Below are 285,567 nucleotides of genomic sequence, written 5' to 3' on the forward strand. Positions count from 1 at the left end.
GTAAGGCAGTTTTCATTGTTATGCTACTTAAGTATCTTTTACTTTGGAGCCAAGTAGCATTTTATCATGACTCACTTACTTTCTTGAACAACTTTCAGTTTCTCCTGTAGTTAAAAACTGCCTTGGTTTTTGTTAGTTTGCTGCCTTTTATATATATCAATCACTAATTCTTCATTAATTTTCCATATAATTGTAATACTTTTTTGAATACTATTCTCCATGTGGTCAAACATATCAGGTAATCTATCAGTTAATCTAATTTTTTTTCTTTAGCTACACCCCTCCTGAGTACCTCCATCTTTCTACTTTCTTTGGGCCTGGTTGCTCTCTAGGTATGCCACACAACTATTTATCTTGATCTTTCTTTCATTATCATCTGGGGAATTCCCTTTACTTCTCTTTTATGTTTGTCTCCTGTTTTCTGGGTTTCATATCTTCCTCTTTCTTAGTTTATTCTCTTATATGATGCAATGCATATTCCAGTGACTTCCTAAGAAGGGAGGTTTGAATTTTATATCATTTACTAGTACTTAACATGGACCCATTGTGCCTGTAGGCAGATCCACTTATCATTTACTGGAATAATTTTACCTCCATATTTTTGCCATTTCTCTTGGTTAGAATGCTCTCCAACTTCCTGTGTGCATGTACAAATGCTATTTATGTTTTTGAACTAATTTTTATTTTTATGAAAATAATACATGTACATAGTTTAATAGTTATTTATAACTTGTAAAAGAGAAAAAAATTGAAGTTCCTTATCACATTCTTTTCCATTGTCAACTTGTGCTCCTAGAGGCTAGTACTTTTCATTGTTTTAGCTGTTTCTTCTGGTATTTACCTCCTCATTGCTCAATAATATAAGCATACTGATATATTTTCACTTAATGACTTCTTATTATGGAGGATAAAGATTTAGTCTTCTTATACCATAACATCTCTAACCTCTTCTCTGTCTATCTTCCCAATATAGTTTTGGAGAATGTGGAATTCTAAATTATAAATCATTTTCTCAGAATCTTGAAGGCCAAACTACTATATCTCAGTGAACTCCTTGTGGTTCCTAGTGATTGCCTCTTCACTCTCACTGTGATAAAATACGCCATCCTTTTTTTTCTTTTTGTTAATCCTCACCCAAGGATAGTTTTCCATTGATTTTTAGAGAGAGTGGAAAGGAGAGAGAGAGACTGAGAGAGAGAGAGAGAGAGAGAGAAACACCGATGTGAGAGAGACACATCCATTGGTTGCCCCCGAGGTGCCCTGACTGGGGGCGGGGGGGGGGGGGCGAGCCTGCAACCGAAGTATGCACCCTTGACCAGAATCAAACCCTGGGACCCTTTAGTCTGCTGCCTAACACTCTATCCACTGAGCAAACTGGCTAGGGCAATACGCTATCCTTTTAATAGTCTGCTCTAGAACCTTGTTTGCCTTTGATATCATGATTACTAGAATACATCAACTTTCCCTTTTTGCAAAGCAAAACAATATTAGATCATTCACAATCCCCTTGGACTTCTACTGTTCTCCATGATTACTAACCTCATTTGTCAGTACCCTCAATGTCATTAATATGAGCTATTTGGAGCACTATAACAAGGAGCCCTGATCACATCTGACAAAGTGACATTTAAGTTAAGATCTGAAAAATGAATAGCAAAGGCATGTGAAAGCTTTCCATGGTTACATGTGCAAAAGCTGTCAGGGGAGATGGATCTTTTGGAACTTATGGGAAGAAAGGTGTCCAGTGGGGTGGAGCTTGGTGAGTGAGGGGAAGAATAGGCCCATTGAGATTAGAGAGGAAGGCATGGGTCAGAGAATTCATAGCCATGTAGATGATGGCAAAGTAAGATTTGGGACTTATCCTAAAGCAATGAGAAGTTACTAAAAAAATCATAAATAGGGGAGTGATTTGACCTGATTTGTCTTCCAAAGATTGCTGTGGATGCAGTGTAAAAAATGAATTGAAGGGGGCCTATAGGGAGATATGGGTAAAATTGGTCTTAAATAAGCATTAAGGCCAGTCTTGGAAGGGAGAAAAAAATGTCAAATGGGCAAAAGACAGTCTTATGGGGTATGTTTGAAAGCTCAGCAGACAGTTGAATTTCTTCAACTTGCTGATGGCATTAATTTAGATGCTGATATAACAGCTTCAATTTTTTTTTCTTTTCTTTTTTTAGTATTAGATGGAGGAAGTGACACCTTCTTACCATTCCCTTCCTGCTGGATCCCTGAATTGCTGACCATCTGACTGAACTCAGAAGCAGTGTGCTTCCCTCCTTTGAAATTGTGTACTGCATCCTGTGCCCTAGAAGTGGTTCTGCCCATTTGCCATGGTGAGATTTCTGAGGGGTTGAGGTAGAAGGTGGGAAAGAACAAGGGGGTCAATAGATAAGAAGGGCTTATAAGGAGCATGCACAAAAATGGAGCAGCAGAATTAAAATAGTCAAGGGAGAACACTTTCCCTTACCTTTATCCTACAGTAAGCATTATACCTAGTCAAGATGTGAAAAGGACAAAAGACTGCTTCCTCACAATTCCTGCCTGCAGGATACTGGGACTTCTGCTGCAGTCAGCTGCTACACCACAAGAGTTGGTGTTACATATTCCAAGGCTTCTGACAGTTTAGGCTGGAGGAAGTTAGTTTTTGCAGTTGTGTTTATGGAGTTGGCCAAATGAAAATGCAGGCTGATGGGTCTGCTTTTTCATAGTCATTAACAACAGCCTTTTACAACACTTGGGTTTTCTTTAGAAACTGTGAAGAGGCATTGAAAAGAACAAAAATAATTTCTTCTTGTCATAAAAAAGCTCAAAGGAAAGTAACTCTAGAGGATGTGTGTGAGAGTAACTCTAACCAGGTTGAGCTTGTATATGGAAAAAATTACGTTGCATAATTTTCATGTTTTGCTGAGCATAGATTGATTTGTGTGCAATTGCATTTTTATAGTCAAGCAAACCCATGAGTATAGATGTTGTGATGAAATAAATTAGGAGAACATAGAGATAATGTAATTATAATAACAAATGAAAATATGACAAACATTACTGCTATATCTTGGGGGATGCTAAACGCTTTGTTTTTAAGCTGGGCTACATGACAATGGCATATGAGATAATATACAACGGTGTGAGAGAACACTGCAAAACAATTTTCAGTTCTCGAATTTTTTAGGTTGGTCTGTTTGAATTCATAAGCAAAGTACATTTTTCCATTTGTTTAACAAAATTGTATACAAAAAGATATTACTTATTACTTACTAGTAAGCACTTGCAACCCCAATGTCTAAATTCATTTTATATTACCTATTTTATTGATAAGGATGCATTTTGTTGATAATGATTCTAAACTTGTGCCTTGAACAAATGACAAGAACCTCTTCCACACCCAAGTTTCAGTATCTAGAATAGGGTCTGCTACATAGTAGATGTTGAACAAACAATTAGTGAGTTAAATTACATTAGTTGCTGTGTTCAACAAAAGTAAAGCCAGAAAATACACTCTATTTGAAAATAAATCTTTGAAAGAATAGATAGCAAAAGTTTAGATCCATTTTGCAAACAAAACAAAACACAAAAAGATCCTATTGTCTGATTAATATGCATTTTAGATAAACTTCAAAAATCATTAGATGAATCCTCAGTGTGAGCAAATCTGACGTAACCACAATAGGGAAAGATAAGATTTTACTTCTTGGAGATTAGGAGTTTGTGCACGTACCTTAAATTTCATGCATTTGCACTTTGGGGATTGGCTCCTCCTCAAAGAATCAAGGTCAAATTTCATAGGGTGTTTCTGAAGATCCTTTGGGGAGGGGTTTAGTTCATTCAGGCGACCGGCTCACACAGCCCACACATCCGGGGCATATGACAGGGCGGTGTGTTCTTTTTCTTAGGTCGTCCTGTACTTTCTCACAGACCTCTCCCTCCACCCTGGACTTTGCCCACTGGACTTTTTTTTTTTTTTGTCAGCTCCTGTAAAGCCTTCCCACTTTTCCAGGTCCAGTGTAATCTTCAGCGTTTTCAGAAAAGCTTTCCAGACCCCCCTTTTCAGATGCAATATTGCTCTTCCCCATTTTCTGAACATCTACTCCAGCAAACATCCCCTGACTAGACTGCAACCAGCTTATTGGGGAGGTCTTTCAAGAAGTCGCTGTGTCCAGCCCTTAGCACAGTGCATGGTACAAAGAAAATGCCCAATAAAAGTTTGTTGAAGTGAGTCTGAACCCCTGAGCAGAAAATGAGAAGAGCTCGTGGCCTGCAGTAAGGGCCCTTCACGATCTGAAGGGAGGCCCGTGTTGTCGCTGGACCCTGTACCCAACTCTAGACTGGTAGGAGAATATGGCACAGTAGAAAGCTCTGGTAAATGTACTTAATTCTTTACTTTTATAGAGGAATCCGAAAGTTCTTCAACAGCCTCGGGCAAGCCATAAAAAGGTAATGGTTGGGATGCCCAGTCTCGGGGCAATTCTAGACTCAGCTTTCATATCTCATTTTTAAAGTTTCGCAAATTCCAGTTCTAAACTAGGAGTCGAGAGGGTTTCACAATCTTCGTGCCCTAGGGACGGCTCCCAGCATTTGGGGGCTTTGCCTCATTTATCCCTCTGACGTTTTCCATAGCGGGGAATCTAGGAAGCACTCCTGGCCTCCACATTCAGTCGGCGCTGAGAACCACGGTTTGGCCCGGAGGTCTCAGCCGTTTCCTCCTTCAACGCTCTGGGCAAACCAGGCACAGGCGAGTGAGGGAGCTCCCGGCCCACAGTACGGGAATAGAGGCACATTTGGACTACAACTCCCAGGTTGCTCCGGAAGAAGTGCGGGGGCTAGGAGGCGAGGGGGCGGAGTTTGGGGTGGGGATGGGTGGCAGGGAAATCCCGCCCCCCTGCGCAGTAACGCACAAGCTTGACTTTACAACCTCTAGAGAAAGTGGAAGTAAGACGGTGGGAGGCAGGACCAGGGAACCAAAGGAGGGACAGCCAAGTAGGTGGGAGCGGAGCTAGGAAAGGGTAGTGGGAAGACCCGCGCTTTCCAGATGAGGAGAGGGCGGGTTTCGTAACTAGTTTCCCCGCCCCGCTCGCTCTGGGGTGTTCACAGTGAGCGTCCTGCACTCTTAGCTCAAAGCCTTGCAGTCCGGTGGGCTCGGGGCGGGCCGGTGGGCGGCACTGTAGCTCCCCTACCCGGGTGCGGGACCTAAGCGCTGGGGGGCGCGGACCGCAGAGGGGCTGCGAGTGAAGCGGAGCCGTGGAGGAGTTAGGGCCGGGTCAGGGGAGGCTGTGACTCCCGATCGAGCCAGTGGAGTAGTGCCAGGCTGAGGCAAGGTGAGGCGCGGGGTGCCTTGGAGAGTCCCCCTGTGCTCCGAGTGGGGCGGAAGCACGCGGGCTGGCTAGCGGGGAGGGCGGGCGGTGGCACTGCTTCAGGGAAGAGTGCAGACCAAGGGAGGCCGAGCCCAGCGCCGGCGGAGATAGGAGTGTCCCCTCCCCGCAGGAGGAGCCTAGGGCTCCTCCACCTTCCCTCCCCCGCTCTTCGGAGTCGTCTTCTCCGCGGGCTGCTGCAGGAGCGGAGGGGCGGCGGTGCTGGGGCCAGATAAGTGGGAGCGACCCGGCCACAGTCCCCAGGACGCGCGCGTGGGGGCGGGCCGTGAGTGAGGCGGGGCGGGGGCGCGAGAGGGTGGGGGGCTGGGGGAGGCGAGGGCAGCGCTCAGAGCCTAGGAGGGCGGCGGCGGTGCAGGCGGCGTGCTGGTGGCCTGGTAGCCTGCCTCCCGTGCGCTTCGCGCCAGCCGCCCACGCCGCAGTGTGTTCTGTGGACGGCACCTTCCCAGACAGCCCGGCAGAACGCAGCTCGGCGCTCCCAACCTTGGACGCGATGTTCCGCAGGAGCTTTAATCGCTTTGTAAGTACACGCGCTGCGGCTCCACGCGGGCCGGTTCACTGGCTCGTCAGTCCCTCCGTTGGGTCCCTCAGAACAGTTCTCTGCGGAGATAAGTGCATCTGTGGGAGACACCACCTTTTAATACTCACTGAAATATGCTGCCCCGGCAGCCAGGGTGGGAGGCAGGTAGGGCTCTCAGAGGACACCCCCATCACCCCGGACGATTTAAGCTGAGCTTCCTGGGGCCGTTACAAACTCAGTCTGAGACGGGGTGGGGGTGCCTAGGACCGGATGGTGGGGGACCAACCCAGCGGCCCCTCGGTTTGCCAATTAGTCGAAGATGGCGTTTTATGATCAGGGAGGTGGCTTTCTTTTGTTTCTTCTGCTACGAGCACATGGAGGTAAACGTAAACCTGTCTCCGTGGCAGAAAAGGTGGCCGATAAGGAGACTCAGGGGCTTAGGGGGCCTGAGGCGAGGGTAGGACTCAACCTTGCTTGGGGCTCAACCTGCCGGGCGGGTGGGTGTCTGGTGATCGGAGGCTGGATAAACTTTGGAGACCGAGCCTAAAAAGCTCACCTTCAGGGGCTGATAAAAGCTAGGGCGATTGTCAGTGTGGAGTGGATGGATGTGGAGACTCCTAGAGGCGGCACAGCCGCTACTGAGCATCGCGTCTAAAGCCCCGCGGAGCCCTTAATGCCCCTGGCACTGAACTCTTGGGAGAAGGCAGGCTGCTGCTAAACAACTCCGCCCACGTTTACCCCCTTTCCAATTCCCCAGAACAGGGAGTTGGGCATTGGGAAAAACAATTTCTGGCTACTATCTTTTGAGTAACCTGTTTTACTCCTAGAGGGTACATTAAGAATGGAGCAAAACAGGGACCATGACTTCCATGTTGCTATTTTGTAGTAACTTCCTTAATTTCAAGATGAGGTGGTGGGGTTAGGATTTTATTTCTGCCAATGATGTGAAAGAAGGCTTTGTCTTCAAGTTTAGATTTTTTTTATCCTTGTGCATTTGAAACTTTCACAAATGTACTGTGGCTAAAAGAGAATTATACATCCCCTTTTAGGATATTAGTATCACAAGAGTGCTGCGTTAATGTTTTTCTAAATGTTTACCTCATCCATAAACATGTTTTGTGAAATTGGAGCAGATTATCTGTGGCAGTCAGTACCAGTTGTACATATCAAGGATCTTGAAATCCATAGGAATTGGCTTGTATTTGATGCTTTGCTATAAAGTAAGTGACCAAAATTGGTTTCTCACGTTTAGCCCAAGAAGGTAAAAGAATATTCTATTTTATAGATTTTGGGGAAATATAACTGTGTTGTTTGGGGGTGACAAAAAGCTAATGGTAATATTTGGGAAAAGGATAGTCTTTTCACATGACACTCATAATGGAAAAGCAACTGGCCTCTGATTCATAATAAATTCATTAGCTTAAAATTAAGATGTTGACATTCTCACTTTTTTGAGGATTTGAAAGCAAGCAATGGAAATATTGGTCTAAAAGCCCCTTTTGCTTTTCTTTTGCTGAGAGTGATCTGCATTGTATCAGAGTAGTAATTAAGTAATGTTGGCCCAAGAAGCCAGGGCATGCAGTAGAATTTGCAGCAGTTCTTGAGGTGCCAACCTGCAGGTTTGAGGCTAGTACTTGGCATCCCCAATCAAGATCTTTCTGGAGAGAATCACTTAAACACACTGAAATGAGCTTTGACCTCATTGTTTCAGTTAGAATACCTGACTGCTCAGTTTTCTACACAGTCATGACTATGGTTAAGTCTCGGAATTTCTACCAGTGCAGTAAACTGGAAGGTTCTCAGGAGTTGTATCTGAGGCCTAGAGCAAACCATTGATTTAAATGTGAAATATGCTATCGAATACTTATTGCTAAAGAATTACTTCAAAAAAAATTTGGGGGGGGGGCAGGTTTTATCTCCTTTAAATCAGGAAGCCTCTTGTCCTATCTTTTGCCTAGTAGAGATTATTTGAGGGCCACTCCCATTTACATTACTGTAAGGCTACCATTAAAGATTTAGTGGACTTTGAGACTTACACAGCAGTATAGTCCAAGTTGTGTGCTGTCTTATGATTGCTTTTATATTTCAGAGATGGGGCTATGAATTCTTACCAAAATTAAGTGTTTTGTGTTGTTGTTGTTGTTGTTTTTGTATGCCCAAAGTCTGAAATTGACTTTGAATGTGAAATAAATTGCATGGGTGGTGTTTGTAGTTGCTGGTCACTGAAAACTAGATACTACATGTTACTACAGGGCTTTATATTTTAAATCTGACATGGGAAGTAAATATCTCTTGGGAGTAGCATTATCTATGGCTTAGTAGTGTTTGCTGAATTGTTTTTAAAAGGCTATTTATTTCCCCAGGATCTCCAATTTCAAACTGAAAGTAGTAGTATTCAGAGACTTTCCATCCTAAAACCATGGCCCAATTTATCCATAACCAGGACCACCACCCCCCAACACACACATGCACACTGATAAAGATGCTGTTACTTTTGATTGGCTTCATTTTAGCAGAATAGCGTGGTTGAGCTTGCTCCTTCAACCCTGCTGAGATCCCTATAGCTATTCAGAGCTTGGAAAAAAAAAAGTCACTAGTGCTCAAACTGGTTATCTTCAAACAGCTTACAGTTAAAGAAGCTCTGCTGAATGGTTTGGTGGCCACTGAGGTGTGGATGTGGTTTTATAGGCAAGTGTGGCATCATTGGCTATAATGTTTGAAAACCAGTCTTTAACATCTGTTTCTTTTTGGTTTATTATTTGAATGTTCTTGCACCATGAGTGATCAGAATAGTATTTCAATAACAAAGATATGTTAAAAATGATTCATTGTATTTTTTAAAGCTATGGCCTTGCCATCTTTGCAATTAATAATTGTTTTCTTTCCTTTCTGATAAATTATGACTTCCTTTTTTACAGTTTTGAGGTAGAAATTGGTGGATTTGGTGTAGGATTTTGGGACTTAGGCAGGTAAGGGGTGTCTTAAAAGATTTAAAAGATAGATGCCTCTGAGTATAACAAAAGCACTGCCTTTACCCAGTCAACCAAAATCTCCATTCTCCATACATTTATTAATTAAAATAAATAATAGTAGCTTTGTCTATAGAATTTATCTCCTCTAAAGGCACGTTTAATTGAAAGCCTGGACTAGTTGAGACTTAAGGGTCAGGGAGTTTTATGTTATCCTGTCTTTTACTCTTCATAAAATTCCTAGTGGTTGCAGGAGCATTTTCACATGGGTTTAAAGGTTTAATGAGAATCTAAGTAACAAAAATTACCCCCTTTTGACTTACTAAATTATTTCATACTAAATCCTGTGTAAGGTGGGAAACCTATTTAGGAATGGCTCTCTGTTACTTGAAATAAATATTTATTATTAAATTATTTATATGTTAAATACCTGAAAACAAGTTTTTTGTCTTTTTTCTCTAATTTGCCTTTTACTGATTAAGCAACACAAAACTCTGAATCTCTTCTAAATACCTTCTGTAAGGGTTTACTGTTTGCTCCTTCTGTTTATTATTATTGCTCATAATTCAATCTTTTAGTGGGTAATATTAAGTACCTATAAATCAGGTAGTTTTCAGTGCTCTTAATGAACTTTTAACAGAGGTGAAACTGGCTATTTTCATATTGATAGAACTGTCCAACTCAGCTCATTTTCTCACCTAGGCTGCCAATTGACCATCAGTTGGGCTATGAGTTCTGGGAGGTAAAGGCTGGTCAGTGGCCCCTGGGAGAGCCATTGCTAACCCCGCTGTGTCTGGATGATATTCAGAGAACTAGCCCATGAGGGATTTCAGGTGCTGGTTTGTTGAGTGATTGAAAAAATCATCAAGGCTGACTGCTTGCCTAACATGGTTGATTGGTTCTCCCAGAGAGGATGAAGAAGGCATGGGACACAAAATAAAAATTCTATATTTTTATCAAGGTAGTGGAATTTCTGTATATCTATAGCTTTATATGGGTTAATCTTTTGAATCTGGAATCCTTGAGATTAGGGGGGAATTTTCTGGTTTGCTGAAAGGACAATCTGGGTTTCCATACGTGAACTAGTTTTCAAGTTTATTTCCATTCACTTAACACTTACCTTCTTAGCTAGTATAAGGGTAGATCATCAGTGATTGTAAAACAAACATTAGCACGACTGCAGCATATGTTAACACTACTGCAGTTTAATGATGAATGAGTGGTTAGCACTGCAGAAAAAGGAGTGGGATGCCCTATGCCAGCATGTTGGCATATAGCCTCTCAATTACTGCGGTGTGTGGATGAATTGTTGGTTTGTCCAACTTCTTGATTATCTGTGGTTTATAGATAATATTGGACGATGGATACCAGATATGGTCCCATATTTATCTAATAGAATATGGGAAGATTGGTGAGGCCTATGCTGTTTAAGCTGGTATTTATTTTTTTTTAGGCTCCTCTGTTATATGTTTTCTTAAAGTATTATGGTGGCTGTATTTTCCTTGTCTCCTCCTCTTCACCTAGGTATTGAAAAAATGAGAGAACAGCTTTCTTGATAATAAATCTTTTAGCTAGCACAGCATCAAGTAAATAGTAGATGCTAAATAAGTTCTTGCTGAATTGCTTTGAACACAATTGATAACACAGTCTGAGTCAGTAATAACAGGTAAAAATGATCAGTTGGTTAAGCAGCTATCAAGAAGTTTATACATTTCAGATGGGGCTACTATTAAGTGCGTAGCACTGAAAATAACTTCTTTTCTGTGGAAAACTACTATACTATGCTTATTCTAAATGAGAAAAATATTATTATGTCCACTTAAAAAATTGAGCATTTAAGTCTGTTTTCTAGAGCACTAAAGAATTTTTTTGGCAAGTTGTTTTTATTTTTTAATTTGTTTTTTATTGCTGACAGTATTACAGATGTCCCCAATTCCCCACTCTCCTTTTGCCCCCCTCCACCCAGCCCCTGCTCAACTCCAAGCCTTCACTACTCTATTGTCTGTGTCCATGGGCTATGCATATATGCCTATAAGTTCTTTGGTTAATCTCTTCCCGTCCCACCCACTCCTCTCCCCTCTGAGATATGTCATTCTGTTTCATTTATCCATGTCTCTGGACCTATTTTGCTCGTCAATTATTTTTTTTCCATTAGATTCCACATATAATAGTGAGATCATGTACTATTTGTCTTTCTCTGACTGGCATATTTTGCTTAACATAATAGTCTCCAGGTCCCTCCATGCTTTTTCAAAGGGTAAGAGAACCTTTTTTACACTTGCATAGTATTCCATGGTGTAAGTGTACCACAGCTTTTTTATCCAATCATCTACTGATGGACACTCAGGCTGTTTCCAGATCTTAGCTGTTGTAAATAATGCTTCTATGAACATAGGGGTGCATATATTCTTTCTGATTGATATTTTGTGATTCTTAGGATATATTCATAAAAATGGGATCACTAGGTAAATGGCAGTTCTTTTTTAATTTTTTAAGAAATCTCTGTACTGTTTTTCACAGTGGCTGTACCAATCTGCATTCCCACCTGCAGTGTACTAGGGTTCCCTTTTATCAACATCCTCTCCAACATTTTTGCTTGTTGATTTAATGCTGATAGCCATTCTGGCAGGTGTGCGGTGATGCCTCATTGTCGTTTTAATTTGCATCTCTCTGATGATTAGTGACCTTGAGCATTTTTTTCACATTTCTATTGGCCATCTGTATGTCCTTTTTAGAGAAGTGTCTATTCAGATCCTTTGCCTATTTTTAAATATATATATATTTTTATTGATTTCAGAGAGGAAGGGAAAGGGAGAGAGTTAAAAACATCAATGATGAGAGAAAACCATTGATTGGTTGCCTCCTGCATGCTCCCTACTGGGGATCAAGCTAGCAATCTGGGCATGTGCACTTGCCTGGAATCGAACCCGGGACCCTTCAGTCCACAAGCCGATGCTCTCCAGGGGTCCTCAAACTACGGCCCGCGGGCCACATTCGGCCCTCTGAGGACATTTGTCCGGCCCGCCGGGTGTTTTTGCCCCCGCTGCCTTTCCTGCTTAGCAGCCGACTTAGCAGTGTGCATAGGAATTTGTTCATAGTTGTTTTTTTCAAACTATAGTCCGGCCCTCCAACGGTCTGAGGGACAGTGAACTGGCCCCCTGTTTAAAAAGTTTGAGGACCCCTGCTAGCCACTGAGCCAAACTGGCTAGGGTTCCTTTGTCTATTTTTTAATGGGATTGTTTGCCTTCATTTTGTTGTATGAGTTCTTTATATATTTTGGAAATTAGCCCCTTATCAGATATATCATTGGCAAATATGTTCTCCTATTTAGTGGGTTCCCTTTTCATTTTGAGGATGATTTTTTTTGCTGTAAAGAAGCTTTTTAGTTTGCTATAGTCCCATTTGTTTACTTTTTTTCTTGGTTTCTCTTTCCCTGGGAGATATATCAGTGAAAATTCTGTGAAGTGAGATGTTTGAGATTTTCCTGCTTCTGTTTTCTAGGAGTTTTATGGTTTTGTGACTTACAAATCTTTTATCCATTTGAGTTTATTCTTGTGCATGGTATAAGTTGGTGGTCTAGTTTCATCTTTTTGCATGTACCTGTCCAATTTTCCCAACACCATTTATTGAAAGACTATTATTACTTAATTATATGCTCTTGCCTCCTTTCTCAAATATAAATTAACCATAATGACATAGGTTGATGTTTGGGGTCTCACTTTTGATCCATTGGTCTATATACCTGTTTTTGTGCATGTAACAGGCTGTTTTTATGAAAATGGCTTTGTGGTATAGTTTGATATCCTGTACTGTGATCCCTCTAACTTTGTTCTTTTTTCTCGGGATTGCTGTGGTTATTCAGGGTTTTTTTTTAATACCATATAAAATTTTGGAATATTTGTTCTAAGTCTGTGAAATATACCATTGGTATTTTAATAAGGATTGTGTTGAATCTATAGATTGCTTTGGTTAGTATGGACATTTTAATGATGTTAATTCTTGCAATCCATGAACACTGTATATGCTTCCACTTGTTTGTATCTTTGTCTCTTTCTTTTTCCAATGACCTGTAGTTTTCCAGGTACAGGTCTTTGCCTCCTTGGTTAAGTTTATTCCTAGGTATCTTATTTTTTGTTGCATTGGTAAATGGGATTATTATTATTTTTTTTTTAGTTTCTCTTTCTGAGAGTTCATTATTGGTGTATAAAAATGCCATTGATTTCTGGATATTAATTTTGTATCCTACCACTTCGCCAAATTTATTCATTAAATCTAGTAGATTTTTGGTGGAGTCTTTAGGGTTTTCTATGTGCAATATCATGTCAGTTGCGAGTAATGACACTTTTACTTCCTCCTTTCCAATTTAGATGCCTTTTATTTATTCTTCTTGTCTGACTGCTGTGGCTACGACTTACAGTACTGTGTTGAATAAGAGTGGTGAAAGCGGACATCCCTGTCTTGATCCTGTTCTTAATGGAAATGCTTTTAGTTTTTTTCCCATTGACTATGATGTTGGCTGTAGGTTTGTCATATATAGACTTTATTATGTTGAGGTATGATTCCTCTATTCCCATATTGCTGAGAGTTTTTATCAAAAATGGGTGCTGGATTTTGTTTAATGCTTTTTCTGCATTTATTCCTATCATCATATGATTTTTAAAAAATAATATATTTTGCCCTTGCTGGTTTGGCTCAGTGGATAGAGTGTCGGCCTACATACCGAAGGGTCCCAGGTTCGATTCCGGTCAAGGGCACATGCCTGGGTTGCGGGCTTAGTCCAACGTGCAGAGGGCAGCCAGTCAATGATTCCCTGTCATCATTGATGTTTTTATCTCTCTCTTTCTCTCCCTTCCTCTCTGAAATCACTAAAATATATATTTTAAAGAAATAATATGTTTTTATTGATTTGAGAGAGAGGAGAATGGAGAGGGAGAGAGTGAGAGAGAAACCTTGATGTGAGAGAGAAACATAGATCTGTTTCCTTTGTAAGCACCCTGACCAGGGACAGAACCCGCAACCTGGGCACATGCCCTGACTGGGAATCCAACCAGCAGCATTTCTGTGCATGGGATGACACTCAACCAATTAAGCCACACTGGGGAAGGCTGGTCATGTGGTTTTTATCCTTCACTCTTTTAAAAAAAATGTTTATTGTTGAAAGTATTACAAATGTTGCCCCTTTTCCCCTCATTCCCTCCCTCCACCAGGTTTCCCGCACACCCCAGGTCTTCACCACCCTATTGTTTGGGTTCATAGGTAATGCATATAAGTTCTTTGATTAGTTTCTCCCATCCCTTTGCCCCTCTTCCTTCTGTGATTCATCAGTCAGTTCCATGTTTCCATGCCTCTGGTTCTATTTTATTCATCAGTTTATTTTGTTCATTAGATTTCTTATTCATTTCTTTGATTTTTAGATTCAATTGTTGATCGATATGTATTTATTTCCATTTTATTGTTCATATTTTTAATTTTTTCTTCTTCCTCTTCTTCTTATTAAAGAATACCCTTCAACATTTCATGTAATACTGGTTTGGAGGTGATTAACTCCTTTAGCTTTTTCTTATCTGTGAAGCTCTTTATCAGACCTTCAGTTCTAAACGATAGCTTTGCTGGGTAGAGTAATCTTGCTTGTAGGTCCTTGCTATTCATTTCTTTGAATATTCCATTCAGACCCTTCTGGACTTCAACATTTCTGTTGAGAAATCAGGTGACAGTCATATGTGTGCTCCCTTGTAGGTAATTAATTGCTTTTCTCTTGCTGTTTTTAAGATTCTCTCTTTATTTTTAAACTTTTGCATTTTAATTATGATATGTCTTGGTATGGGCCTCTTTGTGTTCCACTTGTTTGGGACTCTCTGAGCTTCCTGGACTTGTATGTCTATTTCTTTCACCAGGTACTAGAAGTTTTCTGTCATTATTTCTTCAAATAGGTTTTCAATATCTTGCGCTCTCTTCTCCTTCTGGTACCCCCATAATGCGAATATGTCCCAGAGGCTCCTTACACTATCTTCATATTTTTAGATTCATTTTTATTTTTGCTCTTTCAATTGGGTGTTTTTTGCTTCCTCATATTCCAAATTGCTGATTTGATTTTCGGCATCCTCTGTTCTACTGTTGAATCCCTGTAAATTATTATTTATTTCAGTTAGTGTATGCTCAATTTCTGACTGGTCCTTTTTCATGTCTTTGATGTTCTCATTAAGATTATGGAAATTGTCACTAAGCCCCTTGAAGCCCTCATTAAGATCCTTGAGCATCATTATAAGCATTGTTTTGAACTCTTTATCTAGTACTTTGTTTCAATTTCTTTTTCTGGAGATTTCTTCTGTTACTTCATTTTTGACATGTTTCTTTGTCTCCGCGTTTTGGCTGCTTCCCTGTGTTTGTTTCTATATATTAGGTTGAGCTGCTATGTCTCCTGGGATTGGTAGTGTGGTTTTGTGTAGTAGGTGTCCTGTAGGGCCCAATGGCTCAGCCTCCCCAGTCACCTGAGCTGGGCACTCTACATGTGCCCCTGTGTGGGCCCCTGTGCACAGCCTTGTTGTAGTTGAGCCTTGATTGCTGTTGGTGTCACTGGGAGGAATTGACCTCCAGGCCAATTGGTTGTGAGGACCAACTGCAACTATAATGGAATAGTTACTGTGCAGGAGACACCCCTAAAGAGCAGGACTTGCTTCAGTTGGGCTTTGGTGCTCACCAAGTCTTCCCCTTGAGTGTGTCACTCGTTGATATGTGGCGCCGTAGTCTGGTATGGTTTTCAAGGTGTCTACCGGGTGCACTGGCCCTGGGGCCTCCCGAGAGTTGCAAAGTCAGCCACTGCCTCGGGCCACCCGGCAGGAGCTACAGAATGATCTGCTAATGGCTGCTACTTCTTTTGGCTTGGAATTGCCCAGGAAATGCCAAGCTGTGAAGCAAGTCTGGTTGCTGCTAGTGTGGGGCCTTGGGCTTCTTGTTGATAGGTATGGGGCAAGCTGTTGCTTATTTGAGAGATTTTAGGAAAGTCTGAAGCCTAAACTAGGACAGGTCATTCATATGGAAAAGCCTCTGCAAACAGCTTGGGTTGGGCTGCAAATTGGGTGGGGCAGGGTCTTAGGGAATCAACAGGGCGGACCAAACAGTTTTTGGCCAGTTCGTGGAACTTCAAATATGGCTCCTGCCAGTCAGCTCTGTAACAGGGGAGGTCTTAGCATGGAAACAGTGAACCTTGTGAAGACCCCTGTCTGGCAGAAAGTCACCCCCGAGTTCTTACCCCAGTTCCAGGCAATCCAGTTCTTCTCCTTATATCCCTGCATCCCCCTATGCATCTGCCCCAGTGCGGGAGATCAGAGGGAGGATGTCCGTGTACTGGATCTTTACGGGGAACTGCTGCAAATCTGGCAGACTCCGTGTCACTTAGCCACAATCCCCACTGGTTTTTACAGCCTGAAGTTATGGGGACTTCTCTCCTCAGCCCCAGAAACCTGGGCTGAGGGGTCTGGTGTGGGGCTGGGACCTCTTGCTCCTCTAGGGAGACCTTCACAGCTGAGATATCCCTCCCAATTAAAAAAAAAAAGCCACATGTGGGTGTCGGACCAGCCCTGTTGTGAATCTGCCCCTCCTGCCAGTGTCATCGTGCTCTCTTCTTTACTTCTCTAGTTGTAGGGCTTCCATTCAACCAGATTTCAGGCCGTTCTGAATGATGGTTGTTCTGTATTTATTCCTTGATGTCATTGGTAACCCATTCATTGTTTAATAACTTGCTACTTAGCCTCCATGTCTTTGAATGTTTTTCAGTTTCTTTTATTATAGGTGATTTCTAGTTTCATGCATTGTGATCTGAAAAGATGCTTGATATGACTTCAGTCTTGAACTTGTAAAAAAATAGTTTGTGTGCTAACATGTGGTCTGTCTTTGAGAATGATCTGTGCACGCTTGAGAAGAAAGTATATTCTTCAAATTTGGGGGGAGGTGTTGTGTAAATGTCAACTAAATCCATCTGATGTAGTGTGTCATTTAAGATCACTGTTTCCTTTTTTATTTTTATTTTTTGACTGGAATATCTGTCCAGAGATGTAGTGGGGTGTTAAAAGTCCCCTACCATGATGGTATTGCTGTCGATCTCTCCCTTATAGTTCTCCAAGAGATTCCCCCCCCCCCATATATTTAGGTGTTCCTATATTGGGTGCATACATGTTTACTAGGGTTATATCCTCTTGTTGTATCGATTCCTTTAGTATTATATAGTGACCTTCTTTGTCTTTTTTTGGTCTTTGTTTTGAAGTCTATTTTGTCAGATAAAAGTATTGCTACTCCCGCTTTTTATCATTTCTATTTGCATGAATTTTTTTTCTTTTTAAAAAATATTAATTTATTAAATTGATTGGGCTGACATTGGTCAACATGAACATATAGGTTTCAGGTGTGGGTTTCTGTGTTAAAAAATCTGTATATTGCACCATGTGCCCACCACCTAAAGTCAAATCTTGTCACCTTATATTAAGACCCTCTACTCCCCACCCCCTCCCCTCTGGCAATCACCACACTGCTATTTGTGTTCATGAGTTTCATTTTTATATCCCACATATGTGTGAAGTCATATACTCCTTAGCTTTTTCTGACTGAGTTTTTTCACTTAGCATAATATTTTCAAGGTCCATCCATATTGTTAAAAATGGTGCTATTTTGTCCTTTCTTATGACTGAGTAGTATTCCATTGTGTATATGTACTACATCTTCTTTATCCAGTCCTCTATCACGGGGTAGTTTGGTTGTTTCCATGTCTTGGCCACCATGAATATTGCTGCAGTGAGCATAGCGGTGCATATATCTTGGCAAATACATGATTTTTCTGTTGAAAAATCAGCTGATAGCCTTATGGGAGGTCCGTTATAGGTAACTTTCTGTTTGTTTCTTGCTCCCCTTAGATTCTCGCTTTGTCTTTATTTTATGTTTTGATGTGTCTTGGTATGGGTCTTTTTAGGTTCATCTGATTGGGGCTCTCTGTGCTTCCTGAACTTGTATGACTTTTCCCTTCACCAGGTTATGGAATTTTTCTGTTATAATTTCTTCAAATAGGCGCTCTATCCCTTCCTTACTTTCTTCTCCCTCTCATACCCCTATGATACATATGCTGTTTTGTTTCATGTTGTTCCAAAGTTCTCTTAAACTGTCCTCATGCTTTCTAAGGTTTTATTTTGTTTTCTGCTCTGAGTGATTTTTTTTTCTGTCTTGTCTTCTAACTTGCTTATTGGATCCTTTGCTTCTTATAATCTACTATTAATTCCTTTCAGTGTATTGTTTCTTTCAGCTATGTCATTCTTCATTTCTGACTGGTTGTTTTTCGTGATTTCTATGTCCTTTTTCATGCTGTTGAGCATTCTTAAAAAATATTACTTTATACTCTTTTCCTGATAAATTGCTTGCCTCCATTTCATTTAGCTCTCTTTCTGGAGATTCCTCCTGTTCTTTATTTTGGACCCCATTTCTCCCCCCCCATTTTTGCTGTGTTTTTGGGTTTGTTTATTTGTATTGGATAAGACTGTTATGTTTCCCAGTCTTAGTGAAGTGGCTTTCTTGTGGTACCCAGTGGTGTATTCTCCTTGATCTTCTGAGCTGGGTCCTCTTGGAATGTCCCTTGTGTGGATTATGAGGGCCTTTTGTATTTGTGACTTGATTGCTTTTGTCCTGTTTGTGGTTGGGCTCAGCGTTCAGGCTTGTTGCCTGTGAGGCTCAGCCATTTGTTATACGGGTTGCTGACAGAACAAAACAAAACCGAACTGAAAACAACACGAAAAACAAAACAAAAGAACAATAAGAAAGACTATAAAAAATGAAAAAAAAGAATACTAAAAGACCTAAGACCAACAGAATTAGAGAAAAAATAAAGAACCAAAAAAGAGAATATGAAAGAAAAGAAGAGAAAAGAACTAGAATAGAAATAAAGAAGAAAAGTAAAAGAATAAATGAAAGGATAATAATAATTTTCAAAAGTAGTAGTAACAAATAAAATAGAGAATGGGAAAAGAAAAGAAAAAAGAAAATATAAAAATTAAAAAAAATAATAATAAAGAGCAAAAGAATAGAGTTAAAGGCAAGGGAGAAATAAGAGATGTGGTATGAAAGAAAATAGAAAAGAAAGAAAGAAACACACCTTTGGATCTTCTATTTGTGGAGCTGTCTGGATTTTGCTCTGATGTTGTTGAAGTTCACCCCTTGGCTTGTAGGTCTGGGCCTCCTGGGAGTATCTCTGGTGCAAGCCAATGTTTAGTCACTGTCTCTGCCTGGTCCTGGACAACCTGACTGAAGCACAGGTGGCCAGAGACCAAAGTAGTCTGGTGGGCGGCACCTCCCTTTCCCCCATGGTAGGTCTGCCTCGGATCTTGGACCTTGAATGTTCCTGTTATAAGCTGTCTCCCTTCCTCCATGGAACTGGGCTCTGCGACTCTTTGGGGGTACCTAGATTTTGGCCATTTTAACAGACTTGCATTGGGGGTGGTTCACGTAGCTAGTAGGAGGTGGGGGTAATACTTCCTTTTCTTCAAATGCGTGGCTTGCTGGCACCCCTCTCACTGCTACCTCAAGCAGGAGGGGATAATAAAAAATTTTAAAATCACCCCTGCTTAGGACTCCAATCTTTCAGTTTAGCACTCTGATCTTTGAGCACTGCCATACCCCCTGGTCAGGGCCTCCAACCAGGCCAGATGTTCAAGCCCCCCCCCCCCCCCCCACACACACACACTGCCAGGCACAGTCATAGGGGCATAGATTTCCAGCCCAGAGCCATCCCCCCTTGTCTCATTTGCTGCATTGTGGGGCAGAACCAGCTGTTCTGCAGGAGGGGGAAGGGGTGCCTTCTCTGTGATCTAGGTGGGAAGGATTGATCCCCCTTCCCAGATCCTACTGTCCAGCACCAATCCTGCTCTCTACCCAAGTTCCTTCAGAAAATAAAGGGTCCCTCTGATTTACTGCTCAGTGTGCCAATCAGACCCCTCAGCTGGCCCTGAGTACAGCCACATGGCCCCTCCTGTATGCATAGGTTGGGGCAAACTTCCCAGTCAGGATGACAGTGGTGGAGTGCTCATGCCACTCTCTCAGGTGAGTCTCAGCTTCTGGCTCCTGTCTCTACACCCCAGCTGCCTCTCTTAGCCCCAGGTACTCCAGGCTCCGTGGCTGAGCCACTACTTTTTCTATCTCTGTCTGGCTAGCAGTTCCAGTGGTGCCTGTGGTGGGGGAGGCAGTATCCCCCCTCCCTGGCAAATACCACAGTTTCCCAGAACCTGACTTCTGGCTGTGGGGATGCACAGCCTGTCCCAGTATTAAATAGTCTTGAGCACCCCCCCTTTCTTGATCCTTCATAGAAAACTATAATTAACTTACTCTCTTCAACTTCTAAAATTGTCAAGAAATCCATATTCTTTTTGTTAAATCCATGCATAAGCTTATATTTTCTGTTGCCAGCCGCACATCAAATTTTTTTTGAAAACCAAAACTGCAGTGTTACTCTCCAAGAGCTGTATATCTTTTGAATTTCCATGGTAAGTGTGCATTATTTGGATTCAGGATACCATTTAGTATTTGGTGCTGGCAATTTAAGATACTTTCCTCTGTACCCAGTTGCCATCATCTTGGTGGATACTGATAGGGAGAAGGCAGATTAAACCAAAGGAACTGAAGAATTTGAGATATTTGGAAGCAGTTGTGTTGTGAAAAGAGCCTCAACCTTGTTAAAAAAGAGTTTGCAAATCCTAGTTCTGCCATTTACTACCCAGCTTTGGAAATTGGGGGTTGTAGTTCATATACATCAAAGTGTGTCTCAAGATGTGGTTCTTGGACTACTTGCATAAGAATCATCTGGGATGTTTATTATAAATACAGGTTCTTAGGCCTCATGCCAACTGAATCCAAAGTTCATGTGATAGGTCCCAGGAAACTGCATTTTTTAGCAAGCACTCCAGATAGTTCTGTAGTTCACTAAAATTTGAGAATGCTCATATAGAATAAACACTGCATATATTTATTTTCTGTATATACTGTACACCTCTCTGAACTTTACTTTCTCTATCTGTAGAATTAACATAATAATACCTACTTCACAAGGTTGTTGGAAAGATGTTTGGCAGGCTATTCAACACTGCCAAGTGTGTCAGGTCCCACAAACTACTCTCAGGTTTACTGGCAGAACTCACAGGACTCAGCATATAGTCGCACTCACCGCTATGATTTATTATAGCAAAAGGATAGAAAGCAAAGTCAGCAAAGGGAAAAAACAAGTTGGGAGGAAACCAGGTGCACGTCCAACATTCCTGTTCCACTGAAGTTGCACAGGTTGTGCCTAATTTCTCTACCAATGAGTTGTGACACCTTGTGTGACATGCTGTCTACTAAGGAAGCTCATTAGAAACTTGGTACCCAGGGTTTTTATTGGTAGTTAGTTACAAAGATACCCTATATGTGTCAAATTTCCAGACCTCAAGAAGGAAAACAGGTATTTAGCATAAACCGTATTGTTTGTACAATTGATGCACAGTGAGCTACTGTTATCAGTTAAGGTGTTGGGAACCTTCCAAAAATCCAAGTCCCAAGGCACCAGCTGGTTACCATCCTTGCAAGTAGGGCTTTTAAAGAATAGCTGTCTCAGACCTGCTATGTTAACTCTCTCCTACACACTAATCTTATGAAACACCGGTATTATTCCTTGAGGGGAAATGACTTGCCCATGGTCATTAAGCAGAGCTGAGATTGAGAATTTCAGCAATCACTACCTTCTTTTTATTGTTGCACACAGCCATGCTTGTGGGTTATGGGTCATTCCTTTTCAGGTTGTTGAACACTTTACCATTTGTCACTGAAGCATAAGAGCAGCCTGCCTGTGGTAAATAGATGCACCCAGTGGGGGAGCCAGGAAGTATTGATGTTTCTGCCAGTTTAGCGTCAACACTTGCTGGTTTCCTCTCTGGAGCATTACTAAGTTCGTGGATTTTCATTTGTTCTGACTTTTGGACTTTTTGATACTGGCTTCAGCACTCCTTGTTCCATGCATTTACCAATAGTTTATTTTTATCATTTCTTCATCTTATTCTATACAAGGCTAACTGATAGCTCATAGGCAGCTGATTTTAAAATCCTTTTGTGAAACACAATTCCAAAGAGAAGAGTATTTAGTCAAGGATGACTATATAGGAAAAACTGCCAAAAGAAAAAAAAATCTTGGACTAATAAATGAATTTCACAGCAATATTTATAGTGTTTTATTCCAGGATTTTTTTTTTTTTAGTTTTATCTTCATGGAAACCCCCAGGGATATCACTCTGGTTAAAATGTGCCAGCCTTTTCACTGTTGTTAAAAGAGGGAATTAAAATTATTTTATGATTTGGGTGAGAAATAAATGGGGAAATTATACTGAAGATGCAGTAATCCTACAGATCAACAGGGAGCGCAAGCCAGGAGGGAACTGTCAAAAATAAGTAACAACTGGGTAGAATAGAGTAGGTAAGCTACACCTGTTGTCTAAGCAGCGGGAGTGTTCTTTAAGCTTCACAATTAATGCAGTTTGCAGTAATATGAATTAAGGGATCTATATTATAGTGCACAATTTACTTTGGCTTCTTTTCTGAAAAAATTCATATGAATCACAAGCTTCCTTTGAACATTCATGCTTAACTTGTTGCTGTAGAGGTGTGTAAGGCGCAACCCTGCTTTCCAGTAGCTTTCAATCTATTATAGACAGAAGAGGACACACAGGAACAACCTCCTCACAAGGCAACAGGTTATCAGTGCTGTCCTTTTGAAGGCACTCACAGTAAGTACAGCAGACATTCAGAAGAGGGCATTCTCACTCTGGTCCAAGTGGCTGGGGGCGGGGTTTATAGAGGAGGCAGCTTGTGAACTGGGTGGTAGGGAAACCAAAGGACTGAAATTTATGGGATTTGAAGGAATGGGCAACCTCATTACAGATGGAGGCAATTACCTGAGCAGTTGGGTAGTTATTGCTTATGGCACTTACAGCAGGGGAACCAGTTGATTTAGAGGGCTTAGATTCCAGCAAGCAGAAAGACCGAAATCTTGATCTGCAATGCTTTATGTTTGCTGTGGTGAGATTTAGACTTTAAAAAAGTAGCCTTAAAAATGGACATCAGGAGGCTTTCTGTCTCCACAACAGTAGCTATAGGAATTTTCCCATAAATGCTCTTTTCTGAAATTCGTGACTCCAGTGACGGTGGTCTTCAGTCTTCTGGTTTGGTGCAGGAAAAATAAGACAGGAACTGGGATGGAATAAACATTGGGAGGCAATATTTCACGACACTTCTTTGTATAATATAATGACTATTTAGTTATTCTGCTTACATAATAAGTGTACACTTTCAGAAATCATTGCCAAATCCGGTGTCATGAAACTTTCCCCCTATGTTTTCTTTTAGTATTTTTTTTTTTTTATCGTTTTAGGCCTTACATTTTGGTCTTTAGTCCATTTTGCATTTATGTTTGTTTACCATGTAAGTTAAGGGTCCAACTTCATTCTTTTGCATGTGGGTATTCAATTTTCTCATATCTTGGAAAGACTTTCTTTTCCTCATTGAGTAGCCTTGGCACCCTTGTCAAAGATTATTTGACCATTATGTGAGAGTTTATTTCGGGGCTCTTTATTCCATTGATCTATATGACTATATTTATGGTAGTACTACCTTTGTAATATGTTATGAATTCAGAAAGTGTGAAGCCCAACTTTGTTCTTTTTCAGGATTATTTTGACTACTCAGGATCCCTAGAGATTCTATGTGGATTTTAGGATGGATTTTTCTATTTCTGAAAAAGTTTTCCTCACTTTTTGTGTTCCATCTGCCACAGGACCTTTGTATATACCATTTCTCTTATCTGGTAATCTTTCTTGTTGTAGTTAGTTGCCAGAACTCTTACCCATCTCTCACAGCTCAGCTTATTCATCACTTTCCCAAGGAAGCTGTCCCTTATCCTTCCCTCAGACAATGCCAGGTTCCCAGGTTCTCATAGCACTATGAACCTTTCCTTTACACTCTTATTACAATTGACTTTACATTTATATATTTGTTTGCTAATTTATTTAGTATCAAGCTTCCCTCTATATAGTAAGTTTCACGAAGATAAGAACTGTGGCCATTTTTGCTTATTGCTGTTGCTAATGCCTCAGTGCCTGACATATATTATATGCTCAATAATTATTTACTTAATGAGTGAAATCTGATTTCTACCAGTATCTCTAGACTTATTTCTCATTTATAATCACACACTTTTAGATCTTGAGTGATGGACCAAATTGTTCAGTCTTTAGACATCACTGTTGTGTTCAGTGAATAACTTATTCTTTAGAAATGAAGCCATTTACTCTAGGCTCACATGCTGTGTTTTGTAATATATACAACATTAAATCTCTTCATTGTTTTTAGGTATTTAATATTCTCTGATGTCATTATAAATTTATATTCATGAGCATCAATATTGTTGGACACACATTCATTTACATCATTGACTTTCTTTTGAGAAATTGCTATTATACTTTAAAAGAACTCACTTTATAAATAACATGAAGTATTTACTGGTTAAAACATTTTTATGTTGTCTCGATAACTTTTTATATGCATATTTTACAAATACTTGATTTTTTAATTAAAAATGTTTTGAGGTATAAGTACTTGTAATATTGTTATTTTTTGTGAGTTTATTGCAGTTTTGCTGGTTACCAGATATTCAGAAACAATACTGGTGTCTCATTTAAGCTCTTAATACATGAGGATGGAAATAATCTTTTTTTATATGGATCAAAGTTTGAAATGGGATTTCTTTTTTATCTCTTTATAAAAAATTTACCTTCAATGTAGGCATTTGTGTTCTTTTATTTCATTTTATTTTTGCATTTGTGTTCTTTTAGGCTGTTTGTGTGTAGAACTAATTATTCTAATCAGTATCTTGAATTACTGATCCATTGCTTCATTGACATATTGCAGGTTTATGGAATTGTTTTAGTTGTAAGTTGTCTTTGCATTCTTACCATTATAATAACAGCTAACAATAGAGTTGTAAGTTCCTGGCACTATTTTAAGTGTTCTACAAGTGTTAGTTTATTATACACATTTGCTTATTATATTAGTCAGTGTTCTCCAGAGAATCAGAACCAAGTGTGTGTTTATATGTGTGTTATATGTATATGTGAATACCTATATATTTTATGTACTTAATATTATTATTTATACGTATATGTAAATATAGAAATTAATTCAAATATATATGTAAAGAAACTTATGATAAGGAAATGGCTCACACAGTTAGGGAAGCTGGCAAGTCCCAAGACCTGGAGTCAGCAAAATAGAGACCCAGGAGAGCTGATGGGGGAAGTTCCCATCTGACGGTTAGCAGGCTCCATACCCAGGAGGACCAGTGTTTTAGTTTAAGCCTGAAGGCAGCTCAGAGGCAGGAGGAATTCCCCCTTTACTCAGAGTAGGGTCAGTCTTTTTGTTCTCTTTAGGCCTTCAACTGATTGGATGAGGTCTACTCACTTTAAGGAGGGCAATCTGTGTGCTCTCATTTACTCTGACTACTGATTCAAATGTTAATCTCATCCAGAAATACCCTCACAGACACACCCAGAATAATGTTTGATCAAATATCTGGGCACTGTGTGGCCCAGTCGAGATGACGCATAAAATTAACCATTATACTTATGTCCTAGGATATGTGAAGACAAGTGAGCAGATCTAAAGTGTGTATACACCAGGAACAGAAGACGTTACCATAAATAACTATAGTTTGCTAGCCTTCCCATCTATAAAATGAAAGGCCTGGACTGCTACATGATGTGTAAGGCTCAAGTCCTAGAACTGGTAAGGATCTTAGAGACCATTTAATAATACAGTCTCTTAATTTTACAGCTGAGGAAATGGACAGAGAGAGGGCAAGTGGCTTGTCTAAGATTATTCAGTGAATGGGAGTTTAGAAGTGTGGAATTCAAGGTCAGCTCTGTACTCTATGCCTTCAGTTTCTTCTTCTGTGAATCATGAGGGCTCCTAGATCATCTATATTTGTGTTCTCTAGTTTTATAATTTTTAAAAATATATTTTTATTGATTTTAGAGAGGAAGGGAAAGGGATAGAGAGATAGAAACATCAATGATGAGAGAGAATCATCGATCGGCTGCCTCCTGCACACCCCCTACTGGGGATCAAGCCCACAACCCAGGCATGTGCCCTTGGCCAGAATCGAACCTGGGACCCTTCAGTCTGCTAGCCAACGCTCTATCCACTGAGCCAAACCAGCCAGGGTTTATAAATTTTTACTCCATGTTTAGACTTCACAGTCTTGCAGTGGATTTTTTTTTTTTTTACTATTTTCTATTTTTTTTTTTTAACTTGGCATTACTCTTCAGGTCTCTTTATCCCTTGATTGGTCATTTGACTGTACTCTGCCCCAAACTTCAGTTTCCTCTTTAATAGTAATGTTTGTGAACTAAATTATCTATACTTTGAATGGAAACAATGACAAGTTTTAGGAAGTGCTGTTCGTGCTACTTATGGGCTTTTAATAGTGGTTGTGCTTTTTGGTTTTACTCTGACCTGAATGATGGGGGATCAAACGTAGACCCATGCCTTTGTTAGTATGCTCTAGAGTTAAATCCAACTCTGGTTATATTAACCTCTTAGCTAAAAGCTCCAATGGTAGAGAGCATTTTTTTGTGATGATACAATATGATGGTCAGGTTTCCTGGGGAGCACCACCACTGTCTTTGTCAGTGGCCACATGACATTATTTCTCAAAGACACTTATCTATATTTATGCACACAGCTGCACACTGGTAGACAAGAGAAGCAGCTCTTGGATTGTCTGAGTGACAGCTGCTAGGAGATAGTAGGAGGCAGTAAGTAGACAACTCATATGTATATATTTGAGGACCAATGGTATTCTGGAGCAGAATTGGGTGCTTGCTATGTTTTATTATAGGCAGTGACTCAACCAAAGGATAATGGCCATAGGAAACAAGTAGCTTCATGAAATGAAATTCTGTAAATCTATTTTAAGCAAAAAAGAAAAAAAGAGAGAAAGAACTCATTGACATGAACGGCAATGTGGTGATTGCTGGGCAGGGGAGGTGGAGGTAGAAGAGGGTATAGGGGGGATAAATGGTGATAGGAAAAAAGATTTAAAAAGAAAAGTTGCCCTGGCTGGGTGGCTCAGTTGTTTGGAGGATCATCCCGTAAACCCAAAAGTTTGTGGGTTGCTTTCCTGGTCAGGTCACCTACCTAGGTTGCAGGTTTGTGAATGGGTTCAATCCCTGGTAAGGACATGTACGGGAGGCAACCAATGGATGTTTCTCTCTCGCATCCATGTTTCCCTCTCTCTCTCTCTTCCCCTTCTTTTCTCTCTGAAGGTCAATAAACATATCCTCAGGTGAGAATGTAAAAAAAAAAAAAAAGTCATAATTTTTGTTAATTTAGGTTAGATCTTGATGAAAAGTATCAGTAGAATATATATTGCTATTTTGAAATGTAAAGCAGTGCTATTAAAATATTCTTACAACTGCATGCATACCTACAATGATCTTAATCCAAATTTCAATTTCAATTGTCTGAGTGACAGCTGCTAGGAGATAGTAGGAGGCAGTAAGTAGACATTAACTACATTAACTAAATTAATGTAGTTAATTTTTTAATTAACTAAAAAATGTGCCCTTGGCCAGAATCGAACCTGGGACCCTTCAGTCTGCTAGGGTCCCAAGAAAAAACCATAGTCTTTTTCTTTATGGTTCTTTTATGTGTCTTGTTTAGGTGCACCAGGCCTTTCAGAAGCCTTCGCCACGCCGGAGGCTTCTGAAAGGCCTGGTGCACCAGTGGACAGATACCCAGCTCCCCTGCGATCGAAAGCAAAAGCGTGGGAGCTGGGTGCCTGTCCACTCAGGCACCAGGCCTTTCAGAAGCCTTCGCCACGCAGGAGGCTTCTGAATGGCCTGGTGCACCAGCGCACAGGAACCCAGCTCCCCCGTGATCGAAAGCGAAAGCATGTAGGGGACCCTACACGTGCATGATTCAATCATGCACTGGGCCTCTAGTAATATTATAATGAATATAGTTTATTCATTGTCACTGCTGACTAATATTTCACTTTGGGAATATACCAGAGCTTATTCTGTTAGTGGATCTTTAAGTTGTTTGCAAGTTTGTTTGTTTTCTATTATGACCAGAAAATGTGTCTTTTGGTGTATATTTATAAAAGGGTGTTCCTCCCCCGCCGCCCCCTGCATGTGTGTGTGTGTGTGTGTGTGTGTGTGTGTGTGTGTGTAGGTACAAACATTTACACTCAGGAAGACAGACACATGTAATGATAGATATTGAAAAGTACAAGAGGAGGTGGAATTGTTCCCCAAAAGTGGTTTTTACCAATATATACTTACACTAGCATTGTATGAGTTCCCATTGCTTTGTATATTTTTTTAACACTTGGTATTGTCTGACTTTCTTATTGCCAATTCTGTGATTACTGATGAAGTTAAATACCTTTGCATGTTTTGGAACCACTTATGTTTCCTCTCTGAAGTACTAGTTCATGTCTTTATTTTCTATTCAGTATATTATATTAATCCTTTATTGGTTATATTTGTTGCAAATACCTTTTCAGTCTGTGGCTCGTCCTTTTACCTTTTTGGTGTCTTTTGATAAACAAGTTCTTAACTTTAATGTAGTTAATTTTTTAGTCTTTTTCTTTATGGTTAGTTCTTTTATGTGTCTTGTTTAAGCAATCCTTCCCTATGCCACAGTTGGAAAGCTAGTCTCCTTTGTTGTTTTTCTAAAAGTTTTAAAGTTTGGAAAATTATTTTTTGAGCTTCGTTTTTCAGGTCTATGAAATGCAGGGGTTAATAGGTGTTTTCTAACAATCATTTACTGTTTGACATTGTGACCTGAAAGTGCACTGAAAGTATGTGTGTATATTTTCAGAGATTACAGTGTTTAGTAATGTCCCCCACTATGAAGTTTCAGATTCACTCCTACTTTACTTCTCTTTCTCTCATTTCCCCAGCCTCTTCCTTCCTGTTTTTATTTATTTTATTTTATTATTTTATTTTTTTTAGAAAAGTAATCGGTTGAATTCTGCAACATATATTTTCTGTGTTGAAGCAGAATTTTAAAATTGAAATTTGGATTGAGATCATTGTAGGTATGCATGCAGTTGTAAGAAATAATAGAGATTCCCATGTACCCTTTACCCAGTTTCTCCCAATTGTAACATCTTGCAAAACTGTGGTATAATGTCACAACCAGGGTATAGATATTGATAACATCCACTGATCTTATTCATAGATCTTCTGTTATACTTGTACTCATTTGTGTCTGTGTGTATGTGTTTAGTTCTGTGCAGTTTTATTTCATGTGTAGGTTTGTATATCCACAAGATACAAAAAGAAACAGCAATTTTTAAAAGTCTGTGTCACTGAGTACCCTCAGTGTTCCAGAGTGTCCAGTTTGGCTGGTGCCCACACAGTTCAAGGGCTACCTAAGATTACATAATCCAGAAGTAAATTGATGAGCTGAAATCTTGACCTAAGAGATAATAGGAACTTTGGTCATTGGGTCTGAGGTTATGGGAGGTAAGTTGGCATGCACACAAACTATAATCATTTATTTGGAATTGTATATGCCCGTATGAACCTGCATTTGAGACATCTTGGTAAAAGCTGTTTTTGGTCCATAACACCAATAGGAATCATTCAAATTCCACCTGGTTATTAGCAACTAAAAACTAGTAGTGGAAAGGAGGAATGATAATCCTAAGAAAACAAGTAAAGACATGACAGAATGGGCATTGATGTATATAGCTCCATAAATAGAAACTTACATTATCCTCAGGTTGGTTGTCAAGGACATTTGAAGGCTGCATTTATGGAGAGCTATGTGTGTTTTAACTCATGTCTACCTCAAAATATTTAAAAACACTCAGCATCTTCATTGCAGTTTATTTATTCACTGCTTTATTGCCTTCTTATGACAGGCCAAGCACTATGCTAAGCAATGTGGACCGAGTGGTGAATTAAAATAGAAGTGGTTTGTGTCCTATAGAGCTTGTAATCTAATTTACAATGAAAAATAAGCAACAAATTTATAATTACTCATTTTAATAAGTTAAAAAGAAACAGATAATAGAAATAGGGTTTGTTTTTGATAGGGTGGCCAACAAGTTCCATGTGAGGAAATGACACTTAAGTAACTGAAGGAATGAGGGACTACTTCTGCAAAAGGGGTTGGGAGTAGATATTGGAACCAAATTGTTTAAAGGCCCTGAGTTTGACAAGAGCCAGGCACACTGGGAAACTGAAAGGAGGGCAATGTGTCTGAAGGGCACATTTATTGGAGGAAGGGGAGGGAAGTTGGCAGTGAAAGAGGTATTGGATTTTGGGGCACTGTCTTGCGAGCAATTTGGATCTCTTAATCTGAACTTCTTAAAGCCATGAGGGTGATTATGAGATGTGGAAGGGTGGTGATCATGAAGTTGCCCACTTAATCAATTCACAAGATTTTTTTGGATATCCTACCATGTTTCAGGCACTATTCTACTTGCTAGGGATGCACTGGTGAGCAAAACAGAGAAAAATCTCTGTCCCCATGGACCTTACATTTTATTTTTTATTTTATTATTATTTTTTTATTGAGTTTAGCGAGTAAGGGAGAGGGAGAGAGAGATAGAAACATCAGTGATAAGAGAGAATCATTGATTGGCTGCCTCCTGCACACCCCATACTTGGGATTGAGCCCGAAACCTGGGCGTATGCCCCAACTGGGAATCAACCCATGACCTCCTGGCTCAACCACTGAGCCACGCCAGCCGGGTGGATCTTATATTTTAATACGAGAGGATGTTGTTTGGGTAAATGGTAAACTGATGTTACAAAGAGTTCCAAAATACAGTGGCCAGTAAAAGGTAAATGTTTGTTTCTGTGGCATGTACTAACCTAGGGCAAGGAGCCAGTCTCCATTCCATGAGGTCATTCAGGATCTCAGGCTAGTGAGACAGTTCTGCCTTCCTCAGCATTTGGTTTTCAAGTTCCAGACAGCTAGAAGGAAAAAGTGTTCCAGGGCAAGCTTCTTTAGGAAAATGATCAGAAATTTTCACATATCAGTATTACACACATCAGTGTTACACACATACCTCTGGAGAAATGTTAGTCATGTGGTCCTCCTTAGCCACAAGGGAGACAGGGAAATGTAGTCTCTAGCTGAAAAGCCAGTTGCTCAGGAAGAAAGGAAGACCAGGTTTGGATAGACAACCAGTAGACAGACAGCAAAATAATTAATTGTAATATCGTGTATGCTAGTGATGAGTAATAAAGGGAAAATAAAGCAGGGAAGGAGGCTACGAAGTATCAGGTGGTGGAGGTTTCAGTTTTTCATAGGGTGAGAAAGGAAGGTATCTCTGGATAGGTGCCATATGAATAAAGACCTGAATGAAGTCTGTGAGCAATAAATGCCCTTCTGAGTTGTTATGAGGTCTGCCCTAGCACAGTGTTGGTTTTAACATGCTTGAATCTTGGACCTTACCTGAAAATATTTAGATCAGGAGTGGGGAATGTCTGGCCTGCAGGCCTAGTAAGGCCCACAAAATCATTTGGTCTGGCCCTGCCAAGGCATTAGGGGTGAGTTAATTAAATGTTTGACCAAATATAGCAGGCTAATTTTTAAGTTGACAATTTTGTATGGCCCGCAAATGATGTTATAAATATCCAAATGGCCCTTGTCAGAAAAAAGGTTCCTCGCCCCTGATTTAAATAGTGGAAACGCACCATTATGCTACTGCACACTCTGCTCCTACTTTATGGAATCTTCTCCCAAAGACTCCTTTTCTATTCCTTCTTCAGAACTAAGCTCAAGCATCACTTCCTTAGGAAGACTTCCCTGGACCCCTGCTGAGGTGAGATCACCCAGTCTCACAGGGTATCATAGCACCTTGTTCTTCTCTTACTTAGTTCTTTCTATAATTTTAATTAATAATGAATTTTGGAACTAAGTATTAGCTGCCTTCCCTTCTAGAGCAAGATTTAAGGGCATGTGTGCTTTTACTTATTCACTGCTGTCTATTCTCAGAGCCAGTGTCTAGTATGGTCCTGGGCATTGCTCAAAAATATATGTTGCTATTGCACAGTGAACACCCAAGTGTGCTTTATAGTTCCCTTGGCTTTGACTTTGTGCTAGAGCCATGTCTGTACTTTTCCTTCTCATTGAAAGGACTGTCTATCCTATAAATGTATTCAGAAAGTAAGCACATTATTTAAAAATATTTATTGTTAAAGAAAAAGAGCAGGAAATTCCCAAATCATGTAAATTTGGGTTTGGTAGGTTTTCTTTTGTTTGTTTGTTTATTTATTTATTTATTTATTTATTTATTGTTTAAAGTATTATATATAGTAGTACATATATCTCCTTTTTTTCCCCCGTTGAAGTTCCCCCAGCCTCCCCTACCTCCTGTCGCATGCTTAGAATGTTTAGAAAAGACAACATAAAGACAATTATCTGAAATACCTGGGAGCTATTAGAAATGCATTTTTCAGGCCTCTGATACAGACCTACTGCATCAGCAACTCTGGGGAGGGGCCTGGCAGTCTGTTTTGTAACAAACCCTCCAGGTAGCCTATCTAATAAAAGAGAAATATGTAAATTAACCACCACTCAGCTACACACAAGCCATGCCCACCAGCCAATCAGGAGTGAGTATGCAAATTAACCCAACCAAGATGGCTGCGAACAGGAAGCTTGGGTTTCTCCGGCGGTGGAGGAAGCCAAGCTTTCTGCACACCCTGGCTGGCCAAGGCCTGCACTCAAGGCTACAAAGTTTCAATTATAGAAGATAAATAAATCCCAGATACCAGGGCCTCCGCTTGGGTCGCCGGGGGGCGTGGCCAGCCTGAAAACCACCACAGGCCCCTCGCCCAGGTCGCCCCACACCCCAAGGGAACCCCCACCCTGATCTGGGACACCCTTCAGGGCAAACCAGCCGGCCCTCACTGGTGCACCAGACCTCTATCCTATCTAATAAAAGAGTAATATGCAAATTGACCATCACTCCAACACACAATATGGCTGCCCCCATGTGGACACAATATGGCCACCACAAGATGGCCAGTAGGGGAGGGCAGTTAGGGGTGACCAGGCTGGCAGAGGAGGGAAGTTGGGGGCATCCAGACCTACAGGGAAGGGCAATTGGGAGGGACCCAGGCCTGCAGGGGAGAGCAGTTGGGGGGGACTAGGCCTGCAGGGGAGGGCAGTTAGTGGTGACCAGGCCTGCAGGGGAGGGCAGTTAGGGGCAAACAGGCTGCCAGGGGAGCAGTTAGGCATCTATCAGGCTGGCAGGGGAGTGGTTAGGGAGTGATCAGGCTGGCAGGCAGAAGCGGTTAGGGGCAATCAAGAAGACAGGCAGGTGAGCAGTTGGGGGTCAGCAGTCCTGGATTGTGAGAGGGATGTCCGAACGCCCGTTTAGGCGTTCCGCACCACCGGGATCGGGCCTAAACGGGCAGTCAGACATCCCTCGAGGGGTCCTAGATTGGAGAGGGTACAGGCTGGGCTGAGGGACACACACCCCCGTGCACGAATTTCGTGCACCGGGCCTCTAGTGTTCTATAAAAATATTGACTGAAGGTTGACCCAGTTTAAACCTTTCGAAATCAAGTACATTGTTTCTGACCAACAGTTGGTAATAAACTACTTTTCAGTCTCCCACTCCACCCCCTTTTTATCATTTGACGTCATCAGATGTCAACTGAAATGTAAACAAGGTCTACTTGATTAGTCAACCCAGAACTGGACTTTAAAAATTACATAGTACTTTTTTAACCTTTACCCCTCTAAATCTAACTTTTATCTTCTGCCATCCAAATCCAGGAAATTATTGTAAAACTGATAATGCCCATGATTCCAGTGGTGCAGCATTTTGTTTTTAAATTTTTAAAATTATTTTTATACAGGGTCAAAACTATTTTTTGCTAAAGCTTAGGTTGTTATAGTTTCCAGATTTCTATCTAAAGCATTTTGAAGCATTACCAAGGTTTAGTTGCACATATTCTTCTCTATGTTTAGATTCCAGGGCTGTGCTACACCATCAGTATGTTTTTGCTGATGGATTGACTGCATTGTTAAAGGTCACTCATCCCCAATTTTGCCATTGCTTTTAAATTTGCTCCATGTTTGATTCAAGGAACTATTTTGACAAAACCATTCCCTCCCGGTGACTATTAGGTGATCCATAGGAAATTAATAGCAGGTTTCTTCCTCACAGAACAGGTGGCCAAGCCTCTTTGAGTCTCTTTCTGATACTTGGTTTGAATGGAGAAGGGAGATATCCAAAAAACAATTTCTAAAATCATTTTTAAAGTTGATTTTTAGAGAGAAAGGAAGGGGAGGGGAGAGAGAGAGAAAGAGGAGAGAGAGAGAGAGAGAGAGAGAGAGAGAGAGAGAGAGAGAGAGAAAGAGGAGAGAGAGAGAGAGAGAGAGAAAAAGAGAGAGAGAGAGAATCATCCATGTGAGAGCAAAACATACATTGGCTGCCTCCTGCACACCTCTTACATGCCCCCTACTGGGGATCGAGCCTGCAACCTGGGCATGTGCCTCAACTAGGAATGGAGCCAACAACCTTTCAGTGTATAAGACGATGCCTAAACAACTGAAACATATAGGCCAGGGGCTAAGAAAGAAATTTTAAATGTTTTAAAACTCTTTTTATTTCAGAGTACTCTTATTGTTGACAGTATTACAGATGTCCTCCATTTTCACCCTTTTGCCTTGCTCCATGCGCACCCGTCCTACCCCATGCCTTTCCCACAAAAATGTGCAAAGATAGCACAGAGAGTTTTCATATACCCCCCACACAGTTTCCCATATTATTAACATCTTGCACTCGTAATGTACATTTGTCGGAATCAGTGAATCAATATTGATATAGTATATGATTAAAGTCCACAGTTTATTCTGATTTCCTCAGTTTTCCAATTATGTAATTTCTGTGTTTCAGAATCCTATTCAAGATACCTTATTATCTCCTTAGACTCCTCTTGGCTGTGACAGTTCCTTTTTAAAAAAAAAATACATGTTTGTTGATTTCAGAGTGGAAGGGAGAGGGAGAGAGAGAAACATTAATGATGAGAGAGAATCATTGATCCTGCACGTCCCACACTTGGGGATAGAGCCTGTAACCTGGGCTTATTCTCTGACCAGGAATCAAACTGTGACCTTCTGGTTCGTAGGTTGATACTCAACCACTGAGCCACGCCGGCTGGGCAGTTACTCAGACTTTCCTTGGTTTAGATGATGTTGACAGCGTTGAGAAATATTGGTCAGGTATTTTGTAGAATGTCACTCAATTGGGACTTGTTTACTTTTCTCATGATTATTTAGATTGAGGCTATTGAGTTTTGGGAGGAAGACCAGAGAAGTGAATTACCATTTTTACCACACCGTATCAAGAGTGTGTATTGTCAATATGATTAAATCATCGTTGGTATTGATCTTAATCATCTGTCTATGCTAGTGTTTACCAGATTCCTCCACTGTAAAGTTACTGTTTTTCCTCCTTTCCATACTGTGCTCTTTGGAAACAAGTCATTAAGTGTAGCCCAAGAGATTGTTGTTGTTTTCAATATATTTTTATTGCTTTCAGAGAGGAAGGGAGAGGGATAGAGAGATAGAAACATCAATGATGAGAGTCATTGATTGGCTGCCTCCTGCACGCCCCCTACCAGGGACCTAGCCCACAACCCAACCATGTGCCCTTGACCAGAATCAAACCTGGGACCCTTCAGTCCACAGGCCAATGCTCTGTCCACTGAGCCAAACCAGCTAGGGCGAGATTGTTTTTTAAATATGAAATTCCATATAACATCTTTCTTGCTGAGTTGAGACCTCCATTATTATCTACCTAATAAGAGAGTAACATGCTAATTGACCATACCTTCGTGACACCCACCAGCCAATCAGGAGTGAGTATGCAAATCAACCCAACAAATATGGCGGGTTAATTTGCATATGCAGGCGCCGAGCGGCCGGGGGCAGGCGTTCCGCACCACCGCAGCCGCTCTGGGCCTCTGGGCAACATGGGAAGGCAGAAAGGCAGCTCCGGGCCAGAGCGGAAAGGTGGCTCCGGGCTGGAGCGGAAAGGCTATTCCAGCCGGAGCGAAGGCGGTGCCAGCAGCCAGGGGAAGGAAGGCCCATTCTTGTACGAATCTTCGTGCATCGGGCCTCTAGTTATTATTATTTTTGGTATCTCCTTTTAAGTTTTATTTTAATTAGGAGATAGGTATATGAAGGTGACATGCTTAAAATGGCAAGAATTCACTTGCTAAAATGGTTGTTAATAAGTTTGTGCCTCTCTGCTGTACTTCTTTTGCCAGAATAAATGCAGCCCTAAAGATTTGCTTGTCTTCTTAACTCCTTAATATCTCATAGCAGTGACTGAGCTATTGATCTGAAGGGATAATGACAACTCTGCATGTACATTTTGCAGGTTCTGATATTTTAAGAACTGAGAGCTTTGAAAAAGAACATTGCTTTACTTCACATAAACTCAAGGCTTCTTCAAACCGAATAATATACAGCATGTATCATAAAGAAGGTTTATTCGTAGAATTCACTGGATTCAAAGATAGCAAAGGATGAGGGAGTAAAAATTAAAGCAAATAATAGTGCTTGCTTCAAGACTGATGAGTAGGCTCAGCACCATGGGGCCATTGTCTCCAGCAGTTCCACTCTTTATCCACCCCATCCTTAATTCATGTCCTTGGTACCCAACAAAACTTAAAGCACTTCTCAGAAAGATTGTTCCAGAAGGAAAGGCTCACAGAATTTAAATAATTACCTATTTAACTACAGATGACTACTGTTAAATAATTTAAATCACACTCTTCAAATGTTATTGCAGCTCTCTTATAAATCATTTACCAGTTAGACTTTCTCACCTTCTGTTTTCACTTATTTTATATTTAGAAGTAATAGTGAAAAGTATTTTCCTGAATGAGACACTTTCTATCCTCCTATCTTTCATATAAGTACAAATGATTGCATAGATATTATGGATCAAACAACCTTCTGCTTATTTCCATTCCCTCAAATGCTAGTCACAGTAACAGATGAAGATCAGAAAGTACTAGCAAGGAAGTCAGTACATCTTGTATTAAAATTTGTTAGGGGGTTTCAATATCAAGACATGAATTTGTCATGCAGCAGATGAGCCTAGAGGATGAATTTTATTAATTCTCCACAGCAGCAAGATCTTATAATCAGATGGTGTTGCTTGAGGCTTTCTCTTGCTTTGGAGTTGGATAATGTAAATTGTGTAACTTCTAGTGGATTTCCATTCTGTCATGTATCAAGGAACACCTGTGCAGATAAGAGAGATTTTCTGTTGTGCTGTGTATGAACTCAAGTGGTAGGGTTTAAAATTAGGTGTGAATAGATTTAACTGAATTTTGCTTCCTAATGACAGGCATACCTACCAGATTTGGTGACACTGCAAACATGGAAGGAACAGAAACGTCTGGGTTTTATTGCTGGCTTTGCCACTAGTTGTGTACTTTTTTTCATGTAACTTTTCTCAGTGGTTCTCAGATTTTCATCTGTACAGTGAGAGTGGGTAGGTCAGAATATTGCTTAAACCCTTCAAGACCTTCTAAATCGGTAGTTCAGAATGAGAAAGGTTACACATTGTGATCATGGTATGTTACATTAGGAAATAACGTAATGGGAATGTGATCTAACACGTTTTATATATAGTTGTGGGCATGAGTCTTGACCGAGGAACTGATACCAAATTATTATTATTTTTCTAGATATAGCCACAAATATAAAAATAGATTTTTGGGTAATAACTATGGTCCATAGCACTTTTTAAAGATATGTATTCTGGCCCTGGCTGGTGTTCTCAGTGTTTAGAACGTCACCCAGGCAGTGAAGGGTTGCAGGTTTGATTCCTGGTCAAGGGCACGTACCTGGGTTGCGGGTTTGATCCCCGGCTGAAGTTGGAGCATCCAATCAGTGTGTCTCTCTCACATCAATGTTTCTGTCTCCTCTTTCTCTCCCCTCTCCCTCCCTTCCACTCTCTCTAAAAATAAATGGAAAAAATATCCTCAGGTGAGGATTGATTTTTTAAAAAGATATGTATTCTGGATTAGGGAAATGGTGGAGAAAGTGAACAGAGAAGAAATGTCTATATACTGAATACAATATTCCTCTTCCCTGGTTTTTCATGTGACAGACTCTCTCCCAACTCTTTTCTGCATATGGCCTGCCTCATACTGTCTGATGTTTGGAGGGCTATGGGGGCCTGCTGGCATTCATGTCTTCAGAGCAATCTAGTGGACAGATTTGGGGTCACCCCTGAATGAAGCTTTGGACTTTCACCTGTCCTGAGTTAGAGAGAATTTCAGGTACCTCAGGCAACTAACTCAACAGAACAGCAAGTCTACTAGTCTCATTCTGACTCTGTGCTTAGGTTTTTGTAAGGCTGCTTCTATGTAGTTCCTTGTGATTAAGAATGGCCTTGCCTTGTCCAGTGTGTCTCAGTTGTGGTTGGGAAGCAATAGGCAGAGGTCTAGGCAGGTGAGCAGTGAGTGAAAAGGTTGCCAGTTCAATTCCTGAGTCAGGGCACATGCCCAAATTGCTGTCTCAATCATTGGTAGGGGGTTTGCAGGAGGTAGACGATCTATGTTTCCCTCTCACACTGATGTTTCTCTCTCCCCCTCTCCTTTCCTCTTTCCCTAAAAATCAATAAAATTTCTTTAAAAAAACAAAAAAGAATGGCCCGGTATTTCCATGCCAGAAACGGGGCCCTCTTCTGTTTTGACCCTCTGAAGACCTTGTCTGCAATCAGTAGTTGGTGCCCTAGTTCCTCCAAGGATAGGAATATGGTTTCTTTTAGCCAGGCTTCTCAGGAACTTGAGCTCTGCCTAGATGCATGCCTGTGGTTGGGACTTTTCTGCCTGTTGTTGATATTCACTGACTAATTGCTTTTTATCTGATTTCCCTGCTGTTGTGTTTTGTCTGCTTTTTCCATGCTGAGTATCCTGATGCTCACTGTTCACCTGCCTAGACCTCTGCCTATTGCTGCCCACTCTCCTTTTTCAATTATGCACTCTTGCCTACATGGAATTCCTTCTAGACCTTGCCTCTGGGCCCACCTCCAAGCACCTGACATTCCCTCCCTCCAGTGTACAGGACCTGACTGCCCTCAGAAACTTAATTATGATAATCAGTGGTTTCCTTTCTCGGGTGCCTTTATAAAAAATGTACTATTAGCTTTTAGTTGACTTATTAGTTCATTATTTCCTGATATTATAAACTCACCTGTTAACATTTTTATTAGACCAATTTTTTTTCTTTAGAATAAATCTCACATATCTCATTTTCAGCCACTCCTTACTTTCTCAAGGACATGGCCTAGAATCAAAATCTTAACATTGGAAAAGCCTTCCAAAGGTATTCAGTTGAACTTTCAATGTGATGGGTAGCTTACCAACTTCCCAAATAACCCATCCATCACATTTTGCAACAGTTCTCAATTGGTTTCTGGGGCCCAAATTATCAGTTAATTTATTTATGTATTCGTTCACTCCGTCAACACAGTTACTGCTGTTAGCAAGGCACTAGGATATTAATGAAAGTTTATGTGTGAGACCATTCATGTCCTTAGTGAGCTGCTACTTTGGTGGAGGGAATGGAGAGAAAAATAATCACCATTGCTAGCTAGAGACATACAATGGGCAGAAAAATGGGCCATTTCTTTTTTCTTTCTTTGATTAATCCTCACCTGAGGATATTTTTTCTATGATTTTCAGAGAGAGTGGAAGGGAGGGGGAGAGACAGAGAAAGAAACATCAATGCAAGTGAAACACATCCATAGGTTGCCTCCCACACATGCCGTGACTGGGGGCCGTTGATCAATTGAGCCTGCAACTAAGGAATGTGCCCCTGACTGCAGTTGAACCCATGACCCTTCAGTCTGCGAGCCAATCACTGAGACAGACCGGCCAGGGGCTACAATGGGTCATTTCTGTGTGACTCAGGGTTGGTTCATGGAGGGGCTCTATAGTGAACCACAACTTTTCTGGTATTCTATCAGCTTTTCAACTACCCAAGGAGAGAGAGAGGGGAAACACCCCATATCTTTTGTACCCCTGTTTTTGACTTGCCCTTGGATTCATCTTTCTAAATGCAAATCTTGGTTTGTTACTCTCCTGTTATCATTGTTTATCACACAGACTGACATCTAATTCTTTGGCACAACTTACAAAGCCTTCATCCTTTCTGGTTCATACCTACCTCTTCAGTCTCATTACACACAATTTTTCCATCAGGTTGTCAGTGCCACAGAACTTCTGTAGTTTCCTGGCTATGTCCTGCTTATGCTGTTCCTGCCTGGAATGCCTGCCTCTCTTGTCTTCTGGGTAAACTCTGGGGTCCTGAGAGCCTAATGGGAAATAGCATACAAGGAGGAATAAATTACAGCTATAGCTTTCCTCTTCCATTAAGGTGCACTCCGGCCTGTTTCCAGTTATTGGACCTTATATATCCCCACCCCTGCCCACCAGATAATTGTAAGCTACTCTAGTCCAGGTAGTTATCTCTATGTCTTCAGTCTTAATACAGAGCCTGGCCCAAAATGGGAAGTCAATAAATATTTGTTGGATTAATGAATACAAGTCTTCTGTAGTCCGTTTTTCAGTTTAGGTCTCCCTTGAGGTTTTGAGAATGAATGCTACTTAATTGAGTCCTATCACTGTTTTAACCATAGCTCCCTACAAACCCAGGACCATGCACACTGGCTTATCCACTACTAGACACCTGCCTGTAACTATCACTGAATAGCTTGCCAAACATGGAGAAAGGCCCTCCAGGGGGGAGGGGGGGGTTAGACAACTCGTTACCTTCTCCCACCCTGCAGCCTTTGTTGCAAAAATAAACTTTTACTGTGTCTCTTCAAAACTCTAACCAAGAGAAATAAATTGCACACAATGAAAATACTTCTTATCTGCTCTTATAAATCAGAACACTTGTAATTTAAGGAGAATTAGTTCTTGAACAGGTTCCTGTTTCATTAGGCAGTCCTTTGAATTAGTCATCCACAAACTCAAGCAATTGGCAAGGACAGTTAGTGGCCATTTATCATTTTAGGTTAATTTGTGTCAAATACTAGTAAATAGCAAATGGAACATTTTGGTCTTAAATTACATATTTATCACCTTACTAGAGGCCTTTCTTACACCATTTTATCAAAGAGCAGTGAAAGACACACAAAACCCTCATGACCTTTGTCTTCCCTGTCTTCCTGTTCTTTTATCATGATTTATAGTCAACATTCAGCATATTTAGTTCTGATTAGTTGTAGATCTCTGCCTAAAATAGTTGGCCATTTCTGCAATGGTATACATTTTTGCTTTGTTTTTGTGTGTTTCGGGTTTATTGATATATAATTTATATACAGTAAAAATCACCCTTTTAGGTGTGTACAAGTCTATGAATTTTGACAAAATTACAGTATAGTTTGTAGTTATCACTGAAATCAAGATAATATAATTTTTTGTCTTGCAAAATGTTCCCTCATGCTCTGTAATCAATCCCTTCCCTATACTGCCAACCCCTGGCAACCACTGGTCTGATTTCTGTCACTATAGTTTTGTAATTTCCAGAACTTCATATAAATGGGATCAAAATGTATAGCCTTTTGAGTCTGGCTTATTTTACTTAGCATAATGCTTTTGAGAGTCATGCATGTTGTTGCATTTATTTAGTTTGCTTCCTTTTGTTGCTGGGTAAAATTCCATTATATGACTATACCATACTTTGTTTATCCATTAACAGTTGATGGACATTTGGAGAATTTAAGGTTTTTAGTGATTATTAATAAAGTTGCTATAAACATTTGTGTTCAGGTATTTGTGTAGACATACTGGTATATATTTATTTCTCACCAAGGAGTGGGATAACTTTGTTTTATAAGTGTGTGTTTAACTTTATAAAAAATTGTCAAATTGTTTTTCAAAGTGACTATACTTTTTTAAAAATTTCTATTACTAATATATAAGGCTCCAATCACTCCAATATCCTGCCAACATTGTTTTTGTCTGTTTTTTAAAATTTTAGCCATTCTAGTAGATGGCTAGTGATAATCTCATTATAATTTTATTCTGCATTTTTCCTAATAATAAAAGATTTTGACCAAGTGTCTGTATGTGTTTGTGTGTGTGCGCACACACACACACACACACACACACACACACACAGTTTTGAGAGTTATTTATATATTCTGGTTTTCAGCCCTCTGTCATATGTGTTTTGTAAATATTTTATTCAGTCTATATCTTGTTTTCTTTTAGTATTTCAAAGATTAAACATTTTAAATTTTGATGAAATTCAGTTTGTCACTTTTTTATGGTTCATGTTTCTTCTGCCCTAGGTAAGAAATAATTACCAGATCTAAAATCATGATGATTTATTTCTATTTTTTCTAGAAGTTTTGTAACGTTAAGGTTTGGTTCACATTTCAGTCTATGATCCATTTCAAGTTGTGTGTATATAGAGTGTCCATTCCAAGTGGTATGTATATAGAGTGAGGTCTGGGTTGAGGTTCATTTTAAAAATATAAGTATCTTCTATTGCTCCAGCAACATTTGTTGGAACACTGAAAGACTATCCTTTGTTTATTGAATTAACTTGGCATCTTTGTAAAAAATCAGTTGAACATATATATGTGTAGATCAATTTCTGTTCTGCTTTGTTCCATTGACGTATGTGTTGATCCTTTTGCCAATATCACACTGTTTTGAATAGTATAGCTTTATATTAAGCCTTGAAATCAGTTGGTTTGAGTTCTCCAACTTTTTCTTTTTACAAAGTGTTTTGCTTATTCTAGATTATTTGTTTTTCTATAAAACTTTTAGAATCACCTTGCAAATTTATAAAAGAGAAACATGCTTGGACTTTATTTGGAATTTAATTGAATCTATAGCTTAGTTTGGGAGAGAATTGCATTATTGATGATGTTGAGTCCTTTGATCCATGATTTATCTCTTCAGTTTATATCTTTGATTTCATCAATATTTTAAAAATAATTTCAACATAAGAATCTTACAATACTTTGTTAGATTGATCCCTGAGTATTATATATGTATTGGTGCTTGTAAAAATTTCAGTCTCCAGTTGTTCATTGCTGTATATAAAACTGTAATTTATTTCTGTATAGTGATCTTCTATTTTCCAAACTTGCTGAAGTCACTTATTAGATCTAGTAGTTTTTTTTGTAGATTCTTTTTGGACTTTCTGCTTAGATAATTATGTTTCCTGTGAGGAGAAAAGAGGCAGTTTCATTTCTCCTCTCCAATTTTATTTGTATTTCTTTTCTGTGCCTTATTGCTAGGACTTCCATCTGGTATGATGGTTAGAAGTGGTAAGTGTGGATTCCTTGTCTTGTTCCTGATCGTAGGGTAAAATCATTCAATCTTTCATTATTAAGTATGAGTTAGCTGTAGGTTTTTTTTTTTTTTCATAGACGTTCTTTATTAGGCTGAAGAAGTTCCCTTCTAGTTCTAGTTAACTATTAAAAAAATTTTTAGGAGATCAAAGATGGCTGCCGACGGGAAGGCAGGCTACAAGATAATGTGTGAGTGAGAGAACTAAAGGAGAATGTGTGGACGTTCAGGGAGTGTCTATTTGTGAGTGAGGGACAGCTATATTCCAAGGGACTGTGGGGGACTGCCAGACCGGGCTCCCCTGACCGGGCAGCCTCCATTGTTGCTTAAATCTCTCCCGGAGCGACCGGCTCTGCTGCAGAGACTGCGCCATCTTGAAGGGGAGAGTGGCTGTGATCAGAAGCCTAGCCTTACCTTCAATCAGAAAGAATTGGGTACCTCCCGGGACCCTAAAACCACAAGACCCGGGGACCAGCTGCGAACCCACAAACACTGGGTCTCAAGCAGTGTGAATACATGGACTCAGACGAGCTCTGCACCTTCTCACAGAAAGGTCAGATTTCACCCAGAGAAAGGTGAGGTCTGCGATCCAGGCTGGTGGGAGAAACGTGTGCAGTGGGAAGTCTGTGCCCCACAAAATCTGCGGCCGTTGGGGACAGCGTAGTCCACAAATGTGGAAGGGCTGCTTACAGAAGGGAACTTTAGAAATCAACCCATAGCTGGGCTGGACACAAAAAGGCAGCCTGAAGCTTTACCAGTAAACCGGCTGTGCTGTGCCAGGGGAAAAAGATGTGCAAAAAGACGTGCACAGGGACGTGAGCAGAGTTGCACGCAGTGCCGAGGCGAAAAAGTCTTGAGTTCACGCACTTACTCTGGCTCTTTTTTCTCTTTAAATCCTTGTTTTTGATTACTAAGCCCAGTACATAGGATTACCCAATTAAAAACACTCTCAGAGACTGCAGGGGAAAGTTGTTTTTGTGGAACCTGGGGATCAGAGCAGGGAGAAACGATCAGAAAACCAACTCTGGGGCAGTCCATACCCCCAAACCAGTATTAAGTGCAGCAGGGAAAACAAATTCTGGGTAGAGAGGACTTATAGCCCCGGATATCAATACAGAAACACTGGGTAGAGAGGACTTATAGCCCCGGATGTCAATACAGAAACACTGGCACCCAGGGGTTGAATCACAAATTGACTCTTGTGTAAATACAACCACAGGCAGGCTGAAAAACAAAGAAATATTGCTTGCTTGAAAACAAGATTGTGGCTTACGACACAGAGGAGCTGTGGAATGCAGGGAACTTCAATACTGTCCTGACTACCTGACAGGAAACAGGTGTGCCAAACAGAACAGTAGAGGAAATGAATGCCCTTCACTACTGCACATTTTTATTTTTTATCTTTTACTTAAGAAACTAAATTTTTTCTTCTTTTTTTCTCACTTGATTTTACCTTTTTAATTATTATATTTTTATTTTTAATCAATATTACTACTACTATTATCTTACTTTTTAAAAATTTCTTTATTGATTAACCTCTTGCACTCGGATGTCAAGTGTGACTCAACATGGTTAGCATTAGAATAAAGGAATTGAGAAAAAAGCAAGCGAGTGCAAAGGGTTAAGGTATCACATATTTGTCCTCATCCCCCATCCCAAACCCCTCCCCACGCATGCCCCCACCCCCCTGTTTGCCTTAACCACTGGTTAGGCTTATATGCATGCATACAAGTCCTTTGGTTGATCGCTCCCCCTTACCCCCACCCTCCCCTACATTCCCTCTGAGGTTTGACAGTCTGATCAATGCTTCCCTGTCGCGGGGTCTGTTTTTGTTCATCAGTTTATGTTGTTCATTATTTCCCCTAGATGAGTGAGATCATGTGATACTAGAAATACACTTATAAGAACTGAAAATGAGACAAGCAATAATGGTTATGCTGAGAGGCAAATGAATCAGTCTGTAGTGAGTTTCTTTCTGGGCCAACAGTTCTTTTGAGTCCCAATTTCAATGTCAAACAGTTCCTTATGTGTACATGTCAGCAATGCTATTTCAGTTCTGGATGGTGGGAAAATGGTGGTAATGCAGGTCTGACCCTCTCTGGTTTGGTCCTGGGCAACCTGCAGCGACGCACAACTGCTGACTGCTAGTATGGCAAGGCGTCGTCAGCGTCATCTTTTCTCTTTATTTTATTTTATTTTATTTTATTTTATTTTATTTTGGGATTAGTGTTCTACATTCTATTTTCATTTATTCTTTAACATCATTTTAGTCTATCTCACCTTTACCTTTATGCCAACACTCTCTTCCTCAATTTCCTCCCTTTTGTTGTCCTGTTTCTCTTACCCTATTCCTGCTTTAGATTTTCCTTATTCCTTCTTTTTACCCCCTGTTAAAAATTCATCCAACTTATATATCTAATTTCTGATCCCCTGCTCCAAATCCATACACACTTCTATCTTCTCTTTCTTCATTAACCAATTTTTTTCTCTCTTCCCTTTTTTTTGGATTGTTTTTTTGTTGTTGTTGTTTTTAACTCATATTTTTTGTTTCATTTTGTTTTGCCCTTCTTTCTCTCTGTCCTATTGTTGTTAGTTTGATTGTTGATTAGATTGGTTTTTTTTGTTTGTTTGTGTGATTGTTTCTTTTTTTTTTTTGCTTCTGTTTTTCTCTCCTTGCTTATCATTAGTTCTTTATAGTTTGCATTCATATCTGGGTATTAGTTGTTTGCATTTTTTTGGATTAGTTGTTGTTCTATTGGTGTTTTCACCCCATATAAATAGTTTTCCTCCTTTTTTATTCTCTGTCATTTCTCTCTTTTTTCCTTTTCTCAACATCATTTTTGCACTCTTTTTTTTAATCCCCTAATTCTCTTTTCTCTGGTGGTCACCTTTATTTGGGGTTATTAGTATCGTGAATACGTTTGTGTTAAGTGCCTTGTGCACTGTACCTTGTTGTGTTGTATTTTGTGCCTTTAACCCTTTTCACTCGCTTGCTTTTTTCTCGATTCCTTTATTCTAATGCTAACGGTGTCGAGTCACACTCAACATCTGAGTCCAAAAGGTTAAGTCAATGCAGGAGAGAGAGAGCTGCATAACCAGACACCCGGAGAGAAGAGATCATGGGGAGACAAAGAAACAGCCCTCATAAGAAAGACAAGGAGGAATCACCAGAAAAGGAGGTAAACAAAATGGAGGCAAGCAATATGTCAGAGAAAGAATTTAGAGAAATGGTCATAAGATCGCTGAAAAGGTTGGAAGACAAATTCAACAATATGTGTAAGAACCAAGAGGAAATGAAGAAGAACCAAGAAGAAATGAAAAATGACATTACTGCAATAAAGAACGCAATAGAAAGCATCAACACTAGACTAGAAGAAATGGAGGGCGACATCAGTGAGCTAGAAGACAAGGTAGGAAAAAATACCCAAGCAGAGCAGCATCTAGAAAAAAAGCTTAAAAAACAAGAGGTGAGCCTAAGGGAACTTTGGGACAACACGAAACGAAACAACATTTGCATAATGGGGGTGCCAGGAGGAGCAGAAACTGAACAAGGACTAGAAAACCTGTTTGAAGAAATGAAAGAAAACTTCCCTGATATAGGGAAGAAAAAACTCACACAAGTCCAGGAAGCTCACAGAGTCCCAAACAAAATGAACCGCAAAAGACCAATGCCAAGGCACATTATAATTAAACTAGAGGCCTGGTGCACAAAATTCGTGCACGGGGGGGAGGGTGTCCCTCAGCCCAGCCTGCACCCACTCCAATCTGGGATCCCTCTCACAATCCAGGACTGCTGGCTCCCAACAGCTCACTTGCCTGCCTACCTGCCTGATTGCCCCTAACCACTTCTGCCTGCCAACCTTATCATCCCCTAACCACTCCCCTGTGAGCCTGATCGACGCCTAACTGCTCCCCTGCCAGCCCGATTGCCCCAAACTGACCTCCCCTGCTGGCCTGATCACCCCTAACTGCCCTCCCCTGCGAGCCTGGTCGGCCCTAATGCCCTCCCCTGCAGGCCTGGTTGCCCCAAACTGCCCTCCCCTGCTGACCTGGTCACCCCTAACTGCCCTCCCCTGCCAGCCTGGTTGCAACTAACTGTCCTCCCCTACCAACCTGGTCACCCCCAACTGCCCTGCCCTGCAGGCCTGGTCCCCTCTAACTACCCCCCTGCAGGCCTCATCCCCAACAACTGCCCTCCCCTGCAGGCCTGGTCACCCCTAAATACCCTCCCCTGCAGGCCTGGTCCCCCACAACTGCCCTCCCATGCAGTCCTGGTCGCCCATAAATGTCCTCCCTTGCAGGCCTGGTTGCCTCCAACTGCCTTCCCCTGCTGGCCCGGTTACCCCAAACTTCCCTCCCCTGCCAACCTGGTCACCCCTAACTGTCCTCCCCTGCAGGCCTGGTTGCCCCCAACTGCCCTCCCCTGCTGGCCCAGTCACCCCTAACTGCCCTCCCTTGCCAGACTGGTTGCCCCCAACTGCTTTACCCTACAGGTCTGGTACCCCCCCAACTACCCTCCCCTGCAGGCCTGGTTCCCCCCAACTGCCCTCCTTTGCAGGCCTGGTCACCCACAACTGCCCTTCCTTGCAGGCCTGGTCCCTCCCAACTGCCCTCCCCTGCCGCGCTTGTCACCCCTAACTGCCGTCCCCTGCCAGCCTGGTTCCCCCTAACTGCCATCCCCTGCCAGCCTGGTCCCCCCTAACTCCTCCCCTGTCGACCTTGTCACCCCCAACTGCCCTGCCCTGCAGGCCTGTTCCCCTCTAACTACCCCTCTTGCAGGCCTGGTCCCCACCAACTGCCCTCCCCTGCAGGCCTGGTCCCCCCCAACTGCCCTCCCTTGCAGGTCTGGTCCCACACAACTGCCCTCTCTTGCTGTCCTGATCACCCACAACTGTCCTCCCCTGCCAGCCATCCTGTGGCGGCCATCTTGTGTCCACATGGGGGCGTCCAACTTTGACCACATGGGGGCAGCCATCTTGTGTGTTGTAGTGACAGTCAATTTGCATATTAGGCTTTTCTTATATAGGATTGGCAAACACCAAGGACAAAGTAAGAATCTTAAAAACGGCCAGAGAGAGAGAGAGAAAATTACCTACAAAGGAGTCCCCATCAGACTAGTGACTGATTTCTCAACAGAAACACATCAGGCCAGAAGGGAATGGAATGAAATATACAAAGTCATGTAAAGGAAGGGTCTGAATCCAAGAATACTGTACCCAGAAAGGCTATCAATCAAAATTGAGGGTGAAATCAGGAGCTTCACAGACAAAAAAGGACTAAGGGAGTTTTTTACCACCAAACCAGCAATGCAAGAAATGCTAAAGGGTCTGCTGTGTAAAGTAGAAATAGGAAGCTAAGAAGGAACACAAGGGTAAAGAATAAAAATGGTGACAAGTACATATCAATAATAACTTTAAATGTAAATGGATTAAATGCCCCAATCAAAAGACATAGGGTAGCTGAGTGGATAAGAAAACATGACCCATATATCTTCTGTCTACAGGAAAGCCACCTCAGAAAAAAGGACTCACAGAAACTGATGGTGAAGGGATGGAAAAAGGTATTTCAGGTGAATTGAAATGAAAAAAAAAAATGGGGTAACAATACTTATATCTGACAAATTAGATCTCAAAGTAAAGGACATAAAAAGAGATAAGGAAGGCCACTTCATAATACAAAAGGGAGCAATCCAACAAGAAGATATAACTCTGGTAAACTTATACGCACCCAACACAGGAGCACTCAAATACATAAAACAAACTTCTGGAGGATATCAAAAGAGAGATTGACAGCAATATAGTCATAGTAGGGGACTTTAATACCCCACTAACACCACTGGACAAATCCTCTAAACAAAAAAATCAGCAAATAAATATTAATCCTAAATGACACACTAGATCAGATGGAATTAATTGGCATCTTCAAAACATTTCACCCCAAAGCCACAGAATATACATTCTTCTCTGGAGCGAAACCAAGATGGCGGCATAGGTAAACACCTGAAGTTGCTGCCTCGCACAACCACTTCAATTGGACATCATCCAGAACCACAGGAAGGCTGGCTGAGTGGAAATTCTACAACTATAAGGAAAGAGAAAAGCACACTAAGACTCAGAGGAGCTGAGGAAGTAGAGTGCAGAGGTACGCTGGTGCGCACACGCGGAAAGGGCTGGCAACTGAGTATGCGGCTGTCTTTTTCAAGCGGGAGGTAGACACAATCCCCCGACTGCTCTGAACTCCAGTTCCGGGCAAGACTCTGGGGACCCAGACTCACATGGGAAGAAACTTGACTGTCTGGCAAGGGCGCAACTCGAGGGTGGCTTCATCTCAGAGGTGCTTGCAGCGATTACCAAGGGACACTGAGACCGCGGGCCTCTTAGGGCAGGGCTGACTGGAAGCCATTGCTGTTTGTTGCGCCCTGAGACCCTGCCCCATCTAAGCTGTGTGCAGAGGCTTCTGCATATGAATGGCCTGGTCCTTTGAAATCCAAAATTACCTAACAAACTGCAGCTGAGTCAGAGAGACCCAGAACATCCAAAAGAAGGCCCAAGGCCCCACAGCAGCCTTCATTGCTTCACAGCTGGGCCTCATCTGGGCACCTCCAAACCCCAAACAAAAAGAGGAGTCTGCAGATCTCTCCTTAGCTCCTGATGGGTGGCCTCAGACAGAGGCTAAATTAGCACCTACTTGGAGATCCAAGAGCCAGTGTACCCAGGGGTCATAGTAGGACCATCCAGATTACTACTCCTCAAATCCATAAGGGACACACTGAGGGGGCAGACTCTTGAGCACCAAAGCCCCACTGAAGCAAGTCTTGCATCATAAGGGTGTCTCCAGCACAGAAGTTATCCCATCATAGACACAGCTGATCCTCACAGCCAGTTGGCCTGGAGGTCAAGTCCTTCTACTGATACCAACAACAATCAAGGCTTAACTACAACAAGACTGTGCACACAGCCCATAAAGGCATGCACCAGGAGTGTCCACCTCAGGTAACTGGGGAGGCTGAGCCACTTGGCCCTATAAGACACCTAGCACACAAAGCCACTCTATCAACTGGAGACTTAGTGGCTACCCAATACATAGAAACAAATACAGGGAAGCAGCCAAAATGCGGAAACAAAGAAACAGATCACAAATGAAAGAAATGGAGGAAAGCAAACTACTGGATATAGAGTTCAAAACCACGGTTATAAGGTTTTTCAAGAATTTTCCAGAAAAGGCTGATAAATTTAGTGAGACCCTTGAGGATATGAAAAAAGACCAACTAGAAATTAAGCATACACTGACTGAAATAAAAAATAATGTACAGAGACCCAACAGCAGACTAGAGGATAGCAAGAATCAAGTCAATGATTTGAAATACGAAGAAGCAAAAAAACACCCAACTGGAAAAGCAAAAAGCGAAAAGAATCCAAAAATATGAAGATAGTGTAAGGAGCCTCTGGGACAACTTCAAGCATACCAACATCTGAATTATGGGGGTGCCAGAAGAAGGGAGAGCAAGATACTGAAAATCTATTTGAAGAAATAATGACAGAAAACTTCCCCCACCTGGTGAAGAAAAGAGACTTACAAGTCCAGGAAGCACAGAGAACCCCAAACAAAAGGAAACCAAATAGGACCACACCAAGACCTATCATAATTAAAATGCCAAGAGCAAAAGACAAAGAATATTAAAAGCAGCAAGAGAAAAACAGTTACCTACAAGTTAGTTACCCATACGACTGTCAGCTGATTTCTCAACAGAAACTATGAAGGCCAGAAGAGAATGGTGAGAAATATTCAAAGTGATGAATAGCAAGAACCTATAACCAAGATTACTCTACCCAGCAAAGCTATCATTCAGAATTGAAGGTCAGATAAAGAGCTTCACAGATAAGAAAAAGCTAAAGGAGTTCATCACTGCCAAACCTGTATTATATGAAATGCTAAAAGGTATCCTTTAAGAAGAGGAAGAAAAAGAAAAAGGTAAAGGTAAAAATTATGAACGACAAATACATATCTATCAACAAGTGAATCTAAAAATCAAGTGGATAAAAAATCTGATGAACAGAATAATCTGGTGAATATAATAGAATCAGGGGCATAGAAAGGGAGTGGACTGACAATCCTCGGGGAGAAAGAGGTGTGAGGGGTGTGAGAAGAGACTGGAAAAAAATCATGCACCTATGGATCAGGACAGTGTGGGGGCGTAAGGGCATGAGGTGGGGTGGGAACTGGGTGGAGGGGAGCTATGGGGGGGGAGAGGAACAGCTGTAATAATATGAACAATAAATATTTAAAATAAATAAATAAATAAAATAAATAAAACATATCTTGGGGTGAGGATTTTAAAATTCTCATTCAAAGGACTTGGGAAACATGTCCTGTTCATTGCCTCAATAAATTTCTCTAAGAAGTGGGGGCTGAAAGAGGATCTATGGCCAGGCTAACCCCCAGGTTTCTCCATGGTGGCTCTGTGCCCTGGGAGCCAGGACAACCATGTGAGAATTTCTGGTTTCAGTTTGCAACCAACTTGACCACTAAGTGCAATCTACCTATGTATCTGTCTGTCATCTATTATCAGATAAATTCTGGAGTCAGAAACCTCTTTATTGGAGTCTTGCCTCTGTGCTTATTATGAGGGCTGTGACTTGAGCAAGTTATCTCAACTTCTCTGAAATTCTCTTTTTACACCTGTAAAATGGAGATAATGACACTGCCCATCTATCACTTGCAAGATGAGGATTAAATGAATGAAGTATGAAAAATGTGAGAAGGGTGAAAAGCACAGTATCATATGTTAACCTTTTGCACTCGGATGTCTAGTGTGACTCGACACAGCATAGAGATTAAAATTACTCTTTGAATGTATCAATAATTTGAAATATAAAAAATCCAAATAAATAAATTTGTATGAAAAGAAACTCTAGTTTTTTATTCTACTGCTGCGCTTTGCAAAATCTGGGGTATTTAAAAAATTAAATCCCGAGTAGAATAAAGGAATCGAGAAAAAAGCTAGCGAGTGCAAAGGGTGCTCCCCACAGTTGGCCTTTATCATGAGCTGTGTGTTATCTACTCTACCACACCTAAACCTGGACATGCATAACAATTTTCCATTTTAAAACAGGAGTGGAATATATGCAACCAGGCCCGAGCCTGTCAGAAAAACAAGAGAAAACTGCATTAGCAGGTGGCTCAGATTCCCATGGTACCTACTTTTTACTGCTACTCTGCTTCTCATTCAGTTATGCCTATGGCCTCCTGCCCTCCCTCCCCTATGATTTTACCAGAGGAGGAAAAAGCCTGCTTCCCTAAGTGGTCTGCATGGTGTGCTGGCACCATCCCATTTAGCACTGCCCCTGAAAATGATGATGAAGAAAAATTCTCCAAGGAGGCAGAAAATGGGGTTGTTTACTTTGTTGGGACTGTGATGGCCAGACTGCTGGATCCACACTGCCTTGTAGGCAGTGACTAATGGGTTATTCAGTTGGTCAGGGACTTGGAAAACATATGTGGGTGGACCTCTGAGACTAAACCTAAAACATGAAAGTATTCATATCCATGTAAGTGTCCACCAGGGGGCATCTACTGCAGAGGAGGCTCTCAATTTATTAGGTGGACTGAGCTACCCATCCCTGAATGTCAATCAGCCTCTTCCGCCAGATACCCTGGTGCTTCTTCAATGATCTGGTGAACTCAATGTCAAAGCATCCACAACACAGGCTTCCCTCACCAAGCCCACTGCTGGATGCCTGACCAGCCAACAGCAGAGGCCAACTCTGAGTGTTTGATATGTTACCACTCCCTGAGAGGTCCACTTTGTGGAATAAACATGAATGGGACTTGAAGTGTGGAGTCAGCCTGGCCTAGCTGAGCCCAATCTAAGTCAGCTGAACTGCAACCAACCCACAGAACTGTGAGCTAGAAATAAAATGTTTGCTCTATTAAAAAAATAAGAAGAGGAAGAAGAAGAAGGTAAAGATAAAAATTATGAACAACAAATACATATCTATCAACAAGTGAATCTAAAAATCAAGTGAATAAAAATTCTGATGAACAGAATAAACTGGTGAATATAATAGAATCAGGGGCATAGAAAGGAAGTGGACTGACAATCCTTGGGGGGAAAGGGGTATAGGGGGGGAAGAGACTGGAAAAAATCATACACCTGTGGATGAGGACAGTGGGGGGGGGGGGCGTTAAGGGCATGGGGTGGGGTGGGAACCGGGTGGACGGTAGCTATGGGGGGGATAAAGTGGAACAACTATAATAATCTGAACAATAAATATTTTTTTTAAAAAATATATATATATACATTCTTCTCAAGTGCACATGGGTCATTTTCAAAGATAAACTATATGTTGGGACACAGGCAAAGCCTCTTCAAATTCAAGAAGATAGAAATATCAAGCATCTTCTCAGATCACAATGGCATAAAACTAGAAATCAAATACAATAAAACAATAAAAAAATCAAACACCTGGAGGCTAAATAGCATGCTATTAAACAGTGACTGGGTTACCAGAGAAATCAAAGAAGAAATAAAAAGCATCATGGCAACAAACAACAATGAAAACACAACAATCCAAAACCTATGGGACACAGTGAAAGCTCTCTTGAGAGGGAAGTTCATAGCTCTACAGACCTACCTCAAAAAACAAGGAACAATGATAATAAATTGTCTAACCCTACAACTCAAAGAGTTAGAAAGAGAGCAACAAGAAAAGCCCAGTGTAAGCAGAAGGAAGGAAATAATAAAGATCAGAGTGGAGGTAAACGACATAGAGACCAAAAAAATAAAAAAAATAAAAAAGATCAACAAAACTAAGAGCTGGTTCTTTGAAAGGATATAAAAGATTGATGAACCTCTAGCCAGGCTCATCAAGAAGCAAAGAGATGGGACCCAAATAAACAAAATCAGAAATGAAAGAGGTGAAGTAACAACTGATCCCACAGAAATACAAAGGATTATGAAAAAATACTATGAACAACTCTATTCCAACAAAATTGACAACCTAGATGAAATGGACATATTCTTAGAAAAATACAAGCTCCCAAAAGTCAACCAAGAAGAATAAAAAAACCTGAATAGGCTGATAACTACTGAAGAAATTGAAACAGTGATCAAAAATCTTCCAGCAAACAAAAGCCCTGTTCCGGACAGCTTTACAGGGGAGTTCTACCAAGCGTTCAAAGAACTAAAAGCTATCCTTCTCAGACGCTTCCAAAAAATTCAAGAAGAAGGTACACTTCCAAGCTCTTTCTATGAAGCCAACATTACCCTAATCCCCAAACCAGATAATGACACCACAAATAAAGAGAACTACAGGCCAATATCCTAGATGAACATAGATGCTAAAATCCTCAACAAAATTCTAGCAAATCGGATTCAGCAATACATTAGAAAGATCATACATCATGACAAAGTGGGATTTATTCTGGGGATGCAAGAATGGTACAATATCCGCAAATCAATAAATGTGATACATCACATAAACAAATTGAGAAACAAAAATCACATAATCATATCAATTGATGCAGAAAAAGCATTTCACAAAATCCAACAACCTTTCTTGATAAAAACTCTCAGCAAAGTGGGAATAGAGGGATCATACCTCAACATAATAAAAGCCCTATACGACAAATCTACAGCCATCATCATACTCAATGGGCAAAAACGAAACTCATTTCCCCTAAGAACAGAAACAAGATAAAGATGCCCACTTTCACCACTCCTGTTCGACATAGTACTAGAAGTACTAGCCATGATGATCAGACAAGAAGAAGAAATAAAAGGCATCCAAATTGGAAAAGTAGAGGTTAAACTGTCCTTATTCGCAGATGACATGATACTATATATAGAAAACCCCAAAGACTCCATCGAAAAACTACTAGACCTAATAAATGAATTTGGCAATGTGGCAGGATACAAAATTAACACCCAGAAATATATGGCCTTTTTATTTTATTTATTTTTAATATATTTTATTGATTTTTTACAGAGAGGAAGGGAGAAGGATAGAGAGCTAGATCCACTGAGCCAAACCGGTTTCGGCTATATCATCAATAATTATTTATACATCAATAATGAGCTCACAGGAAGATAAATGGGAAAAAATCCCATTTACCATTGTACCAAAAAAATTAAGATACCTAGGAATAAACTTAATTAAGGACGTAAAAGACCTGTACTCGGAAAACTGTAGGACATTGAAAAAAAGAGATAAAGGAAGACATAAACCAATGGAAGAACATACCATGTTCATGGATTGGTAGAATCAACCTCATTAAAATGGCCACACTACCTAAAGCAATCTATAGATTCAATGCAATACCTATTAAAATACCAATGGCATATTGCAAAGATCTAGAACAAACTCTCCAAAAATTCATCTGGAATAAAAAAAGACCCCGAATAGCCACAGCTATCCTGAGAAAGAAGGAGAAAGTTGGAGGGATTATAATACCAGACATCAAGCTATATTACCAAGCCATGGTTCTTAAAACTGCCTGGTACTGGCATAAGAACAGACATATAGACCAATGGAACAGACTAGATAAACCAGAAATTGACCCAAGCCATTATGCTCAATTAATATTTGACTAAGGAGGCAAGAGCATACAATGGAGACAAAACAGTCTCTTTAATAAATGGTGCTGGGAAATTTGGTCAGATACATCCAAAAAAATGAAACTAGATCACCAACTCACACTATACACAAAAACAAAATCAAAATGGCTAAAGGACTTGAATGTAAGAAGGGAAATCATAAAAATCCTACAAGACTCCATAGACAGCAAAAATGTAGACATATGTCTTAGCAATATCTTTACAGACACAGATCCTAGGGCAAGAGAGACTAAGGAGAAAATAAACAAATGGGACTACATCAAAATAAAAAACTTCTGCATAGCAAAAGAAACTATCAACAAAACAAGAAAGCCCACTGTATGTGAGAACATATTTGCCAATGTTATCTCCGATAAGGGTTTACTCTCCAACATTTACAGGGAACTCATACAACTTAACAAAAGGAAGATAAACAATACAATAAAAAATTGGGCAAAGGATCTAAATAGACACTTTTTAGGCGACCCTGCTATCGGTTCTCAACCTGTGGGTCTCGACCCACAGGTTGAGAACCGCTGCTATAGAGCCTAAGACCATCAGAAAACAGATATTTACATTACAATTCATTAACAGTAGCAAAATTACAGTTATGTAGTAGCAATGAAAATAATTTTATGGTTGGGGGTCACCACAACATGTGGAACTATATTAAAGGGTCATGGCATTAGGAAGGTTGAGAACCACTGTCCTAAAGCATTTTCCTGTACTTATGTTTTTTTGTGCATCTGTATGGTAAGAACTCTTTATTTTATTTTCCCCCCAATCATCTTCTAGATCCTTTATTAGTTTTATAGTTTACACCTCAAATGTTGGTGTATTCTTTATTTTTTTCTTTTCTTTTTTTGGTTAATCCTCACCCAAGGATATTTTTCCATTGATTTAGAGATAGTGAAAGGACGGAGACAGAGAGAGAGAGAGAGAGAGAGAGAGAGAGAGAGAGAGAGAGGGAGAGAGAGACTGACTTCGGTATGAGAGAGACACATCGATTGGTTACCTTCCACACACACCCCAACCGGGGCCCAGGATAGAGCCTGCAACCGAAGTATGTGTTCTTGATCGGAGTCAAACCTGGGATCCTTCTGTCCGTGGACCAACACTCTATCCACTGAGCCAAACCGGCTCAGACTGTGTATTATTCTTGCTTTATTGAAATCATTCATTGTTTTATCATTCTAAATAGTTCATAGCTTTTGTTGCTCTTGCAAATGCTCTTTTTAAAATATATTTTTTATTGTTGACAGTATTACAGATATCCCCCATTCCCCTCCCCCCAATTTGCCCCCTCCACCCAGCCCCTGACCCACCCCAGGCCTTTGCCACACTATTGTCTGTGTCTATGGTCTATGCATATCTTCTATCTATAATAATAAAAGCAAAATATGCAAATCAACCGAACGGCCGAACAGTGTAACGGCTATCCTGATGACCTTCTGGATGAAGCTGGGTCTGCAAGGGCCGAGGCAGCCAGGGCTGCGAGGCCCGAGCCCCTTGTACAAATTTCGTGCATCGGGCCTCTAGTCCTCTCTAATAAAATGGTAACATGCAAATTAACCATCACTCCGCTACATAAGCCACGCCCACCAGCCAATCAGGGCGAGTATGCAAATTAACCCAATCCAAGATGGCTACAGCCACAGAGAGCAAGGTTTCCTAGGTAACAGAGTAAGCCAAGCTTTCCATAGCCGTTGCAGGCCTAAGCCTCCACTCAAGCTACAAAGTTTCAATTATAGAAGGTAAACAAATTCAAACAAATGGCAGCAGAATGGAGCTTGAGAGAGCAGGCCAGGGTTGCCAGCGGCAACAGGGGAAGCAAAGCTTTCCGCACACCCTGGCCGGGCTCACCAGCTTAAGGCAACAAAGTTTCAATTGTAGAAGGTGAATTAACTGCCACAGAAATGGCTGCCGCCCGGGAGGGAACAGCAGGCTTGGCTCTGCTCCAGGCTACAAAGTTTCAATTGTAGAAGGAAAATAAATTCCAGATACCAGGGCCTCCCCTTGGGTTGCCAGGGGGCATGGCCGGCCTGCAAACCACCACAGGCCCCTCGCTCAGGCCGCCCCACACCCCAAGGGAACCCCCACCCTTATCTGTGACACCCTTCAGGGCAAACCAGCTGGCCCCCACCCGTGCACCAGGCCTCTATCTTATCTAATAAAAGAGTAATATACAGACTGATCATCACTGCAACACACAATATAGCTGCCCCCATGTGGTCAAAGATCCTGCCCCCATGTGGACACAAGATGGCCAGCAGGAGAGGGCAGTTGGGAGGCACCCGGCCTGCAAGGGAGGACAGTTGAGAGGGACCAGGCTTGCAAGGGAGGGCAGTTGGAGGTGATCAACCCTGCAGGAGAAGGCAGTTAGGGGTGACCAGGCTGGCAGAGGAGGGAAGTTGGGGGCAAACAGGCTGGCAGGGGAGCAGTTAAGCATCAACCAGGCTGGCAGCAGAGTGGTTAGGGGCAATCAGGAAGGCAGGCAGGCAAGCAGTTGGGAGTCAGCAGTCCTGGATTGTGAGAAGGATGTCCGACTGCCCGTTTAGGCCCGATCCCACCAGGAGTCCCAGATTGGAGAGGGTACAGGCTGGGCTGAGGGACAACCCCCTGCCGTGCACGAATTTCGTGCACTGGGCTTCTAGTATATATATAAAAGCCTAAGCGACTGGCTGACCGGCCGTTAGCTGTGATGTATGCTGACCACCAGGGGGCAGATGCTCAACGCAGAAGTGGAAACCACAGGCATGGAAACATGGAACAGACCAATGAATCTCAGAGGGAAGAGGGGATGTGGGAGGGTGGGAAGAGATTAACCAAAGATCTTATATGTATACTAGAGGCCAGGTGTATGGATTCGGATTCATGCACCAGTGGGTCCCTCGGCCTGGCCTGCAGGGATCGGGCCGAAACCAGCTCTCTCACATCCCCCAAGGGGTCCCGGATTGCAAGAGGGCACAGGCAAGAACGAGGGACCCCACCGGTGCACAAATCTGGGCCTCTAGAATGTATATAAGTTCACTTCATCCCTCCCACCTCTCTCCCCTCTGAGATCTGTCATTCTATTCTATGCATCCATGCCTCTGGACCTATTTTGTTCATCAGTTTATTTTGTTCACTAGATTCTACATATAAGTAAGATCATGTGATATTTGTCTTTCTCTAACTGGCTTATTTCACTTAGCATAATACTCTCTAGGTCCCTCCATGCTTTTTAATAGGGTAAGAGATCCCTCTTTTTTACAGCTGCATAGTATTCCATTGTGTATATATACTACAGCTTTTTTATGCATTCACCTACTAATGAGTACTTGGGCTGTTTCCAGACCTTAGCTATTGTAAATAACACTGCTATGAACATAGGGGTTCATTTTTTCTTTCTGATAGGTGTTTCCGGATTCTTAGGATATATTTCTAGAAGTGGGATCACTGAGTCAAAAGGAAGTTCCATTTTTAATTTTTTGAGTAAATTCCATACTTTTTTCCTTGAGATCTACCCCCTTAACAAAATTTTAAGTGACAATACAGTATTTTACATTTTACTGTTTTCAGAGCACATGGATCACATCTTCTCATTTCATAAATTAGAGTAGGTTTTATTTCTACTTAATGATGGGACAAAAAATAGACCTTAGGGATATGTTTTCCCAAAGATGACCATCGGATATTACACCAATATCTAGAAGCCAATTCTAATTTCTGTCCCGTGTTCTTTGCATAAAACTTCTGGGACTTGAGCCTGATCTGGCTCTCTAAATTTTAGTGACCTTCTACACATTCAGAAACTAAATGTGTAATGACCACCTTTGTCCCCACAATTAGGATCAACAATTGTGATTAGATGTCCAACTTCAAAGAGAGTTTATGAAATAACTTGTTTTGGGAATAACTTCTATCCTTCATAACTGGAACTTAACTTTTCTAGATTGGCTATACAGGACCAGCATTTGAACCAGAAAGAATGTTCAAATGCTGGTCCTTAAATTTTTGGGTGGTTTTAATTAAAATGTTGGGCAGTGAGTTTGAGGCCCAGCCTGGTAGATATGGTAGGGCCACTTGAGTAGCTGGTTTGTATTAAACACTATTCTAAGCATTATAGGTACATAGAGATTAAAATGAAACAAAAAATATGATGCTACTCTTTGGGACCTCACAAGCTAACACACAAGATGGAAGCATACATATAGATGCTTCAATTTTCTACTTCCTCCAGTCCATGCTCCATTCTGCAAGCAGAACAATGTTTTGAAAAACACATGCCCTTTCCTGCTTAAATCTTTCTGGTAGTACTCTGTTTCTCAGAGGACCAAATCCAAGATCTTAATCAAGCATACAAGACTTCTCTGATTGGCCCAGCTCCCTCTCCCTCTGTATCCACATCTCCCCAGAAGCTCTGGGCATATACAACTCCTTGGAGTGCTCATATCACCTCATGATTTTTCATGTCTCTGGGTGTTTACTTATGCTGGGTCCTCTGTCTAGAATTCTGTATTAGTCTGGGTCTTCTGAGAAACAAATTTCGGATTAAACTGGCAAGGATTTTATTAAGGGAAACTGCTGTGTGAGTGACAGTGGGGAGGGAGATCAGAAGGGTAGGTGTATCATTTGTCCACGATGCAATTCTGACCCCTAGTGAAGAGGAGAGAGAGTAGAAGCTTAGGAAGAAAGTTTCTAGGCTGCCAAGCAGTTGAAGGAGGTTTTGAAAAGCCTTTGGGGAGTCCAAAGTCAGCAGCCCTGTCCTGTCATACTTAGGCATTGATCAGGTAGATACAGTCCATTGGAAGTGTGGCTTCAGTATAAACGTTTCTGAGGCAGCAGCTCAGTTGTGCTTATATTTGGCCTTCTTCTAAGCCTTCATACATGCCCTTTCTCTGTTGTTTAATACCTCCTACTTGTCCTTTAAATGCCAGCTTTAAATGTACCCTCTTCTGGAAAACTTTTCCTTGAAGGAAATTCTCAGTATTGTCCCACTGCCTACAATGATCATCCTCTAATCCCTGTCTGATTAATTTCTAATACACTTACTTGAACCCCTACCACCTATTGTGATCACAGGACTGAAAAACTAGTAGATGCTCAGGAAATATTTGTTGAGTGAGTGAATGAGTTGGTAGGACATGGACAAGCAGATAGCAGAGAGAAAATAGTTGAGGCAGAATGAACTGCTTAAGCAAAGCCATAGAGGAGGAAGAATGAAGAAAGTACTGTCTTTTTTTCAAGTAAGTATGTCTTGCCCAAAACCTGTCATTTTAGGGAAAGTACTATGATGGAAAACAGGGAGGGAAGGAGTGTCTTCCTGGCTGTTGAAAATGATTCAGATTTGAGAACTTTGTTGAGAAAAAATGTTTTGAGTATTTCCTGAGAGACTTCTTTCCTGAGAGGAAACAGAGTTCATGTAAATGGAATTTTACTGCTGCCAGGAAAAGTGATAAAGATAAAATCTCATACAACTACTACCAGAATAGAAATTTCCATACAGCAAAGAGATGTCAAAGTTCCAGCTAATGGCTCATATGTGTTCAGTATTAAGTGCAGCTGAATTGTAATTCTATAATGGAATTTGACCTATTTCGACAATCTAGTTTATAATGTATGAATTAGTGGAGACCCATTCATCTTGACATTTGCTGACTCTGCCAGAGGTTGGTCATTTTTTTTTTCTTAAATATATTTTATTGATTTTTTACAGAGAGGAAGAGAGAGGGATAGAGAGTTAGAAACATCGATGAGAGAGAAACATCTATCAGCTGCCTCCTGCACAACCCCCACTGGGGATGTGCCCGCAACCAAGGTACATGCCCTTGACCGGAATCGAACCTGGGACCCTTGAGTCCGCAGGCCGACACTCTATCCACTGAGCCAAACCGGTTTCGGCGGTTGGTCATATTTTTATGGAAATACACAGAGAGCTGGCCAGGATCCCAAATCACTGCCAACCGCCAACCACTGCCACATGTTTTCAGATGAGATAGACACACTGAGGATAAGACAGAATCACCCCTTACCAGCAACTGGAGATTTAGCCACTGATCTCTATGTAATGTTATACCCTGGTGATGGGTTGGGCCGTGTATAAGGCAGGCTCTTCTTTTTGCTCAGGCCCAAGTCTGTCCTATACAGTCTTCTTCATGTTTTGTTTCTCCAGTTACCACTTGAAGGGATGAAAGTTTCTTCATTTGTAATGTGGGACTGAAAAAATGTATCAGGGGTTTGCTGTGAGGATTCAACCAGGTAATGCATACTAAGGGCTTAGACTGTGCCTGGCATAAAGTATTTGTTCAATGAATGGTAACTAAGTTTTATTATTGTTATGCAGTAGAAACAAGGGTCTGAGGGTAAAATATTATTTCTAGGTAAGTATTATCAAAATTGGATCTTCATGATTTGGTGAGTATCTGTTCTGTGATAAACTAGAATGGGACTCTAGGGACATAGGCTGCTATGGCTCATTATGTAATTATTCTGACATACATAGTTGCTGATACCCATTTCCTCCTCGGACCTGCTGTGGAATACCTTTTCTTTCTCATTGATCCATCTCTCTCACCTTCAAATTTATATTATAATTCTTCTTTAGCTTGCAATACCTAACTTAAGAAAGACATGTGAAAATAAAAAGGGTGCATGATGCATTGCTCTCCCTTGATGTTTCGGTTTATCAGATTGGGAAACTCTTTGACAAAACTGTTCTTGCCTTCCATATCATTTCTTACATTTTAATGGAATCGTTCACTTGAGAGACTATCCATTTACTTCTGTCTTTCACTACTAACAGTCTTTAATTTCACCAAAGAGCTTCTCTTTTACATGTGTTTACATATGTCTTTTAACCATTTTCCTCTCCCCCCCCCACCCCCAAGTCTTGCCATTAAATCAAGAGCTACTTCTGTCTCACTTCTCTATTTGAAAGCCAAAAACATGAATTGAATTATGGCTGATAGGGAATAGAATATTACTATTGATAGATGTATACAAGGCAAATGAAAGCCATACATTAAAAGGGAAGGAGTAGTATTTGAAGTCCCAAAGGTATCTCATACTATATACTATGTTCATACTCAATAGTATGTTCAAATCTGAACTCACTCTCTGTGCCTTCTCCTCTATGCCTCTGACAGTCAACTCCCAAGATGTTTCTAAAATGTCTTTATTTCTTCTTCACTCCCACTGCCCTTGCCCTGGGGCTGGACCTCTTCAGCTTGCATCTAGAGGCAATAACTTTCTAGTTCCCTCTCTTCCCCCTTCTGACTACACAGTGTCACAAGAGGCTGCCATTTTTTATTTTTAAGCTTTTTAAAAAGTATAAAATGACACATGGATTTTAAAAAATGAACAATCAAATGTGTAGCTTAATACAGTATTACAAGGCAAACATACTTAAAATCTTCATCCAGATAAAGAAGGATAACATTGTCAACCACACCAGAAGTCCCTCCAGGTGCCCTGTCCAAATCATAAACCCTCCCTCCTTCCCAAATAAATTATCATTCTGTCTTTTAAAGTAGTTATTTCCTTGCATTTCTTTACCACAAGGGTGCTTTCCAAAAACATCAGTCTTGCCATATCTGATTACCTCTATGCTAAAGCCTAGGGCAGTGGTTGGCAAACCGAGGCTCGCGAGCTACGTGCGACTCTTTGGCCCCTTGAGTGTGGCTCTTCCACAAAAGACCACGTACAGTGCGATTGAAACTTCGTGGCCCATGTGCAGAAGTCGGTTTTCGGCCTGGGCGCGTCTATTTTGAAGAAGTGGCGTTAGAACCACTCAAGGGGCCAAAGAGCCGCATGTGGCTCGCGAGCCTCGGTTTGCCAACCACTGGGTTAGGGCACTGAAGCTTAGAGCAGTTAAACAAGGTAAGGTCATTAAGCCTAAAAGGAATAAAGCTAGAGTTCAAACTCACACAATCTAACTAGAAATGTCAAACTTGTGCTCTCCTTACCATTTGGTATTATTACTTATTAAGAAAGTTAATGTGTTCTCAGTTGCAAACCATGGATTTTTATAAAATATCTGCAGAGCATGGTTCATTTGTGGAAGTATGTTACCCATTGTCTCACTATGCTCTAATCAGTTCTTTAAGTTCTTTCCGCCTTCCCAAAACTGCTTCTGTTCAGGAGTCTGTCTAGCTCTATTGACTTTAGGTATGTATTTCTTGTGGCTAATGGATGGTGGCTTGGTTAATGGCTTTCACTAAGCCACAAGTAGGAGATTGCTCTTGTATTGGTATCTCTCTTTTCAGCCACATGAATTATTTAGCTTATGGCTGCTGCCTTAAGGGCTGTTTGCCTTGTGCCTGGCAAGGTGGTAAGTTGTGTCTTTTAAAATTATATTGGTCATTAACGTTAATTGCTATTTCTTAACTTCCCTTTGAGATGCTAAAAGGAAATCTAAGTATAAACAATTGAAGAAGCAATTAAGTGAAAGAACACCAGTACAGGAATTCTCCAATAGCTGGTCCCACATACAGACCATGGGGCTTTACAGAAACAGACCAGGGACACTGGAGAAATTAGATCGGAGACAGCAGCAATGGAGCCCCAGCCATTTAGGGAATCATTGCTGGTAAGTGGGCAGAAAGAAACACAAATGCACGATATCTGGTCTCACACATGTGCCTATGGCACTGTCAGTCTTTGCCTTTTCTCATTAGTATGACAGCTTTTCCAGGGCAGAAATTGTAGTTTTTCTTTGAGCTTCATGCCACTTACTACTGTTGAGTCCTGCATATGGCATAGATAGGGCATTGCTCACCTGCTAGTGTTTTTTGTCTGTTTTTAAGAACTCTTACTGCATTTTGGTTTTTAAACTCAACATTTCATTTCATCAAATTACCAAGGTTCATCAAGAATGTTTGCTTGTGTAAAACCTTATTGCATGTAACTATTTTTAAAACAGCAGCTAAGATTTTTAGTTCCCTTAGCAAATGCTAGGGTTTTTTTGTTTGTTTGTTTATTTTACTACAGGCATGTCTGATAAATCTGTTAATGGGTTTCAAAGGATTTTTTTATAAACTCATAGTCCAGCTACCCAGAGAAAATTATTAATATTTAAGTAGGTTTCTTATTTCAGACATGGTTTGCTTGGTAGCTTGACATGGTTCTGATAATATCATAAATATGTTTCAATTTTGAGAATTTTTGCTAAACGTTTTCAATGGTGGTAAAAACACCATAGTTTTATGTTGATAGAGTACATGCCACAGTTGAACTATTCCATTCCCCAATCAGACATTTACATGTCTTGTAAATTTTGTTGTTGTTGTTGATGCTATTATATCTGTTTTCTTTTTTTTATTTCAAGAAAAACTATTTTAAAAATAATAATGTTACATGCAATAAACATTAATATCTCAAGAAAAATGATTTTAAATATGATGTTACATGCAATACGCACCAATTATTCAAGAAAAATGATCTTACATATAATATTACATGCAATAAACATTAATATTTCAAGAATAAAAGGATTTACTTGTATGCATGCATATAAGCATAACCAATGAACATAGACACCAGGGGGGTGAGGGCATGAACGGGAGTGGGGTGGGGGCAAAGGGGAGATAAGGACACATATTTAATACCTTAATTAATAAAAAATTAAAAAAAGAATAAAAGGATTTTAAGTGTAATATTACCAAAACTGTATTAACATAGTAGGATATCACAAAAGTTGTAGGAAATATTAAAAATCTGCAAAATAACAGGATTGCTTCTATTATATTCTAGAATATCTTCCCCCCTTTGGCTCTATTTTTGTTCATCAGTTTATGTTGTTCATTATATTCCACAAATGAGTGAGATCATATCATTCTCTGACTGGCTTATTTCGCTTAGCATGATGCTCTCCAGGTCCATCCATGCTATTGCAAAGAGTTCCTTCTTTTTTTACTGCAGCATAGTATGCCATTGAGTAGATGTACCACAGTTTTTTAATCCACTCATCTGCTGATGGGCACTTAGGCTGTTTCCAAATCTTAGCTATTGTAAATTGTGCTGCTATGAACATTGGGGTGCGTATATCCTTTCTGATTGGTGTTTCTGTTTTCTTGGGATATATTCCTAGAAGTGGGATCACTGGGTCAAATGGGAGCTCTATTTTTAATTTTTTGAGGAAACTCCATACTGTTTTCCACAGTGGTTGCACCAGTCTGCATTCCCACCAGCAGTGCACAAGGGTTCCTTTTTCTCCGCATCCTTGCCAGCACTTGTCGTTTGTTGATGATAGCCATTCTGACAGGTGTGAGATGGTACCTCATTGTTGTTTTGATTTGCATCTCTCGGATGATTAGTGACTTTGAGCATGTTTTCATATGTTTCTCAGCCTTCTGTATGTCCACTTTCAAAAAGTGTCTATTTAGGCCCTTTGCCCATTTTTTGATTGGATTGTTTATCTTCCTTTCATTTAGTAGTATGAGTTCCCTGTAAATTTTGGAGATTAAACCCTTATCGGAGATAACATTGGCAAATATGTTCTCCCATGCAGTGGGCTTTCTTGCTTTGTTGATGTTTTCTTTTGCTGTGCAGAAGCTTTTTATTTTGATGTAGTCCCATTTGTTTATTTTCTCTTTAGGTTCCATTGTCCTAGGAGCTGTATTGGTAAAGATAATGCCACGACATATGTCTGCTATTTTGCTGCCTATGGATTCTTCTAAGGACACATGTGTAATACCTTATGGTTTCCCATCTTACGTTTAATTCCCTTATCGATTTTGAGTTTATTTTTGTGTATGGTGTAAGTTGGTGGTCTAGTTTCATTTTTTGCATGTATCTGTCCAATTTTCCCAACACCATTTATTGAAAAGACTATCTTGACTCCATTATATGCTCTTGCCTCCTTTGTCAAATATTAATTGAAATTGAGCATAATGGCTTGGGTCGATTTCTGGGTTCTCTGTTCTGTTCCATTGGTGTATATGTCTGTTCTTGTGCCAATAATAGGCGGTTTTGAGAACAGTGGCTTTGTAATACAGCTTGATATCTGGTATTGTGATCCCTCCAACTCTGTTCGTCTTTCTCAGGATTGCTGCAGCTATTTGTGTTTTTTTTTTTTTTTTTTTTATTCCAGATGAATTTTTGGAGAGTTTGTTCTAGATCTGAAATATTCTGTTGGTATCTTAATGGAAATTGCCTTGAATGTATAAATTGCTTTGGGTAGTATGGACATTTTAATTATGTTAATTCTAGCAATCCATGGACATGGTATATTCTTTCATTTGTTTATATCTTCCTCTATCTTTTTTCAATGTTCTGTAGTTTTACGCATATAGGTTTTTTACCTCCTTAGTTAAGTTTATTCTTAGATATCTTAATTTTTTTGGTACAACGTTTGTTCAGGATTGTTTTTTTAGTTTCTCTTTTCTTTTATTGGCTAAAGAGTATGGGAAAGCAGTACCAAGACTCAAGTGGCCAGATGAGAAACCAGGTAGATCCTAGAAATATTCATTGTCTACATTTGTGCAATTTTATTCTGAGAACATGACTGTTTGTGTCATCTTCTTTTCCCACAATGGGAGTAAATTAATTGGTAATGAATATGGTATGATGGCAAGAGTTTTGAGTCCTGAATTTTGTCTGGTATGCTTTTCCATCGAGGAATGATATTTGGATGAGGAGGGTGGTAAGAGAGGGAAGAAAAATTAAATTAGATAAAGCATTTGGCTAAACATGGAAATAGATGTCAAGATCCATGCACCACCTGCTAATAAAGTTTACCAAAGCAAAAAGAAATCAGAAGCCTTTCTCTAGAGCCAGATCCCTTTCAGTTTCCTTTCCTCTCCCTTCCTTGTCCTCAAATTCCCCTCATTTTTTTGCTCACAGTCAGTGTGGTTGTGATTCCCAAGCCTCCTCACCTCTAGAGATTGGGATTCACTAGATTTGGCTTGGAGCAGAGAACTCTGCTTTCTGAACAAGTTCCCTGGGGATTCTCTTGCAGACTTCTTCAGAAGCATCCGTTGAGAAACCTGGATTCTACCTGGGATCCACAAATCCCAATAATTGGTCAGCCATTGGGAGATCATCTGGAATCAACATTGAGTATTGGCATACAGCCACACACATCTACTTGTCCTCTTACACTTTTGCCAGAATGGGAACAAATGCATCTCTGTTTTGTTTGGGAAGATCAACTTTTTGTATTCATGTGGTTGCTATTACTAGTTAAGGATTATTGAGTCTGATGTATACTCTAGCAGGTATAATCTTAGTAAATCCTCAGAAAAATCTGGTGACGATAGTAAGTGTTTAATTTTTGTATTTTACAGCTAAGGAAACAGGTCCAAAGAGTTTAATGACTTATCCAAATCACAAAACTAGTTAGGAGCAGAGCAAGAAGTTTATCCAGGCAGCTACTCTTGTCCGCACTCTATTTCTGTTTTTAATGGACCTCAGGTTGAAGAAATTGGAACCAGTTATTCTTGGTCAAGACTCCTTGGGGGCACTCTAACCACTACTGCACTCACTGTCTTTGGAGCCAATCAACTTATAAAAATGTTTGATAAACAAGCCAATTTAGTTTTTATGTTAGTTATTTTTAATAATGCTAAAATACAAAATAAAAGTTTACCATCTTAACTACTTTTAAGTGTATGGTTCTGTGGGATTAAGTGCATCCACACTGTTGTGAACTATTGCTATCATCCATTTCCAGAAGTCTTTTTATCTTGCAAAACTGAAACTCTGTACCTATCCTATATAATCCTATATAATAAAAGCTTAATATGCTAAGTATCCAGTGGACCAGTCTGCCATTCAACCAATCAAAGTGTAATATGCTAATGGTATGCTAAGACCAGGGGGCAGACAGTCGACCAGTCTCTATGACGTGCACTGACCACCAGGGGGCAGACGCTCTGACCCGTAGGTTAGCTTGCTGCTGGGGTCAGGCTGTCGGGATTGAGCAAGATGGGCCAGACATGCCCTGGACCCTCCCGCGGTCCCTCCCCATCTGGCCAACCTCCCGCATCCCTTCCTGGCCCCAATCATGCACTGGTGGGTCCCTCGGCCTGCCTGCGCCCTCTCGCAATCTGGGACCCCTCAGGGGATGTTGGAGAGCTGGTTTCAGCCTGATCCCACAGTCCAGGCTGAGGGACCCCACTGGTGCATGAATTTGTGCACCGGGCCTTTAGTTAAATAATAGTTCGCCATTTTCCCCTTTCCCTAATCCCTATCATCTACCACTCTACTTTCTGTCTCTATCACAGTCAGTCAATATTTATATTAAGAGTATACCATTAATCTCCGTATCCACCAGCTTTGCTATTGGCTTTTTAGATAAAAATATTATAGATCAGCTGAAACTGGTTTGGCTCAGTGGATAGAGCGTCGGCCTGTGGACTGAAGGGTCCCGGGTTCGATTCCGGTCAAGAGCATGTGCGTTGGTTGTGGGCACATCCCCGGTGGGGGGTGTGCAGGAGGCAGCTGGTCGATGTTTCTCTCTCATCGATGTTTCTAGCTCTCTATCCCTCTCCCTTCCTCTCTGTAAAAATTCAATAAAAAATATTTAAAAATATTACAGATCAAACCAGGATTTACAAATATATACTCAGTGTTGAGATATGAAGTCAAAGACATTTTAAACAGAATTTAGACTGCCTTAAAGAATGAGAGATTGTATCTCTTAAAGCACTTGAGGCCCACACCACTATATAAAAGAACTAGATTTATATTCCACAACTTACAGATAAGAAAGCTTCACTGAAAGAGGAAAAAAGCCTTATAATTAGGTGTTTCCTTTACTCTGGGGAGGGCGGTTTCTTTGGAAAATAAACACAGTTTTGATCACATGAATTCATGCAAATTGCTGCATCAGACTAAAAATCCATTATACTCAGTAACTTTAAATAATGAGATTGTATATTCTGGGATGCTTTGTACAAAGCAAAGCATTCTATACTAAAAGTGCTGATTATGAAAACTGAAGCCCCACTTTTTCACTGAAGCCCCACTTCACTTTTTTCCTTCCCTCAGTTTTTAAGTGAATTGCCCACAGGTATGATACTTTCATTTCAAGCATTTGAAGATACAGTTCCCCCACCCATTCCCTTTTTATTGTCTTTTACAATTATTATAGAGCAGATTAGATGACAGTACAACAGAGCTGTAGGAAAATCACAGGGAAAGAAAGTATTCAGGAGCTCATAGGAACTATTATAAGGTTGGATTTTTACCTCGTGAATCTGGTCAAAGGTAAGGTTGATGTAAACTATTTCAAATGCTGTTGCTATTCTGAAAGTTATTGTGGTTAAAATAACTTTTTTAACTATTTAAAGATATCACTCCTGTGTTTTAATTCCTTGAGTTGTCTTAAAATACTAAAGTTGTGTCAGCCAAACAGGGACTTAAATGTACTTGATAATGATGTAAAATTTAGATTAGTTTTTATCTAATCCTAAAATCAACAAGAGTGATTTTTTAAAATTTTTGGGTCTGTCTCTCTTTAACTGGCATTTTATGTAACTTGTAATAGATATGATTGAAAAAATTTTGATTGATAATCAGTAACCAGTATTTTTTAATTGAAAAGTATTATATGTGGTTAAATTTTTTTAACTTTAGAAAGTATAAAAAAAAGTTGACATGCCTGCTTCATTCGCAGCCCTATTTTCCAAAGGTAACCACTGTTAAATTTTTGTCTGAATATTTAGATTGTTTTTATGTCTGTGTGAGGATGGACACACACACACACACACACACACACACACACACACACCCTCCTTTTTTATATCCAGTTAGGTCCTGGCCAGGTGGATCGGTTGGTTGGAGTGTCGTCCTATAAGTCATGGGTTCAATTCCTGGTCAAGGCACATGCCTAGGTTGTGGATTCAATCCCCAGTCAGGGTGCATACGTGAGGCAACCAATGGATGTTTCTCACATCAGTGTTTCTCTTTCTCTCTCTCTCTAAAATCAATAAAAACATATCATCAGGTGAGGATTAAAATATATACAGTTAGAATCAGAATGCATAATATTCTTCAAATTGCTTTTTCACTTAATGTATGTTAGATATGATTTCATATTGATACATTTTGAGCTACTAATGTGTTTTAATAGTTGCACAGTAGTTCATTGTTAATTTAAAACAGTCCCATCCTGATACACATTTGAATTAGTTGTTTGCTGTTATAAACAATGCTGTTAATAAACATCCTTTTAAATTTTATTACTTATTTGTAGAATCACACAGTTTTTAAAAATTAGAGTAATTATATAAAAAGTTTTTCAATTTATGGTTCTATTTGATAGTTCATAATTTTAAAATAAAGCCAGTGTAAACAGAACTTTTGGAACAGTAAGAATGAAAATCACCATCACACATTCTTAAATGTATACAGGGTGGGGTAAATGTATATAGGTTTACAGTTGTGACTATGTGAAACAGATTATTTTTGTATTATTATTAATTATTGTATTGTTTAATTATTGTTTTCTGTTAACTGTAAGCCTATTTTGCCCACCTCTGTATATCTAAAAATGTGTGTAAATATTATCTTGTCCAATAATAGTTACCATTTAATGATTACCAACATTATCTTATTTAATCCTCACAACACTATGGAATAAGTACTATTATTGTTCCCAATTTATAGATGAGGTAACTGGTTAGAGAAAGATTAAAGACTTGTCCAAGATCCCTTAGGTAGTGTCAGAGTGTGAAGACTCCAAAACAGTGTGTATTCACCAATAAAAAGACAACCCAATTGAAAAGTTGGCAAAGGATTTTAATAGATATTTCTCCAAAAATGTACACCTGGCCAATAAGCACATGATAAGATGCTCAACACAATTAATTGTTCGGGAAATGCCAATCAAAACTACAGTGAGATACCACTTCACATTCAGATAGACTATTTTTTAAAAAGAGAGAAAGTAGTAAGAGTGTTGGGGAGGATGTAGATAAATTGGAACCCTCATACTTCGTTAGTGGGAATGTAATGTGGTGCCACCATTGTGGAAAACAATTTGCTCATTCCTCAAAAAGTTAATCATGAATTTACCTTATTACCTAGCAATTCCACTCCTGGTTATATGCCCAAGAGAAATGAAAACATGTTTGCACAAAAAAGCTTATACACAAATGTTTATAGCTGCATTATTCATAATAGCAAAAGGTGTAAACAACTCAGATGTCCACCAACTGATGAATGCATACATAAACAAAATGTGGTATATCCATTCAGTGGAATATTTTGTATAACCATACAAAGGAATAAAGTACTGATGCATCCCACAATATGGATGGACATTGAAAACATTATGCAAAGTGATAGAAGTGAGACAGAAAAGATCACAGTGTATTTTTCTATTTACTAGTATTTAAAAAGTCAGAATAAGTAGAAAGTAAAGTAGTGACTATCAGGGATTAGGGGGAAGTGAGGGAATGGGGAGTGACTGCTAATAGTTACAGGGTTTCATTTAGGGAATAAAAGGGCTCTGTAACTGAATCGTGGCAATGGTTGCCCAACTCTGAACATATTGTAACCATTGAATTGTAACTTTAAACATGTGGGTTGTAGATATTATTCAGCATTATAAAAACATAGCCCTTAAAATATTGTTGTTCCTTAAAGGTCTGTCCTTGACTCTTTTTTGGTGGGATGATCTCCAATGTCATGCCCTCAATTGCTAAATTTATGTGGATGAATAACAAATCTATCTCTTCTCCAGCCAGTTCTCTCCCCTGAGCTATAGAGAGAGAAACATCGATGTGTGTCACATCAATTGGTTGCCTCTCACATGCAGCCCGACCAGGGCCGGGGATGGAACCTGAAACCTAGGTACATCCCCTTGACCAGAAGTCAAATCCGTGATGCTTCTGTGCATGGGTCGACGCATTAACAACTGAGCAAAATGGGCCAGGACTATACGTGTTATTTTGTTTAATCCTTTTAGGAATATAGTATGGCTCCAATTTACAAACACAGAAACTGAGGCACAGAGTGGTTAAGTAACTTGCCAAATATGACATACCTTGGTAGTAAATGGCAGGACCAGGGTTTTGATCCGAGGTCTTTTTGACCCCCACTATCTGTATCTGCCACACACTTGGATAAGAAATCATACCATTGTTCATCTTGAATGCTGCTAATTGGCAAGTTTTTGCTGCTTTTCAAATATTGGCACAAAGTAAAAGCAACTTTAGATTTCTTAAAGTTGAGAAATTTGTAGCTCCATTTGTAAGAAGTTAATGCTGAAAAATATACTGCAAAATATATTCAACAAGCAAATTAAAATTAATAGCTGTAAAACTATACTTCAATATTTATATCACACATACACTGTGATTCAGTTTATGTAATATAAACAAAATTATTTTAGATGTATGGAGAATTCTTAACATGATTACATGTTTCAGTTATACTTAAATACTAATACTTTTTCTTTAAAAATACTTTAGGGATTTTTTTTTCTTATGGCTTCAACATTTTTGGGGGGAAATGTTGCATTTTCCATTAATAAAATAGTTCTAGCTTCTCTTCTAACCCTGAAGCAGTATTTATATGCGGTTTCAGTTGTTTGCATTTGAATAAAGCTGCTTAGTAAGTGCCTACCACTGGGGCAGCTCTGTGGCCCTGATGAGTGCTATTTTATATGCTTCTCAGGAATGATGAAAACAAATGTCTTCTCCTAAGTGGTAGAATCTATCTATATAATAGAAGAATGTGCAAATTAGCTGGGATGCCATAATGTCAAGACCAAACAGCAGGGACCTGAGACTGCATGGCACCTGGCCGGGGCGAGGGACCTAAGGCCACATCCCCGCCCCGCGGGGCTTGACAGAGACCTCAGGCCGCACCCCTCACCCCAGTGCCAGGCCAGGGAACCTCAGGCCGTGCCCCCCGCCATGGCGCTGGCCAGGAGATCTCAGTCCACGCTCCCACCCCGGTACCAGGCCTAGAGACCTCAGGCTGTGCCCCCCACCCAGCGGGGCTTGACAGGGACCTCAGGCCATGCCCCTCACCTGGCGGGACTTGAAGGGGGACCTCAGGCCACGGACCCCGCCTGGCAGGGCTTGATGGGGGACCTCAGGCTGCACCTCCCACCCAGCAGGGCTTGACAGGGACCTCAGGCCATGCCCCCTGCCCCAGCGCCAAGCCGGGGGAACTTCAGGCCATCCCCCCAACCCCAGTGCCAGGCTAGGGGACCTCTGGCCGTGCTCCCTGCCCGGCGGGGCTTGACAGGGGACCTGAGACTGTGCCCCCCACCCAGCGCCGGGCTGGGGGACCTGAGGCTGCACCCCCGCCTGGAGGGGCTTGACGGGGGTGGGCCCGGCTGGGTCTGGGTCTCCTGTGTTTTCAAAGCGCATGTGGGTGGTGGTTGGGGACTTGAATCTAGGTCCCATGGTATACCCCAGACTCTGACAGGAGAGAGGTTTTCATATACATTTTACTAATTTTCTTTCATCTCTGACACTTCTATTATAGAGAAAGGGCAAATAGCAATATTAAAAAATTTCCGCTAATTAATCCCCTTTTAATGTGCACAAATTTCGTGCACTGGGCCACTAGTCCTATATAATAAAGAGGTAATATGCAAATTGACCATCACTCCAACACACAAGATGGCTGCCCCCATGTGGACACAAGATGGCCACCACAAGATGGCTGGCAGGGGAAGGCAGTTGTGGGCGATCAGACCAGCAGGGGAGGGCAGTTGGGAGGGACCAGGCCTGCAAGGGAGGGCAGTTGAGAGTGACCAGGCCTGCAGGGGAGGGCAGTTAGGGGTAACCGGGCTGGCAGAGGAGGGCAGTTGGGGGTGACCAGGCCTGCAGGGGAGGGCAGTTGGGAGGGACCAGGCCTGCAGGAAAGGGCAGTTGGGTTGACCAGGCCTGCAGGGGAGGGCAGTTGGGGGTGACCAGGCCTGTAAGAGAGGGCAGTTGGGGGGAGGACCAGGCCTGCAGGGGAGGGCAGTTGGGGGTGACTAGGCCTGCAGGGGAGGGCAGTTGGGGGTGACCAGGCCAGCAGGAGAGGGCAGTTAGGGGTGACCAGGCCAGCAGGAGAGGGCAGTTAGGGGCAATCAGGATGGCAGGAGAGGGCAGTTAGGGGCAATCAGGCTGGCAGGGGAGGGCAGTTGGCGATGACCAGGACTGCAGGGAGGACAGTTGGGGGTGACCAGGCTGGCAGGGGAGGGCAGTTAGGGGTGACCAGGCCAGCAGGGGAGGGGAGTTAGGGGCAATCGGGCTGGCAGGGGAGCAGTTAGGCATCGATCAGGCTGGTAGGGGAATGGTTAGGGGGTGATCAGGTTGGCAGGGGAGTGGTTAGGGGGTGATCAGGCTGGCAGTCAGAAGCAGTTAGGGGCAATCAGGCAGGCAGGCAGTCGAGTGGTTGGGAGCCAGCAGTCCTGGATTGTGAGAGGGATGTCCGACATTGGAGAGGGTGCAGACTGGGCTGAAGGACACCGCCTCCCGTGCACTAATTTCGTGCACTGAGCCTTAGTTAGTATATAAAATCACATTGAAATTGAAGTCCATAAGTAACAGAATTCTTCCTGAACAAGTTGCTATGCAGCGCATAGTGTAATAACAGTAGCTCCAACTATATTACCAACAAAACTGTCATGTCATCCAACCCTATGTCCTGTTTGTCTTCTCGGGGGGATTTCTGTTCTTATCAAAACAAATCAAAGTGCCATGTGTATGTGTGTATTGCTGGTTCTTGGGAATTATCAGTTTCTGTGGTAACTGTTTAATGCAGGCACAGATGCCATAGCAGTTACTCCCCAAGGTCCCATGTGCCTAAGGCATTTTAAAAACTTAGTATGTTTTCAGTATGATACTGCAGCTCTGGAAGAACTGTATACATGCTGGTTTACTTTTCCAGTGTGGTTAGAGCTGACATTTCTAATATATGAAGAGATTTATGGCTGATTTGATTTTATATTCTGGCTCTGCTACATAACTGGAAGACTTGGAATGATTTAGTTATCCTCTCTGTCCCTCAATTTCCTCCTCTCTAAATTGGAGTGATAAAACCTACTTTATAGCTTTGCTGTGGGGATTATTCAACAGGATTATATAATCTTTATGCATTTGCTTAAGACTGTAGTATTGGGGTTAAGAATGCAGACTTGAGAGTCTGTCACCATACAAACCTTGGCTCTGTTCCTTCCTAGCCACCTGACTTAGGATAAGTTAAATAATCTCTCTGTACTTCAGTTTCCTAATCCATAAAATGGGGAAACTAAGAGCTACCTACTTCATAGAGTTGTTTTAAGGAGTAAATGAGTTAATACATATGACATGCTTTGAACGATACCTGGCACATAGTAAATCTTCAATAGATGTTAACCATTATTACCATAATTATTATCTCCACTTCTCAGCATGCAATATTAATGTCTGTTTATTGTGCTTATTAAACTGAGACCTTCTTTATATCTTTTGAGCCTGGCATATAGTAGGTACTTAATTAATGAAGTAGTGAGTGAAGGAATACCTTCATATTCTCATATTTATCCTTTACCTTCTCCATTTCCTTATAAACTAATCTCTTTCTCCCATGACTCATTCATTGTTGTTGTTGTTGTTGTTGTTTGCAGCTGGACGCACCATGTTTTCTAGGACAAATATGTGGGATGCTTGGTCTAAAAAACAGCATTCTTGTTAAATCCAGGCTATCCTATTTATCATAGTCTCATATTCTGCCTCACTGAGATGTACATCTCCTCCGCTATTTAACTGTGAGGGAAAGGAATTTTGTCTTCTTTATCTCTGGTCCCCAGTACCCAACATAGAGACTATTTGCTCCATAAATGATTGTTGAGCAGAGTCAGAAGATGAGGTCTCCCTTCTCAAGATGGAAATAAAGAGCTGCTTTTTAAAACTAATTATGGTTTCAAGCAGCTGTGGCATCTGAATCTGACTTATTTTGAAGTAACATGTTTTGAACCTCAAATTAGGTGCAGTGTATCTGAGAGGAAGGAGCCAGAAACAAGACATTTGACAGAATTCAGTTTCATAAAATTGAATGCTGATGCTTTTCTTTAGTGGCTGTTACTTTCTCATATCACTTATATTCTACATATCTGTTTTATTTCTTTTTCTTTCTTGGTCTGTCCCAAGTCCTTAAAGAGTAAATTAGGTTGGAAATAACTCATTAGTACTTTGTAGTCACCGGGCAAGGAAAGCTGGCACCAATGGTGCAATTTTACTCTTCTATCTCTCCACCTGGAGCAGCATGGAAATACTTTCTCTAATTAGAGTCATTAAACATCTAATGAAATTCTGTTTTTAAAAAGCCTTTTACAGTTTCTTCTGTTAAGCAGTTTCTTTTCATTTGTGCCATATATGCTGTTGATAATTGCCATTTACATACTCTACTGGCTTTATACAGTTGGTTTGATGTTTTATGTAACTAGACACATATTGTGTAAAATTTTGTGTGTAAGAAGAGGTCATTCTTCATTAAGTCTGCTGAAGGTATTCTCCTTTTAACTATTCATGTGAGGATTGAGTGTGTCTGCCTTCTGGTAATACATTAAGGCTGCAATATTTGTCTAGATGTCGGAATATTTAGCTCTTTCTTATTTGAATGTGTTGTACCATATGGATAAATCCAATCCTGGCAGAAAACTCCCATTTTAAACACATAAAAAATCTTTTGTATTGAAAAAGCTAAAAAATAAAGGAAATCATTTTGTCTCAAATGGCTGAGCATATTGTGTTTGTTGTTTTTTAGAATCCTATCTAATAAAAGAACAATATGCAAATTGACCGTACCTCCACTACACCAACAAGCCACGCCCACCAGCCAATCAGGAGCGAATATGCAAACAAACCCAACCAAGATGGCTGAGGCCACTGAGAGCAGGAGGGAGGCTTGGATTTCTCCGGCGATGGAGGAAGCCAAGCTTTCCGCCTGCCCTTGCCGGCCCAGGCCTCTGCTTAAGGCTATAAAGTTTCAATTATAGAAGGTAAATAAATTCCAACAGAAATGGCTGAGGCCATGGAGCGAGCAGAAGGCTTGGCTCTGCTCCAGGCTACAAAGTTTCAATTGTAGAAGATAAATAAACCACAGATACCAGGGCCTCCACTTGGGTCGCTGTGGGGCATGGCCGGCCTGCAAACCACCACAGGCCCCTCGCCCAGGCCACCCCACGCCCCAAGGGAACCCCCACCCTGATCCAGGACACCCTTCAGGGCAAACCAGCTGGCCCCCACCCATGCACCAGACCTCTATCCTATCTAATAAAAGAGTAATATGCAGATTGACCATCACTCCAACACACAAGATGGCTGCCCCCTTGTGGTCAAAGATCCTGCTCCCATGTGGACACAAGATGGCCACCACAAGATGACCAGCAGGGGAGGGCAGTTGGGAGGGACCAGTCCTGCAAGGGAGGGCAGTTGTGGGTGATCAGGCCAGCAGGGGAGGGCAGTTGGGAGGGACCAGGCCTGCAAGGGAGGGAAGTTGGGGGTGACCAGGCCTGCAGGGAAGGGCAGTTGGGGGGGACCCAGGCCTGCAAGGGAGGGCAGTTAGGGGTGACCAGGCCTGCAGGGGAGGGCAGTTAGGGGCAAATCGGCTATCAGGGGAGCAGTTAGGCATCAATCAGGCTGGCAGGGGAGTGGTTAGGGGATGATCAGGCTGGCAGGCAGAAGCGGTTAGGGGCAATCAGGAAGGCAGGCAGGCGAGCAGTTGGCAGGTAGCAGTCCTGGATTGTGAGAGGGATCGGGCCTAAACGGGCAGTTGGACATCCCTCAAGGGGTCCCATATTGGAGAGGGTGCAGGCTGGGCTGAGGGACACCCCCCCCCATGCACGAATTTAGTGCACGAGGCCTCTAGTCTAATTATATTAACGTTTCAGTTTCTAAAATCAAACTTTAAAAGTACCCATATCAGTGACTGCTAATAGGTACTGGATTTCTTTTCGGGGTGATGAAAATGTTCTCAAATTAAATTGTGGTGATTGTTGTAGAACACTGAACATACTAAAAGCTATTGCATTGTTAAATAAGTGAATTCTATATATAGAATTATATATATAATATATAATTCTTGATATATAATTCACATACTATATATAGTATGTGATACATAATTCACATACTATATATAGTATGTGATACATAATTCACATACTATATATAGTATGTGAATTATATATCAAGAAAGCTTTTACTTTAAAAAGGTACTCATGTTTATCAACTCTACCACTTGTGTGGCCTTGAGCAAGTTGCTTTCCTTTTTGTGCCCTGGCTTTCACATCTGTACATAATAATAGTACCTTCCTAATTGAGCTGATTGTGGAGACTAAATGAGTATAAATGTAGAGTTTATAATTGTGCTTTGGAATGTAAGTCCTCAAAGGTCAATGGTTGTCATTGTTTTCCTATTGTTTGTAGAACTCAGAAGACAAGTGTGCTGCTAGAGTTATACACCTTTTTGGTGTCATCAGCATATAGATTTTAAAGCATGCATATGGATTAAGTTTTCTAGGGAGAGCATACATAATAGTAGACAGGCAGCTAAGGGCTGAATCTAGGGAAATAGCATTTAGTAAGTTAGTATGATGGCAGGATGAGCAGATTTGGCAAAGGTGTGTAAAATATTTTTAAAACCATTTTTTTGTGTCTTTCCTGCTATCAGGGAGGCTAAACTTTTTGACAAGTTGTAATTTTGTGATTGAAATATATAACTTGTGTGTTTGAGTTGTTTTTCTACAAAAGTTCCATTGTAGTCTCAGTACAGGAATAGCACAAGCTGAAGGGAGAAAATTCACTCACATGTTTTGAATATTGGTGAAAGGAGAGGTTTCCTTAGAGCTGTGCTGCTCTTAAATGTTGAATTTTAATCTCATTTGGAGCTTCATTTGAACAATTGGTTTTCTTTCCCAACTCATTGTACTGACAGCCATTTTAACCTGCAGTCCTCCTTCCCTACCACACACCTTACCTTTTAGGAAATTCTTTCATAGGAGAAGGTATTTGCTGTGATCATATAGAAACAAGTATTTTATCTTACCAGGGTTTAGACATAAGTCATGAACTGGCATTTTACATTTATAAACATTTAGGAGTGAGGGTGAAAACTAATGGGGAAAACACTAGTCTTGTTTTCTACTTGGAGTAGGGTATCTAGATTTTGTGTTTCAGGATTTTTATTTATTTATTTTTAAATATATCTTTTATTAATTTTAGAAAGAGGAAGGGAGATGGATAGAGAGATAGAAACATCAATGAGAGAAAAACATTGGTCAGCTGCCCCCTGCATGCACCCTACTGAGGATCAAGCCCGCAACTTGGGTATGTGCCCTGACCAGGAATCAAACTAGTGACCTCTTGGTTCATGGGCCCATACTCAACCACTGAGCCACGCAGGGAAGGCAGGATTTTTATTTTGAGAGAGAGAGAGAGAGAGAGAGGGAGAGAGAGAGAGAGAGAGAGAGAGAGAGAGAGAGAGAGAGAGAGAGAGGCAGAGAGATAGGAAAAGGCAGAGAGAGGAACATACATCAGTTGTTCCATGTATTGATGCATTCACTGGTTGATTCTTATATGTGTCCTGACGAGATCAAACCCACAACCTTCCCATATGGGGACAATGCTCTCACCAACTGAGCTACCCGGCCAAGGCTGTGTTTTAGGTTTTAAATTCCATACCCTCTTAACTGCACTCCAATAGTGTTCTTTAAGACTAGAAGCTATGATCTAAGAAATAGTGGTGCTGATTACACGCTATTGTTTACTAATTTATTAGTAAACCCTTTGTGCAAGCTTTATTACTAACTGCATTGTCAATATGTGTACAAATAAATAACACCTAGTAATCATTGATATGTTATTTTTAAAAATATGTTTTTATTGATTTCAGAGAGGGGGGACGATGGAGAGAGAGATAGAAACATCAATGATGAGAGAGAATCATTGATTGGCTGCCTCCTGCACAACCCCACTGGGGTATCCAGCTCACAACCTGGGCATGTGCCCTGACCAGGAATCGAACGGTGACCTCCTGGTTCGTAGGTCAATGCTCAACCACTGAGCCACATCAGCCAGGCCAATATGTTATTTTTTAATGCAATTTACTTTCATTTCCAAAATGCAGAGGAATCCTATATAATAAAAGGCTAATATGCAAATTGTTCCCTTGATCGGGAGTTTGATCAGGGGGCGTGGTCAGCCAGCCAACCACCCGTCCAGCCCCACCACTGATCAGCCCCTACCACCCTGAACAGGGTGGGCTGGCCGGACCCCACCCATGCACGAATTCGTGCACCGGCCTCTAGTAATGTTATAATGTATAAATGTCGTTTGACAGCTTTAACAGAGTCTTTTTGGTTTGGACTTTCTATAGTTCAGTGATATTTCTCTCTGCTCTGCTTAAAGAGCAATCAATGCCATGAAAAATACCATGCCCCAGTTTATGATTATTAAATGAGGTGGACTTGAAAAGAGAACAGTGCATGGCTGGCTGATTTGAATTATGTTGGTCTTTGTCCTAGCTTCTGTTCCATAGTGTACACTGGCTATGTGATAGGCCAGGGGTCCTCAAACTACGGCCCGCAGGCCACATGCGGCCCGCCAAGAACATTTATCCGGCCTGCCAGGTGTTTTTGCCACTGCTGCCTGTCCTGCTTAGCAGCCTACTTAGCAGTGTGCTTAGGAATTTGTTCATAGTGGGTTTTTTTAACTATAGTCCGGCCCTCCAACGGTCTGAGGGACAGTGAACTGGCCCCCTGTTTAAAAAGTTTGAGGACCCCTGTGATAGGCCCTCCTGAAAATCTTTTACAACTTGTCCTTGTGTATAATGGCAGGTTATGTTCATGGAAGTCAAAGAAATATAACTCTAATCTGATTTCCTTCACATAATAATATTACATTGAGGATTATATTCCTGGCCTAATGCCTGACTTTTTTTAAAAATAGAAATGACCATGACCACCCTTTTAAATAAAATCTTTAATCAACTGGAAATGATGAATCTGAATGCTGCTCAGGAAAAAAAAATTATCTGAAGTGTGTATAAATCAGTTAACAAGGCATCAAAATAGCTAGTCATATTAAATTATGTTTAATGAGCTAAAGTGTCAGTAGACTATGAAGAGTTATTGTCATAATCACTGCCTTGTTTTTACTGAAATAAATCAGAAGGTTAAAAAAACACTTTCTGCAAAGTCAAGGAATTCACAAAAGATTTCTCTGGGTAAATGTTGGCAAGAATGTTTGAGGAGAATTTTGGGAGACTTGGAGTTACGGCTTTTTGAAAAGCTGAATTCAGTTGGTTGTGAAACTACCAACTCTATCCCATTCCATAACATTTTCATCAACCCAAAAGAAAAGCTATACTTATTTCCCCTCCCCCATCTTCTGGCAATCACTAATCTGCTTTCAGTTTTTATGAAATTAGCTATTTTGAATATTTCATATAAATGGAGTCATACAATATGTGACCTTTTGTGTATGGCGTCTCTCTCTGTCTCTGTCTCTCTCTATGTTTTAATCTTCACCTGAGGATATGTTTTATTGATTTGAGATAAACGAAGAGAGAGAGAGAGAGAGAGAGAGAGAGAGAGAGAGAGAGAGAGAGAGAGAGACATCCATTGGTTGCCTCACGTATGCTCCCCAACCTGGGGTCAAACGTGCCACCTAGGTATGTGCCCCGATGGGGAATTGAACCACAACCTTTTTGGTGTATGGGGCAATGCTCCAAACAACTGATATATGTAGACAGGGCTGGCTTCTCTCTTAATGTTATGTTTTTGTGGTTTATTCATGTGGAAAACATTATCAGTACTTCATTTTTTTGTATGCCTCAATAATATTCCATTGTATGGATACACCATATTTTGTTTATTCATCTGTTGGTGGATATTAGGGTTGTCTCCACCTTTTGACTTCTCTAGTGTTGTTATGAACAATTAATGAACAAAGTTTTGTTTGAGCATCTGTTACAAGTTCTTTGAGGTATATATATGTAGGAGTAAAATTCCTAGTTCATATAGTAATTCCTTGTTTGGTTTTTGATGACCCACCAAACTGTTTTCCACAGAGGCTGAAATGTTTTATATTTCTACCATCAATGAACGAGTGTTCCAATTACTTCCCATGGTGTCCCCACCAACACTTTTTATATCTTATTTCTTTTAAAGATTCTAGCCATCCTAGAAGGCTGTTTCCTTTAAAATGCCAATCAGAAAGAATATATGCACCCTTATGTTCATAGCAACATTATTTACACAAGAGCCAAGATCTGGAAATCACCCAAGTGCCCATCATCATATGAGTGGATAAAAAAAAAGCTGTGGTACATTTATACAATGGAATACTATGCAGCAGTAAAAAAGGAGGATCTCTTATCCTTTGTAATAGTGTGGATGGACCTGGAGAGTATTATGCTTAGCGAAATAAACCAGTCAGAGAATGACAAATACCATATGATTTCACTAATATGTGGAATCTAATGAATAAAATAAACTGACAAACACAGTGGAACTAGAAACATGGATACATGGAACAAACTGATGGGTTGACTGGATAAAGAAGGTGAAGGGATTAGCTAAAGAACATATGTGCATACTCCATGGACACGGACAATACTGTGGTGAAGACCAAGGGAGAGGGAGGCACAGGTGGGTGGAGGTGGGCAAAGGTCGGGGGCGGCAGGTGGACACCTGCAATAATGTCAACATTAAAGAATTTTAATAAAAAAGAAATTAAGGGAAAATAAATAAATAAATAAATAAAATGCATGAATGAACCTCCCTTTATTTGCAGTGAATATTTCATTCTTTGATATCTTTGATATCGCATTTTTCAACATTATGAAAAGTTGTAGTGAAGCTGAAAGGCACACTGGGTTAAATTGGATTCTAAATCCACTTAGATCTATATTCACCATCTTTCTGATACATTGCCTTCTAAGAAAGGCTTGCATCTATTAGGATAACCCCACTATTTCCTCTTTGCTACCATTTTTAGGATCCAAGATGAGGTCTAAAGGACTAATCTAATACCTAAATTTCCAGCCTTTGAAGACCATCTGAATATGCTGGGTTCTGCCATTTTTCCACCCTTAACTAATGCTATCATTCATTATTTTCTGTTTCTCAATGTTAAGAAGGTTTTACATCATATCTGAGTTTACAAAGTAGAGTAATAATGGACTTAGAAATGTGTTAACACATTTTCAGACACACATGCCTTTTATAATAATGTGAAGTAGAATGAAATGCATTGCAGTCAGAAGAATTGAGTCTTTGCGAACATTTATCAAGTACTGATCATAACTAATCTGCCCGTGTTCCATGGAGCAACAGTTACTTAATGCTACAACCACTATGCTGTTTTGTGATTTAGCTGAAAAAAATTTTTCTGTTCAAAGCTTGCCAGGTATTTTTAATGTCAGCTGTAAATTCTTACAATTGTTCTAGATAACCCCTATCTGCGCTTTGGAAATAACCCATTGCTATTTTTAATTATATACTTGAACAGAACCTCAAACTTCTGTTCTATTTGGTTAAAAAAATTGTTTGGCTTGGGGCTGGTATGACCTTTAGTGTGAATAAGATTTATTTTTGAAAAGTCATACATTTTGGCCTAGCTGGTATGGCTCAGTGGATAGAGCATCGGCCTGCAGACTGAGGTTGCGGGCTCCATCCCCATTAGGGGACTGTTCAGGAGGAAACTCATCAATGATTCTCTCTCATCATTGATGTTTCTCTCTCTCTCCCTTCTCCCTTCCTCTCTGAAATCAATAAAAATACTTTGTTTTTTAAAGAAAAGTCATACATTTTGAATGTGTGTGCTGTAATAAAAATTCTTTCAGGTGTTGTTTTTTTTCCTGTGTTTCATTTTATAGCAAAAACATTTGTTCAAGCCGAAACCGGTTTGGCTCAGTGGATAGAGCGTCGGCCTGCAGACTGAAAGGTCCCAGGCTCGATTCCGGTCAAGGGCATGTACCTTGGTTGTGGGCACATCCCCAGTGGGGCGTGTGCAGGAGGCAGCTGACCAATGTTTCTCTCTCATCGATGTTTCTAACTCTCTATCCCTCTCCCTTCCTCTCTGTAAAAAATCAATAAAATATATTTAAAAACAAACAAACAAAAAAACCTTTGTTCAAGTAAAACTTGTAATTTTATGTGGTTCACTATTTTTTTAATCGCCCTTATGATAGTTAATCTTAACTTGTTTTAACTTGAAGTTGTTTGTATCTTGTGTGCCGGGACATAAATTTAATTCTGTTTTATCAGAGGAATAAACTATTGCCCTTGGATAATAGCCACATTTGAGAAGGCATTCTTTTTTTTTTTCACACCTAAAGGTTACCATTAAATAAATGTGACTATGCTGCTTTAAATGGGCATCTTTAAAGCCTGAAAGAGCCAATATACCTTCTAGTGTTTCCAGATTAGTACCCTGAAGTCATATGAGCTTTTCCCTGGTTTTTGTGACTTTGGTTTCCTTTATTGCTCATTCCTCTACTTTGAAGTCTATGAATAAAATTTATCCTGAATACACTATCTTCTCATTGTATACTGGTTTGTAAGTTATTCTTTATCCTTAAATATCTCTTCCCTGCCCTTGGAAAGTTTTTTGTTTGTTTTTTGGATCCAGGCAGAAAAAGGTGGCAAATGGCACATATCCAAAATCACATTTATAGTTTTATTGCTAGAAGATCTGGACCCAGTTCCTCTGCATCCTCTTGATCAGATTATTCAGTTAAGCTTTCCTTCAGTTACCTGCAAGGAAATTAATACGGACTTCTCCCAAGACACACACAGTCCTTTTAGTAATAGAAGGAATTAGAACCAAGATCCCCTGGTTTCTTGCCTCTCGTAATTAAACTTAGAAGCAAGAGCATACCCACATGGGATCATGGCCAGACACTTAATTTTTCTTATCTATTTTTGGCATACAGGGAGAGACATTGTCACAAATTTAACAGTTATCTCATCTCATACCCTTGAATGCTTTGCCAGTATAGCTGACGGTGAAAAAGTAAAAAAAATATATTAGAGTAGCAGTGCCCAAATTGTGTCATACAGAACATGATGTCATTGGATCTTCAGGGAGGGGGATTTCTAAGGCAAATACTGACAAATGATAAAGACTTTTTAGAGCTTTTATTATATGAATATGCATTGTGAATAACCAGGAGGGATTATAGAAGAGTCTTCTCACTTAGCTAAGGAATATCATTATCAACTTGTTCCATGTAATGCAGTTTAGGAAACATTGTTATATTCTTGCCAGTCCATCTTACTTTGGAATTCCAAGTTATCAGTACTCAAATACATTAATATTTCAAAAACCAAACAATTTTTATACACAAGCCATAATAATGCCATAAAGTCAAAATAAATATTTGAAGTTGCTCTTCCTTCTATGCTTCAATATACTGAAAGTTATACTTCAAACATACTGCTAATTTTTAATCTCTCTTTTAGACATGTTTTAGGAATAATTACAAATAGATAACCTGTTAAATTTATAGCAGTACCTAATCTTTATAATGCACAGAGCTTTGAATACAAAGTTTTGGGGATAGAGAAGGGAGATTTGGAGACAATGTCAGCAGTTCCTAAGTGACCATGTACTCTGTCACAAAGGGAAAAATGTATTTCTTATTTTACTTCCATGGTGTCAGATCAGAAGTTCCAATGAACTAATGGCTTATAATATGGCTTAAAGGCTCCAAGGGAGTCCTTGAATGGCCCTCACAGGAGGTCAAACATGCCCTCACGTGAGGTCAAACATGCCACCTCCCTGACCAGCTCTAGTCCTCTTCGTGCACACTAATGAATGGCGTTTTAAACATCAAGTACTCTGCCATTGGGCCATAACTCACCCTGCCCCTTTGTACAGGGGTGGGAGCAGAATTGCCTATTCTAGCTCTTCTGTAGGGTCAGAAACTTTATTGTTTTAAATAAAACATTTACATCTGAATTATGTTAAGGCTATTTTCTAGTTCTGTGCCAGCCTAGTTCCTGAAGTTGATTTTTTTTTTGCATTTTAATTTCTTTATTGGTTAAGGTATTACATATTTGTCCTCATCCCCCATTACCTTCCCACCGCCCCACTCCTACCCTCACCCCCCTGTTGTCTGTGTCCACCGGTTAGGCTTATATGCATGTATACAAGTCCTTTGGTTGATCTCTCCCCCTTACTCCCACCCACCCTTACCTTCCCTCTGAGGTTTGACAGTCTGATCGATGCTTCCCTGTCTCTGGATCTGTTTTTGATCATTAGTTTATGTTGTTCATTATTTCCCATAGATAAGTGAGATCATGTGATATTTATCTTTCTCTGACTGACTTATTTCACTTAGCATAAGGCTCTCCAGTTCCATCCATGTTGTTTCAAATGGTAGGAATTCCTTCTTTTTTAGCGCAGCGTAGTATTCCATTGTGTAGATGTACAACAGTTTTTTAATCCAGTCATCTGCTGATGGGCACTTAGGCTGTTTAAAAAACTTAGCTATGTTGAATTGTGCTGCTATGAACATAAGGATGCATATATCCTTTCTTCCCCCCCCCTTTTTAAATTTCTTTATTGATTAAGGTGTCACACATTTGTCCTCATCCCCCCATTCCCATCCCACATCCCTCCCCACGGATGCCCCCACCCCCCTGCCGTCCCCAACCATTGGTTAGGCTCGTATGCATGCACACAAGTCCTTTGGTTGATCTCTCCCCCCTACCCACACCCTCCCCTACCCTCCCTCTGAGGCCCGACAGTCCGATCGATGCCTCCTTGTTTCTGGGTCTGTTCTGTTCATCAGTCTATGTTGTTCATCATTTCCCCTAGATGAGTGAGATCATGTGTTACTAGAAATATACTTATAAGAAGCGAATGTGAGACGAGCAATAATAGTTATGCTGACAGGCAAATGAATCAGTCTGTAGTGAGTTTCTTTCTAGACCAACAGTTCTTTTGAGTCCCAATTTCAATGTCCACCAGTTTCTTATGTGTACATGTCAGCACTGACTTTTCAGTTCTGGAGGGTGGCCAAATGGTGGTAATGCAGGTCCGATTCCCTCTGGTTTGGTCTCGCCCGGACCCAGGGGCACGCGGCCTCACCCAGACCCAGGGGCGCGTGGCCTCACCCGGACCTGGGACCCAGCATCACCCGGGCTCCGGGGCACGTGGCCTCACCCGGACCAGGCATGCGTGGCCTCACCCGGACCCATATATCCTTTCTGATAGATGTTTCTAGCTTCTTGGGATATATTCCTAGAAGTGGTATTACTGGGTCAAATGGGAGTTCCATTTTTAGTTTTTTGAGGAAACTCCATACTGTTCTCCACAGTGGCTGCACCAATCTACATTCCCACCAGCAGTGCACGAGGGTTCCTTTTTCTCCACATCCTCGCCAACGTTTGTCATTTATTGATTTGTTGAGGATAGCCATTCTGACAGGTGTGAGATGGTACCGCATTGTTGTTTTGATTTGCATCTCTCAGATAATTAGTGACTTTGAGAATGTTTTCATATGTGTCTTGGCCTTCCTTCTGTCTTCTTTCAAAAAGTGTCTTATTAAGTCCATTGCCCATTTCTTTTTTAAAAAAATACATTTTATTGATTTTTTACAGAGAGGAAGGGAGAGGGATAGAGAGTTAGAAACATTGATGAGAGAGAAACATCGATCAGCTGCCTCTTGCACACCCCCTACTGGGGATGTGCCCGCAACCAAGGTACATACCCTTGACCGGAATCGAACCCGGGACCCTTCAGTCCACAGGCCGACGCTCTATCCACTGAGCCAAACCGGTTTCGGCCATTGCCCATTTCTTGATTGGATTGTTTATCTTCCTTTTGTTGAGTTGTATGAGTTCCCTGTAAATATTGGAGATTAAACCCTTATCAGTGATAACATTGGCAAATATGTTCTCCCATGTAGTGGGCTTTCTTGTTGTTTTGTTGATGGTTTCTTTTGCTGTAAAAAAGCTTTTTATTTTGATGTAGTCCCATTTGTTTATTTTCTCTTTAGTTTCCATTGACCTAGGGTCAGTATCAGTGAAGAAGTTCCTTCGGCATATGTCTGAGATTTTGCTGCCTTAATGGATTCCTCTAGTATTTTTATGGATTTTAAGTCCTTTATCCATTTTGAGTTTATTTTTGTGTATGGTGTAAGTTGGTGGTCTGGTTTCATTTTTTTGCATATATCTGTCCAATTTTCCCAACACCATTTATTGAAGAGACTGTCTTGATTCCATTGTATGTTCATGCCTCCTTTGTCGAATATTAATTGGGCATAGTGTTTTGGGTCAATTTCTGGGTTCTCTACTCTATTCCATTGATCTATATGTCTGTTCTTGTGCCAGTACCAGGCTGTTTTGAGAACAGTGGCTTTGTAATACAGCTTGATATCTGGTATTGAGATCCCACCTACTTTGTTCTTCTTTCTCAGGATTGCTATGGCTATTCGGGGTCATTTTTTATTCCAGATGAATTTTCGGAGAGTTCGTTGTAGGTCTGTGAAATATGCCCTTGGTATTTTAATGGGGATTGCATTGAATCTTTAGATTGCTTTGGGTAGTATGGACATTTTGATGATGTTGATTCTACCAATCCATGAATACGGTATAGTCTACAAACTGTTTATATCTTCCTCTATCTCTTTTTTCAGTGTCCTGTAGTTTTTTGCATATAGGACTTTTACCTGTTTAGTTAATTTTATTCCTAAGTATCTTAATTTTTTGGTACGATGGTAAATGGGATTGCTTTTTTAGTCTCTCTTTCTGTAAGTTCACTATTGGTGTATAGAAATGCCATAGATTTCTTGGCATTAATTTTGTATCCTGCTACCTTGCCGAATTCATTTATTAAGTCTAATAATTTTTTTATGAAGTCTTTAGGGTTTTCTATGTACAATATCATGTTGTCTGAGAATAAGGACAGTTTTACTTCTTCTTTTCCAATTTGGATGCCTTTTATTTCTTCGTCTTGTCTGATAGCAATGGCTAGTACTTCCAGTACTCTGTCGAACAGGAGTGGTGAGAGAGGGCATCCTTGTCTTGTTCCTGTTCTTAGGGGAAATGTCTTTGGTTTTTGTCCATTGAGTGTGATGCTGGCTGTGAGTTTGTCATATATGGCTTTTGTGATCTTGAAGTATGATCCTTCTATTCCCACCTTGCTAAGAGTTTTTATAAAGAAAGGGTATTGGATTTTGTCAAATGCTTTTTCTGCGTCAATTGATATGACTATGTGATTTTTCTCGCTCAATTTGTTTATGTGATGTATCACATTTATTGATTTGCGGATATTGTACCATCCTTGTATCTCTGGGATAAATCCTGCTTGGTAATGGTGTATGATCTTTCTGATGTAGTGCTGGATCCAATTTGCTAGAATTTTGTTGAGGATTTTGGCATCTATGTTCATGAGGGATATTTGCCTGTAATTCTCTTTCATTGTGTTGTCTTTATCTGGTTTTGTTATTAGGGTGATGCTGGCTTCATAGAATGAGTTTGGAAGTGTTCCTTCCTCTTGAATATTTTGGAATAGTCTGAGGAGGATAGGTTTTAGTTCTTTCTTGAATGTTTGGTATAACTCTCCTGTGAAGCCATCTGGCCCTGGACTTTTGTTTGCTGGAAGCTTTTTGATGACTGCTTCAATTTCTTCCATAGTTATTGGCCTATTCAGCTGTTTAGAATCTTCCTGATTGAGTTTTGGAAGGTTGTATTTTTCTAGGAATATGTCCATTTCCTCCAGGTTGTCTAGTTTGTTGGGAAGAGTTGTTCATAATATTTTTTCACAATACTTTGTATTTCTGTGGGGTCTGTTTTTATTTTGCCTCTATCATGATTTTGTTTGAGTCCTTTCTCTTTGCTTCTTCGTGAGTCTGGCTAGACGTTCATCAATCTTGTTTATCCTTTCAAAGAAGCAGCTCTTGGTTTCATTGATCTTTTGTATTGTTTTTTTGGTCTCTATGTCATTTATTTCTGATCTAATCTTTATTATCTCCTTCCTTCTGCTCACTCTGGGCTTTTCTTGTTGCTCTCTTTCTAATTCTTTGAGTTGTAGTATTAGATGATTTACTACCATTTTTTCTTGTTTTTTGAGGTAGGCCTGTAGAGCTATAAACTTCCCTCTCAGAACTGCTTTCATTGTGTACCATAGGTTTTGGATTGTTGTGTTTTTATTGTCATTAGTTTCCAGAATGTTTTTAATTTCTTCTTCGATCTCATTAGTAACACAATCAATATTTAATAACATGCTATTCAGCTTCCAAGTGTTTGAATGTTTTGGATTGTTTTTATTGTAGTTTATTTCTAATATTATGCCATTGTGGTCTGAAAAGATGCTTGGTATTTCAATCTTCTTGAATTTGGAGAGACTTTGCTTGTGACCCAGTATGTGGTCTGTTTTTGAAAATGTCCCATGTGCACTTGAGAAGAAAGTATATTTCGCAGCTTTGGGGTGAAATGTTCTGAAGATGTCAATTAAGTCGATCTGATCTAGTGAGTCATTTAAGATTATTGTTTCTTTGCTGATTTTTTGTCTAGAGGGTTTATTCAGTGATGCCAGTTGTGTATTAAAGTCCCCTACTATGATTGTATTGTTGGTAATCTCTCTCTTGATATCTTCCAGGAGATTTTTTTATCTATTTGGGTGCTTCTGCATTGGGTGCATATATGTTTATCAGGGTTATATCCTCTTGTTGTATTGATCCCTTTAGTATTATGAAGTGGCCTTCCTTATCTCTTGTTATGGCCTTCACTTTGAGGTCTATTTTGTCAGATATAAGTATTGCTACCCCAGCTTTTTTTTTTCATTTCCATTTGCCTGAAGGAAATTTTTCCATCCCTTCACTTTCAGTCTGTGTGAGTTTCTTGTTCTGAGGTGAGTCTCTTGTAGACAGCATATATATTCGTCATGTTTTCTTTAACCATTAAGCCACTCGATGTCTTTTGATTTGAGCATTTAGTCCGTTTACATTTAGAGTTATTATTGAAAGGTACTTGTTTGTAGCCATTTTTATTTTTTGAGGCTGTGTTCCTTCTTACCTTTTTGTTTCTTCTTTTTACAGCATTCCCTTTAGCATTTCTTAAACTCCCTTAGCCTTTTTTTGTCTTCGAAGCTCCTGATGTCCCCTTCAATTTTGATTGATAGTCTTGCTGGATAGAGTATTCTTGGATTCAGTCCCTTGCTTTGTATCACTTTGTATATCTCCTTTCATTCCCTTCTAGTTTGATGTGTGTCTGTTGAGAAATCATTTGATAATCTGATGGGGGATCCTTTGTACATAACTCTCTGTCTCTCTCTTGCAGCCTTTAAGAGTCTCTCTTTGTCGATAACATTTGCCATTGTAATTATGGTGTGTCTTGGGGTGGGTCTTTTGGGATTCATCTTGCTTGGGACTCTCTGTACTTGAGTAACTTTTTTCTTCCCCATATCAGGGAAGTTTTCTGTCATTATTTATTCAAATAAATTTTCTAATCCTTGCTGCTCTTCTTGTCCTTCTGGCAGCCCTATTATACGTATGTTATTTCGTTTTGCATTGTTCCAAAGCTCCCTTAGGCTCTCCTCCTGCTTTTTAATTTTTTTCTCTAGTTGCTATTCAGATTGGGATTGTTTCTGTACCTGAACTTCTAACTCACTGATTCAGTCCTCTGCTTCTTCTAGTCTATTTTTGAAGCCTTCCATGCTGTTTTTGATGGTAGCTATATAATTTTTCATTTCTTCCTGATTTTTGAATAGGTTGTTGATTTTCTCCTCCATCTGGTTTATGAACTGTATGACCATTACTCTGAATTCTTTTTCTGTCATGTTGCATGCTTCCGTTTCACTTATTTCCTTTCTTGGCGATTTCTTCTTTTCTTTCCTCTGGGGACTGCTTCATTTCTCCCCATTCTGACTGTCACCCGAAGGTTCAAATATCGAGTTGCGGGGGCCGGGCCGTGTGCAGTGGAGTTTTGCACCCCCCAAGTGTCACTGAAAAGCTCTGACACCAAAACGTGCGGTTGCAGTGGGTTGGTGGGAGCCATGCTCGCCCTGTGTCAGAGTCACAGGTGCTTAGTGTGGCCTCTTGTGTGCACCTAGAATCAGGGATTTAGTGTGTCCTGTGCTACGTTGAAACAGAGAACCCACTGGCGTGTGCCAAAAATCAAAGTCCCCTATTGTGGGTCAGGAGTCAGAGGCTCCCTGTGTCCATGCCGAGAATCGAGTATCAGAGTCTCTGTTGCTTGGTGCTACCTCGCACTGAGAATCAGGGTCCCTGTGTGCACGTGCGCCAGGAATTGGAGTCACTGGCTCTTTGTGTGTATGTACTGGGAATCAGGGATCCCAGGCACATGCAATGAGGAACAGAGTCTAGTCACTGGTGCTCATTGCTGCCTCTTGCGTGGAGATTCAGGGTCCCCGATCTGCTTGGGAGACCAGGTTGCTCAGTCGCACTGTGTTGGCAGGAGGTCTGGTCATGCAGGTATGCACTGTGGAAAACAAACTCCTCGTGTCCATGCACCCAGGCTCAAATTCAGCACTGCCTCCCTATGTGGGCATAGGGTCTGGTTGTGGGGAACAAACTCTCCGAGTCTGCACATCTAGGTTCCAATTTAGCGCAGCCACTCTGCTGAGGTGCAGGGTCTGGTCATGGGAAACAAACTCCGGGTTTGCACCCCCAGGCTCAAAGTCTGCGCTGTCTCCCTTCCTGGGTGCAGGATCTGGTTGCAGAAAACAATCTCCCCAAGGTTGTGCGCCTATGCTCAAATTCAGGACTGCCTCCCTGCCTGGGCATGGAGACTAGTCGCAGGAAACAAATTCCCAGAGTTCGCAAGTCAGTGCTCAAGTTCAGCGCTGTCTCCCTGCCCTGCATGGGCGTGGGATCTGGTCACAGAAAACTACCTCCCTAAGGATGAGCAGCTAGGCTCAAATTCAGCTCAGTCTCCCTGCCTGGGCATGGAGACTAGTCGTGGGAAACAAACTTTCCGTGTCCGACACCAATGCTCAAAATCAGGCAGAGTCGCCACTGCTTTGTGTGTGCAGAAAGCCCTATTGTGCGGCTGGGGTCTGGTAGTTTCTCTGTCGCTGCTGCGGGGCCGGCGGGGAGGGGGATTGGCTTTGTGGCTCACAGAAATATGCGGCTATGGTGCCTGGAGTCTTGGTGTCCCTGGGTCTGAAGCTGTGGTCGCTGGTCTTTTACCAGGGTGGTTGTAGGGTCCTGGTTTGCTTCTGAGACCAGACTGGGTGTTGGCGAAGCTTGGATTCTAGTCTCAGGCAGTTCTGTTCTTCAAGATGGCGTGTTCTCTGTGCCGCCGGTGTCCTCCCCGGAGTGTTTGCGTTTTGCCGTCTTAAGACTGCCTGGATTGGCAGCCCCCTGGAAGACTGCAGGGTCTAACTGTCCATATTTCACTCACACACACACCCACACACGTCCACACACACCTCTATCGCTCCCTCACTCATACACTCTCCCTCCCTACCATCCTGCCGGTTGCCATCTTGCCTCCCTGTCCTGAAGTTGATTTTTTAAAAATATGTTTTTATTGATTTCAGAGAATAAGGGAGAGATAGAAACATCAATGATGAGAGACTCATTGATTGGCAGCTGCCTTCTGCATGTCCCCCACTGGGGATTGAGCCCGGTACCTGGGCATGTGCCCTGACTGGGAATCGAACTGTGACCTCCTGGTTCATAGGTTTACACTAAATCGCTAAGCCACGCCAGTTGGGCGTTTCTGAAGTTTTAATAATCATATAGTCCGTTAAAACCTCATCTTCTCACATGAATAGCCTTTAGAGCCCTTTAAAGTGATCTCTAGGTGTTGTTAATCTTACTGTAAGTAGTTTTCTGGTAAGTTACATCACTTTATTTTACTGTTAAGGAAATAGAGGTTTAACTAAGCCATGTGTGACAATGATTCCCAATAATACCGCTTTTCCTGTTCTCTCCAAACCTTGCCCTCAAAAGCCTAAAAAGGATACCTTTTTTTCAGGAACAGACATTTCTTTAAGACATTGTTATTTGAGAGCCAGGAAGTTTGCCATAATATTGTTGTTGACTTGAAAGCTAGAAATGCTTCACTGAAGTGACTTGATTTATGAGGCTAGAGTCACAGCTCAGAGCCCCTCCCCTTTGTTTTCTTTGCTTATTCAACTCAGCCATGCTTCACAGTGGAAACTTTCTTTTTTTACCTACCTTTTCCATTGGGGTGGAGGTGTTAAAATATATGTATATATATATATCCTGGATTTACTATTTAAATTAATTACATTTACAGCTTTGACATTTTTTTTCTACGAAGTTTCTATATGATATTTAACAGTACCAGTAAAAATGCATTCATTGGTTTCACCAACATGCTGCAGCATGTATTTGAACTGTTAGACCTTTCTAGGAAACTTACTGTCATTTTTATAATAATGATGCTATCACTGAAATGGCAGATAAAACCCTGCTCAGGACATCAGACACCTGTTTTGCAATATACGTACATATTTTTAGCTCTAGCCAGGGTTTATCTCTGTAATAAAAATTATCTGATCACCTAGAAAGGGATTTTTGGATGAGAATTTGATTCTTCAAGGTAATGATATTGGTAAAGGCATCTTTCGACCGTAATATTCATTGGTTCTTTTCCTTGCATTATTAGGTATTACGGTTGGCTGCTGAGATAAATCTTACCTATGAGATAGCTCAAAAGTGAGGAATATCTTCCAGCCCTAAGGGATGTCTCCACAAATAAATCTGCTTAGGCACTATATATAGGCACACATTTTTGAAGCTTCAATGTACAATATTATGGTTATTCTCTCACAGTGGGGGGTGGGGATGGGAGCACTGTGTGTCATAGTGAATACCTAGATTATATCTTTTCCTCTTCTACTATTTACCTGCCTAGAACCAAAAGTTCATTTGAACTTTCCTCAGAAGTTTGATTTTTTAGCCCTACTTCTTATCATGGTCTATTTATTGTAAGCATTGGTTAGAAAAAAACATGACAAAATGAGAAAATTCTGTGTGTGCAAGATACTAATATTTTAAAGTAATGATACTTCAAAATCAAAAGTTACCAAGGGTCGGCGTTGGTGGTATAGTGGTGAGCATAGCTGCCTTCCAAAAGTTACCAAGGCAAATCAGGTCTTTTAAGAAGAGTAACAAAAAAAAAGATGTAAAATGCTATAATGGAGGTCAGGCTACCAGAGTGCTGCTTTAAAGTCTTAAGGAATCTAGTCTTCTAGTGCATCCTTTGCCACCTCCCTACACAAACTTGCAAGCCACAATTGGCTATCTTCCCATATTCTGGCAAACTTTACATGGATCACAGGGGTTAGTACAAATTGCTTGTTAATCTGTAGCAATTTAGCTGCCATTGTGTTAGCAAATTTTCCAGTGTTGGTGTGCAGACTGTTTCATCTTTCCCTTGGGCCTCTGATGTTGGCAATCGGTATTTTATTTTGTTCTCTTTTCAGCCAGGTTGGGCTTTGAGTTCCTGGGGCCTTTTTATACTTGCTTTCTATTTGCATGTGTGTTTTGAACATTCGCATGATAAATGTTTAGCTAGATTGTGAGTCAGCCTCACCATCCATAAAAGTTATGTACCTCCTAATTTAGATTTTTAAACTTTGTTAAGTGTTTGGAATGCAAGGTGTGTGTAGATATGGGTAGTGAAAGTGAAAAGTAACTTCTGAGGCCTCGTAGACATGTGTGTTCAGTTCATCTCTAGTTAATTTTGTGTGCATATTGTCAGGCTCTCAGGAGAAATACTGTTAACAAAGAAAGTGGAGCCGAACTTCTCAGAGAACCAAGATGGTGGCATAGGTAAATGCCCGTACTTGCTGCCTCCCACAACCACATCAAAATTATAAGTAAAATACAGAACAACCATAATCCAGAACCACCAGAAAGCTGGCTGAGTGGAAGTACTACAACGAGAGAAGTAAAGAAGAAAGCACACCGAGACTGGTAGGAGGTGCGGAGACCTGGAAAGGGCTGGTCCGGCATCCCACCTGTGCCGCTTTTTTAATTGGGAGGGAGATCATCTCTGTAGATGCCACCTGGAAGAGCAAGGGGTCCCGGCCCCACACCAGATGCCCAGCCCAGGATCCCAGAGCTGGGAGAAGAAGTCTCTATGGGCAGTAAGAACTACGGACTGTAAAAACCAGTGTGGATTGGGGCTCAGTTACACAGAGGCTGCTGGAGATACAGCTGCTCCTCTTAAAAGGCTGGCACCATGAAATTAATTTACAAGCTCCCAATTCCTCTGAGTTCCAGTGCCAGGGCAAGGCTCTGTGGGACCCAGACACATACGGGGAGAAACTGGACTGTCTGGCATTGGGGCAGGAACTCGGGGTGGCTTTCTTCCAGACAAAGGTGCTCACAGCAGTCATTGTTCCCATGCTGGGATCTGCCCAGCGCAGGGCTGACTGGCAGCCATTTCTGTTTGCTCTGATCTGGTTATTCCCTGAGACCCCGACCCACCCAATTTACAACCCCACCCAAGCTGTGTGCAGTGGCGTTTGCATACGAATGGCCTGTCCTTGCTCAAGCTAAAACTCTGTCAAACAAGCTGCAGCTGGGTCAGGGAGCATGAAACCTATCAATAAAAGGCCCAAGGCCAGGCACCAGCACCAGCCTGCCTTGCTTCACAGCTGGGCTTCATCTGGGCACTTCCAAACCTGATACAAAGAGTAGGAATCTGCAGATCTCTCTGTAGCTCCTCCTGGGTGAACCCAGGCAGGGGCTGCCTTTACTCTCTGGAGACCTAAGAGCCAGTATACCCAGTGGTCAGTATGAGATCATACCAGATTACAAATCTACATATCCATAAGTGCCACACTCCAGGGACAGACTCAGTGAGCACCAAAGCAAGTCCTGCCCCATAAGGGTGTCTCCTGTACAGCAGCTCTCCCATTGTAGTCTCAGCTGGTCCTCACATCCAATTGGCCTGGAGGTCAATTCCTCCCAGTGACACCAACAGCAATCAAGGCTCACCTACAACAAGACTTCTCACAGCACACAAAGGGGTATACCTAGAGCTCCCAGCTCAGGTGACTGGGGAGGCTGAGCCACTGGACCCTACAGAACTCCTACTATACAAGGCCACTCTACCAACTCAAGGAGACATAGCAGCTCTACCCAATACATAGAAACAAGCACAGGGAAACAGCCAAAATGTTAAAACAAACGTATCACAAACGAAAGACATGGAAGAAAGCAAACTACTGGATATAGAGTTCAAAAGCACAGTTATAAGGTTACTCAAGAATCTTCTAGGAAACTCCGAGGAACTTAGTGAGACTTTCAAGGATCTTAGAATACCAAAAAAGAAAAAGGAAAAGAAAAAAAGAAAAAGGACCCAGTCAGAAATTAAGCATACACTGATTGAAATAAAGAATAATATACAGGGATTCAACAGTAGACTAGAGGATCCAGAGAATCACATCAATGATTTGAAATACAAGGAAGCAAAAAAGACCCAACCAGAAGAACAAAAAGGAAAAAAAATCCAAAAATATGAAGATAGTGTAAGGAGCCTCTGGGACAACTTCAAGTGTACCAACATCCAAATTATGGGGGTGCCGGAAGAAGAGAGAGAGCAAGATATTGAAAACCTATTTGAAGAAATAATGACAGAAAACTTCGCCCACCTGGTGAAAGAAATAGACTTACAAGTCCAGGAAATGCAGAGAACCCCAAACAAAAGGAATCCAAATAGGATCACACCAAGACACATCATAATTAAAATGCCAAGGACAAAAGACAAAGATAGAATATTAAAAGCAGCAAGAGAAAAACAGTTACCTACAAGGGAGTACCCATACGATTGTCAGCTGATTTCTCAACAGAAACTATGCAGGGAGTGGCAAGAAATATTCAAAGTGATTAATAGCAAGAACCTACAACCAAGATTACTCTACCCAGCAAAGCTATCATTCAGAATTGAAGGGCAGATAAAGAGCTTCACAGATAAGAAAAAGCTAAAGGAGTTCATTACCACCAAACCAGTATTATGTGAAATGCTGAAGGGTATTCTTTAAGAAGAGGAAGAAGAACAAAAGGGTAAATATAATATATATGAAAAACAAAGTGACAATAAATACACATCTATCAACAATTGAACCAAAAATCAAATGAATAAAAAAATTTGATGAACAGAATAAACTGGTGAATGGAATAGAATCAGGGGCATGGAAATGGAACAGACTGACAATTCTCAGAGGGAAGGGGGTATGGGGGGTGTGGGAAGAGATTAGACAAAGATCTTATATGGGTGTATGCATTACCTATGGACACAGACAATAGGGTGTGGAGGTCCTGGGGTGGGGTGGGAACCCAGTGGTTGGAAGCTATGGGGGGAAAAGATGGACATCTGCAATAATCTCAACAATAAAGATTAATTTTTAAAAAGAGTCTCAGGTTACTTTCTATAAATGGAAGAATCTCTGAATCATTCAAAAATATTCCTGTAAGAATCTTGAATTATTAAATGTTTACAGCATTTTGATCTATGGACTTGACTCTCTATTAGCCATCTTGTAAGAGAATTGTATTTCATCTTTACAGCCATATTTCTATAGCCCCGAGTTCCCTGGGTTGAGAGCATAGTGGGGAGCGGGATCCGATTGGAAACACTCAGAATCCATTGTTCTTGGTGAAATTAAACTGCTGAGGGGAACACATGTAGATAATCAAAGTCTAACTCTGAGCTTCCAAACAAGGTGTTCTTGTCCAAGTACTTAGGGTCACTGTTATTTCCTAAGCATTGTGCTTGCTGGTGTAGGTGTTTTTGTGGGACTTAATTATTTCCTGTAGCAATTTCTATTCAATGAAATATGCTGCCATTGGATAATGCCTAATTAGAGACAATCTTTGTGTCTCTGGATGTATTTTGAATATTCAGTTGTCTTTTGATCAGTTGTTTGAGAGTTATGGTTAATATGACCATAACTAAACTTTAAAGGCACGAAGTTACAAAATGTCTTAGTCTTGCTTCACTGCCTCTGGCAAAGGAGGGCGAGACAGCTTAATCACTTAAAAAGGTGCAGTAAAAGCAAAATTTGAAAAGTATGATTTTAAGGCTCATTGTAAAGTTATGACTAAATTATGCATCAAGATTACTCTTTCTGGCTTGTTATAATGGAGTGGGTTCAGAAACCTCAGCAATTTTACCACTGAATAAATAAAATTGTAGCAGTTTTAACCAAGAAGTTTAACACACAGTGGAAATGTTCCGTGGCACTGTAGTGCGCACCTCCCACACCCACCTCTCCAACTCTAGTACAAAAATGATGACTTTTGGGAGCATTTAATGCTGAAAGTTTGATTGAATGCTCTCTCTCTTTTGAATTCATTTGGACTTTTTAAGACTGATGATGCTGTTAGAATATACTAGTGCTTCAGAGAAGAAACTAGTTTTGGGGCTGGAGTGCAGAGAACAGTTTTAAATTATTGCCATTTTTTATTTTTAATAAGGATTCTTTGTTCATTTTTAAAGCAAATACTTATATTTGCTTTTAAAAATTCACTAAGAACAGTCTGGTGAAAAATAAAAATAATGCAGTGATTGCCTAGGATAACATCAGTGATGCTTTATTGCTAAAGCAAGTATCATGGCCTATAATTTTTATCAGTGGTCTGAATAATTGATGGTAGATTAACCACATGCAAATTAACTATAGGAGAATCTTATCTAGTGAACAACTTAAAATGATTGGAGGGGGGCACTATGTGAGGGCTATTTGTATTTTATCCTTTGAAAAGCAAATTGTTTAAATTATTTTAACTACTTAAAGAAAAGTATAGGATTAAGGCTAAAAACTTTTAAGATATTAGGTAAGGACAGTGGTCGGCAAACTCATTAGTCAACAGAGCCAAATATCAACAGTACAACGATTGAAATTTCTTTTGAGAGCCAAATTTTTTAAACTTAAACTTCTTCTAACGCCACTTCTTCAAAATAGACTCACCCAGGCCGTGGTATTTTGTGGAAGAGCCACACTCAAGGGGCCAAAGAGCCGTATGTGGCTCGCGAGCCGCAGTTTGCCAACCACGGGTTAAGGACAATCACTAATTCAGTGAGAGAGATTCTGTAGCAGTTTTCTCAGTCCTGGCTTCAGATTAGAATTGTCACCTGGGGAGCTTCCAAAAAAAAATAAATCAAGTATTAAATAAAAGACACAGGCATTTGTATTATGGTCAGAATTAAGAACCACTGATCTATGACTAAGTGATAAATATAAGTTGGCCAACACCTGGAAAGGATGGAGAGGGTGAGCTCTGTTTCAGATCCTGTGTCAGCTTTTATAGTGATAGTTTTGTATTGAGATTTTTATTCTCCCTTAGTTCTTATTGAGTTATTGGTGTAGAGCAGGGGTGGGGAACATCCGGCCCGCAGACTGTATGAGGCCTGTGCAATCATTTGGTTTGGCCTTGCCAAGGCATTAGGGGTGAGTTAATTAAATATTTGACCAAAGTATAGCAGACTAATTTTTAAGTTGATAATTTTATATGGCTCAAGAATGATGTTATAGATATTCAAATGGCCCTTGGCAGAAAAAAGTTTCCCCACCCCTGGTCTAGAGGAAGTCAAGAAACAAATTATACTTCCAACAACTTTCTGTGTTTTATGATTACTAATGGCACAGGATTTTAAGATGGTGCTAGCTGAATTACAGTATCACTTTACTCTGATTTTTATTGAGAGACTATGTTCTGGAGAAAGTTATTTGCTTTACTAAAACAATATTCAGTTTATACTGTGGAGGTATGAAATAAGAGTACAAAAGGATGGTTTTTATTTTGAAGAAAATTAAATTGCTTTCTCTGTTAATTCATATCCTATAAATATACTGTTTAATACTCTTTATATTTTTCATTATAGTGTATGATGTGTCATTAAAATAGAATTGGTGCCATCATATTTCAATTCTTAAAAATGTTATTTCTGAGGACATTTGAATGGGAAGTAGTTTAACACAGGAGGGACTCTTAATAGATTAGAATCCTATCTAATAAACGAGTACTATGCAAATTGACCGTCACTCCAACACACAAGATGGCTGCCCCCTTGTGGACACAAGATGGCCACCACAGATGGCTGGCAAGGGAGGGCAGTTGTGGGTGATCAGGCCAGCAGGGGAGGGCAGTTGGGAGGGACCAGGCCTGCAGGGGAGGACAGTTGGGAGGGACCAGGCCTGCAAGGGAGGGAAGTTGGGGGCAACCAGGCCGGCAGGGGAGGGCAATTGGGGGTGACCAGGCCAGCAGGGAGGGCAGTTAGGGGTGACCGGGCCAGCAGGGGAGGACAGTTGGGGGCAACCAGGCCTGCAGGGAAGGACACTTAGGGGCGACTAGGTCAGCAGGAGAGGGCAGTTAGGGGCAATCGGGCCGGCAGGGGAGCAATTAGGCGTCGACCAGGCTGGCAGGGAAGTGGTTAGGGGGTGATCAGGCTGGCAGGCAGAAGCAGTTAGGGGCAATCAGGCAGGTGAGTGGTTGGGAGCCAGCAGTCCTAGATTGTGAGAGGGATGTCCGACATTGGAGAGGGTGCAGGCTGGGCTGAGGGACACACACACACACACACACACACCCAATGCACGAATTTCGTGCACCAGGCCTCTAGTTCATTATAAGATGGCAGGACTCATACATTTCCACTCCAGACTACATTGTATGCCATCCAAATGGAAAATTATTTTATGATTCCTACTTGGAGTTTCTCTGCTGTGGCTAAGGCACCTACATTATTCAAAATCACAAAAACTAAAACCACTGTTTTAATGCTACATTTACAGCAAGTGGAAAATTACAGTGAACTTACACAAGTTCAGCATTGCCATTTATATGCAGGCCAAATAACATTAAAAAGAGCAGATTCCACCAGAAATTGCAGGTCCATCAGATTTGAGAATAAAAACAAGCGTGAAACAGTTATCGCCTTCATCCCACCTCACCCCCAGTTCTCAGGAAGCTCCAAACCCCACCCTGCTGGGGCTGAGGAGATTTTGCCCTTTTGGAAAATCCTCTGGAGTGGACATGATGCAGTTCTCAGGCCCTTATTTCATCATCTATTAATGCTCTATCCCTGCTACCTACCCATCAATTTTTATTCATATTCTCCAATTAAATGGAGATATAGAGGTCACTTAGGTGTATTTGAAAGAGATCCTAGAGATAATGTATGGGGAAAGCACTTAGGGAAACTGTAAATGCCATTCAGATATAGGGAATTTATAAAAATATCATGCCTGAACATTTGGATTATGCTCATTCCTTCCTTTTGTTCTCTGGAATGCTGTGACCTGCCAGAGAAGAAAGTTGAAGACAATTCAAAATTAAGGAAGCACTAGTTCATTTTTGTTTTTAAGTTAATCAGTGACCATTGTTAATTGAGGGGAACAGTTTATATTGGCAGTGCATGAAACATCCTGCAGAAAACTCACTGACCCTCTACCTCTTTTCCTTTTACTCTTCCCCCTTTCCATATGCGGAATGATCTGAGAACTGGCATAAAAAGTAGCTCTTTTTTATTTACTCTATGCTATTTCTTGCTTATATGAAAAATGAACCAACTTTATGAATATTAAAATAAAGGTTGTACATTGCAGTGTGTATATGAATTTGACAATTTCTGTAATTCAAATTGGTACATTATAAGGTTCAAGTATTGTAAAGACTACAATGAGCCTATAATTACCACAGAAGGTGAGCATAAGTGTGAAGCGGAATAAACTATACTTTTAGAAGGTGTATTCAATTTCAGTTTACATTTTGCAAAATTGATATGGGAAATTTAGTGCTCTTATCAGTAAGCTGTGTCAGACCCTATATATTACAGTTACAAACAAACTCAGTTCCTGAGGCACAATGCATATAGCTACTATTCTAGTAAAAGCCATTTTTATTGATTTCCAGGAACCATTTGAAAATTTATCTGCTATAATCACTGACTCTTGGCATGTGAAGGACCTGTACAATCAATTGTTCTAATGCCCTTTCTTTGGGCATATGGGTAAAAAGCTAAGCTATTCAGCACTGATACTTAGTGTCTTTTTCCAGCTTGCCATGGATAGAGATTCCCACAACCTCTGTTAGCCCCATGCCAGGGTAGATTTCTAGAAGTTACCCTTTATATATAGCCTCAGTCTCTCCTACTTTAGTTAATCCCAGTTACTCTTCAGTTGATTCCCTATAGATTTCAAAGGAAATACTCCACTAAATAATCCTATGTAATAAAACCCTAATATGCAAATCGACCGAACAGTGGAACGACTGGTTGCTATGATGTGCACTGAACACCAGGGGGCAGACGCTCAATGCTGGAGCTGCCCTCTGGTGGTCATTGCACTCCCATTGCTGGAGTGCCACTCAGCCAGAAGCCGGCTCACGGCTGAAGAGCACAGCAGCAGTGGTAGGAACTTCTCCCTCCTCCACAGCAGCGCTAATGAGTGGCAAGCCAATTGATAAGGAGCGAGCAGGCAGGCAGTTAGGAGTGAGAGGTCTCAGATTTCAAGAGAGCACAGGCCGGGCTGAGGGACACCCCCCCCTCCTGCACGAATTTCGTGCATTGGGCCTCTAGTTATTTAATAAGCTTAAATAAAAATGGTAAGGCAAGAGGTCTTATCTATCTATATTTTGGAGGTGATTCTTATTTTTTCAAACTAAAGTATGTTCCCTGTATTATCCATATAAGGTGCAAAAATTATAACTAGAATACATCTAAACATAGACATTTGGAAATGTAAAATGATTGTTTATTGGTAGAGATGACCTTTAAATGGATTATTGAAAGGGAGGAAAGTCTTTGTGGCTGTATACTTTTAAAACATTTTAGGTTGAGGGATTATCATTTTAAAAAAATATTGGAAACATATAAGTGGATGTTGGTTTCTGTCATACTTCCTGTGACTTAAATACACTGAGTGCCCAGATTATTATGATCTCTTAATGCATAATAATCTGGCCACTCAGTGTATATCCTATATAATAAAAGGCTAATATACAAATTGTCCCCTCGACCAGGAGTTTGACCAGCAGGCAGGCCAGCCAACTGCCCATGTCCCCTCCCCCTGGCCAGGCTGTCCGAACCCCACCCATGCATGAATTCATGCACTGGTCCTCTAATCTATCTATCTATCTATCTATCTATCTATCTATCTATCTATCTACCTACCTACCTACCTACCTACCTATCTATCTAGATCAGTGATGGGCAACCTTTTGAGCTTGGTGTGTCTAACTTCGCCAAAAAACTGACCATAACTCGGGTAGTGTGTCACTTTGAGGAAAAAACATTATTTCGCAAATGTTTCATCCTTGGCATGCGGCCGCCTCAGCGGCCGCGTGTCATCAGAAATGGCTACGCGTGTCAGTGCTGACACGCGTGTCATAGGTTCGCCATCACTGATCTAGATATATATATATATTGAGTGGCCAGATTATTATGTGTTCAGAGATCATAATAATCTGGCCACTCAGTGTATATCGTTGTCTCAAACATGATAAAATAAGTATCATCGAAGGAGACTGTCTCAAATTTATATAAGAAAATGTATTATCCCAAATTAAGAAAACAGTGAAGCCTCAGTGAAATACAAGGTTGAGGTAAAATGAAGTTCAACCTTAGAACTTATAGTTTCGGCAGATCTGATTTTTAAAAATGTAAAAGGGACATTAAAGATATAATTTGTGAAATGTGACTTTTTGACAGTAGGCCCTGAGAGATGACAAAGGAATGTCTTTGCTGGAAAGCCAAAGAACTTACCAAATTTCTTTGTAGAAAGAGTTGAACATTCCATTAGTATTTCTGTATTCTTATAAGTAATTATTTTGTGTTTAGAAGTAATTTGTATTCTGTTTTCTGCTGTCTGGTAAGGGTAATGTCAAGGTTGTCATCAGTAGTTGTGTAAAAATTATATATTTCAGTCTGACCTTTCCTAAGTTAGTGTGTTGCTCTGATGGTGATGGTTGAGATTCTGTGGATGAAAGAAAAATGACTGGCAATAAAAATTATTGTTTCCCTAGGATACTTTATTTAATTTAAACATTTTAGAATTACAGTGTTGGCCTGAGAACAGTTGGCTCAAGCAACATTTTTACTAAATCAGCAACTAAGAGCTTAGTGGAGTTTGACGTTCCTAGCAAGGGTTTCTCCTCTCTCTATTACTGTTTCTTTCTCTCTAGATCATAGTCAGACATGCTTAGATGAGTATTTTGAGCTCTGTAGAAGCATGGAGAAATGTGATAAAGAAAACTCATTTTCCCCCCTCTTTCTCTTGGTCAGTGTGCTGGAGAAGAGAAACGAGTTGGTACACGCACGGTGTTTGTTGGCAATCATCCAATTTCAGTAGCAGAAGATTACATTGCACAAAGGTTTTGTGATAATAGAATAGTCTCATCTAAGGTAAGTTTTTTAATTCTCTACATATTCATATAGTGAGCCAGATAATGCACTTATTTTTATTCATGCTTCTATATATACACATTGGTGTGCACTTATACCAATCATATATCAACTGTGATAATTATTTCACAAAAAGGCAGTTTTTTAAAAGTGTCACTTTGTCTTGTTATAGCTGAAACATCATTCACTTGCCTTATGATTCTTAGTGCCTGTTGATTATACATATTACTTTAAGCCTTAAAGTATTCTAAAAGTAGTAATTATTTACTTGCCCAAAGCTTCCTGAATTGCCCTTAATTGTATGGATTAGTTTGTAAATAATTTACATTCTTTTGGAGGGGGCTATCCTAGAATGGCATCCTTATTTCTTTCTATTTCACTGAGGAGTTTCCCCTGCTCAGTACAATGCTTGAACAGTTAAGAGTTTGATCACTGTAGTTGTGTCACCATTTAAATAATCATCTTACTTCAGCATAGTTTAATGCTAAGGGCAGGGGCCTGGAAGTCTGAAGACCTGAGTTTAAATCCTGGCCTGGCTATTTTCTAGCTGTGTGACCTTGGCCAATTTAATCTCTTATGTCTGAATGTTCTCATCAGTGAAATAGACCTGATATTCAATATGTGAAAGCACTCTTTATAGTTCCTTGTACTCATAGTCATCTTTCTACAAGTATTAGTTTACTAATCTTTACCTTTGGCTGGCCAGATTAGATGCTAGGTGCTAGATGGTCAGCCCATGGCCGTCTCTTATGGCACAGATTTTGATAATTTTCTTCTCTTCCTCATGCAACCTGACAAGACATATCTAAAATGTTGGTGACAATTGGTTCACTGCATATTTGCAAACACCTAGGACCTGAAACACAAAATTATGCCCTTGAAAAATTTAACATTTTAGTTTTCAAATGTACATGTGATTTATCCTTGGGTAGCTAGGAGATTAACATGTAGAATATAGACAGAATGAGTGAAACTGTGTTGTCTTATGATCTACTGGCCTTAGAACACTGAGTATACTAGTATTTGCATAAAAGGTCTTTCTTATTAATTTTTATCTTTAGCCAGTAACTTCCGTATGTGCAACTAAAATAGCGAAAAGTCCTTTCACTGAAAATTGTCACTTACCCTGTAGTAGCCAAGAAAACAATCAATAATAGTCCTTTGAGTCACAATCATAGACTTGTAGAACTAACTGAAAGAGCCTAAGAGGTCATCTTGTTCAACTCACTGACTTTACAGATGGAGAAATCAAACCCAGAGAAACTGAGCTAATGACATGGTCACCAAGCAGAGTTAGTGATAAAGCCCTTCTCATATCATTGTGCTATTTGGGTTCTTTTCTCAGTTTTATCTCTCCTTTTGCATCAAGTGAAATATAAAATATTTTCTAGGGAATTATTGTTTTCCATAGTGTTTTATGTGGAAGATGGTTAAGTGACTTTTCATTGAACTAGTGATAATCATTTTGATGCTATATACTTGGCATTTTTGTATTTTAAAAGAACTTACAAAACTCAGCATAATTCTCAACTCTTATTGTATTTAATAGGATATTTTTCATATTTTATCTAGCCTCAGTTTTGCCAGCAGGTAAAATATTCAATAGGATGTTTTAAAAAATATTCAGGGGCTCACAGGGCAAATAAAGATTGAGTCTAAACAGATTTGCTTCTATATCTATGTATATATTTTAGAAACTAGAATAAAAATTGAACACTGATAGACTAACAGATCTTTTTATTCTGTAAATATTTTGTTTACAGTTTTTCTAGTTAACTGCATATTAACTGATCTTCTTTTTCATGAAAGCTCTAGAGCAGAAAAAGAGGAAATGACAGTATACTAACCTCAGAAAAAGAATGAAATCTTAATACAATTAATAATTATAAGAGGATACTATATAGTGTATAGTGGTAAAGTGCTGCATTCTTGTAGATGAAGACCTGGGTTTAAAATTAAAATAAGTCATTTAACCTTTCTATGTCTAAATTTTCTTATCTTAAAAATGGGGATATTAACAGGACTTACCTCATAGGATTGTGCTGAGGAATAAATAAAGTAATCCATATAAAGTATTTAAGCACTGTGCTTGGCTTGTATTAATAACTCAGTAAATGGTAGCTGCTATTGTTACTTATATTTCTGTGATTATTGTTATTACTAGAGGCCCGGTGCATGAAATTTGTGCACAGGAGGGTGTCCTCTCAGCTCAGCCTGCACCCTCTCCAATCCAGGACCCCTTGGGGGATGTCCAACTGCCAGTTTAGGCCCAATCCTAGGGATCCAGCCTAAACCAGCAGTTGGACACATCACTCTCACAATCCTGGACCACTGGCTCCTAATCACTCAACTGTCTGCCTGCCTGGTCACCCCTAACTACACCCCTCTGCCTGCCTGGTCGCCCCTAACTACACCCCTCTGCCGTCCTGGTTGCCCCTCACTGCCTCTGCGTGCGAGCCTGATCGCCCCTTACTGCCCCCCCTGCCAGCCTGGTTACCCCCAAACTGCCCCCCTCTGCCGGCCTGGTTGCCTCTAACTGCCCCCCTGCCAGCCTGTTCATCCCAACTGCCCCCTTCGCCAGCCTAGTCACCCCCACTGCCCCTCTGCCAGCCTAATCACCCCCAACTGCCCCCCTGCCAGCCTGGTTGCCTCTTACTACCCCACTTCTGGCCTGGTTGCCCCCAGCTGCCCCCCTCTGCCAGCCTGATTGCCCTTCACTGTCCCCCCTGCCAGCCTGGTTGCCCCCAACTGCCCCCCCCTGCTGGCCTAGTCACCCCCAACTGCCCCCCCACCCGCCAGCCTGGTCACCCCCAACTGCCCCCCCCCCCCCATCGGCCTGGTCATACCACACAGCCTGCTGTTCAGTTGTTTGGTCGTCCCTCAATAACCCCCCTGCCAGCCTGATTGCCTCACGCAGCCTGCTTGTTCAGTCGTTTGGTCTTCCCTCACTAACCTCCTTGCCGGCCTGGTTGCCCCACACAGCCTGCTTGTTCACTCGTTTGGTCATCCCTCATTAACCCCCCTGCCGGCCTGTTCGTAGGCAGCCATCTTGTGAGGACATGATGGTAAATTTTCTTATTACCTCTTTATTGTATAGGATGGTCCTGAACAGTACTATTGATTTCCTCAGTCTCATGTGTTTGTTTGTTTTTGTTTTGTGTTTTTTTTTTTAACTTTTACTATTTTTATTTATTTTTAAATAAATCTTTATTGTTCAGATTATTACAGTTGTTCCTTTTTTCCTCTCCATAGCTACCCTCCATGCTGTTCCCACCCCACCCTCTGCCCTTACCACCCCCCCACTGTCCTCATCCATAGGTGTACGATTTTTGTCCAGTCTCTTCCGTCACCCCCCACACCCCCTTACCCCCAAGAATTGTAAGTCCACTCCCTTTCTATGCCCCTGATTCTATTATATTCACCAGTTAATTCTATTCATCAGATTTTTTATTCACTTGATTTTTAGATTCACTTGTTGATCGATATGTATTTGTTGTCACTTTGTTGTTCATAATTTTTATCTTTACCTTTTTCTCCTTTTCCTCTTCTTAAAGAATACCCTTCAGCATTTCATATAATACTAGTTTGGCAGTGATGAACTCCTTTAGCTTTTTCTTATCTGTGAAGCTCTTTATCTGCCCTTCAATTCTGAATGATAGCTTTGCTGGGTAGAGTAATCTTGGTTGTAGGTTCTTGCTATTAATCACTTTGAATATTTCTTGCCACTCCCTGCATAGTTTCTGTTGAGAAATCAGCTGACAATCGTATGGGTACTCCCTTGTAGGTAACTGTTTTTCTCTTGCTGCTTTTAATATTCTATCTTTGTCTTTTGTCCTTGGAATTTTAATTATGATGTGTCTTGGTGTGGTCCTATTTGGATTCCTTTTGTTTGGGGTTCTCTGCATTTCCTGGACTTGTAAGTCTATTTCTTTCACCAGGTGGGGGGAAGTTTTCTGTCATTATTTCTTCAAATGGGTTTTCAATATCTTGCTCTCTCTCTTCTTCTGGCACCCCCATAATTTGGATGTTGGTATGCTTGAAGTTGTCCCAGAGGCTCCTTACACTATCTTCATATTTTTGGATTCTTGTTTCATTTTGCTTTTGCGGTTGGGTGTTTTTTGCTTCTTCATATTTCAATTCTTTGACTTGATTCTTGGGATCCTCTAGTCTGCTGTTGGATCTCTGTATATTATTCTTTATTTCAATCAGTGTATGCGTAATTTCTACTTGGTCTTTTTTCATATCCTTGAGGGTCTCACTAAATTTCTCGGAGGTTTCTAGAAGATTCTTGAGTAACCTTATAACCGTGGTTTTGAACTCTATATCTAGTAGTTTGCTTTCCTCCATTTCTTTCATTTGTGACCTGTTTCTTTGTGTCCGCATTTTGGCTGCTTCCCTGAGTTGATGGAGTGGCTTTGTGTGCTAGGTGTCCTATAGGGCCCAGTGGCTCAGCCTCTCCAGTTACCTGAGGTGGACACTCTTGGTGCACACCTTTGTGGGCTGTGTGCACAGTCTTGTTGTAGTTAACCCTTGATTGTTGTTGGTATTGCTGGGAGGAATTGAACTCCAGGCCTATTGGCTGTGAGGATCAGTTGTGTCTATGATGGGAGAACTTCTGTGCTGGAGACACCCTTTTGGGACAAGACTTGCTTCAGTGGGGCTTTGGCGCTCACTGAGTCTGCCCTCTGAGTTTGTCTGTTATGGATCTGAAGAGTTGTAATCTGGATGGTCTCACTCTGACCACTGGGTGCACTGGCTCTTGGATCTCCAAGGAGGTGCAAAGTCAGCCACTGCCTGAGGCCACCCATCAGGAGCTACAAAGACATCTGCAGATTCCTTCTCTTTGTATGGGGTTTGGAAATGCCCAGATGAGGCCCAGCTGTGAAGCAATGCAAGCTGCTGTGGAGTTTTGAGCCTTCTTTTGGAAGTTCTGGGGCTCTCTGACCCAGCTGCAGTTTGTTAGGTAATTTTAGATTGCAAAAGACCAGGCCTTTCATATGCAAAAGCCTCTGCGCACAGCTTGGGTGCGATTGTAAATTGGGAGGGGCGTGTTCCCAGGGAATCACCAGGGCAAAGCAAACTGCAATGGCTGACTGTAAGCCCCTCCTCAAAGAGGCCCCCGGGTCTCTGTGTCCCACAGCACTGTGCAGGAACAATGATCGCTGCAAGCACCTCTGAGAGCCATCCTTGTGATCCGGCCCGATGCCAGACAGTCCAGTTTCTCCCCGTATGAGTCTGGGTCTCCAGAGTCTCTCCAGGAACTGGAGTTCAGAGCAGTCTGGAGCTTGCGTCTCCCTCTCGATTGAAAAAGACAACAGCATACTCAGTTGCCAGCCCCTTTCCGCGCGCGTGCACCTCCGTACCTCTGCACCTCCGCACTTCACTTCCGCACCTCCACACCTCCTCTGAGTCTCAGTGTGCTTTTCTCTTTCATTCTAGTTGTAGAATTTCCACTCAGCCAGCCTTCCCATGGTTCTGGATATCTGTTTTGTCTTTTAGTTGTAGTTTTTTTTAAATTTTATTTTATTGTTTAATGTATTACACATAGTAGTACATATATCTCCTTTTTATTCCCCATGACCTTCCCCAGCCTCCCCTACCCTCTGTCACATGCCCTCATACCCGCCCCCCCCAGTGTCTTGTGTCCATTGGTTGTGCTTATATGCATGCATACAAGTCCTTTGGTTGATCTCTTTCCACTCCCTCCCCAACACTCCCCAGCCTTCCCACTGTAATTTGACAGTCTGTTCGATGCTTTATTGCCTCTGTATCTATCTTTTTGTTCATCAGCTTATAATGTTCTTTATTTTCCATAAATGAGTGAGATCATGTTGTATTTTTCTTTCATCGCCTGGCTTATTTCACTTAGCACAATGCTCTCCAGTTCCATCCATGCTGCTGCAAATGGTAATAGTTCCTTCTTTTTTATAGCAGTGTAGTATTCCATTGTGTAGATGTACCATAATTTTGTAATCCACTCATATGCTGAGAAAATAAACAAGTGGGATTACATAAAAATAAAAAGCTTTTGCACAGCAAAAGAAACCATCAACAAAACAATAAGAAAGATCACTACATGGGAGAACATATTTGCAAATGTTATCACTGATAAAGGTTTAATCTCCAACATTTACAGGGAACTCATACAACTTAACAAAAGGAAGATAAATGATCCAATCAAAAAGTGGGCAAGGACCTAAATAGATACTTTTTGAAAGAAGACAGAAGGCCAAGAGACATGAAAACATGCTCTAAGTCACTAATCATACGAGAGATGCAAATCAAAACGACAATGCGGTCCCATCTCACAAATGTCAGAATGGCTATCATCAACAAATCAACAAATGACAAGTGCTGGCGAGGATGTGGAGAAAAAGGAACCCTCGTGCACTGCTGATGGGAATGCAGACTGGTGCAGCCACTGTGGAAAACAGTATGGAGTTTCCTCAAAAAACTAAAAATGGAACTCCCATTTGACCCAGTGATCCCACTTCTGGGAATATATCCCAAGAAACTAGAAACACCAGTCAGAAAGGATATATGCACCCCTATGTTCATAGCAGTACAATTCACCATAGCTAAGATTGGGAAACAGCCTAAAGGCCCATCAGCAGATGAGTGGATCAGTTGTAGTTTTGAAGTGTTTGTGGGAGGCAGCAAGTTCAGGTGTTTACCTATGCGGCCATCTTGGTTTTCTCTCATGTGTTTTGAATGTATGGAGTTATATCTATGAAAAGGAGGCCTTTGGATCCATTTTGGAGAGAACAATAGCCTCATAATTTTTCTCATATTGTTTTCTAATATATTTCTTTATTGATTTCAATGAGGAAGGGAGATGAGAAGGAGAGAGAGATAGAAACATCAATGATAAGAGAGAATCATTAATTGGCTGCCTCCTGCATGCCCGCTACTGGGGATCGAGCCACAACCTGGGCATGTGCCCTTGGCCGGAATTGAACATGGGACCCTTCAGTTCACAGGCCAATGCTCAATCCACTGAGCCAAACCAGCTAGGGCGTCTCATATTGTGTTTTGGCTGTTTGTATTTACACCAGAATCTTCTAATTGATGAAATGTACAATTTATAGAATGTGTTAGCTGCTTTAAAACTTTGTAGCAAGTGTTGATTTTCTTTCTCAACCCTTTAGTAATAAAAATAATTTTCTCTTAATTGGGTGCTTTTTGTTTGTTTACAAATGCCATCAGTAATGTCAGTATAACACTGAAGTGTTGTTCATGTAAGGAGCACTAAAGATAAAAACTTTGACCTACTTAAAATGTTATTTATAAAATTAGTGTTCTTCTCTTCTTTTGGGAACACTGACATTTTCTTTAGAGAAACTTGTCCTCTGCAGCCTGCCTCCTTTAATGTTCTCTGCAGGGACCTTTGGGAACAACAGAAATTTGTGATTGGTATGAAACTTGGAAATCACCACCTCTATTAAAAGAAGAATTGGTTGCTTCTGCTAGGATCATTACATTTCATCATATTTCTCTGTTCCACATTTTTTCCTTTAAAAATCCTGAGCCTCATCTTAAATGCCCTTCAGTGGGATAAGAATCTGTGAACTCCACCTATCTCTTTGAAGGTAGGCCCAACTAGGATTAAAGTTTCAAGCCTAAAATTACACTAGTGTTTACCTTCAGTTTAAAAATCAGAAATTGCCATAGAATTTATTAAACATCATTTTGTCTGAGTCCCTTTTTAATTGAATATATTGGAGTGACATTGGTTAATAAAATTATACAGGTTTTAGGTATATGATTCTATAATACATCATCTGTATATTACTAGGTGTTTAGTACCCCAAGCCAAGTCTCCTTCTGTCACCATTTATCCCCAATTTACCTTCCCCCACCCCTTTCCTTCTGGCAATAACCATACTGTTTCCAGTGTCCATGAGACTTTGTTTGTTTGTTTGTTTTCCTTTGCTTAAGCCTTTCACCTTTCTCACTCTGCCCTCAAACCCCTCCCCTCTGGCAGCTGTCAGTCTGTTCTCTGTATCTGTGAGTCTATTTTGTTAGATTATTTTGTTCATTAGATTCCATATATAAATTAAATCATATGGTACTTATCGACTGGCTTATTTCACTTAGCATAATACTCTCCAGGTCCATCCATGCTGTTGCAAAAGGTAATATTTCCTTTTTTATGGCTGAGTAGTATTCCATTGTGTAAATGCACCACAGCTTTTTTATCCATTCATCTACTGATGGGCAATTGGGCTGTTTCCGAATCTTGGCTCTTGTAAATCAACACTGCAATGAGCATAGGTGTTCATAAATTCTTTTGAATTAGTGTTTCAGGTTTCTTCAGACATATTCCCAGAAGTGGAATCACTGGGTCATAAGGCAGTTCCATTTTTAGTTTTTTGAGGAAACGCCATACTGTTTTCCACAGTGGCTGCACCAGTCTGCATTCCCACCAGCAGTGCAGGAGGATTTCCTTTTCTCCACATCCTCGCCAGCACTTGTTTGTTTATTTATTGATGATAGCAGTTCTGGCAGGTGTGAGGTAATACCTCATTATGGTTTTAATTTGCATTTCTCTGATAAGTAGTGCTGATCTTTGTCTGAGTCTTATTCCCTGAAGCTGCCATTTTACCTGAAGTTACTAAATCCTAATGCAGTAATCCTATCTAATAATAGACAAATATGCAAATTGACCATACCTCCGTCACACCCACAGGCCACGCCCACAAGCCACGCCCACCATCCAATCAGAGTGCGCATGCAAATTAACCCAAACCAAGATGGCTATAGCCACAGAGAGCAAGGTTTCCTAGGTAACAGAGGAAGCCAAGCTTTCTGCCAGCCGTTGCAGGCCTAAGCCTCCACTCAAGCTACAAAGTTTCAATTATAGAAGGTAAACAAATGGCGGCAGAATGGAGCTTGAGAGAGCAGGCCAGGGTTGCCGCCGGCAACAGGGGAAGCAAAGCTTTCCACACACCCTGGCCGGGCCCACCCGCTTAAGGCAACAAAGTTTCAATTATAACCCCAACACAAATGGCTGCGGGCCTCGGAGGGAGCCCCAGGCTTGGCTCTGCTCCAGGCTACAAAGTTTCAATTGTAGAAGGAAAATAAATTCCAGATACCAGGGCCTCTGCTTGCGTTGCCAGGGGGCGTGGCCCGCCTGCAAACCACCACAGGCCCCTCGCTCAGGCCGCCCCACGCCGCAAGGAATCCCCACCTGATCCAGGACGCCCTTCAGGGCAAACCAGCTGGCCCCCACCCCTGTACCAGGCCTCTATCCTATCTAATAAAAGAGCACTATGCAGATTGATCATCACTGCAACACACAATATAGCTGCCCCCATGTGGTCAAAGATCCTGCCCCCATGTGGACACAAGATGGCCACCACAAGATGGCCAGCAGGAGAGGGCAGTTGGAAGGCACCCGGCCTGCAAGGGAGGGCAGTTGAGAAGGACCAGGCCTGCAAGGGAGGGCAGTTGGAGGTGATCAACCCTGCAGGAGAGGGCAGTTAGGAGTGACCAGGCTGGCAGAGGAGGGAAATTGGGGGCAAAGAGGCTGGCAGAAGAGTGGTTAGGGGCAATCAGGAAGGCAGGCAGGCAAGCAGTTGGGAGCCAGCAGTCCTGGATTGTGAGAGGGATCCCAGGGATTGGGCCTAAACGGGCAGTCGAACATCCCTTGAGGGGTCCCAGATTGGAGAGGGTACAGGCTGGGCTGAGGGACAACCCCCCCTCCGTGCACGAATTTTGTGCACCGGGCCTCTGGTATCTTATTAATTCCTTTTGCTCTCCTGAATTTATGGTGGAAAGAGCGATACTTTAAAAGAAAGTTCTACTTGACATTGTTAATGGTAATGTAAATAGACTGCTCCAATGCTCAGAATTGTATTTAATGCCTATAATGTGGAGAGTTGATAATAACATGGATACAGTAATTTTAAAAAGTGAAGTTACTCAAGGTAGAGCTCTGCTTATTTGCAACTGGGATCTTATTTACAATAATGTTAAAGCATAGTTATTTTGTTCTACCATATCCAAATCCTAGTACTTAGAAAAGTCAATACTCCTTCTGATAGTTCATTCACAATTGGCTGCTAACTTTAGTAGTTACTTTAAATAGTTACTGCTTCCTTTTTAACTGTGATATACTGACACAATAGAACAAGTTATTTTTAATGTTAAATCAGAAAAAATTTTTGGACTTTAAGTAAAAACAAGTAATGGTCTAGAGCCTCCCTTTTATGAAATCGAAATAATAGGTTCTCAAACTGTGATTTAATTCACTTCAACCGCCCCTCTTGAATTAGGAACATTTATAAGATTTTTGGTTTCAAATTAAATTAACTGGTAAATCTTTGAGGGGCTGACGCACAATTTTTCACATAATTGTATCATTTTTAAAATTTATTTTTATTGTTGACAGAAGTCCCCCATTTCCTCCCCATGCCCCTTAACCTGGCCCCGACCCACTCCAGGTCTTCATCGCACTATTGTCTTGTGTCTATGGGCTATGCAGATATGCATATAAGTTCTTTGGTTGATCTCTTCCCACCCCACTTCCCCATTGCCCTCTGAGATCTGTCAGTCTGTCCATGCTTCTATGTCTGTGGACCTATTTTGTTCATCAGTTTATTTTGTTCATTAGATTCCACATATCAATGAGGTTATGTGATATTTGCCTTTCTCTGACAGGCTTATTTTGCTTAGCATAATAATGTCCATCCATGTTGTCTCAAAGGGTATGAGTTCCTTCTACTTTATAGCCCTATAGTATTCACTTATGTAAATGTACCACAGCTTTTTTATCCACTCATCTACTGATGGATACTTAGGGTTGTTTCCAGATCTTAGCTCTTGTAAATAATGCTGCTATGATCATAGGGGTGCATATATTCCTTTTGATTGGTATTTTGGGATTCCCAGAAGTGAAATCTCTGGGTCAAATGGCAAATCCATTTTAATTTTTTTTAGGAAACTCCATACTGCTTTCACAGTGGCTGCACCAGTCTGCATTCCTACCAGCAGTGTACTAGTGTTCCCTTTTTCCCACATCCTCACCAACACTTATTGTTTGGATTTATTGATGATAGCCATTCTGAGAGGTGTGAGGTGATACCTCATTGTAGTTTTAATTTGTTGGTGACTAGTAACATTGAGCATTTTTTCGTATGTCTCTTGGCCGTCTGTTTGTCGTATTTACAGAAGTGTCTATTCAGGTCCTTTGCCCATTTTTAAAATGGATTGTTTATCTTCCTTTTGTTGAGTTGTATGAGTGTTATATATTTTGGAAATTAACTCCTTAAAAGATGTATCATTGGTGAATAGGTTCTCCCATAAAGTGGGTTCCCTTTGCATTTTGAGGATGGTTTCTTTTGCTGTGACAAACTTTATATGTTTATGTAGTCCCACTTGTTCATTTTTTAATTTTGTTTCTCTTGCCCTAGCAGATGTATCAGCGAAAATTCTCCTTACGTGAGATGTCTGAGATCTTACTGCCTATGTTGTCTTCCAGGACTTTTATGGTTTCTCATCTTACATTTAAGTCATTTATTCATTTTGAGTTTATTATTGTGTATGGTGTAAATTTTTTGTCTAATTTCATTTTTTAATGTACCTGTCCAATTTTCCAACACCATTTATTGAAGAGACTATTTTTACTCCATTGTATGCTTTTGACTGGTTTGTCAAATATTTATTGACCATAATGATGTAGGTTGATTTCTGGGGTTTCAATTCTGTTCCATTGATCTATATATCTGTTCTTGTGCCAGTACCAGGCTGTGTGATTACAATGGCTTTGTAGTATAGTTTGATATCCATTGTGGTGATCCCTCCAACTTTATTCTTCTTTCTCAAGTTTGCTGCAGCTATTTGAGGTCTTTTGCATTCATATAAATTTTTGGAATATAATTTCAAGATCTGTGAAATATGCTGATGGTATTTTAATAGGAATTGCATTGAATTTATACATATCTTGGGGTAGTATAGACATTTAAATGATGTTAATTCTTCCAAACCATGAATACTGTATATGCTTCTAATTGTTTGTATCTTTCTCTTTTTACTTCCTCAATGTCCTATAGTTTTCTGAGTACAGGTCTTTTACCTCCTTAGTTGAGTTTGTTCCTAGGTATGTTATTTTTGGTTGTTGTTGTTGCAATGGTAAGTGGTATGGTTATTTTAGTTTCTCCTTTTGATAGTTTGTTATTGGTGTATACAAACACCATCGATTTTCTGATGTTAATTTTGCATCCTACTTCTTGGCCATATTCATTTATTAAATAGTTGTTTTTTGGTGGAATCTTTAGGGTTTTCTATATACAATATCATGTCATCTGCGAATGAGTTTTACTTCCTCCGTTCCAATTTGGATGCCTTTGATTTTTTTCTTCCTGTCTAATTGCTGTGGCTAGGACTTCCAGTACTATCTATCTATATATAAACAGGGAATATGCTAATTAGCTGGACGTCATGACCGCTCAGGAGGAGGTTGCATTACGACCACTCAGGAGGAGCTGCACACACAGATGGGCAGGAGGGGACTGAGCCTCAGCGGCCACGGGGAGGCTGCGGCTGGGGGCGGGCCAGATTGGAGACACAACACATGGAGAGGCTGGGGCTGGGGGTGGGCCGAAGCAGAGACACAACACACAGGAGGGCCTGCCCCCACCTCGGCGGACACAATGTGTTGGCTGGCGCTACCTGGGTCAGGCAAGGGTCCTGGCCCCCCACGGGGTGCCTCCTCACACAGCAGGAGGCGGGGTGCCTCCTCGCGCACTGGGCCTCTAGTATTGAATAAGAGTGGTGAAAGCCGATATCCCTGTCATGCTCTCTTCTTAAGGGAAACACTTTTAGTGTTTGCCCATTGAGTATGATGTTGGCTGTAGTTTTGTCATGTGTGGCCTTTGTTATGTTGAGTTTTGATCCCTCTAGTCCAACTTTGCTGAGAATTTTTATCAAAAACGGGTATTGGATTTTTTCAAATGCTTTTCTGCATCTATTGATATGATTATGTGATTTTTATCCTTCATTTTGTTTATGTCATGTATCACATTTATTGATTAGCAAATACTGTACCAGCCTTGTATCCCTGGAATAAATCCCACTTGGTCATAGTGTATGATCTTTTTAATGTATTGCTGGATTTGATTTGTTGATATTTTGTAGAGGATTTTAGTATCTATGTTCATCAGGGATATTGGCCTGCAATTTTCTTTCTTTGTAGTGTCTTTCTTTATCTTTTTTGGAATTAGGATAATGTTGGCCTCCTAAAAAGAGTTTCAAAGAAGGATAGGTGTTAATTCTTTGAATGTTTGGTAAAACTCACCTGTGAAGCCATCTAGTCCAGGGCTTTTGTCTGCTGGGAGTTTCTTGATTGCTGCTTCACTTTTTAAACTGTTATCAGCCTATTCATGTTTTCTGATTCCTCCCGATTGAATTTTAGAAGATTGTATATTTCCATGAATTTGTCCATTTCATCTAGGTTGTGCAATTTAGATGTTCATAGTATTTTCTTACAATCCTTTTTATTTCTGTGCTGTCCATTGTTCTTTGACCTCCTTCATTTCTGGTTTTATTTATTTGGATCCTCTGTTTTTTGATGAGTCAGGTTAAAGGTTTATCATTTTTTTTATCTTCTCAAAGAACTAGCTTTTGGTTTCATTGATCTTTTGTAGTTTTTTTAAGGCTGTATGTCATTTATTTCCACTCTGATTTTTATTATTCCCTTGTAGTCCTTTGGCTTTTTCTTGTTCTTTTTCTAATTCTTTTAGTTGTAGTGTTAGACCATTTATTTGAGCTTTTTCTTGTTTCTTGAGGTAGGTCTGTAAACCTATGGTTTTCTCTCACAGGACTGCTTTCACTGTGTCCCATATGTTTGAGGTTACTTTGTGTTCATTTTCATTTGTTTCCAGGAAGTTGTGTGTTTTTTTTATTTCTTCCTTGATCTCATTGGTAACCCATGCATTGTTTAATAACATGCTTTTTAGACTCCATGTGTTTGAATGTTTTTGAGGTGTTTTTTATTTTATTTTTATTTTAGTTCATTTCTAGTTTCTTGCCATTGTGATCCAAGAAGATACCTGATATGATTTCAGTCTTCCTGAACTTGTAAAGGCTTATTTTGTGTCCTAGCATGTGGCCTACCTTTAGATTCAATTAAATCCATCTGATCCTAGTGTGTCATTTAAGGTCACTGTTTCCTTGTTGATTTTTTTTTCGGGGGGGGGGGGGTCTGGAAAATCGATCCAGTGATGTTATTGAAGTGCTAAAGTGCCCTACTATGACTCTATTGCTGTCTGTATCTCCCTAAAGTCCTCCAGGAGCTTCTGAATATATTTAGGGGCTCATATATTCAATGCATATATTTTTACCAGAGTTATAGTATATCCTCTTAGTGGGTCCATCCCTTTAGTATTATGTAGTGATCATCTCTGTCTCTTGTTATGGCCTTTGTTTTGAAGTCTATTTTGTCAGTTATAAGTATTACTATACCCACTTTGTTTTTGTTTTAATTTGCATGGAAATTTTGTTCACCCCTTTTCTTTCATCCTGTGTGACTCTTTCATTCTGAGGTGGGTCTCTTTTAAACAGCATATATATGGGTCATGTTTTCTTATCTATTCACCTACACTGTGTCTTTTGATTGCAGCATTTAATCCATTTATATTTAAGGTTATTATTAATAGGTACTTATTCATTGTTATTTTTATTCTTTTTTTGCCTATGTTCCTATCTCTCTCTCTCCCACTTCTACTTCTTACAACAGACCCTTTAGCATTTCTTGCAATGCCAGCTTTGTGATACTAAATTCCTTTAGTTTAGTTGTGTGTGTGTGTGTGTGTGTGTTTTATATTGTTTTGATTTGTTTTTGTCTTAGAAGCTCTTTCTTTAATCTTCAGTTTTGAATAATAGTCTTGCTGTATAGAGTACTCTGATTTCAGATCCTTGCTTTTCATTACTTGGAATATTTCATGCCATTTCTTCCTGGCATTTAGTGTTTCTGTTGAGAAATCAGCTGACAGCCTTATGGGAGCTCCCTTGTAGGTAACTGGCCATCTCTCTCTTTCTGCCCTTAAGATTCTCTCTTTGTCTTTAACATTTGCCTTTTGTTATAATACTCCTGTAGGACCCAGTGGTGCAGTCTCCTTGAACTCCTGAGCTGTCTGCCCTAGGAATGACCATTTTGTGTGTTGTTTGGGCTTTCCTGTTATAATTTGGTCTTGATTATTGTTGTACCATTCATGGGTGTGTTCTCCTCTCAAGCTGGCTGACTGTGAGGCTCAACCCCAACCACGTCATGTGAGCTGTTGTACAGGTGCTGATGGAACAAAACAAGCAAAAGAGGAAATGAAAGAAAAACATACAAAAGGATCCAACAATAACAGCAAAAACAACCACAAGAGAAAAGAGCGTTAGGAAAGAGAAAAGATAAGAATAATAAAAGAGCCCTAGCCGGTTTGGCTCAGTGGATAGAGTGTCAGCCTGCGGACTGAAGGGTCCCAGGTTCGATTCTGGTCAAGGGCATATGCCCGGGTTGTGGGCTTGATCCCCAGTGAGGGGCATGCAGGAGGCAGCCAATCAATGATTCTCTCTCATCATTGATGTTTCTATCTCTCTCTCCCTCTTCCTTCCTCTCTGAAATCAATAAAAATATATTTCAAATAAAAGAATAGTAAAAGGTGAAAGAACAACAACAATAATAAAATAAAAAGAATAGTAGAAGAGAAAAGATTCTGAAAGGAAAGATCAGAAAGAAAAAATAACAATAAAGAATGGACAAAGGAAAATGCTAAAAAATAAAAATAAAAGAATTATGAAAAGAAGGAAAGATCTAGCGCAAGAAAATAACAGTAAGAAAAGGAGACAAATAAGAGATATGAAAGAAATAAAAGAGAACAGAGAATAATAGTAACAATAATAATACCAAAGCAATAAAAATGAAAAAGAGAATAACCATGGGAGTAAAGTTCGCCTCAGCAGATTTTAGTGACTGCTAGGTTTTCCTTTTGGATCCTGCTTTTATGTTGTGAGGCTGTTTTGCATGCTGATTTCCAGCCTCCCAGGAGATACTTTTGTGTTAACCAATGTCAGAAGCTGGCCACGTTTGGCTCTCGGGTACCTGTTCAAAGCTTCATGCGATCCACATCTTGTGGCTGCCTGCACTGGGCTTTGCTGCCCACGGGAGGGGCCCAGCTGAGCTTGTAGACTGTTTTTTTTTTTAGCACCATGGGGCCCTGAGGCCGGTCAGCAAACATTCAGAATTAAGGGACGATAGTGGGTGTGTTGCCTGTCCCAGAGCCAGTCCACTAAGTCTCTCCTGGAATATTTCCCTGACCTCGGCAGGGTGGAACCCCTCTTAGGCAGTCTGTTGGGTCTGCCAGAAGCCACGAGTTTCTACCAGCTCACCAGTGACAGGAAGTGCCAACCAGGTTCCTGGTAATGGGGGAGGGATGAACCCACTCCAAAGCACTTACTGAGACCACTGCCTCCTCTTGAGATGCAGGATGGAGTGTGCTGGATTTTAGAGGGTGGAGTGAGTGGGATTGCTTAGGGTGGGGCAAACTGTATCCCAGGGTGGCAGAGTACTTGCCTTTCCACAGACTTCTGCCTCTCTGGAAAAATGGTTGCTCTGATATGGTGGGGGGGATGACCTAGCACAGGTATCTCGACAGCAACTCCCCAGAGACTCTCCCCAACTCCTTCCACACCTGTCTCTCCTCAGGCTACTCCAGTCTGTATCACTTTCCCTCTGTGAAAACTAGGGTGAGTAAGTGGGAAAGAAAATCCTGTGTGGCAGCCCTTAAAAAAAAAGTTGCTTTGTCTCTGGGAGTCTCTGCTCCCTGATAGATGTGGGTGGCTACTGCTGGCTCTGGGATGCCCAGCCTGGGGACCTGACCTCTCTTCTTTCTGGGGGAACCCTCCTTACCCTTGGGCCTACCTTCCTAGGAGCTGGGCCATCCCCTTTCATGACCCTGCCCTTTCTGCCAGTCTCCAGGTTGTTTCTGCCCTTCCTTGTTTAAAGGCCTCCTCTACAGCCAGTCTTCAGGTGGTAATTCAGGGTGAATATTCCCCAGTTTAGTTTTAATTCCAGTTTGGTTCTGGAATTAGGTGCTAGAAAGATCCATCTACTCTGCCACCATCTTAACACCTCCCCCCATAATTGCATCTTTAGAGGCCACATTTATGTACCAATTATATTCACTACAGAGTATTTGTTAAGTACATTGTATATATTTGGAAAGCTGGCAGTTTTCTGTAGAATCCATTTTAAACATATTCTATATGTCAGTGTTGCTATTCAATTTTATAATTGCATCTTAAGATCCACTTACTTCTTTGAGTAAGTACTTATGGCCCCCCAAGAAACTCCATTCTCATTGTTAATGAAAGAAATGCTACAAACATTTTCTTCCTGTGAATTAACATTGTAATTGGTTTGTAGCAACTAAGTCTGAGACTACTATTTAGGTAAACAAATCAATTTGAATAACTTGTTATATATGGCTTTAATTCAATTTAAATTTAGATCAGATTTTTCTTGGTCTTCCTTAAAATAAGGTATGCTATATGACATTTTTTGAGTTAGAGCAAAAGAGTAAATGACCAACACACAAATTTTAATCAAGATTTCTTGTTAGGCACCTGTGGTAAAGGGGCTATGATATGCTCTCTGACCTTTTTTGTTTTTTTTTGTTTGTTTGGAATTTTGAGGTTTTTTCAATATTTTTATTTTTTCAAGTACAGTTGGCATACAATATTATATTAGTTTCAGGTGTACATCATAGTGATTAGACATTCATATAGCTTACTAAGTGATCACCCCAATAAGTTTAGTACCCATCTGTCACCATACATAGTTATTATAATACTAGGGGCCTAGTGCACGAATTCATGCACCTTGAAAGGAACTGTGGGCCATGAGGCTGCAGTAGGCACAGGGGCGGGTCTCGGCCTATTCTCTGCATCCACATCTGGCCCCTCCCGCTCCTGCCACCGCAGCTCCCATGTGCTGATGGTGCCGGCCCCGCTTGCACCCACTGATGGCACAGAGTGATTGGGGCTGGTGCCAGCAGTGGATGCAAGCAGGGCTGGTGCCAGCAGGGGATGCAAATGGTGGATGCTGCCCTGATCGCCCCTCAGGAGCAGGGCGAGGTGGAGAAGCCCTCAGGAGTGATCGGGGCCAGCAGCCACCACTCACACCCGCTGACAGCACTGAGTGATTGGGGCTGGCAGTGGGTGGGAACGGTGGCTCTGGCGCCAGCAGCAGGTGCCAGCGCTAGGCAGGACCATGGCGCATGGGAGCAAAGAATTTTCAGTAACCACCAGAGGCAGCGACCAGTGCCCCGCCTTAGTCTGGCTCCCCCGCTCACCTGCTCTACCATCCCACCATGGCCAACGCCCACCATGTTCTGCGTGTGCCCCTGGTGGTCAGCGCACATCATAGCGCTGTTTGGTTGTTTGGTTGTTCCGCTGTTTGGTCTATTTGCATATTGGGGATATATATATTGATTATTGACTGTTTACCTCTGCTGTACTTTTTACATTTTTTAAAATTCTAGTTTATATTCAATATTATTTTGTATTAGTTTCAGGTATACAGCATAGTGGTTAGACAAGTGTTTCCTCTGATATTTCCAGTATCCACCTAGCACCATACCTAATTAGCATAATACCCTCTAAGTCCATCTGTGTAGTTATAGCTCATGAACTGAAATAGGAAAGAAGAGGGCATATAGTAGTAGTTTCCAGTAAAGGGAATAACCTGAGTTCCTCAAGGAACCTGTTCTTTAGGAAGGTAGAAAAATGGTAAAAGAACCAAGTCACCCTAGTAAAAAAAAAATGTTTCCTTTTATGTGTTAGGAGCCATCAGAGGACTCTCACAGTTCTTGATGTTTACCTTTAGTTAGGGAACAAAATGTCAGCAAGCCAAAAGTTCAGCTGTTAGTCTGCTGTTGAAACAGTTAAGTGCTGATTCAGACTACATCAGCTTCAAAGTGACTGGATCAGTGTTTTGTTTGTTTGTTTTGTTTTTTAAAGTTTTTAAAATTAAATTTATTGGGGTGACATGGGTTAAAAGGGTCACCTAGGTTTCAGGTGTAGATTTCCATGTTAAAAGATCTGTATATTGCACTGTGTACCCACCACCCAAAGTCAAATCATCTTTTGTCACCATATATTAGGCCCCTTTCACACCCATCCCTTCTCTGTGGCAACTCCCACACTGTTGTTTGTGTCCATGATTTTCAGTTTTATATCCTACATATGAGTGAAATCATGTGATTTTTAGCCTCAGTGGATACCTGCAATAGAGATATCCATGGAGATGGTGGGCTTCCTCAAGGTATAGCCTAATTGCCTGGCCCACTCAAAATCTTCCCAGATCTTCATCCAGATGCCTTCTTCATCTCCCTGAAGAAAACCTAATGAAAGAGAGACACTTTGGTGAAGTGGCTCTAGCCACTCATGTATATATTCACAGAACTATGCTGGCTATAGTTGTCCGGAAAGATCTGATTCCCTAGGCCAGGAAACAAATTTTATAGACAGAGAAAGTATTTTGTGCTCAAATAAACTTTAATTACACACAAAAAGTTGATCAGTGGTTTTGATCCCTTTTATTTTTGGTCATAAGCTGCCTTGGGTATCTGATGAAAATGTGGACTCTTCTCCCAACTGATGTTCATGCACACACAATTCTGCACTTAATTTTGAATGGGCTTCCTTGAGGCACTTCTGAAACTTGGGGGAAGAACCTTGTAGGTTGTCTGTTAGTTTTAATGGAGCTGCATCAATGAACATGTTTCCCTCCATTCATCTTCATTTTCTTGGTATTCCCTTGGGGAATCGAACCCATATGCCTTTTAAAGAGGGGTTAGCAGTAAATTCCCATGTTCTGTGACTTTGGCTTTTCATTCACTTCACTTAATTTAATAGATACTTTCTCACATTAGTATAAATTTAGATATTTAGCTTAAGAAAAATTTCTTTCTTACTGGTTTCTGGTCTTTTTTTATTCAAGTATCTAGAAAATTCAACTTCCTCTGGTGATTTTTAACTGACTCAGTCCTTGTGCTTACGGTATCAGTAAAAAAGTCTATGTGATTTGACAGTTGGCCCAAGAGGTCTCTCCTCCTGCCCATGTGCAGTTTAGCATTAAAACCTTTATCTATTACCAATTACAAAATCCCAGGGTGATATGTTGTTGATTATAATGAAAGTCCTCTGTGGCCCAGGGTTATGTGTACACCTCAGCTGTCATGGATCTGGGAGGTACTGGTTGGGACAGAGTTATATCTGTGATTGTGATCAAGACTCCAGAGGAATTAATTTGTTCATTCATTCATCCAACTAATTTATTGAGTGTCCACTTAGTGTCATTGCCTATTAAGGGAGAAATTTTAATAAAAGTGCATGCATATATTATTCACTGCAACAAGTGTTATCAAGGAAGTGTTGGATGATATGAGAGCACATAACAAGGAACCTAATTTAAATCAGGTCAGAGAAGGCAGAGGTCTGGGACTAGATGACCCAATTGTAATGGTCAATGTGAAACTTTATTACTCAAAAGTGTTTATTTACTATATCTCTAAGTATATGCTTATTTGTATGTATGAGGTTTGGGTATGTTTTTTAAAAATGTTTTTATTGATTTTAGAGAGAGGAAGGGAGAGGGATAGATAGAAAAGTTAATTGACTGCCTCCTGCACGCCCCCTACTAGGGTTCAAGCCCATAGCCTGGGCATGTGCCCTGACCAGCAGTCGAATTGGTGCCCTTGGATCATAGGCCGATGCTCAATCAGTGAGCCACACTGGCTGTGCATTGGGTTTTAACATGTTTTCAAAGTGTAGTGATAACCTGGCCCATATGAGTCATTGCTAAGATTTTTAAAGTTTGCTTTCTGATCATATATTTTTTTCTTTCTTCTTTACAGTATACACTTTGGAATTTTCTCCCAAAGAATCTGTTTGAACAGTTTAGAAGAATTGCAAATTTTTATTTTCTCATAATTTTCCTTGTACAGGTAAGAACTCCATAAACTGCCACTCCACTTTTAGAAACTTAATTACTTCAAACAAATTTTCACTCTACTTCTAATCTTAAAATGACCTGTGATTAAAAAGATGTTTCAGGGCTTATTATAATAATACTTTTGAAAGTACCGATATTATATTTTAAGGTTTATATTATTTTATATATTTCTAAAGGAGCACTTTTACTAGAAAATTTGTTGCAGCTGTTATTTTTTTTAAAACTTTTATGGATTTCATATTTTTGTTCACACTTGAAGCACATGTATTATATACCATTAAACGCATTGGTATATATCAAACTTGAAAATAGTTTAGGTTAATAGTTTACTTTATTAAACACTAGTTTCAGCTTAATTGAAAGTATATCACTTATCTTCCTGATTATTAGTTATGCTCTTCATTCATTTACTTTAAGGGTGAAAGCCTAGTATTTAGACATTGTAAATTGCATCTTCCATTTTAAGTCTATTAACTATTAAAATATTTCCCTTGCCAAAATCAACCACTGAAAATTTTACTATATTAAAGGTACTTTCCCCCCTCATTTCATTTTTTAAAACAAAGCAGAAACATTCCAATGAAATTGCTGAAATGCCTTATTGGTATTAAGTGCTTCTGTTTATCCAGTTTAAGTTTTTGAGTAAATGGTACTGTAATTTAATTTGGCCCTGCTACTTAAAACCAATCTGGTTTGTGATATGGGAAAGAGCCAATTTCAATTTTGAATGATGGGGCACTTTAAAAGGGGCTCCCCTACATTCATGGTAAGATGTCTTACAGAAGAGCATAAAATAAACTACATAGAGGATTGTGAACATGAATCTTTCCACTTGGCTTATAGCGCATCTCAGTTCAATTTAGTGAACATATAGCAAGCACCTCTTATGTGCCAGACAACAAAGATTTTAACAGGTACAATGAAGATATGGCTTTTCTATCCTTAAAGGAATTTATGTATAGCCAAAATTAGTCATCTATTCACTTAATTTAATTTAGTAAAAGTCATAAAAGAAGCATTAGCAAAATATTGTAGGGATATGGTAGAAGTTATGATTTTTTTTTTCTACCCAAGAGGAGCTTGAAAAGGCTTCAAAGAGTAGGTGATATCTGAACTGAGCCTTGAAGGATTAGAAACTGGTATCAGTCTGTGTGAAGGCACAGAGCCATGTAAAAGCCAGCTTCTGCAACACAGTATTTGTGGCAGGGGCAGGTCTGTGTGGGGGTTAGAGATGAGAGTCAATGAATTGTGAGGGCAGATGCAACTCATGGTTCTCTGTCACTCAAATCTAATTCTTATTCTCTTTCAATGTTGCCTATTTCAGTGAATGACAATATCCACCAGCTATGTTAACCTGATACTTGGAAGACATCTTTAATTACCCCTTATAAGAAATCCCTTATCAGTCCTGCCATTTTTGCCTCCTAAATATCTCTGGAACATCTTTCTATGTCTGCTGCTACTCCCCTCATCCAATCCATGATCTTTTATCTGGATTAGAACAGTAGCCTCCTAAAAGGAATCCCTGCCTCTGTTCTTGTTCCCTTCCATTTTATTTTCCACAGTGCAATGAAAATCTTTTCAAAATGTAGTTCTCTTTATGTGAACTCTCCCTGGTTAAAAGCTTCAATTATTTCCCACTGTTTGTGGGATAAAGAATGAATTCTAGCATAGAGGGCCCTGCTTGGTCTGGCACGGTGGTCGGCAAACTGCAGCTCGCGAGCCACATTGCGGCTCTTTGGCCCCATGAGTGTGGCTCTTCCACAAAATACCATGGCCTGGGCGAGTCTATTTTGAAGAAGTGGCGTTAGAAGAAGTTTTAGTTTAAAAAATTTGGCTCTCAAAAGAAATTTCAATCGTTGTACTGTTGATATTTGGCTCTGTTGACTAATGAGTTTGCCGACCACTGGTCTGGCCTGTCTCCCTCTCCAGCCCTGTCTCACACCACATGCTTTGGTTACTGGCTTCCTTTATTTCTTTACCTGTATAACACTCCCTCCTGCTATAGAGGCTTTGTATACACTGTTTACTGTTCCTGGAAAGCACCCCTCTTTCATCTAGTTAACTTCTGTTTACTCTTCAGGTCTCAAGATATTTGTTTAATGCCTGGTTTTCCCTGTAAGCTGCCAGCTGTATGTGGTCAGGGACTTTTCTCCATATGTTTAAAGCAGCATCTCTAGAGCCTGGCTGATAATAGTGCAGGGGGCTGACAGAATGGTGCTCAACAAATAGATGGTAAATGAATGGATATATTTCAGTAAAGAGATTAGTTAATTCAACCTGTGATGAAAACTAAACCGGATTTAAAAGTATTTTCTTAAACTAACTGCTGTGTGGATTGCTTTTGTTTTAATGAAAGTTAACATCCACCCTGCTACCAGAATAAGTTTTGTCTGCATTCTGTCTGAAAATTTTGCATGTACAGACTGCATATAAGTTATTGACTATTTTTATTTTACTTTCAATTTAATTTCTTTACCTAGGTCACAGTAGATACACCAACTAGCCCAGTTACCAGTGGACTTCCACTTTTCTTTGTTATAACTGTTACAGCCATCAAGCAGGTAAATTTCTTATTTACAATTATGTCTGCATTTTATTTCTGTCTAGTTTGAATTTCATTATCAAAGTTTTTCTTTCATATTTATACTAGCGGCCCGGTGCACGAAGATTCGTGCACTCGGGGGGGGGGGGGTCCCTCAGCCCGGCCTGTACCCTCTCACAACCCGGGACCCCTCAGGTAGGGTCCCTAGGCCTGGCCTGAGATCAGGGCCTATCAGGGCTTTCCTTCCGTGGGCTACAGGCAGCTGGCCCCACCCCCGCCGCTGCCACTGCTTGCCATCTGTGCAGTGCTGCCCCCCTCCCCTGCCACCGGTGGCCTCCCTCTGCAGGTGACAGGCTGGGGTGCAATGGATTGGCTGGCCTGGGCCTCTCTCTTTCTTTTCTGGGGGGCGGGGCCAGCCCTGCAATACCTGATCACCCCTAACCGCTCGCCTACCTACCTGATCACCCCTAACTGCTGGTCTGCCTACCTGATCACCCCTAACCGCTCGCCTACCTACCTGATCACCCCTAACTGCTGGTCTGCCTACCTGATCACCCTTAACTGCTGGTCTGCCTACCTGATCATCCCTAACCCCTCTGTCTGCCTGCCTCATTGCCCCTAACCACTTGCTTGGGAGCGGGGCCAGCCCAGCAAGGGGCTGTCTGCCTACCTGATCTCCCGTAACTGCTGGTCTGCCTACCTGATCACCCCTAACCACTCTGCCTGCCTGCCTGATTGCCCCTAACTGCTTGCTTGGGGGCGGGGCCAGCCCAGCGAGGGGCTTTCTGCCTACCTGATCTCCCCTAACCGCTTGCCTGCCTACTAGATCACCCCTAACTGCTGGCCTGCCTACCTGATCTCCTCTAACCGCTGGCCTGCCTACCTGATCGCCCCTAACCACTTACCTGCCTACCTGATCACCCCTAACCGCTGGTCTGCCTGCCTGATCACTCCTAACCCCTCTGCCTGCCTGATCACCCCTAACCCCTCTGCCTGCCTGCCTGATTACCCCTTACTGCTTGCTTGCGGGCAGGGCCAGCACTGACTTCCAGTTGGTCAGCCTGATTCGTTACTGGTCATTACAACCCAGGGTTTTTATATATTAGGATAGAGTGGACACTATATCTGATGGGTTTAATTTATATTTGCTTCTTATTGAAAATCTCTTAAAATGATCATAAAGTACATCCTTAATATTCATGCTCCTTTCTTCCTCAATATCTTTGTGTGGGAATATAACCCAAGTCAGGAATTGGGAGGCAAAATTTTAATGTGCATTAAATTTTTTCATTGTGGTATGTCTATTTGAAACATTTCTAATCTAGTGGACTTTTGTGTTTGTTTGCCTATAGTAGATAACACAAGAGCATAAATACTTTAATTTTGTTGTCTTTCCTGATGGTGCTGAAGACGGTGGTAGGTGGAGGATATTTTTGTGTCTTGTCAAATCTGACAACTGCTATGGTTTTTAATGCTAATGTTGATACTGGACTAAAGGAGTTCATTTGCCTGTATGTGTCAAAACCCAATAAAACAGGAACAGGAGCTTGCAGCAAAAAAAGCAAGGGTTTATTTTTAGTAAGTGGCCTGCCAGGGGAAGTCATAGGTGAGCTGATGCTCAAAGACTTGGCTCCCCAATGGCTTCCAGAGGATGGGTTTTATAGGGCCAAAATCATCAATCGTGGTGATGAAGGAAGTTAGTGTTGTGGTATACTAAACAAACACAGTCTCTGTAGTCATAGAGTTGACATTATAGTAGGGAACACAAACAATAACAACAAAACCACAAATACATAATTTAAAAATGTCAAGAAATGCAATGAAAGAAACAAAAAAATATTTGAACTGAGAACTTAATATGTATCAGAAAAGTCATTCACCTCCAATAACAGAAACTTCTCAAAAACAATATCTTAAATATATTTCTGTCACATGAAAGTAATCTGGAGGTGGTCATTCCAGGGTAGATATAGTGTTTTTATGATGTTGTCACTGGACTAAAGAGGTCCGTTTGCCTGTGTGCATCAAAGCCCAGTAAGACATGAATAGGAGTTTTCAGCAAAGAAAGTAAGGTTTTATTTTTAGATAGTGGCTCAGGCCTGAAGTCATAGGTGAGGTAATACTCAGAGACCTAGATTCCCCAATAGCTTCCAGGGAATGGGTTGTATAGGGGGGAAATCATTAATTATGGTGACTAAGGGAGTTAGGGTCGTGGTCTCTACTGATTGGTCAGCACTAGAGTAGGGGGTGGTTGATCAGTGCATCTGGTTTTGCTGCTTTACTGGGCCTGGAGCTAAAACATAACTGAAGATTAGATGTTATCTCTACTTTGACCTGATCAAAACTCTATCTCTGTGGTCAACAGACCAGAGGCTTTGTTCCTAAGATTATTTGAACCTCATTGTCCTGAGGGCTTAATTATTCAGGAAGTGGATATGAAAGGGAGAAGGAGGCAGGTGAGTCAGGGTTCTGGGAAAGGCCAGTTTGAATCAAAAGGAAAGAAAGGAGAAAAGGTTATACTAAAGAAATGAAGTTTGGCCGAAACCGGTTTGGCTCAGTGGATAGAGCGTCGGCCTTCGGACTCAAGGGTCCCAGGTTCAATTCCGGTCAAGGGCATGTACCTTGGTTGCGGGCACATCCCCAGTAGGGGGTGTGCAAGAGGCAGCTCATCGATGTTTCTCTCTCATCGATGTTTCTAACTCTCTATCCCTCTCTCTTCCTCTCTGTAAAAAATCAATAAAATATATTTAAAAAAAAAAGAAATGAAGTTTGTGCACAGTTACAATGTCTTTGAAGTATTTTGAGCATTCCAGATGAAATTGAAAATGGAAACAGAAAAGTGGAGGAAAAGGGATAGGAAGCAATTTTTATCACATAATTAGCCAAAAACCAGGCTAATTACAAACATACTTTTACATAGTACTAATCAAGTGCTCTTACAGTGTCTCAAAAGAACTTCCAAATTAAAAGTCTGCTTAACAGTATTGAGAACAAGATTACTTTTCCTCCTGGGGTTATCTGGTCTTCTATCTGGCCTAACAGGAACTACAAGAATATTTAATCAAGTTCTTGGTTACTAAATCAAGACTTTTGAAATGTTCTTTCCCTTAAGCTGTTAGGATTATTTTCTTTAACATTGTATAATTGCTGCTTCCCAAAATATCCTGTATGGTTTCAAAAGATCTTACTGATTCATTTTATTCCCAATACTAGTTCATATTAGGGCCTTTCTCTCCTCACTGAAATGATAGCCTAGCATAGTCATAAAGAGAGACAGAATTGGAATGAATATAGCAACTGAGAAAAAAAGGGAGGAAGCAATCAAGGTATTTTTCAAACAGTTATATTTGAAAGAGTACAGACACAATTATAAAGAAAAAAGGAAAGTGTTGTAAAAAACAGGAGAGGAAGTTGTACTCAAACAAATGAATTTCCTCTTGCCTTGTTTCTTTTGCCTTAAATATATTCCAGACAAAAAGCCCAAAGAAAAATGAGCCATTAGACCTTTCCCGGATTACTTCTAATTCTAAAAAATGAACACCAATTTATATTTTCTTTTACCACCAAATCAGTGTAGAAGTTAAAATATTGATCTCTAAAACTTATAGATTCTCTGCCAAAATAACCCTAGCTTGCCTTTTCTATTCTGTCCCTGGGAGGATTTCAGTTTCCTCAGAGATGATCACTCCAATGGTTTACTACAGAATAATATATTTAAGTGGTTAAGTCTGTAAGAAAATAACACCCAGAAAATTTTTTTCAAATTCTAAAGTAGAAAGATCAACATTAACTTGATTAAGAGAAGAATTAAAAGAACAGATCATAGTCCTTCACAGTTGAAGAATATTAAGGCTCCAATGCTTGTGTTTTCATTAAATTTAAATGTAGAATGGTGGACTTTTTAATACAATAAAGCTATTTACCTAAGGGGTATTTTGAAAGCATATCTTAGTTTTTCTATAAAAATGTAGTGTTATCATTTATGGATAATAAATAACATTATAACCTGATGAATAAAAAGATAAATACAGAGCAAAAGAAACCATGAACAAAACAACAAGAAAGCCCACTGCGTGGGAGAATTTATTTGCCCATGTTATCACTGATAAGGGCTTAATCTCCAACATTTACAGGGAACTCATACAACTTAACAATAGGAAGATAAAACAACCCAATCAAAAAATGGGCAACGGACCTAAATATATACTTTTTGAAAGAAGACAGAAGGAAGGCCAAGAGACACATGAAAACATGCTCAAAGTCACTAATCATCCGAGATATGCAAAACAAAATGACAATGAGGTACCATCTCATACCTGTCAGAATGGCTATCATCAACAAATCAACAAACGACAAGTGCTGGAGAGGATGCGGAGTAAAAGGAACCATCATGCACTGCTGGTGGGAATGCAGACTGGTGCAGCCACTGTGGAGAACAGTATGGAGTTTCCTCAAAAAACTAAAAATGTAACTCCCATTTGACCCATTGATCCCACTTCTAGGAATATATCCCAAGAAACTAGAAACACCAATTAGAAAGGATATATGCACCCCTATGTTCATAGCAGCACAATTCACCATAGCTAAGATTTGGAAACAGCCTAAATGCTCATCAACAGAAGAGTGGATTAAAAAACGGTGGTACATCTACACAAGGGAATACTATGCTGCGGTAAAAAATAAGGACTTCTTACAATTTACAACAGCATGGATGGAACTGGAGAGCATTATGTTAAGTGAAATAAGCCAGTCAGAGAAAGATAAACATCACATGATCTCACTCATTTATGGAATATAATGAACAACATAAACTGATGAACAAAAATACATCCAGAGTCTGAGAAACATGGATCAGACCATCAAACCTCGGAGGGAAGATAGGGGAGGGTGGGGATAAGGGGGAGAGATCAACCAAAGGACTTGCATGCATGCATATAAGCCTAACCAATGGACACAGACAACAGGGGGGTGAGAGCATGAGGAGGGGTTGGGGGGGTAATGGGGGAATAAGGACACATATGTAACATCTTAATCAATAAAGAAATTTAAGGCTCCCCTTTCCTGACTCTGACTCCAGACTTCCCTGGTGTTTTTCCACGTGACTTGGGTAGTGTGCTATGTCGCCTGCCTCTTGGACTTCTCCATCTGGTGAGAAGTCTATCCTTTCCAAAATAAATTAACCTTGGCACTTTGTCAAAAATCAGATGACCAGGCTTGAAGGGGAAAGTGGATGTTATCGGATGCCTGAAATGCCCAGGGAATCTAAAACTATGGCACCCACCGAACAGCTGCAAACCCGAGAACACCGGTCCCCAATTGGCACAAGCACTCAGATTAAGAGGAGCTGTACACTCCCTCACAGAAAGGAGAGAGAGAACTATATAACCAGACACCCAGAGAAGAGAGATCATGGGGAGAAAAAGAAATAGCCCGAATATGAAAGAAAAGCAGGCATCACCAAAAAAGGAAGTAAACGAAATGGAGGCAAGCAACCTGTCAGAGAAAGAATTCAGAGAAATGGTCGTAAGGTGGATGAAAAGAATGAAAGACAAATTCGACAATATGTGTAAGAACCAAGAGGAAATTAAGAAGAACCAGGAAGAAATGAAATATGACATTGCTGCTGTAAAGAACTCAATAGAAAGCATCAAGAGTAGACTAGAAGAAGCAGAGGAACACATCAGTGAGCTAGAAGACAAGGTAGGAAAAAATACCCAAATAGAGCAGCTTCTAGAAAAAAAAATTAGAAAGCATGAGGAGAGCCTAAGGGAACTTTGAGACAACACGAAACAAAACAACATCTGCATAATAGGGGTTCCAGAAGGAGAGGAAACTGAGCAAGGAATAGAAAAGCTGTTTGAAGAAATAAGGACAGAAAATTTCCCTGATATAGGGAAGAAAAAACCCACACAAATCCAAGAAGCTCACAGAGTTGCAAGAAAAATGAACCCCAAAAGACTGACGCCAAGGTACATTGTAATTAAATTGGCAAATACCAGTGACAAAGTAAGAATCTTAACGGTGGCCAGAGAGAGACAGAAAGTTACCTAAAAAGGATCCCCTATCAGACTAGCGACTGATTTCTCAACAGAAACACATCAGGCCAGAAGGGAATGAAATGAAATATACAACGTCATGCAAAGGAAGGGTCTGAATCCAAGAATACTGTACCCAGCAAGGCTATCAATCAAAATTGAAGGTGAAATCAGGAGCTTCACAGACAAAAAAGGACTAAGGGAGTTTATCACCACCAAACCAGCAATGCAAGAAATGGTAAAGGGTCTGCTGTTAAAAAAAAGAAATAGGAAGCGAAGAAGGAACACAGGGGTAAAGAATAACAATGGCGACAAACAAGTACCTATCAATAATAACTTTAAATGTAAATGGATTAAATGCCCCAATCAAAAGACATATGTTAACAGATTGGTAAAGAAAACAAGACCCATATATCTGCTATCTACAAGAAACCCACCTCAGAAAAAAAGACGCACTCAGACTGAGGGTGAAGGGATGGAAAAAGATTTTTTCAGGCGAATGGAAATGAAAAATAAGCTGGGGTAGCAATAATTATATCTGACAAATTAGATCTCAAAATGAAGGACATAACAAGAGATAAGGAAGGCCACTTCATAATACTAAAGGGAGCAACTCAAGAAGAAGAAATAACTGTGGTAAACATATACACACCCAATACAGGAGCACCCAAGTACATAAAAAAAAAAAAACTCCTGGAGGATATCAAGGGACAGATTGACAGCAATACAATCATAGTAGGAGACGTTAATACCCAACTATCACCATTGGACAAATCCTCTAAACAAAAAATCAGCAAAGAAACATCAATTCTAAATGACTCACTATACCAGATGGAATTAATTGACATCTTCAGAACATTTCACCCCAAAACCACAGAATATACATTCTTCTCAAGTGCACATGGGTCATTTTCAAAGATAGACCATATAGTGGGTCACAGGCAAAGTCTCTTCAAATTCAAGAAGATAGAAATCATATCAAGCATCTTCTCAGATCACAGTGGCATAAAACTGGAAATCAACTACAATAAAAACAATCCAAAAAAATCAAACACATAGAGACTAAACAGCACGCTATTAAACAATGACTGAGTTAGCAGAGACATCAAATAAGAAATAAAACATATCATAGTAACAAACAACAATGAAAACACAACAATCCAAAATCTATGGGACACAGCAAAAGCAGACTTGAGAGGGAAGTTCATAGCTCTACAAGCCTACTGCAAGAAAACAAGAAACAATGGTAATAAATTACCTAACCCTACAACTCAAAGAGTTAGAAAGAGAGCAACAAGAAAAGCCAGTGTAAGCAGAAGGAAGGAAATAATAAAGATCAGAGTGGAGATAAATGACATAGAGACTAAAAACAAACAAACAAAAAAAAACACACAAAAAAACATTACAAAAGATCAACAAAACCAAGAGCTCGTTCTTTGAAAGGATAAACAAGATTGATGAACCTCTAACCAGGATCACCAAGAAGCAAAGAGAGAGGACCCAAATAAACAAAATCAGAAATGAAAGAGGAGCCGAAACCAGTTTGGCTCAGTGGATAGAGCGTCAGTCTGTGAACTGAAAGGTCCCAGGTTCGATTCTGGTCAAGTGCATGTACATTGGTTGTGGGCACATCCCTGGTAGGGGGAGTGCAGGAGGCAGCTGGTCGATGTTTCTCTTTCATCGATGTTTCTAGCTCTCTGTCCCTCTTCCTTCCTCTCTGTAAAAAATCAATAAAATATATTAAATAACAAAAGAAATGAAATAGGAGAAATAACAATAGACCCACTGAAATATGAAGGATTCTTAAAAAATACTATGAACAACTCTATTCCAACAAACTGGACAACCTGGAGGAAATGGACATATTCCTAGAAAAATAAAACCTTCCAAAACTCAATCAGGAAGAATCTAAACATCTAAATAGGCCAATAACTATGGAAAAAATTGAAGCAGTAATCAAAAGGCTTCCAGCAAACAAAAGCCCAGGGCCAGACGGCTACACAGGGGAGTTTGACCAAACATTCAAGGAAGAACCAAAACCTATCCCCCTCAGACTATTTAGAAAAATTCACGAGGAAGGAACCCTCCCAAGCTAATTCTATGAAGCCAGCATCACCCTAATACCAAAACCAGATAAAGACAACATAATGAAAGAGAATTACAGGCAAATATCACTCATGAACATAGATGCCAAAATCCTCAACAAAATTCTAGCAAATGAGATCCAGCAGTACATCAGAAAGATCATACATCATGACCAAGTAGGATTTACTCCAGGGATGTAAGGATGGTACAATATCCACAAATCAATAAATGTGATACATCACATAAACAAATTGAGGGAGAAAAACCACATAGTCATATCAATTGATGCAGAAAAAGCATTTGACAAAATCTAACACCCTTTCCTGATGAAAACTCTCTGCAAGGTGGGAATAGAAGGATCATGCCTCAACTTAATAAAAGCCATATATGACAAACCACAGCCAACATCATACTCAATGGACAAAAACTAAAACCATTTCCCCTAAGAACAGGAACAAGACAGGGATGCCCGCTTTTACCACTCCTGTTCAACATAGTACTGGAAGTATTAGCTATTGAGATTAGACAAGAAGAAGAAATAAAAGGCATCGAAATTGGAAAAGAAGAAGTAAAACTGTCCCTATTCGCAGATGACATGATACTGTACATAGAAAACCCTAAAGACTCCATCAAAAAATTATTAGAATTAATAAATGAATTTGGTAATGTAGCAGGTTACAAAATTAACGCCAGGAAATCTATGACATTTCTATGCACCAACAGTGAACTTACAGAAAGAGAGACTAAGAAAACAATCCCATTTACCATCGCACCAAAAAAATTAAGATACCTAGGAATAAACTTAACTAAGGAGGTAAAAGACCTATATGCAGAAAACTACAGGACACTGAAAAAAGAGATAGAGGAAGACATAAACAGATGGAAGAACATACCATGTTCATGGATTGGTAGAATCAACATCATTAAAATGTCCATACTACCCACAGCAATCTATAGATTCAATGCACTCCCCATTAAAATACCAACGGCATATTTCACAGACCTAGAAAGAACTCTCCAAAAATTCATCTGGATTAAAAAACGACTGAATAGCCTCAGCAATCCTGAGAAAGAACAAAGTAGGTGGGATCTCAATACCAGATTTCAAGCTGTATTACAAAGCCACTGTTCTCAAAACAGCGTGGTACTAGCACAGGAACGGACATATAGACCAATGGAATAGAATAGAGAACCCAGATATGAACCCAAACCACTATGCTCAATTAATATTTGACAAAGGAGGCATGAACATACAATGGAGTCAAGACAGTCTCTTCAATAAATGGTTTTGGGAAAATTGGACAGATACATGCAAAAAAATGAAACTAGATCACCAACTTACACCATACACAAAAATAAACTCAAAATGGATACAGGACTTAAACATAAGACGGGAAACCATAAAAATACTAGAGGAATCCACAGGCAGCAAAATCTCAGACACATGCTGAAAGAACTTCTTCACTGATACTGCCCCTAGGGCAATGGAAGCTAAAGAGAAAATAAACAAATGGGACTACATCAAAATAAAAAGTTTTTTTACAGCAAAAGAAACCATCAACAAAACAACAAGAAAGCCCACTGTATGGGAGAGCATATTTGAAAATGTTATCACTGATAAAGGTTTAATCTCCAACATCTACAGGGAGTCATATACCTTAATAACAGGAAGATAAATGATCCAATAAAAAAATGGGCAATGGACCTAAATAGAATCTTTTCAAAAGAAGACAGAAGGAAGGCCAAGTGACATATGAAAACATGCTCAAAGTCACTAATTATCCGAGAGATGCAAATCAAAATGACAATGTGGTACCATCTAGCACCTGTCAGAATGGCAATCATAAACAAATGAACAAACGACAAGTGTTGGGGAGGATGTAGAGAAAAAGGAACCCTCGTGCACTGCTGGTGGGAATGCAGACTGGTGCAGCCACTGAGGAGAACAGTATGGAGTTTCCTCAAAAAACTAAAAATGGAACTCCCATTTGACCCAGTGATCCCACTTTTAGGAATATATCCCAAGAAACTAGAAATACTAATCAGAAAGGATATATGCACCCCTATGTTCATAGCAGAACAATTCACCATAGCTAAGATTTGGAAACAGCCCAAATGCCCATCAGCAGATGAGTGGATTAGAAAACTATGGTACATGTACACAATGGAATACTTCGCTGCTATAAAAAAGAAGGAATTATTACCATTTGCATCAGCGTTGATGGACCGGAGTGCATTATGTTAAGTGAAATAAGCCAAGCAATGAAAGAAAAATACCACATGATCTCACTCATTTATGGAAAATAAAGAACATTATAACCTGATGATCCAAACGATAGATACAGAGGCAGTAAAGCACCGAACCGACTGTCACATTACAGCGGGGAGGCAGGGGAGTGTTGGGGAGAGGGGGGAAGAGATCAACCAAAGCACTTGTATGCATGCATATAAGCACACCAATGGACACAAGACACTGGTGTGGCGGGATGAGGGCATGCGATGGGGAGAGGGGAGGCTTGGGGAAGGTCAATGGGGAAAAAAAAGGAGACATATGTACTACTACATGTAATACTTTAAACAATAAAACATTCAAAAAAGAAATTAAAAAAAAGATAAATATAGAGGCAGAGAAGCATTGAACAGACTGTCAAAATATAGCTGGAAGGCTGGGGAGTGTGTGGGGGGGAGGTAAGAGATCAACGAAGGACTTGTATATAAGCATAACCAATGGATGCAAGACATGGGTGGGGTTGGGTGAGGTCATGTGCCGAGCGGTAGGGGAGGCCGAGGGAAGGTCAATAGGAAAAAAAGGAGACATATGTACTACTATTTGTAATACTTTAAACAATAAAATAAAATTTTAAAAAATGTAGTGTTGTCTCTTTAACAATATATATTGAAACTAGAGGCCCGGTGTATGGATTCATGCACCAGTGGGGTCCCTTGGCCTGGTCTGAGCCCTCTTGCAATCTGGGACCCACGGGGGATGTCATAGAGCCGGTTTTGGCCTGATCCCCGCAGGCCAGGCCAAGGGACCCCAACGGTGCATGAATCCATGCACTGGGCCTCTAGTAAATAAAAAGTATATAAAAAGCTATTCAACCTTCCTCAAATCATGTAAGATCTTTGGTTATTCTCTTCCCATCCTGCCCTCTCCCCCCTTTCCTCTGAGATTCATCAGTCTGTTCTATGTTTCCATGCCTATGCATTGAGCGTCTGTCCCCTGGTGGTCAGTGTGCATCATAGCTAACAGTCACTTAGGCTTTTATATATGTAGATTAATACTGTAAATATGAATGTATGCTGGCAACTCATGGAGGGGGTTATAGAAATTTACTTCATTATATGAGCTTGATTTTATAGTTTTGTTGTTTTTTGTCCTTCTAGGGATATGAGGATTGGCTGAGACACAGAGCTGACAATGAAGTCAACAAGAGAAATGTTTACATTATTGAAAATGCAAAGCGAGTTAGAAAAGAGAGTGAAAAGATCAAGGTATTAATTTTTATTTATTCTATATTATAAAAAAATACACCTTTTTTCTTTATGCTTCATTATGATAAAAAATACACTTCTAAAAAATTCTTACCCAAGGACAAGTTTTCATTGATTTTAGAGAGAGAGAGAGAAACATCCACTGGTTTCCTCCCACACACATCCCAACTGGAGTCTGATCCCACAACCTAGGTATGTGCTCTGACCAGAAACTGAACCACGGCCCTTCAGTTCATGGGACAACACTCCAGCCAGCTCAGCCACACCAGCCAAGGCTGCACATCATTTTTAAATGGACAATTGATTCATTGGCATTTAGTGCATTCACAATTTTGTGCAACCATTGACGCTGTCTAATTTCAGAACATTTTCATCACCCCAAAAGGAAACCCGCGTCGTAAGCCATTAAGCAGTCATGATTCATTCCTCCCTCCCCCAGTCCCTGGCAACCACTAATCTTTCTGTTTCTATGGATTTACCTATTCTAGATATTTCATATGAAAGGAATCATACACTGGGTGGCCTTTTGTGTCTGGCATGTCACTTAATGTAATATTCCTGAAGTTCATTCATATTGTAATATGTATTAATACTTTATAATACTTTAAATTTTTCAGGAATTACAAACTGTTTTCCATAGCAGTTTTTACCATTTTACATTCTACCAGCAATGTATAAGATATTTTTGTTGCCAACAGATTTTATTGTAATTAATTATTAACTTTACTTTTTAGAGCAGTCTTAGGTTCACAGCAAAACTGAGCAGAAACTACAGAGTTCACATATACCCCATTTCCCAGGTAGAACCTCCCTTGTTAACAATATCCCCCACCAGATTGGTACATTTGTTATGATCAATGAACCTACATTGACATATAATTATTATCCAAAATTTATAGTTTACATTATTAGGGTTCACTCTTGGTGTTGTACATTCTATGTACCTGAACAAATGTATAAATGACATGTATCCACCATTATATTATCATACTGAATTGTTAAACTCTCCTTAACATCCTCTGTGCTCTACATATTCATCTCTCCCTCCCTCCCTTCAACCTGGAACCACCACTAATCTTTTTACTGTCTCCATAGTTTTGCCTTTACCATAATTTCATATAATTAGAATCATACAGTATATAGCCTTTTCTTTTTTTTTCAGTTTCTTTAATTCTTTTTTTTAATAAATCTTTATTGTTAAGATTATTACAATTGTTTCTCCTTTTTTCCCCCCATATCTCCCCACCACCCGGTCCCCACTCCCCTCTGCCCTTACCTCCCCCCCCCCCGTTGTCCTTATCCATAGGTGTATGATTTTTGTCCAGTCTCTTCCCGTACCCCCCACACAGACACCCCTTTCCCCCTGAGAATTATCAATCCACTCCCATTCTATGCCTCTGATTCTATTATGTTCACCAGTTTATTCTGTTCCTCGGATTTTTAATTCACTTGATTTTTAGGATCACTTGTTGATAGATATGTATTTGTTGTTCATAATTTTTATCTTTACTTTTTTCTTCTTTTTCCTCTTTTTAAAGAATATCTTTCAGGGTTTTATATAATACTGGTTTGGTGGTGATGAACTCCTTTAGCTTATTCTTATCTGTGAAGCTCTTTATCTGCCCTTCAATTCTGAATGATAACTTTGCTGGGTAGAGTAGTCTTGGTTGTAGGTTCTTGCTATTCATCACTTTGAATATTTCTTGCCATTCCCGTCTGGCCTGCATAGTTTCTGTTGAAAAATCAGCTGACAGTTGTATGGGTGCTCCCTTGTAGGTAACTAACTGTTTTTCTTTTGCTGCTTGTAAGATTCTCTCTTTGTCTTTTGCCCTTGGCATTTTAATTATGATGTGTCTTGGTGTGGTCCTCTTTGGATTCCTTTTGTTTGGGGTTCTGTGCGCTTCCTGAACTTGTAAGTCTATTTCTTTCACCAGGTGGGGGAAGTTTTCTGTCATTATTTCTTCAAATAGGTTTTCAGTATCTCTCTTCTTCTGGCACCCCAAAAATTCGGATATTGGTACACTTAAAGCCATCCCAGAGGCTCCTTACGCTATCCTCACACTTTTGGATTCTTCTTTCTTTCCGCCTCTCTGGTTGGGTGTTTTTTTCTACCTCATATTCCAGATCTTTGGTTTGACTCTTCAGGTATGGTGGTCTACAGTTGAGTGTCTGTATATTCTTTATTTCAGACAGTGTATGCATAATTTCTGACTGGTCCTTTTCCATTTTTTTTGTATTCTCATTAAGGTCCTTGAAGGTCTCTTCAAGTTTCTCAGCGGTTTTTAGAAGATTCTTGAGTAACCTTATAAATGTGGTTCTGAACACTGTGTCGTCCATTAGTTTGCTTTCCTCTATCTCCCCTACTCGTGACATACTTCGGTGTCTCCGCATTTTGGCTGCCTCCCTGTGTTGATGGAGTGGCTTTGTGTGGACAGTGACCTATAGGGGCCGGTAGCTCAGCTTCCCCAATCACTCTAGGTGGTCGCTCTTGGTACACCCCTTTGTGGGCTGAATGGAAAGTCTTGGTATAGTTAAAAGCCTTGATTGCTGTTGGTACACTGGGAGGAATTGACCTCCAGACCAATTGGCTGTGAGGACCTGCTGTGTCTATAATGAAGAATTGCTGTGCTGGAGACACAGTAGGGCTTTGGTGCTCACTGAGTCTTCCTCTTGAATGTGTCCCTTATGAGAGTGGTTGAAATCTGGTGTCGTCCACACCAACCACTAGATACCCTAGTGTCTGGATCTCCAATGGGGTGCAGGTCTGAGGCCTCCCAGCAGGAGCTACAGCAAGAGCTACAGTTTTCTCCTCTTTGCTTGGGTGGTTTTGGAGCAGTCTGACTGGAGCTGCAGTTAATTTGGTTGAGCTGCCACAGAACAGGTCATTTATATGTAAAGGCCGCTGTGTGGAGCCTGGGTGGGTTTGTAGAATGTGCGGGGCGGGGTCTCAGGGCGTCACTAGGCTGGGGCGTGGCCAACGGCCATGGCTGCCTTCAGCCGTCTCTGCCTTTCCGCGTTTCCAAGTCCCCGTGTCCCGCGCTCCAGCACAGCAAACCCTGATTGCTGGGCGCACCTCTGTAGAAAAGTCACTCTCACTCTCCGACCGATGGCCAAGAGTCCAGCTTCTCCCCGTAGGTATCTGGGTCCCCCGCGTGTCCCCAGAAACTGGAGTTCAGAGTGATCGGGAGTTTGTCTTCCTTCGGTTTGAAGAAAAGCTGCGCGCCCAGTCGCCCTCCGCCAGCCCGCTTCGCACACGCCTCCGTACCTCAGCTCTCCAGCATTTGCGCTCTCTTCTCTTCTTAGTTGTAAATCTGCCACTCAGCCAGCTTTCCCGTGGTTCTGGGTGGTAGATGTTTTGTTTTTTAGTTGTATTTTTTAAATTGTTGTGCGAGGCGGCAGTTTAGTTGTTTAACTTTGCTGCCATCTTGGTTCCTCTATATAGCCTTTTCATATTGGCTTCTTTCACTTAGTAATATGCATTTATGTTTCCTTCATGTCTTTTCATGGCTTGAGAGTTCATTTTTCTTTAGTGCTAAATAATACTTCATTGTCTATATGTAGTAGTTTATTTATTGATTCACTTACTGAAGGACATCTTGTTTGCTTCCACGTTTTGATAATTATGAATAAAGCTGCTATAAACATCTATGTGCAGGTTTTTGTGTGTACATAAGATTTTAGTTCATTTGGATAAATACCAAGTGTGACTACTGGAGTTTGTTTAATCTTATAAGAAACTACCAAACTATCTTCAAAGTGGCTATTCCATTTTGCATTCTCATCAGCGTTGAATGAGAGTTCCTGTTGCTCCACATCAGCATTTGTCGGTCTTATGGATTTTGACAATTTAATAGGTGTGTAGTGGAATCTCACTTTTGTTTTAATTTGCAATTCTCTAATTACATATGTTGTTGAACATCTTTTTATATACTTACTTGTCATCTTAATATCTTCTTTGTGAGGTGAATGTTTAGGCGTTTTGCCCATTTTTAAATCAGATTGTTCATGTTCTTATTGGTGAGTTTTAACAATTTTTGTATATTTTGGGTAGCAGTCCTTTATCAGATGTGCTTTTTACAAATATTTTATCATAATATCAAGGTGTTATTTTTTAAATTTAAATTTAGTTATTATAATAACACATCAAATTTACCATTGTAACCATTTTTAAGTGTACAGTTCAGTAGTGTTAAGTGCGTTCATATTGTTGAGAAACAAATCCTAAAATCTTTTCATCCTATAACACTGAAACTCTGTAACCACTAAACACTAATTCCTCCTTCCTCCATACTTTGACAAACACCTTTATATTTTCTGTTTTTATGATTGACTACTTTAGAGAGATACTTCCTATAAGTGGGATCATACAATATTTGTCCTTTTGTGACTGGCTTATTTCACTTAAGTATGATGTCTTCAAGCAACATCCATGTGGTAGCATATGACACAATTTTCTCCTTTTTAGGCTACATAATATCTGATTGTATGCATATAGCACAGTTTCTTTATTAGTTCATCTGTTGATGGACATTTGTGTTGCTTCTACCTCTTGGTTATGTGAATAATGCTATGATGAACACACATGTACAAATAACTCTTCAAGATCCTGTTTTGACAAGATATGAATGCAACCCATATGCCCATTGATGAGTGTATAAAAAAGTTGTGGTACACTATGAGATATCACCTCACACCTGTCAGAATGGCCATCATCAATAAATCAACAAACAAGTGTTAGTGAAAATGTGGAGAAAATGGAACTCTTGTGCACTGTTGATAGGAATGCAGGTTGGTGCACCCAGTGTAGAAAACAGTATGGAGGTTACTAAAAAAATTAAAAATGGAATTGCCTTATGACCCAGCAATTCCACTTCTGGGTACATATCTGAAGAAACCCAAAACACTAATTCAGAAGAATATATGGACCCCTATGTTGATTATAGTGTTATTTACATTAGTAAAGATATGGAACCAACCCAAGTGTCCATTAATAAGTAAGTAGATAAAGAAGTGGTGGTGCATATATACAATGGAATATTCCTCAGCTATAAAGAGAACAAAACCTTAACATTTGCGACAGCATGGATAGACCTAGAGGGTATTATCCTAAGTGAATTAAGTCAGTAAAAGACAAATACCATATGATTTCACTTGTACGTGGAACCTAAAGAACTAACCATATGAATAAAACAGACTCATAGACATAGAGAATAGACTGGTGGATACCATAGGGAAGGATGATTGAGGGACTGAGTAAAAGAAGTGAAGGGATTAAGAAATACAAATTTTTAGTTACAAAATAGTCATGGGGATGAAAAGTACAGCATAGGGAATCCTATCTAATAAAGAGGGAATATGCTAATTGACCATCACTCCATCACAAAGATGGCTGCACCAACAGCTGAGGCCAAGTTCCCTAAAGGAGCCTTAATGAGCAATCAGCAGGGACCCGAGGCTACGCCCTCCCCCGCCCCCGTGGGGCTTGACAGGGGACCTCAGGCCACGCCCCCCACCCCAGCACCAGGCCGGGGGACCTCAGGCCGCACCCCCTGCCTCCACACCGGGCCAGGGGACCTGAGGCTACGCCCATTGCCCGGCTGGGCTTGACAAGGGTGGGACTGGCTGGGTCTGGACCTAGCTCAATGGCAGGGGGACGGCCGGGTCTGGGTCTCACATGATTTTGAGGCACATGTGGGTGGGCAGGGACTTGACTCTGGGTCCCCCTTTTAATGTGCACGAATTTCATGCACTTGGCCACTAGTATAGTCAATAAAATTATGACAAATGTATGGTGCCAGGTGGGTACTGGAAATTTAGGGGAGGGGGGCTTTGTAAAGTATATGATTGTCTAACCACTATGTTATATCCCTGAAACCAATACAAAATAATATTGAAAGTAAACTGAAATAGAAAAATAAAAATGTTTTTAACAAAAGATTCTGCTTTGAATGGTTTAGGACTATCAAGTGTTATCACTGATTAATCATTTATTAAATACCTAGAATGTCTGTACATAGGTTCTCCATATCCCTAGTGATAGGTAAATTGTCTTGCATCTTATAGTAATGATGGGACAAAGGTTACCACATAGGAGGATTACCTGAGTTTGACATAAAATGTCTTTCTTTTACTCTTTTTCCCCCTCCATTTTCTGCATCCCAGAGGGGATGACCCTGTGATGAACTAGAGTAGTTAGGATCTGAATTTTCTAAACCAGTTGTAGAAACTTGGCATTACTGTTCAGCATAAGAACCAAAGCATCCTAAATGATTCATAAAATTAAATCTGTGGCTCACGGGACATGTAGAAAAGTCTCCCATTCATCTTTCTTTCTCCTATTTCCACTTTCTGATTTTGCTATTACCCCCATTCCCTTAGAAAGACCCCCATATTCCATCTTTCCTTCACTAGACTTTATTGCCTTAAGGCTTACCTCATCCAGGTATAATCTTAATTAAATAATTTGATGCTGTTGTGTGAAGTGCTATTTGATTATTTGATGGAGCTTTTTTGGAGCATTTGTATGTGTAAATAGATATTTATAAACCAAACATGTGTAAATGCTTAATTGTTGAGCAGGAGAGTGACTTGGTCTATATCTGCAGTACAATGGGGATTCTTTGAAGCGTTTTTAAATAAGGGAGTATCTTTAAAAAAAATAAAGACAACTCTGGAGATTGACAAAAGTGGAAGAATCAGGGAAATCCATTAGATGGCTACTGCAAAACATGGTAAGAGTTGATATTAGCGTGATAGTAGTAAGGATAATGATAATAAAAATAGTAGTTAACATTTATATATTACATAAATATGCCAGGCATTGCCTTTTACTTTATATTAACTTATTTAATCCTTAATTTACAACAGTCCTATGAGGTAGGAGATGCCTCTTTTTTTGTATTATTATCTCCTCTTTATAAGTGATGAGGCTGAGGCAAAGGGATGTTAAGAAACTTGTCCACAACTAGTGGACATCAGGATCTAGTGATATATTGGATGTCGGGAGTGCGACAGAGAGCAAAAAAAAAGAATAAAGATAGCCTTCTTGGTTTTGGCCTGAGCAACTGGATGAATTAAATAATGCTATTAAACAAAATTCTGTGCTATTAAATAAAAGGAGAAGAGCAGGTTTAGGGACAGATGGGAGTGAAGGGAAATTAAAAATTCAGTTTTGGCCATGTTAATGTTGAGATACCTATTAGACATTTAGATGGAATTGTCAAGACTAGAGCTCAGAGATGTTTTAAGTGGAAATAGAAATTTGGACTTTATCTGCATGTAGATGACATATGAAGTCATGAGACTGGATGGAATCACATAGCACATAGCCTAGAAACAGAACTTATAGAATTCAAATGTAAAAAAAATTGTAAGGGAAAGAATATGGATTTTGGCATTAGAAATATTGGAAGAGTTTCTTTAGATTTACTGATTATTTCCTTTGTTGTATCTAGTCTGCTGAGAAGCCCATTAAAGGACATCTTTATGATATCATGTTTTTCATTTCTAATTTCCCCATTTGCTATATTTTTTTGTAGTTTCCATCTCTCTATCCAAATTCTTCATCTGCACATGTATGTTGTCTACCTTTTCCACTAGGTACTTTAAAATCTTAATCATAGCTATTTTTACATCCCTGATTCATAATTTTAAAATATGAACATTTCTGGGGCTAGCCCTGTTGACTCTTTTACCTCTTCATGATAGGTTATTTTTGTCTTGTATTTTGTGTCTCATTTTTTTTAAATTGAATTTTGTACATTGTATATAAAAAATGCTGAAGTCCTAAGTAGACAGTATTTATGTTCTGAACAGAGCAGGCCTCTTTTGTCAGCCCATTAAGTTGGGAGTTGCATCAATCTAGTCAGGAGTTGGGCTGGCTTTGATTTTTGTTTGTAGCTATTGATATTTCAGTACACCATTGGACTTCAAATTCCTGGAGTGCTGAATTGCCATTGCCTCGTGCTTTGTGGGGGGCCTGGGGCTCCAAAGTGTTTTTCTCACTGCTCCTGTTCCACCCTCTGCAGGTGCTACATCCCTCAGATACAGTGGATGCTTCTCTCTCTCTGTCCTTTCTCTTCCCCCAGTGGTAGATTGCTATTACTTGTTATTCATTGCAAAGTTTCTGTTTGGAACAGAGTGGTTTCTTGGATCTCATGCTCTACTCTCAGTGATAGGCAGGCCTTATGTACCTTTACCTCAGGGTGGAACTTTCTCAGTACTCCCACCCCACCTCCCATGGCAGCTGAACTTAGCCTTTTATCAATGCTAAGTCCTAAGTATAGTAAGTTTTCTGTCCCCTCCCCGCAGCAGATGGCTTTTGCTTCTACATCCTCTAGCAGAGGTAACATTTTTCTGATATATGCCAAGGAGTGTTTCTTTCCTTTCTCCTAGACACAGATGGCTTTTGCCTCAAATGAGAAAAGGGTCCATGATTCTGACATACAGTTAATCACAACCTGTATGCCTGTACCAGTGAGGAAAGCTCTTTTAGGTCTCCTACCCTCTTGCTTTCTCATGAGTACCCAACAGATGCCTGTAGATCTCTTCTATCAGGCTTGCAGAGATTCTAATGTCGTGTTAGCTCCTACCAAGCTTTTTAGAATTGGTTTAAAATCTAGTTGTTTTCTTCTTATGCAAGTTTTGTTGGCCATCTCTTCATCCTGTGCTTTGACAAATGTGAAGCAGTTGTCTCTCCTCAGAGGGACTTTTCATACTTTGAAATTCAGATCACTTGGTTGCTTTGCAACCTCAGCTCTCTGATGAACTAAAAAAATTATGATTTTGTAGGTTTTCTAATATTTATGGTTGAGAAATAGTGCTGCCCTCTTCGGGCTTTGAACTTGCTAAATGTTACCAGAACTCCAGAGTTGATTGTCTAACTGGTCCATGTTGTTCTCTTTCTTTAAATGTCTTTTCCCAGTTCCCCTTTGCCTTAAGGGTGAGGCCTAACCCGCTAGCCTGGCCTGCCAGGACCTTTGAGATCTGGCCCATATCCATATCGCCAAGCCTCAACTTGCACTCCAGATACAGGGACCTTGATAGTTAATATCTAAGCAAATCCTAAATGTTGTAGAAGAAATTCTCTATTTGTGGTTTTTATTTTTCAGTGACTGAGAATCACCTTCAACCCTTTGAATGTTTCCTCCTTCTAACATGCTTTAGGGTTTCATTATTTTTTCTTTTGTTTATTTAAGCATCAACTGTGGTTTTATGTAAGCTGCATAAGTTTATGTAATTGAAGAAGAATAGATCTAACAAAATAAAATGCTATTTACAAATTAGTTCAATTATTGATGCTGTTGCTCTTGGCAACTGATGAAGATTGGCAAAGAAAATAAAATTGTTCCCAAATAGGTCTTAACATCCTCATCTTTATCTGCCAAATTGTGTAGGAAATAGGAGGCAGGTGTGCTATTTATTAGTTCATTGTTTCACAACCACTGTGTCTTGGTTGGTGTGCCAGATATTGACTATCTCATAAGTGGGTCATCTTCTGCCATTAGCAGCCTCCACCCTCAATCTGAGGGTGCTGTATAAAAATGTTTTCTGTATGTGCCACGGTATGAAAAATTTTGGGAAGTGCTGGACTGATGATTTCCTACATCTTTCCAAAAAAACATTGGCAAGAAAGTAGTTACAGAGTATTAGTAATAATTATAATTAATGCCTAACAGATGGTGACTGTATGATGGGGGTTTGCAAAACACTACCTTTGTCCTCATTTCATGCTCAGACCAGTCCTACAAGGTAGTTGCAATCATCTAGGGCACTTACCCAAGGAAATATAGTTATAAAGTGGCAAAGCTGGGGCATAAAGTCAGGTTAGAAAGTCCTACCTATTTAACCATTATGATTTATTCCTTACATTATTAAATTAACTGCAGTAGAAATGTTTCATTATTTCTTCTCTCTTCTTTTTTCTCTATTTGAGCTTGGGGTACTTGCACATAGGAAATTGTTTTTCATTGCCATATTAATTGATTCTTCTAATAGCATATTAATTGATTGAAAATTACCTATTTGAATTTTTTTTCAAATGTTATGAGGAAAAAATAGGTGCCTATAATTAACTGAGGTTTTCTGAGCACTGAAGAAGGAATTAACACCCAACAATAATAGCTATTATCACACTGAAGGCAAAACATATTAAAATACGGATATGCATAGTGGAAGTGTGGTTGCCCAGGTTTCATGAAGTTCTCAAGTTGAGACATGTAGATTTTCTTGATTCATTCATGAAGTGATAATGTTCATTGTCTTATCAAACATCAACGTCAGAAATATCAGAGAGCAAACAGGTCCTTGGGTGTTGAAGTCATTCATTAGAGATTAAATTTCACTACTAGGGTAATCTGAAAGCATCACAAGTCCTCATGACCTTAAAGAGAATTCTGAATGTTCAGTAATATTCTTTTATCACCTTTCACATGGTGTAGGATGCTGAGATACTCTCTAAGCCCCAGAACAGGAGAGGTCTCTTGCTACTGTTTTGACTTTAGTTTGTAATATAATGAATGCTTTGTTTGGAATTAAGAATATTTATATTTGTTGTTGTTTTTTCTCCATTCTAGGTTGGTGATGTAGTAGAAGTACAAGCAGATGAGACTTTTCCCTGTGATCTTATTCTTCTATCATCCTGCACTAGTGATGGAACCTGTTATGTTACTACAGCCAGTCTTGATGGGGAATCCAATTGCAAGGTAATGAAGAGTAAACCTCACTTATACATTTTAAGCTCAGAATAGTTCATCAATAAATACTCCTTCCCACTGTCCCCTAATCTTTTATCTTATTTTATCTTATTTGTGTACATTTTGTATTTGAAGACAGCTTTTATATAGTTATCCTTGAACTTCTAAGCAAATTCTCAAATTCGGGGAAGGGGATGGTATTGGGTGAAGAAAATCCATGTGCCAAGTAAAAGCCACCACATTTTAAAAAAAATTATACACACACACACACACACACACACACACACACACACACACACACACACTGAGTGGCCAGATTATTATGCATTCAGAGCTCATAATAATCTGGCCACTCAGTGTGTGTGTGTGTGTGTGTGTGTGTGTGTGTGTGTGTGTGTGTGTGTGTGTGTGTGTGTTATTGATTTCAGAAGGAAGGAAGAGAGAGATAGAAACATCAATGATGAGAGAGAATCATTGATGGGCTGCCTTCTACACACCCCGCTCCCCCACACTGGGGATCAAGCCCACAACCCAGGCATGTGCCCTGACTGCGAATTGAACCATGACCTCCTGAATCATAGGTCGATGCTCAACTACTAGGCCACGCCAGCTGGGCACACCACATTTTTTATATAACTGCTTTCATTTCATATTGACATAACCCACTTAATATTTTGTTGAGGCTTTTTAAAATGAGAGTAATCATAGGCTGAAAGTATATAACTATAAAAATAATATCAAGTATCTCACCTTACAGTTTGATCTCTTTACTTAAAAAGTGATGAATATTTTCTTTAAAAATGTTTATTCCTGGCATATAGGAAATGTAATCTGGAATAATTTGATTGTTTCTAAAACAATGCCTTAGGGTGTAGTTTGGCAAATAATGTTTGCTTTATTGCAACTAGGAAGAATTACAAATCTGTTAAAGTAAATTTGCTCAAACTGGAGATAAATTACTTCCCTGGTACTCTCTGACACTGTCAGTTCTTGGCCATTGTCCAGAATTCTATAAGGCATGAAGATGTATCTTTTATATGTTGCCTTTAAGGAAGGATATTAATGTGCTCACCTCTGTGTGTATCCTTGAGGGCTTTTCTCTGCTTGTTTATTCCATCTGGAATTGAGGACCAGGACTCAGTATGTGAAAAAAGGAACTTAAATGCCTTAGATGACTATATTTTGTGCTTTAGGGCAGCGGTCGCCAACCTTTCAAACCTCACAGACAGCCAGTGGTCCACGTATCACCAGTTGGTGACCGCTGCTTTAGGGTATGGTGATAAACTAGTCCAATTTAAATTGTTCAAAAGCAAAGTTATATTTGACGGAATGTCGAGGTAAAAATCAAGACATCTACCTAAAGATTACCTAATAGGGGAAAAAGTTGTTAAGTTGATACAATCACAACATGGGTTTTCACCCTGGCCATTGTGGCTCAGTAATATCCTATGCACCAAAAGGTCACTGGTTCAATTCCTGGCCCAGGTTGCAGGCTCAATTCCCAGTAGGGGGTGGCAGGAGACAGCCAATCAATATTTCTCTCTCTCTCTCTCTCTCTCTCTCTCTCTCTCTCTCTCTCTCCCTCCCTCCCTCTTTCTCTCTCTCTCTCTCCCCCCCTCTCCCCTCCCTCCCTCTCTTCCTTTCTCTCTAAAAGTAAACAATAAAAATATATTTAAAAATAAATTAATTAAATAAAAATACATAGGTTTTTCAAAGCCAGGAGGTAGTTTTAAATCTAGCTCAGGTACTTCCATATTATTTCCCAAAGACCATGCAACAGCTTTCCTTCTGGATAAGTAGTACAGTCCTTGAGTCTCTGTCAGCCTTTCTTTGATGATTTATAAATGGGCCCTAGCTGGTTCCATCTGTATATGTCTTCCTCTATCTCTTTTTTCAGTGTCTTGTAGTTTTCCAAGTACAGGTCTTTTACCTCCTTAGTTAAGTTTATTCCTAGGTATCTGAATTTTTTTGGTGCAATGGTAAATGGGATTTCTTTTTTAGTCTCTCTTTCTGTAAGTTCACTATTGGTGTATAGAAATGCCATAGATTTCTTGGCATTAATTTTGTATCCTGCAAAATGCCGAATTAATTTATTAAGTATATTAGTTTTTTGATGGAGTCTTTCGGGTTTTTTTGTATAATATCATGTCATCTACAAATAAGGACAGCTTTACTTCTTCTTTTCCAATTTGGATGCCTTTTATTTCTTCTTCTTGTCTAATTGCAATGGCTAATACTTCCAGTACTATGTCGAACAGGAGTGGTGAGAGTGGGCATCCCTGACTTCTTCCTGAACTTAGGGGAAATGGTTTTAGTTTTTGTCCATTGAGTATGATGTTTGCTGTGGGATTATCATATACAGCTTTTGTTATGTTGAGGTATGATCCTTCTATTCCCACCTTGTTGAGAGTTTTTATCAGGAAAAGGGTGTTGGATTTTGTCAAATGCTTTTTCTGCATCAATTGATATGACTATGTGGTTTTTGTCTCTGAATTTGTTTATGTGATGTATCACATTTATTGATTTGCAGATATTGTACCATCCTTGCATTCCTGGGATAAATCCTACTTGATCATGGTGTATGATCTTTCTGATGTACGGCCTGAGCTGATTTGCTAGAATTTTGTTGATGATTTTGGCATCTGTGTTCATGAGTGATATTTGCCTGTAATTCTCTTTCATTCTGTTGTCTTTATCTGGTTTTGGTATTAGGGTGACGCTGGCTTCATAGAATTAGCTTGGGAGGGTTCCTTCCACATGAATTTTTTGGAATAGTCTGAGGAAGATAGGTTTTAATTCTTCCTTGAATGTTTGGTAAAACTCTCCTGTGAAGTCGTCTGGCCCTGGGCTTTTGTTTGCTGGAAGATTTTTGATGACTGCTTCAATTTCTTCCATAGTTACTGGCCTATTGAGCTGTTTAGATTCTTCCTGATTGATTTTTGGAAGGTGTGCCCTTGGTTCCGGGTGAGGCTGGGAACTGGGTCAGGGTGAGGCTGGGTCCCGGGTCCGGGCGATGCCACATGCCCCTGGATCCAGGTAAGGCCGCACGCCCCTGGGTACGGGTGAGGCTGGGTCCCGGTCAGGGTGGGGCCGCCCCCCTGGGTCCGGGTGAGGCTATGTGCCCCTAGGTCCGGGTGAGGCTGGATCCTGGGTCCAGGTGGGGCCATGCACCCCTGGATCCGGGTGAGGCCACGCGACCCTGGGTCTGGGAGATGCCACGCGCCCCTGGGTCCGGGTGAGGCCACGCGCCCCTGGGTCCAGGTGAAGCCGGATCCCGGGTCTGGGTGAGGCCGTGTGCCCCTGGATCTGGGTGAGGCTGGGTCCCGGGCCCGGGTGAGGCCGCGCGCACCTGGTTCTGGGAGAGGCCACGCGCCCCTGGGTCCGGGTGAGGCCACGCGCCCCTGGGTCCGGGTGAAGCTGTATCCCGGGTCCGGGGGAGGCCGTGTGCCCCTGGATCCGGGTGAGGCTGGGTCCCGGGCCCGGGTGAGGCCACGCGCCCCTGGGTCTGGGAGAGGCCGCGCACCCCTGGGTCCAGGTGAAGCTGGATTCCGGGTCCGGGTGAGGCCGTGTGCCCTTGGTTCCGGGTGAGGCCGCGCGCCCCTGAGTCCGGGTGAGGCCGCGCGCCCTTAGGTCCAAGTGAAGCTGGATCCTGGGTCCAAGTGAGGCCGTGCGCCCCTGGATCCGGGTGAGGCCAGTCTGGCGCTTTTGTCTCCTTCCCACCAGGGCGACTCAGCGGCACAGTCAACAGCTCATCCTCCGCGCACAATCCCGTGCGCGCCTCCGGTGCTCTGCTCTTTGCCGCCTCTCTGCACCTCTGCCCCACAGCCCAGCTTTCCCCAGCATGAGCCTGGCTTCCCCGGGTCTCTCCCAGAACTGGGGTTCAGTGCAGTTGGAACTGGGGTTCAGCACGGTCAGGAGCTTTTGTCTCCCTCCCGCTAGGGCAATCCAGCGGCACAGGCAACAGTCCCTCCTCTGCTCACATTCCCGTGCGCGGCTCCGGCGCAACTCCTCTGTGTCTCCGCCCCACAGCCCAGACTCCCCCAGCCTGAGCCCGGCTTCCCAGGGTTTCGCCCAGACCTGGGGTTCAGTGCAGTCGGAGCTGGGGTTCAGCACAATCTGGCGCTTTTATCTCCTTCCCGCCAGAGAACGCCAGCCAGGCCGTCAGCCGCCCCTTCCTCTCCGGCTCCGTCCTCCCCGCACGCGCGCGGGCTCGTGTCTCCGCCCGTGTCTCCATACCTCAAGCTTTTACGGCTTCTCTGATTTTCCTTGTGGTTTTCTCTTTCCTTCTAGTTGTGGGCATTTCAGTCAGCCAGCTTTCCTGTGGTTCTGGATGATGTCCGTTTTGACTTTTAGTTGTGTTTTTGAAATTGTTGTGCCAGGCTGTAGGTTAGGTGTTTAACCTATGCCGCCATCTTGGTTTCTCCTTTGTTCAATGCATTATATTTTTATGGAGTTTTCAGTTAATTATATGCATGCTGCAAATGAAATTCTCTGTGCTGTCAATATCAAGAAAAGCCTTTTTTTTTCTATTAACTTTGAAATCCCCTTGCAGTAGGGATAGCTTAGTAATTATTTGTAATATACTTGAAGAATTTTATTTAGTTGTAAATGTGCATCAGTATTTGTATTATTCTGCCAAAGCCTCTTGCTAAAACATATTCCTTTTCTGGAATCAGGTGGGTGTATGATTACAGAAAGAAACACTTTTATTTTTGCCTTTTCTTCTGCTTTCATCTAGACACATTATGCAGTACGTGATACTATTGCACTATGTACAGCTGAATCAATTGATACCCTCCGAGCAGCGATTGAATGTGAACAGCCTCAACCTGACCTCTACAAGTAAGTATCAGCTGGTTTCATTTTACTGCTGTCTGTTGGCTCTGCCTATCTTTACCCACCAGTATTGCAAAAAAACACCCAGCACTTACCAGTCTCCTTTCATTTGTGTTTTTATGAGCTGTTCCTTCTGACATGGAAATGAATCATATCAGCCTTGTTCACTACCAGCCCAAGATAAAATATATGGGCCCAGGCATCTTACTTGTGATTTTTCTTTTATTTTTGTTATTTGTAAACATGACCGTCCATCAAATTTTAAGATGATGTTATCCTGTAAAGCCGATCTACCAAACTTACTCATTAACCAGAGTTAACTAAAACAAAAATAAACCACTTCATTTGTTTTCCAATATCAAAGAGAGAAGAGGGTATGGAGCCATGCATTTAGTAGGCATTCTATCCTTAGAACTGCATATTGTGAATAGGCTGTTTTTTGTCCACAGTAAACAGATAAGTGGAGGAAGTAGTAAAATGGTGTAATGTCCTATATTTTACTATGCTTAGGCTTTCTGGAGTACTTTTTTCTGATTAACAGTGGGATGTCAGAAATTTGGAATTTGATTTTTAAGATTGGTCAGTTTGGCCCTGGCTGGTTTGGCTCAGTGGATGGAGCCAGGTTCGTGTCCCAGGATAGTGTCCAGGTTCGATCCCGGTCAGGGACATGTACTAGTACCTTGGTTGCAGGCACATCCTCAGTGGGGGGTGTGCAGGAGGCAGCTGATCGATGTTTCTCTCTCATCGATGTTTCTAACTCTCTATCCCTCTCCCTTCCTCTCTGTAAAAAAATCAATAAAATATATATATTTTTAAAAAGATTCCTCAGTTTGGCTTATTAGAGCATGGTGACAATGAGAGTAGAGTAACAGGTGTTATCCCCAAGCTGGCCAATTAATTTCATTCTATTACAGATGGCATCCATTACCTATTCCAGCCATCTTGTTAATGAGTTCTGTTGGTCATAATGGGTCAGATGATTGGTGGTGGTGGAACAAAGTAGCCATCCTACTATAAGAACAATGCCTCTCCCTCCTTCCCACCAGTCCTTCTTTCCTCTTTCCCTTCTGTATCCATGCTGATATTAAGAAATAGGACCACAAAGCAAAATAGCTGTTTCCTGCCTTAGCTCACAGTTTGCAAATGAGATAAAACAGTAATTCTAGGCTTTTAGTACAGTGAAATAATAGAGATGAATAAAAGGCCCATGGAATCAGAGAAAAGGAAGTGACTGATTCTGCTTGAGTTAGAGAATAATATACATCCTTGCATATTTATAGGGCAACTCCTACAATTTTCAGTTGCCTTAAATATGAAGGAAAATTTTAGATCAGGGAAGTTTATTGCTAATTCTCTAGACTAGATTGAGTGCCCTTGATATGTGACTCCAGAATACCTTGTACTTTCACTACCCTAGTGATAATTACTTATAATTGCCTGTTTATTTGTCTTAGGGTAAGTAATGTCTTTCTTACTTATTAGTGTATCTCCAGCACCTTGCATAGTACTTGTACAATTAATATATGATGAATGAATTACCAGAGATTCATATTTTGGAACACAGTAATAATACGTTCCATTTTTCTGAAAAAATATGCAAATTATAAAATATTCACACTTGTTAAGAAGGTGTTAGGCCTTTTTGCCCTTTTTTTTTTTTTTTTTTTCAGAAATACCGATTACCATATACCTAGCTATATTAAGTGATTGGATCAAGCTCAGTAATGAAATCAGCTTCAAGACAGTTTGGAAATTTCAAAGATGGTAATCAAGTGTTTACTGTCTAAAACTAATGCTGTGGTTCTCAAAGAGTTACCAAACCAGCAATATCAGCATCACCTGAGAACTAGTTGAAAATGCAAATTATCACCTGAATCATAAACTTGGGGATGGGACCCAGAAATTTGTAGTTTAATAAGCCCTCCAATGATTCTAATGCATGCTAAAGTGAAAGAACTACTGAAATAAATAATGGTTTTGAAAGTTGTATTAACACCAGAAATCTTTCTTCACATGAATGTATAATAGAAGCCAATTATTTTTATAATGTATAAATAAGACTGGTGTTATGTGTATGTACAATGCTAAGAAGATCTTGAAAAACAATTTAGTATATTTGTTTACATTCTTATAATAATATTATTTTAAGAATTAGATTAAAATGTTACCTTATTGTTATTTCATAATTTTTTTCAGAAATATAGTAGACATTCATAGTTCAAAGTCTCTTCTCTTTTGCATTATTTGTATTTTGATCCATTTCCAATTTTTGTGGTATATAGATTTTACCTATATGTAGAAAACTCATTTGCTATTATCTTCTTTTGCAGGTTTGTTGGGCGAATCAGTATCTATAGTAATACTCTTGAAGCTGTTGCGAGGTTAGTTTGCTATTCCTTTAAACTGTCCTTTGAGGGGGGTGTTAAAATAGCCAAATATTTTTTTTTTATAAAGAGAGGTTGAAGGTGAATAAATCTGGAGTAACTAGCCAGTATCCCACTAATGGGTCTTAAGTAACCAACCTTGTAATTGGTAGTAGCTCTTGTGTTGTAGGGTCTTTGAGTTGTGTGTGTCCTGGGCAGAGGGATAGGATTGGAAATGATGCTGAAGGTTTCCAGAATTGAAGAGCTCCAGACACTTGGATATTCCGAAATCTCTTCCAGACACTATATTTATTGTAATAGGTTGTTCAGTGGCAGACAGTATTGGAAATATACCTGGAGAACAGTGAGTGGTTTAAAGGAGAGTCATTGAGGGTATAGGCAGTGGATAAAATGCTGGGAAAATTACATCGAATGCTAATTATTTTTAATGCAGCAATTCATATACAAAAGGGTTTTTTCCCCTCTTTCATTTAGCACCTCAACTTTTTTATTTGGCCTTTTTACCATACTCAAAAGGAAGTAAAAGAAATGCCCAGTTGCCCAATGATCTCCCCCAAAGGCGGGTTTACTCTCCTCTCTATAAATATGTGACTGTGTCTTTCCCACCTTGGTGTTTTATCTGTTACCTTCTCTTTCTGTCTGCTGCTTTGTCCTGTTCTTGTCTTGCTGTCAATGACTAATAATCCTTTTATCTCTCTGTGCATCTCTTTACCTCTGTGTTGCTGGCTACTCCTGTCCTGTGCTGTTAACTGTGTTGTGCCCTGCAGTAACTTTTAGAGGAAGGGTCTTTCAGCTTGTCCTGGGGAGTAAGCATGTGATATAATTAGACAGATATATTCTGAACCCAGGACATAGACGTATGGGCAAAATATGTCCCCAAAGTTGATGGTGCTATTTGTTGGACTGTTTGGATAAGTGGTATTCATCTTTTATTTAGGTCTTTAGGACCTGAAAATCTCTTGTTGAAAGGAGCTACACTGAAAAATACCAAGAAGATATATGGTGAGCAATTTTTAAGACATACCTACCAGAAATATGCTTTATAAGCTTGTGCATAAATAGTGCTTGTTAAATTTTAACAGCAGATAACTGCCATTTAATCTAAGCCTGTTTTTAAGTGTTGGGAATTTATGAGATGGTAAACTAACTTGAAATATGATAAATAAATTATATAGAATTAAAATTAAGGATATATAAACTGGTGAATAGAAGAGGGTTTAAAATTCCTGCTTTTATAGGATGAAAAAAACACACACAATAGATCCAGTTGGATTAGGAGTTAGTTGTAACTTAGTCTTCATTTTATCCTGTTATTCCTTAGGAGTTGCTGTTTACACTGGGATGGAAACCAAAATGGCTTTGAACTACCAAGGGAAATCTCAGAAACGTTCTGCTGTTGAAAAGTTAGTATGCACTGCAGTTTCTTTAGTTGTTACTGAACTGAAATAGTTACTTCTCAGTATTCCAATAAGAACCATAATGAAAAAATAACATTGCAGCTACCATTTTGAGTACTTTTTATGTCCCAGAAACTGTGCTTAATGATTTGTATTTCTAACTAGAGGCCCAATGCACAAAGATTCATGCAAGAATGGGCCTTCCTTCCCCTGGCTGCTGGCAGCCTTCGCTCTGGCTGGAGCTGCCTTTCCGCTCTGAACTAGAGCTGCCTTTCTGCCTTCCCATGCTGCCCAGAGGCCCAGAGTGGCTTGGGTGATGCGGGACACAAGCGTTCTGCCCCCAGCCGCTCGGCGCCTGCATATGCAAATTAACCTGTCATCTTTGTTGGGTTAATTTGCATACTCCTGATTGGGTGGTGGGTGTTGCAAAGGTATGGTCAATTAGCATGTTACTCTTATTTTTTTTAATTTATTTTTTATTGCTTTTTAAATTTTTTTTTACGTATGTGTCCTTATTCCCCCATTACCCCCCACCCCCCACTCATGCCCGACCCCCCTGTTGTTTGTGTCCATTGATTAGGCTCATATGCATGCACACAAGTCCCTTGGTTGATCTCTCCCCCTTACTCCCACCGACCCCCACCTTCCCTGAGGTTTGACGTTCTGATCAATGTTTCTCAGTCTCTGGATCTGTTCTTGTTCATCAGTCTATGCCATTCATTATATTCCACAAATGAGTGAGATCAAGTGATATTTATCTTTCTCTGCCTGGCTTATTTCACTTAGCATAATGCTCTCCATCTCCATCCATGTTGTTGCAAATGGTAGGAACTCCTTTTTACCACAGCGTAGTATTCCATTGTGTAGATGTACCACAGTTTTTTAATCCACTCATCTGCTGATGGGTACTTAAGCTGTTTCCAAATCTTAGCTATGGTGAATTGTACTGCTATGAACATAGGGGTGCATATATCCTTTCTGATCCATGTTTCTATTTTCTTGGGATATATTCCTAGAAGTGGGATCACTGCGTCAAATGGGAGTTCCATTTTTAGTTTTTTGAGGAAACTCCATACTGTTCTCCACAGTGGCTACACCAGTCTGCATTCCCACCAACAGTGCACGAGGGTTCCTTTTTCTCCACATTCTCGCCAACACTTGTCATTTGTTGATTTGTTGATGATAGCCATTCTGACAGGTGTGAGATGGTACCGCATTGTTGTTTTGATTTGCATCTCTCTGATGATTAGTGACTTTGAGCATGTTTTCATATGTCTCTTGGCCTTCCTTCTGTCTTCTTTCAAAAAGTGTCTATTTAGATCAGTTGCCCATTTTTTGATTGGGTTGTTTATGTTCTTTTTGTTAAGTTGTATGAGTTCTCTGTAACTGTTGGAGATTAAACCCTTATCGTTGATGTCATTGGCAAATATGTTCTCCCATGCAGTGGGCTTTCTTGTTGTTTTATTGATGGTTTCCTTTGCTGTGCAAAAGCTTTTTATTTTGATTTAGTCCCATTTGTTTATTTTCTCTTTAGTTTCCATTGCCCTAGAAGTATCAGTGAAGAAGTTCCTTCGGCATATGTCTGAGATTTTGCTGCCTGTGGATTCTCTAGTATTTTTATGGTTTTGCGTTTTATGTTTAAGTCCTTTATCCATTTTGAGTTTATTTTTGTGTATGGTATAAGTTGGTGATCTAGTTTCATTTTTTTGCATGTATCTGTCCAATTTTCCCAACACCATTTATTGAAGAGACTGTCTTGACTCCATTGTATGTTCATGCCTTCTTTCTCAAATATTAGTTGGGCATAGTGGTTTGGATCGATTTCTGAGTTCTCTGTTCTATTCCATTGATCTATATGTCTGTTCTTGTGCCAGTACCAGGCTGTTTTAAGAACAGTGGCTTTGTAATACAGCTTGATATCTGGTATTGAGATCCCACCTACTTTGTTCTTCTTTCTTAGGATTGCTGCGGCTATTTGGGGTCTTTTTTTAATCCAGATGAATTTTTGGAGAGTTCTTTCTAGGTCTGTGAAATATGCCGTTGGTATTTTAATGGGAAGTGCATTGAATTTATAGATTGCTTTGGGTAGTATGGACATTTTGATGATGTTGATTCTACCAATCCATGAACATGGTATGTTCTTCCATCTGTTTATGTCTTCCTTTATCTCTTTTTTCAGTGTCGTATAGTTTTCCACGAATAAGTCTTTTACCTCCTTAGTTAAGTTTATTCCTTGGTATCTTAATTTTTTTGTTGTGATGTTAAATGGGATTGCTTTTTTTAGTCTCTCTTTCTGTAAGTTCACTATTGGTGTATAGAAATGCCATAGATTTCTTGGCATTAATTTTGTATCCTGCAACATTGCCAAATTCATTTATTAAGTCTAATAATTTTTTGATGGGGTCTTTAGGGTTTTCTATGTACAATATCATGTCATCTGCCAATAAGGACAGTTTTACTTCTTTTTTTCCAATTTGGATGCCTTTTATTTCTTCTTGTTGTTTGATAGCAATGGCTAGTACTTTTAGATTTTGGTTGAAGTATAAATTTATTTCCTTTGCTTCTAGATAATGGTTTGGGGTCCTATAGTTGCTATATGTAAGGAGGTTCTACAACATAGATCATAGTTTCCAGGCAAATGTTGAAGTGGTACCTGGTAGACCTTCAAGCCATTTGCCACTGACATGGACCTAGCTATTGTTGGCATGGATATCCAGTACATCAGTGACACCCTCTTCATAGCTCTACTTTCAGACTAAAAGAGTCTGCATTAAGCTTGAGGATTTCACATTTGCTTTCCCACCCTCTACTCCAGATCTTCAGGATTAAGGGAAACAGAGACAACCTACTCCTTCTGTAAGGTAATGGTGTGTTTGCACCATTACCAATGAATAGGTAATATTGTGTTTGCGTTTGTGTGTCCTGTCACTTACTTTATAGATCCTTATTAAAGGTTTGTTAAGCTAGTCAGCCATTGCACTTTGGGGAGCATTGGTGACAAACAAGTTAGGACTGGCTCTTCCATTTTACCACTTGAGAGTAACACTTCGCAGTGATAATCAAGGTTCATTCATACATACAGGCCTGTGCTGTGGTAACACATCATACGCAGGAGAAGCTTTAGAAGATTGGATGATTTAAGTTATACCTGGTTGATATCTTAAGTAATTAGATGGTCTTTTAATCCATGTCTTATTTTTCAGGTCCATTAATCTCTTCTTGATTGTGTATTTATTTATCTTACTGACCAAAGCTGCAACATGCACTATTCTAAAGTATATTTGGCAAAATACCCCATATAATGATGAACCTTGGTATAACCAAAAGACCCAGAAGGAGCGGGATACTTTGAAGGTAATTTGTTTTATGCTAAAAATTTTAACTAGCACCTTGTTATCACACCACCCTTGATTCAAATGCTGCTCAAATTAATGATGCCTTTTGTTGGTTTCTGGGTTCCCTCTTGGTTGTATGGTAACCCTAAGCCATTACATGGTTTAAAAGTTTTAGAGTTTTGTTTTATTTTAATTTGGGCTTCTATGCTTGTTTTTAGCTCTTTACTTAAGAGTTTTAAACAATTGGGCAAGAAGCTGGCATATAAATATAGTAGGAGCTTGTGATATATCATGCAAGGAGCATAATAAATGCCTACATAGAAACTTTGATTCTATATTCCTAGCTTGGGGTAGGAGGTGCACACAACATAAGGAAGTGAAGAAGTATGGAGTCAAAAGATACATTCACTGAAGAATAATGACAAAATTGAGGGTGTTTTCACATACTGTGATAATAAGTTTGACCAATGATATAGTGTCTTTGGCAAGTTTTTTTCAGTGTAGCAAGAGAGTGCTTTCAGCATCGAAATAAAAAGATAGAAACTGAACTAGTTCTTTATATTACACTTGTTTAATGGGAGTACATTTAATTAGCATGAACTTTTTTTTGTTGTTTTAGGTTTTGAAAATGTTCACCGACTTCCTATCATTTATGGTTCTGTTCAACTTTATCATTCCTGTCTCCATGTATGTCACAGTAGAAATGCAGAAATTCTTGGGCTCCTTCTTTATTTCATGGGATAAGGACTTTTATGATGAAGAAATTAATGAAGGAGCCCTGGTTAACACATCAGACCTTAATGAAGAACTTGGTCAGGTTAGAACTTATTTTTACTTAAAATAAATTAATATAGTTAAAATATATTTTCTTGTAGTCTGGATTACCAATGTATATGACCATATCATGTTTGGAAATGTGAATCAAGACAAAAAATATATACAGATATACCTTGAAGGCAAGCAATGTTTCCATAGCTATCGCATCAGTTATTTTGCTGGCATTTTGGAGCAAGATCCCAATATGTATTGAATTTGAATGTTACAGAAATTCTCTTTAAAAGTTGATGTTGTTAGATTATGGATTATTGCTTTGGAACAGGAAACATGTGGTCTTCATCACCAACTATAACTATTTGGGGATATAATATGGGGTAGCAAATAAAACTATTTTGTAAATGCATTTTGTTCCATAAACTAGATTGAGCAGAGTTGTCCTGTTGATATTTTCTTAGAATATTTCTGGTCAGATGGATATAGACCTAGAAAGCAGTTGTTTATTCCAGTTCAAAATTTTGAATGAAGGGAAAATGTGAAGGCATGCACTCCTCAAAATGTTTCTTGCTCTATATACCAATGTAGCTCAAGTTTTTATCTTGTTTCTAATTCAAGTGCATCTGTTTTCCAATGCAGTGAAATCTAGTTGTAATTCTTCAAGTGATGACTTCCTAGGTGCTTTTCTTATCAATATTGAGAGAGTTTTTCCCTTTGTCTGAATTTATTGTGCGTTGTGTAATTTTCGCAAACTGAGGAAATTTTTTGGCTTCATTTAATTCTCATATTTAGAATGTCAGGGATGTGGAAATGTCATTTCTGTGACTGAGGGATGCAAATTCAGTTAATGAAACTGTGTGGGTGAAACAGGTCCTCAGACTTGTTTTGAATGGTGCTAATTTGCATCTACATCTCTAAACTCTTACTGAATTTAGTACTCCTCCACCCGTCCCCCATCTCTTATTTCTATTGTTTACACAACCTTTACCTAAATCAAAGTACCCTGTTGACATCTATAAACACAAGGTTGAAAGAACTCTCCAGATTTCGTTGAAACCTGACTTTGGGACTCCAGGATCCCAAACCATGGAATCTGCATCCCACAGTGATACTTAGTCACCAAGGATACAACAAGAAATAAATGAATGAATACTTTTCCCTTAGATATTGTTCCCAGAAGATTCTTTTGTGAGTTCAGCTGGGAAGTTTTCATTCAGGGACAGAACTATATGAGTAGAACTACTCTAGTCCCTATAAAAGGCATAAATTTGCAGCATTTTTTCATGAAAAACAAAAATTAAGTTATAAAAATTAAGTCACCTCTGCTGAATTTTTCCCTGACAGGTGATTTAGTTGAGTAGTTCCAGTGCCTGGCTGTGTAGATTAACGTACCCAAAGATGAACTTGGCTAGCTAGCCCTAGGCTTTACAAATAAAGCAGACAACCTTCCACATGTGATACTTAATGCTCACCAGAGACAGGCAAGATATCCAGACCATGTTCCACTTGATGATACTCTTATGTCTTTCATATCTGCACCTCAGCAGATTCTATGTTACCTATGGGAATGTAATCCCTATCATTTAGACTGAATTCACACTGCAGAAAGTAAAGTGAGGATTTGGGGAATGATCTGATAAATTTGATAAGTGAAAAGAAACTACAGTCATCCACATTTCATCCACTACTTCTTTCTCCAACCAAAACCTGCTTTTCTGGGTGTGATTGTCATTTAGTTAATATAGCCAGACCATCACCTCAATTTATACAGAGAAAAACCAACTTGCCATCATTGTCAGGTTATATATGTAGAAACTACCCAAATGAAAATGCAAATAAGTCTTGAAATAGCTTCTTAGGTCATTTAGCTTTCAATGGAATGGTACACACAAAATGAAATATAACCAGTTTCCTCTTTGATGAGTCATAATTTAAGATATATAGGGCTTTTATGTTACTAAAAGCAGTGTCAATTAGTTCTCATCAATGTCATTGCAAACACTTGCTTAACAACTCTTTTAAAATGACCTACATGGTATTTTTAAAAGTGGGAAGATATGTTTAGGGCAGTGTTTGACTTGAGAAACAAAAAGAAGTAGACTGCTCACTCAGTTTAGTTGGAAATGGATGGGGTCTTTTGATTAGACATCAATCTTTTAGACAACCAAATGGTTTCTACCTATCTTGAAGAAACAAAACCAAACCATGGGGATAGCCTCCTTCTTTCTAACCCCTCCCAGTCTTTTAGCTATGCTTAATGTTGTGTCTGAGTATATACTCTGATTCCAGCAATTTAGTCCAGTGGTATGTATTGAACTTCTGTGTATGTAGTATATATTCTTGGTACTGAGGTTACTATTATAAAGTAAACAAGAAACCCTCAAGTTTTTCACCATTTAGTTGGGGAAATACACATATCAATGTGATCATGATAATTCAGAAAAATTAGGGAATGTGGGATGATGGAAAGAGTCCAGTACTGTGTAATTATGCTCAAGTCAACAGCAATGGCAATCAACATCTATATAACACATCATAGTTTACAAACATAGTTGTTGCTGAGCTTTATTTTGTAATTTTTACAGCCTTGTGCAACAGATTTAGTTATTTAAGGTTCATATATAAAGTTCAGAGAGATTAAGAGATTTTCCCCCAAGGTCACAAAGCTAGTAGGTGCTGGAGCCAAGACTCCATTCCAAGTGTTCCATTATGTTGAATGATGTGAATATTGTTGACCAATTTTGAACTATGCAATAGGTAATTTTGTATGTTCAACCTTAAGTTCAGGGTTCTTTCTACTTTAGAACACCTATCTCACTTTAGGTCTTTTATCCATAATGTGGTTGGTTTGAGCCTGTTGATAGAGAGGGGCCTTTTTTTATCTGTTTTAAACCCACCATTAAAGAGGAAGAGGCTGTTGTGAGTCAGGCAAGCAGCAGGCTCTTACTCTTTAGCCCTCTCTCACTTAAATATGAGAATACATACTTTTAAATAACAGCCAAGCCTCTCCTCCCCCTTTTCTGAGTATATGGCATGTATTAGATCAGTGATTCTCAAAGTAGGATCCAGGAACCAGCAGCATTAACATCACCTGATAAATTACTAGAAATTCACATTAACTGACCCTGCCCCAGAGCTACTAAATTAGAAACTTTGGGGATAGAGCCCACCGATCTGAGTTTCAGTGAGTCCTCCAAGTAAGTGTGATGCACACTACAGTTTGATAATTACTATATTAGAGTATAGTTTGTTTGTCTATACCTGTAAGAATAATTTTATGCAGAGCCATACTACACAACCTATTATATATCGGCAAACAATTGCACTTTATATTTTTAAAACTACCACCTTTGACACTCATAAAAGATTCTTAATGGGTTAATTAATTCCCACCCTAGTCCAGGAGGTGCTACAACATCTCCCCTTTATAAAGTAAACAATAAACCCTCAAGTTTTTCACCATTTAGTTGGACAACCTTTAGGGGAAAATGAAGGTTAATAATTTTGATCAGAAAATAAAGCCCCATAGATTTTCATTTAACTAGAAAAACTCTAACAACACAGGAATAATACCATTTGGATTAATTCAAAGAGATAATTCAAACTTGGCCAGCTAAGAGGACAAAAAGGAAAATTGGAAGGCCATATTTGTACCATGCTGCTACTGTGAAAAGCTTTGAAAAATAGAGAGCAACTGTTGCTGGAGTTCATCTCTTTCTGCCTTACATAATAGAAACCTTAATCTTGTGCTTATTGATTGTTCCTGTCAGCCCATAATTTTAACTATTTAAGGATAAATTGCCAAAAGGAGATAAAATTGTGGGTTTCAAAAGGCCAGATGGTATAAATAGAAGATAAAAACTGAGATAAAATGGAAATGCTCAATATGGCTTATTTAACATGGAAATTTTACATCGTAGATTATTTTTTCCGTAATTTATGAAATTATGGGAGAAACCAAGATGGCGGCATAAGGTATATACCTGTACATGCTGCCTCTCGCAACACAAAACTACAACTAAAAGACAAAATGGCTATCATCCAGAATCACGGGAAAGATGACTGAGTAGTTCTACAACTAGAAGGAAAGAAAAAAGCGCATTGAGACTGGGTAGGAGGTGCAGAGGCACGGAAAAGCAGAGGTACGGAGGAGCTCGAACCGGGCTGGCAACTGGGTGTGCTGTTTTTTTCAATCGGGAGGGAGATACAAGCTCCAGACTGCTCTGAACTCCAGTTTCCGGTGAGACTGTGGGGACCCAGACGACTATGGGAAGAAACTGGACTGTCTGGCATTGGGTCGGAAAGTGAGGTGGCTTTCTCACAGAGGTGCTTTCAGGAATCATTGTTACTGCGTGGGGGTGCGGGATGCTGAGATGCGGAGACTGGCAGCCATCGCTGTTTGCTCCGCCCTGGTGACTCCCTGAGACCCTGCCCCACCCAATTTACAACCCCACCCAAGCTGTGCGCAGCGGCTTTTGCATATGAATGGCCTGTCCTATCGCACCCTAACTTAACAAACTGCAGCTGGGTCAGAGAGCTCCAAAATTTCCAAACCCCAAACAAAGAGAAGAAATCTGCAGATTTCGCTGTAGCTCCTGCTGGATGGCCTCAGACAGTGGTTGATTTTGCACCTCCTTGGAGATTCAGGAGCCAGTGTACCTAGTGTTCAGTGTGAGACAATACCAGATTGCAACTCCTCACATCCATAAGTGGCAGACTCAGTGAGCACCAAAGCCCCACTGAAGTAAGTCCTGCCCCATAAGGGTGTCTCCAGCACAGCAGTTCTTCCATTATAGACACAGCAGGTCCTCACAGCCAATTGGCCTGGAAGTCAATTCCTCCCAGTGATACCAACAACAATCAAGGGTTAACTACAACAAGACTGTGCACCCAGCCCACAAAGGGGTGCACCAAGGGTGTCCACCTTAGGTGATTGGGGAGGCTGAGCCACTGGGCCCTATAGGACACCTACCACACAAGGCCATTCTATCAACACCGGGAAGCAGCCAAAATGCGGAGACAAAGAAACATGTCATGAATGAAAGAAATGGAGGAAAGCAAACTACTGGATATAGAGCTCAAAACCACAGTTATAAGGTTACTCAAGAATCTTCTAGAAACCTTCGAGGAACTTAGTGAGACTTTCAAGGATCTTAATGAGAATGCCAAAAAAATGGAAAAGCACCAGTCAGAAATTAAGCATACACTGTCTGAAATAAAGAATAATATACAGAAATTCAACAATAGACCAGAGGATCCCAAGAATCAAGTCAAAGATTTGAAATATGAGGAAGCAAAAAATACCCAATCAGAATAGCAAAAAGAAAAAATAATCCAAAAATATTAAGATAGTGTAAGGAGCCTCTTGGACAACTTCAAACGTACCAACATTGGATTTATGGGGGTGCCAGAAGAAGAGAGAGAGCAAGATATCAAAAACCTATTAGAAGAAATAATGACAGAAAACGTCCCCTACCTGGTGAAAGAAATAGACTTACAAGTCCAGACAGCGTAGAGAACCCCAAACAAGAGGAATCCAAAGAGGACCACACCAAGACACATAATTAAAATGCCAAGGGCAAAAGACAAAGAGAGAATCTTAAAAGCAGCAAGAGAAAAACAGTTAGTTACATACAAGGGAGTACCCATATGACTATCAGCTGATTTCTCAACAGAAACTATGCAGGCCAGAAGGGAGTGGCAAGAAATATTCAAAGTGATGAACAGCAAGAACCTACAACCAAGATTACCCAGCAATGCTATCTTTTGGAATTGAAGGTCAGATAAAGAGCTTCACAGACAAGAAAAAGCTAAAGGAGTTTAGCACCACCAAACCTTTATTATATGGAATGCTGAAGGATATTCTTTAAGAAGAGAAAGAAGAAGAAAAAGGTAAAGATAAAAATGATGAACAACAAAGTGACAACAAATACATATCTATCAACAAGTGAATCTAAAAATCAAGTGAATAAAAAATCTGATGAACAGAATAAACTGGTGAATATAATAGAATCAGGGGCATAGAAAGGGAGTGAAGTGACAATTCTCAGGGGGAAAGGGGCGTGAGGGGTGCGGGAAGAGATTGGAGAAAAATCTTACACCTATGGATGAGGACAGTGGCGGAGGGTAAGGGCATGGGGTGGGTGGGGGACCGGGTGGAGGGGAGCTATGGGGGAACAAAGAGGAACATCTGTAATAATCTGAACAATAAAGATATATTTAAAAAGAAAAAAAAAAGTATGCTTATATTATCCCTTAGCCTATCATAAAACTGCTTTTTTTAGTTTGGAACCTTTTTTCAGACATATCTGAAAATATTTAAAATTGGTTTTGATCATTATTGACTTACTGTGTACTATCTATATTCTGTAATTCTTTATATGAAACTGCATTTCACTTCAATCCAATATATTTATAGAATATTTTACTTTTTAAGGAAAAGTTTTATATCCCAGTTTAAGTTCCTATCGTGTGTGTGTGTGTGTGTGTGTGTGGGGGGGGGGGGGGGGGGGTTGCGCCTGCATTCACATAAAATAAGTGGCCAGTATATTCTTGTTTCCCTCTTGGAAAATTGATCTTCTTATGTAACTTTTTTTCTTTTTAATTCTTACTGGGGAATATTTTTTCCATTGCTTTTTAGAGAGAGTGGAAGGAAGGGATAGAGGGGGAAGGAGAGAGAAATATCGATGTGAGAGACACATTGATTGGAGCCGGGGATCAAACCTGCAACTGAAGTATTTGCCCTTGACCAGGAATTTAACCCGCAGCCCTGAGCTGCATGGGTCAATGCTCTAACCACTGAGCCAACTGCCAGGGCTTTTCAGTAACTTCTTTGCATAAAAAAGATTAGGTGTAAAATTGAAGGGTTCTTACTTTGATAAAATAGCCCCATTCTTCCTTCCTATTAATCTTCTATATTTTAATAGGTCTACTTTAGAAATATGATACTTTTTCAGTGTCTTAAAATACTCTTTTGTTTCTCATTCATTTTATAATGCTGCTTCTGTAATTACCTTACATCTGACAAGAAGTCTTAGAAAAGATATTTTATAAGGGTGACAAAATTGCTCTGCCTTACACCCACTAAAAATTAATCACACTGAACAAAGTTAAAATGTATGTTTGTGTCCTTGTTTTTAGGTGGATTATGTATTTACAGATAAAACTGGAACACTCACTGAAAACAGCATGGAATTCATTGAATGCTGCATAGATGGGCACAAGTATAAAGGTGTAACTCAGGAAACTAATGGACTCTCTCAAACTGATGGACCCTTAACATATTTTGATAAAGCAGATAAGGTGGCATTTTCTGCATTGTCATTTTACTTTGAGAAATCATTCTATGTATGCATGTGTTAACCCTGCATAGTAGAAATGAATTTTAGCTTATGACAGACTTTTGAATAACCATTTGTTTCTTCTCTCATTTCACCTTTCTTGTTTTACTAACAACTCTGGAATTTGTAAACAAGTAGAAAGAATTATGGGAAATTGCATTGGATAAAATTTCACTTCCCTGTCTGTGTGATCATAAATATTTTGTGCTTTGTCTTTAAGATATGAGCTCTTCCGAGAATGATATCTATTCAAATCATTCTAGTCCCTGGAGTGTCTAGGCATTAAATGAAACAGAGTCTCCCTGCGCCTGAGCTATTGTCAGATTGTGAATTAGATACTGAATGAATTCTTTTAGGCAAGAAAAAGTCACCGCTTGGGTATTAGGTAGTACTACACTAACCTGAATGAGTTAACACAGCCCCTACGGTATGTTAGCTGAGAACCAGGAATGCTGTTAGGAACTAGGAAGATAGCTCAGTCGAGTATTAAGAATTTATAAATTTCTGCTACCTCAGTTTGCTGGAGGTAATAACTTTCTCTCACATTAATATTTTTTTTCTGTTCATGGACTAGTTACCAAGTGATCAATGTGAAAATCATATAGTCATTTTTTATTGTTACTGTTTAACAGAATCGAGAAGAGCTCTTTCTGCGTGCCTTGTGTTTATGCCATACTGTAGAAATTAAAGTAAATGATGCTGTTGATGGACCTACAGAATCAGCTGAATTAACCTATGTGGCCTCTTCACCAGATGAAATAGCTTTGGTGAAAGGAGCTAAAAAGTAAGCACATGAATGCATTCTACAGGTCTGCTCTAGAGTGTCATACCTATGGTTAACAATACAGTATTTTAGTATCACAGGTGTTTGCTTGCATGTGTCCAAACTCATCAAATTGCATACATTAAATATGTGGAGTTCTGCATATATCAGTTATACCTCAATAAAGCTGTTTTAAAACCCTGAGATAAGTTGTTGAGAAATACATTAGCATTTTTGAAGAGTGGAAAAAAAATGAAGCACTTCCTAGTCTTGAGAAAGTGAAATCACAGGACAGGAGTTATTTCTTTTTCTCTGTTTGCTTCAGTAACCTTATCTTGTAAAAATACATATTCTTTAGTAAAAAGTCAGACTCCTTAATCTGAAAGTTTAGGAAAAAATTCCCTAACCAATTAAGAGCAGAAAGAAAATAGTAATACATAGGTGTAACTTGTATTAGTATTTATGCATACCATCCAGAAGTCTAAATGTTCATGTTATATTTTGTATATAACAATGGCCACTTTTTGTACAACATGTTATTTCTGAAAGTGCTCCCAGCAATTTTTACATCATTTGGTAAAGATAGTCCAGTTTGACCCATGAGGGCCAAGATAATTAAGTGACTAAAAGGTCACGCAGTGTGTTACATAATTGGATTTACAAATTGCCTCTTTTTTGGTTACAATTTGTGACTGTTCATTGACTTGCTGTGTATTATCATTTCAGCCAGTAAAGGGAAGATTATAGATTGATATCATATAAAAGAGAAGAAAACAATAAAAGATTACAAGTAACCCCAGTGGAAAGGAAAGAAATCATTCTTTAGAGATATACAAATGTCTTTTTTATTGTTTTTGACAGGTATGGGTTCACATTTTTAGGAACTCAGAATGGCCATATGAAAATAGAGAACCAAAGACAAGAAATAGAAGAGTAAGTAGCACTGTATATTTGTTTGTCACGTCTTAATCCCACAGTCCACCTTAACTGAATCTAGTAAGGGCAGCAAAGGAAACTGATTGCATCTACAAGTGTAGGACTCTGCTCTCCCAGTTCAGAGTTTTATGTAAATGTAGTTGGAGGAGGAGAAAGTAATTTTTTCATAGAATGGCAGAAACTGAGATTTGATGTGGAAATGATTCCAGTTTGGTTCACATATGGATCCAGTAGCCTGAATGAGAGTCTGCCTGGACTTTCTTTCAGAAATTAAAATACCATTTCTGGTCTCCAACACATGATACAAGAAAAAATCAGTGAACATGCATGAAACTTTATTTCCAGAACCCAACCAATAACTCTGGGATTTCAAGCCTAGCCAATCCTGGCAGTTTTGGTATTAGAAGCTTTGTCTTGTTCTAGATGATCAGGGTTGAGCCTCGGGGCAAATACTCTAATGCATCAGTGTTTTTCCCTACAGAGACCTCAAGGAACAAAGCCATTTTAGCGTAACAGCAGATTTGAATTAGGATCTATGATTAATTTGAATTCCTTCATCTGAAGTTGAAATTTAATTATCTGACTTAAATTCTGGCCCCTAGCATCTCATGAGACTCATCTCACACCCTGTAATACATGTAGATGCACCTTTAGGGAGGGATGCTCAGAAACCAGAGGAAGCCTCTTTGGCCTGACTGCCAAGAACCAGGGTCATCATCTGTCCAGATTCTAACCAGTTTGCAACCAGTGTCCCCCATCTTGGCCAACACCAAGTGAAATACTACATGTTTATGTTTTACACACACATATCCCCAAATAATGATCTCCTCCCTCCCATCAAAATCAAGCTTTGTAATATTTTTAGGCCAAATGCTTGTATCCAAATTGTTTATTTTCAAAAAAATATTTTCTCATATTTTTAAAATAATTAACTCATATTTTTACCCTTTTGCATCCTTTCATTTGATTAATATAGCTCAGCCATTCACACACAGATCTGGTCATATCGTTCCATTGTTTAAACCTTTCAGTGGATTTCTATTGATGTTAGGATAAAATCCCAAATCTCTGGCCCACAATGTTCTCATTTCCCAGCCCCTGCTTATCGTCCTTACTATTTTCCTATCAATTAGATGTCAAGCCTTAGTGAACTACTTTATATTCCCACCGTGGTCCATATGTAATCATACTCCTGTGCCTTTGCACATGCTCTTCCCTCTACTCAGAATGCCATGCTACCCTTTCTTCATCATATCACTTCTAGAGAACACACCTCAGGTACAACTATTTCCAAGAAGCCTTCCTTTGGATGTCTTCATTCTGCATACTCACATCTCCCCTGTGAGATCCTTTATTACAGTTTTTGGCAGACTGGAAGGTAGTCATCTTCTTACCTTACCCTCTGTTTGCCTTATCATATGAGGAGCCCTTTGAAGGAAGGGTCTGAGGAGATTCCTATCTATTTTCTAGCACCTAGCACTGTGCCTGACACATATTAGACATTGATGATTGAAATAATTGTAAGGGTGAGACTATTTCTAGATCCCTTCAGATATGGCTTGGTGGGACATCTTTTTGTCCCCTATTTCTATGTAGTCACTCACTCTTTATATTTTAAGTAATATAATGAGAAGATACAGATACCTCTTACCAACAATGGTGTCCTCTGACAGCATGCTCTAAATGCAGAGACATTTCAAAAACACAGTAGAAATCCCCAGTTGTATACATAACTAGTACCCTTTACCCAAAGAGAAGAGCTTGGTTCATTAAAGATGTTTAAATATCTTAAGATATTTCTCTTGTGTTTTATTTTTCCCAGTGTGGTGTAGGTATTTTACTTTTCTCATTTTTCTTCTCATAAAGGTATGAACTTCTTCACACCTTAAACTTTGATTCTGTCCGCCGTCGTATGAGTGTTATTGTGCAGACTCAAGAAGGTATGCATTTTTTTAAAAATGACTTTTTCTCTTTTTCCATTTTAGATTTATATTTAATCAACAATTTCAAGAAAGAAAATATTAAATGGAGTAGTATATGATTACCTAACATCACATAATGCAGTAGCTTCATATAGGCCTTAATGTATTTATATAAGTAAGAACATGCATTCAGCTTGTCAAATTGTCATTGGTAGAACCCCTGGTATGACAGTGTATGCCTTTTCTTAGAAACTGAGCTCTTACTCAGTTATGGTTGTCCAAATAGGAACTGAAAGGGTGACTTTTTTGTTCCGGGTACTGACCAATCACCAATAATGTCTACATGCAGTAGCTCAGTACGATTGTGGGGTTTGCAATTACTAGCTGTAAAGTCCTTGAGTGTAGAGTTGCTGGTTATCCCTCCCTGACCTTCCTCATTTCCCATTGGTTTACACTCCCTGGAGGCCGGTGAGCTAGAGATAACTAATGGCCAGCCTAATATGAAAGAGCATTGTAATTTTACTTCAGCACTCTGGCCTCTTTGACAGTCAAGAAGCTTGCCCTTTGCTTGCAAGGGAACCAGTACCATCATCCCAGAGTTCCCCCGTATCTTTGGGAGGAGCCATGGTGGTTGGGATACCTTCTGCTCAAATTCAGCAAGACTCATGAGAATGCTTCATTTTGGGGGCTCTCAGAAACCTCTGTATCTATTTGTGTTTGTGTATGTGTATATGTCTGTCTCCGGGTGTTTTTTTTTTTCAAAATATCCTTGATTAATTTTCTAGTAATTTACTTTTTAGTATTAAATCTGTTGCAAATTCCTGAATGTGAGAATAGGAAGATACAGACAGACTCTTGAGGGAATGCATCCCACTTTATTCATACTTTTTGGTGTGATTGCAAATAAAACTGATTTCAGTATGTTGATGTACAATTTGCTTTGTGAATTTTACACAAATTGGATGTGTGAGAGAAAGTGGGAAAAAACAAAAAACAAAATTTGAAATACTTGCTGTTTTTACCTGTGCCCATGTACATATGCATTCTACTGCAAATGGTGAGATATCTGGGGAAGTGGTATGCCAAGGGCCTTAACCTCAGAGTAACACTGTTATTTTTTAACTTGTTGGACTTAGCATTTTGCCTTATAAGGATGAAGGGTCTTTCTTCATGCTCAACTGTTACTACTTTCCTGGGTGCATGGACTGATATAAAGCTGTACTTGTGCTACTAACTACAATGTATTCTCCACTGTCTTCTACAAAGCTAATCTCAAGTTTCTGGTAAAAACCGTCAAGCCACTGTTTTAAAAGCTAATTTATATAGTTTATTTAAAATGATTTTACCTTGTTTGAGATTAAGTTTGGTCCTTGACATCAGTAGATGCCACAGGTGCTCTTTAGACCATGGCTGACAACATTTTCAAAGATAATTCAAGTACACTTGACACAAGCATAGTCTTTTGTGATTCACTAGAAGGAAGTATATTTTAACAGAAGTGCATGTTGTGAACTCTGAGTTATTACTTGTGTCCATACCAGTCTTAAGAGGTGATGAATGTTGTCCTGACCATGCAAAGGTCAAGATGTCTCATTCCATTTTGGTGAGCATTTTAAGGCAGGTTCAGGATACATAATAGCTGAGTGGAAATATCCACCCTAATCATTCAATGTTATTAATCCCAGTACAAGGCTTAAAATTCTAAGTCAACTACTTTGGTTTTTTATTTTAGGAGGCATATTTCTCTTTTGTAAAGGCGCCGACTCAGCGATTTTCCCCAGGGTGCATAATCATGACATTGAGTCAACCAAAGCCCATGTGGAACGAACTTCAATGGTGAGCCTTCACTCTAACCCCCCAAAAATAGAGAAATTCTGAAAATGACTTATTTAAATATCTGTTTAAGTGAATTTTAGCTTCTCTTTATGGTCTATTTTTAGATTTGGAACAAGTTTCTCTTCAGAATTTGGAGCCTTAAAGACTTTTCAAGAATGCATTATGTTCTGTGGGTTTTTTTGCCCCCAGAGATATTTTGTTATTTTGAACTTAATTGTATGTTACCTTTTTAGTTGTAATTTTTCCTTGTTTTAAAACTAAAAATATATCAGAATTTCTCTTTGTTTGGTAAAATAAGAGTACTTAAAGAAAATGTGTTTTTCCCCCTTGTTATTATTTGGATAACTAGAGATCTCCTACTTTGCTTCTAGGATGGGTATCGGACACTTTGTGTAGCCTTCAAAGAAATTCCTCCAGATGATTATGAAAGAATTGACAGACAGCTTGTAGAGGCAAAAATGGCCTTACAAGAGAGAGAAGAAAAATTGGAAATGATTTTTGATGATATTGAGACAAACATGAATTTACTTGGAGCCACTGCAGTGGAAGACAAGTAACCAGAAAATAATATTCTTGTTATTTTAATGACCAGTCATTTGGGGTGGTATCTGTTCATATTAGTAATTTAATCTCAAATTTTGAAATCTTTGATTTTGCTTTGTCTACATACCAGATTTTGAACTATTTATGAGAATGATTATTAAGTTAATTATTTGTGATTTAGAAGAATTAATCTGTCATCTTTAAGGTCTTTTGAATACTTACTAAGCCATTCATTTACTTATGCAGATATTTATGAAATAGTCTTACTAGGCATAGGGAGCTTTGTGCTGAAGATATCATTTAAGCTGAACTAGTGCCTGGTAGAATGGGTAAAATTTTTAAAAATATTTTTGTATTAATTTCAGAGAGGAAGGGAGAGGAAGAGAGAGATGGAAACATCAATGATGAGAGAGAAACATTGATTGGCTGCCTCCTGCATCTCCCTCACTGGGGATCAAGCCCGTAACCTGGGCATATGCCCTGACCAGGAATTGAACTGTGACCTCTTGGTTCATAGGTAGATGCTCAACCACTGAACCATACCAGCCGGACAAGAATAGGTAAAATTTTGACAGAGATAAGCAAAAAGGAAATTTCAAGGTAGAACAAATAACATGAGAGCTCATTCTAACCTGGTTTAACTGACCAGAGCTTGTTTTTGCATACTTTAAAATGATTTACTTTAATTATATAGGCTGAGCTGTGACAGACATGATTGTAGGACTCCAAGAAGTTTTAGACACTTAATATTGGAGGAGATTTTTAGGAATTATAAATGCCAATTGTTGAGACTTAACCAAACAAAAAGTTACAAACATATATTTAGCCATATTGGAAGTTATTGCAATTCTAATGAAATTCATTTAGTTTAATTTCATTTTTATTCTCTTGACAAAAGTAATCAAAGAAAGTATCATTCTCCTTTATTCCTGCCTTTAAGAATTATGCTTAAATTCTCTTTCAGGATGGTTGGCTTTTCTGTTCTTAAAGCTCCTCGGGGATGGGATTCACTAACTTCCCTCAATATCTTTTTTTTTTAATATTTTTAAATTTTTTCTAATTTTACAATTACAGTTGACATTACCTGTTCGTTTCAGGTATATAGCATAGTAGTTAGACATTTCTATAACTTATGAAGTATTTCCCCCATAAGTCTAGTACCCACCTGGCACCATGCATAGTTATTACAATATTATTATCTATATTCCCTGTGCTACACTTTACATCCCTGTGACTATTTTGTTCCCTCAATATCTTATTAGAATGTCTTTGGCCCTTTCTGTTTTAAACCATGTTAAGTATCTCTGTGGTGAGACATAAAATAAAATTTAATATGCTAAAGTGACAATGAATAAGAATGCTTGGTGAGTTTCTGAACATTTTAACTAAGAATGCTGATTCTCAACTCTGCCATAGGATACTGGTTATACCTAGAGGTGTCATGAATTTGTCCAGACCTCATTCTTTGAAATTCACTTTAATAAGCAAAACTGTGTCAGAGAGAACACTCTCAGAGTAGAGGATACATAAGAAAACCAACTGTGATAACATGGCAGGACTCCAGAAATGCTGTGATTTGTAAAAATATTCTCTTTAACAAACCTTCTTGCAGAATCTCTGTTGGGAATTTTTGAGGATAACGAGTTTTCCTTTGTGTTCCCAGGCTACAAGATCAAGCAGCTGAGACCATTGAAGCTCTGCATGCAGCAGGTCTGAAAGTCTGGGTGCTTACTGGGGATAAGATGGAGACCGCCAAATCCACCTGCTACGCCTGCCGCCTTTTCCAAACCAGCACTGAGCTCTTGGAACTGACTACAAAAACCATCGATGAAAGTGAAAGGAAAGAAGATCGATTACATGAATTGTTGATAGAATACCGTAAGAAGTTGCTGCATGAATTTCCTAAAAGTACTAGAAGCCTTAAAAAGTAAGAAAGTGCATCAGTTTCTTATATTTAGGCATTGGTACAGATATAAATCACAGCTGTTTATGCAGAAGGTTCTGTTTTTTACTTATCACTCTTTGCAGGTATTTTATCCTTATAAGTTAAAAACATTCCCTGAGGATGTGGCTAATGGCCCAGTTTTAATTATTTGGTACTTCCCACCTCTAGTTTAAAAGAAAACCATGCACTTCTCAAGGTTTATGAAACTAGTTCAGTTTCTCAATATTTAGGACCTGGGTATTTAGAATTGATATTCTGGCCTGGTCCATGTTAATAAAAAATACATCTTTTCACAGTCTATTAAACTGAATGTAATAAAACTGATCTCCATAATTGTTAACATATATTTTGAGACCCTGGAGCCATTTTCTGTGTTGATTTTAATGCCACAGAATTCCAAAGGTAACCAAATTCTTGTTAACATGGACACTTGGATTCTGCTTTCAACTAGCTGCTTAGGAAGAACTGTGGAACCCATGATCTCAAGGAAAGCCACTGATCCACAATAATTCAATGATATATTTTTCTAGAATTATCATTGACTAGGGCTTAGCCTCTTCTGAACCAATTATTAGAATTTACCTTGGCTATAAGGAAATTTTTTTCCTCTTTAGGATGTGCTTGCACTAAATTCAAGACCCCTAGATAATACTGTTTTTCATTTCTTGAGCACCCCCTTTGTTCCAGAAACAGTGTTAAGCACTTTATATAATTATTCTCATTTAATCTTCACTACAACCCAGTAAGGCAATCTTATTTTCTTAAACTTACAGATAGGGAAACTAAGGCTTTGAGGTAGAATAAGTCTATCCAATTCTAGAGCCCATGCTATATCTTTAACAACTATACTATATTGGCATCTTTGTCTCCATTGTTTAAACAAACTTTAAAAATGAATAGCCAACATTCATGAGGCTATGGCCAATTCTGAAACAGCAGTTTTTCTTCTGGTATTTGGGCAGCAATGAAAATAAACAGGTTTTTATGACTAAAGTTTCCTTCCTTTAACCAAATGATACTTATTAAAGGCAGTACAAATTACAAGCATTTTACTTGTCCATTTATCTTAGTCTGCTTGAGCTACCATATCAAAATACCATAGACTAGGTGGCTTATCCAGTGGAAACTGATTTCTCATATCTGGTGTGGTCCCTCTTTCTAGCTTGCAGAAGGCTGACTTTTCACTGTCTCCTTACATTGCAGAGAGGGGGGAAGCTCTGGTGTCTCTTCTTATAAGGGCCCTACCCTTATGAATTTATTTAAACCTAAGTATCTCCCAAAGACTCCATCTCCAAATACCACCACACTGAGGATTAGGGCTTCAAAATAGGACGTGGTAGGGGACACAATTCAGTTCATAGCACCATTCAGCAGCTCTGGAGCACTTTTATAAAAGCCAGGGCTTATGGAACCCTTCACTTCTCAGCTCAGAACATTTCCTCTTCCTGCCTCATCTGTTTGGAGTTGTGTGGGTACAGTCTTTTCCCCAGGTTATATAGATGTCAGACCTAGAATCACTTCTGCCAGCTTCTGCTTCTTTGTCCCTTCCACTTTAGATCAGCCACCAAGCTTTATTCATGTTCTCATTTTCACCACTGGTGCTCCACATCAAATTTTGTAGCAACCCATGCCTCAAGTCCCTTAAGCCCCTCTTCCAGACAAGTGGTCCTTAAATGTGTAGAACTGCCTATATCACATCCCTGCTCAGAAACCTTAAGTGGTTCTCCATTACCCACAGAATCAGTTTGCACCAAAGGCCTCAAGTAACATTTTCATTTTGCTTTCCTAGTGCAACACAGGATGCATTCTCTCCACACACCACTTTCTGCCCTGTCTTTCAAGTTCCATTTCATATATCACACCTCACAAAGAACCCACTATTCTTCCTGTGTATTTATTGTCCCAATCACTGGATAGTGACTATTTAACATCTTGTTTGGTTGGTTATACTCTATCATGTATGCTTTTGTCACCCCAATGAGATTTTTCTGTTCTCCAAGGAAAGAGTAATTAATAAATCTTTTCATTGTATATAATTGATGTTTACAAATATTGCTTGATTGATTATTGAGTCACTGCTTTCTGTACATTAAGTCTGCTCTGTGGGTAGGAGAGCAAAGAAGGTGAACACGTGGATGATATCTCTTTAGTTAGTGAAAAAGTGGTCATAATATTATGAAGCAAAACATGGATATGTACAAAATATTATGGTGCTAGCAATATACAACAAAGAAATATGGCATAAAGGATAGATGAGGCATATTAGGCTCTCACTACTCAAAGTTTGGTCCATAGAACAGCATCTCCATTACCACCAGAAGCTTGTGAGAAATATAAAATCTCATGTCCCACCCCAAACTTATTCAATCAGAATCTACAAGATTCCCAAAAATTTTGACAAGATTCTTTTAACATTAAACTTTGAGAGGCGTCAAGTTAGACAAGTGAATTTATAATGATGAGATCAAGCTGTGTCTAATACTTTCACTGCAGTGGTTCTCAAATAGCACCCAAAATTTCCCGAGCTAACATTGACTAGTCATTGTTTTTTTTTCTTCATTGTAAAAAATAATAAAGACATGTTAATTGGTAGAATTTTCTCAGTTGTAAGTTTTCCCCTCATATGTTTTTCTTAAATACTTTGCACTGGTTACATTTTTCTTTCCTGGCTATGCATGAGAATCACCTGAAGAGCTTTTTAAAGCATTAATATATGTAACTGAGCCCTACCCAAGATACTCTGATTTAATTAATCTGGGGATAGTCCTCACGCATGGGCAATTTTTTATTTTATTTTTATTAAATATATTTTTATTGATTTCAGAGAGAAAGGGAGAGGGAGAGAGAGAAATAAACATCAATGATGAGAGAAAATCATTCATCAGCTGCCTCCTGCATGCCCCCTACTGGGGATTGAGCCAGATACCCGGGCATAAGCCCTTGACTGGAAAAGAACCTGGGACCCTTCAGTCTGCTGGCCAGCGCTCTATCCACTGAGCCAAACCAGCTAGGGTGCATGGGCAATTTTTAAAACTGCTCAGATGATTCTAATGGGAAGGCTATGGCTGAGAACACTAATCAAGTATAAAATGATACTTATTTAATTAACATATATTATTGTATGGTATTCTTTAATGAACACCATATATTTTAGGTACTCCATCACATTTGAGAAGCCTGGTCTACTGATAGTTTATGTCATTCAGGCAAAAATATTAGGAAAAGGTCTTCTGTGACTGTATATCCAAAAGTCATTTTGTCTTTTACTTATATTTTTAAGGAGTTTTTAGATTGACTAATGATTTGTCTTTATATCAGAGTTTGACTGATCTGTAATTTCCCAAATTCACCTTCAGTTTCTTATAGAGACTGACTACTAAATGTCCACTATTTTTTTATAATTTTTTTCTTTATTGATTAAGGTATTATTTATGTGTCCTTATTACCCCATTGCCCCCTTGTTCATCATTTTTATACCATTTAGAACTTAATGTTATTTATATATGCAGCTTGAGTCTCAAACATGTGATGAAAAGTCTCTGATGTGCCTTTATTAGAGACAGTTGCTTCTTTAGAATGTATAGGTTTAGAAATCAGATTGATGATGACTTATGGGAGATCCTCTTCCTTATAGTTTAAAATAAATAAGGTTCCTAAATAGAATTATATAATAGATTCAAATACAGCATTATTTTTTTCATTTTCAGAGCATGGACAGAACAACAGGAATATGGATTAATCATCGATGGCTCTACATTATCACTCATATTAAATTCTAATCATGACTCCAGTTTTAACAATTACAAAAGCATTTTCGTACAAATTTGTATGAAGTGCACTGCAGTGCTCTGCTGCCGGATGGCACCATTGCAGAAAGCACAGGTAACTGGATATTAGTTAATGTTCTGTTCTGGGGACTTCTACATACATGTGCAAATGTTCACTTTACTTTTAATTTGTTTCTTCTTTTACGGGCCGTTATTACCTTATTACATCTTCCCTGGCATCATCCTCTTTGTGATCAAAGTCAGGAGTCTTCCCACCAATTTGAATCAAACCAGCCTTGTTGTTCCCTCAAGCTGGCAGTCCAGTTCCTCACCTTCCAAACTTCTCTAATGAATGTTTGGTGCCTGCTGCCTACCCCAGTCCCATGTGTTCTTTCTTCTCATCTTACTCTGTTGGATCGCCTGAAGGAGAGCAATGACTTCCTGGCCAAATCCATCATACTATCTTCCATTCTCCTCCTCAGTTCTTTGCTGCAGTTGACACTATCAATTATATCCTCCTTAAAATTCCTCCCTTGCTTTCTATGATGGTTTACAGTCCTGACATTTCCCCCCCTACTTGGGAATCTAGTGTCTTTTATTTTGTTTCATATTCTATCTTTTCCCGAATTATCAGTTTTCTCTGGTCTTGATTTTTTTTTCCCGTTAAGTCTTATATTTCTGGCTGCCTGCTCAACAGCTCCATATGGATTCCCCACTGTCACATTAAATTCTAGTGTTCAAAACAGATCTTACAATTTTCTCCTTCAGGCCAGTTTGTTTTATATCTTTATTATTCCTGTTACCAATGCCATTTTTTTTCTTTTGCTTTCTAAGTCTCCAAAGTACCTCTAACCCTACTCTTCTTCACTCCATATATAGGCACCATGTCCTGTTGATTCTACCTTTTGTCATAGCTCTCATTTTGGTGCCATCTTTTTAAACCTTTCACCTCCAGCCCAGTCTAAGCCCTAAGGACTTTACACAGAGACTATTTGATTTGGTCTCCTTACTTTCACAATTCCCCCTTTAATCTCTTTCCCCACACTCCCAAATTAATCTTGTTAAATCACTACTTCTCTCATCATATATTCTTGCTCCGACACTTTCAGTAATTTCCTAGTCTCTTAGGAGGGAGGACAGATGACTCAATGTGGGACTCGGGGCTTACCCTGTGACCCTGGGGTCCACCATAATTCCTATATCCAGTGTGAATTGTTCCCCCTTTGTGTGCTTCCAACATGCTGTGTACTTGCCAACTTCCAAGCTTTTCTCATATCATTTCCTCATCTGGGATTCTCTCAAAATTGTTCTTGGTCTAACAAAAATTATACTCAATAAAACCCAGCTCAAGCCCACTCCCATATGCTGTTTTTTGTCAGCTCTTCCAGCCCACATTGATCTGCTTCACCTTACTTTCTTGTACTCACTGGGTCCAAGGAACTTTAGAGTCTCAGTGACATACTTTTTCACTGCTATACACACTGTATTCTATGATATGTGTTAGGCTTGTTCTTCAGATTCTTCAACTACTTGCTCTACATGCAGAGGAGGACTATGTCTATGGCTTCTCCTTTACAGATAACCTGCCCCTGCCTCACACATGCATGCACACGCATGCCCATCTTAATTTAAGGCATTGTCTCTGTCTACTTTCTTCTCACTCTCAATTCCCACCACAGTCAGGTGCTTGTCTTTTTTGCTCAACTCTCAGAGCCCTGGTTAGCCCCAGCTGGGGAAGCACATCCTGCCAGAAGAGGATCCAAAAAAATCTGTCCCTTTAGTAAGAAGCAATATCCCTTTCCCCACCCCTTACAATCATTGTTGCTCAAGTTGCTTACCTGGGTTTTGACTCCATTGCCCAGGGCTGGTGTCTGAATTCCTGACTACATGCTAATTCTCCCACCCAGAATATGGAGCTCCCTGTAGTACAGTCCTCACTCTGTTTTATTTCTCTTTATCTATAGTCATTTCTGGGCTATCACCTACTCTTCTGTCATGGCCATATGGGTGATTTTCAAGTCACTTCTCCAATCTTTGGGTTTAACTTTATTTCTGTAGCTTCTTATTGAACATATCTTGGGTGTGTCATTATCACTTCAACTCAGCCGTCTCTAGAGCCCAACTGTCATTTTCCTTGTCTTTTTCTATATCTACTAGAGGCCCAGTGCATGAATTTATGCATGGGTGGGGTCTGGCCGGCCCAGCCCCAATCGGCGGATCGGGGCCAAGCCTATCAGGAGGAGGAGACAGTGGGAGGTTGGCCGACCCGGGGTCAATCAGGGCCGGGCCAGCTGGGGGGAGGGGCTGTGGGAAATTGGCTGCCCCCAATTGGGGTGAGGGTGGCAGATTGGAGGCAGGGCAAACCATGGGAAGGGGCTGTGGGTGGTGGGCTGGCTGGCCCTGCCCCAAAATGGGGCCAGGGGAGGGGCCAATCAGGGGTGGAGCTGGCTAGGGGGAGGGGACATGGGCTGATGGGGATGCTGGGGGCTGATCGGGGGTGGGGCCAGCTGTGGGGAGGGGCTGTGGGTGGTGGGATGGCCGGCCCCACCCCCAAGTGGGGTCGGGGAGCTGATGGGGGGCCAGTGGCCTGCGGGAGGGGCCATGGGTCATTGGCTGGCCGGCCCTGCTCCTGATCAGAGTGGGGGATCGATTGGGGGCAGAACTGGCTGGGGGGTGGGACCGTGGGCCAATCGGGGTGGTGGGGGCCCATCGGGGTGAGGCCAGCCATGGGGAGGGGCCGCAGGAGGTTGGTCAGCCGTCCCTGCCCCTGATTGGGGTGGTGGGGGCCCATCTGGGATGGGGCTGGCCAGGAGGAGGGTATGCAGGAAGTTGGCCGGCCAACCTCGCCCCCTATTGCGGTAGAGGGGGCAATCAGGGGTGAGGCTGGCCAGGGGGAGGGGCTGCAGGAGGTGGGACAGCTAGGGGGAGGGGCTTCAGAAGGTTGGCCAGCTGCCCCACCCTCAATCGGGGTGGGAGAGGCTGATCAGGGGCGGGGTGGCTGGGGGCAGGGGCCATGGGAGGTTGGCCGGCTGGCCCCACACCCTGATTGGGCTGGTTTGCTGGCCGTAGTGGGCATCATAGTGACTGGTCGTTCCTGTTGTTATGGTGTTCCAGTTGTTACAGCATTCCGGTCGCTGGCTTTTTATATATGTAGATTACTGAGCTCACTATACTTCCAGTTTCTAGATTTAAAATGTTGAAATCTCTGTTGACTTCCCCCATGCTTTACCATATGGTTTCAGTCACTGAATTCCGTTTTCTAGTACATCATTGTCTTTTCCATCTATTCCTTTCTTTCCATTACTTTTCAGGTCTAGGCTTTTAACAACTAATTGAATGGCAGCTATAACTAACCACCTAACTTCTCTTTGCCTGCAGTTTTGCTTTTTCTTTCTGTTCTTCTTGCACCCTGCTGCCACTCAGAATATCACTCCCTGTTGATCTGGCCCCAGGGGTACCTGGCATCCCCCTTATATGGAAACGCATTGATTTGCTCAAGCCAGATCTGTTTTCTAAGCATATGCTATAGGTACATGTCTGTATGTCTTAGAAGATGACATTTTATTTCTCTGTCTTAGAACATGACATTTTCTTTCTCTGGAATACTCCAACCCCCTTTTTCCCATCAATGCAAAACTTACCAATCTTTTATGATTGATATCAAATCACTCTTATGTAAAATTATTCCTGATCACTGTGGCATATAGTGTTATCTTCCTTCTCTGAGGTCATAGGTCTTCTTATGTGGATGACTTAGATGACAATGTGTTATATACTCCCTTGTACAGATTATTGCACAGTGTTGTTTTGTTAATGTGATTATCTAATATTCTTGATTCATTCCCTATCTCTGCTACTTTATCATATACTTTTTTTCATCATATTCTTTCTAAGGTGTGTGACCAAGCCTTGTATCTTTTTTTGGTATTTGTATTTTGCTTTACACTTTGAATTATATGAAGTGATAGTTGAGAAATGGCTTTTCATAAATTGATTTCTTTTTCATGAAGCTATCCTAGAGATTAAAGAGAAATTATTTTTACATTTTTTAAATTTTATTGATTTCAGAGAGGAAGGGAGAGGGAGAGAGAGATAGAAACATCAATGATGAGAGAGAATCATTCATCGGCTGCCTCCTGAACGCCCCCTACTGGGGATCGAGTTTGCAACCCGGGACTGTGCCCTTGACCGGAATTGAACCTGGGACCCTTCAGCCTGCAGGCCAATGCTTTATCCACTGAGCCAAACCAGCTAGGGCTGAAGAGAAATTCTTAATCCAGGAGACCTGGGTCTCAGAAAAAAAAATCATGTTAATCTATAAATCTTTCATTATTTCATAGTGTGTGACCATATATCCTTTACTTCTCACAAGGACAAGCTTTATTGTTTTGAATCTATTTTTGTATGTGGAAGCTGTCACCTTTGATAATTTCATTACCTTTCCTGACTGCACTTTCTCTTCCTTGAGGTGCAAATCATTACTGCACTTAGTATAACAAGTGCAATTAGTTTAATGAGTATTGTAGCCGATAAAAAATCAATTTAGTTTGGGTTCTTTAATTTTGTCTTTGACTCACCAATAATTTCTGACAGTCTTATAAAGTTTTTTAAATGAATCCAAATGAGAAGAAGGATTTGCAGATAGCTCGCATTTCACAGTACCACCATTTATTAAATTGAATTGGATGTGGATTTGGGGGTATACTATTTAATACTGAATAAAACCTGACTGAATTTTGTTTAAAGAAAATACTGTGGGTTGGTTTATATCAATTATTTTTAATTACTTCAGTTATGTTTAAAATGAATTGGCCCAAGAGAGAAAAAGATGGTGACCGGCAAGAAGGTAGGGAGGGAGAGTGTGTGAGTGAGGGAGCGATAGAGGAGTATGTGGATGTGTGTGTATGTGTTTGTGTGTGTGTGTGTGTGTGTGTGAGAGAGAGAGAGAGAGAGAGAGAGAGAGAGAGAGAGAGAGAGAGATAGGGACAGTCAGATCCTGCAGGTCTTCCAGGGGGCTGCCAAACTGGGCACTCTTAGACGGCAAAACCCCGCTGCCACTGCAAACACTCCGGGGAGGACACCGCTGGCACAGAAACCATGCCATCTTGAAGAACAGAACTGATTGAGACTAGGATCCTAGCCTCGCCACCACCCAGTCTGGTCTCAGACACCAACTGGGACCCTACAGCCACTCGGGTAAAAGACCTGTGACCACAGCTGCAGACCCAGGGACACCAAGACTCCAGGCACCCCGGCCATGGATTTCTGTGAGTCACAGAGCCCAGCCCCCTCCCCGCCGACCCACTGCAGCTGCACAGGAACTGTTAGACCCTCTCCGAGTAATCAGGCCTCCTGCCCACAAAGAGAGGCTGCACTGAATTTGAGCCTGGGCACGCAGACACAGGACGTTTGTTTCCCGCAGCTCGCATTCCTGTGACCAGACCCCAGGCTCACTCAGGGCAGCTGTACCACCTGACTTTGATTCTGGGTGAGAGCACATGTAAGTCTGTCTCCTGCAGCACAGGAATGGACCACCCGCCGACTCAGGGCGGCTGTGCAACCCGGTCCCCCAAGCAGACCGGGGACCGTCATTCTCCATGCAAGAGGCAGCACTGAGCACCAGTGACTTGACTCTGTTTCTCATCGCCCGTGCACGGGATCCCTGATTCAGAGTACACGCAAACTAAGAGCCAGTGACTCCAATACTCGGCGCATGCACAAACAGGGACCTGATTCTCCAAATTCTGTATCCAAGAATACTTTATCCACCAAGTGACAGAGACTCCATACTCGATTCTTGGTGTGGGCACAGGGGGACACTGACTCCTGGCGCGCACTAGGGGACTCAGATTTTTGGCACACAACAGTGGGGTCTCTTTTTTCAGAACGGTGCAGGCGAGTCCCTGATTCTACGTATATGCATGAGGCCTCACTAAGCGCCAGTGACTCTGATTCTTGGTGAGAGGGGCTCCCACAGACCCACAGCAGCCACACGTCTTGGTGTCAGAGCTCTTCAGTGACACAGGTGGCATGAAGTTCCCACAGCACACAGCCCAGGCCCCCACAACTTGATGATTGGACCTTCTGGTGATAGTTAGAATGGGGAGACAATGAAACAATCCCCAGAGGAAAGAAAGTGATATAGCTATAATCAGAAACACCATGGAATGTTTCAACAGTAGACTAGAAGAAGCAGAGGACCGAATTAGTCAGTTAGAAGATAAGGTAGAGAAACAAGCCCATACTGAACAGCAACTGGAGAAAAAAATTAAAAAGCAGGAGGAAAGGGAAACCAAGATAGCGGCATGAGGTATACACCTGTACGTGCTGCCTTTCACAACCACACCAAAACTACAATTAAAAGACAAAACGACTACCACCCAGAACCACAGGAAAGCTGGCGGAGTAGAAGTTCTACAACTAGAAGGAAAGAAAGAAAACTCATTGAGACTGTGTAGGAGGTGCAGAGGCTCGGAAAAGCAGAGTTATGTTGGCGCGCGAGTGCGAATCAGGCTGGCGACTAGGTGCACTGTTTTTTCCAATTGGAAGGGAGATACAAGCTCCTGAATCCTCTGAACTCCAGTTTCTGGTGAGACTGTGGGAACCCAGACTCCTATGGGGAGAAACTGGACTGTCTGGCATCGGGTCGGAAAGTGAGGGTGGCTTTCTCGCAGAGGTGCGCGCAGGAATCATTGTTTACTGAGCTGGGGCGTGGGACATGGAACGCAGAAACACGGAGACGCAGAGACAGCTGACTGGCAGCCATCGCTGTTTGCCACGCCCTAGTGATTCCCTGAGACCCCGCCCCACCCAATTTACAAACCCGCCTGAGCTGTGCCCAGCGGCTTTTGCATATGAATGACCTGCCCTTTCGCAGCTTAACCTAACAAATTGCAAGTGGATCAGACAGCTCCAAAACTTCCAAACCCCAAGCAAAGAGGAGAAATCTGCAGATCTCCCTGTAGCTCCTGCTGGGTGGCCTCAGACAGTAGCTGACATGTACCTCCTTGGAGATCCAGGAACCAATGTACCTAAAGGTCAGTGTGAGATGACACCAGATTTCAACTCCTCACATACATAAGTGACACACACAAGAGGCAGACTCAGTGAGCACCAAAGACCCACTGAAGCAAGTCCTGCCGCATAAGTGTGTCTCCAGGACAGCAGTTCTTCCATTATAGACACAGTGGGTCCTCACAGCCAATTAGTCTGGAGTTCAATTCCTCCCAGTGTACCAACAGCAATCAAGGCTTAACAACAACAAGACTGTACACACAGCCCACAAAGGGGTGCACCAAGAGTGTCCACCTTAGGTGATTGGGGAGGCTGAGCCACTGGGGCCAATAGGTCACCTACCACACAAAGCCACTCCTTCTACACAGGGAAGCAACCAGAATGCGGAGACAAAGAAACATGTCACGAATGAAAGAAATGGAGGAAAGCAAACTACTGGATATAGAGTTCAAAACCACAGTTATAAGGTTACTCAAGAATCTTCTAGAAACCGCCGAGAAACTTAGTGAGACCTCTGAGGAACTTAGTGAGACTTTCAAGGATCTTAATGACAATGCCAAAAAAATGGAAAAGGACCAGTCAGAAATTAAGCATACACTGTCTGAAATAAAGAATAATATACAGAAATTCAACAGTAGACCAGAGGATCCCAAGAATCAAGTCAAAGATTTGAAATATGAGGGAGCAAAAAACACCCAACCAGAAAAACAAAAAGAAAAAATAATCCAAAAATATGAAGATAGTGTAAGGAGCCTCTGGGACAACTTCAAGCGTACCAACATCCGAATTATGGGGGTGCCAGAAGAAGAGAGAGAGCAAAATATTGAAAACCTATTAGAAGAAATAATGACAGAAAACCTTCCCTACCTGATGAAAGAAATAGACTTACAAGTCCAGGAAGCACAGAAAACCACAAACAAAAGGAATCCAAAGAGGCCCACACCAAGACACATCATAATTAAAATGCCAAGGGCAAAAGACAAAGAGAGAATTTTGAAAGCAGCAAGAGAAAAATAGTTAGTTAACTACAAGGGTGTACACATATGACTGTCAGCTGATTTCTCAACAGAAACTATGCAGGCCAGAAGGGAGTGGCAAGAAATATTCAAACTGATGAACAGCAAGAACCTACAACCAAGATAACTCTACCCAGCAAAGCTATCATTCAGAATTGAAGGTCAGATAAGGAGTTTCACAGACAAGAAAAAGCTAAAGGAGTTCATCACCACCAAACCAGGATTATATGAAATGCTGAAGGGTATTCTTTAACAAAGAAAAGGAAGAAGAAAAAGGTAAAGATAAAAATTATGAACAACAAAGTGACAACAAATACATATCTATCAACAAGTGAATCTAAAAATCAAGTGAATAAAAAATCTGATGAACAGAATAAACTGGTGAATATAATAGAATCAGGGGCATAGAAAGGGAGTGGAGTGACAATTCTCGGGGGGAAAGGGGCGTAAGGGGTGCGGGAAGAAATTGGACAAAAATCTTACACCTTTGGATGAGAACATTGGCGGGGGTTAAGGGCATGGTGTGGGGGGAATCAGGTGGAGGGGAGCTATGGGGGGAAAAAGGGGGAACATCTGTAATAATCTGAACAATAAAGATTTATTTTTAAAAAACAGGAGGAAAGCTTAAGGGAACTTTGGGACAACATGAAATGAAGTAACATACATATAATAGGGCTTCCAGAAGGATAAGAAGAGCAGCAAGGTTAGAGAATTTGAAGAAATAATGACAGAAAACATACCTGATATGGGGAAGAAAAAAGGTACGCAAGTACAGAGAGTTCCAAGTAAGATGAATCCCAAAAGACCCACACCAAGACACATCCTAATTACAGTGGTAAATGTTAATGACAAAGAGAGAATCTTAAAGGCTGCAAGAGAGACACTAGGAGTTACTTTCAAAGGATCCCCCATCAGACTATCAAATGATCTCTCAAAAGAAACACATCAAGGTAGAAGAGAATGGAATGAAGTTTACAAAGTGATGCAAAGCAAAGGTCTGCATCCAAGAATACTTTATCCAGCAAGACTATCAATCAAAATTGAAGGGGGAATCAGGAGTTTCACAGACAAAAAAAGGGCTAAGGGCGTTTATCACTACCAAGCCAGCAATGCAAGAAATGCTAAAGGGAATGCTGTAAAAATAAGAAATAGAAAGAGAGGACGGAACACAGGCATAAAGTACAGAAATGGCTACCAACAGGTACCTATCAATAATAATATTAAATGTAAATGGATTAAACACTCCTATCAAAAGACATTGAGTGAATGAATGGATAAGAAAACATAACCCATATATATGCTGTCTACAGGAGACTCACCTCAGAACAAGGGACTCACACAGACTGAAAGTGAAAGGATGGAAAAATATCAGGCAGATGGAAATGAAAAAAAAAAAGCGGGGGTAGCAATACTTATATCTGACAAAATAGACCTCAAAGTGAAGACCATAACAAGAGACAAAGAAGGCCACTTCATAATTCTAAAGGGATCAATACAACAAGAGGATATAACTCTGATAAGCATTTATGTGCCCAATGCAAGTGCACCCAAATACATAAAAACAAACTTCTAGAAGATATCAGGGAAGAGATTGACAGCAACACAATCATAGTAGGAGACTTTAATACCCCCATTAACATCACTAGATAAATCCGCTAGACAAAACATCATCAAAGAAACTTCAATCCTAAACGACTCACTAGATCAGATTGACTTAATTGACATCTTCAGAACATTGCACCCCAAAACTACAGAATATACATTCTTCTCAAGTGCACATGGGACATTGTCAAAAATAAACCACATATTGGGACAGAGGCAAAGTCTCTCCAAATTCGAGAGGATTGAAATCATATCAAGCACCTTCTCAGATCACAATGGCATAAAATTAGAAATCAACTATAGTAACAACAATCAGAAAAATTCAAACACCTGGAGGCTGAATAGCATACTATGAAACAATGAGTGGGTTACCAAAGAGATCAAAGAAGACATAAAAAACATCCTGGAAACAAACGACAATGAAAACACAACAATCCTAAATCTTTGGGACACAGTGAAAGCAATCCTGAGAGGAAGTTCATAGCATTACAATCCTACCTCAAAAAACAAAACAAAACAAAAAACAAACAAACAAGAAAAACTGGTAATAAACCATCTAACTCTGCAACTTGAAGAATTAGAAAGAGAGCAACAAGAAAAGCCCAGTGTGATCAGAAGGAAGGAAATAATAAAGGTCAGAGCGGAAATAGATGACATAGAGACCAAAAAAAAACAAAAAACAAAAAAAACAACAGTACAAAAGCAAACCAAGAGCTGGTTCTTTGAAAGGATAAAGAAGATTGATGAACCTCCAGCCAGGTTCACCAAGAAGCAAAGAGAGAGGACCTAAATTACCAAATCAGAAATGAAAGAGGGGAAATCACAACAGACCCCACAGAAATACAAGGCATCATTAATAAATACCGTATTTTCCAGCATAGAAGACGACTGGGCGTATAAGACGACCCCCAACTTTTCCAGTTAAAATATAGAGTTTGGGATATACCCGGCCTATAAGATGACACCCGGCGTATAAGACGACCCCCGACTTTTCAGAAGATATTCCTGGGTTAAAAGGTCGTCTTATACACCGGAAAATACAGTACTATGAACAACTCTATTCCAACAAACTGGTCAACCTAGAAGAAATGGACATATTCCCCAAAAAAATACGACCTTCCAAAACTCAACCAGGAGGAATAAAAAAATCTGAATAGGCCAATAACTATGGAGGAAATTGAAGCAGTAATCAACAAACTTCCAGCAAACAAAAGCTTGGTGCCAGACAGCTTCACAGGGGATTTTTATCAAACATTCAAAGAAGAAATAAAACCTATCTTCCTCAGACTATTCCAAAAAATTCAAGAGGAAGGAGCACTTCCAAGCTCTTTCTACGAAGCCAGCATTACCCTAATCCCGAAACCAGATAAAGACAACCCAATGAAAGAGAATTACAGGCCAATATCCCTCATGAAAATAGACACCAAAATTCTCAACAAAATTCTAGCAAATTGAATCCAGCATTACATTAAAAAAAATAATACACCATGACCATGTGGGATTTATTCCAGAGAAGCAAGGATGGTACAATATCTGCAAATCATATAAACAAACTGAGAGATAAAACCATATAATCATATCCATTGATGCAGAAAAGCATTTGACAAAATCCAACACCCTTTCTTGATAAAAACTATCAGCAAGTTTGGAATAGAAGGATCATACCTCAACATAATAAAAGCCATATATGACAAACCCATAGCCAACATCATACTTAATGGGCAAAAACTAAAACCATTTCACCTAAAAACAGGATCAAGACATGGATGCCCACTTTCACCACTCCTGTTGGACATAGTACTGGAAGTATTAGCCATTGCGATCAGATAAGACGAAGAAATAAAAGGCACCCAAATGGGAAAAGGAGAAGTAAAGCTGCCCTTATTCGCAGATGACATGATATTGCACATAGAAAACCCCAAAGACTCCATGAAAAAAACTACTAGACTTAATAAATGTTTTCGGCAATGTAGCAGGATACAAAACACCCAGAACTCTGTGGCTTTTCTATACACCAATAATGAACTCACTGAAAGAGAAATTTAAAAAGCAATCCCATTTACCATTGCAACAAAAACATTAAGATACCTAGGAATAAATTTAACCAAGGAGATAAAGGACCTGTACTCAGAAAATTTCAGGATGCTGAAAAAAAGAGGTAGAGGAAGACATGAACAAATGGAAGAATATGCCATGTTCATGGGTTGGTAGAATCAACATCATTAAAATGTCCATACTACCCAAAGCAATCTATAAATTCAATGCAATCCCCATTAAAATACCAACGGCATACTTCAAAGACCTAGAACAAATTCTCCAAAAATTCATCTGGAATAAAAAAAAAAGACCTCAAATAGCTACAGCAATCATGAGAAAGAAGAACAATGTTGGAGGGATCACAATACCAGATATCAAGCTACACTGCAAAGCCACTATTCTCAAAACTGCCTGGTACTGGCACAAGAACAGACATATAGACCAGTGGAACAGAACAGAGAACCCAGAAATCGACCCAAGCCCTTATGCTCAACTAATATTTGACAAAGGAGGCACGACCATACAATGGAGTCAAGACAGTCTCTTCAATAAATGGTGTTGGGAAAACAACAGATACTTGCAAAAAAAATGACACTAGATCACCAACTTACACCATACACAAAAATAAACTCAAAATGGATAAAGGACTTAAACGTAAGACGGGAAACCATACAATTTTTAGAAGAAGCCATAGGCAGCAAATTAGTAGACATTTGTCATAGCAACATATTTCATGATACAGCTCCTAGGGCAATGGAAACTAAGGAGAAAATAAACACATGGGACTACATCAAAATAAAAAGCTTCTGCACAGCAAAAGAAACCATCAACAAAACAACAAGAAAGACCACTGCATGGGAGAACATATTTGCCAATGTTATCTCCAATAAGGGTTTAATCTCCAACATTTACAGGGAACTTATACAACTTAACAAAAGGAAGATAAATAATCCAATAAAAAAATTGGCAAAGGACCTAAATAGACACTTTTCAAAAGAGGATATTCAGAAAGCCAAGAGACATGAAAACATGCTCAAAGTCACTAATCATCCAAGAAATGCAAATCAAATCAACAATGAGATACCACCTCACACCTGTCAGAATGGCTATCATCAACAAATCAACAAACAACAAGTGCTGGAGAGGATGCAGAGAAAAAGGAACCCTCATGCACTGCTGGTGGGAATGCAGACTGGTGCAGCCACTGTGGGAAAAAGTATGGAGTTTCCTCAAAAAATTAAAAATGGAACTGCCATTTGACCCAGTAATTCCACTTCTAGGAATATGTCCCAAGAAAACAGAAACACCAATCAGAAAGGATATATGCACCCCTATGTTCATAGCGCAATTTACAATAGCTAAGATTTGTAAACAGCCTAAATGCCCATCAGCAGATGAGTGGATTAGATAACTATGGTACATCTACACAATGGAATATTATGCTGCTATAAAAAAGAAGGAATTCTTACCATTTGCAACAGCATGGATGGAACTGGAGAGCATTATGCTAATTGAAATAAGCCAGTCAGTGAAAGAAAAATACCACATGGATAATAAAGAACATTATAAACTGATTAACAAAAATAGATACAGAGGCTGAGAATCATTGAACAGACTATCAAACTGCAGCAGGAAGGCTGAGGAGGAATCGGGGAAGAGGTAAGAGATCAACCGAAGGACTTTGTGCATGCATATAAGTATAATCAATGGGCGCAAGACACTGGGGGGTGATGGGGGAGGACATGTGCTGGGGGGTGGGGGAGGCTGGGGGAAAGTCAATGGAGAAAAAAAGGAGACTTATATACTACTATTTGTAATACTTTAAACAATAAAATAAAATATTAAACAACAAAATAAAATAAATAAAATTAAAATTAAATAAAAGAAATTAATTGCCCCGCCAATGTCTCTCAGTGGTTGTGTGTCGACCCAGGAACCAAGAAGGTACCAGAGGTTCGATTCCCAGTCAGGGCACATACCCAGGTTGCTGGCTCAATCCCCAGTAGGGGGCATGCAGAATGCAGCCAGTCGATGTTGCTGTTTCTCTCTCCCATTGATGTTTCTACCGCTCTATCCCTCTCCCTTTCTAAAAATCAATAAAAACATAGTTTAAAAATGGGTTTTATTTATGTTAACTATTGAAAGCAATTGTGAGGACAGAATTATTGCAAGGCATTTTTTAACTGCTGGATTATATAAACTTTTAAAAGCTACTAGATTCCCATGGGTTTTGAGGGTTGACACACAAAGCAGTTATTATCTAAAACATAGGGTGGGAGGACAACTGTTTACCGAATACACTTCTCACAAGTAACTCCACCAGATTTATTTTATTCAGTACCTACCATGAATACAGCATTGCGCTATACTCTGTCATCGACACCTTGAAGAGACACTCAAGGAATAGTGACAGTCTTTTTACATGTATCTCAGATACTTTATACAAATTTCACCACCTTTAAGATGTCCCCCTTTAAAATGCAGCTACCGCCCTAGCTGGTTTGGCTCAGTGGATAGAGCGTCCGCCTGCAGGCTGAAGGGTCCCAGGTTCGATTCTAGCCAAGGGCATATGCCTGGGAAGTGGCTCGAACCCCAGTAAGGGGAGTGCAGGATGCAGCTGATCAATGAGTCTCTCTCATCATTCATGTTTCTATCTCTCTTTCCCTCTCCCTTCCTCTCTGAAATCAATAAAGATATTTTAAAAATAAAATAAAATGCAGCTACCTATAGGAAAGATGAAATCATATTGGTCAGTGGAACAAATTTAGTTGGAAGCTAGATGAGTGCAATAATTTAATCTTAGAAAAGTCCCTTGGGATAAGGGTTGGGGTGCAACCAGGGAGAGTGTCAGCAGGGAGGAGAGAGGGAGAGGTTCTCCAAAACATTGTCCTCTCACTTCCCACTTTTGTTTTGGTAGCCCTATGCATGATACCACAAATCAGCTTTCTGGTCTCTACTGTCACACATTCAGCACTGATCTGAAAAGACACATGAAGCTGTAACAAAAGAGGGAAACAATTTGCCCTCTAATATAGGTAAGAGGCAGGGATTTTGACATTCATACATTCACAGAACTAGAAACAAGTACACACTGGTATTATATTTTTTCTTTTTTTATTGAATTTATTGGGGTAAAATGGCTAATGAAATTATATAGCATTCAGGTATACAATTGTATAATACATCATCTGTATTTTGTATTGTGTGTTCACCACCCAAAGTCAAGTCTCCTTAGTATTACATTTTGAAAAGCTGTGTTCTTCTGCCTCTGAGATTCGAGACTATTGCACATATATGCACAAACTCCCTTTCTATTTGCAAGGCCAAAATTTACATGTGTGAATGAGGCATCTTCCCCTAATGTAGTACAATCTCACTTTTGGCTTTGACCTTTCCTATTCCTCTTTTGTATTTAATGTTTAGATTGTCAGAATGGTGAAGAATTTAAAAGGGAGCCCAATAACACTGTCGATAGGTGATGGTGCCAATGATGTCAGTATGATCTTGGAATCCCATGTGGGAATAGGTAAGAAACATCTAATGAGATGGCAGCTGTAAGGTATCAGTATTGCTTTTAGGTAGAGTGGTCCTATATTCTAGAGATTGTTTTGGTTGCTCATCCTGAATTCGAATTTTAGTATAATAATTGTTAATTGAATGAAGGTTGTCATTTGACCATGCAACATGTCCATCCCAAAGTCCTATTCCTGGGGGGAATGTAGAAATACAAAGTTGAGGATTTTTTTTATATGATTCAAGTAAAATGAATTTCCCAAACTTTCTGGTAGCACAATTGATCTCACTTTGACAGCATGAAGGAAATTTTATTGATTTTCCGCTCCTGGCCAGATTGCCTCCTTATGTTGCTGCACTGTCTTTTGAGATACTTAACTGTTTGGTACTAAGAAATGATAATTGCTTGGCTGGTTTTCCATATGGAGTTATTTATGGGTGGTTTGGGCTGTAATGTTGAATTTATATGTTGGCATGTAAAAACGGCTTCTCTATAGCCTGTACCTTTTTTCCCCTTGTCAGGCTCTTGGTAGGCAACAATCCCAACACCCCAGTAAGTTGTGTTTTTGTTTTGTTTTGTTTTTGAAGGGGGAGAAACAATGGAATTAGCATCTTGGGAATTATTGTACTGCAGTTTGGATTCCCAAATTTTTTTCATTTGAAAGTAGCTATATGTTGTGTGAAACTCTTAGTTCTACTCATTGGTTATCCAGCGTGAAAATAGCCTAAAGCAGCTTGAACTCAGAGAAACTTGGGCTACTACAGAGAGTTTCATTCAGTGAAAGAACTTCACTGTCTCATTGTAACTTTTCAGTTTTGAGTTCTTAGACCATAAACCCCAGGTCTCTGATTTGCTTTAATATTGTACCCAGTCTAGTGCCATGCACAATTAAGCACTAAGTGGCTTTAAAGTAACTTCCAGATTTAATTTTTTCTCAGGATAATTTTGCCTTATAATGATTAAATAATTATTCTATTTAATTGTTGTATATTGTGTTATAAATAGGTAATTATCAATTACACTTAGTTTTACTATTTATTGGTAATTCTCATTGAGATTGTTAAAGAAAGCACTTTTTGGTTAAATAAAACTAAGCTAAACTATACAATTGAGCTATAACACATAAGGAAGTTGAAAATATGAAAATAATAAATCCAGGGCTTGTTTATTCTATAAAATACTTACCCTATAGAGATTTTCTTTTTTTAGGTATTAAAGGCAAAGAAGGCCGCCAAGCATCCAGAAATAGTGATTATTCTGTTCCAAAGTTTAAACATTTAAAGAAACTGCTATTGGGTCATGGACATCTATATTATGTGAGAATAGCACACCTTGTACAGTATTTCTTCTATAAGGTATGTGATCAAGTATTTGCAATTTAACTTAAGACTACTTAATCCAGCATGGGCTCAATTTAGTCATAGTGTTTTTCCTCCTCTTTCCATGTTTCTTTTGCTGTCTTCATAGTGAAATTTGTAGTCAGCAAAACAGATCTATTTATGGTATTGGAAACCAGAAATTTCTTTTAATGCAAGAAATTTGAGATGAAATTTTAAGTCAACTTTTTTGAAGTGAAGTTTAAATACAATAAAATGTACCCATTCATAGTGCAGTAAACCCTCAAGTTTACAAACCTCAATTTAACCAACTTTTGATTTAACAGACAAAATTTCCAGTCTGTATGTCATATGTGAAAATTAACACCCTTTTAATTTTAAAATGCTTTTAACCAAGAGTTGCTTATATTAAATTAACAGGGTTTTTTTGTTGTTGTTGTTAGTTCACTGTTATTTTTAACAAATTTTAGCGAATAGGCCATATGCTGGAAAAAACACTGTAGTAATTTCGCTGACTTAAATATTACATATCTACAAATATAGTCTACATCAATGATGGCAAACCTATGACACATGTGTCAGCACTGATACACATAGCCATTTCTGATGACACGCGGCCGCTGAGGCGGCCGCATGCCGAGGATGAAACATTTGATGCTCCTGAGGATGAAACATTTGCGAAATAATGTTTTTTCCTCAAAGTGACACACTACCCGAGTTATGCTCAGTTTTTTGGTGCAGTTTGACACACCAAGTTCAAAAGGTTGCCCATCACTGCTCTACATATTTAAATCTAAGAGTCACTGCTCCTAAACAATGCTTGGTGAATGATTAGCACATGATCACACTGCATTGCAGGTGGTAATTGGTTGTGGTATGACTTTCTATAGCAGTTGTTTTTTTAATCCTCACCTAAGGATATTTTTTCCATTGTTTTTCAGAGAAAGTGGGAAGGAGGGAGGCAGGGAGGGAGGGAGGGAGGGAGGGAGGGAGGGAGAGAGGGAGGGAGGGAGGGAGGGAGGGAGGGAGGGAGGGAGGGAGGGAGGGAGGGAGGGAGGGAGGGAGGAGAGAGACATTGTGGACTGGTTGCCTCCTACAGACACCCTGACCTGGGGTGGGGAATGAACCTGTAACCCAGGTATGTGCCCTTGACCAGAAATCTAACCTATGACCCGGGCCAATGCTCTAAACACTTAACACACCGGCCAGGGCTCTGCAGCATTTTTAACATGTGCCAGTGATGTTCTGAAGTGTGCTAATCCACGCCCCAGCTGTGTGCTTTTGTTTACTTGTGGTGACTGGTGAATGCACACATTTACTAAACCTATTCAGTATAAATTTGAAATTACTGTAATACATACAGAAAACTTCTCTGTGAAATTAAACTTTTCATACATACTTACTTTTAACTACACTTGTCTACATAAGTAAAAACAGAAACTAACTAATTTGTCATCTTTTTAATATACTCATTCAGAAAACCTGCTTTATTATATAAGGGACTTGTAGCTTTAAGGGACACTCCCCTGCCTGAATTAATCCATTATATTGAGGTTTTACTGTATGCAGTTCTATTTTGACAAATGTTTACATTCATGTAACCAGCACTCTAATCAAAACTAGAACATTTGTCAGAGAAAGATAAGTATCACATGATCTCACTCATATGTGGAATCTAATGAACCAAATAAACTGATGATCAAAAATAGACCCAGAGACATAGAAGCGTGGACAGATTGTTAAACCTTAGAGGGAAGGTGGCGGGGGGGGGGGGGAGTGGAAAGAGATCAACCAATGAACTTGTATGCATATATGCATAACCCCATGGACACAGACAATAGGGTGGTTGAGGCCTGGGGACAGGGATACTAGAGCTGGTTGGAAGAGGTTAATGGAGGAAAAAGGAGGACCTGTGTAATACTTTCAACAATAAAGATTTTTTTAAAAACTAGAACATTTCCATCATCCCAGGAAGTTCCCCTATGTTCTTTCCCAGTTAGTCTCCTCCACCCTTGATCCAAACAATGACTAATCTGATTTATATTAACACTAGAGGCCCAATGCATGAAATTTGTGCAAGGGGCTTGGCCCTCGCAGCCGTGGCAGCTTGCCTTGGCCCTCGCAGCCCCAACTTTGACCAGAAGGTCGTTCGGCTGTCCAGTCTAATTAGCTTTTATTATTATAGATATACTAGAGGCCCGGTGCATGAAATTCGTGCACAGGGGGTGGGGGAGTCCCCTCAGCCCAGCCTGCACCCTCTCCAATCTGGAACCCCTCGGGGGATGTCCAACTGCCGGTTTAGGCCCAATCCCACAGGCAGAGTGGTTAGGTCCGATGTCCGGCAGTCGGACATCCCTTTCGCAGTCTGGGACTGCTGGCTCCTAACTGCTCACCTGCCTGCCTGCCTGATCACCCCTAACCACTCTGCCTGCCTGTCTGCCGGCCTGATCACCCCTAACTGCCCCCCCGCTGGCCTGGTCACCCCCAACTGCCCCCCTGCTGGATTGGTCACCCCTAACTGCCCCCCCACCAGCCTGGTTTCTCCTTACTGCCCCTCCTGCCAGCCTGGTTGCCCCCAACTGCCCCCCCCGCCAGCCAGGTCACCCCTAACTGCCCCCCCGCTGGCCTGGTCACCCCTCACTGCCCCCCCTGCTGGCCTGGTCGCCCCAACTGCCCCCCCCACCAGCCTGTTCACTCCTCACTGCCCTCCTATGCTGGCCTGGTCGCCCCTCACTGCCCCCCATGCTGGCCTGGTTGCCCCCAACTGCCCCCCCACTGGCCTGGTCACCTCTCACTGCCCCCTCTGCCAGCCTGGTGGCCCCTCGCTGCCCCCGCCCCCATGCAGGCTTGGTCGCCCCACGCAGCCTGTTCGGTGGTCTGTTCGGTTGCGATGGTCGCTTAGGCTTTTATATATATAGATGTGAATTAGACCGGACAGCCGAACGACCTTCTGGACATCCTTCCAGATGACCTTCAGGACGAAGCTGGGGCTGCAAGGACCAAGCCCCTTGCACGAATTTTGTGCCTCGGGCCTCTAGTAATATATAAATTTAGATATAATATGTAATATACAAATTATATATGACTGTTTTTTGAACTAAATAGAATCATTGGTACTCTTGTGTCTGGCCTAATTCACTTAGCATGTTTTTGGGCTTCATCCTTGTTATGTCATCTATCAATAGTTGGTTCCCTTTTTATCCTGAACAGTATGCTAAACTATTCTTTTTAGTAGAATTCTCTCTTCCAATGAAGTTATACAGATAAAAGCAGATAGAAGCAGGATTGCATTGACTAAAGGGTGATGGGGCCAGGGCTGTGTACTTGCTCAACCTCCCTGTCCTGCCCAGCGGTTCCTCAGAGCACAATTTTGAATCTATGAATATAAATTAAGCCACTCATTTTATGCATAATAAACCTGTCATACAAGAAGGTGAAGTAACTGGTCTAAAGTATGCAAATAGTTTTTAGCCAACATAGCCCAGAAGTTGATCTTGTTCAGTACCATTTTTTTAAATATATTTTATTGATTTTTTACAGAGAGGAAGGGAGAGGGATAGAGAGCTAGAAACATCGATGAGAGAGAAACATCAATCAGCTGCCTCCTGCACACCCCCAACTGGGGATGTGCCCGCAACCAATGTACGTGCCCTTGACCGGAATCGAACCCGGGACCCTTGAGTTCGCAGGCCGACGCTCTATCCACTGAGCCAAACCGGTTTTGGCTCAGTACCATTTTTTAAAGTTTTTTTTTTTCAGTTTTCATTTTAAAATAATTTCTGACTTTAAGGAAGTTGTAAAATTACTGAAATAATCTGCTTATACTCTTTGTCCAGCTTTTCCAACTGTTAACACCTTAGATAATCCATAACATAGTTATCAAGATTAGTAAATTGATATCAGTAGACACATTATTAACTAGTCTCCATGCAAGATTGGAATTTTGCCAGTGGTCCCACTGACACTTTTCTGTGGTTGGTTTCAGGTTCACACTTGCACTTAGCTGTCATTTTTCCTTAGTTATCTTTAACCAGGGATAGTTCCTGTCATTTGTCAACATTTTTTAATAATACTGGCCAGTTAGTTTGTAGAATGTCCCTCAATATGAGTTTGTCTAATGTTTGCTTATTATTGGATTCAGATTATACATTTTTGGCACAAATACCACAAAAGTGATGTTGTAACTTGCTCAGTGCATTGTGTCAGTAGGTTGTCAATGTGTCTCATTCCCGATAATGTTAACTTTGGTAACTTGATCAAAATGCTGTTTAGGGGTCTCAAGACCCTTCAACTTTGCTCTGTGTAAATTTATTTGCAAAGTACAATCTGGTGGTTGCCAGAGACTAGGGAAAGGGATAGGTAGATGTTATTAAAGGGGGGAGGGATAGGTAGATGTTATTAAAGAGTAAAAACTTGCAACTACAGATGAATAAGTTCTGGAGAGCTAATATATAATATGGTAATTATAGTTAATCATATTCTACTGTGTACTTCAAAGTTGCTAAGACTCAAGATCACAAATGTTATCACCACAAAAAAAGAAATGATAATTGTGTGATATGATAGGGGTGTTAACTAACATTATTTTAGTAATCAGTTGCAATATATAAATGTATCAAATCAACACATACACCTTAAACATACACAAAAAAGAAAAGCCAAGGTCACCTATGATCACCAAGTCTTGAAAAGAGGCTGTTAGTGACAGAAGGAAACTTAACTTGCCTTAGCCTTAGAAGTGGGTTCCATAAAACACACACATACACACACACACACACACACAACACACACACACACACACACACACACACACACACACACACACACTGCTAGTTAGTGGCTTCAATACCCTCTATGAAGTCCTCCCTGTCTTGTGTACATTAGACCACTCCCGTCATGTGTTTCCATTGTACCCCATAGAAACAATTGTTGAGACATATGTGACACCTTTCTTTGTATATTTGTGTGTTCCTTCTACTGGACCATAAAGCCTGTGATCCCCTGCCATAAAAAAAGAAGAAGAAAAGCATTCTGCTACTAAAATAGGTATTTTGTTTTGAGTTAAAATCCATTCCTATTATTTATTCTACTACTCAGATTGTCATAGATTTGGCTCCTCTGTTCTTTCAACATATCCCCATCATTTTTAAGTTTTTATTTTGTTGTGATAAGAACACTTAACCTGAGCTGTACCCACATAACAGCTTTAGAACTGTACAATACACTATTGTTAAACTATAGGCACAACATTGTACAGCAGATCTCTATAACTTACTCGTCTTTTATAATTAAAACTTTATACCCATTGAGTAGCAATTCCCCATTCCTCCCTATCCCCATCCCCAACCTTTTTGAAGACTTATTGGGGTGATGGAAATGTTCTTTATTTTTTAGTACCATATGATTTTCTAAGCTCTTCTTGTATTTTTACTGCTCCAGTCCTAGATTCAGACATTTCTTCAAGAAAAATTGGTTTCTTTTATTTGCAAATGATATTTAGAAATCAAGATCTGGGTGCTAGTTGAACTCAGTATGTGAACCGTTTATATGGATAACTTTGATGCCAGCCAGCACCGCAAAGTTTATTCTAACCTATCCCTTTTCCTTATTTATAACTCCTTTTTCCAGTGATGAAAAACCTAGTTCTCATTCTCAATATGTTTACTTATTTGCTCAATCCTAGAATACACTTACAGTAGTTTCATAATTGTTAACTTATACTCCTGGGAGAAACAAACTAACTTGAGTAATATATTTCTGTGCACTTCTTTTTGTCTTTGGCCTTGGAGTGTACCAGTATAGTCAATAGTCAAAATACTGTTTCCAAAGTTCGTTTTTGCCCCCCACCCTTTTTCAACCATTTCAATGTGGTTATGTTATTTATTTGTAATATATTTAGGTTAAATTTTTGTTTGCATTCCAATTGGGTCCTTCCTCTCTAATCTTGACTGATTTTGATTAATTTTTGGTTATGTGAAACTGACATGGCTCTCCTCAAGTTGAGGTTCTCTGATGATGTTGCATAGTGAGTTAATGCTCTAAATGAAAGGAAAATTATACAATTATACAAGATATTTTCTCAAATATCTCTTTTACTTATACATGGCTTCTTTTCTAAAATAAGATATTTGAAGTCATCTGTAAATGCATACCAATAGAAAGAACCAGTAACATTGTTATGTGACCTGTACTTTTGTCTATACAAATTCATATGTGTATATGTCGTTTTCATACACTATATATACTGTTTCCCCATTTTATTGAGTTATAATTCAAATAACAAAATTCACTGTAGTGTATAATACAGTGGCTTTTAATATATTCACTATGAAGTGCAACTATCACCACTATCTAATCCAGAACATTTCCATCACCCCAATAAGAAACCCCAAACCTATTAGCAGTCAGTCCCAAAACATACTGTTTTGCACTTTGCCCTTTTTTATTTAATATATTGTGAGCATTTTTTCACCCAGTTAAATATTCACCTAAAACACAATAATTTTGCAAAATACCCCCCATGATTGGATACTGAAGTAGTTTCCCCAACAACACCTTGATTTTCTTTTAGCATCAATCAGAGTACATTTTAAACCGATCCTGCATACTCATTTTTTATTTCTATAATAGAAATTTACTGAAGATCTTAATTAGATTCCAGTTTATAGGTATATTATCAAGTTAATGTACCAGTTCTAAATGATTCAAGCAGCTAGAGTATTTGATACCCTATATTTCACAGGAGGGAAAGCTTAGAAACTGCTTTTGTGTGTCAGTTTTCTTATAATCAAGCCCAGGTCCTATTAACTTCGTATTTTCAAAAATAATATAACCGTTACATCAGGTTTACAGATTTGCCAAGACCCTGTTAACCAGTATCAGCTGGTATCCAAGCCAAATATTGATGATGATTAATAATGATAATTAACCCAGTATGTGTAACGTACTTTGCTGTTTGGCCAAAAAAAACAAAACACTTTACTTTCTTATTTAATCCTCACAAACCTCCTATGAGGCAATTAGTATTATTTCCATTTAAAATATATGGAAAGGAGGGCTCAGAGAATTTACATAACTTGCTTTTGGAGCCAGCTAGGAGGTGATAGAACAAGATTTCCACAATAGCTTTACTGACTCTAATTCCAGGACTCTTGTACATCATAATTTGGGTTTACCGAGCCTTGGACTCAGTAACTTAACAGCCCCCATGGAGATGGGTTGTTATTCTCTCTTACCTCTCCCTAGTCGGAGAGCTCATGAAGATTTGCCTTAGAGATCTGCCTACCAGTCTAATCCCTAATTCCAGAGGCTTGGTTTGCCTACGATTGTGGCCTGAAATTCATTCAACTGCCACCAGATGGAAGGAATACTCTGTTAAGGAAAACAAAACAAGCATTAGAATGGCTAATGTTTACCAGTGATCTGTAATTAATGGTTCCCAGTTGAGGGGATAATTTATGTAGGTGGTACCCTCTGTGTTCATAGGATCTCTATGTCCATTATCTCTTAGTTACTTAGCAGTATTCCTTTTTCTAAAAATTTAAATTTATCTTTATTGTTAAAAGTATTATAGATGTCCCATTTCACCCCCCCATTGACCCCTTTCACCCTGCACCCACACCCACCCCAGGCCTACCACACTATTGTCTGTGTCCATGGGTTAGCATATATGCATATAAGTTTTTGGTTACTTTTCATCAGTCTATTCCATGCTTCCATGTCTCTGGATCTATTTTGTCACTTTATTTTGTTCATCCCAAGATGATTTATAATACTTTTGGCCCTCTTTGGCTGAGCTAAGAAGCCCTCCTGCATCTTCAATTTGCTATTGCCTCACCCCTAAAGTACTTCAGTGACCGATCTTCTTATTTCTGTTTCTCCATGCAGTCTACCTTGCATAATTCAGCCAGATTAATGTTTGAAAAATACCACTTTTCAACTGTACTCCAGAAACTTTACTCTCCATTGTCTAAGGATTAGTCTGGCTTTTAAGGCACCCCACAGTCTCACCCTGTTTTACCTGTTATCTCTTTAAAATACGGAAGGCCTTATCTTGGTTCCTGCTATCAACATATCCTATTCATCTTTAGCACGTAGTTCAGATGCTAATTCTTTATTTATTCAATCAACAAATGTTTGAATGTGTTACTCTAAGCCAAACACTGTTTTAGGCCCTGAGAATTCATAATGGAATAAAACAGACTAAGTCCCTGTTCTCATGGAAATTACATCCTAGTAGGAGAGTCACACCTCCTCTTCCCACAAACTATCCCATAATCCCCATCAATCACTGCCTCCTCAGACCTCACAATTTAGAGGGTATAGAGGGGATAAATGGTGAGGAAAGGAGACTTGACTAGGAGTGGTGAACACACAATACAGTGTACATTCATGTATTATAGAATTGTGCACCTGAAACCTATATAATTGTTTTAACCAATAGCACACCATTAATTTCAATAAAAAAAGAAAAAAGAAAGTATGACTCTAAAAACGCTATGTACATTTTGCATTCTACTAGAATTGATACATACAATTGAGTGTTGCCCTTCCAGGTGATGAGCCCTTTGGAGCTATGGCACTTACTCTGATGCTATAGGAGTTATTCAAAACATGTATAGCACTTTTCTTTAGGAACATCCTCCAGAGCCTGTCCTTCAGTTGTGGCAGATGCTCATCCTTTGAGGATGCATTGGATTTTTAAAAACAGCCTCAGGTCTCCCAGTCTAGAAAATTACCTAAGTGAGAATGTGTGACAGAAGGAAGTAGACTGGTTTTTTGACATGTCTCAAAAATGGGCTCTTGAAGTTGCTGCCCAAAGAGAAATCCAGAGACAACATGAGAAGATGACAAGCAGCACTCAGATAATGTCACAGCCTGCCTTATTTAAATTCTTTGCTTGAATTTTTTAAATCTGTGTTTCATATTCTCCCAATTAAATTACAAGTCCCTTAGGAATAAGAAGTTTCATTTGTTTTGTTTTGTTTGTGTGTGTGTATGTCACCCACAGTGCCCTATTTGCATATAGTAAATGATCAATATTAATATGTCAATTGTTTGATGAGGCAGTAAAGCATTAGCTGATACTGTTAGTGTCAACATATACTGTAATAATTTCCTGACTCTTATTGGCATTAAGTGATTTAAAATACAGGGTGGGCAAAAGTAGGTTTATAGTTGTGAGTACATGAAACAGTTAATAAAGCTATTGTAATAATCATAACCTTCATGTCTTTTCCCATACGAACAACTGTAAACCTTTTGTCCTGCCCTGCATAGACTTACAGCTTTATGTCATTCTACTTTATAATGATTTTGCAAATCTAATTGGCATTTAACATGCAGTACTATTAGGTAATTGTATTATGTGATTTAATTTCTTCACACAGAAGAAGACTAGCAACAGGTTTTCATAAAGTGAGATCTCTTCTGCCTTGGTAGGGCAAAAGTTGTTATTAATATGAATTAGTCATTTGTTTTCACTTACAAATCTAGAATACAGACTTATTGCCTTCTGATGTTAGGAGGGCTTAGGACTGACTGTAGACTATTTGTAATAGTTTCCTGTTTTAGTTTAGAAATTTGATTAAGGGAAACATTAACCCTTTTCTCCATTTCCCCCCCAGAACCTTTGTTTCATTTTGCCACAATTTTTGTACCAGTTCTTCTGCGGATTCTCACAACAGGTTTGTTTCCCTACTTATTTGTTGTAATGTACTTTACACTTGCTATTAATAATTTACCTTTATATGTATTGGATTATAGATATTGGAGAGGTATGTCCGAAGTAAAAGGAGGGTTGTTGTTGTTTTTTATTCAACTATTAATCTTGGCTTGCATTTTGACAATAGCAAATGTTTGTGTTTTTGCTTTAACAGTGTTCTTATTACTTTGTTTTGAAAGTTCTTTAGTATATCTGATTAGAATTGAGATAACCTTTAAAAGAGTATTTTGGTGGGTTTTTTTTCCTTTGTATCAGTGTATACAATGTTTCCATTAATCCTAAAATGTTATAGTTTAATATTTCATCAAATAATATCTCACACCTTTGCAGTTTCTCAGATTGGTTTTCTAGAGAAACATTAACCTTTAAGCTGGCCACAAAGCTGTGATTCCTGGGTAAAACCTTGGATTACTTGAGTAACTCTACATTTTTTACCCTCTATTGTCTTCTGAACATTTATTGCATAAAGAATATGGTCTATGTTAACTTGATATTTAAGTGACAAGATAAGCAGGCATATTTGTCAGTTTGTTTTAACAGCTGAAATGGATTTTGCATTGTTTCTAGTGGAAGTACAGCTAAATATAGGAGCTATAATGCTCAATGACTCAGAAATTTTCATAGGTAATCTGTGAGCAGTTCAGTGATTTTTGCCAAGCTGAACTACTGGTAACATCACCACAGGTTTTACAGATTGAGTTTCTAAATTTCAAGGTATATTTAATTCCTCATGGTAGGAAGTGATTTTTTTTTTTCTAATTTCTTGGCAGTATTTTTAAGCGAATGTATTCTCTCAAAGGAAAATGACTGCTCTCTTTGTCTTGAACTTACCTCTTTACCATTTGGTATGCTGTCTCTTACTTACATCAGTACTGCCATGTCATCAGCCACATAGGACCAGTTAAGCAGATTGCTTTATGAATTAATCATCTAGCTGTAGGAAGTGCTATCAGTTTTCTTGTATTCAAAACTTATAGTTTTAGCTACAGAGAGTTTTATGGATTCTGATGAGTCTGCTTTTCTTGAACATTGAAATTACTATTGATCCAAATGTTTCTAATTCCTCACTTAGATGAATGCAAGTATTAAAAAGACATTTCAAATTTTGTTGCGAAATCTAAAGGGAAATTGGCTTAATCTGGTTAAAACATTGTTTTTTATTTTGAAAGGAGCCTCTTGCTTTGTTATCTTTTAAAAACATGTTTACGAAGCACAAATTTTATGAAGAAAGGAAGGACTTACTCCTAATAAAGTCAGCTGAGATTCAGACCCTGGGCTGTCCGGGGTCTGTTTAGGTTACCTTAACTGCTTAGATTTTCATAAGAGTTGATTTTTGGCTTCGTTAGTTGCTCAACTAGTATGCTCATTCACTTAACAAATATATCTTGGGTGCCTAGTATGTGCCAGGCTAAGTGCTGGGGATATAACAGTGATCAAAAATCTTACCCCCATAATGCTGGGGGAAAGACAGACAACATTCAGATAAACATATTGTCAGTTGCTGATAAATGCTCTGAAGGGGGTGAAAAAGGATTAAAAAAAGTGATAGAGTGACTGGGGAAGAGGGCCACTATTTTAGAGAAGATGATTTTGAAAGTTCTCTCTGATGATGTGACCTTTAGGTGGAAATATGAAGGAGATAAGGGAAGGAGCTATATGGATGTCTTAGAGGAAAAATGTATCAAGTAAAAGGAAGGTTTCTGAGGTGGTGACCTGATATATAATATCTTTAGTTTTGAATTTGGCCTAGTGCTCTGCGCTGAATGTAGCAACCTTTGTTGCAAATATCTTTGGAGCCTTTTTCAACTTAGGTCCACATCAGGTGTTCTCTGCAAGCCTGGAATTTGGAGGGTTCTGATTCCTCCTGGAATTTGGAGGGTTCTTAAGCAATCCAGGATTCTGATTCTTTAAGCAAAAAGCAGGTCTTTCTTTAGCAAAGCTAGAGTAGTACTGGTCATAAAAATAAAATGTTTAACATTAAGTAACTAGGGGACAAGAGGAAACTCAGAACTTCTAAATCCAATTTTCAAGATTGGATCCAAGATTCAAGGTTTACACTGAGTAAAATTTTCAAAGCTCAAGTCCCTTCCTAAGATAATGCTTTTTATATCTTCTTTCTAAAACCTGGTTCTCACTAGAGATTTATATATTAAAGGGGATAAGACTTTTTTCTGCAAAATACATCAAACATGAGAGTAAAGCAGAAAAGTGTTAATAAAGGTATGTACTACTCTTCTTAAAAATAAATAAATAAATCATTTACAACAGGTTTAACAAATAATATTATCAAGTAAAGCTGTTGTTTGTTTTGAGGACATTCTGTCTTCTCTAATTATGCATCTAAGAATTACAATTCTCTTTCATGTAACCTCAAACTGCCATAGTGGAACAAAAGTAGATTTTATTTTCATTTATCTCTATTGAAAGTATTACAGATGTCCCCTCCCGCCCCCCCCCCCATTGACCCCCTCCATACCAGGCCTACCACACTATCGTGTGTGTCCTTGGGTTATGCATATGCATATAAATTCTTTGGTTAATCTCTTTCCACCCCACCATCCCCCCTGATGCTTCTTTTGTTTGAATGAAATAAAGATTAAATTATATACCAATCACTCTGAAGTGGGTTTTTTTTTTCCAATTTTCTCATTAGCAAAAATGGGTAATTGTATATCAACAGACTAATACTCTCCCTTGAGAATTCAGTAAAATATTTTTACTGAGTTTAAATCTTTGTATATGGGAAGTATCTCCATGTTCATTGAGAATTTTGCATGCATATTATCTTGCTTTTGTTTCTACTGTAGGTCTGAGTTGTCCCTTCCTCTGGGCTCCCCCAGCTCTTTGTACTCTCACCACCCTGCCTCCCATTCTGCAATTTGAGTGCCTAGGCTGACAGGGTACTAATATTTTTTTTTCAATTTTTTATTGAGGTATTATATGTGTACATATCTTACCATTACCCCCCCACCCCACACCCACCCTTGCCCTCACCCCCCAGAGTTTTGCGTCCATTGTTTATGCTTATATGCATGCGGTACTAATATTTGTTCCCAGTACTTGTCACTTAGTAAGCACTCAGTAAATGTTTTTGAAGTCAACTAATGAATGAACCAATGCTCTATTCAGGTTGTTCTCAACGTTTTTGAGGCAACTCCCATTATGATAGTAAGTGTATCTTTAGTAACTGTTGTTTGAAAATGCATAATTGTATTAATTTATGTCACATTTAAATGAATTTTATTAATTAAAATAACATTTATATATGTGAAAATACAGATAAATACGGGATATTATTTATTCAGGCCACACGTAATGGTTGTATGAAAACATCTAGCACTGTGTAGAAAAATACTGAACTCAATAAGTATATTCATTAATATGAGGTTCAGATAATACCTTAATTTTCCATGAAGGAAAATTTACAATATTAGATCAGTCTTTTACAAATGTGCTATAGCTTCCAATATCTATTCAATCATTCGTCCAATATTTATTGAATGCTTTTTATATGCCAAGTTCTGTCCTAAGAGCTGAAGGTTGTCAAAGCCCTCTAGCCAAACACCACCAGGAACACATTTGTAGTTGATCAAATTTTGTTTATTACCGGATGCAATGAGAAAGAATATACACCATGAGGAACAGTGGAGCCTCTCAGGAAGAGAGTGTTAGAAAAGTATTATAAGATTTGTATTGAGTTAGGTAATTTGGGAAGCATTTAAGAAGATTGGGTGCTGTTAGAAGCAGTGGTAATTTTATGACTGGGCATTTTAGTAAATCTTACCCAGAAGGAATGAAGATTAGAAGGAGGCTAACCCTGTTATCGGTCAAGAAGCAACAGTTACTCATATTAGCCAGAATGGGGGTGTTAGTCATTATTTATGATTTGAAAAATATTCATGCTCTGTCTGTGTTCAGATGTGATTGTGGAGTGGTCTTGTTTTTGTTTTGATCCATCATAGTCACAGAATGGCCTTGCTTGATGTTGCATTTCTGTGAAATTGTGCATGTTTGGCAGGAGAACACCTATGCCTAGCTATAAGTGACAGGCCAACTCTATGATGTTAGGTTCTGCTTTACTCTTTTTCAAGCTACAGCTATCTAATGTGAATTGAAACAAACAAATAAAAAGTTGGGATAGCAATAACTTATACCAGTCAAAATAGGCTTTAAAACAAAGGCTATAACAAGAGACAAAGAAGGACCCTGCAACTCCACTTCTGGGTATTTATCTGAAGAAACCTAAAACGCTAAATCAAAAAGACATATACAATAAATTAAAAAATAAAAGAAAAAAGAAATATACATCCACATGTTCATTGTAGCATTATTTGCAAGAGCCAAGATAGAGAAGCAACAATAACAAACACACACACACACACACACACACACACACACACACACACACACACAATGGAATATGATTCATCCATAAAAAAAAGCATGAAATCAGAGAACCAAGATGGCGGCATAGGTAAGCGCCTGTACTTGCTGCCTCTCACAACCACATTAAAACCACACCTAAACTGCAGAGCAACTACCACCCAGAACCGTGGGAAGGCTGGGTGAGTGGAAGTTCCACAACTAGAGAGGTGAAGAAGGTGCATTGAGACTGTAGGAGGTGTGGAGGCTCGGAAAGTGCTAGCACCTGGGTGGGCTGCTCTTTTAATCAGGAGGGAGATACAAGCTCCTGCTTGCTCTGAACTCCAATTCCAGGCGAGACTCTGGGGGACCCAGGCACATAGCGGGAGAAACTGGACTGTCTGGCATTGGGACAGGAACGCGAGGACGGCTTTCTCTTAGAGGGGCTCTCAGCGATCATTGTTTCTGCATGGGGTACAGGACGAAGAGAACCGGGGACTTCTCCCGTTCAGGGCTGACTGGCAGCCATTGCTGTTTGCTCCACCCTGGTGATTCCCAGAGACCCCCGCACCACCCAATTTACAACCCCACCCAAGCTGTGCACATCGGCTTTTGCATATGAATGGCCTGTCCTTTCACTTAAAACCTGTCAAACTACAGCTGGGTCAGAGAGCCCCAGAGCTTCCAAAAGAAGACCCAACAGCTGGGCCTCGTCTGGGCACTTCCAAACCCCATACAAAGAGGAGGAATCTGCAGATGTCTCTGTAGCTCCTGCTGGGCGGCCCCAGACAGTGGCTGACCTCGCACCTCCTTGGAGATCCAAGAGCCAGTGTACCCAGAGGTCATAGTGAGACCATACCGGATTACAACTCTTCACATCCATAAGAGACACACTCAAAGGGCAGACTCAGTGAGCACCAAAGCCCCACTGAAGCAAGTCCTGCCCCATAAGGGTGTCTCTTGTGCAATAGATCTTCCAGTGTAGACACAGCTGGTGATCACAGCCAATTGGCCTGGAGGTCAATTCCTCCTAGTGATACAAAGAGCAATCAAGGCTTAACTACAACAAGACTGTGCACCCAGCCCACAAAGGGGTGCACCAAGAGTGTCCACCTCAGGTGACTGGGGAAGCTGAGCCACTGGGCCCTATAGGACACCACCCACACAAGGCCACTCTATCAACTCAAGGAGACTTAGCAGCTACCCATTACATAGAAATAAACACAGGGAAGCAGCCAAAATGCAGAGACAAAGAAACAAGTCACAAATGAAAGAAATGGATGAAAGCAAAATACTGGATATAGAGTTCAAAACCACAGTTATAAGGTTACTCAAGAATCTTCTAGAAACCGCCGAGAAACTTAATGAGACCCTCAAGGATATGAAAAAGGACCAATCAGAAATTAAGCATACACTGACTGAAATAAAGAATAATATACAGAGATCCAACAGCAGACTAGAGGATCCCAAGAATCAAGTCAAAGAATTGAAATATGAAGAAGCAAAAAACACCCAATGAGATAAGCAAAAAGAAAAAAGAATCCAAAAATATGAAGATAGTGTAAGGAGCCTCTGGAACAACCTCAAGTGTACCAACATCTGAATTATGGGGGTGCCAGAAGAAGAGAGAGAGCAAGATATCGAAAACCTATTAGAAGAAATAATGACAGAAAACTTCCCCTACCTGGTGAAAGAAATAGACTTACAAGTCCAGGAAGCACAGAGAACCCCAAACAAAGGAATCCAAAGAGGACCACACCAAGACACATCATAATTAAAGTGCCAAGGGCAAAAGACAAAGAGAGAATCTTAAAAGCAGCAAGAGAAAAACAGTTAGTTACCTACAAGGGAGTGCCCATACAACTGTCAGCTGATTTCCCAACAAAAACTACGCAGGCCAGAAGGGAGTGGCAAGAAATATTCAAAGTGATGAAGAGCAAGGACCTACAACCAAGATTACTCTACCCAGCAAAGCTATCATGTAGAATTGAAGGTCAGATAAAGAGCTTCACAGACAAGAAAAAGCTAAAGGAGTTCATCACCACCAAACCAGGATTATATGAAATGCTGAAGGGTATTCTTTAAGAAGAGGAAGAAAAAGAAAAAGGTAAAGATAAAAATTATGAACAACAAAGTGACAAAAAATACATATCAACAAGTGAATCTAAAAATCAAGTGAATAAAAAATCTGATGAACAGAATAAACTGGTTAATATAATAGAATCAGGGGCATAGAAAGGGAGTGGACTGACAATTCTCAGGGGTAAGTGGGTGTGGGGGTGCGGGAAGAGATTGGACAAAAATCTTACACCTGTGGAGGAGGACAGTGGGGTGGGTAAGGGCTTGGGGTGAGGTGGGAATCGGGTGGAAGGGAGCTATGGGGCGGGGGAGGGGGGAGAGGAACAACTGTAATAATCTGAACAATAAAGATTTATTTTTTAAAAAAGCATGAAGTCTTGCCATCTACAACATGTGTAGACCTAGAGTGTATTATGCTCAGTGAAATAAGTCAGACAAAGACAAATGCCAGATGACTTCACTTATATGTGGCATCTGAAAAACAAAATAAACAAGCAGAATAGAAACAAATTCATAAATACAGAGAACATATGACAATTGCCAGATTTTGGGGGTGTTGGGACAGGATAGGTGAAGGGATTAAGAAGCACAAATTGAAAAAAAAAAAAAAGAAGCACAAATTGGTGGTTAAAGAATAGTCATGGGAGGTAAAGTACAGTTTAGGGAATATAGTCAATAATATTATAATTATGAATGGTGCCAGGTGGGTACTTGATTTATCAGGGGGATCACTTCATAAGTTATATGAATATCTAATCACAGGATTGTATACCTGAAACTAATATAATATTGTCAACTGTAATTTAAAAACATATTTAAAACATTTTTTAATCCCTTTGGTATTATAAAAAGTGTGAAAAAAACTGTCTTGTTTTAGCTTCTGATTTTTTCCAACACAACCTCTTGAAGATGATTGTTCAGTACATTTTTTTCTCTTCCATTGTTTGTCATTTCAGCCACTGTATGATGCTGCTTACCTTACAATGTACAATATCTGCTTCACATCCTTGCCCATCCTGGCCTACAGTCTACTGGAACAGCACGTCAACATTGACACTCTGACCTCAGATCCACGATTGTATATGTAAGTTAAACATTACAGTTAAATTTTCCTCAGACTTACAAAGTTGTGGGTTTCACTTTGTATGAAGGAGGGAAGGACACAGACTTCCCACCTGGTTTGATCACATGGTTCTCTGGAATTCAACAGGAAAACTGTATATATCCTAGGTGTAGGTCCTGTACTTGAATGTGTTTAAGCCATTTAGTTAAAAATCATTAATTCCTAAAATTTGCATCTACATTGTCATAGAGTTCTGGAGTCTTAGAGGAGGGCACGATATTTTAAGTACAAAAAAAAAAGCCTCACACAAAGATCTTTATTAGTTTAGAACATTGATTTCTACCTATAATAGATTGAACTGATGATATTGTTAGGACTTATCTTATAAACTGCCCCTGAGGCATAGCTTCTCTCTCCCTTTGTTAGGCCCATTGGAAAACTGTTTTGTTGAAGGAATTCATCAAGCCGTTATATCCATTTTGTGTCAGTTGGAAATGCATGTGTTTCTATATGGATGGGGACTTAGCACTAGCCCCAGTTGCTTAACCTATAACTTAATTGGATTTTTATAAGTTAAGCCTTAAAACTAAGGATAAATAAAGATGTTAATTTATAGCAGATTATAAGCATTGCTAAATAGTGGATGTCAAGTGCAGTACATAGACTTGTGTGGCTTATTTGTATGAAGTGAAGGTATACAAATTAAGGGATTTCTTTAACCAGTATGACTCATAAAACTCACCTTTAGTAATTATTAGACTTATCCAGATTTATAAAATATATCATCATCATTTTAAAGTTATTTCTTATGGGAATTTTCAAACATGCACAGAAGTAGCAAAAATACTATTAATACGGTGAACTTCCCTGTCCTTACCACTCAGCTTCACGAATTATCAATACAGAGCCAGTTCTCTTTCATTAATAACCATCTCTGCTCCATCACAGACTTATTTTGGAGCAAATATCAAGCATTGTCTAAAATAGTTATTTCAGTAAATTTGTCTTAATGATAAGGACTTAAAAATAACAGTACCCTATCATACCTTAAAATATTACAAGTCCATAATATCACATAATTCAGTGGTCGGCAAACCACGGCTCGTGAGCCACATGCGGCTCTTTGGCCCCTTGAGTGTGGCTCTTCCACAAAATAACACGTGCAGGCACGCACGTACCTGCAATTGAAACTTCGTGGCCCATGCGCAGAAGTCGATTTTCAGCCTGGGCGAGTCTATTTTGAAGAAGTGGTTCTAACGCCGAGCCACATTCAAGGGGCCAAAGAGCTGCATGTGGCTCACGAGCAGCGGTTTGCCGACCACTGACATATTCGGTCAATGTTCATATTTTTTCAACTGACTCATTTCTTTGAATTGCAGGCTTGTTTTAATCAGGATATAAGGTCCATATGTTGCAGTTGGTTAATATGCTTCTTGAGTCTCTCTCTTTTTTTTTTAATTTCTTTATTGATTAAGGTGTCACATATTTGTCCTCATCCCCCCACTCCCATCCCACACCCCTCCCCTTGGATGCCCCAACCCCCTGTTGAACTCAAGCATTGGTTAGGCTCATATGCATGCACACGAGTCCTTTGGTTGATCTCTCCCCCCTCCCCCCATCCTCCCCTATCCTCCCTCTGAGGCCCGATAGTCCGATCGATGCCTCCTTGTTTCTGGTTCTGTTCTTGTTCATCAGTCTATGTTGTTCATCATTTCCCCTAGATGAGCGAGATCATGTGTCACTAGAGATATACTTATATGAACTGAATGTGAGATGAGCAATAATAGTTATGCTGACAGGCAAATGAATCAGTCTGTAGTGAGTTTCTTTCTGGACCAACAGTTCTTTTGAGACCCAATATCAATGTCCACCAGTTCCTTATGAGTACATGTCGGCACTGACCCCTCAGCTCTGGATGGTGGACAAATGGTGGTAATGCAGGTTCGATTCCCTCTGGTTGGGTCTCGGCCGGACCCAGGGGCACAGCTTCATCTGGACCCAGGGGCACGTGGCCTCACCCGGACCCAGGGGGTGCGTGGCCTCACCTGGACCCAGGTGCGCGTGGCTTCCCCCGGACCCGGGACCCAGCCTCACCCGGATCCAGGGGCACATGGCCTCACCTGGACCCGGGATCCAGCTTCACCTGGACCCAGGGGCGCAAGGCCTCACCCAGACCCAGGGGCGCGTGGCCTCACCTGGACCCAGGGGCACGTGGCCTCTCCCAGACCCAGGGGTGCGTGGCCTCACCCGGATCCAGGGACACATGGCCTCACCCGGACCCGGGATCTAGCTTCACGCGGACCCAGGGGCGCGTGGCCTCACGCGGACCCAGGGGCGCGTGGCCTCACCCGGACCTAGGTGTGTGCGGCCTCACCCGGACCTGGGACCCAGCCTCACCCGGACCCAGGGGCATATGGCCTCACCCGGACCCAGGATCCAGCTTCACGCAGACCCAGGGGCGCGTGGCCTTACCCAAACCCAGGGGAGCGTGGCCTCTCCCGGGCCTGGGACCCAGCCTCATCCGGATCCAGGGGCACACGGCCTCACCCGGACCTGGGATCTAGCTTCACCCGGACCCAGGGGCACGTGGCCTCACCCGGACCCAGGGGCGCGTGGCCTCTCCCAGACCCAGGGTCGCGTGGCCTCACCCGGGTCCAGGGACCCACGGCCTCACCCGGACCCGGGACCCAGCCTCACCCGGATCCAGGGGCACACGGCCTCGCCCAGACCAAGGATTCAGCTTCCCCCGGACCCAGGGGCGTGTGGCCTCACCTGGGCCCAGGGGCGCGTGGCCTCTCCCAGACCCAGGGTCGCATGGCTTCACCCGGATCCAGGGGCGCACGGCCTCACCCGGACCCGGGACCCAGGCTCACCCGGATCCAGGGGCACACGGCCTCACATGGACCTGGGATCCAGCTTCACCCGGACCCAGGGGCGCGTGGCCTTACCCGGACCCAGGGGCGCATGGCCCCACCCGGGCCCGGGACCCAGCCTCACCCGGTTCCAGGGGCACACGGCCTCACCCGGACCTGGGATCTAGCTTCCTCCGGACCCAGGGGCGCGTGGCCTCACCCGGACTCAGGGGCGCGTGGCCTCTCCCAGACCCAGGGTCGCGTGGCCTCACCCGGATCCAGGGGCCCACAGCCTCTCCCAGACCCGGGACCCAGCCTCACCCGGATCCAGGGGCACACGGCCTCGCCCAGACCCAGAATTCAGCTTCCCCCGGACCCAGGGGCGCATGGCCTCACCCGGACCCAGGGGCGCGTGGCCTCTCCCGGGCCCTGGACCCAGCCTCACCCAGATCCAGGGGCACACGGCCTCACCCGGACCCAGGATCTAGCTTCCCCCGGACCCAGGGGCGCATGGCCTCACCCGGACCCAGGGCGCGTGGCCTCTCCCAGACTCAGGGTCACGTGGCCTCACCCGGATCCAGGGGCCCACGGCCTCACCCGGACCCGGGACCCAGCCTCACCCGGATCCAGGGTCACACGGCCTCGCCCAGACCCAGGATTCAGCTTCACCCGGACCCACTCTCTTTTTTTTTTCTTGAGTCTCTTTTCATCTGTAGGTTAACCTAGCAATTTATTTGTTGATGAAATGGGATCATTTATTTATAGATTTCCCCTGATCTAGAGTTTGCTGATTGCATTGATGGCATTGTTTAATGTTTTTCTTTTCCTGTATTTGTTGCAAAGGGATAGTTAGATCTAGAGGGAATCATAGAAACCTTGGTTGAAGTCTTACAGAGTATCATCTCCCATGCTCTCATTTAAAAAAAAAAAATGAGGAACCAGGACCCAGAAATGACTTGCCTAAGAACACAGGGTATAACTAGAGGCCAAACTAAGATTAGAATTCAGTCCTCCTGATAATCAGCCCTGTGCTCTTCCCAGCAGGATGATCATTCTCAAACACTGAGCCAACAGTGTATTCTGTCTTATGACAACGATGAAAGTGAAGCCCAATAGTGCTATTGCTCTGGTTGGAGTGGAGTTTGGGTGGCAGTGAGCAGAACCCCTCCCATGCAGCCCCAGCAAGTGTTCAAGCCAATTGTCTTGAGTTCCAGTTCTGGCTTTGCCACTCACTAACTGTGTGACCTGCACAGGTTACTTAATTGAGATGAGCCTCAATTTCATCTTCAGTAAAATATGGGCAACAAGAACACCTAATCCACAGTGGATAGATGAGTGACAACACATAAAAGAACTTAAAACAGTGCTTGGAACATAAGTGTTCGTCGATTGTAGCTATTGATCTTATTCTAACACTCTCTTCCACTTAACTTCTGGGCTGTGCTGAGCACTTTCATACATTAAGAATGTTGAAAACTTGAAGAAAACTGTTGAGCACAAATTATTGTAAGGGTTTTCCTGAAGTTTTACTTACTGAACAGCAGGTGTAGGTAAGGAACTATTAAACCATTTTGCATAGATGGTATACTTGCCACATCTGATGCAGAAATGAAAGCCATGACATACCTGTTGACCAGCCCAAAATTCAGTTTTCTTGTGTGCTCTGATGAGACACTGCTCTTGGTCTGTCACTGTAGATTACTCTACAGGGGAGGCACCTCCCTAAAGATCCTTGCAGGAATTGCCCATCAACTGCCAGCCAAGGAGGCTTTTGAGAGTCACTGTCATGGGCTGAGGCAGAAGGTAGTCCCTGTGTTTTCATACCTTCTCTGGAGTTACGTTACACACTGTGGGAAGATAGGTAGGGACATCATGGTATGTTAGTAATATTCTGACGTGTACTAAGAAGATTGTGCTATTTTTGACAGATTTTAAACTTTTGATCTGTCCACATTCCATTTATCAATTCATGACTGTACAACTTCAAACATGTTATTCGACTCAATTAAAAAAGTATAAAGGGCATCCCAAGACCAAAAAAGGTTAAGCTCCCAGGCAGAAATCTTGATTAAAAGAAACATTTTAACAATTGTAGTTGGGAAGCGGAGGTATGTTGGTTGAGAGCATATGATTTAAGTCAAGTAAATCTAGGATTGTATACTAGCTCTGTCCCTTACTAAATGAGTGAACTCTGATGTGCTGCTACACTGGTGGTTCCCAAACTTGACTGCATGGCAGAATCACCTGAGGAGCTTTAAAAATATCCTGATGCACAGCTTACCCTTATGCCAATTAAATCAGACTGAGGTTGGGAGCCAGGCATCAGTGTTTTCAAAGATCCCCAGGTGATTCCAATGTGCATCAAAGTTTGGTATATCTTTTGAGGCTCCTTATCATTTACAGATAGGATAAAAATACCTATCTCATGTGGTTTTTATGTGGATAAAAATGGAATATATATATATTCTACTTTTCGACATATAATAAGTACTCAATAAATGGGAGCTAATTATTATTGATTATATTATTGTTGTCAGGTGGCCAGAATTTTAACATAGAAGTGCTTGGACAGTTTACTTCATTACTTCAATCAGGAGGTGATTGCATAAAAATAAACCTGTGTTTCAGTCTGACCTTTTACTGAAAGCCTTTCAGTCCCTCGGAGCTAGCTCCTTTCATTATAACAGGGTCAAATCCCATGTGTACTTTTGGCAATTTACCATAACTTTAAATAAACAGACTATAGAGATTCATTAACCTGTGTTTTTCCCCCATTTCTCAATAGGAAAATTTCTGGCAATGCCATGCTACAGTGGGGCCCCTTCTTATATTGGACATTTCTGGCTGCATTTGAAGGGATAGTATTCTTCTTTGGGACTTATTTTCTTTTTCAGAATTCATCCCTAGAAGAAAATGCAAAGGTAAAAAAATGGCATTGTTCATTTGGTATTATAAGTATGGCTTATCTTTTTTCCATGAGCACTGGATCAAGCGTACACATATTCTAGCTGTAATCATTTTGCAAAATTTTTAAAGGTAGACTAGTTCTCACAACTTCTTTAGAACAGTAAAAGTATTGAAGTATAAAATCACTTCCTTATGTGCATGGCAAACTAGAGAGTTTATGTGCAAAAAGTTTGGAAGCTTAACTTAACTTGGCTGTAATTTTTATTGGATGAACAAAGTTCTTGGGACTTCAGACTTTGGGCCACTGCACTTTGATTTGAGCAATGCTTTTTCGTTTTAAAAGGAAAGTCTGGACCCACTCAGTTCTTATTCATAGTGGCCTTCCATGCTTAGAGTTCAAGGGGGTAACTGGCATATGGAATTCCCTTCTCTTCCTCCTTCCTTTCCACATGGTAGCATAGTATTTTCCTGAAAGGCTACTGATCCTGCCAGTGCCTTCCCAGCAAGCACTACATAGTTTAGCCCCTGCATTGGAATGATTTTGCCCAGTCTGCTGTGGAAGAGAATGGAATGAAGTCTTCCTACAGCCACACAGTGGAAAATCAAACCAACTTGTATGCTGCTTTCACTATGTTTGCTATTTCCGGGCTTCCTCTTTTATGGTAATTCATTCTTTATCATCATAATGTGAAGCAAAGCTAAGGTTCAAAAAGAATTTACTGAGTACAATGACTGTGTCTAGAACCTAGAATCAGTATCTGTTAGGGAAGTGATAGGCTCAGTGGATTTGAATGATACTTTAAATTAGGTATTATAGTCAAAACCTCTCCAATTTGGATTGACAGAAGTCAGTTTAATATGAATCCATTAAACTTATTAATCACCAATTAACTCTTGAGGAAATACAAATCTAGTACTTTAGAGTAGGTTCATGTAGCACTTACCAAAAAGTGTGCCCTACTTTATCTCTCTGTGTGTCCTTGGGCAAGTCACTTCAGCTTACCAAGTCAACTTTGCCCATCGGTAAGAAGAAGGAATTCAATTTTATGATTTCTCAAGTCTTTAGCTTTATGACTGATTCTGTGACTTTCACTTTTTATTTGGCACATAAATTATATAGAGCTGACTCTTTCTTTTTAAAAAGTTTGCTGCAAAGTAGGTGGATATTCTGTAGTTCTATTGACATGGTTCTTTTGCTCAGCAAATTCTTCAGGTGGTTCATGGGGAGCCTCAACACAGCCTGTATCCAATCCATCACCCATGTTCAGTCCATGATGTCCAGATTAATTAGATTTTACTGTATATGTCACCTTCCTAAATGTTTGCTAAAGTTACAGTAAGTGTAACAACTGCTATCAGCAGTTAAAACATAATGCCCATGTATGATTTGATCAAATTCTTTTTTTGCTTCTATTAACCTTAATTTTTTGTTTTTATTTTTGAAAACCTTTTACATTTCATTTTCTGTTTTAATGTTATGCATTCAGATCTTGACATCATTTGGTAAGCATATGTGCCATTCATTTGCCATCATTTGGATTTATACCTGGTATCTGCTTTTCTTTGATGTGCACATGCTAACGGCTCTAATGTTTACAGCCAAAAATTAGACTGTTTTTAAAGTGTGAGTCCATTTGTCTGCATATTAGTCCTTAGTTCAGAGCTTTTGTTTTATATTATAGAAAAAGCCCATATCAATCTCTTTAGAGATATGAGTCATGCAATGACTTGTTTTTATGAACATTGTTAGTGGAATAGGGTTTTTTTCTGCCTTTATCATAGCAGTGTTTTCCCTGTTTCATGCTGCTTGGAATAATGGAAATAAGTGCTACCAACCACAAATGTGGTATACCTGACCAAGAAAATTTACAGTCACAATTAAATCTAGCATTTTGGCCTGATCCTTTAACTTGATATTCCCCAAACAATTCATACAATACTTTTTTGCAGTTATACACAAGATTATACTTGACTTTTATTTTTTATGCAGGCTTGTGTATTCTTGGTAATTATTAATTAATTATTAATTTTTTTCAGGTGTATGGAAACTGGACTTTTGGAACCATTGTTTTTACAATCTTGGTATTCACTGTAACTCTGAAGGTTAGATTTTTATTTATTCAAGTATGTTTAACACCATTTTTATAATACTTTCTGGTCTTGTACTAATATTCTTTTTTGTCTTCTAATCTTTAATTTTATTACGGTTATCATCCAAGTCTGAATGCTTACTTAAGTATGTATGATATTAGAGATTTAGGCATTTGTATACTATTTGATTCATTTTTTACTGTATGTTGTCTATCCTCTATTTTTTTTATTTGTTTTTAATTATACACCATACTTATGTCGGAAATCTGTTCCTTCTTTCCAGCTATTTTCAAGATAAGTGGTATATAATCAGATTGTCTGTGAGTGTGTTTTTCCATGTTAAGTACTTGAATATTTTTTAAAGTTTTATATTTGTTTAAGAATGCCAGGCCTTAAATGAATTTGAGTACTTAAGACAGTTCAGCAAGATCTGTATGCAAAATAACTTGGTAGTGATGAAATTTTATATAATGTGTTTATCACTGAAATTTATATTAGTGATCAAATGCATAAAAATATATAGCAGATAACATACAAGAAGGTAGTTTAGGCAAAATTATTAGCAGCCATGCAATAATGGCTCTGAAACCTTAAGGCTCATGAATTGGGACTGTGTTATAGTTGAAAAAATAATCCAATTCTTTTGATGGCTCCAGTAATAAACACCTCACATGTGGTCCAAGAATGAGTGCCTTTAAATGAATTCCAGTGTACCCAATAGTCAGAACTAGAATTCAGAAGTGTAATAGACTTAATCATTTCCCCTCTAAAATTTAATTCCTGGTTAATTTCTTATACCAAAAAAACTAATATATGTTTCCATCTACTGTTTCAGTGATATTTTAGGACTACCAAAAATGTTACAATTCATCTCAGTTTAGCTACTTAATAGCAGGGTGTAACCTTGGACAAGTGATTTGGTTTCTCAGTACCTCTATTTCCTCTTTTATAAAATGGAGATAAAAGTAGCATCTACCTCTCAGGATATTTTTGTGAGAAGTAATGATACATAAAGCATTTGCAATGGACGCTGGCACATAGAATGTGCTCAGTACAATAAATGTTAGTTGTTATTTATTACTATGATTTACAGGGTCATGATTTGAAATAGAAGCCTCCCCACCCTTTTTCCCATCTGGCCTTGTGTGTGAACCCAGGGCTTCCAAGTGCCCTTCATAGTTAAAGTTGGCCTTACTGCAACATCTTTCACTAGTCCTTCAAAAGACATCCACTCCCTCTTCTTTTTATTGGATATTATTGTAACATTTTCTCTGACAGCCCAGAGGATGAGAATTCAAGACTGGGCTATATTAACAATGTTCTCAACATCCTGTTTATGAGTGTGAAACTAACAGAGAACTGAGGACCATGGTGTCACAACAAGTATCAAAACTGAGATACCACCTCCTCTTTAATAATTCAATGCCCTGGATATTAATTCATGTGACCCAGAAATTATAAGCAAGTGAAGTAGACTATACTTCCTTGTTTTTAGATTGCATTTGAAAATCCCAGTTCCACAGTCTATAGAAACAATCAGCCCTGGCAGAAGCATGGAGGATTTTAATCTAAGGCAACTGAAAATGTTATTAATTTAATTAAATAGGCTGGGGTTTTGCAATTGAAAGGCACACTACATAGTCAGACCCATGATCCATTGCTACATGATGCAGGCATATAGAGCTAGTTTCCTTTTTATTTAGTAAACCCCTTCACCCCCGTCTTGGTTGTGCTTGAGCTATCAAGACTCTTTGTGTAATTTGTTTACCCTTCCTAGATACCCCTTCCCTCTCCTGTTTTCAGTATACCTGCCTCCACCAGCTAGCCTTCTCCTTTTGCCATAATCTCCCTGGCCACCACTACCTGAGGTCTTGAGGCTCCAGACTCCTAGATGTTATCATTATCTCATTCTTTGCCCTTCTTTCACTAGTGAGACATCTGTAGCCCCATACTTGCTTGCTTGACCACATTGCTACACCTGTACTCTGGAGTCTAGAGGACTTAGGACAGAGTTGAGCACTCTCATACCCTAGCTCTTTGAAAATCCTAGATTCTGTTCTCATTTTAATTCCATTCTCTCCTGGAAGCCTGGTCCAAGCTAGGTGCTCCCGTACGTATCATATTGTATACAAGTTATCAGGTACCATAGTGTATTATAGCTTGGTACAGTCTGTACTCATGAAATCTCTTGTGTTGTATCTTTTCAGCTTGCCTTGGATACTCGTTTCTGGACATGGATAAATCACTTTGTGATTTGGGGTTCTTTAGCCTTTTATGTATTTTTCTCATTCTTCTGGGGAGGAATTATTTGGTAAGCAGCTGTATATATGTGAGTAATATGTAAATAGTAAAATAGGTATATGTATATATACATTGTATATGCTTCCCCCCCCCCAAAAAAAAAAACACACCCAATTAGATGGTGATTTTAAGATATAACCCTCTGAGTATTGAGTGGTATATATTCTATACCCTAAATACATCTGTAGTGACATGAATGATAGCTATACTAGTATACCATAAGGAGAGAATAGGGCCCAAATAGATAATAATGTAGCTACTTTGTGTAGAATCTTTACAGGATGAGTACTTCCACTAGAAATCACATGGGAGGTCATGCTAGAAATTAGTTTCACTTCACAGAAAGGTGTTTACACACTTTCAAGTTGAAAGATTTGGCCGGGGACTACCAGAAGGGAGGTCTTTTGAGTAACTCATGAAGTATCCATACTTGCATTGGAAATCTCCCTGAAATAAGCAGTGTTACTGGCTAGTATTTAATATTGAGGACATGCCATCTTATATAATCAAAACTTTTCAAAGTATAATTAATGTGGCTTCCCCTGATAATGATGTCAGCAGCAGAGAACATGGCTAGAGTAAGCCATAAAGATTCTAGAAATATATATTTTCACTGGTTTGAGCAAAATCATACATACAAAACATTCCATGTTATCACAGAGCTGTAAGGACCATGTTTTTGTCCCTTGAGACTTAATTGGAAGAAATTCTTACTGTTTTGAAAAACTTTTCAAAATAAAGGCTTTAAGAAGTAAAAATATGAAACAACCCAATCACTTAGGGAAGTACTGCTCCATGTAAACGTGTAATTACAGCATATATTTGGTGCCTATATAGGTAATTACTGAAGCGGTGAAGCTGAAGGAAGTCTCTATTTAAAAACAAAACAAATGAATCAAAGTTGATTAACCAAATATAATATGCAACTATAATTCTTACAGTACCATAATTCTATCTATGAATCTGTGTAATCAGCATCTGAACTAATTATGCAAAATTTTTATAAGAACAAAATGTCTCACAAACTACTTTCTAACTCTTATCCTTATTGATTTAAATAAATCCTTTATGTGATTAAGACATCACCATACCTGTTTCAATTCATTAGAGGTACTTACTAAATATGAAATATTAATCTTTTCTTTTCTTGTCTATAGTGTTGTCCTTAAGTAGAACTGTCTAAGCTACTACCTGAATATAAAATTTATACTATAAAGCAACCAGCAAATTGTGACTAGAAACCATGTGAAACTTCAGCTGAATGCTAGTTGCAGCTAATATCTCTGGACATGTTCAACCTTAAGGCATTGTAGTATACTCCTTTTGGGGGGAGTGGGCAGTAAGAATGATGATTTCTGAGCCCCAAACTCAATCCAGTAATATCTTCTGTTTTTTTTTTACTGCTCCCATGCAAAGCTCCATAGATGCTGAGGTAAAAAAGAAAAATCTAGAGATATTAATCACAGAGTATTGTAGGTACTATGCAAAGGAATGCTTTGTGGCTAGCTGTCAGTTGTCTGCTGGAACCTTGTGGCTCAGTTAACTGTCTAAAAATTAGTCAGGATGCTTTTCAAAACTAGAGTGGGGGTAGAGCTCTGAAGAAATTTATAGTAGTTTATAGTAGAGACCCTAGAAAGCCTGTTAACCCAAGCCTTATAAATTTCTCCACCTCACTATTCTCATTTTTTATTCCTCAGTCTGGTCCTCTTATATAGAGCCACAAGCTTGATTTTATTGTGTTTCATAAGAGAGCATAAATGTCAATTTTTAAAGGAGAATCCAGTGTATCTTCAGTGAGCACTATGTGTGACCTAATAAATGGGACTAATCCAAGAATAGTCTGGTGTGAATCCCAACCTTGATTAGTCATTCTGTGCTTTAGCTCAGGCAGTAGAATAAAACTTGGTTGTGTTTCTCAGTAGCTACCTAACAGTTCAGTGGATGACTGGAATGAAATCCAACATCAGAATGAGGGGTCCTCCTGGATTTTGGGGCTCCAACGCTTATGTCCTTTTAAGCAATATTCTGCTGTCTTGTCAACCTATTTGACTCACAGTAGTACTCAGTATATATTTGTGGATGAGAATTATAGAGTCCTCCCATTTGAGAGAGATAAGTTCTACAGTTCTTTTTGTATTTACATAGGGATTGGGGGGATTATAAGAATGTATTTTAAAATTTGAACATAGAGCACAAATCCACTCTCATATTAATAAAACAGCCGAGTAAATAAAATGCTATTTAGCACAAAAATTAACTAACATTTTTAAAAATTTCTTTATTGATTAAGGTATCACATATTTGTCCTCATCCCCCCATTCCCATCCCACACCCCTCCCCACACATGCCCCCACCCCCCTGTTGTCCTTAACCGCTGGTTAGGCTCATATGCTTGCACACAAGTCCTTTGGTTGATCTCTCCCCTTTACCCCCACCCTTCCCTACCCTACTAACATTTTTCTTGCATATCTTTGGAGCTCCAGTATTTTCTAATATAAATAAATATTTTCCAATTAGCAGCTTTAAAGTTGATTGCTGGGTTGTTTTAAAGTCAAGTGCGTTTTATTATCTTTTTCTTTTTATTATAATTTCTTTTCAAACATTTGATAAATGAAATCTGTTTATTACTTTAGAATGTTATAAAGAAATTTACTTTTATAATGTGAATAAGGAAAATTCCTTTTAAATACAAAAGACAGTTTCAATTACACTTCTGTTTCATAGGACAGGAACTAATTTGTTTTTCCATTATGTATTTTCTTTCTACTCTAGGCCTTTTCTCAAACAACAGAGAATGTATTTTGTATTTGCTCAAATGCTGTCTTCTATATCCACATGGTTGGCCATAGTTCTTCTAATATTTATCAGCCTTTTCCCTGAGATTCTCCTGATAGTATTAAAGAATGTAAGAAGAAGAAGTGCCAGGGTAAGAACTAAGTTTATATTACAAACTGATTTTTGGAAGGGGCTTCAATATCTGCCATGAAATAAAAATCTTATTTAGAAAATTGCATTAGTTACAGCATGTTAAACCCCTCCTTACAGGTTCATCACTTAATTTCCTCTTCTGCATAAAAAGTATAGTAAAAACTTCGTTATCCAATACAGGTGGTAAGTAGTTTCCTTAATAGTGTTCTATGTGACCTTTAGCAATCCATATGGAGTATTACATATGCTCCATATGGAATTTTAAATGGAAAAATTATTTTTTTCTTTAGTCTAGAATTTTCACACCAGAAATTTCCACACCAACATTCCAGCTTTAACCTTAGATATTTAACTGTGGGTTGTTCAGAGATTTTTTTTTCAGTTGATAATCCCTATTTGCCTTTTTCAAAACTTACCCTTTCCTTTAATTATAGTGCTGCTTAATCTCTGAGTTGCTTCTAGCCCTGTCTGTCCAGCAGTATAATTGAACCAAAGAAAATTCCTGGATGTAGTTTCTACATCCTTACCCTCCTGAACACACTTGTAAAAATTCAAGATTGTTTTATAAGTGTGTTTTTATTGTTACTGCTTAAATTGTAACCTTTTGTGGAAATGAGAAGTTATTGCCCTCTGACAGCCTAATTGCTTGGTCCTTCATTGTCTGATATCTTTGAACATTTCTATAAAAGCCTTTAGAGTGAAAGGGGTAGATTAGCTTGGGGGAAATCTTCTGGCAAATTTTTACCAACACATTAATATGTCATTTCTGCCAACACTCTCATTATGCCAAACAAAACCCCATTTCTATCATATTGACACCAACTATATCTTCTACCCCACCCCAGGCAACATTTTCGTGTAATAGTCTAAGCTATATCTCCTGACCTATTTGATCAAATTTGCCAACCAGTTTAGCCACAATACTGGTTTGTCTCGAATTTTTTTCTGGCCTATTGAATTGATAGAATCCAGTGGTCGTCATCATATGACATAGGGAACTAAAATAATTATAGTGGGAATATCGTCAGCAATTAGATATATAAAAGAGGAGCATCATTGTTACAACTCAGTATTGGCCCCAATCAAAAGCAAATAGACTACCAGTGGCAAAAGCCACATTGATTCTTGGTATACAAGGCCAGTCAGTGTACAGTTAAGTGGTTAGAACTTGCTTTAATTCCCTGCTTCTACATGCCTTATGGGTAGAATTGGACACAATAATGTTAACCTAGCTAAGACTGCCTTGGTCTGTTCTTTAATCTTTCCAGTAGACCCCTGATTAACTTCCTTTAGCCTGGCATTTAGTCTTAGTATGGGAAAGTAACATTTACTTGTATGATTATACCTTAATATCAGTTGAACAGGGGTAAAACAGATTGATATAATAGGTTCCTCCCAAAATGGCTCAAGTGGCAATTTAAATATAGCCAAATAAAAAATGTCACAATAATAAATGTTTTTGTGCCTTGTTATAATAGAGAATTTGTCTGAGAAGAATCTCTTGAGTTGTTCTTCCATTCTCCTTATTTGGAAGTATAATTTGGGGTGCTCCTAAATGTTTTTCTTATTTGGAGTAGTGGAGCTCATACTAAATAATGGCTCACACTCAGCTTCATGTTCTAAAGACGTTACAAAAATCTTCAGAAATCCAAACCTTCAAACATATTATCTTATCCTCTTCTTTAGGCCCTTTCTTTTAAAAAAATTACTTAAGTAATGAGAGCTACTAACAGACATAAAAAATTAGATACTGGCTGAAGGTGAGTTTTATTAAATTAAATGGATATTAGATGGAGGAATTCTACAAAGCAGTCACAGATAAAGACTAGAACATTCCTAACTTCTGTTGAAAGCATGCAATTCTGGGACTGCAGCCCTATTTACATAGCAAGCATAGAATGTTGCTAGGGGTTCAGCATGAAATCTTTTTGCCATGGGTGGAAGAATTCTAGTGTCTGTGCTGTAGCTTGGCATGCTGATGTGCTAGAATGATGAGGAGAATTTCCATAATCACATTCATTCATTCATTCATTCATTCTTACCTTCATTGAACCAATAAACATGTTGAACCACCTAATGATGAACATCTCTCTTTATATGCAATGTCTGAAAGACTAAATGGTTTCAAACACTATGTGATTTTGCGAGTTGCAGATGAGACAGAATGTTGTGGGCACTCAGCAGTGCTGCCACTTTTTTTTTTCCTTGTGAGAAAATGCAAGAGCAAAATAGTGCATATGAATGCATAAAGGCCAACTAAAACATGGCAGCCATGGTTATTCTGATAAGTCGCATGTTTACATAAGGCCCAATTTGGCTATATCAAAGAGTCAGAGTCCACTTCTAAGATAAAGGAGAAAGAATCTCTTAATGACCAACAGTCTGCCATCTGGGTGACTTACTACTTTGTTCAATATCCCTTGTTAAGGCATTGGCCTCATTTTAAAGATAAAAAAACAATATTCTTTTACACTAGTTTGGCCTCACACCTGACACACTCTTTAATGGGATAAAGGATGTGTCCCTACCTATAAATAGAAGATTCTTTGACCACCAACCAGTAAGCACCTTGGTACTTTGTACACACTGCCAGAAATGCCTATGGCAAGTAGGCTCACAGTGCTATCCTCATGTTGGTCTTGGCCAGCATGAAGGGAATTTAGCAGTGGGTAGTGAAAATATCTCCATGACCTTAGAGAAAGCAGCTAAGACATTTACATGTAACAATTACAGAAGCAGCCTTCTGGTGACTTCCATTCCCTGAGGATACACTATAAGTTAGCTACTATACTAGGTGTTGGTAATTCAGGGATGAATCAGAGGAGGCCCCAGTCATAAGGAGTCTCACTCTAATTAAGTTATAAAGTGGATTCATGTGATATAAATCAGAATAGTAGACTAAATGATATGGCTTGATTTAAGACAACTGAGGTGTTTCAGTGTCTGCATCACTACCTCCTGAAGCCACCACAGCCAAGTTCTGCCTGGCAGTAGCATTGTAAAGAATTATGCTATCTTCAAAGAGGTACAGAATAGTTATGGGATGTAAAGTACAGCATAGGGAATATAGTCAATAATATTCTAATAACTATGTATGGTGTCAGATAGGTACTAGATTTATCAGGGTGATAACTTTGTACGTTATATAAATGTCTAATCACTGGGTTGTGTACCTGAAACTAATATGTTGGATGCCAACTGTAATAGAAAAATAAAAAATAAATTATTTTTTAAAAGGTGAGGATAAAAAGGAATTCTGCTATCTTCAGAATAGGTTCCCTAAGTAATTTAAATCAAGGATGTGGTTAAGCTATATATTCCTCAGCTATATTTTCAGCAATATGCTTAATTTTTTTAGCTAAAATTCCATCATTAAGGATCATAGGCCTTTTTCTGTTGCTTATAAATCAGCAAAGCTGCACTGCCATACTGCTGACAGTGTATAATGAAACTACTATTGAGCACTGAACAGTGGAGCAGCAGGATAACACTTCGAATTTTAAAGTTTAGGATTTGGGGTATTTAAAAAAAAATTGTGTTCCCCTCTGAACACAATTGTTGGGCTATCTCTCAGTCAGTGAAATATATCTAGACTTTCTGGCCAAGTAAGAAATACCACTTCCCATTTCCAATGGAGGAATTTCCACATATAAGTTTCCCCATGTAAACCATAACAATCAAAAGGAAGGCTTGACTTTGCCTACTAGACACAGGGACACTATAATCCAATGGGAAGGGACCCAGCAACAAGGTGAAGCCTAGCGTGGGATGTCTGCACAAACAAAAAGAAATACTCCATTATGAAGGGAGCTCTTTCAGAGTGGAAGACAGGAAAAGGAAGAATGTCAGCTACCTGAGCAAAATTCCCAGAGAAAGCACTTTGAAATTTTTGGAAAATGTAATTTATCTTGTAATAACAATAATGACAATCATGATTACTATTGAAATGCTGACAGTCACATATACCCATTGGTTCTGAGGAAAATAACACTGTGAACTAGGTTAGACAAAAATAAAGTTGAATCCTAACATCATGGCTGTTGAGATGGACCTTTATGCATTGGCCTCTTTGACATACTGCTAACTGAGCTGGTGTCAAAGCTCTGTAGATGACTGCAAAGGAATGTGGAAATTTCATACTGTTTCAGCTCATTATCTCTAGTCCTTCTCACCTCTCTCCCCTACCAATTGCTAGCTATATCAATTTGATTGCTTTAGATATATTTTCCATGCTCTCTACTGACTTCTGTACTTTCATATTTCCTTTTTTCCCATTATAAAGTAACCACATCTATAAACTTCTAAATTTTATGATTCATATAAATAATTTTATCTTCAATTGTTGGATACAAGGTTTTGAGTGCACCAAAATATGCTTGTCATTACAGTCTTAAGTAGATAGGCTTGTATATTAAACATGGGGGTGAGGGACTTGGTATCATGTTAATCTTGTAAGGTTTTTGCCCACAAAATAGAAGACAAAGCAACTTTTAAGAAAAAATTTATAAACTAATATTTCTCTAGCTTTATCCATTTATAATTTGCATGTTACCAACTTTATTTAAGGTAAAATATGACAGGAAAAATGTAGTAATTTTAAAACATGAATAAGTCAAAGTATTTGCCTTTAAAGTTTGTTTATTAGATTCTGCTGAATACATGTATTACTTTAACTGGTATCTTTTTTAAGCCTATTTTCATTAGTCACTATGTAGATGTTATGGGTAATTAGCAGCATTGTTAAATTTATCCCTGTAGTTGACTATTCATCTTCTGTTTGCCTTGGGCAATGCCAAAACCAAGTCTCTAACTTCAGGCATACAATAAGAAAGAAAAACATAACCTTTTAGGTTTTCTGATTAAACTATATCAACGCTTGCTTTTTCTAGGTGTCGTAAAGGAAAATTTTATAGCTCTTTAGCCTACCCTTTTAAAGAGAGCTCTGTAAGAAAAAGGAAGAAACCCATCAAATTATGTTAAAATAAATGTAGTAAAGCACTAGCCCAGAGACAAATGATTCTAAAGTGTGGTTTTATCAAATCTTTTCCCACTGTGCTTGTTTTGATTAGGTTTTTAACCTGCAGCTGCCCAAAGGCAGTCAGTCCCTTCATATTGTATCTGTGTGATTGCATAAGGGAGCTAGTCACTTCAAGGTAGATTGGTGATGCAGCCTGGACATAGCTCTCCAACCAGTGAATTTTGAACAGTGTAGCTTAGTGAAATAATGATGGGAGATAAGCCTTATTTCGATGAGAAGCATATTTTTAAATTATTTTATTCAAAATAATCAATTTTCCCATTAACTAAACAATTTTAAATTGATATATAGAGAAGTAGTGTTTGCACATATAATAGACTACTCCTAACTCTAATTCTACTTTTACTTGTAACGTCTTCAATACTAACATGTCATTTCGACTTCTAATTCTCAGGGTTTCTTTTTAAATGTCTTACATTTCAGAGAATATTTACTTTTTTTTTTTTTTTTTTTTTTTGGTTTCTGCATTTCTCTTTTTTCTACTGCAATTTTCCACCTTTTGTGCAATTGTGAACAAGGTAACGAAACGCCTCCCTTCCTCAGGAACATCTACTATCTTCATGCTTTCTCAAACTTCCAGCAATCACAGTTTCTCTTCGAGTGAATAAGGTGATTTCCTTTCTTAATGTACCAACTTGCTTGCATTCTCATTTGCTTGACACCATTTTCTGGTTCTCTATGAAAAATTACTTCTCATGACTCATTTTTATATCTTCTGCTGACACTTAAAAGAGTATTTTGTCATTTTCCTTTAATCATTTGTTCATCTTCTCAAATTGTCACACTGGACAGGAAATTATTTCAGAAACTTGGACAGTAAGTCTCTGGTCCCGTTGATTCCTACTGTGCAATAGAAGCCATGGCGTGTTAGAGCCAATCAATTCACCAACACAGGACTGTTTTGCACAATTTCTCTTTGTTCGGTACACTGACAGCACTGCCACAACTCTCAGAGGTGTTCACCAAAAGGATGGTATGGTTTACTAATCAAAATATATTGACTCATCTACCACATAACCTACCAGTATCATTTCAAAAATCCAAGTTTGGCACATATTACTAATATCTGTATACTTCCACCATGAAAACAATTCAATTCAAGTTGGACATGTTCTTAGGTCTTTAAATGTATTTATGTAAATGTTATGCATTTGTTATACTGTAATCATTTGTACTTTGGGCCAGAAGAGTTAGTCTATAGAAAGTGATTTTTTTCTTCTACATTTTTATCACCAGGTAGGTTAACCAATCTTCAAATCCTTTAAGTATCTTTACCTCACTATTACAGAGAAATCTGAGCTGTAAAAAGGCATCTGACTCATTATCCGCCAGACCTTCAGTCAGACCTCTTCTTTTACGAACATTCTCAGACGAATCTAATATATTGTAACAGGTACCTAGTGTTAAGTGGGCTGGCTTTAAAGAAAAAGATTAACAGCATTATAAAGAAAATAATGAAACTATCACTCTCTAAATTTTTTCCGTTGTTGGTGTGGTGAACTTTATATTATTCTTTGCTAAAATATAAAGATGCATTACTTGGAATATGTGGAAATATGTATTTTAAATTTGCTAACCCCCCCCCAAATAAAATTTTAGGCATTTCCCAGAGCTGAAGGGTAATACAATATATTTAATTTGTAAGGGGCAAATAATCATGGCAGTGCCATCATATGAAAATGCTCAATAGTAATCAAGAAATATAATTTTGATTTTAAAATGTGTTTGGAAAATTGAAAAGAAATATTCCAAAATTGCATCTGTATAATATCAAGTCAGTTTAGCATTGCATGTTCTTTTGGGAATTATGTGAGAATAATTCAATGTGTTTGTATCTCCATGTGCTGTGTGTGTGTTTGCAGGTTTAAACTTAATGTCCTTGTAAATGTCTGATTCCCAAATATATATTAATGAGCCAGTCTAATCACTTTTAATGTCAAGTTTTATTCAAGCTAAATGTTTCAACTTTCAGAGGTAGTAAAATCTTTCTTAGCCATTCAGGGGGGTGCTACCCTAATTATATAAAATGCTTCATAATTCATTTTTTCTAAAAATGAGTAAATTCATTTTATATCATTCTTTCATTTGCCCAAAAACTATTTGGGAGGAATTTATATGCTATGGGAGGAATCCTTGAATTTGGAATGACTCTTCCATGTGTATTTTGTTTCCCACTGCAGGGGCCTCTGTTACCCCATACCTTTAATAGGTCTTTTATCCATTTATGGAAATTTAGAGTAATTCATGAATGAGGTTTACAAGTTTGTCAGCTTAGAAACAACTCTGTACAGCTTAGGGCAGGGCTGTCTTTCATGCACACATAAAAATGAATGATCATCATGAAAGAAATTGCAAGTCAGTTCATTTTGAAGCCAAGAATTGTAAATCCACCTCATAGGCCCACTCTTTCGTTAGCTATCAACTGCCCCACAGTCCATCAAAGGAGAAATATTGAATGAATGGATTGATTCCATTGGTTCTTCTGTATCTGCTGTGTTATTTTGGAAGCTGACTATTTTTGCCTCTGTCAGCATCTCCCTCGCCCAACCCCCATTTTGAGCAACTCACCTGCTTATATTTTCCCTCAGTGATGAATCTGCTTCCCAGTAGCCTTCAAAGTTTTTTACCCCTTTGTCCCAGATAGCCTTGTCCTAAGCTGTGTGGTGCATTTTAGCTCTACTGTTTTCAGCTAATTTTGTATCCCCCTGGATTGCTTTCTTTAGCTTAGTCTGTGGTTTGGGGATTGGCTGGGTAGCAGACACTGCTATTGCTTTTGGACTCTCCAGGGCTTTAACTCCTACAATGCCTAATATAGAGCTGAGGAAGTTATAGCTTTTAAGCAATTGTTTTATTTTCATGTAAATTTCTTCCAGGAATTTATATTCATGTGGAATTAGTTCTCCTCCAAGGAAAATATTTGGTAAATTAGCCCCACTGAGTTTGTCCCTTGGTTGATAAGGTGACACCTTTTACAAGTTCTCAATGTGAATGGCAATCTTATTTTCGTTAGTCACCATAACCCTATCTGAAAAATTAACATGAGAATATGGAACATAAAAAGAAATAGAAGGTACTCTGGAGGACTTCTAGTCCACCCATGGTGAGGAAGATGCACAAAGAAAATAGCACACCTCTTTAAAGCCTTCCACTACTCAGGTTTAAAAAGGTTATATTTTGGAGTAGAGAACCAAAGTTAATCTCCCTCCCATGACATAGGGCTTCTACTTTTCAACATACTTGATTTACACTCAGTTATCCATTGTCCTGCCATGCCCCATCCCACTCATAGCATTTGATGATATTTAGAGGACAGAAAAGAATCTATAAATTTTTAGGGATATTTCTGTTTTTTTCTTTCCTAAAAAGATAATAAGAAAAACAAGAGTCATTTGACCCTTAGATACATCATCTACCAAAAAGAAAATTAACTTCACCCTGGCTGGTATAGGACAGTGGTTAGAGTATCATGTCAGCCTGTGCACCAGAGGGTCTCAGATTCGATTCCCAGTCAAGGGCATGTACCTGGGTCACATGTGGGAGGCAACCGATTGATGTGTCGCTCTACTCCCCTTCGCTCTCCCCCACCCCCTCCCTTTCATTCTCTCTCTAAAAATCAATGGAAAAAAATATCCTCACTCCTTGGGTGAGGATTAAAAAAAGAAAAGTAACTTCAATATTACAAGGAGGAAAGATGTTTCTTTTAATAAAGTACTTTAACGGCAGTCTTTCAAAACAATATATCGTAAGATATTCTGTCAAAATTTGCACATCCAAAAGAAACAGTAATTTGTTCATTCATTCAGCATGTCCTGAGAATCTGCTATGTGCCAGATACTGTGCTTGTTGCTGAAGATAGAAAGATAAATAAAATGTCCCTGTTCTCAAGGAGCTTATGGGCTACAGGAAGGGATCTTGGTGAGGTAAGCCTCTGCTATGGTAGATAGTCCTAGTGATAACAACTGTTAGGAGAACCCTGGAGCAATCCAAAAGCAAAAAGCAAGTCTGAATCTTACTCAGCTGACAAATAATTAAATCATTAAAAACTGGTTATTGTGTCACTCTTTCTTTTTCCCTGCATGTGAATAAAACTTGGCACTTTGTTAAGACAGTCGCTTTACTCTCATAACAAAATTTACTACTTGACTTATTTTTGAAAATGCTATACAGATGGTTTTACATTGTTATTATTAAAATAACCTTTTAACTGTGTATATTTTAAATTTTTCAGAATCAGAATCTTGAACTGCCTATGTTATTGTCCTACAAGCATATTGACAGTGGTTACAGCTAAAAAAGAAAGCATGAAGAAACAGCTACAAAAAGTTAATCATCTCAGGATACTCGATATGCAACAAACTAAAAAAACTCTTATGTCTAGGGTTCAGAATAAATGTCTATTAAAATACCAAATGACTATTGTAAGCATTTACAGTTATTGTAACTAGCCGTTATGGCCAAAGCTCTACGTTATAAATCATATGAAAGTTGAAAGCAAGAATATTTACAATTTCTGGCTTTAGATAGAATAATATAATTACCAAGTCGGTGTTCTTTTAACCCATGAATTTTGTGAATGGATTTAAATAGAATAGTATAAAAATAGAAGTCATGCAATGGGAATGAATAGATTTTGCTAATATTTCTTTTTCTGCCTGGCGGAAGAAATCAGCTGCTTGGATCACTCTTGTTCTTGCTGAATGATGATCTTAAATTATTTTTTCAACACATGAAAGGAATACTTGAAAGTATAAGAAGACTAAATGGTATCAATGCATCAGATAGGATAGTTAATCATTTCTATTTACCCACATGCTAATTTTGTCTTGATAGAATATCCTTGACAAGAAATGAACACTTACGTGGAAATAGCGTTAGTACTGGGTGTTTTTGTGAGAATAAAAAATTATTTTACTTAATTTTATTTTTGTTCTTCTGAATAAACCCCAAGTTAATGGGTGTTTGGCTACTAGATTTGAAAATAATACATTTCCAATCACTTAGTAGCCCCTCAAAATAGTTTGGATATAACAGATTTTTCCCATATTTTACTAGGATCTGAGGTAAGGGGGACCAAACCACAGTTACATAAAAGTAAAGGGCATTCTGAGCATCAGTCTTTTATGACTTTGTGTAGAGAGGAAATAAGAATAGCTTCTTTCAAACTTAATAGTTTTTATTTGAAAGAGGCTACACATATGCATATATGCAGTGCTTTTTATTTTTTTTTAACTTGCCAATTTGGGAGGGAAGGATCCATCCCAGGATGGTATTTCAGCCTGCAGAGCCATAACTGAACATATATGCTGTCTCTCTTAGCAAACTTGGCTGGGTAGTGGTCTAACTCTAAATCATGAGATTCACATTGGTAAAGTCCTCAACTTACTGGGCTAGAAGGAGGTTTTATCCTGTTAATGAATCCACTTAAAACATAAAACTTGAAATATCTTTATTACATGGTAAAATTAAACATATTTGGAGGGATATAAATTACTAGATTAAAATGGTCTTTTAAAAAGTGTTTTCATACCAGTTTCCATTTTTGGTTGTCTTTTCTGGCATGACTGTACTATTATTAGTTGTTATATTGTACCTTTTTGGAAAAGTATTGGATTCAATCTGTACCAATGTATTTATATAGTCCATATGGCACATTTGATTCTTCCATGTACATTTTGTGTTAATATTTAGGTGTAATTTTTCTTAACTTCTAGAAGGACATATTCACTTACCAGAACCATTCCATCATTACATTTTATTATTTCCTTTATTGTCATCTCTCAGTATTATTTTTTAGTATTTTCTTAAGTGTCATTCACACATTACCTGGTAGCCTGTATTTGAGGTAGTCTGCTGAAAACAGTCATGTATTCTTTCCCTATTCCAAAGAGCCAAAAATTCAGACCCAGGAAAGCTTATGATGTTTTATTTTCTTTTAAGAACTACTTGTAAAAAAACATTTTTAAATTGATTTTTTTAGAGAGGAAGGGAGAGGAGAGGAGGGGAGGGGAGGGGAGGAGAGGGGAGAGGAGTGGAGGAGGGAGGGAGGGAGGGAGGGAAGGGGGAGAGAGAGAGAGAGACAGACAGACAGACAGACAGACAGACAGACAGACATGGATGTGAGAGCAAGACATCAATCCGCTGCCTCCTGCATGCCCCCTACCAGGGATCAAACCCAGGCACAGGCCCTGGCCGTAATCAAACCGGCAACCTTAAGGTGCATGGGACGATGCCCCCAACTGAGCCATATTGCCAGGGCTTGTTTTTATAGTTGTTGCTGTATTGTTATTGTTTTATGTAAGAACTATAGGGACTGTGAATACAAATGAGAGAGCCACAATGGATAGCCTTGTTTAATGCAGAACCATTGGAGATATGACATAATCAGAATATCTGTGGTAGTGGAAATATATATAACTGGTAGTATATAAAATTTCTTGCAGCCAGGAAGAAACATGAGTAAGCGAGATTTAGAATTATGTCTCAGCTACACATTACACTGCAGTTCAAATTCACAAAGGCAGTGACGTTTAATATCATGGTTTAGATCCTTGAGTGGGACCTGACTTTCCTTTTTGAAAGACATATTATTAATGACCTAAAAAATTGGCTAGTGTGGGGTTAACAGATGGAATAACTTGAAGTAAGTTATCCAGTATGCCCAGCACTATAATCTAACCACCTTATTTTGTGACAGGAGAAAATGTAACGCTAGGATCATATTACATCATTTGAATAATTTTGAACTATCAAAATGTCCTTGTAATTTCACAACTGTTGTCAATTGTTTGAGGATGTTACCTACTAGACTGAAAAAATAAATTCAATACCTACCACATTTACACCAGCAACAGTATAAATGCAAGCATAAATTTGCAAAATTCATAATAATTTAGTGATAAAATTTTTTAATAACATGCAGTATATAAATGTGCAGATTTTATGCAAATGTTGACAAAATCATTTTTCAGCTTGCAAAATGGGACTGCAATATTACATTTTTCACTTAAGCAATTTTTTACATCTACGTTGTTGCTTTCTATAATGAATGTGAATGCCATCTTTTACGAATGCAATTTTTCATTACAGAAATTTTGTTTGATCTAATCAATAAACTTTGGTTTGATATGATTGATATTTTAGCCTCTTTTCTGGAAACATCTCAGTTTGACATAACAATATGGAATGGAGGGGGTTGATGGAGGGAAGGGGGACATATGTAATACTTTCAATAGTGAAGTGTAAAAAAAAACAATATGGAAGCAGTTTGGATAAGTTTCTAATTTCTTTGTACAAGTCACAAAAGATTAACCATTTATATATGTTTTCAACTGGCATTTTAGGGCAGTATCTAATTTGTGAAGTTTATGATATTGGTAGGAATCCTATCTAATAAAAGAGTAATATGCAAATTGACTGTTACTCCAACACACAAGATGGCCGCCCCCATGTGGACACAAGATGGCCACCACAAGATGGCCTGCAGGGGAGGGTAGTTGTGGGTGATCAGGCTAGCAGGGGAGGACAGTTGGGAGGGACCAGGCCTGCAAGGGAGGGCAGTTGGGAGCGATCAGGCCTGCAGGGGAGGGCAGTTAGGGGCGATCAGGCCTGCAGGGGAGGGCAGTTAGGTGTGACCAGGCCAGCAAAGGAGGGCAGTTGAGGGTGACAAGGCCTGCAGGGGAGGGCAGTTGGGGGGACCCAGGCCTGCAGAGGACGGCAGTGGGGGGGGGGGACCCAGGCCTGCAGGGGAGGGCAGTTGGGGGTGACCAGGCTTGTAGGGGAGGGCAGTTGGGGGTGACCAGGCCTGCAGGGGAAGACAGGGGTGACCAGGCCAGCAGGGGAGGGCATTTAGGGTGACTAGCCTGGCAGGAGAGGGCAGTTAGGGGCAACTGGGCCGGCATGTGAGTAGTTAGGTATCGATCAGGCTGGCAGGGGAGTTGTTATGGGGTGATCAGGCTGGCAGGCAGAAGTGGTTAGGGGCAATCAGGCAAGCAAACGGTTGGGTGCCAGCAGTCCTGGATTGTGAGAAGGATGTCTGACTGCTGTTTAGGCCCGGGATTGGGCCTAAACAGGCAGTCAGACATCCTTTGAGGGGTCCCAGATTGGAGAGGGTACAGTCTGGGCTGAAGGACACCCCCCCCACCGTGCATGAATTTTGTGCACTGGGCCTCTAGTATTGAATAAGACTGTATCTTGTCACTGTATAGTAAAAGTCCAGCCAAATCAGCAAATACATATTGAAAGTCAACTGTGTGCTTGCTGCTGCCCACACATTGGAGGTGATGTGATGTATGGTTTTTGTCTCCATCCATTGAAATAATTTGATTCTAAAGTAGCCAAAAATGCAGGAATTTTACAATAGCTTGAAACTTGATCCAAAATATGTGTGTATGCCTCTCTCTTTTCCCTCTCCCCAACTTTTCTACCTACTTTCCAACCTTCTCTGACATGGTCAGCCTGCATCGCATCCAAGGCCTTGTGAAAGTCCCTTTTGAAAAATCCTGCTCTCCTTAACTACTAAGAAACTAAAGTTTCTCCACTGCAGCTTGATGCATTACATTTTCACACTTCAGTCTCTTTTTTGTGGCCTTTTTTTTTTAAGTGGGAAATGTGCTGTATTTGGAGATGAGACCTGAGTTAAAGTTTCAGCTTTGCCACTTAGAGCCATTTCCTCTCTCAATCCTCTTTCTTCTCACCTGCAAAATGGCGTCTTGGGAGTGAGGGGTGGTCAAATGAGGTAAAGGATCAAAATTACTTTGTAAAATTTTATTTCTTATTCAGATGAAAGCATTATTTTTATATTAAGGGTTTTTTGTTTTGTTTTTTTTTTTACTTTCAAAATGAATAGTTGTCATTTACCAAATTTTCATAAATCTGTCTTAGATTCTTTCTACCTTCTTAGAATTAGTCTATTCAGGCTTCCTTCCCTTCCCCCATCCAGCCTTTTGGGGAGCTGTCTTACTGCTGAGTCTGCCCAGGATTGGCCAATAAAATAAGTATTGTGAGGGTCTTGAGTGGTTTGGCCACATCAAAAAGAAGCAAATGCAAAGGTTAGGGGCTGAGGTTATCACTATGGTTATTCAGTGAATGTGTCCATGGCTGAAGTGCTAGACGCATACTAATGAAGCCTGAAGGGCTGAGTTCTGGGAATAGTTGTCAGGGGGAAAGGGGACTTAATTATTTCATGACATTTAAAAATTTTTTGACACTTTTTTTTCCCCAGCAACTGATGGGCAAGGAAATGGGCTCAGTCCTAGTACACAGACCTATTATGCTGAATAAGTATTACTGTGTGGTAGGAGCTAGTTCTTGGTGCAGGCTGATATCTGAAAGGAACAGTGCACCTCTTGGCCAGCAGCAGGTCTTTGGCTCTGGCTCTTTGGGTGGGGATTGGCAAAGGATGCTCATGGCTAAAATGCTTGCTGCAATAGCAATAGGGTGGTGAAGGCCTGGGGCAGGGCCAAAACCAAGTGAAGGGGGGCAATGGGGAAAACAAGGGGGACATCTGTAATACTCTCAACAATAAAGATTTATTAAAAAGCTCAGGCTTGAGCAATGAGTTCAAGGGAAGCAAAAAGTATTTTGGGGAATGTTGGAAACTTCTACTAGTAGCTTTCATGGTACAGAACCCCCTGCTTTAGTGAGGCACAGTCTCTCCCTGAATCCCACTTTTTGAAATAAAAGATGAGATTATTTTTTTAATATGCCTGCCACTGCTTTAGTCTCTTCATCAGTTTGCAAGGGCATAGTTCCTACTAGTAAAGTCACTAAAATCCCAACTCATTAGCTAACAAATACAGTCAAGGACTGTTGTAATGACTTTACATATATTCACTCCCTTAATAATTCTAACAACTCTATGAAATAGGTATTAACATGTATTCATTTGACAGGGAAGCTTCGTCACAAACCAAGGTCACACAGTTTAATATAGTTAGAACCCAGGTATTCTGACTGGAGTTTATGCACTTAACAAGGACACTATTTCCATCATTATACTACCCCTGATGGCATGAATAAACATAAAGCGTTTATTCATGTAATATTGTCAACATTATTTTTTTAATATTGTGAACATTATTAACACAATATTATAACATTAACCATGAGAGCATCAGAGAGGCCCAAGCTGAAGGATAGTCTACACAATAACTGGCTTGTAATCTTAAAAATTATCAAGATTATGAAAGACAAAGACTAAGGAATGCCCACATAAAGGAAATAAAAATGGCATAACTAAGTACAGTGTATGATCCTCAGTTGGATGCTGAACCAGAAATTGAACATTAGTGGGATTATTGGTAAAGTTTGACTATGGTAAATATATAAATTATATCAATGTTATTATCCTGAGTTTTGAAATTGTGCTGTGATTGTTAGATTTGAGGGAATCTGAGGAGAAAGTATATGGGGATTTTTTTCTACTATTTTTGCAACTAATGTCTAAAATTTTCAAATCATAATATGAAAATTGTATTAAAACAAGCATACAAATAATAATGGGAGAGAACATTAAATTGAACTCACTGTAGAAGACAAATATAAATTATTAGCTGATATCTACATAGCACTTTCTGTAATGGTTTTACATCCATCATTTAATCTTCACAACAGCCTTGTTTAGATATCATTAAACTCCAGATTCTTACATATAGAGACACAGGCTCAGACTGGTTAATTATGTTGCCCCTGGTCCCACAGGACTGAACCCAGGTGTCGGCCACACTTTTGCCACTACATCACACTGCAGTTTGGGGCTTCTAAAGCATGTCCCACTGGATTCTCAAGATTAATAAACCTTACTGCAATCATTTTCCTGTGGGGCCCATCAGGATGCAGTCATTCATACTCCAAATAAAACCATAAACAGGAGTCATGTCAACACTTAGTGTTGAGGTGGGTGGCCTCAGAATGCCCCAGGTCCAGGTTTTCCCTTCTGTCCCTAAACTGGGCTTCCCTCAAGTACTGCTTATTCAGGTATCCCAAGCAAGTTTTAGCCTACCCCTGCCTCCTGCCATCTGCGTGAGAATATAAGCAAGCTCCTTCAATTTAATTATGAGGCATCAGGTTAATCACCTACCTCTACCTCGGGATCTAAAGTATGTACTTCCTTAAAGCACAAACATGGATATATGCCAGCGCTCCATCTTGAATGAGTCCACCCCATTCCTCTATCAAAATCTGACTGAGATTACTGTTATTCAGCATTTTCCAAACTGGGTTGTATGAAACTAGAGTCCTAGAAAATGTTACTCGGTTTTCTTCAAAGAGTGGGTTCCCTGGGCAGATAACTTTGGGAAGTTCTGTGTATGATTGTCCCATTTGAGAAGTTACAATGCATACTAGAACATTCAAGTCTGAGAGTTATAAAATTAAAGAAAGAAATTTGACTTTGTTTAGCCCACTTTCAAACACTGGACCAAGGAACCCATTTTGTGTAGGTTATCTCACAACAAATCATTGGATTCCAGTTTTGTGTGGTATTTCACTTTGGAAAATAAAACAATAGCTAGCTTCTCTATACGAGTAACTATACAAATCACACACTCCTCCCCATTCACTTGATGGAGTTCCCTTTCGTGATCTGAGGAAAATGTAACTATAATTTTTAAGCCAAAAGCATCAGTCAAGGCCCAAAATGGAAAGAGGCCATCCCATGAATTAAAATAGAGGGTACTTAATATAGGGAATTGATAGCATACTTGATGGCAGAACTGAAAAGACAAATGGGAACTCTATGCAAACCAGCCCACAGATTATAAGTAGGATGTCAGAACCACTGTTAGGCTGGTGGGACAAAGAGCAGGAGGAGCCCTAGCCAGTTTGGCTCAGTGGATAAAGCGTCGGCCTTTGGACTGAAGGGTCCTGGGTTTGATTCCAGTCAGGGGCATGTACCTTAGTTTATGGCTCTATTTCTGTCCTGTTGGGGCACATGCGGGAGGCAACCAATCAATGTGTCTCTCTCACATAGATGTCTCTTTCTTTCACCCGCCCTTCCACTCTTTCTAAAAAAAAAAAAAAGAGGTGGAATTCCTGGATCCTATGTCCTGGTCACTGGGCAGAAATGGGAATCACTGTGGGCCTATATAGCAGCTGGGGCCACAGAGTCTCAGTCACTGTTGGAGATGCAGCCTGAAGTAGAAACATTCATTTCTGCCTGTCCTCAGGCTTCCAGCCAATGCCTTCAATTGGCTGGAAGCAGCTAACATGAGAGCCTGGGAAACAGTTTGAAAGGTTCACTCACCATCCCTACAGTACAGAGCAGAGCTGTGAAGGGTGAGGGATGCATCTGAGGGAAAACAGGCCCAGAGCTGGCACATCTATGATTTAAGGACTCAGGTACAAATTTATTGTTATAATTGAGAGTATGTTAAAGATGAAATTTTAAGAAACTATATTTTAGCCTTTTTATAAACCTCACTCTTTATATTTCCCATATTAAGAAGATAAATGTGGAGGACTTAATCTGAACTCACTTTTTTAATATATTTAGTGTGATATAGATGATAATTATTATGGATGCATACATTAATGGAAGTAGAAGGCACTTGTATAATACCACCTTCTCAATTAGTAATAAAGACACTTTAGCATTAAAAAAAACTAGAGCCCAGCTGGCATAGCTCAGTGGTTGAGCATTGACCTATAAACCAGGAGGTCACAGTTTGATTCCCTGTCGGAGCACATACCCAAGGTTGTGGGCTCAATCCCCAGTGGAGGTGTGGGGGACGACATGCAGGAGGCGGCTGATCAATGATTCTCTCTCATCATTGATGTTTCTATCTCACTCTCACTCTCCCTTCCTCTTTGAAATCAATAAAAATATATAAATAAATAAAAACTATAGCTAAATGAAAGAGTAAGGGTATCCAGATAAATGAAGTTTACCGACCCTTGAGGAAAAAATGGCAGCGGAATAGACAGACGTGTCCCGAGCCTTGTCCTGGAGCAGATAGAAAAAACAGCTGAGGGTCACATGGGGAGTGTTTGTTGGCAAGTTAAGGGACAGCTAGACTCCAGGAGACGGTGGGGGACTGCTGCACGGGGCTCCCCTGACCGGGCAGCCCCCACTGCTGCTGGGTTCCCTCCCTGAGTGACCAGCTAGGACGCGGAGACTGCGCCATCTTGAAGGGGAAAGTGGATGTTATTGGAAGCCTGAAAATCTACAACTACAGCTCCCACCGAACAGCTGCAAACCCAAGAACATCGGTCCCCAATTGGCACAAACATGTGGATTCAGAGGGGCTCTACACTCCACCACAGAAAGGTCAGATTTTGCCTGGGATAAGATTTCTCCTGGGAGAGATTTTGCCTGGGAGAGATTTCTCTCTCTGGCAGGAGAGAGAAACGTGCGCACTGCGGGAGCTGGAGGACTAGGGAAAGTCTGCACCTAAAAAAAACCGTGGCTGTTGGGGCTGGCATGATCTGTGAACGTGGAAGGGGGTCCTCAGAGCTGCTAACAGAAAGGAACTCTAAAAAGCAACCGATTTTGCCCTAGCCGGTTTGGCTCAGTTTATAGAGCGTCGGCCTGTGGACTGAAGGGTCCCAGGTTCAATTCTGGCCAAGAGCACATGCCTGGGTTGTGGGCTTGATCTCCAGTAGGGGGCATGCAGGAGGCAGCCAATCAATGATTCTCTCTCATCACTGATGTTCTTGACTCTCTCTCTCTCCCTTCCTCTCTAAAATCAATAAAAATATATATATATATATATTTTAAAAAACAACCCATTTTGATCTGACGCAAAAAGACAGCCTAAAAATTTTAAAAGTGTGCTGGCTGCTTAGACCCAAGGGGGAAAAAAAGACTGCACAGACTTGCGCGCAGCCCTGGAGTTTGCACACTTACGCTGGCTCTTTTTTTTTTTTTCTCTTTAAATCCTTGCTTCTGATTACTAAGCCCAATACATAGGATCACCCAATTGGGGACACCCTAAGAGACTGCAGGGGAAAGTTGTTTTTCTGAAACCTGGGGATCAGAGCTGGGAATAACCATCAGAGAACCAGCTCTGGGGCAACCCACTCCCACAAACCGGTATTGAGTGCCACAGGGAAAGCAGGATCTAAGCACTGGATAGAGAGGACCTATAGACCCAGAGGTCAATCCAGAAACACTGCCACCCAGGAGTTGAATCACAAATTGACTCTTGTGTAAACACAAGTAAAGGAATACAAGAAATTAAGACACAATGCCTGCTTAAAAATCAGGACTGGCTTACAACACTGAGGAGCAGTGGAACACAGGGAACTTCAATACTGCCCTGAATAGGAAACAGGTATGCCAAACAGAACAGTAGAGGAAGTGAATGATCTTCACTATTGCACATTTTTATTTTTATTTTTTTCATCTTTTACTTAAGAAACTAATTTTTTTTTCTTTTTTCCTCACTTGATTTTACCTTTTTAATTATTACATTTTTATTTTCAATCAGTATTATTACTACTACTATTTTACCTTTTTTTTTAAAAAAAAGTATCATTTTATTTTCTCTTTATTTTACTTTGGGATTAGTGTTCTACATTCTATTTTCATCTTCCCTTTAGCATCATTTTACTCTACCTCAACTTTACCTTTATGCCATCACTCTCTTCCTAACGTTTCCCCTTTTGTTGTCCTGTTTCTCTTACCCTTTTCCTGCTTTAGATTTTCCCTATTCTTTCTTTTTACCCCTTGTTAAAATTTCACCCTACTTATCTATCTAATTTCCAATCCCCTGCTCCAAGTCCATACACACCTCTCTTTTCTCTGCCTTCACTATCCAAAATATTGTTTTTCTCTCTGTCCTTTTGTTGTTGTTTGCTTGATTGTTGATTATATCGATTTTTTAGGCTTGTTTGTGAGATTGTTTTGCTTATGCTTTTTGTTTGTTGGGTTTTTATTTGGTTTTGCATCTGTTTTCCCTCGCCTTGTGTGATATTAGTTGTTGTTTGTAGTTTGTATTCATCTCCAGGTACTTGTTGCTGGCATTTGTTGGAATTAGTGGCTGTTCTATTGGAGTTTTCTCCCCATATATAAAGTTTGTTCCCCTCTTCTTTCGTATTCTCTTTCTTGTCTCTCTTACTTTTTTTTCCTTTTCCCAATTTCATTTTTGCACTCCTTTTTTTTTTCTCTCTTCTTTTTTCTCGACTATTCTCTAATTCGCCTTTCTCTGGTGGTCACCTTTATTTGGGGTTATTAATATCGTGAATACATTCCTGTTCAGTGCCTTGTGCATTGTACCTGGTTGTGTTGTATTTGTAGCCTTTAAATCAACGGAGGAGAGAGAAAACTACATAACCTGACACCTGGAGAAGAGAGACCATGGGGAGACAAAGAAACAGCCCAAATATGAAAGAAAAGCAGGCATCACCAGAAAAGGAAGTAAACAAAATGGAGGCAAGCAACCTGTCAGAGAAAGAATTCAAAGAAATGGTCATAAGGTGTCTGAGAAGAATGGAAGACAAATTCGACAATATGTGTAAGAACTAAGAGGAAATAAGAAAGAATCAAGAAGAAATGAAAAATGACATCGCTGCTATAAAGAACTCAAATACAAAGCATCAAGAGTATACTAGAAGAAGCAGAGGACCGCATCAGTGAGCTAGAAGACAAGGTAGGAAAAAATACCCAAGAAGAGCAGCTTCTAGAAAAAAAAAATTAAAAAGCAGGAGGAGAGCCTAAGGAAACTGGGACAACACGGAACAAATAAACATCCACATAATAGGAGTTCAACAAGGAGAGGAAACTGAGCAAGGAATAGAAAACCTGTTTGAAGAAATAATGACAGAAAACTTCCCTGATATAGGGAAGAAAAAACCCACACAAATCCAAGAAGCTCACAGAGTACCAAACAAAATGAACCCCAAAATACCGACACCAAGGCACATTTTAATTAAATGGCAAACATCAACGACAAAGTAAGAATCTTAAAAGCGGCCAGGGAGAGATAGAAAGTTACCTAAAAAGGATCCCCCATCAGACTAGTTACTGATTTCTCAACAGAGACTCATCAGGCCAGAAGGGAATGGAATGAAATATACAAAGTTATGCAAAAGAAGGGTCTGAATCCAAGAATACTGTACCCAGAAAGGCTATCAATCAAAATTGAAGGTGAAATGAGGAGCTTCACAGACAAAAAAGGACTAAGGGAGTTTATTACCACCAAACCAGCAATTCAAGAAATGCTAAATGGTCTGCTATAAAAAAAAGAAATAGGAAGTGAAGAAGGAACACAGGGGTAAAGAATAAAAATGGTGACAAATAAGCACCTATCAATAATAACTTTAAATATAAATGGATTAAATGTCCCAATCAAAAGACATAGGGTAACTGATTGGATAAGAAAACAGGACCCATATATCTGCTGTCTACAAGAAACCCACTTCAGAAAAAAAGACACACACAGACAGAGGGTGAAGGGATGGAAAAAGGTTTTTCAGGTGAATAGAAATGAAAAAAAAGCTGGGGTAGCAATACTTATATCTGACAAATTAGATCTCAAAGTGAAGGACATAACAAGAGATAAAGAAGGCCACTTTATAATACTAAAGGGAGCAATCCAACAAGAAGAAATAACTCTAGTAAACATATATGCACCCAATACAGGAGCACCCAAATACATAAAAAACTCCTGGAGGATATCAAGGGAGAGATTGACAGTAATACAATGATAGTAGGAGACTTTAATACACCACTATCACCATTGGACAAATCCTCTAAACAAAAAAAAAAAAAAAAACAGCAAAGAAACATCAATCCTAAATGATTCACTAGACCAGATGGAATTAATTGACATCTTCAGAACATTTCACCCCAAAACCACAGAATATACATTCTTCTCAAGTGCACCTGGGTCATTTTCAAAGATAGACTATATGTTGGGTCATAGGCAAAGTCTCTTCAAATTCAAGAAGATAGAAATCATATCAAGCATCTTCTCAGATCACAGTGGCATAAAACTGGAAATCAACTATAATAAAAACAATCCAAAATAATCAAACACATGAAGACTAAACAGCATGCTATTAAGCAATGACTGGGTTACCAGAGAGCTCAAAGAAGAAATAAAAAACATCATGGCAACAAATGACAATGAAAACACAACAATCCAAAATCTATGGGACACAACAAAAGCAATCTTGAGAGGGAAGTTTATAGCTCTACAAGCATACCGCAAAAAAAAACAAACAATGGTAATAAATTACCTAACCCTACAACTCAAAGAGTTAGAAAGAGAGCAAGAAAAGCCCAGTGTAAGCAGAAGGAAGGAAATAATAGAAATAATAAAGATCAGAGCGAAGATAAACAACATTGAGTCCAAAAAAAAACAACAACAATAAAAAAGATCATCCAAAGCAAGAGCTGGTTCTTGAAAGGATAAACAAAATTGATGAACCTCTAGCCAGGCACACCAAGAAGTAAAGAGAGAGGACCCAAATACACAAAATCAGAAATGAAATAGGTGAAATAACATCAGACCCCACCGAAATACAAAGGATTGTTAAAAATTACTATGAACAACTCTATTCCAACAAACTGGACAACCTAGAGGAAATGGACATATTCTTAGAAAAATATAACCTTCTAAAACTCAATCAAGAAGAATCTAAACATCTCAATAGGCCAATAATTATGGAAGAAATTGAAGCAGTCATCAAAAAGCTTCCAGCAAACAAAAGCCCGGGGCCAGACGGCTTCACAGGGGAGATTTACTGAACATTCAAGGAAGAACGAAAACCTATCCTCCTCAGACCATTCCCAAAAATTCAAGAGGAAGGAACACTTCCAAGCTCATTCTATGAAGCCAACATCACCCTAATACCAAAACCAGATAAAGACAACACAATGAAAGAGAATTACAGGCCAATATCCCTCATGAATATAGATGCCAAGATCCTCAACAAAATTCTAGCAAATAGGATCCAGCAGTACATAAGAAAGATCATACACCATGACCAAGTAGGATTTATCCCAGGAATGCAAGGATGGTACAATATTTGCAAATCAATAAACGTGATACATCACATAAACAAATTGAGAGATAAAAATCACATAGTCATATCAATTGATGCAGAAAAAGCATTTGATAAAATCCAACACCCTTTCTTGATAAAAACTCTCAACAAGGTGGGAATAGAAGGATCATACCTCAACATAATAAAAGCTATATATTATAAGCCCACAGCAAACATCATACTCAATGGGCAAAAACTAAAACCATTTCCCCTGAGAACAGGAAAAAGACAGGGATGCCCACTCTCACCACTCCTGTTCGACAGTACTGGAAGTATTAGCCATTGCAATTAGACAAGAAGAAGAAATAAAAGGCATCCAAATTGGAAAAGAAGAAGTAAAGCTGTCCTTATTCGCAGATGACATGATACTGTACATAGAAAACCCTAAAGACTCTATAAAAATGTATTAGTCTTAATAAATGAATTTGGCAATGTAGCAGGATACAAAAATAATGCCAAGAAATCTATGGCATTTCTATACACCAACAGTGAACTTACAGAAAGAGAGACTAAGAAAACAATCCCATTTACTATAGCACCAAAAAAATTAAGATACCTCCGAATAAACTTAACTAAGGAGGTAAAAGACCTCTACTCAGAAAACTACAGGACATTGAAAAAAGAGGTAGAGGAAGACATAGAGGAAGAGTGTAGCGTGTTCATGGATTGGTAGAATTAACATAATTAAAATGTCCATACTACCCAAAGCAATCTATAGATTCAATGCACTCCCCATTAAAATACCAACGGCATAATTCACAGACCTAGAAAGAACTCTCCAAAAATTCATCTGGAATAAGAAAAGACCCCGAATAGCCACAGCAATCTTGAGAAAGAAGAACAAAGTAGGAAGGATCTCCATACCAGATTTCAAGCTGTATTACAAAGCCACTGTTCTCAAAATAGCCTGGTACTGGCAGAAGAACAGGCATATAGACCAATGGAACAGAATAGAGAACCCAGATATCAACCCAAACCACTATGCTCAATTAATATTTGACAAAGGAGGCATGAACATACAATGGAGTCAAGACAGTCTCTTCAATAAATGGTGTTGGGCATAGACTGATAAACAAGAACAGACCCAGAAACAAGGAGGCATGGATCAGACTGTCGGGCCTCAGAGGGAGGGTAGGGAAAGGTGGGGGTAAAGGGGAGAGATCAACCAAAGGACTTGTGTGCAAGCATATGAGCCTACCCACGGTTAAGGACAACAGGGGGGTGGGAGCATGTGTGGGGAGGGGTGTGGGCTGGGAATGGGGAGATGAGGACAAATATGTGATACCTTAATCAATAAAGAAATTTAAAAAAATAAAAAAATAAATGGTGTTGGGAAAATTGGACAGATACATGCAAAAAAATGAAACTAGACCACCAACTTACACCATACACAAAAATAAACTCAAAATGGATAAAGGACTTAAACATAAGACGCAAAACCATAAAAATACTAAAGACTCCACAGGCAGAGAAATCTCAGACATATGCCGAAGCAATTTCTGCACTGATACCACTCCTAGGGCAATGGAAACTAAAGAGAAAATAAACAAATGGGGCTACATCAAAATTAAAAGCTTTTTTACAGCAAAAGAAACCATCAACAAAACAATAAGAAAGCCCACTGTATGGGAGAGCATATTTGAAAATGTTATCACTGATAAAGTTTTAATCTCCAATATTTACAGAGAACTCATACAACTCAATAAAAGGAAGATAAACGACCCAATAAAAAAATGGTCAACGGACCTAAATAGATACTTTTCTAAAGAAGACAGAAGGAAGACCAAGAGACATATGAAAACATGCTCAAAGTCACTAATTATCCGAGGGATGCAAATCAAAACGACAGTGCCTTACCATCTCACACCTGTCAGAATGGCAACCATCAACAAATCAACAAATGACAAGTGCTGGCGAGGAGGAGGAGAAAAAGGAACCCTCGTGCACTGCTGGTGGGAATGCAGACTGGTGCAGCCACTGTGGAGAACAGTGTGGAGTTTCCTCACAAAACTTAAAATGGAACTCCCATTTGACCCAGTAATCCCACTTCTAGGAATATATCTTAAGAAACTAGAAACACCAATCAGAAAGGATATATGCACCCCTATGTTCATAGCAGCACAATTTACAATATCTAAGATTTGGAAACAGCCTAGGTGCCTGTCAGAAGATGACTGGATCAGAAAACTATGGTACATCTACACAATGGAATACTATGCTGCTATAAAAAAAGGAATTCTTACCATTTGCAGCAGCCTGGATGGAAATGGAGAGCATTATGCTAAGTGAAATAAGCCAGTCAATGAAAGAAAAATACCACATGATCTCACTCATTTATGGATAATAAAGAACGTTATAAACTGATGAACAAAAAGATAGATACAGAGGCAGTAAAGCATCAAACAGACTGTCAAATTACAGCAGGAAGGTTGGGGAGGGGTGGGGGAGATAAGAGATCAACGGAAGGACTTGTATGCATGCATATATAAGCGTAACCAATGGACGCAAGACACTGGGGGTGAGAGCCTGTATGGGAGTGGAGTGGGGGGGACCAATGGGAAGTTATGTACACATGTAATACCTTAATCAATAAAAAATAAAATAAAAATAAAGAGAAAATAAACAAATGGGACCACATCAAAATAAAAAGCTTTTGCACAGCAAAAGAAACCATCAACAAAACAAGAAAGCCCACTGTATGGGAGAACATATTTGAAAATGTTATCACTGATAAAGGTTTAATCTCCAACATCTACAGCAAACTTATGCAACTTAATAAAAGGAAGATAAATGATCCAATAAAAAAATGGGCAACGGACCTAAATAGAATGTTTTCGAAAGAAGATAAAAGGAAGGCCAAGAGACATATGAAAACATGCTCAAAGTCACTAATTATCCGAGGGATGCAAATCAAAACGACAGTGCCTTACCATCTCACACCTGTCAGAATGGCAACCATCAACAAATCAACAAATGACAAGTGCTGGCAAGGATGAGGAGAAAAGGGAGCCCTTGTGCACTGCTGGTGGGAATGCAGGCTGGTGCAGCCACTGTGGAGAACAGTATGGAGTTTCCTCAAAAAACTTAAAATGGAACTCCCATTTGACCCAGTAATCCCACTTCTAGGAATATATCCCAAGAAACTAGAAACACCAATCAGAAAGGATATATGCACCCCTATGTTCATAGCAGCATAATTCACCATAGCTAAGATTTGGAAACAGCCTAAATGCTAATCAGCAGATGAGTGGATTAGAAAACTATGGTACATCTACTCAATGGAATACTACGCTGCTATAAAACAGAAGGAATTCTTACCATTTTCAGCAGCATGGATGGACCTGGAGAGCATTATGTTAAGTGAAATAAGCCAGTCAGTGAAAGAAAAATACTACATGATCTCACTCATTTATGGAAAATAAAGAACATTATAACCTGATGAATAAAAAGATAGATACAGAGGCAGTAAAGCACCGAACAGACTGTCAGATTACAGCGGGAAGGCTGGGAAGTGTGAGAGAGGGAGGGAAATTGATTAACCAAAGGACTTGTATGCATGCATATAAGCACAACCAATGGACACAAGACACTGGGGGGGTGGGATGAGGTCATGCACCAGGGGATAGGGAAGGCTGGGGGAAGGTCAATGGGGAAAAATAAAGGAGATATATGTACTAATATATGTTATATTTTAAACAATAGAAAAATATTAAAAACAAAAACAAAAAAATGAAGTTTACCTACGTCATTTTCTTTTTTAAAATATATTTTATTGATTTTTTTACAGAGAGGAAGGGAGAGGGATAGAGATTTAGAAACATTGATCAGCTGCCTCCTTCACACCCCATATTGGGGATGTGCCGGCAACCAAGGTACATGTCCTTGACCAGAATCAAACCTGGGACCCTTCAGTCCACAGGCCGACGCTCTATCCACTGAGCCAAACCAGTTAGGACTACCTCCATCATTTTCAAGATGTATACCACATCTTCTTTAATGGATTTTTTTTCAGGCAATAAGTAAGCTTTATTTTGTTTGTTTGTTAGTTTAGTTGTAAAACAGAAGACATTCATGCCCACCAGGAAAGTGATTGATCTTGTTACACATTCACTGACATTAGGCTATATATACAAAGTCAGTTATTGCCTTTTTATCAGTTCCCTTTTAATTTAATGGATTTTAAATACAATTCAGGGGAAGTCATTTTGGCCTCAGGCTAGGCTAAACTTTAAAATGCAAGTTTGCAAATAATAGATGGCTATTTTGTCTGAGTTAGACCTTGCTGTATTTTTATGGCCTAGAGCCATGCTGGGACCATAGATGGTGACTGCTGCCTGAGCCTGTTTCTCAACTGGCTTTGAACTCACAGAGGAGAGCAATATTACACTATATGGGGGAGGGGGGGTTCTTCACATTTTCTCCTTTACCTTCATATTCAGATAGCTGAGCTCATTACCTTAAGAAATATATCGCCAAAACCGGTTTGGCTCAGTGGATAGAGCGTCGGTCTGCGGACTGAAGGGTCCCAGGTTCGATTCCGGTCAAGGGCATGTACATTGGTTGCAGGCACATCCCCGGTGGGAGGTGTGCAGGAGGCAGCTGGTCGATGTTTCTCTTTCATCGATGTTTCTGGCTCTCTGTCCCTCTCCCTTCCTCTCTGTGAAAAATCAATAAAATATATATATTTTTAAAAAGAAATATATAGCACCAGAAAAGCATAAAATTGCCTGCACAGACTTGGTTTTTGTGCTTCAAGGGAGGATCACTAGTAAGAATATAGAAGGTTTGCAGAGGATAGGGAAAAGGGGAGTCATGGGCATAAAGTGTCTTGGAATTGCATTATTACAGCGCCTTTCCCCAGGCTGCTGGAGGAGAAATGAGAAAGGGATCTTTGAATGCAAAGAACAGACAAAAAATAAGCTCTCCTACTGAGCAGCAAGCATCTTCATGGAAATAGCAGGAATGGAGAGATCATCAGGGGGGTGCATTGAGGCAGACAAGATCCTAACCTGCCTTGGCAAGAGCCAGGAGAACTGGCTGCAGGAGACACCTTATAGATTGGAAAAATGGACCTCTCAAGTGTTAAGGTGTGTAGATGATGAATGAGGACTAGATAGGTGCCCTCATCCATTTCCAATACGTGGACATTGCATTAGCTCCAAGAACCATAGTACAACCCTGAGGAAAAGGGAACCCCAGGAACAATTATTTTCTTTCATTCATTTACTCATTTGTTTATTTACTAGTAGGCCTCCTGGCAGGATGGGGGCAAGCAGGGTCAGAAACTGAATTTGTTTTTAAATTCTATTTATTGAGTACATACTAGCCCCTGCATTTGCTACATTTCCTTAACAGCATTATCTCTTTCATCTTGCACTATCGATGTCTACCTAATTGGATTTTCTAGATAACTTATTCATTTAGGCATCATAACATTTTCTCTAGATCATTTTTGAATTAAAGTCTTTTTACACTGTGCTGCACTTTTTTCTGCCATTATATACAGAAGGCACAGAATAACACATCCCCTTCTCTTGATGACACTGGGTTATCTTATGGATATTTAGTACACTATCAGGCAAGAAGTACAGTGTTGCCCACATTTGGGTGCCTCCACACTGCTTGGCTTTAAGTGGATACCAGATTTCTTTCTGCAGTTATACTGTCAGCTCCTGTGCTCTCATTGTCAATTTTTATTATAATGCCATATTTATAGCATTTATCTTGTTACATTTAAAAAATTATTAAATTGCAGACGTTGCTTAACTGGCCAGGCAATTTTGCTACTTTTATCTGCTTCTTTCCTGTTAGAACTCCGTGGGTGCTGATCTTGGACTGTACTGAGTTCTCAGGGATGGTGGCCACTCTTTCCCACCCCAAAACCTCAGAGATCATATAAAAACCCTGTAGCTAGCTGAGTTCCTTGGTTCAAGACATCCCTCCAGGCCAATTTTACCTGCTTCCGGTGCTGAGCCTCTCATGCATGGAATTCTAAGGAGCTACAACCTGCCTTCCCATTTGTTTTCCCCTTTGTGGAAACTCCACAGGATACCGCTACTCTTTTTTTACTTTCATCTTCATGCTTCACAGCCCAACAACTGAGGCTCCCAAAGTGCTGCTGACCAGCCCCTCTAGCTTGCCCTTCTCTTCAGAGAGGAAGATCAGACACTGCATATGAAATGATGAGGGAAAGGATCTGAGTGAACAGCCCCTGAGGATTTTTTATTTACTGGCTACTGTGGAACCTCTAATAACCCTTCAAAGTTATCTCTCCTGCAGGTTCTCATAAGAGCTCTCTCCATAAGGCATCTGTCTCTACTACTACTCTGACTCCCTACGGTGAAGTGTCCACATACAAAAGTTGCTGTGAAGGTCTGACACTAGTACTACTTCCCACCATGGATTCCCCCATGCGATTGATGTTGTCCCCTGGAGTTGTCATGGGGAGAAGCCGTCCCTCTACCTGATCTTTGGTCCCTAAATAATTTCCCTTGTGTTTTCTATCTTTCAAACAGATGTCATAGAGTGCTGTTTTCCCCTAGATGGAGGAGAGCCTGTGGGTCTGACTGATGGAGATATTTGCACCCTGACCTGGACTAGGGGCTCAGGCTATCTTCTCCTATCACCCTCTGCACTTCCCTTTTCATGTCACTTGTTCAATATTTTCCTTCCCTGCTGCTCTGCAGGCTCCATTGAAGGCAATGACTAAATTAGTCTTGTTCATCACTATGTCCTTATTGCCCAATGCAGTGCCAGCCACACAGCAGGACCCCTAGTAAATGTTTATTGAATGAGCAAATGCTGAATAATTGGTGGCACTAGGTCATCTGAGAGAAAGTTGTGAGAGTCACTTCTGTCACCCTATACCAGCGCCACTGTCATCCCAAGGCAGCACAGCATAGAAGTTAAGTGTGTGGACTCTGCCAGTTACTAGTGGGGCTGACCTTGGGCAAGTCACTGTGTACTACAGCTTCTCATCTGTAGATTGAAGATGATAACAGTGCTTCCATTATATGGTTGCTGTGTAGATGAACTACATTTAAAGCACTTAGAAAAGTACCCAGCACAAAGTGAGTCCTATTTAAGTTTGATCAAATAATAACATCATACTTTATTGGTTTACATATTTCCTCCCTCTACATGTGTAAACTCCCTGGGGGCAGAACCCCTGTCTGTTTTTGCTCTCCGTATATCCCTAAGTCTAGAAAATTGTATAAGCTCAACATTTGTTGAATGAACAAACATTGAGCTAATGAATCTTCTGTATTCACTCTTTCTTCTCCTAATAACTATCCTAATTACTGGCCCTGCGCCTTGACACATGACTTAAGTGACTTCATTCCTCAGTCTCTTTCTCTGAATCTAGACCTATTGCAAAGTCATCTTACAAATCTAAACATGCTACATTATAGATGAGTCATGAGAATAGCACAATTTAATGTCTGAGCTGGAGTCTTTGCTACACTGGTTTTTAACCTACTATTCCAACTTGCTGAGATCTTTTAAATCTTGATTTTGTAATCTCCGGTAAGAATACTACCTCCAAACTCTGTAATATGTACAAAATTGACAGACTTGCCTTTTAAAATTGGATTTAAGTTATTGATCCAAAATAAATAACTTTGTTTTGGTTCAATTTATTACACAAACTCTATATGTTGAAAATTGTGTACAGGGCAAACCTAAATATATACTCATTGCAATAACAAGTCAACAATCATGAATAAGAAAATTCTAGAAGTAGTAACTGCTTTATAAATATACTAGAGGCCTGGTGCACGGATTCGTGCATTGGTGGGGTCACTCAGCCTGGCCTCTGTGCCCTCTTGCAATCCAGGACCCCTCGGGGGATGTGGTACTACTGGTTTTGGTCTGATCCCTGCAGTCTGACATTCCCCGAGGAATGTAGTAGTTCGTGAAGCAGCAAGCCCCAGGGCGGGCGCTGCTCCCGCTCATCACAGCCCTGCTGCACTGCTGCTTGTAGCGCTGCCAGAGGCAGGAGAGGCTCGCGCCTCCACAGCTGCACTTGCCAGCCGTGAGCCCAGCATCTGGGGTCCGTAGGTCAGCTGAGCGGCGCTTCTGCTGTGGGAGCGCACTGACCACCAGGGGGCAGCTCCAGCATTGAGTGTCTGCCCCCTGGTGGTCAGTACACATCACAGCTACCAGCTGGTCATCTGGTCGTCCAGTTGACTCTTCGCTTAGGCTTTTATATATATAGATAGGAGATCCTTAGCTGAATGTAATGTATAAGGTGGCAGACATTAGTGATTTATTCTACTGAAAAATAGTGAACTCAAGACTGTAATTCCCTTGTAAGATCGAAGTACCAGAGTCAAATCTTTATTTCAGTACAGATCAGCAGGATCTGCATTTGTGGGAGAAATTCCACTTAGACTTCGTCGATAATTAAACTCATATGAGCCATCACAGGACAGATGGATGTGCTATTTAAACATATTATAACCTTTAAGGATGAACATGTACTATTGAAATCTAAATATAAATTCATATTGAATTTTAATTGATTAGTGTACTATTGTTTAACCGATGAAATTGATGTGAAGACTTCAGAGTATTTTTTAATAAAGTAAGAATACATCATAATTTCAAAAATATTACTCAGGTGAAGATTATTTGTGTAATTTGTCAATGTTTCTGAAAACCTTTGAAAGGCCTTTTCCTGACATTTAAATTATCTGTTCCAGTTAATTATTTTGGAACTAGAAAGGGATGACAGATTTTTTTTTCTTTCTATGCCTTAAAACTGGTCTTTATATAAACTGAATAGCAATTTTAACTTTCTTGTCAATCATTGAAGTGTCATCAAAGAGTATAAGTAACACTGTGTTCACTGGTGGCATATTTAAAACTCCCCCCCCCCCTAAATTCTGTCCTTTTAATTATAAGAAATCTTCTGACCATTTGACTGAAAGCACTGTCTAATTCAATGTTTAGATTTCAGTAGGTTTTTAAATTTATTATCCTTGTGGTATTTAAAATGCAATTTTGTGTAGGACCTTAGATTTTAATGATAGAAGTATGAAAGAACACATTGTACAAATATAATCTATTAACCTTATTTCATCACTAGTTTGATATTTGAAGCTTTGACATGTTTTTCTTCACACTCACTAAAAAGATATTGCCAATGGGAAATGTTAATGTTTAGTAAAAAAATGTTCAAAATTATAAACAGCATGATCTCAAAATGACTGGGGGAGTGTGTGTGCTATAATATAAACCATGGTGTCCATTAAAGCAGGGTTTTGCTTTTCTGTGTATTTATGCTTTTCCATATATTTCAAATCTTCCACAATGAGAATGTATAATAAAAATAATAATAAAAAACACACAAAACATAATAAAAATGAATCAGTTATTCTCAAAGATAAAAGTGTAATACATTTGAACATTGTAATATACCATTTTGTTTTTCTTGATTTGAGAGAGACATCAATTTGTTGTTCCATTTATTTATGCATTCACTGGTTAATTTAAATTTGTTATTGTTGACACTATTGCAGATGTCCTTTGCCCAACTCCACCCAGCCACACCCCCTCCCTTGGTCCTCACCATGGGTTATGCATGTACGTATGTTATTTAGCTAATCCCTACACCTTCCTTTATGTAGCCCCACCACCTCCTGCCCCTCTGACATCTGTCAATCTGTTCAATGTATCCATGCCGCTGGTTCTATTTTTTCTTCAGTTTATTTCTGTTTTAAGATTCCACATATTAGTGAGATCATATGATATTTGTCTTTCTCTGACTGACTTATTTCACTTAGCATGATACTCTCCAGGTCCATCCATGCTGTCGCAAAGGGTAGAAGTTCCTGCTTTTTTACAGCTGCATAATATTCCAATCTGCAAATGTACCATAGCTTCTTTATCCATTCATCTGATGGGCACTTGGGCTGTTTCCAGATATTGGCTATTGTAAGTAACTCTGCTATGAACATAGGGGTACATATATTCTTTCTGATTTGTGTTTCTAATTTCTTAGAATATATTCCTAGGAGTGGAATCACTGGGTCAAATGGCAGTTCCATTTTTAATTTTTTGAGGAAACTCCATACTTTTTTCCACAGTGGCTGCACCAGTCTGCATTCCCACCAACAGTGCACTAAGGTTCCCTTTTTTTCACATCCTTGACAGCACTTGTTTGTTGATTTATTGATAGTAGCCATTCTGACAGGTGTGAGGTGATACCTTGTTGTAGTTTTTTAAAATATTTTTATTGATTTCAGAGATGAAGGGATAGGGAGAGGGAGAGAGATATAGAAACATTGATGATGAGAGAGTATCACTGATCGGCTGCCTCGTGCATGCCCCCTACTGGGGATCGAGCCCGCAACCCAGGCATGTGTCCTTGACTGGAATTGAACCTGGGACCCTTCAGTCTGCAGGTCAACACTATCCACTGAGTAAAACCAGCTAGGGCTCGTTGTAGCTTTAATTTGCATCTCCCTAATGATTAGTAATATTGAGCATCTTTTCGTGTGACCATAGGCCATCTGTATTTCCTCTTTGGAAAAGTGTCAATTCAGGCCTGATGCACATTTTTTTTATTATATTGTTTGTCTTCCTGATGTCAAGTTGTGTAAGTTCTTTATATATTTTGGAAATTAACCCCTTATCAGATGAATCATTGGCAATATGTTCTCCCAAACAATGGGTTCCTTTTTCGTTTTGTTGATAGTTTCTTTTGCTGTGCAGAAGCTTTTTAGTTTGATGTATTCCCATTTGTTTACTTTTCCTGTGTTGCCCTTGCCCTCAGAAACATATTGGCAAAAATGTTGCTCTGAAAGATGTGTGTGATTTTATTGCTTGTTTTCTTTTAGGATTTTTATGGTTTTGTGATTTACATTTAAGTCTTTTATCCATTTTGAGTTTATTCTTGTGTATGGTGTAAGTTAGTGGTCTTGTTTCATTTGTGTGTGTGTATGGTACCTGTCTAATTTTCCCAACACCATTTATTGAGAGACTATTTTTATTCCATTGTATGTTCTTTCCTCCTTTGTCAAATATTAATTGACGATAAAGGCATTGGTTGATTTCTGGGGTCTCTGTTCTGTTCCATTGATCTATATGCCTATTTTAATGCTAGTACCAGGCTGTTTTGATTACAGTGACTTTGTAGCATATTTTAATATCTGGTATTGTGATCCCTCCAATTTAGTCCTTCTTTCTCAAAATTGTTGAGTCTATTTGGGGTCTTTTTTTGGTTCCATATAAGTTTTGGAGTATTTGTTCTAGATCTGTGAAATATGCCATTGGTATTTTTTTATTTTTTATTTTTTTATTTTTTTACAGAGAGGAAGAGAGAGGGATAGAGAGTTAGAAACATCGATGAGAAAGAAACATCGATCAGCTGCCTCTTGCACATCCCCTACTGGAGATGTGCCCGCAACCAAGGTACATGCCCTTGACCGGAATCGAACCTGGGACCCTTGAGTCCGCAGGCCGACGCTCTATCCACTGAGCCAAACCGGTTTTGGCCCATTGGTATTTTTTTAAATTTATTTATTGATTAAGTTAGTACATACATGTCCTCATCCCCCCATTAGTCCCCCTATCCCCCCCACTCATGCCCTCACCACCCTGTTGTCTGTGTCCATTGGTTAGGCTTATATGCATGTATACAAGTCCTTTGGTTGATCTCTCCCCCTTACCCCCACCCTCCCCTATCTTCCCTCTGAGGTTTGACGGTCTGATTGATGTTTCTCTGTCTCAGGATCTGTTTTTGTTCATCAGTTTGTGTTCATTATATTCCATAAATGAGTGAGATCATGTGATATTTATCTTTCTCTGACTGGCTTATTTCACTTAGCATAAGGCTCTCCAGTTCCATCCATGCTGTTGCAAATGGTAAGAACTCCTTTTTTACCACAGTGTAGTATTCCATTGTGTAGATGTACAACAGTTTTTTAATCCACTCATCTATTGATGGGCACTTAGGCTGTTTCCAAATCTTAGCTATGGTGAATTGTGCTGCTATGAACATAGGGGTGCATATATCCTTTCTAATTGGTGTTTCTAGTTTCTTGGGATATATTCCTAGAAGTGAGATCACTAGGTCAAATGGGAGTTCCATTTTTAGTTTTTTGAGGAAATTCCATACTGTTCTCCACAGTGGCTGCACCAGTCTGCATTCCCACCAGTAGTGCACGAGGGTTCCTTTTTCTCCACATCTTCTCCAGCACTTGTCATTTGTTGATTTGTTGATGGTTGCCATTCTGACAGGTGTGAGATGGTACCTCATTCTGACAGGTGTGAGATGGTACCTCATTGTCATTTTGATTTACATCTCTTGGCTGATTAGTGACTGCCACTGGTATTTTAACAGAGATTGCATTGAATCTGGAGATTGTTTTGGGTAGTATAGACATTTTAATGACCTTAATTCTTGCAATCCATGAACACAGTATATGCTTCCACTTGTTTGCATCTTCCTCTTTTTCTTTTTTCAATGTCCTAAAGTTTTTATTACAGGTCTTTTACCTCCTTGGTTAAGTTTATTCCTAAGTACCTTATTTTTTTTTGTTTTAATAGTAAATGGGATTGTTTTCTTACTTTCTCTTTTTGAAAGTTTGTTATTGGTATATATAAATGCCACTGATTTCTGGATATTAATTTTGTAGCCTGCTGCTTTGCTTAATTCATTTATTAGTTCTAGTAGTGTTTTTGGTGGAGTCTTTAGTGCTTTCTAAGTATAATATCATGTCATCTTGGAATAATGATATTGTTATTTCCTCCTTTCCAATTTGGATGACTTTGATCTCTTCTCTTTTTTTTAAATATATTTTATTGATTTTTTATAGAGAGGAAGGGAGAGGGATAGAGAGTTAGAAACATCAATGAGAGAGAAACATCGTTCAGCTGCCTCCTGCTCACTCCCTACTGTGTATGTGCCTGCAACCAAGTTACATGCCCTTGACTGGAATCAATAGCCACTGAGCCAAACTGGTTAGGGCTGATCTCTTCTTCTTGTCTGACGCTGTGGCTAGGACTTCCAGCACCATGTTGAATAAAAGTGGTGAAAACAGACATCCCTATCTTGTTTCTGATCTTAAGGGAAACACTTTTAGTTCATGCTCATTGAGTATGATATTGGCAGTAAGTTTTTCATTATGTTTATGTATGATAACTCTATTCCCACTTTGCTGAGAGTTTTTATCATAGATGGCTACTGAATTTGATGTGCCCTGACCAGGGATGAAACTCACAACCTCAGGGAATTGAACCTGCAACCTTTTGGTGCGCAGGACAGTGCTACAACCAACCGAGCCACCTGGCCAGGGCAGTTGTCTATTTTTAAATATGATTTATATTTTCTTGTTATCAACTAAATATATGTCCATTTTAAAATACGTAAATAATATAGAAATGTATAAAGCTCTCGGCCTTCACACTATCTTCTTAGAAACATTGGTGCCATGAGAGCCATTGGAAGAAGCAAATGCGCAGGCTGAAGTAAAAAAGAAGAAAGTAGAGGCAGAGGTCCAAGTAAACCATTGCCTTGTGCACCTGTGAAGCCACAGAAGCAGAAATAAGGGGAGCCAGAGGCAAAGACACTGATACAAATTGTTGGACTGCATGCATGCTGCTCACACCTTCTCTAGAGCATATGTCACCATCTGGTCGCCATGACCACCTTTTGAAAGAGCCATCTTGCTCATGTAAAAACAGTCCCTTTTGGTCCTTTGCCCTGGACCTGTGACATTCTGGACTTGTTCTGGTCTCAGTTGTGGTTGAATGTGACATGTACCATAAAAGATCTCTTCTGCTGTCTTAGCTGAAGAAAAAAAATCAAAAAGAAGAAAATTTATTTTAAAAAAACTAAGTAATGACAAGAGTATTTTAATAAGCCTTTAGGGATACACATATTGCACAGATATATATTAATATATATGCTTATCTTAAGGTTGGGAGGTACCTTAAAGACCTGCTCCAGCCCCCTGTACATTTTGAGCAAAAATATTTTACTTCCAATCTGGCAATTAGCTCTTTTTATTTTTTTATTATTTTATTATTATTATTTTTTAAATAAATCTTTATTGTTCAGATTATTACAATTGTTCCTCTTTTCCCCCCCGCATAGATCCCCTCCATCCAGTTCCCACCCCACCCTCTGCCCTTACCCCACTGTCCTCATCCATAGGTGTACGATTTTTGTCCAGTCTCTTCCCGCACCCCCACACCCCTTTCCCCTCGAGAATTGTCAGTCCACTCCCTTTCTATGCCCCTGATTCTATTATATTCACCAGTTTATTCTGTTCATCAGATTTTTTTATTCATTAGATTTTTAGATTCACTTGTTGATAGATATATATTTGTTGTTCATAATTTTTATCTTTGCCATTTTCTTCTTCTTCCACTTCTTAAAGGATACCTTTCAGCATTTCATATAATACTGGTTTGGTGATGATGAACTCCTTTAGCTTTTTCTTATCTGTGAAGTTCTTTATCTGACCTTCAATTCTGAATGATAGCTTTGCTGGGTAGAGTAATCTTGGTTGTAGGCTCTTGCTATTCATCACTTTGAATATTTCTTGCCACTCCCTTCTGACCTGCATAGTTTCTGTTGAGAAATCAGCTGACAATCGTATGGGTGCTCCCTTGTAGGTAACTAACTGTTTTTCTCTTGCTGCTTTCAAGATTTTCTCTTTGTCTTTTGCCCTTGGCATTTTAATTATGATGTGTCTTGGTGTGGTCCTCTTTGGATTCTTTTTGTTTGGGGTTCCCTGCACTTCCTGGTCTTGTAAGTCTATTTCTTTCACCAGGTGGGGGAAGTTCTCTGTCATTATTTCTTCAAATAGGTTTTCAGTATCTTGCTCTATCTCTTCTTCTGGCACCCCCATAATTTGGATGTTGGTACGCTTGAAGTTGTCCCAGAGGCTCCTTGCACTATCTTCATATGTTTGGATTCTTTTTTCTTTTTTCTTTTCCGGTTGGGTGTTTTTTGCTTCTTTGTATGTCAAATCTTTGACTTGATTCTTGTGATCCTCCAGTCTGCTGTTGGATCTCTGTATATTATTTTTTATTTCAGTCAGTGTATGCTTAATTACTAGTTGATTCTTTTTCATATCCTTGAGGGTTTCGCTAAATTTATTGGCCTTTTCTAGAAAATTCTTGAAAAACCTTATAACCGTGGTTTTGAACTCTATATCCAGTATTTTGCTTTCCTCCATCTCTTTCATTTGTGACCTGTTTCTTTGTCTCCGCGTTTTGGCTGCTTCCCTGTGTTGATAGAGTGGCTTTGTGTGCTAGGTGTCCTATAGGGCCCAGTGGGTCAGCCTCCCCAGTTACCTGAGGTGGACACTCTTGGTGCACCCCTTTGTGGGCTGTGTGCACAGTCTTGTTGTAGTTAAGCCTTGATTGTTGTTGGTATCACTGGGGGGAATCGACCTGCATGCTAATTGGCTGTGAGGATCAGCTGTGTCTACTGTGGGAGAACTTCTGTGCTGGAGACATCCTTGTAAGACAAGACTTGCTTCAGTGGGGCTTTGGTGCTCACTGAGTCTGCCCCCTGAGTGTGTCCCTTATGGATCTGAGGAGTTGTAATCTGGATGGTCCCACTCTGACCCCTGGGTACACTGGTTCTTGGATCTCCAAGGAGGTGCTAATTTAGCCTCTGCCTGAGGGCACCCAGCAGGAGCTACAGAGAGATCTGCAGATTCCTCTTCTTTGTTTGGGTTTTGGAGGTGCCAAGATGAGGCCCAGCTGTGAAGCAATGCAAGCTGCTGCAGAGCCTTGGGCCTTCTTTTGGATGTTCTGGGTCTCACTGACTCAGCTGCAGTTTGTTAGGTCAGAGGACCAGGCCATTCATATGCAAAAGCCTCTGAGCACAGCTGGGGTGGGGCAGAGTCTCATGGCGGAGCAAACAGGTATGGCTTAGTGGGGTGGGATCATAGGGCGGGGCAAACAGCGATGGCTTCCCATCAGCCCTGCCCTAAGAGGCTCCCGGTTCTCAGTGTCCCACGGTCATCGCTGCAAGCACCTCTGAGAGAAAACCACCCTCGAGTGTCAACCGCTGCCAGACAGTCCAGTTTCTCCCCGTATGGGTCTGGGTCCCCAGAGTCTCACCCCGAACTGGAGTTCAGAGCAGTTGGGAACTTTTGTCTCCCTCCCAATTGAGAAAGTCCGCTGCGTACTCAGTTGCCAGCCCTCTCCACGCACGCACCTCTGTACCTCTGCCTTCCACAGCTCCTGTAAGTCTCAGTGTGCTTTTTTTTTTCTTTCCTTCTAGTTGTAGAATTTTCACTCATCCAGACTTCCTGTGGTTCTGGATGAAGTCTGTTTTGTCTTTTAGTTGTAGTTTTGAAATTGTTGTGCGAGACAGCAGTTTAGGTGTTTACCTATGCCGCCATCTTGGTTTCTCTCGCAATTAGCTCTTTTTAGTGGAAGCTTCATTTCCCCAGTGTTTTCCTTGTAAAGAAAACAACTGTAGGTCCCCTTCTTCTACTATGATACAGTGTATGGTTTATAGAAATGTTTTCTGTGTTCTACTTCAAGTCAAGGCTTCTCTAAGTTTGTAATTGCTGATAGTGGTTGGTTTTGAAACATGTTTCCAAATCTTTGTGTTTGATCTGAAGTTAAGAACAAGAATGAGTCCAATCTCAGATAAGGCCGATAGACAGGCTGTGATGTACTGCGGTTCCTTTTGGTTGAGGAAACAGAGAATGAGGAGTGACTATCTTAAGGACAAATATTTGTGGTAGGGATTTCTTTGCCTTAGACTAATATAAAATATAGATTTAGGCATAAATGGGTCAGTCCTGGAATATTTCTATACAAACTAGCATCCACTTCCATTTCTTGCAGTGGTCTTCTTTTCCTCAGAATCCCACAGATCTAGGACCAATTATTTGCATATATAGTGCAATTCTTGTAAGGGTGCATTTATACATACACACTGCGATACCCTGTTTCAGATTTCTCTGCCCGTTATTTGTCTGCTCTATAGGCGTCTCCTAAAATAATTAGGGACTTCAAGGAAAGGCAGTCATGAATTTCCTAATTCTGGATCAGGACTTCACTAGTATTAAAGCAGGGATTCCTAGTGGAACAGATCTGATCATCTATATTTTTGTGGTTGGACTTTCTGGGATATCTGTTCCTTGGTGGAGTTGCTATGAAAACCAAGGGTCTCAGTCTCTGAGAAACTGCTTCATGTTGCCTAAACTTACACAAGATTGGCTTGTAAATTTGGACACCAAATAATTCATTTTCAGTGGGGAAAAGACCTTTCTACTATTTGTGTCCAGTTCATTTTAAGCACATTTTTAAAACACCAAAATGCCTGGAGACCACTTTGGTCCCCAGAAGGTAGCTGGGAAGCATAGACTTGGAGAACAAAGAAAAATAGGTCTTGAGAACTATTTTCCAAAAGAACACGGTGCCATTTCTCACTTTTTAAAAAGTAGAATGTCTAGTGATGCAAAACTCTTCATTTCATTCTTGTTCTATAGTATTAATTTGTGTATGTAGAAAGATTCTGGAAAAAAAGTGGACACAAGGGAGCCTGGAGATCTTCTAAGAATTAAGGGTTGGACTCCAATTCTTCATTCTCTGATTCTCTGATATGCAAAGTTTTTAAAGCCTGTTTGGGTGGACCAAAGGCCCCAGGGAACACTTACTGAACTTGGTTAGAAACAGCTGGAAGTGTCTTTCTCTCAGAGCCCTCTGTTCTTTTCCCACAGGAACTGGTTGTAGTTCAGTCTTGCTGCAAATCTCTCTTTCTAGAATTTCCTTTGTCTGTGCTCCTGAATTTGATCACTATTTCCTAGATTCCTCGTCTTCATCTTTTTTTAAAAATCTTCACCTGAGGATATTTTCCCATTGATTTTTTAGAGAGAGTGAAAGAGAGAAGGAAAGACAGAGAGAAATATCATTGTGAGAGAAATACATCGATTGATTGCCTCCTACATGTGCTCTGACCAGGATAGGAGCCAGGGAGGAGCCTGCAAACCAGGTACCTGCCCTTGGCTGGAATGGAACCCAGGACCCTTTGGTCCGCAGGCCGACACTCTATCCACTGAGCCAAATTGGCTAGGGCTGTCTTCATCTTTCTTGATTTACTTCTTCATTTTGGGGGAAAGCATTCTCTAGTAACTTCCTAAGAAGGGCTTATGTGTGATAAACTTTTAAAATATTATTTTTGTGTCTCAAAATGTCTTTAGTCTACCTTTATATTTGTTTGAGATTTTGGCTCAGTAAAGAATTCTAAGATTAAAAATAATTGTCCTCATAATTTTGAGGGTTTTTTCCCCCATTACTCTCTAGAAACCAGCATTGCTGAGAATTTCAATGCCATTTTTATTCTTACCCTTTGTAAGGAATTTATTTTTTCCCTCTGGAAATATTTAGTTGCTTTTCATATCTCTGGTGTTTTTAATAATTCATAAGGGTGTGTGTCAGTGTACTTTTAAAAATATCACCTCATTTTGCATTTGATGGACCCTTTTAATACAAATACTCATGTTCCTCAGTTCTAGAAAAATTATTTCTTTGAAATGCCCCCCCCCCATTTTCTCTGTTCTTTCTTTTTTTAATTGAAGTATAATTGACTTATAACACTGTAATAGTTTCAAGTGTACAACATAGCTGTTCAATATTTGTATACATTGTAAAATGATCACCACAACAAGTCTAGTTACCATCTGTCATTATATAAAGTTACAATATTTTTGTTGTTCTTTCTTTCTTGGGCTCCTGTGGGATATTGGGCCTCCAAAATTGATTCTCTATGTCTCTTTTCTCTCACTCAACACCATGAGGCAATCTCACCATGGTTTCCTAGAAACCCAGTTTTCTGCTTTAAAATGACCATTTCACCTCTCCCTTCTTTCCTTAGTTCCTGCACACATTCCCTTTCCTCCTCCTCATTGTCATCTGATGACTTCAACTTGTGACTTCCAAAAGAAAATAGGAAATTTATGAGATTAACTCTTGCACAAGAGTAAGAAAGAGAAGAAAGATTGGCAGAGGAAGAAGTCAGACTATAAAGAAACCTCAATAAAAGCCTCATCCAGCCCAAGAGAACGTTCTGAAGATGGGGTAATTTTTCATAGTGAACCCTGTCTGTGGCAAAGGAGCTGGATCTTGATACCCCATGCCGTTTAGTCATTGGATATGGGTTGCCCTTGGCAGGGGCAGTGACCATAAGTTAGGTGGGTCTTTGCAGCTGAGACAATCCTTACAGGGGGCTGATAGATGAAGACTTTTATCTGGCAGCATTTTCAACAGATAGGAAAATAAAGCCTTCATTTCTGAAGGGAGATCTGAATGACACATCACAGCTTCTAACACAACAGCCTACCTGCAGCTGTCAGAGATGATTCTGTGCCTCTTTTTCCAACTTAGCAGTTAGTGACATCAAGTTAATAGCTTAAAACTGGCTATTCCATGAAAAAATTTAAAAATTTTGCCCATCATTTTCAGTTATAAGAAGGCTCTTTCTTGTTTTCTGATTATTACCTTTTCATAGTATCACAATATTATTTATGGATGACAATAATGGCTTGAATCTTTCAGTGTATACACAATTAGCATTGTTTTTAAAGTTCTCTGTTTTCAGAATTAGTTCTGTTACTTCCACGGATTTTTTTCATTTACCTATCCATCCATATATCAACTCTTCAAATAAAAGATGAGGCACTGTTTTAGGTGGTGGTGATACAACAGTGAACAAGACACAAAAGGTCCCTGTCCTGGAGCTTGCATGCTAGTGGAGACAGTCAGATTATAGACTAATAAATGTGCAAATATATAATTTTAGGAAGTTATTTTTGCTATGAATGAAAAAAAATCAGTGCTATAGATGAAGCATGTGGGAGTGTCTTGGAAGGTGTCCTTGCAGGCCAGACAAACCATTGCAGTGGGAAGCAGCCCCAGGGGTCCTGGGCTCTGAGAAGAACACAAGTATACTGTGTCACAGGAACAGCAAGAAGGCTAGTGTGGCACTGGCTGGTTTGGCTCAGTGGATAGAGTGTCGGTCTGCGGACTGAAGGGTCCCGGGTTCTATTTCTTTCAAGGGCACATGCCAGGGTTACGGGCTCGGTCCCCAGTAGGGGGCCTGCAAGAGGCAGCCAATCCATGATTCTCTCTAATAATTGATGTTTCTATCTCTCTCTCCCTTTCCCTCCCTCTCTGAAATCAATAAAAATTAAAAAAGGAATGTATTTTTTTAAAAAAAGAAGGCTAGTGTGGCTGGATAATGTGCACCAAGAGGCAGAGTGTTATTAGATGAGTTTGGTAAACTAGGGAGTGGAGCAGATCATTTTCACTGCTTATCTTAGTCTCCCTTTGCATTTGGTGACTTGTGTCAGTCGGGCTTTACCAGAGGAACACACACACACACACACACACACACACACACACACACACACAGAGAGAGAGAGAGAGAGAGAGAGAGAGAGAGATTTCAAGCAATGGTTATATGGCTATCATGGGGACTGTCTAGGTGGATTTGAAATCAACACGATAGGTCTGCAGGGTGGAACCTCAGGCAGGCACTAACTTACAGGCCTGAGGTATTTTTTCTTCTTCTTTAGGCAAACCTATGTTTTGCTGTTTAAGGTTTTCTTTTATTTTTTTAAAATATATATTTTAAATTGATTTCAGAGAGGAAGGGAGAGATATAAACATCAACGATAAGAGAGAATCATTGATCGGCTGCCACCTCACCTGCACGTCCCCTACTGTAGATCAAGCCCGCAACCTGGGCATGTGCCCTTGGCCGAAATCAAACCTGGGACCCTTCAGTCTGTAGGCCAACACTCTATCCACTGAGCAAAACTGGCTAGGACACTGTTTAAGATTTTCAATCCATTGTATAAGGCCAGCCAGGTTTTCAAGGACCATTTGCTTCAAGTCAACTTGTTATAGAAGTTTTGACTTCTACAAAATACCCCAGAGCAACACCTAGATTAGTGTTTGATTGGATAATTGTAGCCTAACCAAATAGACATACAAAAGTGACCATTAGAGTCATTTACTTCACACATTTAGTGATCCTTATCAGCCTATTCATATTTAAAAGCGAAGCCCAGAAAAGCTAATTGGGGAGTTTATAGGTGGGGTTGACAAACTGGAAGTCTTTGCTTTAGGGTGAGAAAGATGAGGAGTAAAATCATGTGATGGCTGTTTTTCTCACATGATCTCACTTATATGTGGAATCTAATGAACATAATAAACTGAGGAACAAAATAGGTCCAGAGACATGGATGCATGGAACAGACAGATGAATTTCAGAGAGAAGGTGGAAGTGGGGGATGGGGAGAGATTAACCAAAGAATTTATATGCATATATGCATAACCCATGGACACAGACTACAGTTTGGTGAAGGCCTGGGGGAGGTGGCTGGGAGGAGGGTGGAGGGGGCCAGTGGGGGGAAAAAAAGGGGCATTTGTAATACTTTCAACAATAAAGATAATTTAAAAAAAATCATGTAATGGGAGACCCCTAAATAGCAGAATTTGGAATATTTTTGAAGGCCCTCCAAGTTCCTCAGAGAAGTCTCTGCTCTCTTGCAAAGGTGAGTAGTGCTGTGTGTGAATGGGGTGGAAGGTATAAGAGATGTGGCTGGGGAGAGAGTAGGAACTTTTCCCAGTCTTTTAATGAGTCTCGATGTTTTTCAGTGCAAGTCTCACTCTCACCCTGCACAGAACCTGGTATCTCTGAATCCCAAGATTTTCCAGGTTTCTGCCAGGCAAACTAACTTCCTGTGATCCTAATTTGTTTCTGTGAGTCCCACCCCCATCCTACCCAATCTGCTGCTCTCTCACGTTTAATAATCATGCCTTTATTTACTTTTTTTCTTTATTTTATTTTATTTTTTTCCATCACCATTTATTCCCCCATACCTTTTAATCTCCACACAGCCTCTGGATTCAACACATTGTTGTCCATGTCCATGATTTCTTTCTCGTTAAATTTTTTTTCTGAATCATTCTACTCCTCCAATACCCATCCCCTTTATTTACTTTTGATTTCCAAATTGTGTTAAAAAAATCTCTTCTTTTTTCAGAGGCCCTTTCCTATTCTCTTCATCTTTGTGGATTTATAAATTAAAAAAAAAACAAAAGCTGTGTGGACTCTTACAACAAGAAAAATAGTGCATTCCACCTGCAATTTCAAATCACTCAGACTAACTTTTGCATGGAATAGCCTTGGTTAAACATTGGGAAGAAGGTGGGGGAAGAGATCCAGTTCAATGGTAGATTTAATTTTTTTTAATGATGAGAGAGAGAGAGGCCTGTTTTTTTGTGTTTTTTTTCTTATTCATTGGTTGTTTCTTTTATGTGCCTTGACCAGGAATCAAACCGCAACTTTGAATTGAATCTGCAATGCTGCTGTATCAGGAGGATGCTCTAACTAGCTAAATTACCTGGCTAGGGCTCAGTGTTAAATTTTAATTGATGTCCCAGGCCTCTAGCTCCATGGCTTGGTAGTGGTGGTGGAATTCTCCTTCAGTTGCAAGTGTATTCCTAGTTACACCAAAATATCAGTATTTTATCAAAAATTGAAATATGGTTATCATCTTCCCTATAACATGTTCTTCCTGGGAGAGGCTCAGATGAGGCTGTTCTGTCCTTCTGGCTTGAGTGCCTCCAGATAAGATGACTGAAAAAGAAGGTCCTTGGTAGAATAAATTATCATAGAGGAAAAGGGATAGTATCTTAACAAAGAGATCTGGCCTGGACGGAAATGGAGAAGGGGAAAAAAAAAAGAGAACCTAAATCAGGGAAAGGAGGTGGTCAAGTTCAAGGGGAAGCTCTGGGAATTGGGCCTAAGAACATCCTTAGCCCCCATCCTTCTCTCATCATCTCCCTATCATTATTTTCTTCTTTCACAGCCCTTTTATTTTAATATCCACACCCCATCCTAAGTTTATTCCATCAGAGACTTCTGAAAACAGACTCAAAGAGAATAGATAGATTACTAGGAAACAGAAAAAGACGTTCAAATTCACAATAAACCCTGAATCAGTCATTGCAACAACAGTAAGAGACCTTGGAAGCATTTTACACAGAGGAGGGAGGTCCTCAAAACACTTTGAAAATGAGTCTATCTCTGGTTTGAAATTTTAGTGTAGGATATACTTTTTTACTCATATCTTGAGATTCGATTTTTAAAATAACTGTGTTCTAAGGAGAAAAAACAAAATGTGGCATATCATACAATGAAATATTATTCAGCCATAAAAAGAAATGAAGTACTGATACATGTTGCAACATGGAAAAACCTTGAAAACATTATACTAAATGAAAGAAGTCAGGAACAAAAGGCCACGTATTGTATGATTCCATTTACATAAACATGTCCAGAATATAAAAATCCATGGAGACAGAAATTCAATTAGTAGTTAACAAGCTTACAGTCTAGTTCTAATTATACTACAGACTAACAGCATGAGCTTGGGCAACTCTCTTAGTCTCTCTAAATCTCAGTTTTCTTATCTGAAAAGTGAGGATAAAGTGTGCCTTCCTCCCAGGTTTGTTTGGAGGCTCAAATAGATGAAAAATGAAAAAGTACTTGCAAGTGTGAATGAAGATGAAGTGTGCAAATGAAGATGGTACACGTATTCATTTTATTAGTGGTAGTAGTAACATCAACTCTGGCTTATATCAAATTAAGATGGTGACCTGCTAAATTTATAAAAACTTAGATCTTTAAAATTGGCCTTATACAAAGTAAATAACACATTATATAATTTTCATTGGTCACTGTTACCAAAGAATATATATATATATATATATATATATATATATATATATATATATTTTTTTTTTTTAATTTTTTATTTTTTGAGAAATAACAAGTATTATGTATAACTATGGACCTCAGCTTGGGTTTATTTCATGTACGTTTTTATCCTCATGTGACCACTCTGGTGAAAGTGGTTTTCTTAAATCAAGCTGTTTAACTTGATCATCTTTTTCAGATGCCAGTCTTGAGTTCCATTTCACCTAAATAAATATTTGATTGGTTAGTATAGAAATTCAGTAGTAAACAATTTATTTCCATTTCATTGTTTAGGCCTAAACTCATCATGGCTAATGTAGAAAGAGGCAGTTCTAGTAAAAAATTAAAGAGCTGGAAGGTAATGATTCAAAATTTCTACATCTGACTCAAATTCTCAAATTTGTCCCAAGTAGTTAACATTTCCATTTCCAATATATTATCATAGTTGGAACATTTTATAAAAGGACTGCTAACATTTACAGCAGTAGTTGTTTGCTTTGCTACAAATATAATTGCATTGAAAATATTCTTAAAGCATTTAAGAAGTATTTGGTTTATTTGTCAATTTTACCTAAAAAAAATGAAAAAAAAAAAAAAAAACAGAAGAAAAAACATTTGGTCTTCAGAACAGAGCAAAGTTTGAAGCAGCCACTTTAACAACCAACAGAAATTAAAATATTTGCCTCTGAAACAATGTTTTCCATGGAAGTCAAAATTTTGGTTGTTAAAATAACAAATGGAAATTTTAAAAAATGGTGAAAAATGAAATATTTCTGTGCAATTTCCCGAGAAAGGGTAAACTTTAAGTCAATGTCAGGGCCTGGAGTCACGTTAAGTAGTTCATTAACCAATTTGAACTTAATTAGCCCAGGGTATCAAAGAGGCTCCCCAGTATTTAACATGCTTCCCTGGGTTTATATATGCATCTAGAAGGTTTCACAATGCCAACCCACAGTTAAATTATATTATATGTATCATTAATAATAATGCATTAGTTGGGATTCTTTTGGTTGTAAACTATAGAAGCTCAATTGCAAACTGGTTTAAGCAGAGAGAAAAAATTATTGATCTATGTAACTGAAAAATCCAGGGGTTGGAGTTTTTGGGGGCATGGCTGGATCCAGATGTTCAAATAACTGCTTTTATTTTATTTTTATTTTTGTTAATCCTCACTCGAGGATATATTTTCCATTTATTTTTTGAGAGAGTGGAAGAGAGAGGGAAAGACAGAGAAATATTGATGTGTTTCTCTCACATCCATTGGTTGCCTTCCGTACACGCCCTGGGCTGGGGAGGAGCCTGCAACTGGGGAGGATCCTGCAAATGTGCCCTTGACCGGAATTGAATCCCGGACCCTTCAGTCCACTGAGCCAAACCGGCCAAGAGAAATAACTGCTTTTATTGCATTTGTTTAATTCTTAGGCACCCTCTATTTGCAGCCCCAGGTTCACCTCACCCCTATAACTAATCCTAGAGAAGTGCTATTCTCCCTTTCACTGCTTCCAGAAAGGCCTGGGATGGTGTCTCATTAGTTTAAACCTATCACAGTGGCAAACCCCTGTAATACACTAATTTACTAGGCCTGGGTCTCCTCCCCACCCTGGATAGATAGTATGGGTGGGGTGGGGAGTGGGTTACTGGCCATCTTGTCTTAACCACATGGATTTAGAGAGGGACAAGGAAGATTCTCTATAGGAATATTGCAGCATGGGCAGGCAACATTAAACTTGATACAGCCCTTTCTATAATATGATCATATTTAATCTATGCAAATTGTGAGGTTGCTATTATTCCTACTCTACAAATAAGTTTTTGTTGGTAATCCTCTCACATGTTAATAGACTTCCTGAATTCTGCAGGACCTCTCAAAATCAAGGGTTATTAGGACCAAATCAGGATACCTTTAACTTTATTGTCACCTTCCACTTTCAGCATTTCAGAGATTGTAGTTTCTCAAAACCTATGCCTAATTTACTATAATAAAATAATATTCCCTGTCACTAAAATTCCCTCTGTTCTGCCTTGGAGAGTTGAGATTTATTGGTTCTGGCAAATTAGGTGAAACCTTATCACTGTTACTAGAAAGAGGCATTTGTTAAAAGGCTAATTTATCCTTAGACTTCATCCAAGGACATTCATGAAATCCCAAAGGACCTTATTTCCAAAGATGTTAGTTTACATTTTAAGGCCTATGGCAAGGGCCCTAAAGACTGCCCTATAGAGCAATTCATTGTCAATCTATCTGAATGTGCTATGTAAATTGGGGAAGATTGAGTTGTAGCTATGCATTTTCTTCTTAAGCCCTGAGAAACCCTGACCTCATTTAGTGTCTTTCAAATAAGCAGCCACAGTAAAATTAAAGGACTGTTGTTCATCTATTATCACTTTATTCATCCATTCAATTAACCCACACTTCAAGTGCCTGCTATATGCCAGGTCCTGGAAGGCAGCATTTAATAAGATATTTCTCCTGTCCTCAAGGACCTCAGAACCTATCTAAATCTTCAACCTGCAAGCAATTACAACACATGATGAAAATCAGTATGAAGGAGATAGGACAAAGGATCAGGAGAGAAGGTATCTGGCTCAGGGAATGTGGCAAAGCTTCACAAAACTGGTAATCATTTTTTTATCCTCACCTGAGGACATGTGTATTGATTTTAGAGAGAGAGAAACATCCATGTGAGAGAGAAACATTAATCCTTTGCCTCCTGTACAGGCCTGGACCAGGGATTGAACCCACTTCATTTTGGTGTACTGGATGATGTTCCAATCAACTGAGCCACCTGGACAGAGCAGGTAATCATTTTTTTTAAGTTTATTTTTTTATTAACAATATTACAGATGTCTCTCATGTTCTCCCTTTTTGCTCCCCTCCATCCAACCCCAACCCGACCCTTTGGTGACTGGCACTATTCACTTAAGTATATTGTTTTCAAGGTTCATCCATGTTGTAGCATGTATCAGAATTTCATTCCTTTTAAAACCAAATAATATTCCATTGTAAGGATAAACAACAGTTTGTTTATCCATTTATCGCTTGATAGACATTTAAGTTGTTTCAACATTCTGGCTATTATGAATAATGCTGCTATGAACATTTGTATACAAGTCTCTGTGTGGGGACATTTTCATCCCTCTTTGGTAGATACCTGAGAGTGGAACTGCTGGGGTTATATGGTAGCTCTATATTTAACTTTTTGAGAAACCGCCAGACTCTTAACCACAGTGACTGCAATATTTTGCACTCCCATCAACAACGAATAAAGTTTTTATTTTTTTCTGAATGATCCCATTTTTTATTTGTTGTTTTTTAAATTTTTAAATTTATTTTTATTGTTGAGAGTATTACAGATGTCTCCCATCCTACCCTTGTGGCCCTTCCACCCGGTTCCCACCCCCCCACCCCCATTCCTTCACCATCCTACTGTCTGTGTTGATGGGCAATGCATAAATGCATATAAATTCTTTGGTTAATCTCTTCCTGCCCCCCCTCTAAGATTTGGCAGTCTGTTCCATGTTTCCATGCCATTTATTCTATTTTATTCATTAGTTTATTTTGTGGCCTCACTTTTAATTTATTTTTATTTTTATTTTATTATTTTTTTAAAATATATTTTTATTGACTTTTTACAGAGAGGAAAGGAGAGGGACAGAGAGCTAGAAACATCGATGAGAGAGAAACATCGACCAGCTGCCTCCTGCACACCCCCCACTGGGGATGTGCCCGCAACCAATGTACATGCCCTTGACCGGAATCGAACCTGGGACCCTTCAGTCCGCAGACCGACGCTCTATCCACTGAGCCAAACCGGTTTCGGCTAATTTATTTTTATTTTTTAAAATTTATTGTTATTGTTGAGAGTATTACAGTTGTCTCCCATTTCCCCCTTTTATCCCCCTTTACCCAGCTCCCACCTCACCCCAGGCCTTCACCTCACTACTGTGTGGGTCCATGGGCTATGCATATATGCATATAAATTCTTTGGTTAATCTCTTCCCACCCCTCCCCTCAAGTTTTCCATATTCTTTACATTCTTGCCAACACTTGTTATTATCTGTCTTTTGTTATATGTTATAACCATTTTAGTGGGTGTGGAGTGGTATTACATTGTGGTTTTGACTTGCATTTACCTGATAGCTAATGATATTGAGCATCTTTCCATGTACTAGGTGTACCAGTTAATAATGCGGATTTTTTTAATAGATGGAGTTACACATATGTTGATATATATATATGCAATTTGATTTGTATGCTATTTTCTTGTTTTGACAGCAAGCTTCAAAACTTCATATGTCAAATTTGCTGAAGGTGTTAACATCATAGATATTTTTACGCTTAAAAATGTCGAATTTCGTGCCAAAAAAAGAGCATTTGTGGGAAGTTTTAATTCATTAGTTTATTTTGAAGAAAAAATTATAGTATACTCCGGGAAGCTTATGGTGAACATGCTCCATCTCAAGATACTTGTGAACGCTGGTTTAAATGCTTTAAAAGTGATGATTTCTGTGTGAAAGACAAAGATCATCCAGGTCAACCGAAAAAGTTTGAAGACCAACAATTACAAACATTATTGGTTGAAGATGCATGTCAAACTCAAAAACAACTTGCAGAGAGATTAAACGTTGCTCAGCAAACAATTTCCGGTCGTTTACAAGCAATGGGAAAGATTTTAAAGCAGTTGTTCTCAACCTTCCTAATGCCGCGACCCTTTAATACAGTTCCTCATGTTGTGGTGACCCCCAACCATAAAATTATTTTTGTTGCTACTTCGTAAGTGTAATTTTGCTACTGTTATGAATTGTAATGTAAATATCTGATATGCAGGATGTATTTTCATTGTTACAAATTGAACATAATTAAAGCATAGTGATTAATCACAAAAACAGTATGTAAATATATATTGTGAAATATTTATTTCTAATTACATATAAATGAAATTTTGTCTTGAAGCATGGTGTAGCATGGGTAACAGTCTTAATATAACAACAGTAAATGACATTGCTACATTTTCCGATGGTCTTAGGCGACCCCTGTGAAAGGGTCGTTCGACCCCCAAAGGGGTCGCGACCCACAGGTTGAGAACTGCTGTTTTAAAGGAAGGAAAATGAGTGCCACATCAACTGAATGAAAGTCAAATGGAAAACTAAAAAGTCAGCAGCAAAATGTTGCTTCAAAGGCACGAAAGAAAGTTTTTTTTCGCATCGAATTGTTATTGGCGATGAAAAGTGGATTTATTTTGAGAATCCCAAATGCACAAAATCATGGGTTGATCCAGGTCAGCCATCAACATCAACTGCAAGGCCAAATCACTTCGGAAATGCTCTGCGTTTGGTGAGATCAGGAAGATGTGGTGTATTATGAACTTCTAAAACCAGGTGAAACCATTAATACTGATCTGACAATAAATAATCAATTTGAACCACATTTTGATCGTGAAATGACCAGAATGTGCCAGAAGACACAGCAAAGTAATTTTGCTTCATGATGACACACTATCACACACTTCAAAATCAGTTAAAGACACGTTAAAAGATCTTGCCTGGGAAGTATTAACTCACCTGCTGTATTCACCAGACCTTGCTCCTTCAGATTACCACTTGTTCTGATCGATAGCACATGCACTCACTGAGCAGCACTTCAAAACATGAAGAAGTGGAAAATTGGGTCTCTTATGGTTTGCCTCAAAACAAAAAAAGTTCTATTGGGACGGTATCCACAAATTACCTGAAAGATGGGGGAAATGTGTAGTTAACCATGGACATTACTTTGAATAAAGCACTTTTGATGTTTCTCTTGAAATTATCATGTTTTCTTTGATTACAAAATCTGCCATTATTAACCAGTACACCCAGTACTTCTCCACCATTTGTGTATTTTCTTTTCAGAGATGTCTATTTAAATTATTTGCTCATTTTTAAGTTACTTTATTTGTCTTTTTATCTTAGAGTTGTAAGAGTTCTTTATATATTTTAAACACTAGACTCTTGTCAGATATATGATTTCCAAACATTTTCTCCCATTCTGAGCTGTCTTTTCATTTTCCTGATAGTGTTTGTTCACACACATTAAAACTGTTTTATTGAAATCTACTTTATCTAGTTTTTCTTTTGTTGTCTGTGCTTTTGGTGTGGTATAAGAAACCATTGTCCAATTCAAGATCACTCATGCCGTTGTTTTCTTCTAGTAATTTTGTAATTTTAACTCTTACATTTAGATGATTGATCTACTTTGAATAATTTTTGTACATGATGTGAGATGCAGGTTCTATGTATTCTTTTGCATATAGATGTTAAGAATATTTTTCTCCATTTCATTGTTTCAATTGTCAATTTCAGTTTCCAGGTGCCACTACTGTTAGGGGTTTATGTCCTTCCCAACCATTTTTTATTCATATACATATATATAGGATTCAAAAAGTGTTACCAAACTATTAATATGGTTTTGCATTTTACTTTTTTTTCACTTGATAATATAGCAGAATGTCTTTCCCTATGTGGATCAATTGCATACTTTTCTTATTATGCTAAGTAAAGCCTTCTCCACCTATGGTTATAAAAAAGTATCCTCCTATATAGTCATCTAGTACTTTTATAGACTGCAATTCTTATTTTTCACTTAAATTGTTATAAAAGAACGACTGTAGCATTGGTGGACTTAATGTCATCTTGTTCACAACAGAGAGGACAATTATAAGGAGTTGCTCCTCTCCCCTCTGCACATAGTCAAGATAGAGGCTGGCAAACATTCTGCCTGTTGACTTGACACATAGATAGAGCTTAAACTGGCTAGAGGGAAAAAATGTGTGTGTGTGTGTGTGTGTGTGTGTGTGTGTGTGTGTGTGTGTTCCTCCCCTACTCACTCTTGCCTATTGTGCTTTGTGTGGACCCTTTCTCCTCAGATACACATCAGTGACTCCCCATAGAGTATTTATAAGATTTACTTGGAATTATTACCTATATAACATCAGGTCACTCTCCTGACAGACCATTCTGAAAAGGGTAGGCTTAAATAAAGAGGTGGCACTTGCCATGAAGACTTCTAGCATTGGAGCAGAGCTGGGAGAATCCATGTGGCATTGAATCGTTTTTTCAGACTTGCATAGTTTTTATGCTGACACCCCTTGGCCTCTTCTCAGCCCACTGCAGCTTCCCGGGGTAGGGCCCCCACAGGGCCCCCACAGGCCCTGCACACCCCTTTAATTCCAGGTCCACAGAGCTCCTTCTTTCCTCTGCCCCATCTTTGGGGGCTTTGGGGAAAGGAAAGAGCTTTAGCTCCTTTTCTTTCTTACTAATCTTGTTTAAGGATCGCCTTCCCTCGCCTTCCTGTGTTCTTGTGCCCTCTCTAAGACGTGTGAGGGTTCTCAAGCCTCTGAGGGATTGCAGCCCAGGTACCTATACAGGGGACTTCCCAGGACACCCCAGAGTTTAAGAATCTGGGATCTGGAGGGCAAGGGATTTAGCATCCCCACAAGATAGGAATGAGTGTGTGTGTGTGTGTGTGTGTGTGTGGTGGGGGAGGCGTTGCGCGCGCACAGTGGGGGTGGGGAGGGTATATTTCGGCTTCAGCACAGACCCTTTCAGGCTGTCCAGGACTAGTCTCCTCTTGGCGCCGGCAGGGACAGCAGTCCTGGCAGGGCCACCTGCCTGTGTCCGCACTGAGCAACTCCCCCGAGTGGAGAATCTTTGCTCTGTCCAGTGCAGGCCAGGATGCTAAGGAACCGCCAAGATTTGCAAGAGTTGCCATGGGAGTGTGAGGACTGGGCCGGCTCCTCCCACCACGTGTGCTAGCCTGGCCCGGCCTTCCCTCCCTGACAATGGGCGACGCCACAGGGGTTCTCCCTTTTGGCTACTTGAGCCCCTCCTCCACATCCCCCGCCTCCTCCCATCCTCTAGGAAGCTAAGCGGGGGCGTGTGTGCGCACCCTGGAAGAGTTGCCTTCGAGGTGGCGGCGGCCAGAAGCACTCTACTGGGGCCCCAAACTCTGAGCAAGTTCCCGGGCTCCGGGCGCGCCACGCTCAGCGGCCTCCGGCGCCCCTGGCCCCAGTAGCGGGCTCAGGCGGGAGGGCTGGCCACAGCCGGACCAAGCGGGCCTGGTGGCAGGACCCCTCGGGCGGTGCGTGAAAGCTCAGGCAACGACGCGGGGCGGAGTTCAGAGGCGGACGGCTGGGGTGGCG

At 39.8% G+C, this 285,567-nt stretch overlaps 1 protein-coding gene across 2 annotated transcripts; it reads left to right on the plus strand.

The window, feature by feature from the left end:
• Positions 1–5,685: 5,685 nt before the first annotated feature.
• On the plus strand, positions 5,686–241,628 carry ATP11C (ATPase phospholipid transporting 11C (ATP11C blood group)). Of its 2 annotated transcripts, XM_079765342.1 has the most exons (30): positions 5,686–5,883; positions 106,033–106,152; positions 127,059–127,148; positions 129,640–129,720; positions 141,209–141,316; positions 151,891–152,019; positions 156,749–156,852; positions 159,177–159,227; positions 160,168–160,232; positions 160,552–160,633; positions 163,831–163,981; positions 164,582–164,779; positions 171,874–172,035; positions 172,706–172,857; positions 173,698–173,769; positions 175,639–175,712; positions 177,427–177,530; positions 177,902–178,083; positions 179,737–180,000; positions 183,726–183,900; positions 198,878–198,980; positions 200,178–200,323; positions 209,932–209,991; positions 217,427–217,554; positions 223,171–223,306; positions 225,330–225,395; positions 227,591–227,694; positions 230,457–230,610; positions 236,939–237,043; positions 239,879–241,628. In XM_079765342.1, the coding sequence occupies exons 1-29, from the start codon at positions 5,857–5,859 to the stop codon at positions 237,038–237,040; spliced, it is 3,390 nt and encodes a 1,129-aa protein (XP_079621468.1). In that variant the 5' UTR covers positions 5,686–5,856; the 3' UTR covers positions 237,041–237,043; positions 239,879–241,628. The 2 variants fall into 2 exon arrangements, with proteins under 2 accessions (XP_079621468.1, XP_079621469.1); XM_079765343.1 differs by lacking the exon at positions 236,939–237,043.
• Positions 241,629–285,567: the final 43,939 nt, after the last annotated feature.

The sequence above is a fragment of the Cnephaeus nilssonii genome, assembly GCF_951640355.1.
Source record: "Cnephaeus nilssonii genome assembly, chromosome: X".
In the NCBI taxonomy this organism is placed as follows: Eukaryota; Metazoa; Chordata; class Mammalia; order Chiroptera; family Vespertilionidae; genus Cnephaeus; species Cnephaeus nilssonii.

Coding starts and splice junctions, on each gene's coding strand:
- ATP11C (XM_079765342.1), top strand. CDS start 5,857: ATGTTCCGCAGGAGCTTTAATCGCTTT. Junction 163,982..164,581: donor AGGAGCGGGATACTTTGAAG/GTAATTTGTTTT, acceptor TTGTTGTTTTAG/GTTTTGAAAATGTTCACCGA. Junction 225,396..227,590: donor TATTCACTGTAACTCTGAAG/GTTAGATTTTTA, acceptor GTATCTTTTCAG/CTTGCCTTGGATACTCGTTT.